Here is a 239391-nt window from a genome sequence, read left to right as displayed (position 1 = left end):
TATCCGCGCAATAGGCGTTTTGCTGATCGCAGCAGGTGACACGACATAGTATTCCTCAATGGTTCTAACATCGTGGTTTCGGAGTCACCCGTACGCATGCGGCAATGAACGCGGCTAGATATAAGATACATTTTCGGCAAACTTGAACAATACTTAAATGTAGTGTGGAAAAAAAGAAAATGAGAAAAGCAAAAACTTTCAGAGCTTACCGGGAATTTACTAGTCGCATATTGACGGGGGTACATCAAACAGCTCACGGTCTAGGCTGCCTGTCTTACGCATTGGAGAAGTCATTCCTAACGAGGTGGAACCTATACTTAATCACCGCCCAAGACTGAGGCCCCAAATGAGAGAAGGATGCCTTGGCAGATATTTTCGCTCAAAGGGCAAATTCTTAGAGTGGGCAGACGGGCTGCTAACAATGATGTTGAGCCGCGCGTAAGCAAGGCGTCCTTGGAAGGCGGCCTTGCCCTAAGGTTGGAAAGCGCTCATACGTCGCCGCCTTCAAGCTACAGCGCATGCGTCTTCGATCAGTTAAACATTAATGTTTGTACACTTAGCGCGCGAATCTACTGAAGTTCCTTTTACCGCCGCACTTGCAATACTTGTAGTAATTTGTAACGAATATAACAGAACTTTAGAAATCTGGAAGGTGAGGGGCCGAAACAAGTGAAAACTCTTAGTCCGAATGATTTTGCTGCTGGACAATCGTGGCTGTTGCGCAGGGGCGCACTGCTTCCCGAGAGAATTAACGCACGGCTGCCAATCGGCTCTGCAGAACAAGTTCCTATGGCTGCCGTTCTGCGTGTATATATATGTATATCATCAGCCTGGTTACGCCCACTGCAGGGAAAAGGCCTCTCCCATACTGTTTCTCCAACAACCCCGGTCATGTACTAATTGTGGCCATGTCGTCCCTGCAAACTTCTTAATCTCATTCGCCCACCTAACTTCCTGCCGCCCCCTGCTGCGCTTCCCTTCCCTTGGAATCCAGTCCGTAACCCTTACAACAACCATCATTATTCTTTCCATAGCTCGTTGCGTCGTCCTCAATTTGAGTAGAACCCTTTTCGTAAGCCTCCAGGTTTCTGCCCCGTAGGTGAGTACTGGTAAGACACAGCTATTATACACTTTTCTCTTGAGGGATAATGGCAACCTGCTGTTCGATCATGACCTGAGAATGCCTGCCAAACGCACCCCAGCCCATTCTTATTCTTCTGATTATTTCCCTCTCATGATCCGGATCCGCCGTCACTTACTGCCCTAAGTAGATGCATTCCCTTACCACTTCCAGTGCCTCGCTACCTATGTAAATTGCTGTTCTCTTCCGAGACTGTTAAACATTACTTTAGTTTTCTGCAGATTAATTTTTAGACCCATTCTTCTGCTTTGCCTCTCCAGGTAAGTGAGCATGCATTGCAATTGGTCCCCTGAGTTACTAAGCAAGGCAATATCAACAGCGAACCGCAAGTTACTAAGGTATTCTCCATTAACTTTTATCCCCAATTCTTCCCAATCCAGGTCTCTGAATACCTCCTGTAAACACGCTGTGAATAGCATTGGAGAGATCCTATCTCCCTGCCTGACGCCTTTCTTTATTGGGGTTTTGTTGCTTTCTTTATGGAGGACTACGGTGGCTGTGGAGCCGCTATAGATATCTTTCAGTATTTTACATACGGCTCGTCTACACCCTGATTCCGTAATGCCTCCATGACTGCTGAGGTTTCGACAGAATCAAACGCTTTCTCGTAATCATTGAAAGCTATATATAAGGGTTGGTTATATTCCGCACATTTCTCTATCACCTGATTGATAGTGTGAATGTGGTCTATTGTTGAGTAGCCTTTGCGGAATCCTGCCTGGTCATTTGCTTGACAGAAGTCTAAGGTGTTCCTGATTCTATTACCGATTACCTTAGTAAATAGTTTGTAGGCATCTGACAGTAAGCTGATCGGCCTATAATTTTTCAAGTCTTTGGCGTCCCCTTTCTTATAGATTAGGATTATGTTAGCGTTCATCCAAGATTCCGGTACGCTCGAGGCCATGAGGCATTGCGTATACAGGGTGGCCAGTTTCTCTAGAACAATCTTCCCACCATCCTTCAACAAATCTGCTGTTACCTGGTCCTCCCCAGCTACCTTCCCTATTGCATAGCTCCCAAGGCTTTCTTTACTTCTTCCGACGTTAATTGTGGGATTTCAAATTCCTCTAGACTATTATCGCTTTCTAGACTATTCTCGCTTTCTCTAGACTATTCTCGCTGGTGGGAACCTTTGGGGCCTCAGTTCCCACCTGCGGCAAGTTGTTTTCCATCCACTTTAATTTCCATTAATTTATCGTTTCTTTATTTCATTTAATAAGCGCAAGTAATTTCCCTATGTTGTCCTTGGTATCAGTGTTTGTTGGCTTCTTCTGATATGATTAATAAAAATCGAGCCCCTCGGTTAACCCTCTTTCTCCTCGTTTATTACATAACGAGGGTCTGGAATACGGCAACATTGATGCCTTCAGGTAGCATATGTGTGTTCATTGACCAGTTGCCTTCACCCAAAAAGATCACGTTCTCGTGACGCCTGGGGCAAAAATGACGTGCCACGTACACCGCCAAGGTCTGTGAGTCGTGGCGCTGGCTAACACTCCCAGGGTTCTACTAGGACACACAAATACCCAAGAAAGTGGATGGGAAAACGGCTGCTCAATTGGTAGAGCATCGCACGCGAAATGCGATGGTTGTGGGTTCGGTTCCCACCTGCGGCAAGTTGTTTTTTCATCCACTTTATTTTCCATTAATTTATCGTTTCTTTATTTCATTTATTAAGCACAAGTCTATGTTGCCCTTGGTGTCAGTGTTTGTTGGCTTCTTCTGATATGATTATATATATATATATATATATATTGTAAGCATTTATGCGGACTTCATCTTCATCTGTACAAAGTCATCATCAATCATCGGCTCGTGTTCGTTTTTTGCGTCGGCGCCATTTTTCCTTCTTGGAATAAAGCGTCGTCTCAACCGTGGTATTTCAAGATATATATATATATATATATATATATATATATATATATATATATATATATATATATATATATATATTGTACTGTAAAATATGGAGCAGTGGGGCTGTGGCTAGGAGAGAGACAACGACGACGAGAAGGAACAACCTGACGACTACTAGATTCAGGAGATATACAATTACTCAAGACTTCTTGAACCCAGCTGTAGCAAATTTTTCAGAATATCGACACCTCCTATTCCCTTGGCCTAAAAATTCCTTTCACACCAGAAAAACTGAAGTCATATTTACCCTATTACGTTGTCGAATACCAAAATTAAACTTCTATCGTCACAGGGCAGGTCTGGTGCCCTCCCCTCTGTGCCCAGTCTGTGGAGAAGATGAAACAATAGATCATTTTTTCATATTCTGCCGCCGTTTCACTTCTTTAAGAAAAAATCTAGAATCAAGATTTACACAGCTTGGTTTGAGCTTTTCAATTATAAATATCCTTTCTCTAGGAGCCTCCTCTCTTGGACAGTGCCACAGGGATATTTGCTCAACCGTGGAGGATTTTATAATTGCTACAAAGAGATTTTCTTGAATTCTTAAACATTTTATTTTTGTTCATTTCCTCCAGTTAGCTTTACCATTTTCAGTTTTTTAATAAAGATAGCCTAATTTCATCCAAATCTTGGCCAATCCCCCACAGTGGGTGTGCGCCATCGCATAAGGAATACCATACCATACCATACCATACCTTGTTTCGGTGCTCGGTCGGCTACACTACCTCTCGCTGCTCCAACGTTCTAGTCGCGAACGCTTACTGTTCAAAGTGCTTCGCGACATTTGGTGGAAGGTGCTGGACTTATTGCCATCCTGGAACTCCGAAGCCGCACGATCCCTGTCACATCTCCCATGCCTGAGGAGACTAGCCCTACCGCGCCACCCATGGCACCGCCTCCAGTCGTCTGTCCTGGTGCGCCACGCCAACGGGATCCTCCCATCTTCAATGGAACTGACGATCATGACGTAGAGGACTGGCTGTCGTCATACAACCGAGTGAGTGCCCACAACAAATGGTCTGAAGCTGACAAGCTTGGCTACGTCCCTTTCTACCTTTCCGGGGTCGCCCATCTTTGGTTCCGCAACCATGAGGCTGACTTTTCCACCTGGTCAGCATTCCGAACGGCACTTCAAGAAGTATTCGGTCGCCCTGCTGTGCGCAAACTTCGGGCTGAACAACAGCTTCGCTGTCGTGCCCAACAAAAGGGCGAAACTTTTACCAGCTACATTGAAGATGTAGTTGACATCTGCCGGCGTATAGACTCAGATATGACCGAAGATAACAAGGTCAAGAACATCTTGAAAGGCATAGAAGACGACGCCTTCCAGATGCTCTTGGCAAGGAATCCTCAGACGGTCAACGACATCATAACGCTTTGCCAGAGCTATGAGGAGCTGCGCAAACAGCGGCTTTCTACGCGCCGAGCTCTCGCTCCGAACGTCGCGCTTTCAGCTCTGAGTGATGGTGTCACTTCTACTCCTTGCAGTTCAGAAATTTTCGACAGAATCAAGCAATTTGTACGAGAAGAAGTGGCGCGCCAACTCTCTCTTCTGCCAGTCACTCCAGCCTCAGAGCCGCGCTTGTCTCCAGATCTCCGTCACCTGATACAAGAACAAGTCGCTAACGCAGTACCACTTGCTCATCCACCGCCTCCTACGCCTGTGCCACTTACGTACGCTGCCGTTGTCGCTAATCCAAGGCCTCCTTCTGCAGGTAATCAGTCCAGACTTACCAGCGCCTTTCCCTCACCTCCGCAAGCAGCTGCAACATATTCTCCTGCCCCCTCCAAGCAGCTACTGGCCGCCACAGCAGCCCGTGCGCCCACCTCGCCAATATTTCCAACAGTCTACGCCCGCTGTTCTCAATCCATGGCGCACCCATGACAATCGGCCTATCTGTTATTCGTGTGGCCTACCTGGGCATGTAGCACGGCTTTGCCGCCGGCGTGGATGGTATCCTTCGGATTCTCCGAGAGCACAAAGTAACGGTTTCGACTCTCCGTCCCGTTCTGCTCCTGCCGCTCAGCCCTTCGAAGCCTCGTCTCCTCTTTCCCGACCCTTCAATCCCCGTCGGTCTCCGTCTCCCCGTCGGCGTTCTCTGTCGCCGCTTATCCGTCGTCCTGAAGCTATCCGAGAGGAAAACTAAGGACCGCAGTTCCGGAGGCAAGAACTGCGATCTCAGCGAACTCCTCAAGACCTCATTTATTTCCTGCGAACGTCCTTGAAGTTTATGCAGAAGACATTGCCGTTCATGCGCTTGTAGACACGGGAGCAGCAATATCAGTGATTTCGGACCAGCTTCGTCTTACCCTTAGAAAAGTCGCGACGCCTTCTTCAGCCATTTCATTACGTACAGCAAGCGCTGCGCCGATTGAACCCTTAGGGAAGTGTACAGTGCGTGTTGTTATAAGCGGCGCTTTATACCATATTGAGTTCGTTGTTCTGCCTCGCTGCTCCCATGCCATGATTTTAGGCTGGGACTTTCTGTCCTCTCATCCTGCCGTTATAGATTGTGGCCGTGCTGAACTCGCGCTGTCGCCATTCGGCACCAACGTTTTTGAAGATACTGATGACATTTCCAGTCGTGTGTTCGTCACCGCCGACACCGAGATTCCTCCATACTCTGCCGCACTTGTACCCGTTTCCTGCGTTGGGCTTTCCGACTCCACAGTTCTTTTCACGCCGTCTAAGCTTGTTGCTCGCCGCCATCCTTTCTTGCTTCCTTTTGCCCTTCTTGCCATTCGACAAGGTTCGAGCGCACTTTATGTATCCAACCTGTTTCCTTGCCCTGCTAGGCTGCTCCACAATGAGTGTCTTGGTTATGCCGACGAAATCGAACCAAGCTTCCTTTACGATGTGCCTGACGACCCGGCTTCTCCTCCGGTTGACGCTCTGGCCCTTCAAGTTTCTCCTCCCACGCCGCCATGTGATCCAACATTTTACCAGAGTATTGATCCCAACCTCACTCCAGCGCAGCACGCCCAGATCGTCCATCTTCTAGACCGCTTTCGCACGTCATTCGACCTACAACAATCTCGCTTAGGCCGTACTTCCACTGTTGTCCATCGCATCGACACCGGCAGCCATGCGCCTTTACGCCACAGGCCGTATCGTGTATCCGCCACGGAGCGTAGCGTGATCGCTGAGCAAGTTGCAGACATGCTCCAACGCGGTGTCATACAACCTTCGCACAGTCCCTGGGCTTCTCCTGTAGTGCTGGTAAAAAAGAAAGATGGCACAATTCGCTTTTGCGTGGACTACCGGCGACTTAATAAGATCACACGCAAGGACGTTTATCCGCTACCCCGTATTGACGACGCGCTAGACTGCCTCCAAGGCGCTGAATTTTACTCATCCTTAGACTTACGATCCGGGTACTGGCAAGTGCCAGTGGCTGAGTCAGACCGTCCGAAAACGGCCTTCATCACACCTGACGGTTTATTCGAATTCACCGTGATGCCATTTGGCCTGTGTAATGCGCCTGCCACATTTGAAAGAATGATGGACAACATCTTGCGCGGCCTCAAATGGCAGATATGCCTGTGTTATCTGGACGACATCGTTATCTTTTCACCGGACTTCCCTTCCCACTTACTTCGACTTGAACGCGTCCTAAAGTGCATCGCCGATGCTGGCCTCCAGCTTAACTTGAAAAAGTGTCACTTCGCTGCCCGGCAGCTGGTCATCCTCGGCCATGTCGTGTCGAAAGAAGGTGTACTTCCTGATCCGGCGAAACTACAAGCTGTTGCCCAGTTTCCCCGACCAACGACTTTGAAAGAACTGCGCAGCTTCATTGGATTAGCGTCATACTTTCGCCGTTTCATCCGCAATTTTGCCACTATAATAACACCTTTAACGCAGCTTCTTCATGGTGGCCACAACCTTTCAACCTGGTCACCGGATTGCGATGCCGCCTTCACAAAGCTGCGTCGTCTCTTGACGTCACCACCAATCCTGCGCCATTTCGACCCCAGTGCTCCAACTGAAATACACACGGATGCCAGTGGCGTTGGCCTTGGGGCCGTTCTCGCTCAGAGAAAGGCTGGCTTCGATGAGTACGTCGTTGCCTTCGCCAGTCGTGCACTCACTAAACCTGAATTGAACTATTCTGTCACAGAAAAGGAGTGCCTGGCTATAATTTGGGCCATAACCAAATTCCGTCCGTATCTTTATGGCCGCCCGTTTGATGTCATAACTGATCACCATTCGCTGTGCTGGCTGTCATCCTTAAAAGAACCGTCCGGTCGTCTTGCTCGATGGGCCCTTCGACTGCAGGAGTATGACATTCGCGTACTGTATCGTTCTGGCCGAAAACATTCGGATGCGGATGCCTTGTCTCGTTCGCCACTAACAGACGAGGCTAGCTTCCCGAACGCCTCATTGTCCGAGTCTTCCCTTGCTGCCACGGACATTCTTCTGGAGCAGAAGAAAGACCCATGGATTGTGTCCATGCTGCGTTTTTTGTCCAGCCCATCGACACCCACTAACAATCGCGCATTACGTCGCCAAGCGCATCACTTCTCCATTCGCGACGGGCTCCTGTACCGTCGCAACTACCTCCCGGACGGCCGCAAATGGTTGCTTGTCATCCCGCGACACCTGCGTTCGGATATTTGCGCAGCGTTCCACGACGATCCCCAATGCGCGCATGCAGGGGTACTGAGGACATACGCACGTCTACGCCTTCGTTACTACTGGCGGGGGATGTATCGATTCATCCATCATTATGTCCGCTCCTGTTTGGTTTGCCAACGCCGTAAAGATCCCCCTCGTCGTTCAACCACCCCATTGCAGCCTTTGCCTTGCCCAGCACGTGCTTTTGATCGAGTCGGCATCGACATTTATGGACCTCTGCCAACCTCATCCGATGGCAATCGCTGGGTAATCGTGGCCATCGACCATCTTACGCGCTATGCGGAAACTTCCCCTTTGTCCAGCGCTTCTGCACGTGACGTCGCCTGGTTTCTCCTGCGCCACATTATCCTTCGCCACGGAGCTCCCAGGGAATTACTCAGTGACAGAGGCCGCGTCTTCCTGTCCGACGTCATCGAGGCTCTCCTCAAAGAATGCCGCATCATTCATCGCACCACTACTGCGTATCATCCGCAGACTAATGGCATGACCGAGCGCTTTAATCGCACTCTTGGTGACATGCTGGCCATGTACGTTGCATCCGACCAAACCAAATGGGACCATGTTCTACCTTTTCTGACCTACGCATACAACACCGCCACGCAGACTACCACGGGATTTTCGCCCTTCTTTCTCCTGTACAGACGCGAACCTTTTTCCACAATGGATACTATCCTTCCGTACCGCCCTGACTCCACGGAAACAACTACCCTATCCGAAGCTGCTGCACACGCAGAAGAGTGTCGCAAGCTTTCCCGTACATTTACGTCAGAAGACCAGCAACGCCAGAAGCACCATCGAGAAAGTTCCAATGCTCCTGTATCCTATGCTCCTGGCTCGCTAGTGTGGCTTTGGGTTCCAGCCTCTACCACTGGACTGTCACCGAAACTCGCGTCGAAGTACCAAGGCCCATACCGCGTGATCAAACAAACGTCTCCAATCAACTATATTGTGGAACCCCTCGAGCTACCTTTGGATCATCGCCGTCATGGCCGCGAAATTGTGCATGCCCAGCGTCTCACGCCCTACTATGATCCGCCTGTGCTGTCCTACCCGTAGGTCACCGGGACGGCTTCCTTTTCCGCGGGGGAGATAACTGTACTGTAAATAGGGAGCAGTGGGGCTGTGGCTAGGAGAGAGACGACGACGAGAAGGAACAACCTTGTTTCGGTGCTCGGTCGGCTACACTACCTCTCGCTGCTCCAACGTTCTAGTCGCGAACGCTTACTGTTCAAAGTGCTTCGCGACAATATATATATATATATATATATATATATATATATATATATATATATATATATATATATATATATATATATATATATATATTAATAAAACAACGATATTTATTAAGGGCGAACTTATGCCCACAAGTAAAAGTCACTGCGGTCGTGAAGAAATTCCCGGCAATCGCGCTCTCAAAACTAGCATCGAACCGTCTTCCTCTTTCTCCTCGCGTGAAACCTTGTGCGCGTGGCGCATGCGAGCCGGGTCCAACCGGCTGCCCGTGCCACGAAGATCGTTGCCTGTTGTTGCTGAACAACACCACGGTACGGCGTGCACAGTGTCCAATACAAAGGGCGCGCAACTTGAATGTCACCAAGTTTGTCGTGGCATTATCCCCCTCCTTAGCACTACGGCATAAGCACCCCTGCAGTCCCTTGTTGATATGAACTTTCTCCTCGCTCCCATCCCTTACCATTCAATGCAAACGGTATTTTCTAGGTAAACCTCTCTCAAAAGCTGTAGACAATTGTTGCCTAAGCCTTCCCCTTCCAGAATATCCCACAAAATGTTGCGGTCTACGTTGTCGTAGGCTCCTATAATGTCTAAAAAGGCCACATACAACGGTCTGCGTTCTGCTTTTGATATTTCAATACACTGTGTAAGAACAAACAAGTTATCATCCAAACGCCTACCTATTCTGAAGGCATTCTGAAGCTCTCCTAAAATGCCATTATTCTCTACCCATGCTTGAAGCTTTAATTTGAGTGCCTGCATTGCTAGCCTCTATATTACCGATGTAAGGGTCAACAGCCTATACGAGTGAATTCTGTACTTCTCCCCCTTACCTTTATAAATTAATTTTACTTTGTCGCCAACTGTCTGGAATTCGTCTATCTTTTAAAGTTTTTTCCACTGCTTTCACCAGAGCTTCCTTACTAATTTTTGGACCTAGTTCATTTATCAGCCTAACGAGAACCTCATCTAGCCCTGTGGCTGTGCGCTTAGGAATTTTCTCTTCCGCTTTCTTCCAGTTTAAATTTGTCAACACCAGCTCCTTTTCCACTTGCGTCTCTTTCATGCTCTTTTTTTCTTCAAATACAGCCTCGTCATTGCCTTGGAAAGATTCGGCTAGCTGTTACTTTTCGGATGTAATTTATTGCCGCTTCTCCTTCCAGTCTGTTTTCATATTCGTCCAGGATATGTTGTTGTATTGTTGTTGACTTCCTGCCTAATAATTTTTTGTGATTCCAAAATATTCTAGGCGTGGCCTTCTTTTTGTCACGTATTTCTTAAAACCAACGTTCACTTTCACCTCTTAATTTTGTTTGCACCAGCATTTGAACCATAGACTTTTTCTCCCGGTATATTTCCCATTTACTGGTTACTTCATCCTACGGCAACTGCGCCTTCTTTGCCTGCCTGTGCTCTCGGGATTCTTTCTGTCGCTCGGCGATTGCTACTCGTATCTCCCTGTTCCACCAGCTTTTCGGTTTCTTTTTTTCCTTTCCAACGAACATGTTGTTTCTCTTTCCGTATTTCTGTCGTTATTACACTTAGGACCTCACTATATTCCTACTCTTTAATTGGCCATTTGCCAAGTTCTTCTTCGACTCTAGTGACTGTATTTGTTATTTGTTCAGCGTTCGAATTTGGACTGGACATTTTGCACTCCTTGCTCTCTTTCCCAACTACATATCCCATTTTCAGAATGATGCGTTTATGATCACTCACTATGCTGCTATACCCTTCCTCATCAATCACCATTTCTCTCAACATATCATTAATTCCTTCTTTTATCAGACAGTAATCAATGGTCGATTGCCGGTTTTCCACTTCCCACGTGATCTCCCTTCAGACTTAGGCCCTGTATTCACGATAACGAGGTTATGTTGCTCACAAAGGTCTAGCATTGACTTCCCGTTATTGTCGGTATAGCCATCTAAATCTTGTATGTGGGCATTCATGTCACCTAATAGGACAATTTCAGCACCATTCCCGAAACACTTAATATCAGCGCATATGCATTCCACTAACTCTTTATTCTTCTCTGTGCAATTTTTTCCGGTCCACAAATACGTAACGCCTAGCCGAGTTTCTTTCCTACTCATTGTACCTGATAACTAAAGATGCTCTTGACATTGTGAATTTACTCTTTTCCATTTGGCCCCCTGATGGATGAGCATTCCGACTCCCCCTCCCTTTCTTTCCGACTAAGTTCTGTTGCACTCTTCCCAAACATAATTCTCAATAACTGGCGGCTCTTCTGAGTCTCTAAGGTGCGTTTCTGTAACCGCATACAACCCTATTTGTTCTCTATGTAACTACTCCTCAATCTCTTCCCACTTTTTCTTCCTTCTGCCACCCTGCATGTTTATGTAGCCTATTGCATGGCGAGCTCTTTTTCTTGCTTTCCTCCTTTTTCTGTTATCGACGCCGATGCTCTTCTGATGTTCCCCTAGGGGACCTCCTTTACTATATACTCTGACCTCCTGAGCGCCCGCGGGCCGCCTAAGAAAGGAACAGCGCGACCACCAAGTCGCCAGCCCACTTCTCGTGCCAGCCTGTAATTGAAATGGATGCCGTGTCGTTTAAAACCATCACAACTTCTCACTTCCCTGTTTGCTTCGACAACCTCTAAGCCTTTCTCTCGGCTTATTTTCTACATTGCCTTATTGGCAGCCACTACGGCTCTTTGTACGTGACTGTCACGTACAGGCACCTCCGGCACCGTGCACACCACGATGTGCACCTGAGGGGAGAGCTCGCGCAAGTCGTCCACCCCCTTCGCCAAGCGCTGGGCTAGTCCTGGCCCTTTCCTGTTTAGGACGCCATTTAGCCCACCTGCTACGATGACAAGGTTGCGCACGTGGGCATTTTCCGCGAGCTATTGTTTTGCTATCTCCATGACAGAACCCAGTGTCCGCCCTGGAAATGTTCCTACCGCCACTCTTTTGTCGCCTTTCACCATCTCCACAATCGCTTTTGAGCACCCAGCCAGGTTTGAGTCGCCGGCGTTAATCACACTTGCACTCTCTCCTACCTCGCCCTGCTTCCTTTTGTCCTTTTCCGCGTGATTCGGACTCGACAAAGGGCATTGTCCCTTGGGCTCCTGCTTTTTCCGCGTGGCGGCCTCAAGGTAGGTGCCGCTCTTTCCAGCTGACCCTTCACGCTGCATGCATTCCACCTATTTCGCTGACACTCCCTCGCTTGTCGCGTCGGGGGTCTGCGTTCCATTGTCACGCACATTCTCGTTCACAATGACGGCCCTGTTCAGCTTTTCCTCGGCTGCTTAAGTCTCTTTTCAACTACCTTCCGTGCATCACGCTCCCTGTTTAGCTCATTTTTTGAGCTCTTGCATTTGTTTGAGAAGCTCTTCCTGGAAAGCTTCCATTTTCTGCAGCGTAGCATCGGCATCCCATTGTGTGCCGGTTGATTCGATGCCCTCTCCATTCTCATCCGTCTCCGCGTCTGCCTTGAGCGACTCCCCGCGCACTGCTTGCTTTCCCGTCTTTCTCGCCATGTGTTGCACGGCTTTTCGCAAATACTACAATACTTTAATAATGCTACTACTGATGCAAATACTATAATAATGTAATACTATATCAATGCAGAGCGCCTTCCGTTTAGCAAAGACCGATACGCACAGGACCCAAATCCTCAAAATGTCGCAAAGCAACTCTCACCACTGTTTCAAAAGCAATCAATGCCGCGGAGACCGAAGGTATGACACGCTCTCACACGCGCTCAACCACGCGGCCACGATCCGATCTAACTTTCCTACCAAAACACGCACAGTAAAACCGCTAATAGCTATTTGTCTTGCCACTTCCAAGCTACCATTTAAAGAATATAAACACTCAACTTCCTACCCGGCTGCACATGTTGGAGCATGTGGCACGAAAGGACGCTCTAACCATCCTTCAAAACTAAATGTACACAAAGCACACCCACGCACTGAGACAAAAAAAAGAAAGAAAAAGAAAACCACCCAATTACTATTTAAAGGCAAAAAATCAGCAAATAAAGAACAGAAGCTAGCTCAAAGCATGCACAAAAACTTATGATTTCGTCGCCGCCACGGAGCCCCGAAAAGCACGTCAATTCGCAACAAAATCCAAATGCCTTAATACATCAGGTGGCGGCAGCGCGCCCCACCTAGCCTTGAATGGTACTATATGCATGCATACCTATGTATTTACTGCTTTACTTTTGCGTTGATATTATCCACCAATCAGATAGCTCCGTTTAGTTATTTTTACCTGTTCAAAGTCTATTTTACTTTCACTGTCTTTAAAACCCAAAGCTTTGAATAGTTCCCCGTTACATTCTACTGCAGGGTGAAGTTGTTAACAAGCAAGTATCAGGTGTTCAGCCGTTTCCTCCTCCTCTCCACACGCCCCGCACAACAAATCTATCTCCTGGCATCTGGCTCGGTACGTTTTAGTCCGCAGTACACCTGTCCTGGCCTCAAACAACAATGAGCTTTCCTTGGAGTTATCGTAAATATTTTCTTTGGCTATTTCTTGCTTAAACGTCCTGTATGTCTCTAATGCTGATTTGGTTTGCATCTCTGTTTTCCAAATACCCCTCTCTGTCTCCTTAACCTTTTTTTTTTTCACGGATGATTCCTTACCTGTCCCCCAACTGCTGCTCATGTATTTTCTTGACTATTTTCTAGTTCGCTTCCTCCACCTTGTGTCAACATTCCTCGTGTATAATTAACTGAAAACCTTCCTAGCTCACCGCATTTCCCCCATTTTTCTCAATCGCTCCTCGAATGCTACCTTGCTACTAGCCTCTCTGCCCTCGAAATAAGAACATCCCAGATTCCCCTGCACCCCAAGATTTGGTGTCTTGCCATATGCTCCCAGAGCGAGCTTACCCACACCACGTTGCCTAGTTTTCAACTGTTGCCGGGTCTCTGCTCTCATACATAGAACTGCATTGGCATGAGTCAGGCCTGAAACCATTACCCCCTTCCATATCCCTCGTACTACCTCTTACCTATTGTACTTCCACAGTGCCCTACTCTTCATAATCGCTGCACTTCTGTTACATTTAGTCGTTACATATTTTTCGTACTCTGTCAGGTACTCAATGCCATTATTCATCTACGCCCCAAGATACTTGTACTTATCAACTATCTCCAGCGTGGCCTCCTGTATCTTATGCTCGCCGCAAATTTTATCATTAAAAATCATGACTGCTGATTTTTCTTTGCTAAACTTCAAGGCTAATCTGGTCTCCTTCTGTACCACATATGTCCATCAATCCCTGCAGATCTTCTGTATTGTTAGCCATTAATACAATGTCATCCGCGTACATCAGTCCTGGTAATGGCTGTTCAATCAATTTTCCTTGTTTGAAAAATGATAGGTTGAAGCCGAGTCTGCTTTGCTGTATTTTGGCCTCTAAACCTTGTAGATACAGCATAAACATCAGAGGTGACAATGGACACCCCTGTCTAAGCCCCTGCCGAATCATTACAGGCTCCAAAACCTGCTTTTCCCGTTGTATAATCACCCGGCTATATTTATAGATATCTTTTAAGAAATTGGTTACTCCATCTTGCACTCCTAAAGTTTTCAGAATGCCCCACAAGCCCTCTTGAAGTACACTGTCATAGGCTCCCTTGATATCCAAGAAAGCCAGCCATAGGGGTCTGTGTTCCTTTTCAGCTATTTCAATGCACTGTGTTAGTGAGAACAGATTGACTTCTAGCCTCCTATGCTTCCGGAACCCATTTTGTAGCTCTCCAAGTACCCCCTCGTTCTCTACCCATGCCTGCAGGCTGTCCTTTATAATCTGCATAACCACCCTGTAAACCACTGACGTCACTGTTATAGGCCGGTAGTTAAGTCAGTTTTGTCCTCTTTCCCTTATATGTCATTCTCATCCTACTTAGCCTCCATTCGTCAGGAACTTTACCATCCATTAGCATTTCGCTCACCACCTTCCTTAATGCTTTCTTAGATTTCGGGCCCAATTTCTTTATTAACATAATTGGAATCAGGCACGTACCCAAGGGGGGGGCCGGGGGGGTCCGGCCTCCCCCCCCTCGATGTTAAGACATATACCTCCCCCCCCTTCCCGCCCCACGCCACCACTTCTCACAAACATTCCTAAAGCGCCGTCAAATCAATGTTGAGACATGAGAGCTAATCGGCGGTCAACATTTTGTTGCCTTTTCACTCCTTTTGGATGGCGTAGTTATCGGCGTCTCCTGGGATGTGAATGCCAGTTTCCTCATCAATTCGGTGCCCACTGTTAGATACGGGACCGTTTCCTGAGCCTACTTCGAGTTCAAAGACCACATCGAATCGCACCAAAGCTAATTAAGGAGCGCAGAAGCACGGATACCACATTCCTGAGGCTTGGCAGTGCAAACAAGTTGGCGGCCCCACTTCGTGTGCCGCAGGTGGAGCTATTCACTGCTTGACTCTTCCCGAAAGTGAAGCGAGAGCCTGGCACTGTTGCAGGTAAAATGGGTCCCGAAGCAAGACAGCTGTAATGCACCGTGAAAACCTGGCAGCGTCGCCCCATCCGCCTATTGTGACGGCGCATTGCAAGTCAGCAAGGCAAGACCGCAGGGACAAGTAAGCCCTCGGACAATTGGGAACCAAGCAGCGACCCTCTCTGCCGGGTGTGACACCATAGCACGGGCGCCTACCATTGGCCGAAAAGGACAACACCCGAGCGGGCTCGCCGATTGGCCGAAAATGGCGTCACCTGAGCGGGCTCTCCCATTGGCCGAACGTGACGTGTCTTCGAGACACCGAAGGGCTTAAAAGACGCAGACCGGGAGCAGCAGAGGAGTATTCCTAGAGCATTCCTTGATTCTTCTCTTTCGAGCTGCTTGCTGCGGGCCGCAGCGTCCGAGTTGCTGCCGGCCCGTAATGACTCTAAGACTGTTAATTGACTCTCACTGTAAATAATGTAAATAAACCTCCAAGTTTTTCATCTGAAAGTCCTCCTCAACTCTTACACCACGCGATTAACTCGAAATGCATTCAGTTGTCACCATCTATTCAACGGTCACGCGCATCGTTGTTGCTTCGTTAGTTCAACCTTCTTCGTCTAGACTGATCCAGGGATGAGGAAAGGGATTCAGTTCATGGTCAGCTGCTCTGTATGCACGTGGAACGAGTTGCGGCTAGAGAAAATGCCAATTGCGTTTAACTTTTCTTTTTGTTTCATTATTTCCTCGAGTGACGGCTCGCCGCGACGCTGACAGATCCTCCGAACCATATACCCATGATATGGGTTAAATAAGGCGGAAAATAAAATAACGCGAGACAGCGTCCATTATCAAACCCTGGAATAACCCTTAAACTCATAGGCAATAGGACTGTCGCCCGTTAACTCGTCTGGCTTTTCCCTAATTTTACAGCACTTTTCGTGCTGTACAATTGGCAACTGGAAACAAGACTCTCAAGGAGTTGAGAAATTAAGCGGTCTACTAAGGGAGAGGGCCGAGACAACAGCCAAACAGGAAGGAAAAGCTAAAATTAACACATGTAGCTATTGCTTATGAAAATATTTATGGATCAACACCTGTTTGTTTAAAAAGAAAACAGAAAACGCCGCCCGAAGTGGAGAATAATTGCGTGTGTTATGAATGACGCTTCTACAGTTATCATCCGAGCCGCCTAACGTAGCCACTTCTCTGCTGTGCTTATGTAGGTGTTTTTCCATCCTTCAGCGTTGGGCGCAGTACGTCTAGGATTGCAACTTCCTGCGCCATACGCGGTTGTATGCGGTTGGCGGCCGCGCATCGTTACGTAACTTCCCAAATAACAATACGAGTCGGTTGTGGCTCTTGTTAGAGCAGTAAAGGAGGGATCCAAAAGAACTGTCCTTGTTCCGCAAATATTCATTTATTTCTATATACTTCTCCCAGAGCTAATTCAAAAACGCTACTATAGTCGGATACAACTTAAGTCTGCAATGAAGCCCCGCCCACACCCTCATAACCGCCAGCCACTGTCCCTCCGCGGGGCTGCAAATAATTAGTACTTGAAACTTTTTCTGTTACCCAAATAAAGCGGTAACTACAAAAATGAAGTTATCAGCGTGTAATTTTATACCTTTTCCCTCGCCTATTATAGTGGAATGGGGAATGCCTAATTCTTTATTGAACTGAAATAACATGCTTGCTTCGCTACAACTATTTGTTGTGAAGTTTAACTTCAGTTGGCAATGAAGTTTCATGAGTAAAACGAGTGCAGCAGTGAAATGAACTGCACCACAGACTTTTGAAGACTCCATACATTTGGTCCATGTCTGTTGCACACCTTATTGCTTCTGCCGATGAAAAGACTCTTCAAGAACAGCAGACGCTCTGGAGGTATTAAGTACGACACCATTCTGAAAAGGCCGCACGACGATTTTGTTTGCTTCTGACATTGGCTGGCGGAGTAACCTAACTCCGCGCGGTCCGCGTGCCTTTGTTGCCAACTGCTGTTTGTTTTAAGTGATATTCTACTAAAACAATCTTTATTTTGCACTTTTGCTGCTTTACTTGATCTTGGCAATGTTCATTTCCTCGCTTCTTTTCTGCGCGAGTCCATTTGACGTGGTTCTTTGTTTGCCAAGTAAAGGACAGGTGTATCGCACAGGCGTACGTGTAAAATGCACCTTTTTTTCATTTATCGTTTGTGGGTTTACGCGTTTTAATGGCGAATGGTGGACGTTATTCCCATTTGTACTAGTAATGGTACCCCCCTCATTTGCATAGAAAAGATACCTTGGGTTGCCCCCCCCTCCCCCCGAAAGAAAATCCTGGGTACGTGCCTGATTGGAATACCATCAGGGCCTGCCGATGTGCTACTTGGTACCCTCTTCACGACCCTTTCCCACTCTCCTTGTCCAAGCGAAAGCAGTGGATTGACCGGGCTATCCCTCTCCGACATACTGCATGTACCATTTCTCTGTTCTGTAAATTTTTCCCTCATCATGGTTCCTATATGCTCCATTTCCTCCTCTCCTTCTAACCGAGTACCTTGAGCTGTTACTATATATATATACATCTGCTCTAGGCTTGTGCTATTACTCAAGGAGTTCAGATGTTGCCAGAATTTCCTAGCTGCCTGTTTATCTTTTTTATTGCTTTTTTCTGACAGCCATTGGGACCATTTTGTCTTGATTTTCTCGTTGATCAAATAGGATGCTTCTCTTCTGCATTTTATGTAGTTTGCCCATTTCCTCTCCACTTCTGCTTCAGGTATCTCCCTTACTTTTGGTATACCTGTGTTCCCTAGAGACTTCCTGACGTTTCTTTATGGCCTTCTTAACCTCTTCATCCCACCAGCTCTTGAGTTTTCGTATCCCTCGCCTTGTTTTCCTGACTCACGCCTTACGTAGCTCACGCTCAAAGAGTCTCATTAACTTTGGGTAGGTCCACTCAGTTTCAGTACCCTCTGATATTTCTCTTCAATTTGTTTGGCCGCTATTTCCACTTTTTCTTCTGAGTAAAAAATCCCATCTGGCATTTCCTCACGCGTCGTTCGTGCTTTAGTTTCCCTCTTAAAACTCAACTTGATACGTTTGTGGTCGCTACCTATACTTCTGCAGCCCTGTTCATCTGTAATCATGGCTCCTAATCTATCGTACATCCTATGTGACATTAACGCATAATCTAGCTATTGTCGAGTGTCGACCCCCTACCTCCCATGCTATGATCTCGTCACACTTTTCAGTAGAGTTATAGACAACTAAGTTAAGCCTCTCACACATATCCAGCAGCACGTTACCTGTGGAGTCTGTGTACCCATCCATATCTTCAACATGCGCATTCATGTCTCCTAATACAATTATCTCACATACTTTTCCTAACTCATTGATGTTCGCTGCTATACAGTTCAACATTTTTTTTTTGTTTTCCTCTTTAGCATTTGATCCTGTCCAAAGGTATACAAAGCTAGAAGTGTTTTCGCCCTTGCTACTTTTCCTTCTAGCCATAAATGCTTCTTGCATTCCTGTTTGACCCTTTGCGAATTTGTATTTTTATGAATGAGTGCTCCAATTCCCCCACCCTTTTGCTACCCTGCACTCTGTTGCAGTATTACCATGCACAATCAGGGTTAAAGGGCGGTTGTTCCATGTCCCTAAGATGTGTCTCTACAAACCCATAAACCATTAAGTTCTCCTGTCTTAGTTGCTCTTCGATTTCCTCCCATTTTAGCCTACTTTTGCCACCTTGCATGTTAATGAACCCTATATCTGACTTAATTTGGCTCTGGTGCTTATTCCTGTTGCCTCTCCTACAGTACCGATGTTTGCTTGTTTGTGGCTTCTGCCTCGAATCGTCCACGCCTACACTGGTTCTTTTAGGGCTCTGGGTCCCCCTAAAAAGCTGTTGCCTGGCGACACATCCTGCCTCCTGTCCTTTTGTCAGTGGCACCACTGTAGTGAATGACATCCTGCACAAAAGGCCGGGAGCCGGCTCCATACACGTCACTGTTGACCTCCATCACGCTGTACCGGACTCGTCCGCTAAGACTCCTAATGACCGGTCCCGATTGGCCTCAACCATGCACCCTCCTTTCTACCTGGTAAGTCTGGCCCTAGACCTCTGGGATAGTGCATCCCAGGTAGCACACAAAGTCTTGAAAACGTCGTATTAAGGGATTCAACGTCTGAAACGGATTTTTGACCAAAATCGACGCATCAAAGACGCTCCAAACAAGATAGCTTAAAAACGAGGGGTGAATACGTTTTGATAACGTTGGAAGCCAGACAGCTTAAAAACGAGGGGGGAATACGTTTTGCAAACGACTCAAAACGCCACCGCCACGCCACGGCGCGTCAGCCTCTTTCGCGGCTTCTACAATATTCAACAACCCATCAACGCGATCCAACTTTGCGCAAGGTGGCGATACCGTCGTCAAATCATGTGACCAAGGTGGCCACGTGATTCGTGATGCCGGGCAGCCGGGCGAGCCGGGCATAGTCGCGTCGTCATGGCGTCGTCGCGTCACCGCACTCGCATTGCGCTGTGGTGTGTTTGCGGCTGTTCTGAACGTGCTGCCGCTGCCCTTTGCTATGTAAGTGTTGCAGTGTTTTGCTTTCAAGAAAACGATATTCTGTGATCAGTTTGGGTTGTGCGATATGTTTGTGTGGTTTTAATTTGAAAATCAGTAGTGTTTTCAATTTTTATGTGACCAAGGTGGCCACGTTATTCGTGAAGCCGGGCATAGTTGCGTTATCGCACTTGCATTGCGCTGTGGTATGATAGCGGCTGTTCTGAATGTGCTGCCGCTGCCCTTTGTCATGTAAGTGTTGCAGGGTTTTGCCGTCAAGAAAACGACGTTCTGTGATTAGTTTGGGTTGTGCGATCTGCTTGTGTAGTCTAATTTGGAAATCAGTAGTGTTTTCAATTGGAGGGCGCGGAGCGGAGGGCACTAATCAGCTCTTCAAGTTCATTGTCATGTTATGTGAGGCGCCTTTTCACTGACGCTGTAATTAGGGCGTTAAGGGCAGTATAAGGACGAAAGTTAGAGGGACGAAATCGTGCCTGTGTGTCCCTACCCACGAAACACGCAAGCAGCTATTTAATGTCTAAAAGATGTCTTGAACGGCTAATTCAAAAGCCTAGTAGCTGTCTTGATCAAGACATTTTGTAGCCATGGACGTCTAGAAGTACTTCAGTAAGCCCTGCTAACGTTACGCTAAAAGTTGGCTAATGGACGGCTTGACAAGAACAACTGAAGACTTTTATTAGACATTCCCTCAATTTTTTTGCGGCAGCTGTTACAGTAACCCGACGTTTGCCCACAGTTACAATTTATTTTAAACGAGGCATGGACATCAGAAAAAAATGTATATTGTCGGATAGAGTGATGCACAGGTAGTTTTTCCAGATGTGAACCATGGGAATAGTGTAGTACAGCCTCATTGGTCAATTAGTGCTTTTTAATTAGACCAATCAATTGCATGCCGCCTGTCAGAATTATTTTGCAAATAAAAGAAGTTCTGTATTGTATGCTGATATCATTCCAATGTTCGCCCATTGACCTAAACAAGAACATCTCTGCATGAAACACGTCATTATTGACAAAACTTCGCCCTGCTGGGTCTCCACCAAATTGAAATAGTTTCTAGCAAAGAAAAATTTTGTGAGTGATGCTGCAGTTCAGGCAAAAATTACATCGTTTTAAGGTACAGGAGGCACAATAGCCTGATACCAGTATACGAAACAGAACGCTGTGCTGCAATGAGTTAAGAAATAAAGGATAGTACACATCTGGAAAAACGCTCTGCGGACCACTCTAACTAGCAATATAAATATATTTTTTCTGATGTCCATGCTTCATTTAAAAGTAAATTGTAACTTACTTTGTGGATGCCTCTTGTAAGGTAATGCCACATGCTTGCGCAGCATCACGCAGAAATAATGGCCAGTTCTTCGGCATATCGTCCATTAGTGAATTCCTTGTACGTTGCACATTACCAGAACTGAAAGATAAATCACAATATGCTGTTATTTTTTTCATAAACTGTACGATGAGCTTTTCATGCATAAAAGATGATTGCAAGCGACAATGCAGCAAGGCATCAACTTCACACCACGTCACATACTCATACTTTATTACCTAATAAATGAGAAAAGATGCAGAAAGTGTAATTAACAAGAGTGACAAATAGCAGCAAATGTGATCATGGATAAATCTTGATGATTGCCGCCGCTGCCAGTGCAGGCCAGCCTTCGTAGGAGAGCACTTGCTGCCCACAAAAGCTTGCTGTCACAGGCCACGCGTGACGGTTCTTGTAGACATAGGCAAGCAATACCTGCACAGAAGAGGGGGAAAAAATGCGAGGGAGGAAATGGGAATATTGAAATTGGAACTTCAATTAGCAATATGTGCTAAGTAAGAAGTTTGCCTCACATTAAAAATAAATATAAGCACTCCTTTCCCTTAAATTACGGATATCTTAAGGCATGTATGCACGTACGCTTCAGGTATGTACGCTTAAGTATTTCCTGGCATATAGTCATTAAATTGCATAGCAGAGTCAAAGTCAGCCTTTAAATTAATATATGGTATTTTGTGGCTAAAAAGCCACTTATCAACCTGTCAAACAAGTCTGAGAAGAAAAGAAGAACTATTTTAATGACTGGAAAATGTAGCGAGGTCAGTCGGATAATGGAGCATCTGGCCTGCTATTCTACGTAAGTGAAGGGGAAGAGGGGAAGAAAAAGGGTCACGATTAGGCGTCGCCTTCACGCGCAAATATTTGCACATTATTGGACGGACAGACTCCCCGGACTGTTCAGTGTGTGGCACTGTAGAGACTATAGAACATGTGCTCGTGGTGTGCCCTGAGTATGCGCGCGAAAGACTGATAATGGCAGATACCTTGAGACATTTACACAATGGACCACTGTCGGAGAACCTCATGCTAGGCGCATGGCCACAGAGTTGGCAGACGACAGAGACAATGCGTGCTCTTTCACGTTTCCTAGGTGACACGGGCCTGGACTTACGCCTGTGATACCAGTTGTGTAATGTGTCCTTCACCTCGTTCCTCCCATTATCAAGTCTGAGAAGCTTCCTGCAAGATATAATCAGTTTAAAATAGTAATTCACTCTGCAGGTAAAGGATGTACTAGCTTAATTAAAAAAGTTAAACAGCGTTTTATATTGTTAACTAAAAGCAAGTTTGGCATTTTGCACTGCCTTTCTTTCAAACTTGAACGTGACGCAGTACAGAGTAAGCAGGTAGCATCCAAAGGAGGACTGGTGATAAAGTAGTGTTCCAAAGCAACACTCCTAGCTGGATCAATCACTTTTGTTGATATATTTTCCTGTGAACCTAATTGGTTTAGGGCAACACCTCACACAAATGATGCGTCATAAAAAATTGAAAGTATCTCACGATGTGATCAAACGATAAAATTGTCCACTGTCTTGGAAGTGTTAACATGCTGTTTGCGCGAGAAAGTGCAAAGTGATTCGTATAGGTAGCAAATTCATCAGTGCATCTATAGCATGAGGTAATTCTGAGCATCTACGTTGACCCGCAATTGAGAAGCCACTGCACACAAAAAGGTGTATTCAAGTAATGGTCCATGCTGAATAATTGCACACCTAGTGAAAAGTCAAATGTGGCAGGATAATGGGCCAGGGCAAATAAATTGCTAAATTCTGACACCTCCAATTATATTACTGAAACAGGTGACAAAAAACAGCACAGGTAAAAAAACAGTTATGAGAAAATTTTAAAAGCACCTCTGCAAACTGCTGGAACCCTCAGCACCATGCCTGTTCTACACGCACATCTGTTGCAGCACAATCTATATCTCAGACACAGGCGCCTCCACACATCACTTCGTGATCTCCTCACAATAAGGTTAAAAAACAGTCTGACACAAGCTACCTGATGTGCTTCATTTTGCAAGCGCCAGCCAACTGCTGACGGTGGTAGAGCGAAATTGAAGTTTGTCCTTGTATGGAAGTCTCGGCCCATGTTTTATCAATTCTAGCGGCAAAGCACACCTTTTACAGCATACAAATCTTAAATTAGACTGCTTGCTGATGCTGTACAGTAAATTCCTGTAAAAAACCTAAATCACACAGAAAACATTTAGAATACCAAACTAATCAAATACTGGCTTGAATACATTTGTGCATTAGGGAAACAAGGTGTAATGTACACTGTTGTAGCAAATTTTTACTCAGGTATGGAATACTTGTATGACACAACAGAGTTAATTTGCGAGTTCATACGTAGCACTGACTACCTAGAGTTAAATTTTGTAAGGCTTTGGGGGAAACTAATAGTAGAACTGTGTATGTACACTGGCACCGAGAAATTGGTTATAATAGTGGCAGCTTATAAAGAACCAGCGAAAAAAATGCCCGTTTTGAGACACCAACTAGCTATTTTACCACGAAGCGCTCCCTGGCCTTAACCCATATAAAAAGCACTGGGAAGGCCAGAGAGGGTACAGTACATTGGCTTACACTGATCACGATGAGGTCCCGTCATCCAGCTAGCGCCAAGCTACAAGAAGGATGCCCAGCCGTCTATAGAGTGAAAGGAACAAAAGAGAGCATCAAGTCAGTTGAAAGGCAGATTTGCAATTACAAATAAGGTGACCCCCAGTCATAGTCATTCATTAATAAATGCCAAGCTGTCGTGATTTCACTCCCAGATGAAGCACCTACTAGGTTAAAGGTTTTGCTGCTTATTTAGAACAAAACACAAGCGAAATTTGTACATCAGCAGACGATTTAATTTGCAAAGTAAACATTGCAGTTATAATTTTGTTTTGCTATAAAGTGGGAACGCTACAAACTGCATAGTCACTGACACACACGCGTGCACACGCAAGAACAAAAGGACACAAAATAGGGCGAGTTCAGTCCGGTTCAGCATTACAGCCAGCGCGTTGTCTTCGAATGCACTCCTTCGGTTGGTTCATGCTACGTTAACCACAGACTAACAAGCAGGGCAAAGTTCTGACTGGTGTTGCGGAAGTCATGGAGCGTGGTAGTGCTGAACGGCTGAACACAAGCAGAACCCTCATATAAAAGTAAAGACGAAAACTCGCAGAGCAGGAGAGCCCATCTATCAAGAACTGTCGTGGGTAACACCTAAAAATATTCACATTGTTGACGAAAAACAAAGTGCAATGTATTTCACTTACCGGAAAAAGTGTTATCCGAACGTGCGACGTACAAAGACACACCGAGACACTAAGGCCGCGAACGCAGATCCCGCCATTGTGGTAGTAAGCCGTCGGCGAAAACAGGCAATACAGCCGATGTCACGAAGCACTAATGCAAAACACACGCAAAAAGCATCAGCACAGCTAAATGACTCCACTTAATATCCAGTATAAATGTACAGAACGGCTTAGAATGACGCACAACTGGCATAACGAACACACGTACGAGAGATTACGGGCGGCAGCGACCGTTTTTTCAAACTTCCTGCCAGCCAGTGTTTCCAGCACGGAATGAGATGTCTGACAAATTTGGATTGTGCCACCGAAGTGATCGCAGCGCGGTGGCTCTGTGACACCGCTGTGCAACGCCGGCGTTTCGCTCCTGCTGCTGATGGTTTCCAGGCGTCGTGTGCGCGCCCCGTATGGAAAACAATAACACGCCCTTGATTGTTGAAGTTCTGGTGTGAAATTATTTAACATTAAAGCCAATTAACTTATGTTGCTTCCAACGAGTTCGATTTGTCTGCGGCGTTTTTTATTCGCTAACGCCGACGGCCGACGGTAACCGCACTTTTAACATGTCGTTTGGCATTTTATGCACTATTAGACAAAAAGATCTAGAAAAGTTCTTGAGTTAGACATTCTGAATGTGTTTACCAAAATAGACTCTAGTGACACCAGTAGTGGGTTTTGCCGCAGGTAAAATATATACTAGCATATTCCAAGTGCTGAAATTATGTTTAGAAGAAATTCTATTTTCAGTCTTATCATAGACCAAGACGTCTATAGCCGTTTGTAGCCGTTTCAAGAAGTTTTTAAGAGGTTCTGTGTTTCGTGGGTAGCGTAGGGGTCGGCCGCTATGAGTGATCCTAACAAGAAAGCATTTTGCAGAATGCGAAGAAAGGCGGCAAAATATCTGTCTGTGCGCACCTTGCCGATCTCCGCAATAGAGCCGTCATCGTGGTATTTTAGTCTCCCGTTTAGCAAGAGTGTTGCAGACAAGGGAACTGGTTCAAACAGGCTTTTTTTAATGATTCAGTACTAGTGCGGTATGATTCAGTACTAGTGCAGTACTAGTGCAGTACTAGAGCACTTGACCTCACCAGAAGGTGAGGTCAAGTGTTCGCCCTATTTTCTTCCCTCGCGCTACAGCGCACTCACAGAATTTTGCGTGCACCATACCTTGCTTTTATCGTTTGCGCTTCAGGTTCTCGATTGTGTTTTCGCCCCCTTTACCCACGTGATGGGTATTTCATGGTATTACCGGGTACCACATGTGTGCATGTATTGTGTCCAATATATGAAACGGCCAAATTCGATTTTATTTGACGCCTCAAATGGTAGTAATGTATTGAGTCCCTTGTAGCTTTGTGCTTGTTATCAATTTTACTATTTGGCGAATGGATACAGCATGTACACTGCATAACTCGCTCGTGGATACTGCATACTTGAGTCGAGTATGCCCTTGGTATAAAATAACTTGTATGCTTTAGGTAGTACGATTATTTGCAGTTTGGGGCATGTGTCGAAATGTACGCTGTGCGCCCTTCGCGCTTTACGGCGGCCTGCCGAGTTCGTGCGGGTGCTATGTATGCGCATGGAGTTCGCGAAGCGCTCTCGCAGTTTTATATATATATATATATATATACATGTGTTCTGTTCGCGCGCTTCGCACAACAGGGCATGTCGCAGTTCTTTGTCCTTGTGCAACACATTTTCCTAGTGCACGTCTGTGCATTATTTGATACCGGTTTCACACGGGGCTCTTTCAGCCGCTATCCAGTCCGTTACAAATCGAATTTCTCGGTCGTGATTGGCTCCTCTGCGCAAGCTACGAGAGTGAGCCAGTCGCATCGATAATTTCGACCCGGATCGGGCTTGATCGCGATCGAGAGTAGTCGTGTGACACCGGTTTTACACATGGCTCCCACATAGAAAACACTTTAAGTTCAATACTACTGAGTGAAGAGCAAGTGCATGTATATGCCAGTGGTGGTATGTGGGCAAGTCTTTCTGGTGAAGCCAATACTTGTGCATTCAAAAGATTTCTATTACCAGCGTAGTGCATCAATGTGTCTACTTCGACAAAATGGAGCACCAGTGCAGATATCTGAGCATACCTGTCCAGGGCAGCAAGTGTGTCTACATTGAAACCACTACCAGCATGTGCGGCTGTTCTATTTCCAGCAGCGGGACTGCACAATAATCAGTAGGGTGCTCTCAAGCTGTTTATCTATGAAGCTCTGCCTGGACTGTGTGCCAAATATTTTTGGACGTGAAAGTGGGGGTGAATTGGTAAACATCAGTGGAACTGTGCCTGGACTTTGTGGCAAATGTTTTTGGATGTGAAAGTGTGAGTGAACTGGCAAAGAATTTGCTCTGGGCTACATGTGTTAAACGTTTTTCTCATTCAGAGTGCTTTTTTTTTTACTTTAGGAGACTGGAGATGTGCGCAAAGTGGGACATGTCAATGTGCTAATTAATGTATTTGCTGGTTTGCAAATTATTCGTCGCAACTTTATTTTTGCCAGAGAGGTACAACTTTTCCTCTTGTAAAGGGCTTTTTAGATAAAACACTTACTATTTATTATGACCATTGCTTCCTTTGTTACACAAATGCAGCTTCCAGTGCATTCCAGTTTATTTCCATGTTTATGTAAGTTTCTAATATGAGGCTTGCATATTCATTTCTCACGTTCTGGAGTGGCAAGATGCAGCATTACTGTCTCATCGTTCGCTGTACTACAGTAGTGTTCACTTGTTACACTTAATCCCCCGTTTAAGTATTCTGTACTAATTTCACTTTATTACTTTTTTGTTGTATGGTTATTTTTCTCGCCATTACCTTCTTTGATACATCCTAAAGGCAATATTTCCAATTTTGCATTGTTCCCATTTTTTTTATTTCTGTCACAGGATTGTTTTATGACGGTATGCGGTGGTATTTCTTTTTGTGTTCTTTTCAAGCTTCTAGATGATTGGTAACATTGCTTGGAGGCAGTTACCATCCAATTCATACTCTTGCATTTTTCAGTCTACTTCTTCCATTTGCTCCGATGTCACTTCTGCATAACTGTAGTCTATCTAATAGCACGCGCACTTTACTGTGATAAATTAAACACTTTAGTACACTCCAGGTTTTTCTGTTGATTTTTGTGTGTGTACTTGGAATTTTGTTTATGTGCTAGTGAATGTTCACTTTCGAGTTCATTACGAATCCTTTCTGCGACTTTTGTCATTGTTGATGTACTTTTACTTCTATTTGCATTTCTCACACAGTTTGTTCGAACCTGGCATAAGCATTACATTTTAATAAAGTGTTTTGGCTTTGTCACAATGTTCTCATTTCATGCACTCTTGGCATGAAGGGCTTGGTCTGGCCACCTGCCAAGACGTGGCCATTTGTTCTTTGCAGGATGTCATTCCCATTGTAGTTGTAAGCATCGTAGCTTACTAAAGGCGGTATTAAGGATTTATTATTCCTAACAGGCTCATTTTCGTGCGACTTGGTAGAGGATGCGCCGGCCATGCGGGGAACAGTGCTTGGCACTGCGCCATGGCTCTTACAGTCAACACTGACACTTCTACTCATCTGGGGCGCGATTGGAGATCGTTGTTCGAAACGCCCGATCAGTTTCACCTCACGCGATTGGCCTAGGCCGTGCCAACGGGTGCGGCTGACGACGTCTGCGCGGCATAGGCCAGTCACGTGAGGCGAAACTAAACGCGTGTTTTGAACAACAATGTCTGATCGCGCCCGTCACCCGCGAAAATTAGCTTCAGATGATCGTAAACCTTTCAAGACCACTTCTAGACCAGCTTTTTGATAACGTCCTAAAAACGTTTAGAAATCGGTTACGAATAGTTTTGGCAAAGGGATTACTTGTGTCTTTCCCAATCCTATTTCTAGACCAGCTTTTCGAATACGTCTTGCAGACCTGTTCTAGATCGTCTCAAGAAAGTAATTAAGCCGGACATTAGCAGAGATATACGACGTTTTCCCGCCGAAGTTCTCTCATTCGTGTCTTCTTTAACCCGTTTTTATCGTCTTGGATAAACGCTACGAAAACGTTACGTATCTCTTTTGTGCTACCTGGGATATGGTCACATGCACCCTCCCAGAGGCCTCTCCAAGCTTACATCAAGGTCCTGGCTTCTCCCCTTAAGCACGTCATTGAGCCCAGCTAGCATGCATAATGACCAAGCTGTCGCTCTCCGTGCTGTCCCCTACCACTTCACGCGCCTTGGTCAATGCTTCTGCCATGCCCTTGCCCACTTGCACCTCCACCTGCTTGTACTCGCCCGTCCGCCTTCACTCTCGCCATCACGCCTTGTTCAGCCCTCCCCACGTTGGAGTCCCCTATCACCAGGACCCTTCTGCGTGCGAACCGTTCGCCTCCAGCCTGTGACCGCTGCCCCTCTCTTCGGGCCCGCTGGCGCCCCTGTGGCTGTTCCGCCCGCTGATCATCGGCAATGCACGACGTTGCCGGTGAAAAGAAAGCGGATGGCTATAGATTTGGAAACGAAGTGCTTCTAACCGATGCGGCGATTCTCACGAACGCGCTTGCATGGGATAGCGACAGCGATGACGCGGTAGGGCAGGCTGCCTCAACGCTGTCTTCACAGAAGGCCCGGCAAACGATTCAGTGCCTCCGGTGCTTCGTTTTCGCGAGGAAGCTTCCGCTGCACCACGTGGAGCATCTGGATGCTATGGAGAAGGATGTCGGCAAGGTTCGCTTAAAGCATGCAAGCCTGACGGACGTAGGGTTTTCTTGTGCAAGCGAGTGAGAATTATACGTGACGAGACCCTTGCGGCGATCTCGCCTCAGCGTTTCTTCTGGATTTCTGAAGCTGACAGGCTGCCGCGGCAACCTTCTCACGTTTTTGAAAGTGATTTGACATGATGAAAGTTTATCACTTTCATATTTTTTCTGTGTAACACATTCACATCTACTACTTAAGAACGCCAATTTATTTTGTTGTTGATAGATGGAATTAAATTACTGCCCTTTGCTTGATTTCATCAGGACTTTGTCTCGTTCGCGGTGTCAACGGCGAAAGCCAGGCACCAGACTCCATCCCCTTATACTACTGCTCAGGCCATTGACTCTGACTCGTGACACTGCTGCATGCACTAGGATATTATATGATGCTTGCATGATTATCATAGAATTATAGATCGGAAATGTTAAGAGGATCGAAGCTTTAGCTCGGGTGCTCCTATCTATAAATACATGTAAAAGGAGAATTCGTTTTTCTCGACAACCATTGCACCAAATTTGACGAGGTTTGTTGCATTTAAAAGCAAAACCTAAAATCTAGTGACTGTTAGTTTCGAATTTTTGAGTTAGGTGGTCAATTTTTTATTAAAAATTGGCAAAAATCAAAAATTTTCAAAAACGAAATTATCAAGTTTACAACTCTGTAACTCAACAACGAAAAACGATAATACAATTCTGTGAATTGTGCCTAATGGTACACCTAAATCGGACAGAATTGATATGCTACACATGAATATAAAAAATTATTAATAGGGAAATACAACTTTTGCAAACCCTTGTAACCAACGTACCATATTCACGTAAGATGTAAGATGACCTATTGAATTTGTTCGCTTTGAATTATCTAATGGATGCCGTTTACAGAACCGCGATATCAGTTCTTGATGCAGAGCTATGAATTTGTAAACTTCGTGCTTGTATTTTTTTCAAACGGTCAAATATTTGACAATCTTTTTAAGAAACTTCAAGCCCTAAATCGAAATTCCGCTTCCAACAGTCACTAGAATTTAACTTTTTATTTAATATGCAACAAATTTCATTAAAATCGGTCCAGGGGTTATCTCAGAAAAAATGTTTTTGCGTTTTACATGTATTTGAATAGGCCGCATCGGAGTTGGGCCCGAGCTAAAGCTTCCTCTTAAGTGCATATCAAAAGGCTTCTTAATTTATTTGGGTACGTATTTCCTTTTTGTAATCTGTGCTATACGCGTAACATAAATGAAGCAATGAAATGCACTTAATTCTAGTTACCAATTAACAAATATTTTAATTTACGTTGCTTGATTTCAACTTATCGATACACACTTTTGCAAATACGCACAGCCACATTTCAAGATGGATACAAGCATAAGCTTATTTTTTTTTCACGATCAATTTGTGCTTTGCTTTTTATTATCTTTCCATAAGTCCTTGTTTGTTATAGTGTTCTGTGTACATTCCCGTATATAGTGTTAGTTTGATAATATTGTAAAATGTGTGCGTGTAAACATTCCACTGTACGTGTGTAGCATTACGATTGTACAAAATTGGATCTTAAAGCACACTTTGCCATGAAGTGCCAGCAACTATATATATATATATATATATATATATATATATATATATATATATATATATATATATATATATATATATATATCTCCGTACATCCTTGCTAAGTAGACACAGCTTTAACGATTGTACAAGAGATAAGCTGGTGATTCGCAGATCGGATTAAGCATGCAGCTTTTCAAGAAAGCATCGACGTAATAACTTCCCTTCCCACTTGGAAGTTTGAGCTGTTTCCGGCTGGTAGCTTCGCTTGGTCGGCTCAGAACATACAAAAACGAAAGTGTGATAGTAATAACTGAGCAATCGATGCTGTTATGTGCCGTAACCTTAATAAGACAGATGTGAACGATCCCACACTTCGTTCCACGCTCATTCGGCGCACGCTAAGCGAAACCGGAACTAGCGGCTCCCTTGGTATCTCGTTCTGTACTTCCGGTCACGTTCACTTTCAACGTTCTCCGCCATGTGCTCCGACGGTGTGCTATTTGGCTTTCGGCGCCCAGTGGTTCCAGCCTAGTGGTTCCCACTACTTGGGCCTGGACAGGTATTCGCAAAGAACGACAGCATAGAAACGTTCGGTGCGACGCCATGGGTATCTGGAGGTTGCAACGGGCACTGAGGAGAAGCTGGAGCATGCACAGCGAGATACTCCGCTGCCAGAGACTCTGGCAGAGCCGGCTGCCGGTAAGTCGGCGATCGCCACTTGTCCGAGAGCTCGGGTTAGCTCGATCAGGGCGAGCAGCTTGACCCCGTAGCAGCCATGGAATACATGTCTTCGCTGTGAATACATGTTGACCTCACGTTACGTCAGCGGTTGCTGATGCTTGGCTGGGGTTGAGTATCCAACAGATATGAGAATGAATGAATGAACGAACTAACGAACATCGTTGTACTCAAGCGGGTAGTCGGCAAGGTATAATCCGGCACGACTGACTCAGCACGAGCGCCGCAGGCGCGAGAAACTCTCTCCGACGTACACCCAGCAACGAAAAAAGCGCCCGGCGACTTCTACAACACCAGTCCGACCCTTGCCCGTGTTGTCTTCATGGGATGGGTTTTAGGCGAGCGGCTAACACGACTTGGCTTCAGCGGGAATTGATGCGGGGAGGTCTAACACAAACGAGCTAGAGCAGCAACAGAGAAGCATAATTGTGTAAATGTTATCGTGCTCTACCCAAGCATACCACCTCATTCATCGTGAACAGTACCTTACGGCGAAAACGGAGGTTGGAAACTAAACGTTACATATCGCCTGCGGTGGCACATTTCGTGACTGACCTTTACAGGCTCGCTCACTTTGCTACCATACGACCTCATCGTCGTGCATTGTAGTAAACACGCGGGCGATGCTGGTGGGACATCCTTGACAAGTACACTTCTAAAAATTCATTGATCATCTACTCCCATGTTTGAATTGTATTAAGACGACGTGTCTATCATGTGTTCTGTAATGTTTCCTCCGTTCACAGAATCCACTTTGTGGAACCTGATAACAGGGCAAGGCTGCAAGGTAACCTTTAAGTTACGCATTGCTAATTAGCGGCCTATGCAGCCAGGTATGCAGCACGTCGGCATCGTCTGCTGATATTCTTAAGAAACTCGGCGAAGGCTACAGTTCCATGGATGACATGCTTGCTGAAATTCTCTGTCAACAACGAACCACAGAATACACCAACGCTGCACCGCGTGCTTAGTCCGACCCGCCCGCGTAGCCGGCTAGTGAGGAAGTGAAGCCAGGCGGGACTGCAGCGCCACGAAGGGGTGGGCGGGTGGCGGTTCCGCGCAACTGCGCCGAGTTTTAAAACTGAAGCTAGTCTAGTAACGTTGGTCCATCTTGTGTCATGAGTTGTGTCTTTGCAGGTTTGTGTGTTATAGTTATTGGCAGGTCTCCCCTTTAGCGTTGTTCTGTACAGCAGTAGCTCAGATTTTTCAGCTGAGCATGTTAGACCGGTGCCTTCTAGGTATTTCTCATAACAGAGGACATAAATTATTTAGGAGCTAAAGAAAAATATAAAAATAACGTGCTCCAGCCTAACAGAGGACAGAAGGAGCGCGAATGACTATGGAGATGGAGAGTAGAGAAGGAGGACGACATTCTGCAGGCTGCCTTTGTATCGGTCCCGAAAAATGCCTACCGTCCTGATTGATCAGCCTTGCATACTTAAGTGAGCGTTTTGTGGGTAACATTATATAAAATTGGGAAGTCATGTTATGTAACACTGCATAAATATTTATTGATGGTTATTTTATGCACCGTACACTCAATGTATGTCAGTATTCAGTATGTCAGTATGTCAAAGTAAATGGTTGCTCGAAGCTCCAAGTGGATATCTTCACTTGTTTTCGATCCCTCGTTTTCCCCAATGTTTTATGAAAGAAATAAAGTTTGATTTGAGGTCTGGAACCTCTGTCAGAAATATTATGTTAAGATTGAGTCTGTACAGCAGAAAGCTGTGCGTTTTATCTGCCACAAATATGATAGGGACTTTTCAACTTCTTCTAACCTTTCTCATGTGAACCTAACCTCTCTGTCAACACATTGCCACATTGAAAGCTTAAAGTTTCTGCATTCCCTCATTAACTCATCACACTGTGCCTGCTTAGGTACAAGGGCCATTCAACTCAATCCAGGACTTTCTTTTCCAGTTTAAATGGACGCCTAAGCTGGAGGTTTTGTATGCAATAGAAACTGGCACCTGTGTCCTGTTACTGCTAGACGGCGCTCATTTCCCGCGCTTCTGGATAAACTGGTATTCAAGATGGCGGACAACAGAGTGAATGTCTATGTGGAACAGCGTGTTGTGATGAAGTTTTTAGTGAACGAGGGTATAAAACCTGCTGAAATTTGCAGAAGACTTCAGGCTCAGTATGGTGATGTGACACTCAATCGCAGTAAGACTTTTGAATGGTGTAAGCATTGCAAAGATGGCCGTATCTCTATTACTGACGATCGCGATTGTAGTGGATCACTGCCCACAATAGTCATTCCTGAGAACATTCAGCGCGTGGAGCAGCTGATCGTGGACAATCGTCACATAACCTGTCGTGAAATTGCAAGAGTGTGTAATCTATCGTTAGGAACAGTGAACACAGTAATTCATACTCATTTGTTCCAAAGAATGAGTGCACGCTGGGTCCCAAAGCAGCTGTCTGCTTTTGACAGACAGAGAAGAGTTGAAGTCTGTAGATGACTGGAGGAACGCTATGAAAGGGAAGGCCAGGATTTTCTCAATCGCATCATGACTTGTGACAAAAGATGGGTTCACCATTTCATCCCAGAATCCAAAAGAGCATCGATGCAGTGGAAGCATACAGAATCACCACCTTCCAAGAAATTTCAAACAGCTGCGTCTGCTGGTACAGGGATGGGAAGTGTATTCTGGGATAAACAGGGAATCATTAATGTTGATTTTCTACCACATGGTGTCACTATCAGCAGTGAGTATTACTGCCATTTTCTGTGTGATGTGCACAATAGTTTACAGAAGAAGTGTCCGGGTTTGATCACACAGGGTGTGGTCTTTTTGCAAGATAATGCATGACCACATACTGCTCTATGCACATTCCAAACAATCCAGGAACTTGGCTGGCAGATATTTCCACACACCTCCCTATAGTCCTGACTTAGCACCAAGTGATTTCCACCTGTTTGGGTGCCTGAAGGAATTCCTTGGAGGAAATCATTTGAATACTGATGATGAAGTGAAGAATGGTGTCCTACTATGGTTCCATCGTAACAGTAAATCTTTCTATGCTGAAGCATTTCAGGCATTTATTTGTTAAACGCTGGGATGAGTGTATAACTGTACATGAAGGTTATGTGGAAAAATAAGTTCACTGGAATCCACACTTCGAAATTTGTTGTTCTATTTGTTTTTAAAGAAAGTCCCGGATTGACTTGAACGACCCTCGTAAGTACATTAAGTTAGTTGAACTTTCCTGTACTCATAGCTGTCACAGCCTAAACCCTTTAATGTTTCAATCTCGGGCCTTCTTTTTTCCCTTTAACAGTTGAACCTTGAAATGCTTTGCCTGGAGACGTTTGTTCATTGCCATTGACCAATTTTTGTCTACGATTGTTATGTAATAATATCTCCACTCCTGCAATAGCCCTAACAGGGCTGCAGTACGAACAATAAATAAATAAGTAAATAAATAAATAAATAAATAAAAATAAATTGTCAATCACAGAGGAATAGCTTGTCGTTCCTTGTAATGCGTAATGCTTGCCGACACTAAATAACTTGTGCATGGGCTTTGGGCCCCAGGATGAAATTCTTTCAAAAAAAATGTGACATGACTGCCAGTTAAATAGAGTTTTAATTACTTTGTAAATATGAGGGCTCACTTGAAATGCACAAAGTGTTGCTCTGCCTTCTCACATTTTTTCAGTGAACTTGCCGGGCCTTTGAATACAATTATGCAAGTTTGATATATTTATTAACAGTGTTCACTTTCAACACAATGTTCATTTCATTGTTCAACACAGTGTTCACCTTACCTCACTTCCATTATTAGGAACCAGAGAGAGTACGTCCTTTACACTTACATAGATTTTTAATGATCCCCACAAAGATAGTGCCAGTGCAGCAGAGTGAGCGTCTATGTGGAAGTACAGGAACAAGAAACTTGCATACAAAGTGATCAACAGTAGTCAAAGTATATTGCTGGAGCCAACATTTTTAATTATGGCTGTGCGATTTATAGAATAACCTTCCAGTAAATTGATTAATGTTTCATTATTATTACTTCTTTTATGCAAATTTATTGGTTAACATTATATGAGCAGAATCAGGCAAGCATCGCCACTCACATGCTCTGCAACAAGGATTGGAACAAGAAATTGAGCTAAAAATGTTCAGATTGAGAAGACGGCAGCTCTCGGGACATGAGCAGGAGCATGCGAATATTTGAAATTTTAAATATGAACTGAGTAATCTTTGCTGTTCACTTCTTATTCGATTAGAAAATTGACTGTTTGAAAGTTTTGAAATACTCTTTTCTGCACAGATATAGAGGGTAACAATTAGTTAAGTCTACAGGAAGAAAGATTGCTGCAGGTGGCGATTGTTCCAAATGATTCTGCCACCGCATAGTTGGAGCTGTTGCACATAGGCACCAGTTCATGAATGAATGCATAGACCGACTACGTTCTGTGCAATAATTTTCTAGTCATTCACTTAGGATGCTTCGCCCTTAGGCAGCCTACGAATCTGTTATGTCTAGTTAGGCCTGGCAATTTATAGTCTGGACAATCTTGCCGTGTTTGCATACCTTTAAACCGATATGGTGACATAGTATACACTTGGTTTCCTTAACAACCATAACACTGTGCGTTCACCTGGTGACCTGCTGTTCCTTTGTTTCATTATTATCACCGTGGTGCAACAGACATGATCACTTTTCAGTCATCCAGTTATGAACGGCATTACATGTGTCAAATAATGTAAATACACCTTTTTTTATCCAACATACTTCACACAACCTTTATATTTCACTTGATTTAGAAATGAGACAACAATCAGCATTTGATTAAACATTAGAAGGGGGCTTTCTTCTGTTATTCGTGTTTGACTTTATTTGGAAGTTTCGCCATTCGAACACTGCTAGACAGAAGCCACCCACATATATCACACTATAAGCCAGCAGAAGGACAGAAGGAAGCTGTTGCACAATAGAGCAGCAGCATGCAAAAATCGCTTACACATTCTGTGAATGCCAGAGAATGTTAACAAGCTTCCTTGCCCCTGCAGCTGGACTCATAATTCTGTCTGAGTGAGTTAGATATGTTTGATATTGAGATCAATTTGCGTAGCCATTTGTATACTAAATGGAATTTGTAGAGTGGTTTCTTCTTGTTTTTTTAGTGTTTATGCACCGGCAGCATAAACTGAAATGCGAACAACAACGAACATACTTTATATGTAATTACATGAAACTGGGACATGTAATCACTCAGTAGCCATTTTCTAAGCGTGGAGTAGCCCCAATTGAGAATACACTTTGGAGTCTGAATTAAACCACATTTACATGTGCTGATGAAACTAGAACTGAGATGATAAGTAAGCAAATAAGTAGTTTTGCAATTGTTTGTGCTCAAATTTCTGCAGATAGTAGAATCAGCCAAAGTTATAACAATATTGCACGAGTGCCAGCCGCTTGCTATGTCAAGCAGCGAGGTCACCAATAGTATGCGCACATGCGCAAAGCATTCTTCAGTGTCATTTGCTACGCTCTTCTCGTTGGGAGCGCGTGCACTCCCTGGCTGTGTTGTTCACAGGGCCACATTGTTCGCATGAATTCCCATCACAACTCACACATGCTGATCAAATCCAATGTTTTTCTTTTCATATTCTCTTTCGCATGTGCCGTTCCAGTAATATGAAAAAAAAAAAAAGTAAAGTGCATTGCAGATGCCACATGTTACTTGTTCTGGAGCCAAACAAAACCATGAACTCAAAGGTACAATAAAACGGCGTACTAAGTGTTTAAAACTGTAGAAGAAAAGAAAAAAGCATTGGGATGTTATACTGGGCCTTTCATAATATTTTGATGGGTGTGAGGAAGGGGGCGGGGAGTCAACAACATCACTGTCTCACACTTAATGCGTTGTTCTTGTTTCTGCAGGTATTGACAGCCAGCAGCTCAACCCAGGCGGTAAGTACTGTCTGAATGGCACTCTGCTGTCAGTGGCATCACCGAGGGGCCACCACTAGTGACATTGTGCTTTATAAAATGTTTCTAAGATCATTAACTGTAGCCAGCTGTCTGGATTTCGGATCAGTATATACTGACCATTGCATAAATGGGATCACTAGCCATACATGACTCTTCATCCTTAACCACTGACCAATCCCGCTTGAATTTCGCACAGTGGTACTTTTTTGCATAAAATTTAGTTTAATGTCACAGCAATAAAACTGTGACTTGTACGAGCTGGTAATGCTTCATCATAAAATAAAACAGCGAACAAAAATGAGGATAGATAGAACAAGAGGCACACACCACAAGTGTGTTTTTTTTTTTTTTTTGGCTCGCAACTGAAGCATTCATTCAATCATTCACACAGATATAAACAAGCACACAAGTACATGTGACATGAATTACCGCAGCCTTATAAATCAGCCAAAGTTAGGAAAATATTCTGCTGCAGAAAGGTAAGTTCCTTGACATGCAAACTAAGTGATTGATACATCATGTGACTTTTTTGTTATTTTATAAACACAGTATTTGCTAATGAAGCATGCATGTATTGATCTATCATTTATAGCTTGTGTATTGAAAAGTGTATCTGAGATTTCTGTGGTGAACTAACACCTTTTTCTACCATTATTCATTGTGTATTGTAAAAGTTTCTATTATAGTATGTGATTAGTGAGGTAACAGAATTTTTAATTTTACTTAAAATGTGCCTTTTCTGTATAATCTAATTTTGGACCTCTCTTTATGCAGCCTCTCCCCTCTGTATACTTACTCTGAGGGTACTGTAAATAAATAAATAAATTAATTAATTAATTAATAAAAGTGACGCTCATCTAACACAGTTTTCGTTTTCTTTGCTTGTAGGATAGGCTTTTATCACTTTCTGGGCAGGCCGATATTTACGCCTAAATAGTATCTCAGTGCTCTCAAAAAGTGGTCAACGCCTGTGGTGCGTGCTTTCTGTTTTATCCTTGTTTGTTTTTACGCGCTCTTTTATTTGAAGGTTAATGTCACATTTGCACTTACTTGCCAGTCTTATTTCAAGATTAATGTCACATTTGCAATTACCAGTTTCACCCACAATGATTTTGAAGTGGGTTTCATCTGTGGCAGGGCTAGTGCACACAGTAGACAACGTTCCTCCAGACCACTCTTGCCAATGTAATGAGAGATGGTACTTTAGAAAGGGCTGGTCGTAGTAAGGGAGGCTGTAAGACATTGATTCAAACTGACCAGAACTTGACAACACTTGTGTCACTGGAAAAGATGCAGCGCCAAAGTGGGTGGACTATAGCCAGAGTTGCATGCAGGTGGAGGAGGAAGAATGTGGCTTGAGGGGGGTCTAATTTTTAATCACGCTTGTGTGTCTGAGTGATTCCTTTTTGTACAGTATAGTCAAACACTTTTATAATGAAGTGCTCAGGACCTCAAAAATTCTTCATTATACAGGTCGCTTCATTGCAAAGATGAATCATCATACTGCTCGCAATAAAGCAGACTAAATTTTTCCAGCATAATAAAACATTTATTTACCATAAATTCAAAACATACTTACCAAAAGTAGTTGTTAATTTTCTTCTGTGCACTTCATCCATTAGAATGTATGAGTGCAGCCAACCTTATCTCATCGAGGTTCATGCATGCGTCGTGGCAAAACCTGGGAGCTATGCAAGGTATGGCTGCAGGCTATCAAATGTCGCTATTGCCATCATTGTTATTAAAGATGTTTTGTTCGTCTTCAGGCTCTTATCGCCGTTGTCTTCCTTGACCTTCGCCTCCTTCCCATCTTTGTTGGCTTAAACATCATTGCTCACCACTTCAACGTATTCGCCAGCCATCACACACGTTGCCATGTTGCAACAAGCAGCATACGAGTCGAGTGAAGCAATTCCTGGACCTGTTTGGCAAGACTAAATTACTTGCTGTGTTCGGCAGGCTCATCAAGCACATTTCCAATTCTAGCGCAGACCAGAGGGCAGTGGAGACACTGTTAAGTGCATTCATTTTAAAGCAACAAATTAGCTGTGGAGGACGGCTGAATTCCTTCATTGTAAAGGCAAATTTGTTGTATTGGTCTTCACTGTAGAGGCATTCACAATACTTGTGAAAGATAGGAATTCAGCCGAGACACATGAAATCCTTCATTGTACAAGTAATCTTACTTTAGAGGCATCGACTCTACATTGTTTCAGGTACCCTTTAATGAAGTGGCCCAAAATTTAATGCACAGAGTCGGGCAGCAGGTGCACTTATGTGACAGTCGCACCCAAGAAGCCCAGAAAGCTGCAGACATCTATGCAGTATTTTGCTGTGGCATCTTTTATAGGTTCCTTCAGCTCTTGATGCATCAGCACAGCCATGCATTGGTCATAGCACAAAATTAGCTGTGTAGTTCCTTTCGGTGTCTGTGTGAAAGTTACTAAGTGTTTCTGCAACACTCATGACTGTTATAAAGCACTACCAGTAATGATACAAAATACAAGTGCAGGCATCTTGTTTTAGACGTGTTATCACTGCTGCCACAAGGCCCAGTCTGTGACATTGTAAACATTATAGTCATGGCAAAAAGGATAGCAAAGTAGCATGAGTGGACAACGAATGTGGTAATGGATCAGAACGTGAGTTGGGCTAGTTGGTAGATTAACATGATTAACATTGTTGAAAACAAACAGTGCAAAAGAAACAATTTACCCATTGTGATGTTTAATTTCTACAAAGTGTAATGGGACCCAAAGGGTGATCTTAATGGAAGCGATTGCACCAGTTTACCTCGTAAACACTGTGACTGCATTCTTGGTCTCTCACCATTGTTGTTTCCCCTCCCTCTTGGCATGACGATGCACAGGAGCGGCACAAGGACGTGGAGCACATCCGCAACATCGGTATCTCGGCGCACATCGACTCCGGCAAGACCACGCTGACAGAGCGGCTGCTCTTCTACACGGGCCGCATTGACCAGATGCATGAGGTACTAAGTGGCAAACCTCGGGCCATACTCCTTGGCTTGCCATATCAGCTAGGCATACTGTTGCCTGCCAGGAAAATTAGTGTATGTTGGTGATAACCAACCTGGTAAAGCCATGGTACATAGCATTGGCGTTCACAAACACTGTTCACTGCTTGTGGCATTCAGCTGTTGAGCATAAAGGTGCAAGTTCTGTTTCTTACCACGAAGGCGGCATTGATATAAGGGTAGAATGCAAAAAAATTTTGTTTTTTGTGCATGTCGAAAAAGGATGAAAAAACGCATGTGCTTGACATGAACCTGGAACCTCTACACTACAGTGTCCCTCATAGCCAAGCGGTGGCTTAGGGATGTAAAATGCGATAAATGAGTCTGCTCAATTTTACTGACCTCTTTCGGCAACAACAGTGTCTCATGAGGGCCTTGGCTGCTTCGCCATTAACGTATTAAGTGAATGTTGGTGAGACATGTGGCAGGCCTTCTTAAGTGCCCTGGCATTCTCAAAGGCTTAGACAGTCACAGTGTAGTGTTTGTTGCTGAGCACTGGATTACTGAAGTCTGTGCAGGTATGCTAACGTCTTCTTGAGGTTAAGGTTGAAACACAAGATTTGAAATGCATAAAGTGTCCGCCCAGTCAGTGCCAGCACATGTAATTTGCATGCAAAACATGCCACATTGGTCAACTTTGGTGGGCTCTTGGTCAGCATAAGTGACATCTGTGTGGTGCCTATGGTTTGCAATCTGCCAAGTTCCAAGTGGTTGTTTTTATTGTAATTTTCACTTTGGCAGTTAAACGGAAAAAATTCATAAAAGACAAAGAGTTTGTGGACAATTTTTCATGGCGGTTGGTTTTTTATGCAGCAACCCCTATGAACAAGTAAAAGTAGATTAGAAAATTATGTGTTCTTGCAGAAACTTTTTCGATGTGGCATTTGCTGTAGTGGAGTTCAGCTCTATTAACAGTACTCTACTGTGTCTACAGCGGCAGAAAAAAAGTCCTTGATAGATTTTTGCCACGTCTTCTTCAGGTGCTTGATGTCTTTTTCAGCTGCAGCCACTATTTCGAGTATGTCCTCACTGTCATCGTGAGCGTCAAAGAAGCAGCGCAGCAAGTCTGCCGCATCCAGTGCTTGTGGGGACATCAGTATGTTGGGATCGCCAATATTAGGCTCCGGGCTGTCGTCAACACATTCGTCACTGTCGTCATTAGGCACCCCCATCACCGTGCGCACAATTTCCGCCTCCGTTAGCTCTTCCGTCGTCACCGCGTCAGCATCGGCACTGACATACTTGCCGAAGGTGTCGCAGTCGGGTGTTTAAGATGGCATATGGTTTACTGACAAGAAGTGAGGTTCAAAGTATCAGGCATTCTTTTTATTCTTTTCCGTTCAGGTAGCCCTTGGCTGCACGTGCTCGTGAGCATGGGCTCCCTCCAGGAAGGAAGCGCTTCTTCTTCGATCCGAGACTGTGCTGAGATTAATTCAACACACTCCCAGCCGCCAAATCACTCGTTCAGCTCGAGCGAATAAAGTTTTTGTATTGGTGTGGTGGTAATAACTCCTTGCTGTTGTTCAATCTTGCAAGAGCGGGCATGGCCATCAACATGCTTGTAGACTTCAAGAACCCTTGCGAGTTTCCACATTTATCGAGGTAATTTCTCGGCGTGGACTATGATGATATCACCTGTCTTTCTGTTCTCCTCCGTGCTCTTGGGACAAAGGAACGACAACACAGTAGTGCAAACAATCACAAGGGCATTTATTGCACCTTTCATAGATCAATGCCTGCTAGCCGAGTTGCTATCCACAAAACATGCCGATGGGCGCGCGACAAATCTAGAAGTCCGACTCACCGCGACCGGATAGCGAGCAAATATGTTCGCCCCATGCTGGATCCCAACGCCTGGTCGTTCGCATGTGCGGTCTCGCGAACGGTGACGCGTTCGAAGGCGGCCACGGGAGATGGTCTCGCAGAAGCATAGATCGGCGCACTCGCGGCACGGCACGTCCGCACTGCTTGCTGTCCCAAACCAAAAAGAGCGAGCGCCTTGTCTTTCGACGCCAAAGTAACCCTGCCTGTCGGCGGCGTTAGCAGCGCAACACTCGCGCCCTCTCTCGTACTGCGCCTCAACCACTACGACCGCCGCGGGCGCCAGGCCACGCGGCGAAACCGGATTACCGGAGACGCGTGAGAGTCGCGCATCCCCACATCCCCCCAATCTTAAATCACTACATATTCCGGCGAAACATGTCACATGTCACACGGTGTAACGTCAACCCGTGCTTCACGAACAAGATGGTACATGCAACAGTGGCCACGCCGAGGAAATGTCCACACGTTGTCCATAACATGTGAGCCGACATTGTCCTTGGGTACACCGCTGGCGTCCACCCGTCACAGCAGCAGCTCTGCAGACTCGACGGCACGATTCCAGGCCAGAACTCTGGAAACGGTGATGCAGTAGTCGGAATGAGCAAGCGTTGCTCGTGCCGATGCGCCCTGCTGGAGAGTCGCGGTAGCTGTCGGTGATCGCTGGCTCTTTTCTCTGCCGCTGAGGGTTGCGAGCTGGATACAGGTGGCCGCTGAAGTTGCTGCGCCGAACTCGCCACAGCATCACCATTGCCCGGTGGCTCGATCGTAGTCCGGGGCAGCAACGCAGACGATGTGCAGGTGACGGCAAACCAAGGGCGACTCCAATCACGCTGCGTACACTCAACACGCTCGGCAAACCCTACAGTAGTGCAAGGGAGAGGAATTCTGCATGCGCATCGCCCACGTGGTACGATGTTCAACTAGGCTAGCAAAAGATTGGGCAGCCACTCAGATGCTAAGTTCACGTGAACAAAACTCGCTTCCTTGAGTCGAACGAGTAATTTCAATTCGTGCGAGGCTAACTAGAATGAGGGAAGCAAAGTGCAACATCTCAACGCCACGGTCCACCAGGTTGTGTCCCTCCACGTGCGACAGGCAGCTTCGTAAAGCCTTAGGCCTAAAGCGTCGCTACCCTGACAACAACCGGCATCCAAAAATAACACCCAAAATGAGCGCAAAACAGGCAGCCGCTAGGAGACGTCAGCTCTGTGAGATGGTCCTACTACGCTCGGTGCTTACAGCATCCGAGTTGACGGCGCCCACCGTCCCAGACTGTGTCGGAGCGCCCGGTGCCAGGCTGCAGTACCAGTCAGCCCGTAGTGGCACCCGTGGCCCGCGGCCACTCGGCTCCCAGAGCCGCGATTTCATCAGAGTCAAAGAGATAGAAGAAGCTATTTACATAAGAAATTCGGACCACCCACGAGGCTTCCGTACTCACTCGCTTCAGACTTGCGAGTGCTCCGCGGGTGCTAAGCCTCGCTCTCCCAGGATGCAGACCACGTGACTCTCGTACAGACGAATGTCATTAAAAAAAACACTTGTGAAAAGGCTTAGGATGTTGACATGTTCAAACACAGTTCAGGCACCGTCGCCTCGCTCAAGAAAGCACGCCGCCAACGCTAGCGATCAAAATCCACGCTAGCCCTACGTTTCGGTTCAAACAAAGGTCTTGAACGAAGCAAAACTGTTGAATCTATCGTCCGATGCCCCAAGAGGCCCACGTTGGGCAGCCAGATGTGGGCGTGGTCATTCGCGTGTACGGCCATGCGAACGGTGGCGCTTTCCAAGGCGGCCACGCGAGACGGTCTCGCAGAAGCATGGATCGGCGCACGCGCGGCATGGCACGTCCACACTGCTTGCTGTCCCGAACCAAAAAGAGCAAGCCGCTTGTCTTTCGACGCCCAAGTAACCCCGCCTGTCGGCGGTGTTAGCAGCACAACACTCGCACTCTCTCTCGTACTGCGCCTCAACGACTACGACCGCCGCGGGCGCCAGGCCACGCGGCGAAGCTGTATTACAGGAGACGCGTGAGACTCGTGCATCCCCACAATGTCCAGGATCGATGTTGACTTTGTTGCACTGAATATCGCAACGTGAATGGCAGTCATTTCACAGATTATCCTATCGTCAGTGCTGGTAGGTTCTGGGGGTTGTAGTGGCCATCTATCTTCTGACTTGCCTAGCCAGTGTGATCCATGCAGCCACGTACGGTTATAGAATAACTTATCCATTGAAACTCCACGTGTCAGTAGGTCAGCAGGATTCGCCTGTCATGGACAATAATTCCACATAGAAGGATGTTTTATCCCTGACCTCTTTCACTCTGTTCGACACAAATTGCTTCCACTTCGTTCTGTCACCTTTTATCCATCAAAACGTAATTGTGGAATCTGACCACACTACAGTGTATCCGAAAGTCAGTGAAGGCGCTTGAGACGTAATTAAGAAGCCTTGCTCCAATCAAGGCTCCTAGAAGCTCCAGCCGTGGCAGTGTCGTTGTCTTGATGGGTGCCACACATGCTCTTGCGATCAACAACTCGGGCCTCGCTGAGGAGCTCGGTACGATGTAGAGTGCTGAACCGTATGCCGAAGGGCTTGCGTCGCAAAATACGTGAGCCTGCAGCACTCGGGGTGATTTGGTTCTGCTGCCAAGATAACGTGGTATGGAAATATTCTGCAAGACTGGTAGTTGGCTCACCCATTCATGCAATTCTTCTTGCAGATCCTGAGGTAGCTGCTCATCCCAGCCTATTCCATGTGTCCACAATTTCTGGAAGAAGATCTTGATGGCAATGGTGAATGGCGCAAGAAATCCCATTGGGTCGAATAACCGTGAAGCAGCTTGACAAACGAACCGCTTAGTATAATCTTTTTCATTCATAAATTCGATAAGGCCCCTCAAAGAAAAAGTGAAAGTATCCGTGTATAGATTCCATGTGATTCCAAGTAGTACCTTCATGCTTGTCTCGTGGAGGACAGCCAGTTCTTTGCCTGCCAACTGTTCCTCAGGCTCCAATGCGTTCATCAAACCATCTGCGTTGGTGATCCATTTCCTTAGCGTCATTCCTACCTCCTGCATAATCTCTTTGGCTTCGCGGCAGATTTGAAGTGCTTCTTCATCTGACTCTGCTCCAACCACTAAATCATCTACGTAGAATGACTCGCTGAGAAGTTTGGCGGTACTAGCTTTGCTTGAAGGCATACTCTTTAGGTGATGGAATGTAGTTGCCGTCAGTAGGAAGGGGCTACATGTTGCTCTGAATGGCACTCGCGCCATCTTCCACTCTTGAATCTCCTCTTCGGAGAAACACAGTGCTTTTTTTTTCTCCAAACCAGAGGAATCGAAAGGCATCTCTATCCTTTTCTGCGATTGAGATTTGAAGGAATGCTTGCTCAAGGTCGGCTAGCAGAGCTATACGGTGTGTTCTGAAGCGTAATAGTACCTTCACCAGATCCTGGTACAGGTTTTCACCCTTTTTGAGGCATTCATTTAATGAGAAGCACCCTTTGGTGTGCGAAGAAGCGTTGAAAACTATTGTGACTTTTGTGGTTAGTGCGTGCTCTCGGATCACTTCCCTGTGCGGCATGTAATAAACGTTTGTCGGATCCAGGGGTGTCCCTTCAACAATCTCCGTATGTCCAGCCTGCAGGTACTCCCGTATGGTGTTGTCATACGTCTCTAAAAGTCCTTGCTTGCTTGACAGTCGAGGGATAAGTTTCCAAAGTCTTGTTATTGCGATTTGCTTGTTGTCCGAGAGCTCGACCTCTTCCTTCTAGGGTAACATCACTTCGTATCTTCCTTCCCTAAATGTGATAGTTTCTTCGAATTTCATCAATACCGGACTGAGCCTGCTCTCATTGTCAACGGCGTCTGATATTTCCACGCTTTCGAGTTCCCAAAATGAGCGGAGGAATTTGTCGCTCTCTTGTACACTCGTCTTCAGTACGCAGACCATGATCCGCAAAGCTGTTATATCTGATGCCATGCAGTTGGTGTTGCCTTGAAACATTCACACTAGCTTAGAGTTGATAGCAATCAGTGTCTCATTGTTCTCGCATCGAATGACTTCACCTGTCATCACGGTGTAAGAAGTATACAGAGAGGTGTTGACACTCTCCCCTCGCAGCGTGCGAGAGCGCCGCCTGCTCGCGGCCACAGTATGTTCGGGGGTAGTGAGCCAGGAGAGGGGGCGTGGTCACAGCCGACGTAGAGGGCGCTGTGAAATGTGGTCCCAAATCGTGGCGAGCTGCCACGCGCGTGCTGCACTACCTCGCAGTTTTTGCTGGTGCGGCTGCACTTCCTTAGTGTTTTGAACACGTTTCTTTATTCCCGTGTTTGATGGCCTTGTGTTTAGCTTTCATCGAGTGGCAATGGTGCGCATTACGCAGACGAAAGTAGCAGCGCTTTTATTTTAGACGTGTTTGCAATGGGAAGAAAGTGTTCTGTCCCGAACTGCAATTCGCGCTACCGGACTTGCACGAGCGTGTGCTTTGACACCCACCGACCATGTCTGCGCCAAACATTTTTCAGAGGACGTGATATCCCTGACATATTACGGGGAGCTCAATGGAAAATGCTGCTTAACGGCGAAAAGAGGCCTGTACTTTCTAAAGACGCAGTTCCCTTATTTCCAAATTGCCCAAAGTACCTCACACGGCCAAATAGACCTCGAAAGCAGCCTTTTAAGAGGGAACCTCTTGGGCGAGCACCCAAGTGACGTCGGCCGATAGTCGACAAGAGTGCGACGCAGCATCTGCAAGCTTTTTTGCCCGCTGCGACACCTGTGGACTCGGAAATAGCCTTGGAGCCAGCGGCTAAGCGACATCATCTTCAATATACTGGGAGAAGGAACTTCAGTGTGGCTTAATAACAAAAGACATGTCACCAAGAACACATCTGAGGACCTTCGAGTCACATCAAAATCCACAAAAGAACTTTGCAATGCTCTCCTGCACGATTACAATTTGAAATATGTCTTGACAAGCAAGATGAATAAAGATCCAATGGAACGTTTCTTTGGTAAGGTAAGATTGGCTGGAAGCCAGAATGACCACCCATCAATGCCTACTTTCTTGCAGCTGTACCAGACATTATACATTTACACCCTCCTCAAGCCTCCTAAATTTGGCAACTGCAGAGTAGTTGAGGGAGAGAAGCCGCTACTAGACATATCCGATTTCAGGGCCCTTATAAACCCGAACAATGTCACATCAGCAAATGACTTCGTAGATGCGGTGAAGCAGAAACTCGACAGCCTTATCTGTGTAGAGGACTGGGAATGTGATGTTGTCCGATAAGAGCCAATTAAACAGTAGCGAGCGATGCCGCTGTGTGCAGCCAGTGCCCTCTGCGCCGGGCATACCCAACGTGTTTTCGAAGAGACCAAAACCCCGTGCACTTCAAGTGCTGCCACGTTGCTGTGCTACAGAACTTAGATGCGAAATCGCTGTGCTTCGCCCGTTCCCACGGCCTGACACAGGCAACAAGCGACACCGCGTCTTGGGAAATGGGATTTAAGTGCTTCGCGATCTGCATGACATCGTTAACTGCTGTACAGCAGATACTTTCGTATCAGTAAAGCATTAGGCCTGACACACGCATGAATTTATTACATGTAAAACATTTTCTTAGCGCTTTCAGTTGTACTCACGCTACTAAACTCGAAAATCGAGCGTGGGCAGTGGAATCTCAAGGCGCCAGCCCACTGATCTGAGCCCGCTGGTCGCGGTGCCATCTGTTGTCTCACAGTAGAACTACAGGGTGCGCACCGCCGCGGCCGAACATACTATGGACGCGCCGGCGGGCGCAGCGTCAACACCTCAGTATGTTCGTACACCGTGCCCGTCATCACAGTCCACATTTGGTCGGAACCGATGAAAACGCTTATGCCTGCTTCCCTGACAACGGATTCGTATAGTCGGTGATCAGCAATGTCCTTTCCAGACTTCTGAGTTTCCGTGACGAACGGTGAGCTGGTTGTACTTGCCTTGATATCTTGGCATATGTGTGGAATTTCTATTGCTTGCAAGGCAACTTCCATATCTGAGAACTGGCTCTGCAGACGGAGCTGCACAATAAGCCGCTTCTGCGCTGCTCGATTCAACTTGCGTACAAACGTATTGAGCGCAATGATGGTAGAGCCAACACACTGCAACTTCAGCTGTCGTGATAGCCGTTCTGTGATGAATGTGCGCTGATTGCCTCCATCTATAACACCTCTGATATTTGGACAGGTGACATCTATTACTGCCCAAGCTCGGAACGTCTGCAGGAGGATGGACATCGATCCTTGATGGTACGCCAATCTTTCCCTAAAAATGCGCACACAGTCGTGTTTGTGCTTGGATTCCTGGTTGCAGTTATTCTGCCATTTTCCTGTGTCTTCTGGATTACTTTTTGCGGATCACACACACCCGTCGCATGACGTCCTTGGCGGGTAGAGCAGGTAACCTTGCATCTACAATCACACGCCCTGTGACCTTTAGTCGTGCATCGAAAGCACCTCATGTCTCCTGATAAAATTTGCTTCTTTTGTGATAGTCGGAGATCAAGTGCGCAGTCTTCCGTGGAATGTTGACTCGACTTACAAAACACACACTTCTCAGGTACTTTCATAGTGTTGTTGTGCAGAACTGAAGACGTGGGTTTCGAGTCACGAAAATGGCGAGATTTGTTTGGCGCATTCTCTCTTCCTAGATTCGCAAACTGTGTTTTCTCTAAGCTCTCCAACTTGATGGACAGGAAATTTACTAGCGTTCCAGCTCCGTGATAGATGCTGCATTACTGCTATCACTTGTCGCCCAAATGGCGCCATACCGGTGGTACTGTACCCCTATATCGTGTGGTAAAGCCCGCAGCAACAGGTCGCACAACATTGTGGAAAAGGACACCTTGCTCAACCCCAGGGTCTCCGGTCCGCGGATGTTGATGACGATCTGGTCGTACAGCTTGCAAAGAGCTGTCGGGTCACTTGAACGGACTGAAGGCAAAGTACGAAGCATGGACAAGTGCTGCTGTTCGAGTCTCGTTCTATCGCCGAAGCGTTTCTTCAGTATATCTGTGCCGTCCTTGTAGCAAGCCTCTGTTGTAGGCAGTCCCACAATAGCTGAGGCTGCGTCACCTCTTAAGAAGAACCTCAGGTAGTTAAACTTGTTCGTCGCTGTGAGGCTTCCGTTGCGGTGAATCATCTGGTCGAATTGTTCCCAGAAGTCATTCCATCAACACGAATCACCACCAAATGGGGCGATGGTAAGCTTGGGTAGCTTAGCTCTAGAGACTCCCGCTGTACTGACTGTTGATGAAGTCCGAAGCTCCGGTGTTGATGACATGACAACACGGTCTCGCTTGCTAAGCAGCTTACTCATGACACTGGTAGCGTTGTCCTCGTATTCCACAATGGTGTTGTATTTCTGCTCAAACTGTTCATCAACTATGCAGCTCTCTAGCTCCTCGTTGATTTTGTTCAGCTCATCGTTATTCACCTTGAGACGTCCATACATAGTGTTAAGCTGATCTACAGTGGCTGTTTCATCGCTGAGAAGAGCTCTTGCCTCTTTGATAAGCCTGGTGTTCAGAGATCGCCTCGACGTCCGCTTCCATTGCAGCCTCTCCATGATGGTCAGCTTACTCGTGGCCTTCCGTGGTCTCCAGTGGTAGATCCCGGGTTTCGGCACCAAATGTTTAAGATGGCGTACGGTTTACTGACAAGAAGCAAGGTTCAAAGCATCAGGCATTCTTTTTATTCTTTTCCGTTCAGGTAGCCCCTGGCTGCACGTGCTCGTGAGCATGGGCTCCTTCCAAGAAGGAGGTGCTTCTTCTTCTTCAGTTCGAGACTGTGCTGAAATAATTCCACATGGGCACAACGCCAACGTCAAGGAGAGCGTCCCACGGCACTAGGGCTTGGTAGCCCGCGGCACCCTCATTGGCATCTGCATTGAGATCTTCGCATTAACTGCCGCTGCTGATGCCAAATAAGGCATGCAGGAAGCAATTGGCGATTATGCTTGCTGGTACAGCCATCCGAGCAGCCTGTAGCATCTCGAGTGCCATGTACAAGTCGATCGTGGACTTGCGCTTCATGCTCATGTTGAGCAGAATCCAGTCGATCACACGCTTGCGCTAGCCCGACTTAAAGTTCATGGTAACTTCTTGGTCGAGGGGTTGCACAACTGCAGCGCAGTTTGGCGGTAAAAAGCATAGCTCCATGTTTTTGAGCACAGTGGCAGCGTGGTGGGCCGCGCAGTTGTCCAGTACGAGGCATATCCTCCCGTTCAGTTTGCCCAGCCGCTTATCCCACTCCCGCAGCCATTGTGCGAAAATTTCTCTTGTCATCCAAGCGTTACGATTGGACACATAACTCACTTGGAGCTTTCGTTTGCCTTTGAAGCATCATGGTGACGCACTTTTGCCGACCACGAGGGCCGGCACCTTTTCCGACCCATCCATACGGCGGGAACTCACACGAATGGATAGAAACACTGATATCATTGATGCACATGAAGGAAATGACAAGCAACAACAAAACCGCAGTCGGCGCCTCCCTACACACGTAGTGGAAGAGCAGGCAGGTCTACCAGTTCCACAGGAAAGGGAGGCTGGGAGACGGGCACGGGAGAGGCGAACGTCACGCGCTATAAGGCATTGATACCTGACGGGTACCAAAATGGTCACTAAATGTTGTAGAAAAAAAAAAAATTGCCGATGATTGCATTACTTCCTAATGCGAGATGTGAGCGTAGCTCTTCAGCTGTTTCGGCTCTTCTATATACTGAGGAAAATAATTTGAGCAATACATGTATGTACAGCTACAACTTTTTATTCTTCACTTCTTCAAGGAACACTCCACTCCCAGATCTTCATTGTCATGAAGGTAGCTTTGTGGTCGGAGAAATAGATGGATATATGCTAGACTTACTCACCAATGCCTGGTTCAGTGTAGCGCATCTCTGGATTCTGGCGGCGACTGTGCTGGGCCTCTGCTCGGGCAGCTCGTTTAGCAGAGTGAGAGACGAAGACCTTCCACCAGTTGCCTCGCTCATGGCTCAGATAGAACTGGCTGAGAATAAACTACTTATGAAGGCAGACGGCCTATACTATAATATAAACCATCTGTGAGCCTCGGACAATCCATCTGGTGCGGAACAGTTCGCACCAGCTGCCGTAAACGGAGAGTAGCTTGGTGCAGCTGCCTCGCAGCTGCACCAAGCTTTGGATGTGCACCTCTAACGCCGGAAGAGTGCTCAGTGCTTTGTGGGGCCGGGTGGGGCTGCAGGTGAAAGGCAAGGACCAGGTAGGCGCTGTGATGGACTCGATGGAGCTGGAACGGCAGCGGGGCATCACAATCCAGTCAGCGGCCACCCAGGTCTACTGGGGCTCCACAGCCATCAACATCATTGACACTCCTGGCCATGTTGACTTCACCATCGAAGTGGAGCGTGCCCTTCGTGTGCTTGACGGTGCTGTGCTGGTCCTCTGTGCTGTGAGTTACTAGATTCGTGCCTGGCTGTCTGTGCATCTGAATGTCACTTCATTGATATAAATTTGATTTTTCGTTTAATTCAATTCTGGCCAAAGGTACTGGCTGGTGCAAATATATTTGTATGGGACCAAACTTTCATTACTTAAATCCTAAAATTAGCTTTTGCAGGATAATTCAAACTTAGCTGGTTATCATGCATGCAGCCGTCCCCAATATTGACTGCAGTGGTGACTCCAATTGCACCACAGTTCTTCTCGGTAGCGCATAGGGTACAGTAAATAAGTAAAACACATGTCATCTCTAGGCGAGAATGTCTATTTTTGGCCGGCCCCAGGAGATCTTAAAGCGAAAATGGTAACTCACAATGAATTAGTATTACAGCACATGGTGAATGAATATTCTACAATATGTAAGATGTTGCTTTACTATGAGAACATCAACCAGGAAATTGCATAAAGTGGAAACGTCTCAGCGTGGTCACTCGGTAGACAGTAAAGCTTTACTTGAACAAACTTCAAGTAATTCAAGGAACCGTCTGCTCAAATGAAGATTAAGCTGTAACACACACAAAGATTTGTTTATTTGATTTAATGGTACAGTCAAACATCATTATAATGAAACTGATTTCTATCTAAAGAACTAATAAAAAAATTCACAGGGTCTCTTATGTTATCTTTAAGACGAAGTGAAAGCCCAAGTGCCGATGCATTAAAGATGGACAAATGACATCCACATCCCCCTTAATTCGCTTAGGCTACTTCACTTAGTCATCCTCCTTAATACGCTTAGTGTACTTCACTTAGTCATCCTTCTTAATTCGAAAGGTCGAGGGTCCACCCAAGGTTGTGGGTTCGAGTGCCCTAATTAACTATATCTTAATTAACTGTGCCTGAATTAACTTTGCCTTCATTAACACCAAAGGTCGTGTGTTCGGCTCCCACCTATGGTTGTGGGTTTGAATGCCTTATAACCCTATCTTAATTACCCGTGCCTTAATTAACTTTGCCTTATATACCACAAAAGGTAGCCAGCACAACTCTCACCAGAGGCTGAGGATTCGACTCCGACCAAATGAAGCAAAGACTTTCTATAAATGTAACCAACCATTTTTTAATTTATAAGGAAGATTTGCAGAGCATTTCGTGTCAGTTACGGCTCAGTCACACCGGTAACTTGAGTAGGTTGTGCGACCATTTGCAACTGGCGACCAAAAAGCGACTAAAGGCGACCAATGTTCACACCGGCAGGCCTGGCTGAGCGCGACCTGCAAGTCGCAATCCTGCAGATTATTGTTCTCAGTGAGAACGCTAGGTATCTACACAGTTTGCGCATGATTCGCTGGTTTCACATTCTGGCAACAGCCATGGATTTTGATGCGAGTGAAGAGGAAGACGTCGTCATTGTGCTGTTGTGATCTGCCATTGTGTCAGTTGTGGCAGCACAGAAGCTTCCAAAGAAAAAGCAATGCTGGTGGGCACGCCCGTGCCTTCGTTGGCAATAAGTGGCTGGCCAGGCAAGCCGCCTCCTGCTCGAACTCTGCGCGCAGGATTAGGAGTATTATCGAGAGCAGTTGTAATTTCTCGTTCGTGTTGAGTGGGAATCAGTGCATAATTTTTGTGCTTTCTTTTGCTACTGTTTAGCTTCCTGCCCATGCTACCGCATACATTCAACACGTTGCTGGAACTGCTGCACGCCAGCATCTCAAGGCAGAACACCATTGACAAGCCTGCAGTCTGCCATGGTGGCGTGGACTTTGTATTTGGCGTGACTTAGAAGGACGCCAGATGAAAACACATAACATAGCTTTTGGCATGCCGCTGACTCGTTTAGCAGTTTTTCAACCATGGTCACGCAACTGAAAAATCTAGCAGTGAGCGACTGGCCCAATGTAGTCGCCTTTCGAGAAGAGCGACCATTTGCAACTGGTTGCTTTGTGACCAACTTAGTCATGCGATTGCTGTCAGTCGCCGGTGTGAATGAGCCTTTGGGCTGAAGTCTGGCGGTGTGTGATGATGCTAGTGACTGATCCGCTGCCAGAGTGAAGCTTCCATGAGCGCTAAGTACTCGCTATGCATCCAGTACTACTGTCGGCTGGCATGTCTCAAGGGTTCAAGGGTGGGAGTACAGGGTCCTCCTTCTGGATCCGCTAGTGCAGCATACACTTGACTGCACACTGTTAAAGCCATGCTGCATTGATTTTGGCCATGTTGTGCCATCCTGTCACTGTGCTGTGAAATTTGCCTGCTAAAAAATCATAAAACATTTAATATCGGGACTAAACAGGCAGTAGTGAAGCATGCAGGTTTGCCTTCTGTATTTGAGCCAGTCGAGACATACAGGGCTGAAAGAGAAACACCTTTTTGTACAGCATGCAGCATCTGTAATCACATTGGTTGCAGTTAATGATGTGCTACGTGAGGTTCTTTTGTGACAGTCCGCCTTTTTCATGTTCCTGTGCTGCCCTCTGCCGCATGCCACTAGAAACGTTTTGAAAGGGCACCGGGGCTTTCGCCAGTTGATTTGTGTACCACATTCCATGTTGAGTATGCTTTGGTTGTGCATTTTGTGGATCGTAATTCATTATTAATGGCTTCTCTGGGGCAGCATGTGGTTCCTGGAAACTATGTAGCACTCACTAACTACTGGGTGATCAGGCCTGAGTGCACTGTTGTGCCAACAGCGTGGCCAATAAAAGTACGGCGAGTTCCGTCTGCCGACATGGCTTCCTTGGGGTTTGTTGTCGCTGATGTCTGCTCTTGCACCTCGCTTTTTGTATTCCTTTTACACGATCATTACACATTTCACAAATTCAAGAAGTCTAAGAATGCAGCCTTCCACGTCGTATTTGCCAAAGCGGTGCATTTGTTTACATTGATATCTACAGCCACAGATCATTGTTGGCTTCGGATATTCTGGAAACAAAACATAGCAAAACATACATATCTGCACATATAAGCTGCGTTGCTCCACCCTGAGACGAGTCACTATGAGCGGCCCAGCTACTTAAACGGCAACTGTGATCCAGTCACGTATTTTACGGGACGTTATTACAGATTCTCGCTTTTCTTTAACTTCATCATAACTACAGTTTTCACGTGCCATAAAGTATTATTAGAGAGAGCTGTGCTCGGCATAAGCGCTCACTTATAGGCTGTGTAGTTCTCTCGCAGAAACGCGGATGTCATCGCTGACACCGTTGGTAACTGAGTGAGTCTGTGCTGCTGTACCGAATGCAGTGTCTCTTCTTTCCCGTTTGATGCAGAGGTAAACAGTTCTTCTCTGGAATTAAGAAATGTGTCGGCATAACAGCATGTACAGACCCGCCCATGTAGCGAATGCGACCGGCAGCCTTCAGGAACAGCCGTGATGTACAGCGCTATGTCGCCGCTTGCCACTTATTGTGGACTCTCCGTGCGAAGTAATTGATATCTAATCTCTATATTGCCCCAACTGAACTAAAAGAGCAGTTTCTTTCGTCGTAACTGCTTTTATTTAAGTTCAGGTCTATCGGTAGTGGGTGCACGAATTCGATGGGGCCAGGCCTAACCCAACCTTTGCTAAACAAGATAAACATTGGCTTAAACTTAATGTGCATGGCTTGAGAGGAGTGGAGCTTGGAAATTTCAATTTCGAAGACATGTTTCTACTCAAGGCGCTGTGGCTATTGCTTTGTCAGTTTGACAGCCGATCGCGTGGGGTTCAGTTGACGGATCATGGTCGGCATGCTGATTTTGTCGGTACCATCGACAAGAAAGCCTGTCGCACTACGACAACTCGCACCCGTTGGTTGTATTGTTGTCGGCCTATTAGGATAAAATGGTCTCAGCGGCACACTGGGCTGAATAGTTGGCATCAGTGTTTGTCGGTCTCGTAACGACCCAGTGCTACTGCGCCTTAAACGAGTACCTGAAGTCAGGCATGCGCTGCCACCACCAGCAAGAGAGGGCTGACGCTGCAAGAAGGCTTCATCAGCAACGAGATATTTTCAAAGTGACACCCAAGTGTAGTGCAGGGGCTTATCAATAAATCTGCTAGCCATCAATGCAAGGCGGAAATTATGTGGTTCATGGTGCAGTCCGGACAAAGCCCTGACCGCTTTGTTTTAGAGTGGGGTTGCAGTCAGCACGTTTTCGGCATCACACTGACGTATAGCTACATACCAGTGGAGTTCCGACGCGGTGCACAGCACAAGTATTTCCTGCAGTGCGCGTCCGTGCCCATTTTTTTTTTTTTTTTCGGGGGACTTTCCCCTCGATATCAAGCCGCGTGGCCGCACGAGCGTTTCTTCCAAAACGTTTTGCGACTAATCCGCTAGGGCAGAGTACATGCATCATTGCGCTAAGAAAAAGGCGGATTGCATTTGCCCAGTATTCTGCACTATAAGCCGTTGAATGTCTAATGTCAGGTTTTTCATTGAGGATGGCACACTTGTAAAATTGCAAAATTGTTATTCTCAGGAATTACACTTACAATACACTTACAATAGTTTTAAATAATTCACAATTGCAACATCCAAAGCAGCACCATCTGTCTGCAAAGCAACGACAAAGCGCAGTTTGAATGGAGCTGCCACCTTGCCACTGTGCATGATGGGAAAAAAAGATGTGTCCTGGACAAGTTTAATGCAGAAATTTTTCAGTGCCATGTACGGGAGCTTTTTTGGCACATGGCATCTTAGCCTGTTAATGTCGTGTGTGTACTTCTACTGCATGTTTCATGGAAGGTTCTTGTTCTAAAACACAGCATGAAAACTAATTTGTGCATTTTTATTTTATGTTCCTACTATGGTATTAGTGATAGCTTGCAGTCCTATGCAGTCCTTGTTTTCATTATCTGCTGGGGTCGTATGGCTATAACTGTAACTGTAACTAACAAACATCAGGCCCTGCATTTTTCCTTCCCGTTCATCGCATAGCAAGGGTCTCTACTCTGGCAGGTTTGACGCCTTCAGGTGACTACGAGAGTTCATATACTATGTGACGCCAATTGATAGAAAGGATTTTCAACATCCACCGACTTGGCCATAGTTGTTAGCCACGTCGTATCTATCAAATCCTCAGGTTGGGCGTCGTGCGCATACGTAATGGTACCCAAAAATGTGCATGTGGAAATGGCTGTCGCCGTAGCGCAGTTGGTAGTGCAGTGCATGCATAATGCGTAGGTTGTTGGTTCGGCTCTCACAGATGGCAAATTGCTTTTTCGTACAATTTCATTTACCTTTATCTTATCATTTCTACACTTCAGTTAAAAACTACAAATAACTTCTAGGTATTCCCTCGTTTCATTATCTGTTGGCTTCATACGGTAGTGCTTAACAAAAATCAGACACCTCGGGTCGCCTACTTGTCGTTCATCTATAGTGATTGTCAAGCAGATCCTTATGTCCTGTGTTTCTGGAACACTTATTTGTGGCATTCTTGATCTTCTTGTTCTTTGTGCAATATAGTCTGTATGGCTTCTGTGTGAAGAAAACCCACCTTACTAACAGATTTTATGTCGGTTGCCATGGACACTGTGCTATCGAAAAAAACATGTTTCCTGTCAACTGTGTTTGTTTTGAAGTCACTCAAAGTCCTCCCTAAATCCATTGCCATATTTGTGGCATGCTTCAAAGAAGACCATTTACTGCTTGTGTGTTGCTTTGTCCGTTTCTCTTTATAGAGCTTGAACATTTCAATGTGCTTTACTAATGGTGTCAAAGCTCAATGTTTGATAAGCCATGGGAACTGTGTGTGTGACAGGCCTTGTAGTTATAGACAGCGGAGATTTTATTTTCATGTGGAAGCTGTCGTGGCGAGGCAGCCTGCTTCTGGACGTTATGGCAGTGCTTCTCGCATGTTGTTGACCTGATGCTTCGGCCTCGGGGTGTGCAGGTTGGGGGGGTGCAGTCACAAACACTGACTGTGTGTCGTCAGATGCGACGCTATTCGGTTCCCTGCGTGGCCTTCATCAACAAGCTGGACCGCATGGGAGCCAATCCGCTCAAAGTCTTGGGGCAACTCAGGTAGGCTGACCCTGAACTGCTTCTGTGGTTGGTACTTTGGTCCATTTGGCTTTTTGCGTAACACTAAAACACCAAAATAGCAGCATGTAGTTCTGCTTAATTCTTTTCTGTGCATACCTTGTGCGATGTTTTGCCGTAGGGTGTATCATGTCAGCAGCATCATTGCTTTCTAGGTATGGAACGCCACATTTTGTGTTCCCGAGCTTCAACAGGGTCTTGGGCATAGACTCCATCAATCTTTTCTTTCCCTTCAGTTCTGTTCGTGTGATCTATTATGCTGAGTAGCTAATACTGGCAACAGCGCGGGTGGGGCACCACACAAGCCAGTAGTGGAAGGTGAAAAAGTCAGAGAAATAAAATAATTTTCACAAGATAGAGCCCCTCTCCCAGCCATGCTGATAGGAGCCTGTATCTGTTGACCTCACTGTGACCTTACTAGCCACTGTTAGTCAATACAGTTTCGGGTGATGCTAGTAAAATGAGAAGGAAAAACTTTGCCAGTTTCACATGAATGGCAAAACATTAAAAAGTAGGGTTGTGCGAATACCAAATAGTAGTAGATTTCAAATGAAATATTGAATCAAGAAGAGGAATCTGGAAATGGAATTGAATATCAAATTGGTTGAAAATGTATACAAAGTTGAATACTTACAAATTTCTTTGAGAAAACAAAGTGCTCCATAGGCTCAGGAGTCTATTAGCTATGCGCAACAATGATGTTGCAAGTTATCAGTATCTTGGCACTTAGGATGTACAGTTATTAAAAGTGCTATTAAAGGGAATACCAAATTAGTGTGCCAGCACCAATTACAGCTCAGTTCTATATGAAGGTTTGGAACATAGTCTTTTAATCAATAGAATGTCTGTTGATAACAATCAAGTGCTTTTTGCCCTTCGAAGCTAAACAAGCTGTGAAGTTGTGTTATACTGAACATTTTAATTATGAGAATTTATGTTTAACATTGGATCTGTGCTTTAAGCGATCTTTTATTGTATATAAATATTTTCTTCCCAGTTTTCCTTCAAAGTACAGAAGGGTTTTCCTAGCTTTGTGGGCAGGTGGGTATTATTGATTATCGTCAGCTCGTGAAGTTCGATCTGTGTGACATATGAAAGCGTGGACTGTGCATCACGTGGCTCGATCACCGTTTCGCATGTAGCCATGGTTGGCGCTGCACTGGTCGATCCGCAGTCTTGCCGACAGTAAAAAGCAGGGTCCTTTTCATTGCCAGTTTTAGCATCATTTATCGCATGTCCAATGTCCAAAGTAGGGAGGGCCGCGGCAATAATCCGCACAAGACACCTACACCCCCCCCCCTCTTCTCTCCATGTTGATTTTCAATTTCTTCTTTCTTTTTGGATCATAAAAATACACAAAATCTGTCTAGACCCATAGCCAGAGGCTAATAGGGGGTCAAGTACATGAAAGTTGTGTTAGTGCAAGTAAGAAAAGCTGTTTTACAAGGTAGATTGGCACAATAAAGAAATGCAATTGAAAGTAATAAATGGTATCATAGATTTAACATGTAATTTAGTAGTACAGTGCAGTACAGTTATAATGATATCAACAAGAATGTAAAGTCCAGATTGTTATAACCTATCATCGCGATATTGGAGTTCTGTAAAAAAGCTTTACCGAGTATAGGTACCTTTGTAGCTCAAAAACCAAATGCCATTTGCGCTAAAAGTAGATGTTGTAAAAAGTAGGCAGTGAAAAATAAAATGTCTGTTTGTACTTCTAAACGGCGTGACAAGCATTAGGCGCTCTGAAATGGTCAGAAATCTGCACTTGCTTTCACAGGAATTTTAGTTTCACAACCACGGTGTGCATCACGTCCAGCTGCTGCGCAGACACTGGCGGCAGTAAATTGGCTTGCATGAAACCAATGAGCGACTCAATTAGGGTCGGTGTCAAAGACAGGCCAGTGTCAATCTCCTCACTGCTGCTGTTGTCGTCGTCACCGTAGCACAATGTAGCTGTCAGTCACAGTGACGATTGCCCCGTTAGACATCTCTTCACAGAACGAGGCAGCACCATCTGCACTCAGAAACTCCTCCATCGAAGCACCACTTGTTTCACTGTCAGTAGCGACATGCTCCCAGAGCTCGGTAATGTCAGTGGCTTCCACCGTGTTGGTTTCATGGGGGGTTTCCCCGGCGCACAAAGCCTGCCTTTTCCGTTGATTGGTACGGCCCCTGGATGCAGCCGTCATGATCACAGCGCTCCTGCTCGAGCTCGTACTTGTTTGAGTCTAGCAAAATTTGCAGTTCCTAATTCGTAGTAAAATTTTAGTAAAATTTCTCGTAAATTCTAGCAAATTCTAGTAAAATTCTGGCAAAGTCTAGAAAAATTTGCAGTTAAAAATTTCCGACGCAGCTTCGCGCTTTGTCGGCGCCATCTTCTTCGAGGCTGCTTCTGCGGCACACTTCCACGCTCGCTGAAGAGTGTAGAAAGGGCACATGTCGCTTTGCATTTTTAAAAATTGCGATAGCAATTGTATGGACACTCCAGGTGCATTTCTGCCATCAGTGTCGCCGTGATGTGCCGTATAGAGTCCAAGGGCGATAACATCATCGCCACACGTCGTATGCGAGTGAAAGCGTATGAGGGTGAGCCCTCGATGGCGGCTCAATCTCGTGCATGCAAGGAAGGAAAGTGGAGACTAAGCACCCCATCTTCCATCACGTGCAAGGCACCGGGAAGGGGGGGGGGGGGTAAGGAGGGGGGTGGAGGGGGCGTTTCACTCTGGTGGCTGCTGCATATGGTGCGGCCATGCAGGCCCTATCCTGAAAGCAGGGTGCTCACAGGTCCTTGAAACTTTTGAGAACCCTTAAATTGAAAAGTATGCTTTCGAGGCCCTTGAAAGTCCTGGAATTCTTTTTCCTCTTGAAAACCCTTGCACTTCTTGAGTAATACAGTCTAAAATCGATTTTGTGATCTGCTTTCTATGGTCGATCCAATGCCACCTCAGCTGTTTTAGAAAGAATGGTACAGTAAAAAAAAAAAAAAAAAGATCCATCACACCTGCCTGCATGTCACGCATGTGTACCTTTGCCACAGTAGCCTTTGACCCATGTAGCTTGCACAGCACGCCTACATCGCGGTCACATCCTCTCACGACTCTCCTCTGTCTCTGTTCCACCCCTTCCCCATTGACCCTATCAGACTTATAGAGGAGTGTAAGTTAGACAGAGTAAAGGAGCTTGGCTCTGACGATACAGTGAAATTCTACCATATCAAGTGCTCAGCACTAAGATGGGTGCAGCAGCTCGTTTTTTAATGAGAAAACATTGTAGGTCCCAGGAAGCGGAAAATCCGGCAAGTGTCCATTGTTAGCATCCAATGCTTACAAAACCTACGTGACCAACCGATGACATCACGTTCCTGGTGCTGGATATGCCACAGCTCGCACTGCGAAATCCCACGATGGACAGCCACGACATCAGATGGATGCCAGGGCCCTCATCCAAAAAATTGACTTTGCCGAATTCGAAAATTGAGTTGACCCACACTCGGAACAGACCTGGCCCACCCCCAATGTTTGGGTGGCCCACACCCAAATATTAACTTTGCCCAATTTGAAAATTGATTTGACCCATAACCAAAACTGACCTGGCCCACTCCCAAAATTAACTTTGCTCAATTCGAGCATATAACCAAGTGAAAAGTATCACACGGAAGAATCATAATGCTTTCGCATTCAATGCACGTAACGAGACTTAAGTGCCTCTGTAACTTTTTCTTTTATTTTACACGCTCTGTGTTTTTTCTTCGAGGCAGTCAGCTGTAGGTGCAATGCGACAGCCTTTAGATAGCTGCCTTCTGTTTCATTGTGATGGTCTTGCACATCTGCTTTTCACTTGGCTCGTCGCGGTTGAGCAGCATACAGCACACAACACAGCACTCCGCTGAGGGATCGAGGAGGCAAGCGAACTTGGCTTGACCAGCTCATGGCCTCCGAGATTGCACCGGTGCCAATGCAATCTCGGAGACCACTCCCATCTGCCAGCCAGCGCGGCGCACCTCCAGGAGAAGTATTGAATACACGGCCTGGGTGTGCCTCTAAGATTTGCCCGGGAGATCTCCAAGGCCAGGCCCAGCGGTAGCTGGCTGCGCGGCATGCCTTAGGGAAAGAGAGAAGTGAATGCATTTCTATTTTGCACCGTAGCATGTAGCTGCGTAGCATGGCGTGATTCGTGCAGGCTTGCGCATGACCCCATAAATTGTGTGTCATGAGCCAATAAAGGAAAAGAGAAAGAAGAAGAAAAAGCAGAAGATAAGAAGAAAACAAGAAGACACGAGGAGTCGATGGCAGAAATAAAGAAAAAAGAAAATAGAAAATAAGAGCGTACGAATAAAAAATACAATATGAAAGCACAAGAAGCACAAAAGTGCACGGGCAGCTACGTGGCCAAGGGAAGAAGGGACACATAGCAACAGAGAGCGGCCCAGCTACGATCTGGGACGAAGGCGAGGAGAAGGGGCTGGAGGCCTAACAGGACGGGTGGATCACGGAGACAGCGGCAACCCAGTGGAAGCAGTTCCTCAGCTGCCGTGGCCACGACCCGCGAGCTGAGTGGACCGCCCACCGGAAGCCGCAGCTACAGGCTGACGGCGCCGCTTCCCGGATTCCCTGCGGCTATGATCCGTGGCTTGCGGAGTTGACCAGGCGATCCAGGTACCTAGGTCACTCCACCCTCCTGACCCCCCGACCAGGCCAACCGTGGACCGTGGGCCTGCCGATGCGTTGTAGACCCGACGTCGGACACAGTGACGTTGAGTCTACAACGCATTGGCAGGCCCAACAACGTGTCATCGGGAGCAATGATGACGAGGTGTCGTGGCCACGTCAATAGACTTTATGTAAATATTCTCAACTTCATAATACGTTCTGTGCAAGGAATTAAGACAACGTTTTCGATTAACTAGCTTTGTATATAGTTTATCGTATGTTAGGGTTTTGCCATTGGATTGGCAATGCGTGCTTTTTGGATACATGTATTTTTCTTATGCTCATGCCCCCATAAAGGCTTTTCCTGACTCGAACATTCCCTGCATCGTGTTTACCACCCTGAGGCCGTGACATTGTGCTGGGGAAGGTTTCGGAGGCCACGCCCAGCTACATAGTGCATTAGAAGGAAATGCACTAATCTTGCACTGTCTCGTGTAGTAGCGCAGCGTGGCGCGGCTCGCGCAGCCAGGCATGCGCAAGAAAGAGAGGTCAGTCGAGAAGTGCGAGAGTGAGCCGCTGCTTGTGCGCAGCTACAAGCGGTGGTAAGACCAGTGTTGCTCGACGGCATGTTTGATGTGGGTACGCGGGAGTTTCTAACTGCTGCGGCGAGCAAGTGCGAAACCCAACAGAAACTGATGTATTCGGTACAAAAGAGTCTGGTATTTTTTTTCCATTTGGGAGATGACCATTGGCAGAACAATTTCACTTTGTTAAAATGGGGCTTTATGTACGTGAATCTCTATGGGGATTTCAAAGGGAACTTAATTTACTTCGTTATATACCTTTTCATTATACGAAGTTTCAAGTGTATATGCGTTTTTTTTCTCATAGCCCTAATACGTAAGTTGATACTGTTAAATCGACTCATCGTTATAACCAATATAATGTTATATGTGTTATAAGTGGATGGCACTGATATACAAAGAGGTTATCTTAACACGCTAATGTTTCCGACAAACACGTTGGGAGTATGCACATCCTATTCGAAAAGTTCATCTGTAGAAACATTATGCACAAGATATCTCCTAATGACAGACGGAACATGAGAAGCCTCTTTTGTATTAGGCAAAAGTTCATTCCAAAGTTTGACTCCGTGAAACTGCATTAGCCGTTCTCCATATACATTCTTTGGTAGAGGTAAGCTAAAATTTCTAGGTATAACACTTCTGGTGTTACAATCTGACGAGTGAAATATTGACATATGAAAGGTGCTATGTGTTGACAAAAGCCTCACGTGGCCAGTCTTGTTCTATGCGTGTTGATGTAGCTTGTCAAGTACGTTATTTATTTTGGGAAATCCTCGGTGCATGCACACGCACACAGTCTGTGTTCCGTCCCGCCGCACTGCACGCGGCTTGCTCTACCGATTACTTCACGTACTCAGTTTGTTGCCGCGCGCTCCCGCATGCCAACTACGCACACACGCCCTCCATGTTCTTCCTCCCCGCCACACACCGTTACCTGCTGTCCCATGCCCATTACTCTACACAGTTGCCTACCAAATCGTGCCTGCGACTCTACACCACCTGGCGTCGTCCCGGTACCCTCACGAATCCCCCCTCCCCCTTTATCCTGTGAAGAGGGCTTCCAAGGCACATGATAAGGGCTCAGCTGGTCTGTATTAGCGAGGCCTTTCTGTTCCCCTGTAGCCGGGTCTCTGAGTCTGTAGGTATTGCGTCCAGTGTGTGCAGTCACCTTAAATGGCCCTGTGCGTTGAGGGGCAAACTATTGTAAATAAATAAATAAATCCAATAGCTACCTTACTTAGTGGGTGCGTGTCCCGGAGAACCAAGTCTCCGACCTGGAAGGTAGCTGGAGTGTGCTTTTTCTTTTAATACTTTGCCTGGCTGTCTTTTGCCAAAGTTTGGTGGTCCTGTGCAAAGGCCCAGGCATCTTGAAGGTGCACATCCAGTTCAGCAGCTAGGGCATGAGGCGCAGAAGGGGGCACCTCGGGGCCAGCTGCCTCATTGTGATGGCTCCACGGGTACAGTAGTTCCTGCCCATAGCACAAGAAGGCAGGCATAAAGCCAGTAACTACACTTTCAGATGTGTGCATTACAAATGCCACTTCGGGCAGTCTTTTGTCCCAGTCCCTGTGGGAAGTGCAGTAGCCCACCAGGCATTGTTTAACCATTGCATTATGGCATTCCACAGTCTGTCCTGCTGGTCAATATGGGAATGTGGGGCTCTCCTTGATTCCCCATTGCTAAAAAATGCCTTTCCACAGTTTGCTTATGAATGGTTTGCCATTGTCGCTAGACATGGAGCATGGAGCTGGACATAGAGCAGACATCAATCATTTTATCAATGATGAATTTGGAGGTAGGCGCACGTAATGGGAAAAGCTCCAAAAACTTCGTGAACTTGTCCAGCACCACCAGGATGTTGTACTTGTGGCGCCGAGGGATTGTGGGCAGTGGCCCAATAAGGTCCACACTTAGCTGCTGCATTGGGTGGGTGGCCCATGAACTGTCCATCAGTCCTTTCAGTTTTTGCCAGTGAGGTTTGAAAGCCTGGCACTGCTGGCAGCTGCGGATGTAACGGAAGATATCGGAGCGGATATCGAGCCATGTGAGCCAGCTCTTCACACGTTTCGAAGTTTCAAAAAAGCCTTAATGCCAACTTAGGGGGTGGTCATGCTCCATTTTCAGTGCCATGTCTCATAAGTGTTGGGGAACCCAGGCAACCTTACGTTCACCGGCCGTGTACATAAGGATACCATTGTTCGAGATTTCGCATTCTTCAGCTAGGTCCTGTACCCTCTTGGGCTCTTTAGTGCCACCAGGTAGCAGGCCAGACTTTAAGTATTGCAGCAGCTGCAGCAGTGGATCCTTGCATTTCTCCAACTGGAACTTTGCAGTGTCGGTTAGTGGAGACACATCAGTCACGTTAACAGGGGCTGCTAGTTCAAAACGAATGTTTTCTTGTAGCTCTTGCACTTCGATGGGAAACCAGTCCTCCGCCAAACAAGGCTGAGCAGATTTGGCAGCAGGGATGGGGCACCTGCTTAGTGCATCTGCTGGGATGTTGGCCCATCCTTTATGATGCCTTATGGTACACCTGAACCCTTGTAATCTCAACATCTAACGTCACACTCTGCACGATGTCTGCTAAGTTGTAAACATCCAAGGCAATGATGCATGGTCACAATGCACCTCACATGATGTGAATTCTACATACGGTTGGAATCTATCAACAGCCCACACCACAGCGAGGCATTCCCATTCTTGGATAGTACAGTTCTTTTCAGCAGCGCTGGCCTGAGTTCACCTTCGACTTCCTGTAACAACACTGCCGACATGCCAGTGCCACTGGCATCTGTTTCAATCACAAAGGGTCTGTTCAGGTCAGGCAATAACACAGCCCCCCCTCCTGCCAGCCTCAGGGTCTCAAATGCTGTCTGTTGCTCGGCACCCCAAACCCAATGGGCTCCTTTCTTGAGGAGAGCTGTCAGGGCGTCTGGTTTGTCAGAAAACCAGGGGATAAAATTTCTGTAGTACCCCTGAAGGCCCAAAATCATTTGGAGCTCCTTCTCTGTTTTAGGGCATGGGAACTCTGCAATTGCTCGCACCTTGTCCGGGTCAGGTTGACATTTGCCTGGAGAGATTACATGTCCAAGGAACTTTAATGCCTGTTCACAGCATGTAACTTTGCTGGGATTGATTTTCAGACCTGCAGAGCCAATTCTTTGCAATACCTCATCAATATGTTGTAGGTGGTCCTCAAAAGTTTCTGAATAAATGAGCACATCGTCAAGAATTACCGTGCAGTAGTTATGTTTTATGCCTTCTAACACTTTGTCCATGAGAGACTGAAATGTTGCCGGCCCACCTGCTACCCCAAATGGCATTCGCTTAAATTGAAACACTCCTCTGTGGCACAGGAGTGCAGTCTTTGGTACATCTTCGGGAGCAACCGACACTTGAAAGAAGCCCTGAGGAAGGTCGAGGCTCGTGAACCACCTAGCGGGGCCGAGCTGAGCCAGTACCCAGTCTGTGCGGGGTATAGGATATACTGGCACAGTTGTGATTTCATTTAAGGGTCTGTAGTCGACTGCAAGGCGATATCCTCCAGTTTTCTTCTTTACTAATACAGAGGCACTAGCCCAGAAAATGGAGCAGGGCTCAATGAGGTTTGGTCCAGCAAACCTTGGATACACCCATCAAGAATTTCTCTCTCATGGCTGTTAACCGTGCGCAGCTTGCATCTAACTGGTGGGTGGCTGCCTATGTCTATATTGTGAACCACCCGGGATGTGCAACCTGGCAGAGTTGTAAAAATATGGTTATGGTCGGCAAGGATATTATTAAGTTTCTGCTTCTGCTCCTCCCGAAGGTTCTCTAGACTACACTCGCCACTCTCAGTGGTATTGTGGCATGCATCCTGCACATCTGCAAAACGTACTGGTAGAGAGCTGGCCACATTTTCATCAGGCTCTTGACCTTGCTTATCGCATTGCAACGCTGTCCTACAGACTGGCAGGGGTCGGTGTCCAGCATCCGACGCACATGGCCGCTTCGGTTCCTCTTTAAATTTGACGAGCCCATATGGGTCAGAGTGCAGTGACCATCTGCCAAGGCCCATGGGGAAATACCTGCCACCTCAAGAAAATCCCGCACAAGGACAACATTGTGACACAGTCGTCGGCCGGAGAAGTGGCTACGCTCGTCCCATTCCCAGGCAATCTTCTTGTAGGTGTTCCGGGGAATTGAAATGGAAGCAACAGGGTTGGCTGCATTTTCTAGCAGTAGCGCATTGACATGCAATGTGGCCAAAACCGCCACACCACTGACATATGATACTGTGGTTTGGCGGCTCGAATCGCAGAATACCTTGCGTCGCTTGAAACCCGAAGTTCTGAGGCACTCTCCCGAGTTGCTGCGGTACCGAAGTGTAGTCGTCCCATGTGTTCGGCACGCGAGTGAACGGCAGAGGTGAGGGGTTCCACTCCGGGGCTCCAGCATGAAGCGTAGTTTACAGCGGACACTCAGAAGCCGAAACTGTTGCAGGCTGCAGCTGGCACTCTCATTGCTGGGCCGGGAGGGTTTGGCTGGGCATTGCAGTGGTGTGCAGAGATGAATAGACGAAAGCCAAATCAGCTACGGCTTGTGCAATATGCTGTGGTGGCGGTGGCGCGTAGCGCAGGCGATGCCAAGTGCGTTCCATGATAGGGCCGGCTGCCTTCGCCATTTCTTGCAGGTTTGCGAAGCTGATGCTGGCTGTTAGATCTTGGAATGTCGGATGCATTTGTCCCCACATGTGTTCCACCCTTTCGGCATCTGAAACAGGCTCTGCTATACGGTCATAGTATTCGGCAGTGATGTGAATGAACTGCTTGAGGTTTTCTACCGGATGCTGAGTGCGCTTATCTAGCTCTGCTTTTAGTTTAAACTTGTACTCAACGGTGGTGAACTTCGCCGTAAATTCAGACGCGAAGGACTGCCAGTCTGGGTGTGTACCTAAGAAACGCCACCATTGTTTGGCTGACCCCTCCAACGCTGCTGGAAGCAACTGCAAACGGCGGTCAGGGGGGATCCCTGCAATATCATAGTACTCCGAGTACTTCTCCAGAAAATCTTGCGGCGAGTTTCAGGCTTGGTATCCACTGAATTTCGGTAGTGGGACGGGCGTACCTTTGATGTTGAGCGCTGGCACAAAGCTCTGAACTGTGTCAATGTGTGTTTGTGAAGCGTATTCGATATGATCTGCATGCCTCCTGGCGGCTAATCAGCCTGATCTTCGCAAATGCTTTCGGGCTTTCTGAAATTCATGCTGCAGTTGTAGCCATTCCCTCTTTCTGCATTGCATTATTGTTTCAATTAGTCCTGCTGATCGACGAACCTTGTAATGACTGACTGTATGCCGTGAAAAGATAGCTTACATTAAGGCACCAACCACTCCAGGTGTTTCACCGAATAGACCGTATTTACTTGCATAATGATTGCACTCGCATAATCATCGCACCTCTGAATTTTGTCATCAAAATTTGATTTTTTTTCTTTTCCCGTGTAATGATCGCACACCAAGCTTGCCGCAGCGATATGTCGTGTGCCAAGTCTAGCTAATGATGATCGCGCTTATCATCTGTCGAATGCTGTCGAATGCTTTGCGAATGACTCTTCAAGATATGCCATGTGTTCTGTATGCACTAAACATGGTTAAGCAGATGCCCCATTTCATTCCTTTCATCACTTTCTGCACTTCCATGAAAAAAAAAAAGCTACAACCAAGCTTGCCTTGGCTTTATTATTTGTAGGCTTTATAATGGCTGTGCTCAACAACAAAGAAGGCAACTTTCGATTCCTCTCCTCTGCACTTGTGGGCACGCAACAAATCTACAGCGGCAACAACAGTAGCCACGTTTACACTGATGCTTTAGAAGTGTACTTTTTTCATACGATGACGTTGGTAACACAGCTAAGATATTCGCCCACGCTTAGCAGAAACGTGCTGTATTAGGATAGTAGCAAAGACAAATGCCGCAGTTTTCGCAGCATGCTTGCCACGTGTTTCTGTGTCTGCCAGCTAAGCACGCCCATCTGTTTCTGTCCCCTCAAAGTGGACATGGCCACTTTATTGCCGCAAACTTGCCAATATTAATGGTGCTATTCATTACTGATACGGAAGAAACTGTTTCAATGCACCTAATATATTCATGCGAAGAAAAAAAAAATCGCATTCTGCGCATTCGGCTTGCTCCACTGGCTGCCATTATTGTTTTGGTGTCTCGCACTGTTATGGCGGCAGCCGACTGTTTGTTGACCTGTTGCCATCCCGCAGCAAATGCGGTATAAAAAAACGTTTTTTTCTTTTAGTGGAAAATTTATCCCTCATAATGATCGCACCCCTCAATTTGTGTCAATTATGTTTACAAAAAAGTGTGATCAGTATGTGAGTAAATACGGTACTGAATTTTCGAAAACTCAGGTAAGAGATATTCAATTTGCGGATCGAATTATTTGAACGTTCACTGTTCGATTCGATTAGGTGATAGTCCAGTATTTCCATGCCCCAATCAAAAGCAAAAGCAAGGTTTAGCATTGTCGGAACCTCCTCAGATGAGTTTCCAGCAGTACGCAGGCAGGACATGTTGATGTGACGCAGCACCTAAGGCAACTTCTGCTGGTCAGCAGAAGCAGTGCCCGGGCAGCTGCCAGTTATCTCACGAAGCTGGCATAATGAGGAGGACTGCCAGCAGCATAGCAGGTGTCCCACCTTGGTAATGCACGACACGAGACTGACAGAAAACTATTGGTGAAAGTAGCTTGAACTTTATTGTCTGTTGTATGAACACGGCTGCACGGTGGGAACACACATGCCACAGCGGAAGGCAGAACACTCGCCTGGCTCTTTTGCAAAGCCAAATGAGCAAAACGTGTGTCCACTTGGCATCATCGTTTTTGGAGCCGCATCTCTGGAGACCTACTAACCCTCCATGTGCAAGCTGCACAGTGACTGTTACAGCATGGAGATGATGACAGTGATGGAAATGGCGAGAACACTCCCAAAGCATCTGCGTAATTGCCATTGCAATAAAAAACTAATTAATACTGATTTTGCTTACAGCATTAATTGCTCATTGCAGCGAAATGGGTACCAAAACAATATGCAAGTGTTCTGTTTCGGCCAAGTGCTGTCCACCTTCACGGCAAAGCTTTCCATGTTGCATGGCCTTTAATACCAAGGGATTCAGCTGTTGCAGCAGTGCAACGTGTAACAGTTTTGTAGCTTACCATTTCGGCACACTACTCTTCACCGCTTGTTATCAGAAAAGCATAACTTGCAAACAAACTGAACTACACAAATAAGGCTGGCTGTGTTCTTTTGCATTCAGTTTATTAAAGACACGGAGGACAAAAAGATATAGAGCAAATCTTGGAATACTCGTTAGTACCAGCTTGGGCCAAAGATGAGTGACAATGGGTGCTGGAAGCTTTTTTACAGTTGAACCCGTTTATAATGAATTCGATAGTTCTGCAAAAAGTGGTTATTATATCAGTAGTTCATCATATATGGACTCGCCCTTAAGAACACTAAAAGATTAATGCCACTGGAGCTGACCTTGGCAGTTACAATTCGGTAGCACTTTGTTCCAAAAACCAGATTTTCACTGTCATTTTTGTTCTGGTGCATTCCCATACCTAGCTGCAAGCTTCCACTAAAAACGTTCATGTACAGAACGAAATGCGACATCATATAGCTCTCCCAAAACTGCACCTGGTTCCAATCTCCTGTCATTTTGAAACTGCAAGGGCAGCTGTCACATTTTATTCCAGAGCTGACTTGGGTCACAGGAATATCGACACTAACGATAGCAATGCTTGAGCAATCATTGTTCCCATGATGGAAGGACGTAGTTTGTTTCTCCAAATCGCTTATATAGGCAAGTGGTGCTGCATGGACAGTTGTGCAAGCGAACAGTGCCGCCATCGTGGCATCTGATGTCGCACCGGCACACATTGCAGTGCATGTCCCATGCGATGCCGTTAATGCCGCATGTGTTCACCTTGAAAGGGAGTGACCTTTCACACCTTTTTCGTGGCTTTTAAAATCCACGCACGGCGGTTGCTCACTGATCTCATAGGCCGTATCATTGTTGTGGCTTGACTGGAGCAGGGTGTGCCCTGCCATACGCCCAGTTCGGTTGTGCTTCCGTTCTTTGGTACTTCGTGTGCACACTCACACGTGTGTACCTTACTTCATATGCGCCCTACCATGACTGGGTTCGAAGCATTCATTATAACAGTATGGCGATTTAAAAAGCATTTATTGTATCTGGAAGCAGTTTCTATTGGGAGGGCCAGAAAATTGTAAATGCGCTGAAATGTGGTTGTTATACCCAACAGATATCTATATCTGAAATCGTTTAAGGGGTTTGACTGTAGTAATAACATATTCAATGTGTTCTTGACCTCACCTATTTATGCTTTAGCTTTAACACTCCAGTCCTATGCCTAAATCACAGGCATTCATCCCAGGATTTGGAAGTCCATAGATCCATCAGCTTGATAGGAAGGTGTTTGTACTAATGAACCTGTCACACCTTTATTTGTCGGATGGTGCAAATGCATGACCTACCAGCTGTTAATGGGGCTAGTTTAAGTTTGCAAGTGTTCAAATAAAATATCAGTATTGTGTTGATTTCTTGGCTGTCTTTGTCAAGAGGACTTGAGGAAGTCCTAAAAAAAAAGTGAGACAATTGGTGACCCTCTGTTGTGCTTTCAGGTCCAAGCTTCAGTACAATGCAGCCCTGCTTCACTTGCCCATAGGGCTTGAGGGAAACCACAGTGGGGTGGTGGACCTGATCCATCGCCGAGCCATCTACTGTCGTGGGGAGCATGGGTAAGTATGGGAGGAAGATTCTTCCTTATCTTTTCCCGAAGTCTGACAGTGCGAGAACCTGCTGCTATGAATCTATGGCTGTGGTGTTCTGCTGTTGACAAGGAGGTGATGGGTTCTATATTCCACCCGCCTCCCAATGGAGGCAGAATGTAAATAATGGCTCCTGTACCATGCTTTGGGTGCACATTAACCCTTTGATCGCCATTGCCGAGTGTACTTGTGCGTTTTCAGTGCTTCCTGTGCCACTACAGAAGCAACTGGTGCAACAAAGTACATTGTATGCCTTTTGCATCTTTTATAGAGAGATCATCTAAACCTGCAAAACTTGTAAATTAAATTTCTGATTGCAGGTGCACCAAATGTCTCAGTGATCTGTTACTTTGCTTCAGCAGGGCAGCTATGGTGAACCAGTGTAGAAGGTCCATCCACTTTCACAGAAGTTATTTATAGCCATTAATGAGTTATGAACAAATAAAGAACAAGGGATAGCCCATGTCTATGTAGCATGGAATGTCTGCTGAACCAACACACGAAGAAAAAAAGAAACGGCCAGGGCTGATGATCGATAGGGTAACCATGGCCATTGTGGCAGGTTTGTCCACCCAGACTATGACAGACAAAGAAATTTAGGATACGTTCACAAATACTGAAATAGGAGAAAGTGACAGAAAAAACTTGCTTCTATGTAGCATGAGATGTACACTGAATCAACATACGGAAATACCCCTAGGGGCTGTGGACCAGTACCAAAAAAAATACCGGCAGTCACAGGGTTAAAGGGACACTAAAGAAAAACACTAAATAAGTTTAGGCAGATGAATAATACTTTAAAAGCTACATTATTGTTGCCTTCAATTCAATGTGATGATTACTGGAGGAGAAAATGAATGTCAAAGTTTCATTTTTGGAATTTCAGAGCCGGTACATCAGTGTGAGATCAAGGATTTTGTGCTATTTTTTCGTATTTTGGCCGTTGCTCAGTAAATGTTCTTAAAGCTTCCTAAGTTCAGTCCATGGCTTTTTTAGAACACATTGTAGTCCCTCTTTAATGATAAAAGGCTAACTAAGCCCATGCATACGCCGTCACAATTCATGAAGTCTGGAATGCAAGAACTTCAAGGTGGCATTCGTCACCCACCTTTTGCTTTTGCATATTTTGTGGCTTATCTGCCTAGCTTCTTCTCATGTTAAGAGTGGAGTGTTGTGATATTGTGGAAGCGTAATACAGCTGAACAAATTTTCTCTTTAGTGTCCCTTTAAAGAATTGATCGCAGGGATCAAGATACATAGCCAAAGCCTGCATTGCACTGTCCACATACCTGTCAACTCCCTTGAATTTTTTGTAGTTTACAACTTTGGACTCAATTTACGATTTCGCAAATATTGTCAAATTTTATAAAAAAATAAGTTCTGCTCGCAAAAAGTGTCAAAGCCGTTAAAACGTGTGGCGGAGGAAATTGCAAAAGATCACGAGCCATCCCACTCTGCGAAGGTGGATGACCAGCTAAAGCTGTATGGCACACGACACAGAAGTGACACAGAATTTTGAACAAAGGTACAAGCACATTCATTGTCTTGATCGGTGGTCATTGTGACGAAAAGTACCCACACACATTTGTTTTTATACATCCGCATTCATTCATGTTATATACTTCGTGTTTTCATTTCGCAATATATTGAGGCAGAGAATTTGAGACTGAAATCACTGCAGCGACTGGCAGTGGGCCAGTGCTGTCGGCACCTTTGCTGGGGGAGGGGCAGTATCGGAATGCTGGCAAGCTGAGCACAAACAGAGCCAGCTATGGAAGACGACGACGAATGTGCGAGCAGTGGCACGAGCCATTGCTGATGATGATAGTTATTGCTAACAAAAAGAGTTGTTGACAAACACAAAAGATGCACGGAACCCTAGCCATAGACAGCTTCACTGCAAAAATGCATTCAGAAAATCGGGAGGACACTTAAGCTTCGCCTTTAAGAGTGAACACGATAGCATTCAAAGACCCCTGACTGCTTCTCACACTTCCTGGCAACTGCAGCTTATGTAACCATAATGTTTACCAGAAAATGCTGGTGCTGAACGCTATCCACGAAGGCGAGCTTTCTCATAGAAACGGCAAGCGATGCTGCAGAGACGAGCCCCATCTGCAGCTGTTGCAAGAAAACGGGTGTGCCTGCTGGTGCATGCAAATATCGTAGGTCAAGCCGCCCTATGAGTGGTAGAAGTGCTGGAAAAGGGGTTTGTGTTTGAGTTTCCACAAAACAGAATTATGTTTTCTCATATACTCAAACTACAAACTTACGCTATCTTGTCTGCAGATTGTGTTTAGATTGTACGTTATGATTTTCCTGAGGCACGTTACTTTGAGGGATTCAACTTGTTCCGTAACGCCTCTGCACCACTCGGATGGCCTGCGTGGTTGTGGTTCGGAATGACTTTTTGCGAAGTGATCTCCGATGCCGACATCAGATTTTTTGCGACACGGGGCCCTTAGCGCAATTATGTTCAAACGAAATTTCGATGCTACCTGCTCTACCCTCTTGTAGCAGCTCGAGGCACCATATACCCGAAGGTTACTTATGCCAAACAAGTTCATTCAGACAAGTTCCCGAAGCATGCAGCGGGATGCCAAATAGGCAACAGTGCAGTCGTTGAAAAAGTCACTGTTATCTAAAATTAATGTGTTGCCTGCCTCTCTCTGCTGTTCCAAGTTTGCTGTTGCTTGTGTGCTGTGTCAAAATAAACCAGTGTCTGTGAACTGCCCGTACACCTGTAAAAGATGTAAAAGAGTCGTGTCTACAAAAATGTTACGAATCTTAAGGCTCACGGGTTGGCAAATACAGTTGAACCTCATTGATATGTTCTCGTTGCGCACGTTCTTCCGGCGCCAGCCTTCACAATTGAGAACACAAAAAATGACTAAATAGAGTTATGCTCATATTTTATTGGTTCATACATTCCCGGAAAACAGGATTTTTCGGCACCAACGATGAGTCACCTCACAGCGATCATATGATACCTTTTCTGGCCGCTAGATCCCATGTAAGCAAGAAAATGCGCGAGGCGCGCGTGATTCGGAATACTCTATAGCTGCCCGCCGCAGCAGCTTCACCTCAATACTTGCCTTCCCATCTGGTTGATTGATTGATTGATTGATTCTTTATTGGTTTATCACATAGATGCGATGGGAGGCGAAGGCAAAAGCCATTCAAGGATTGCTTGAGGGAGTCCTTCGCCCCCATACTGGCAAAGACAACAGCAGAGGCGCACACATTTTGTTCACGTGGTCGTACACTTTAACAAAACTATCATATTAAACACAACATTCTCATACCCTTTGACAAAACCATAATATTAAACACATCATTAGTTGCTGCCCTACATAGGGCATCATGCGTTAACATACGTAACTTCACCTCAGCGTCGAATGACATCACAACATTTCATAACAACATACTTGTAGTAATAATGGGGTTGAAACAATATAATTAAATACCAATCATAAACAGCTCTAGAGGTCAATGTTAGGCAAGAAAGAACGTGGACAAGTTCGATAATTTTTCTTTGCGATTATCGATTTGTTTTTAATTAAACTCATTTAGTAGACGTGAAAGTTTGTTTTTAAGCATTTGCCCACCATAGCCAGTGCGACAATACGGAACATTCCATATTTTTGTTGTTCTTGTGTTATGTGATACTTCCTTCGGATGGAGATTTACTAAACCCATGAAGAGAGAAGTATGATAGTCATAGTTAAGGCAATACTCAGGCAACAATTTATACTCATATGTGTCTTGTACTCTAATTATTTTAAATTTTTTAAGGAGCTCCACAGTAGGATGTCGGAGTGGCACATTTTCAATTATTCTCAACACTCTTTCTTGCATTACTAATAATTGTGCGAAATGCGATTGTGTAGTAGTCCCCCAGACCAAATGACAATAGTTTAGATACGAAGCAAAGAGGGCATTATAGATCAGCAATTTTATTGACTTCGCAATTAACTAGCGGTTTCGGTTCAGAATTCCCGTTATTGCACCTAACTTTTCTAATATCGCATTGATATGCTCATCCCACTGCAGTGATACTGAAAAATGCACACCAAGTACTTCAATAGAGCTAACTAGCTCTATCTCTGAGCAGCGAAAAACTAGGTTACCTACTACTGATACCTGCCTACCAATAGAATGAAACATCACAGCCTTTGTTTTCTTTGTATTTATATTTAATTGGTTATTAGCTGACCACGTACTTAATTCCTCTAAAATGGCATTACCTTGTGGGGATGCGCGACTCTCGCGCGTCCTCTGATATCTTGTTTTCCCGCATAGCCAGCGGCGGTCGGAGTGGTTGAAGCGCAGTGCGAGAGAGGGCGCGAGTGTTGCGCTGTGGTGGGGTTACTTGGGCGCAAAGGAGAACACGCTCGCTCTTGGGCGGCGGACCGGCAAGGCGGTGGACGTCCCGCGCGTGCGCCGATCTATGCTTCTGCGAGACCGTCTCCCTTGGCCGCCTTCGAACGCGCCACCGTTCGCGAGACCGTACATGTGAACGACCAGGCGTTGGGATCCAGCATGGGGCGAACATATTTGCTCGCTATCCGGTCGCGGTGAGTCGGACTTCTAGATTTGTCGCGCGCCCATCGGCATGTTTTGTGGATAGCAACTCTGCTAGCAGGCATTGATCTATGAAAGGTGCAATAAATGCCCTTGTGATTGTTTGCACTACTGTGTTGTCGTTCCTTTGTCCCAAGAGCACGGAGGAGAACCCACAACCTTTATGAAAAAGTTTGGCAACTGATGAAGACGAAACAAATATGTTAGTGTTATAAGCATAAATTATAAATTTACCTTCTGAAGATATATCGACTATGTAATTTACATATAAATTAAAGATCGAAGGCCCGAGAATGCTACCCTGCGGTACTCCTGAGATTATTTGCTTTCTGTCGGATACTATTTCATTCATCGACACGAACTGATGTCTTTCCGAAAGATAACTTTTCAGTAGCATCAGGGGAAGCCCACGAATGCCATAGTGACTTAATTTGTCAAATAAAATTTTATGATTTATGTAAAAATCAACAAATACACCAAGAACAAATTGTTTTTGTTCAAATTTCTCCAATTCTTTCTAGTCGAGAAGAGCTAGTTCTGTTGATCAATTCTTTATAAATCCATACTGGCATTTCATTATCACGTGCTTGTTACAGAAAGAATATAGTCGATTTTAGATTATTCTCTCTAAACCTTTAGAAAATATAGGCAGTATCGACACTGGTCTATAATTGGAGATGTCTTTTTGTCTCCTTTCTTATATAAAGCCACTACACGAGCCACTTGCATTTTGGATGAAGTACATAAGTTATATATATATATATATGTGTGTGTGTGTCAGCACAGGAGCAATTTTATTTATTACATATTTGACTGGCCTTACTTGCAGCCCATCAGCATTGTAACTACGGCTGTTCTTGAAGCCCAAGAAAACAGCACAAACTTTATGTTCTACTGTTGCTTCTAAAAAGAACGTATTTACATTATGAGGATCAAGAGCTGTGTAGGATACATGTGGGCCAGTGTCAAAATCTCGTTGCATCAAATAGTTGTCAAACATGTTGACCATACGGTCACCACTAACTGTTCCTTCACCGTGCAAGACTTCTGTCGCCGGTTCCTTCCTATCACTTCGTCCTATAAATGAATTCAGTTTGTTCCATAATACGTCGGTTTGTTTACAACAGGAAAAAAAAATAGATCAAAGTAATGCATTTCCTTTGATTTTTTAAGTTCCTTATCTAAGGCATTTCGAAACAGCCTAAATGCAACTAGGTCTACTTCTTTACACGTACACATAAACTTCTTAAATAAATGGTCTTTTTTGTCAATCTTGCGCAAAAGCTCACGTGCTATCCATGGCTTTCGACAGCCTTTCACCCTTTCTGGACGTTTGTTGATGAAGTGTTTTTTGTATACTGCTTAGAAACAACTAAAAGAAGTATCATAAGCCTCATTGGCATCAGTAGAATGAAAAATATTGTCCCAACACACGTTACTTATATCCAAATAGAAAGTATCCAGAGCTGTTTGCAAGACACACTGGAAACCAGAACAGGGTGTCTACCAACCGGGAAAACCGGGAATTCTCAGGGATTTTGAGTAGTCTGAAAAAACTCAGGGAATTTGTGCCTCTATCAGGGAAAACTAGCTGTAATTTTATTGAAAGGGTCCAAAGTAGCGGTAATGCACGCGTGAGTAACAGACAGGAATCGTAATGAATCGTCTTTGACGTCCTGTCGTCGGCTGGAGGAGTTGACAGTGTGCTGTCAACGACCGACTTTCCGGATTCCCGATAACTTGGACGGCTACGCGGCACCTACACGCACCCCTTAGAGTCAATGCATCAAAACGTCTAAAATTTCGGATGCAAGAACTCTTTGCCGTCCGATTTTCCGGACGTTTTGCTGTGGCCGCAGGAGCGAAACGGCATTAGTCAAAGCCACCACCACTGCCATTTTGATTACCTCGCCGCCTCGAACCGGCGCTCTCGCACGCAGATCCGCTGGCAGCCGTAGCCACCACTACGGCAACGCTAGGCCTAGCTGCTTCGGCGTTCGCTATGAAACTTCATGCCGCTGTGTGCCGTGTTCTTTATTGAAAGAATTCGCTACTGTCAGCAATTGCACGGATTCCGCCGTTGTGGTCCTCGCGATTGGCTTATAAGCTTGGAAAGCACAATGCATTGCATAATGCCGGTTCTTCGAAAGTCAGCTTCGCCTTCGTACAGAAATGTTACGTGGTGAAGGATACTCAGTATTGCAGTGAAGCATAACAAGCGTGGAAAGGGGACACGGGACACGGTATGTATTCCTTAATTATAAACGCATGCACCCGGTATTTCCTTTCACAGTAGAAGCACCGATATGCCTAATACGTGTACCGACAGGCCTTCAGAGCGTTTTAGAATGTGCCTGTGGCGGTTTGAGCTCTTAAGGGCAGTAAATGACAACCATTTATTTTTTCCGACTCGCCGATTTTTCGGATGTTTTCGTGGACCCTAGGGAGTTAAAAAAATCGAACGTGAACTGTGCAACTGACGAAGAAGATGCTTCAAATGGTCCGTGGGATGAACGAGTGGCGGAAGGAAGACAAGAACATAAAGTACCTATGCATTGAGGAATGAATGGGAAAGGAAGCGTGCTGCCGCCGTTTTGAAGGAGCTTAAGCTCCAAAAACTGTGTTGGCTGATGCCGAAATGCAGGTGTCCCTAATCCAAACCAAAACAAATTCTTTAAGGGGGGACACTGGTCAGAGACATATTTTCTTTACTGACAGTCCAAATATAATGAAACTAGGCACATATATTAAGTTTTTTCTGCTGATTTCAAATATGCAACTGTTTTTCTTGTAGATCAATTAGTTCCCGAGATATTAGAAAATTATTGCTATTGTCTGCCCAAACAATAGAAAAAAAATTACTCATCAGAAATTCAAATTTTAACATATGGGTAGATACTACAATGTTTAAGGAGTGCAACGCTGAAAGCAGTTTTCAAATTGGGCTAACATTAGAGATTTAGCAGCCCACTGAACTTTGTGCTCCCAACATGGCGACTGGACAAGAAAAACAATGCAGAAAAAAAATTCCTAGAGATAAAAATAAAAAATCTGCTTCCAGCGCTGCATCCTTTATAGTTTCAGCTTCACATTGCAAAAAGAATTATAGTTCTAGCTGCTCTAGGTGCTGAGATATCTCTTGGGCAAACTTGCAACCAGACACAAAACAAAGTTTTGAGAAAAAGGCAAAAAACAAACAAAACTAAGTTTATCAAGTACAAGCAAAAAATAATTACATGTTTACATCTCCAAAGGGTTAATAAGCCCCAGGCATGTAATCAGTCTGTTTTTTTTCACCAACGTGGCGATTTTTCAAGGCCTGCTGCATATTTTCTCTACATGCACGCTTGCATACTGATGCTCGGCTTCTGCGCAGGTCTTTTTCGAGCATGTGCTTTTCGCTTTGGGCACTTGCGTTGAGGCTCAGCTCAGTGAGGATGGCTGCTGAGGTTCTTGCATTCCCGCTGTTGAATTTCATTACGGCTTCGGCCACAGCAGCCTCCACCGTAAACAATGAGGCATGCGACCGCTTGGGAGAAAGTGCCCATATCATTGAATGTAGACTCTCGTTGTTATTTTGAGTCTTCCCACGCAAGCATCGTTCCAGGAGTTTCTTTTCTGAAAGGCGCTCAAATATGGGCAGCAAGGCCTCACCGACATGGGGAGGCAGATTGCGGGGGTGCCTTGGGGCAGGCTCACCTCTGGCTTTTGCCGCATTCTGTTTGCACCACGAGCTAGGCCCTGGTGGGCAAAATGCGTGGTTGGCCTTGGTGTCGTTGGCAGTGATATGATAGAATGTGGCCATCACTGCCCTGTTCATTGCATCCACGTCTTTGTGGGTTTTCAGTGCCCACCCATAATATGAGCTGATTCTGTTGATCAGCTCTCCCGTAAGTTTGCCCCGTCCACCGAGGCTGTTGGAGCCAGAGCCCTTATGCTTGGCTACTGCGTTTCTTAGTGCTGTGCCCATGCGCTTCTCGACATGGTTCACACAGTCCTCTTTTTCAATGGGTATGTATCCATACACCTTTTCTTCCACTAAAGCAAGGTAAGTCCTGCTGTCGCCGTCGCAGAGAACAGTGGTGTAGCGCATGTTGTGGCGCTCGAGCGACCTCTTGAAGAGAATCAGCGCGGCCTCCACCTCCATCTCACCTGCCTTCTTCGTCGTATTTTTTTGACAGACATGGCTGGCTGCCCATGTTTCGTAAGAAGGGTCACCCTCCTTCGGGCCCGACTCGCATCCGGCACAGTAGTTGCTTAGGACAACATAGTCCAGCACCAAACCGCTGAAAAGTTCGATAACCGTGCCGACGCCAACATGCGATGAATGTCCGCGCGTCATCCAGGATCCATCGTAGGAAACTGCGATGTTTCCCGGATTGCTTACGTGCAGTTCGGCGTACAGGTCGCGAACCGACTGCGCGCACTTGCTGACGAGCTTTTGGGCCGCGCGATTGGCAGCAGGCGTCAGCTTTGTTTTCACATATGCCTGCCACGTTTTTGTGTGCAGGCCTCGATGGCTCACATTCATTGCCGCGAACACGTCGTTCAAAGCCGTTTGGCGATTGCCAGTGGCCTGCATGGCACGCGCGGCGAGGACATTCACAATAAACGGATTCACTTTCTGAGTGCCGTCGACGCGCGGCGAGCTCCATGCCGACGACGTCTTATCGCAATTATCGCACACAAGGTGCAACTTCACCGCAAGTCCATATTCCCGTTCGTCTCTCACTACTTTGACGCCACCACTGCACGTTTTGCATTTCGCGGACTCTAGTAAAGCGTTCACCGCATCCAAGCACAGAATGGTGAATGGAGTTCCGCCGAGTGGTTGGGCGTCGGCGCTGTCAGCGAGAAGTTCTTTTTTTCGCTCTGTTGCTGCAGTCGATCCAAGTTTCTCCGTTTTGTCTGCCGCTTTTCTTCGCTGCTCTTCTGCTTCCGAGGGCTGCAGAAAGGTCGTGTCGTGGCGTACCCGGCTCCTGTCGTTGCCGCCGGTGCCGCTTTCGGACGTCGGACAAGTTAGGCCTACCGTGGTGGCTTCGACGACGCCGTCATCGGACGCTTGAAGTTCGACGTCTTGAGTATCCCGTGGTGTTGCGGTGCCCTTTTTGAAGTTCTCGCTGAGCGAACGCTTCACCGCCTTCCCGAAAGGATGTTTGGAGCGAAATTTCACAGCTCGTCGATGCATCGCGTGTACCGCTCCGCTGTCAACACAAGAACAAATGGCGCTCGCTTGCGCACTGCAGCTCCGGCCGAGCGCGTCGAGCAGACGACGAAGGCGGCTTCAGCCAACCGTGTAGCGCCCTCGCGTCACGTGCCTCGAGTAACAAATAGGGGTGCGCGTCGGGACCTTTTTTTGGCGCGTTTTTTTTCTCTGGCCAACGAACGGGCGGAGACATGAATGGCGGGAATTTGAAGAGGGAAAGCTGCTCTTTCAAGAGAGACCAAGATGGCTCCGATAGCCCGAGTGGTACAGGAGCTGCGCGTCACAGTAAACTGCCGTTTTTGGCATCCATTACCGCTGAAATTTGGTGAACAGTGACAATATAAATTGATATTGCGCGTAAAATACTTAATTTAGAAGCGTGAAACCTTGCAGACAGGTGAAGAACTGGCAGCAGGTTTCGAAAATACAATTTTCAAAAAATCGATTTTTCGACGATTTTTCGGATTCTAAGACCCGTGTCCCCCCTTAAAACAATGAAACAAAACACTGAGGTGTTGTGCGCGGGCTGAGAGTATGTCAGGACAGTTGAGGTCGACACACTAGCAATTGAGAGAGAATCTCACTTCTGACAAAGTTCGGGCCTCATACCAACGAGCTTGCTATCAATTGATAGAGGTAGCTCATATTTGAAAATATTTGCTTCTATATCTATCTCCTTTTTATTCGTACTTGAGTATGTCCGACTCGATTTGCATTTTTTTAAACATTTTATTTGCTGTGCATTTTACTAACCCCTGCCTTTATTCTATGTTTGACTAACGTAAACGCTACTCCTTAGTATTCAAATTAGATTAAGTCATTCTTTTTTTAAATTTTTTCGTATGCTTACTAGAGAGTGACAGCATCAGGCAATACTGGTTTCAGCCTGTCTTGACATAAAGCACAGTTCTGCATCACTCAGGGAATTTTGCGAAGGCACTCAGGGAAAACCCGGAAAACTCAGGGAATTTGGAAATGTCAACTTGGTAGACACCCTGCAGAAGCAACATCAGTGTCCACTCTAGGACTGTCGGTCTTAATACAACAGCATATTAGCCTATGGTCGCTGATGGTGTACAAGAGCACTCCTGTTGTAACCAAGGGCTTAATTTGTTATAAACAAATCAATAATAGTCTGCGAACACATGGTAACGCTTGTGGGAATATATACTACGTTTTTTACAGTTACAGCATGAAAGCAGATTTTCGAACTGAAATTTTTTTACATTATCGCAATTCATATCTGTATTGCCGTCTCCGCCGATGACAACATTATACTGATTTTCATTTACAAATGTAAGCACGTTATCTAAGAAACCAAGAAAAGGACGCATGTTGCCATCTGGAGGATGATAACAGGAAACAGTGACGACATTGCTAAAAAGACCACACACTACTTTGTAATCATAGCTACACAAGAAAACTCGTCAACCAGAACTGCTTTAAAAGAACTATTGAGTAACAAAGACACGCCTCCACCTCGTCGGGCTAGCCTATGCACGAAGAACGTTTTCATGTCGGAAATTTGAAAAACATCCAAGTCATATGATTGCCAGGTTTCTGTGAACATAATAATATCAAAGCAGTAATTCATCCTCTTAAAAAGACATTCAAGTTCCGTGACCTTGTTTCCAATGGACTGCACATTTAAGTGAAAGCCCCGAATAAAACCACTGTGCTTGTTATCAAATTCTCGGACTAATTCAGTGAGTCTAATACATCCTAAGGAATCCATTGCAAGTCGTGTAATATGTTGCACAAGCAGATATGCTGACAAAATAGAAAGTCAGTCACACAGGGTAGTCAAGTCATCCTCGCCCCTGATGACTACAGCTGGTTCCCCGTTCTTTCTGCACACCAGGACTTTCCCGTTCGAGTGCCATGCATAATCATACCCAACTTTTGTGGCCCATGCTCTTGCTATCCCAAGGTGAATCCTTGCATGTCTAGTCATGTTCTCTGTTATATAGAGGCCCTCACTAGACCGTCGGAGAGCCTTCCTCCTCACCAGCCAGATGTAATGTGTGTCCTGGTGCACAGAGCGAATGATCACTCCCTGTATCTTGCCCGACTTGGATGCCATCCTGTGAAGGGCGGAAATGTCTGTACGAACAAGTTTACGAACACCCAACTTTCTAGCGACATCATTGACTTTAGATAGAAGGTCCTCCCCCTCTTCCTCAGGTATTCCGTGGATTTCAATATTCAAGCGCCACTACGCCATTCAAGGTCGTCAACGTCAAGCTGTAGCTGGGCAAGACTTTTAGCATTACAGGCTTTCTCAATTTTATCAACTCGTCCATGAATGCATTTTATCTCGTTCTTGTGCTTGTTTAGATGCTCCTGAATGTTATCAAATTTATCGGAGAGCAGTTGAGCTAGCCTTTCCACTTATCTGACTTTGTCAGTCAAAGGGAGGAGAGAGGTTATCTTCTTGCTCATTTCTACTATCATGTGTTTGATTTCGGCATCTCCCAACAGTTCTACAGTAGGTGCATTGCCCTTCGTACCGTCCGGCCTGCAAGCCTCACACTTCCAGTTCTTCCTCTTAGTATCGCCTTTGGTCGCAAATGCTTCTTTTGTCATGCCCAAACGGACCGTGCCATGAAAGCTAAATTCACAAACGCTGCATGTAATAACATTCTTGTCATCATTCATTACAGCTCGGCAAGTGTAACACTTAGGCATGCTTGCAACTCAATGTATCAGCACAATGGCACAAAACAACACAATGGGTGGCAGTGGCGACAGTAAAAAACAAAAATAAAGAGCTAGAAGCGTGCACACAGCACACACAGGAGAAAGTGCCAACGCACACTCAGTTTCTCATTTCGATACCAGCAAATGTTCTCCAGAATCATCGCAAGCGGCATTCACAGCCATCGCCGCCAAACCTATTGTGATAAGCATCTTCACCTGTCTCTTTTACAGTGCATGGTGCGTAGTGCCATTGGTAGCGTACTGCAGGATTTTAGTAGGCGATAATACAAACGTGCCGCCGTTCCCTGCTGCAGGCAGTGTGATGTGGGCATCACGTTTCGCTTCGGCGGCATCCGGCGTGTCCCGCCAGCTTGATTTCGTTTTGGTTTCCTGTCGCCTTCTTAAAACACCACGCACTGGGAAAAACAATGTGTGTCTCGGGCTGCTGGAGCACCATCAGCTCAGCACGCATTGCCGTCTTGTGCCGCTACAATCTGCGTGACGCTTCGCATTACGCAGATGTCGCCAGTATTTCAGTCTGGGAAATTTTTTTAGTTACTTCGGATCGCAGGTTTTACTAGTTAGTAAGTTTTTTCTCGCATTTTTTTTCCAGAGCGTATAAACGAGGTTTTACTGTATCATTATAATCAACAGCCTATTTTATGTCCACTGAATGACGAAGGCCTCTCCCTGCAATCTCCAATTTCCCCTGTACTACGCCAACCGATTCCAACTTGTGCCTTCAAATTTCCTCATTTCATCACCCCACCTAGTTTTCTGCCGTCTTCGACTGCGCTTCCTTTCTCTTGGCACCCGTTCTGTAACCCTAATGGTCCACTGGTTATCTAACCTGCCCATTACGTGGCCTGCCCAGCTTCATTTTTTTTTATCTTAATGTCATTTAGAATATCTGCTATCCCCATTTGCCCTCTGATCCATACCGCTCTCTTCCTGTCACTTAACATTATGCCTAACATTTTTTCTTTCCATCACTCTTTGCACGGTCCTTCACTTGTTCTCGAGCTTCTTTGTCAGTCTCCAAGTTTCTGCCCCATATGTGAGCACCGGTAAATGCATTGATTGTACACCTTTCTTTTCAATGATAGTGGTAAGCTTCCAGTCAGGATTTGGCAATGTCTGCTGTATGCACTCCAAGCCACTTTTATTCTGTAAATTTCCTTCTCGTGATCAGGCTCCCCTGTGAGTAATTGACCTAGGTAATATTCCTTCGCAGGTTCCAGAGGTTGACTGGTGATCCTGAACTCTTGTTCCCTTGCCAGGCTATTGATCATTATCTTTGTCTTCTGCATAATAATCTTCAACCCTACTCTTGCACTTCCTCTGTTAAGGTTCTCAATCATTTGTAGTAACTCGTCGCCTGTGTTGCTGAACAGGACAATGTCATCTACAAACTGAATGTTGTTGAGGTATGCGCCGTTGATCTTCACTCCCAAGCCTTTCCAGTTTAATAGCTTGAATACTTCTTCCACACATGCAGTGAATAGCGTTAGAGAGATTGTGTCTTTTTGCCTGACCCCTTTCATTATAGTTATCTTTCTACTTTTGTATGTGGGAAATCAAGGTAGCTGTGGAATCTTTTTAGATACATTTGAAGATATTGACGTGAGCCTCATGTATTCCTTGATTACGTAATGCCTGTATGACTGCTGGTAGTTCTACTAAATCAAATGCCTTTTCATAATCTATGAAAAACCATATAGAGAGGTTGATTGTACTCTGCAGATTTCTTGATTACCTGATTGATGACATGGATGTGATTCATTGTATAGTATCCCTTCCTGAAGCCAACCTGTTCTCCTGGCTGACTCAAGTCAAGTGTTGCCCTTATTCTATTGGAAATTTTCTTGAATTTTTTATACAAGATCAAGAGAGAAGTTTAATGATACGAACTGCAGAGAGGTTGGCCTGAAGTATATTCCTCTATCCAGCTACTCTGCGTTAGGGGAATACTGGAAGTAAGCTAATGGACCTATAATTTTAGAGCGCAGCTCTTTGGCGTCCGTTCCTGGGTTTCGCGTCGTCGTCGGCCTCGTAACCAGCTCCGCCCCCCTTTCATCCCCCCAGCGCTAGCAGCGACCGACTGATACCGCTGGATGCCGCTGACGCCGCTAGAGAGTCAAGATAACGTGACTGCATAGAACACCGTCGCCGCCATGCAGAAAGAGGAGGAAAGGGTCCCCCCCCCCCCTGTTCTTGTGTGGCGGATAGGGTGCCCTTCAGTTGCCGACGCACCGGTTATTCGTTGTCCCTGAAACCAACTCCGCAGCTGGGGTTGACTCACTATCGGCGTCAGCGGCATCAGTCAGTCGCTGCTATCTCTTCCCTCCTCCCTTTATCGTGTTGTCCGCTTGCTGCGCGCGCTTCTGCCCCCATCGTTTGCCGCTGGGTGTACACGCCGCCCCCCTCCCCCCTCTTCCTGCGAGTCTCCGGTTGTCAAAGCGCCGGCTCGAACTTAATTCCTTTCTTCGCTCCTCCTCCAATGCAACCCCTGTGCGGTGGCAATCAGAGAGCCAGATCGGTGGCGGCGGATCTGTATATGTGCACCGCCCGAGCCGAAATTGCCGCTGCCGTTCGCCCTGTGCGGTGGCAATCAGAGAGCAAGATCGGTGGCGGCTTGACATAAAGACAAACAGCAATTTCCTAACACTTATGCGGGAGAACATCCCGTTCCTCTCGCTCGTAACGCGTCCCACGGCTGTGACAACCTCGCGAGGCACTCGTATAGATCTCGTCTTTGAGAATCAAGCATTGGTGTACCAAGTCGAACATATATCAGTCTATTTCTCCGACCACAAAGCTTCCTTCATGACTGTCAAGAACTGTTAGTGGAGTCTTTGTTAAAGGAATACGTGTGAAAAAAAAAAAAAAATTCTGTGATAGCGCATACATGTGTTGCTCGATTTCTTTGCCTCAATCTATCGAAAAGGTGAAACAGCTTATTTGCTGCGCTCAAATTTCGCATTAGGAAGTAACGTAATCGTCGGTAATTTTTTTTCAATTCTTTAACGTCTCCTTTTTTTGTGGTTTAGTATAATTTTGGCATTCTTCCAGTTCTATGGAACTCTTGAAGTCGTGGGACATTTCGGATAAAGTGCCACAAGCTTTTCAAGCATATCTCCTCCATATTTGATTAAATTGACTATTATTTCATCTTCTCCTGCCGCTTTCCCCCATTTCATATCTTGCATGGCCCTTCTAACTTCATCGCTTGTTATAGAAGGAGCCTCTGTAAGCTGTTCATTAATACTTCGAATTGAGGTATCGTGGCTGCTCTGAGTACTGTACAGGTCAGTATAGAATTCTTCCGCTGCTTTTACTATACCTTTGAAATTGCTGATGATGATATTTGCTTATATTTCGGTGAATACATCTTTGCTTGTCCTATGCCAAGTTCTCACTGATTTCATGCTGCGTCCATTTTTCACATCTTCCTCAGTCTTTCTCACGTTATAATTTCGAATATCCCTTACTTTCCCCTTGTTGATCAGTTTTGACAGTTCTGAAAATTTTATCTGATCTCTTGAGTTGGACACTTCAATTCTGTGAGTGTCCCTAATTTTTGATGCAGTGCAGGGAAGAGAGATTAATAAAGTTGTGATTTGCGATATTACCATTGTACCTTGTGCATAGTTCTTGAATAAGGGCTTTTATGTCAACAGGTCTGTTTTGTGTGCACTGCTGAGTTAGCAAGTCCCAGAATGACAGCTTTATTGCTTGGAGCAGCCTGTAGATGTGTACGTGTTGCTTATCACCTGCACATGCAAGATATGCTTTTGACCATGCCATGCCACGTAGCTGGCTATGAGTGCTTTTTCACAAAAGGTACATACTTGTCAGGCAGCGAGCTGCATTATTCTTTTCTGTGCATATTGTAGACTAGCTGAGTGCAACATTTATTTACACACAAGGAAGAAGGGATGCATATTTATTTATTTATTTATTTATTTATTTATTTATTTATTTATTTATTTATTTATTTATTGTACCTTTAAGGCCCATAGGTGTTACAGAAGGGAGTGGAACAAAATACAGAACATGTACAGATGACAGGTTATAATAAAAAAAACAAGAAATGCAGATTAACAAAAGTATTCTTCAATAGTAGCTCCAGAAGCAGATGTATCGGTTAGGTTAACAATTGAGGCCAGCAGATGATTTCATTCATTGGTAGTTTTAGAAAAAAATGAATAAAAAAATAGGTTCTTGCAACAATCTGGAACGTTCTATTTATGGTGATGAGCAGTACAAAATGATATGTATGCAGGTTCGGAGAAAAGTTCACTTTTTAATTTCGGATCGTAGTGATAAATATTGTGCAGAAGTTATAAGCGTGCGAGCTTCCTATGAGATGAGAGAAGAAGGAGGTTTAAAGTAGCCTTCATAGATGATACACTTGGTGTCCGAGAATAGTTAGTAAGAATGAAACGTGCGCTACAATTTTGTGTAGATTCTATTGCATTTGTTAAGTAATCCAGGCCAGGGTCCCAGACAGTATAAAGTTATATTGCCAGTATAAAGGAGGTTTATTACATGATAGACTGATGAAGGGTACAGCGCTTCACCGAGCACAGTCTCTAAGCTCGAGCATCTGCGGCACGCGATGCCGTTGGCAATCCTGCTGCCTATGTTCATGCGTTCTTCTTCATTGCAATGGCCCCATCGAAAAAAGGAACCGTCCTGGCGACTTCGTCTGAAGATGAGGCCGCAGAACCATGATACCGATTGAGCCGCTGGATGTGGACGACTTCACAGTTATAACGATGCATGTCAAACGGTGGTATGAGTAGCTCTATGAGGTAGTTCACAGGAGAAGTTCGCTGCAGAGCGCAGGATGGTCCGTCGTATTTAGGGAGAAGTTTTGAGGACTGAGGACATTCTTCAGCTTGTCTTGCGGCATCCAAGATTGGCAGGCATTCTGACGGGTCTGGGTGGTAGGGCAGAATGGTACCGATTGTATGAGAAGGATAAGGACCATAAAGAAGATAGAAGGAGGAGAAACTGGTAGTGGCTTACATTGTGGTATTGTAGGCGTAGGTGACGAACTGAAGAACTAGGTCCAAAATTGCAGTGGTCAGATGCAATGTACGTAGTGAGCATGTCACCAAGGGTGCGATTAAAGCGTTCCATGGCACCATTGGTTTGCGGGTGATAGGCGGTGCATGTGCGATGAACAATAGCGCATTCAGCAAGCAATTTTTTAACTACTTCAGACAGGAAGGCGCGGCCTCAGTTGCTTAGGAGTTCATGAGGGCTTCCATGCTGAAGCACAAAAGAGCGCAGTATAAAAGTGGCGATTTACTGCGCTGTAGCAGCTGGGAGGGCAGCAGTCTCTGCATAGTGTGTTAAGTGGTCGATGGCAACTATAATTCACCAGTTGCCAGACGCAGACAAAGGAAGTGGACCATATAAATTTACACCGACACAATCAAAAGGTGGAGATGGGCATGGCAGGGGTTGAAGTTCACCGGCTGGGAGGTGCAGTGGAGATTTCCATTGCTGACATTCGCGGCAAGAGCGGACGAAGTTCCGAACGAAGGTGTACATCCCCCGCCAGTAGTATAGGTGCTGAAGTTGCTCATACGTCTTGAAAACGCTGGCGGGGCCACACTGGGGGTCCGAGTGAAAAGAGGAACAGATCTCTGATCTCAATGCTCTTGGGATGATGAGCAACCACGTACGTCCCTCTGGTTCATAGTTGCATCTGTACAGGAGCTGATCGCAGATGGCAAAATGAGGAACTTGGCGCCAAAGTGTTCGAGAGGCTGGAACTGTTGAGGTATCCAAGAGAAGGTCGAAAGGGATGCAATCCAGGGGTCATTATGTTGTTCAGCAGCAATGGTGTCAAGCTCAAGAGTCAACAACATGCTCTGACAAGGGGACTCACGAGTGGCCTCTAATGAGAGTGGTAAGCAGGAAAGAGCGTCAGCGTTCGAATGCTTCCGGCCGGAATGATGGACCATGCATATGTTGTATTCGTGGATTCGCAGGGCCCAGCGAGCAAGGCGGCCAGAAGGGTCTTTTCAATTCGAAAGCCAACACAGCGCATGGTGGTCGGTCACTGCATCAAAAGAGTAGCCATATAAATAAGGGCGAAACTTGCGAAGCGCCTAGACAATGGCCAAGCACTCTTTTTCCATGACGCTGTAATCGCCCTCCACCTTGGTCAGCGTGCAGCTCACATAAGCCACGATGTATTCTGCTTGACCAGGATGACGTGTGAGAACAGCACCTAGGCCTACACCACTCGCATCGGTATGTACTTCAGTAGGAGCTTGAGGGTCAAAGTGGCGACGAATAAGTGGCGTCGTGAGAAGACAGCGCAAGGCGGTGAACGCATGGTGGCAGGCAGGGGACCATGATGAGAGGTCTTTGGCGCCATGAAGCAGTTGTGTTAGGGGTGATAGTATCGATGCAAAATTTCGATTGAAGCGCTGGAAATAAGAGCATAAGCTGATAAAACTGCGAAGTTCTTTCAGTGTTGGGGGCTTAGGAAGCGTAGAGACGGCCCGCAATTTCTCAGGATCCGGAAGAATGCTATCCTTGGACACAATGTGGCCGAGGATCGTCAACTTGCGTGTGGCAAAGCGACATTTCTTGAGATTAAGCTGCAGACTGGCGTTGGTTAAGGAACTCGGTACATGCTGAAGGCGGCACAGGTGTGTTGCAAAATCAGGGATGAACATCACGATGTTGTCAAGGTAACATAGACATATCTTCCATTTAAGGCAGCGCAAAATGTTATTCATCATCCTTCGAATGTAGCAGGTGCATTGCAAAGTCCGAAAGGCATGACGGTGAACTCATATAGGCCATCTGGTGTAACAAAAGCAGTTTTTTGGTGATGGGGCTCCATCATCGGGAACTGCCAGTAGCCTGACTGCAAGTCCAATGAAGAGAAGAACTCGGCTCTTTGTAAGCAGTCCAGAGCATCATCAATGTGCGGCAATGGGTAACATCTTTCAGCATGATCTTGTTTAAACATCGAAAATCTACAAAAAGCATATGGAATCGTCTTTCTTTGTGACAAGTACCACAGGAGAAGCCCATGAGCTCTCTGAAGGTTTAATCACACCTCGACTGAACATGTGGTTGACCTGGTCGGCAATGACACGACATTCCGCAACGAATACGCGATACGGACGTTCGTGCAGCGGTGAGTGGGAGCCAGTGTCAATGTGGTGCTCGACTGTTGATGTGTGGCCTAAGAATGCTTGTGCGACGTCAAAAGAAGTTCAGAACTGCTGCAGAATGATCAGAAGCTGGGATCTCGCTACGAGGGTGTCAGATCCTCGGCGATGAATGGGCTGAAAACATCCGTAGATGTTGGATCAGGAGCAGAGAGGGCGCTCAGGTCAAGGACGACCATAGGGGATGCCTCGTAGAGGACGGATACAATCTGCATAGAAATCGATGGTCTTGACGTGGCCAAGGCATTCATGACAAAGCAGTGTGAGCGGGGATGAAAGCGTGTTATAAACGGGCATTGTGCTGAAACCGGCGGCGGGGTCGAGAGTAGCAAAAGGGCAGAGGCATGTCTTTTCGGGTAACAAAGAGGTTGGACGAGCATGGTGGTATATTGGTGTCCTCCTTGACAACAAGTTTAGCAGAAGAATGAAGATCAATGAAGGTGAGGTCACTGAGCTGGGTGAATTCAACCTCAGTGTCAACACAATCGATTACAGTTGATGACTTATTTTTCGGATGCCTAATTTTTCATACATGCTTGATTTTTCCGACTTCTTCCCGGCCGCAGGACGTACATTATAAAGTCAATGTATTACGTGGCTCAAAGTTTCGGGCACTCTAAGGAGGGCTGTTCGATTTTTCGGACTTTTCAAGCGTCAGCCAGGACAACTGCTGCGCATATTGAGATGTGTCGCCACCATCTTGTTTGTTTACATTTTCTTCCTGTAGCCTCGAAACCGGTGCTGGTCTTGCATGGCGGTTCCTCAGCTACTCGGACGCTGGATTGAGGCTATATGCTAGCAGCTTCCCCTTCTGCAACAGCGTCACTGCCATAACGCTATGCTTTTTTTTTTTCCTTTCTTCCTTCGACTGCCTGTTTGTGTTCGCCGTGCGTTGGCGAGCTTAGCGAGTAGGTCTAGTCGTGGTCGTGCTGCGGAGATGCGAAAACCACGTTCTGTCACTACTGTGGCTCGCATTTGATTGAATCGGCTTCTGTGCTTCAAGACGCTGTTTCTGGAACTTTTATTTTTACATGCAATGTGGCAGCGAGGAGACACTCAACGAAGTTGGTGTGGCAACTTCCCGACGACTGTGCTGTGTGTGCTGCTTAGCCAAGCGTGCCAATTCACAATGGAGAAGAAATCTATGTTGTCGTCGGCCTCGAGAGTTCTGATGAACTGAGGCCAGTACACCACAATGTTGATGGTGAAGAAAGCGGCAATCATCAAGCTTGTCGAAGGTGGCCGTTCACAGGCAGACGTCGCAAAAGAGTTTAAAATTTCCGAACAGACTCTTTCGGACTACATTAAAAACAAGCAAAAGATTTTGGAGGCGGCGGATAAGTCTACTGGGTGTCATCAGAAAAATGTAATCCAAGGCACCTATCCAAAGGTCGAGGAGGCCCTCCTTGTATAGCTGAAGTCAACAGTGGCCAGCAAGGTTCCCGCCTCCGGTGCCCTCCTCAAACAGAAAGCTGCGACGATGGCGCTTCAGATGAACATTGAAGGATTTAAGGTCAGCAACAGCTGGCTAAGAAACTTCAAAAAGCATGCTGATCGCAGTTTTAAGAAACTGTGCGGCGAAAGTGCAGCTGTTGACCTGAGCGTCGTTGCAGACTACCGCTGTGAAAAGCTGCAGTCGCTCTTACGGGAGTACTCGCTGGATGACATTTTCAATTGCAGTGAGACCGGACTTTTTTTTAAGCTTATGCCAGAGAAGACTCTTGCCTTTGCTGGTGACCGTTGCCATGGGGGAAAACACAGTAAGGAACGAGTTACTGTTTTGGTCAGCAGCAATATGTCGGGGACAAAAAAACTGCCGATGCTCGTCATCAGCAAGTCGAAAGCTCCGAGGTGCTTTAAAGGCGTAAAGTCCCTGCCTGTTTTGTATGAGGCGAACAAGAATGCATGGATAACACAGCAGTTTTTTGAAAGCTATGTGAAAAAACTAGACTGTAAATTTGATGTAGAAGGCCGCAAAGTTTTGTTGTTCGTTGACAACTGCACTGCACACGGGCACATGAACAACTTGAAGTCTGTGCGAGTCGAGTTCTTGCCACCGAACACGACAAGTATCCTACAGCCGACGAACCAAGGCGTGATATGCAATCTGAAGGTGAACTATCGGTCACGCTTGCTTTCGCGTGTGGTGCTGTGCCTCGACAGTGGAAAAGCCTACTCTGTCGATTTGTTTGGAGCACTTAGCATGCTCGCTGATGTGTGTAAGTCGATGGCACCCACAACGCTGCGCAACTGCTTCCGCCACGTGGGATTTGTGTTGAATGGCGACTCGACTCTCTTGGACGAGGATAGTGTCGTCGAGCAGCTGTCTGACAGTGAGCACCTCATCGACAACCTTCGCATTGCAGGCGTCAAAATTCCCTCGACCGTCTCGTTTTCAGAGTGCATGGACGTGGACAGCAAGTTGTAACTGTGCGCTGGGCTCACGGATGAAAAATTATTTGCCAAGTGCTTGCAGAGTCCAAGAGCGACGACGACGAGTACTCGCCTGCAGCAGTGCAGCCGACGCAAGCTGAGCTGATGCAAGCGGTCGCAACTCTTTCGTCGGCTTACGGCGACGCGACGACTCTTGCTGAAATTCAGGTGGACCTGCTTGCACACAAGCGAGGCCTGGTTCAGAAGACCATTATCACTTTTTCCAGCCTCTAACTCAATAGTAAGCAATAAATTGAGTTTTGGGGGGCACATTTGTTTTTTCGGACTGCCTGATTTTTCTTACATTTCCGCAGTCCCTTGAGGGTCCGAAAAATCAGTCGTCAATTGTATAGCATTATGGGAAGAGAGAAAATCGCATTTTAGAATAATTGTGTGGGAGCATGATGAGAGCACTATGAATTCTATAGCATGCATAACGTCTTGAATCAGGACATGGGCCGTACAGGCTGCAGTTAGTTTGACGTGTTGAGCACTTGCAGTCTGAAGTGACAATCCACAAAGAGGCGTCATTACCTTTGGAAGTGATCGGCAAAATTTGGCATCTGTAACAGAAACAGCTGCCCCGGTATCAAAAAGAGCGGCTGTAGCGACACCTTCGACAAACACGTCAATAACATTAGCAGGTAAGGAACGAGGACATTGGCATTCTGAAACCTGCGCAGTTCTTGCCTCGGGAACTCTGTCTAGTTTCCCTCATTGTTAGAGACGGGCCGCTGACGCATCAATGAAAGCAACCGCCAACGTAGGGATGGGGCATGGCGATGGTCGAAGGGAGGATGACCGGTCAGAGTATGAGATAGCAGCGGGTTGGATGGAGTGTAGTTTGCATTGGAGTCGACTGGATAACGAGGCACCTGGATATCATTGTCAATTGTTTGCAACTGGTGGTATAACCTCACAATGTGTCCGGGTTACCTTATGCAAAGCATATAGGCCGATTGTTGTGCGTGCGCCACGGGTTGGCAACAGGTGGGCGGTTCCAGGAGATGGAATGGCTGACGTCTAATGACGTTGCACAGAGCAGATGGCAAAGGGACTAGCAGGCACCTGGGTGAAGGGCGCCAGGGACAGCTGTCGTGCGACTTCTTGGCGGACAAAGGCCTTGATCTGCGTCGTCAGTGACGCCTGGTCGGAACCAATGGCCAGGCTGGAGATTGACGCATCATTTGTAGAAGGAGGCCTCGTCAAATCTCGCTGTTTGTATAGCCCAGCATAGCTCTGACAGAGGGTGATAACGTCGGCAACAGTGTTCGGGTTCTTGGCCAGTAGCATTTGAAAAGCATTATCAATTCCTTTCATGATGTGCTTAATCCTGTCTGCTTCCGACATGACAGCACTGATGCGTTTACATAGGTCAACAACGTCCTCTGGGTAACTGGTGAATGTTTCACCCGTGTCCTGTGCTCGGCTGCGCAAACACTGCTCTGCTCGGAGTTTGCGGACGGCGGGACAGTTAAATACCTCTGTAAAATTCACCTGGAATGTAGACCCCGTTCAGAAATCTGCCTCATGGTTCTTGAACCAGAGGTTTGCCACACCCGCGAGATAGGAAACGACATTGGTTAGTGTGGTCAAGGCATCCCATTTGTTATGAGCGCTCACCTGCTCGTAGGACGCAAGCCAATCTTCAACGTTGTTGTTGTCCGTCCCGCTGAAGATGGTAGGATCCCGCTGGTGAACAGCGCCAGCGCAGAGAACAGGTAGTGACGGAAGCGTCTGCTGGTCGGCATCTGGCATGACGGAACATAGCGTCTGATTGCGGAGTTCCAGGATGGTAGAGGTGAAAGGGACCCAGCATGTCCACCAATTATAAAGGAAGTTTATTACACGACAAACCGATGACGGGTAGAGCGCTTCACTGAGCACAGTCTCTGAGCTTGAGCATCTGCTGCACACGATACTGTTGGCAATCCTGCTGCCTACGTCCATGCGTTTTTCTTCATTACACCAGTTATTTTTAGTGTTTTGAGCTACACACTCAACGACCAATTTTTTTGGCATACCTGATAATTCAGACGCCGCCGTGACGCCACCACGTACCCCATAGAGTCAATGTATAAGCGCATCTTAAATTTCGGGCGCAAAAAACCTTTGCGTTCGATTTTCCAGACTTTTTGCCATCACCACAGGACCTAAACGGCATTAATTGAAGCCACCACTTCCGCCATTTTGACTATCTCACCGTCTCAAACTGGAATGCACGCACGCAGATCCGCTGGCGGTCATAGCCACCTCCGCAGCATTGCTAGGCCTACTTACTTCGACGTTCGCTGCCAAGCTTCTTGCTGCTTGGTGCTGTGTTTTTTTTCATTGAAACAATTTGCCGTTGTTAGCAATGGCGCCGACTGCATCTTTGTAATCCTCGCCAGTGGCTTCAAAACGCGGAAAGCACGGCGCATTGCATAATGCCGGTTCCCAAAAGTTAGCTTCGCCTCAACAGAGCAGTGTTATGCAGTGAAGCATACACAAAGTCCTTCTACAAAGCATATTATGAGTGGGAAGGGGCAATTGTCACAGGACACGGTATTTCTTAACTATACACGCGTGCACCCACCATCTCCTGTCACAATATGTGCACTGATACGCCTAATAAATGTACTGGCAGGACTTTAGAGCTATTTTAGACATGTCTGTATCGATTTAAGGCCTAGTGGGCAGTAAAAGGATGCATTCATTTTTTCATATGTTTTCGCGGCATCTAAGGAGTCCGAAAAATGGGACATTGACTATTCTACTTCATTATGCATAAAGATTAGTAGCTTTTTGCAGCTTTTAACTTTTTGAATGCCTGGGAATGGCTATGAGCACCTCAGATAATGGGCTCCAAGTCTTCCATTGTGGTCAGTCATCAGGATCTTTTGGCTGAGAAGTTAGTCACTCTAATTTGCTTAATTTCTCATCTAATTACTACCTCAATTATTTGCAAATGTATATGTCGGTGGGAAAAGCAATACAGAGAAATTCAATTATCCAATCATTCAAATTTAAACAGCGGGAAAAAACGTCAACAACACACAACACACACACTACTCGTAAGCTAGTTATGTTATCTTCCGTATCTTTAGGGAACTTTGAACACATTATCTGAAACACTGATACATTACTGGTACTATAGTCGAAACCACTTATAACGATCCCAGTTATAACCATCTATCGGTTATAATGACCACATTCCAATGCATATATAACGAATGTTTTTTAAATCATCATACTGCTACAACGAACGATTCGAACCCATTCACGGTAAAAAGAGGGCACATGAAAAGTGACAAAGCACGGAAGCATGACCGAACTGGGCGCACCAACTGCAACGATGATATGGCCTTCAAGATGAGCGAGCAGCCGCCTTGCGTGGATTTCGGAAGCCACAAAGAAGCTCAAGCAAGGTCACGTGTTCTCAACGCCTCCAGGGCGGATGTGTGTCGCATACAGTATAAACAGCAAAAAGCTTCGAGTAATAATAAAACACACATGCCAAATGTCTGCATGTTATTGTTTTACTTCGCACCATAGCAAGAGATATGTACTTCCGTTTTGTCTGGTTGTTCCCACGTCGTGCAGTTGCGTGTGCAGACACTGAAACTGTCATTTTCTACCGTGTTCCAGCGCAGGATCATGCTGTGTGATCCGCTTGTGTCTGCCTCGGTATTCGTGTAGCACACACTTATACCGCTAGTCAGGTGTCCTCGTGCACAGTGTGCAAAATCGTCTGCTGTGTGAAATGAGACAATCAGAAGAGCTCGTGCGCGTCGCCATCAGCGGAAGTGTTCCATGCCACAAAAAAAAAAAAACAGCAAGGATTAAAAAAAATGAAAGCAAGGCCCGTGGCGTGTGCACCAGGCAATCCTCGTGGTCCGGTATGGGATAATGCAGGGAAGGAAGGAATTTTGCTTGTGGAGGTTAGAAAGGGCAAGTGGAGAGAGCGTCTATGATTGTGGTGAAGTTCACCTCCTGAAATCATGGGTTCATGACACTGAAATATTTCTATCTCGGCTATTAATGAGCCGATTTGAAAAATGTTTGCGGCAGAACGCTCCCTAGAGGTCACTTAACTTATAGTGTATAATCAAAATTTTCTAGGTTGCCTGGTGAGGGGCCCTTTAAGTGTGAGTCCATATATATAACAAACTATTCATATAACGACCATTTTTCGTAGATCCATCGAGTTTGTTACAAACGGGTTTGACTGTATAAGCTTTTAAGAAGCTGCCTGAGTAATGTTTAACCAATGTCTAAAGTTTGCTCTAAGGGTCAATTTTCTGGTGCATTTCATCGGCTGTGTGCAGGGAGGAGGTGTGCTATGAGGATACACCACCAGACATGCGGACAGAAATGGAAGAACGACGGCATGAGCTCATTGGTAGGTGCCTTGCCACTGTGCTGGCAGTTTTTTCAATCTTACTTTGCTTTTGTAAAGAGAATGTAGGAACTATACAAAGGTAAGTAGGTACACGTCATGTCACTAGCCATTGTTGGGGGGTGGCCTGGGTATTCTTCAGCTGATGCGAAATACAGTAAAACCGTTTTAATATTGTTATGTGTAGAAAGATACAGACGGAAGAGGCTATTTACAAGCTATTTACACTGGACTGGAGCCAGAGCGCCAGGCCGTCATTTTCTCGCGCCAAGGGCACCGATCCACTTCATCGTCGTTCTCGCGACGGTTCGTCTCTCGGGTATCTACCGATAATATCATAATACTACCCCCCAGCACCAAAAGTGCCGTCACGGTGCTTTTAAATATCCAAGGCACATGGAGAGTTGTATGTAGGGCTTGAGTCGGGTGATGGGGACAATGTCACTGGTTGTCACACTGGAGGACGTAGTGGGCGTGGCTAGAACAATTTCATAGGTGACATTGGTCACTTCTCGGAGCACGCGATATGGGCCTGTGTAACTGGAAAGCAGTTTTTCACAAAGGCCAACTTTACGCGATGGTGACCAAAACAACACGGAGTGCCGGGCACAAAATGGACATCGCGGTGAAGGAGGTCGTAGCGTTGCTTCTGTTTGTCTTGAGACACTTGTAGACGAGCCCGCGCAAGTTAGCGAGCATGGTCAGCACGCTCACGGGCATAATCGCTAGTTGAAGCTGGGGCGGACAGAAGCACAGTGTCTAGTAGTAGCGTCGGTTCGCGGCCATACAAGAGGTAAAACGGGGAAAATCCGGCAGTTTCGAGATGGGGAGAGTTGTATGCAAAGGTAATGTAGGGTAGAGCCAGGTCCCAGTCACGATGGTCGTCTGAAACGTATTTGGATAGCATGTCTGTAAGGGTGCTGTTCAAACGCTCAGTGAGGCCGTTCGTTTGAGGGTGGTAGAAGGTAGTAAATTTATGCTGAATGGAGAAGGCCCGTATGATGTCGTCAATGACTTTCGCCAAAAACGTACGGCCATGGTCTGTTAGCAATTGACGCGGAGCACCATGCATCAAAATGATATCATGTAGGAGGAAGTCCGCAACGTCAGTTGCGCAACTGGTTGGAAGAGCGCGAGTTACGGCGTAGCGGGTCGCGTAGTCAGCCGCGACTGCAACCCACTTGTTTCCTGATGTAGATTCCGGAAATGGGCCGAGAAGGTCTAAGCCAACACGATCGAAGGGCTCGGCAGGGATGTCGAGTGGCTGCAGGTAACTAGCAGGGGGCTGGGAAGGCTTCTTGCATCGTTGGCAAAGTTCGCAAGCGGCGACGTAACGTCGTACAGAACGGGCAAGGCCCGGCCAGAAAAAAACGGCGATGTACACGGTCATAGGTTCGAGATACGCCGAGGTGTCCTGCCAGTGGTGCGTCGTGGAGCTCTTCTAGAACGATTGAGCGCGGGTGTTTAGGTATGACAAGTAGGAACTCAGAGCCTTCCGGATGAAGGTAACGACAGTACAGAGTACCGTCGCGGAGGACGAAGAGGCGTAGAGTGGCGTCTGCCGGAGAGTGTTCAAAACGGTCGATAAGTCCTCTGATGTTGGCATCACGACGTTGCTCGTCGGCGAAATGAAGCAGCTGCGACACAGAGAATACACAAGCAGCACTGGTAATATTGTAGGAGTCAGGGTCGTCAACAGGGTAATGCGACAGGCTGTCAGCATCTTGGTGCAGGCGGCCAGACTTGTAGACCACAGAATACGAAAATTCTTGTAGTCTCAAAGCCCATCGACCAAGCCAACCTGTAGGATCTTTTAAGGATGAGAGCCAGCAGAGAGCATGATGGTCAGTGACTACGGAAAAAGGGCGACCGTAGAGGTAAGGACAACTTCGCAACCGCCCAGACTACAGCAAGGCATTCTCGTTCCGTAATGAAATAGTTGCGCTCCGATGGTTGAGGAGGCGGCATGCATAAGCAATAACGCGATCCTGGCCACGCTGACGCTGGGCTAAGACGGCACCTACGCCATGATCGCTGGCATCTGTACGCAATTCTGTCGGGGCATCAGGGTCGAAGTGGGCAAGAATGGGTGGTGAGGAGAGAAGAGTGACGAGACGAGAGAAGGCGGCGGCTTGTGCAGTACCCCACAAGAATTGTACGCCTTTCTTCAAAAGATTAGTGAGGGGTCTAGCAATTGCCGCAAAATATTGAACAAAACGACGAAAGTACGAGCATAGCCCGACAATACTTCGAACGTCTGCGGCTGTCTTCGGAACCGGAAAGTCTCTGACAGTGCGAGTTTTGTCGGGATCAGGCTGTACTCCGGAAGCATCAACGAGGTGGCCCAGAGCAGTAATTTGACGGTGGCCGAAACGACATTTTGACGAGTTAAGTTGCAGCTTCGCCTTTCGAAATACATCAAGCATAGCTGTTAGACGCTCAAGGTGAGTGTCGAATGTGGGCGAGAAGACGATGACGTCGTCGAGGTAGCAGAGACATGTGGACCATTTGAAACCACGGAGCAAGGAGTCCATCATGCGCTCAAAGGTGGCAGGGGCCGTTGCATAATCCAAACGGCATTACTTTAAGTTGGTATAGGCCATCAGGTGTGATGAATGCGGTTTTTTCTCTGTCCATATCATCAACAGCAATCTGCCAGTATCCAGAATGAAGATCGATAGAACAGAAATAGCTGGAACCGTGGAGGCAGTCAAGGGCGTCGTCTATACGTGGGAGTGGGTAGACGTCCTTCTTAGTAATGTTGTTCAGATGGTGGTAGTCTACAAAGCGCCACGTGCCATCGTTCTTCTTAACCAACACTACAGGTGACGCCCAGGGACTCGAAGAAGGCTCACTGATGTTTTTGTCTAGCATTTTGTTGACTTCGCTTTGAATTACTCGGCATTCCGACACAGAAACTCGATACGGTCGTTGGTGAATAGGAGTAGCATCGCCAGTAAGAATCCGATGCTTGACCGCGAGCGTCTGGCCTAAAGGGCGATCGTCGAAGTTGAAAATATCTCTGTAGGGACGATAATACTTGGTAAAGGTCTTCAGTCTGCACAGAAGACAGGCCCGTCGCAACCATTTTCTGTATCTTGGGATCGGCGGCTGAGGCTGGCACGATGGGCCTGCTAAGCTCCCAAGAAGCATCGGTTGATAACGCTGCCACGTGATGGTCGCCGAGACAATCAACGTTGGCAAGGCAAATACCTTGCGGTAGAATTTGCTTTGCCAATCCAAAGTTAAAGATAGGTATGCGAGTGCGGTTCGCAGTAATAGTAAGTATACTGTGAGGCGCGGTAACGTCATACTGTAATGTCCGGCAGAGGAGTGACGAGGTACTCGCCATCAGGGACTGGTGGGGAAGACAAGAGTTCAATATAGGCTATTGATTTTGGCGGCAGGCAAATAAAGCCGGTGGGGCGTAGGTGGCACTGAGGTGCGTCAGAAGGTTCTGCGAGAATCAGCAACTCAAGGCGAAGGGTACTGGCAGAGCAGTCAATAAGGGCAGAATGCGCAGAGAGAAAGTCGAGGCCGAGAATTAGGTCGTGGGGGCAATGAGCAATCACGGTGAAGAGTACAGGGGTGTGGCGGCCGGCAATGCTGACTCGTGCCGTACACATGCCGATAATAGGCACAGTACCGCCATCCGCAACGCGGACGACGCGCTGCCGACGCTGGGGTGAGGAGCTTTTTGAGTCGTCGTCGGAAGGCAGCACTCATAATAGAAAGATGTGCGCTTGTATCGATGAGTGCACCGACAGGATAGCCGTCAACGTCAAGAAGGTTTCGGTTTGTTGGTAACGTGAGCAGAGGATTTGAGGGCAGGGTCGACAACGCAGCTTCACCTCCAGAAGCTGCAGTGCCTAGTTTTCCGGCTGGGTCCGGGAAGCGATAGGCGGCGAAGAGAAGTGGCGGGGTTGGGGCGAACGAGACTGATGGCGTCGAGGTGAGGGCAAGCGGCTGTAGCATAGGTTCGGAGCAGGGCATCAGCAACAGTGGGTTCATGGTGGGTGGCATAGGGAACAGAAGGTCCAAAAGTGCGGGAATAAGTGGCGGCGTATGTCCGAGAAGGTGGTGGCCATCGGTTGCGGCAGTGACGAGCGACGTGGCTGATGCGACAGCAGTGGAAGCAGATCGGCCTGTCATCAGGGGTATGCCATTCGGACGGGTTGCGGCGAGATATGGGCAGAAAAGGACTGTCGGGGACGAGGAGGGCCGGTAGAAAGCTGGAGAATGTTGGTTTGAGACGTTGTACACATGGAGTTCAGACCCATGTTCTCAAATTCCTGTCTGACTACGGCCTGAATCATCGCAATTGTGGTTGCTGGCGGATCGGTAGGCGTCGCGGCGAAAGCTGGCGGACAGGCGGCCTCGAGCTCGCGGCGAACAATACGGGTGACGTCGTCACAGGTGGTAGCCTGACGTGGTCGACCCTCACATGTCGACGTAGCAGCAGTGTTGGGTAGCCGCGTGATGTGGTGTGTGATACAGCAGCTCTTAGCCTGTTCAAGGTGACGGCATTCTTTAATGATGGCGTCGATTGTCGAGACGTTGCCAAAAACAAGCAAATTGAAAGCGTCGTCGGCGATGCCTTTTAGGACATGTGACACTTTATCAGCTTCAGACATAGCGTCGTCAGCTTTTCGGCATAGAGCCAAGACGTCGAGGATATATGAAATGTACGGCTCTGCAGATGTCTGAACGCGAGACGCAAGAGCCTTTCTCGCCGCAACCTTGCGGCCAATGGGGTTGCCGAACAGTTCCCTGAGCTTTTCTTTGAAATTGTCCCAATTGGTTATCTCGTCGTCATGTGTCTGGTGCCACACGCGTGGGGTGCCGCCGAGATAAAAGATGACATTGGCGAGCATGATCGTTGGGTCCCACCTGTTATTAGCGTTAGCATGTTCATATAGCTTGATCCATTCGTCAACGTCCCGTCCCTCCAGGCCAGAGAACACACCAGGGTCGCGATGTTGGGCAACCGTGACGACGGGAGCAGCCGGACAAGCCGAAGCCGTTGCAGAGGTGGTCTCGTCACCGGGAGGCATGGTGACAAGCTCGATGTACCGACCACTCCGGAGTTCCGTTGCGAGGACGGGAATCGCTCACCTCCACCAGAATGTTACGTGTAGAAAGATGCAGACGGAAGAGGCTATTTACAAGCTATTTACACTGGACTGGAGCCAGAGCACCAGGCCGACATTTTCTCACGCCAAGGGCACCGACCCATTTCGTCGTCGTTCTCGCGGCGGCTCATCTCTCGGGTATCTACCGATAATATCGTAATAATATATACCCACTTAAAGAGCCCCCACCATGTTGGGGAATTTTAACAAACTAGTGTAGCGTATACATGATGCACTGACAATTGTGTCTGCAAACTATTACGGTACTGTGCACCACAAGAACAACTGAAATATTAAACGAAACAATGCACTCCTTCACTATGCCTAAGCCTGTGTGAGAGACTTTTGTTTAGGCACTTCTCTCTACTCTACGTATCTTCTCTACGCACATTGCTGGAAGGCTGGCTCACATATGTACGTCCACTACTATTGATATGCCAGGCCTCTACCATTAGAAGCGTTTATTTATTCCTGAAGTTGCAGTAGCCACTGTCGCTGAATGCTTAAAAGAAGTCCATCATTTCGTCGAGTTCAAACATGGTTGCAGAGAGCAGTAATAACAAGAAAAAAATAGTAGGCATTCCATACATCCATTCCTTATTGCACAGGACAAAAGAAACTGTGAAGTAGATATAGTGTTAACATTGATTTTATGGCTGCCAATAAGCTAGGTAACATTTGCGCCGCCATGCAAAGAAAGAATGAGTAGGCAAAAGACAAAGGCAGACATTTGTTCCGTAAAACACACGAACAAGTTTACGGGCTACCATACTGGTGTGGTATACAGTGTTCCGAAATACCAGATTCGCCATAAAATTTGTGAATTTATTCCACCAGTGATCAAGAAAGGTGTGCCATATTCTCGGATCGTGACTTTCGGGGATACCTTCAATTTCGCATGACTACTGCAACAGGCATCAGCATCTACGAGCGACGGCAATCTTGGCACATTGCCGAGCATGCTATCTTTCATGTGACTGGTGCAAGACACATCGCCATCCACAAGCGACAGCTTACTTGGCACAGTGCCAAGCGCGCTATCTTATCGCAGTGCAGAAACGAAGCCGCCCATTGACGCACATATGCTTGCCTTTGGCCTAAATAAGCCTGTGGCTGCGATTTTCTAGCGATGCCTTTTATGCTATTTATTTTCATGCTTTTTGAACTTTGTCACTGGTCAGAGCGACACTCCACCTGCTTTATCAACAGGATCAGGCAACCATGAACGGGGGATGAAAGAGTGGAATGGAATTCGCCCGTCAAATCGTGAAAATTACAAATGCAGCCTTTTTATCAATGTTACTATACTTTCTTGTAACATTGGCCTTAAAGGGACACTAAAGGTTAATATTAAGTCAACGTGGACTGCTGAAATACCATCCCAGAAACCTCGAAACGCTTGTTTAATGCGAAGAAGATACTTATTTTAAGAGAAAATGCATTGTGAAGCGTCCGCGTACCTCTAGCGCAGTTCAAATCTCCCGCCCTCCAATCGAGGAGTGGTGATGTCATGGTCTCATAGTGACGTTGCGCCGTCGGTGAGTAAAACGGCGCCCGCAGATGGCGCTGCGGCTTTTCTGCGCAAAACGCAAACGTGCTGCCAGAAACAGAGCCAAGACAGAGCCGACAGCAGCGCGAAAGCAGAACTATGGTGGCTAGTGGAAGGGAAAGCGCGTGACAATAAGCTGGTTGTTTATTTTATGATGCCAACTTTTTGCGATCATTGCAATGGACAACCCTGACAACGACATTGGCTCACAATGCTGGGCTCGACTTCAGCGATTTAAATTTAAGCACTGATGAACGTGACCTGCTGCTGAGGGCTCGCGCTGCCGGTGTCGTTGCGTACTACTATGACGGCAACTGTATGTCATGGCTGTACATATTCACACATTTGTAGCTTTCTCTTCGTAAAAACCAAATGCCGCACTCACCACCCCGTCTTCGACCTGCAGTTTTTCTTGCACTTCGGAGAATGCAGGCAAGACCGACGGAACAGCGCTATGGGAAAGCATTGCTTTGAAAGGCACTCCACACGACTCCAGTAAGTCGGCGTTGAACTCGCAATCCTCTGGACGAACGTCCAGCGAGCACACTATGCGATTTTTCGGCTCTTTGCCAACGCTATAGAGGCTAGTAGGTTATCCTAGTGTCGTGAAGGCGCGACCCGACGTGAAATACTTTGCTATGCTCCGGCAGATGGTGCCAGCGCTCGCTGGCGGGTTGCTCTTGTGGGCTCCGGCGCGCTTTTCAGCGGGCACTCGCAAGTGACCGGCGCTTTCCGCATATTCGCAAGTTCAGAAAACAGGCATGCAATAATCTGTAAGGGTCAGTCAACCTTACAAAATTAGCGAGCACGCTTATCGCGACGAGCGGTGAAATAAAACTTTGTTTTGGGCTAGTTCGCCCATAGCTGGTTATGACGGCAGCGTAAATGAGATGAAGAGACACAGAAACGAGACGGTGCGCTTGTCATGTGTTTCTATGTGCCTCGTCTTCGTCTTTGTTGTGCTGCCATTTTAAACAGAGTGACGGAAGCTACGCGAACAGCCGTAATAAAATGGGGTCGGTATTTTTTTCTACGAGAGATCTGACACCAATCTGCCCACAAATGTGGATAGGCAATGGAATGCATTCTGTTTGTCCCGTGCATATAATTTGTTGCAGCGTTACAAAATTGCATACCATGGTCCGCAGAAACGCTGTATGGAGAGCGCTTTCAAAACCTATGTTACAAGTTATGTTTTTGTTTTATTGCACAACGAAGATAGGTTCGCGACTGTTGTTCTAATGGCATCGCCTCATTTTCAGGAGTTTCTGCTTTTCTGTTTGTGTGTTCCGTTCCATGTTCTTTGCTTTTGCAAAAAAGTGCAGCCTCGTCAGTGCATAAAACTTTATTATATTTGTTGTCAAACTCCGCCTATACCCCACTGCATGCAACCCACTTCTTTAAGCTTCGCTCCCTAGCTGAAGGAAATGCAAAAAGCAGACCATGCTTTCATCATGAAGCTGATTCCTGCTGAAATATGCAGTAAATGTGTCCTCAACTTTACAAACAAGCTCTTCGACAGCTTCGGAAGGGTATATCAAGCCCCCATGATCAAACTGCCTTGTTAGTATGGAATTTCCATCACAATCTGCTTGTAGGGGAAAAAAATGAAATCTAGAGGCATACTCCGGGTGTGGAAAATTTTTGAAAGACTTTCTGACAACATAGCCAGGTATATAATATACTAATCTACTATCACTGTGCTTTTCGACACAGTTGTCATGATCCAACTGCTTGCCTTGTGTTTTTAACACAGATTCTGCACACTCCAAATTGCCGTCATCCAATATCTCATCAATAATTTATGTTAGGTGGCCAGCCTTTCGCTTTCCAACATCAGATGGCTTTGAGAACGCAGTTACAAAGTCTCCTGATGAGTTCCCATTTTTAGGAGGCCTTGCCAGACTATAGAATGACAAGCTGTTTATTATAATGAAAAACTGTTCAGGGGAAGGATGGTTGTTACAACCAAAGGATTGCTTTACGACACCAAACATACTTTCTATTTTGTCCTGACCAAGATTAGGTGTTAACAAGTACTTGTAGCCCAGTGAGCTACTTAAGTAGTCTAAAAGGGACAGAGTGCTTTTTATGGTCACACGCAGACCAAGGGCAGTTCCTAGGCTACACCCGTGTACTTAGATTTAGGTGCACGTTAAAGAACCCCAGGTGGTCAAAATTTCCGGAGTCCTCCACTACGGCGTGCCTCATAATCAGAAAGTGGTTTTGGCACGTAAAACCCCATAATTTAATAATAAAGTTCCTAAGCTAAGAAATCCACCACCATGCTTGGAAGCATAATCTTCCCATTCTGCAAGAAATACGATGAACTCTTCAAGAAACTTTGCACTTGGAGAGTTGGGTCGGAGGCCTTTAGATGGTGTTTTGAAGTCATTATATATATGAACCTTTCTATAAGCTTCACAAACTCTTTTGTCGGCTCAGTTCTAAAGTGCCTGTCCAAATGGACTTTATAGAAAAAAATACCCTTTAGTACCTCCTCGCTAAATAGCTGGAGGGCAAAGTTCACGCGCATTTTTTCAAACGCATTTGGATGAATCTGCGAGCAGGCAATGTGTGGCATTACTTTAAGAGTTAGTGAATCCATGTCCAAGGCATTGTCACAGAAGTTCAGCACGTCGCATCGCACCAAGCCGTGGCACTACGGTGTCAACGTAAACAAAGGCTGGAACTACGTCGGTGCACGTGCTACGCAAAACTGACGACGACTTGTGTCTGCATTCCTTCGGCTGGCATCAGCAACCCGCCACAGGAGCGCAGTGCCCTCTTCGAACTAACCCGCCAAGCATCCAAACTGGTTTCGCCGGCGCTTCGGGAAAGGGCGCCCGCTCCCGACACTAGGAGAACCTTTCTAGCCTCTATACCAATGCGTCGTGGCAGAGGTACGGCACTTAACCACTTCGAATGGAGAGATTCACTCATTGGCATACAGTCGAACCCGACTATATCGAACCCGTTTACATCGAATTATTCTATATATCGAACAATTTCTGGACACGATATAGTTACAATGAGTATATATCGCAAAAATTATGCTTACATCGAACAAAAACAGCAGCGACACCCGATATATCGAACGTCAAGCGGCGGAAAGTGCCCCCGGAAGTTGGCTTTCCCTCGCGGTGGCGGAGAAAACCCGACTGCGCGGCTCCATCCAACCGCTCTCCCTACCGTGACCGCGCCCGACCGCGCTGCCTCAGACGAGCCGTCGGCACCCCCCCCTGCAAAAAATGATCCTGGCCCGCCCACAGCGCTTGCTCAGACAGCCAATCAGATGCTCTTGTGCCCTCGTCGTGCAAGATGGCGAAAATGCGAGTTGTCTCGCTGTTTTTGTGTGCGCCTTGTAGGCCTTCTCCCGTACTGTCGTACTGCCGTGATGAAGCGGCAGAATTTGCCTTTCGTCGTGAAGCTCGCAATCATGAATCGTGTCGAACGCGGTGAGAAGTCGGATGTCCCCGCAGAGCACAAGATTCCGAGGAGCACTCTCGGCACGATCTTGAAGAATAAGGGGGAGATTAGGGCTAAAGCGTCCAAACTCGCGACCCGGTGCCCGTGGCGCCCGACCCGCACGCACGGCCGCGTACGAGTGCTTAATCTGAAATTGCTTCAGCCGTGCCGACTTCCGCGTGTTTGGTGATGACCGTAAATTTTGATGAATGCGACGAAGCCGTTGCCAGTGTTGCCGAAGTTTGGAGCGAACTGTCAGAAATTCCTGAAGCTGTTGACGAATCAACGGTGGATGAGTTTGTGAGCGCAAATGATGTGTCGCGACCACGGGAGAGCCCGAAAACGAAGAATACATTGCCAACATCGTACCGAGCACAAGTGAAAGTGGGCACAATGAGGAAAGCAACGACGGTCCCACATCCTCCGAAACCCGCCGTGGTTGCTCAGTGGCTATGGTGTTGGGCTGCTGAGCACGAGGTCGCGGGATCGAATCCCGGCCACGGCGGCCGCATTTTGATGGGGGCGAAATGCGAAAACACCCGTGTGCTTAGATTTAGGTGCACGTTAAAGAACCCCAGGTGGTCAAAATTTCCGGAGTCCTCCACTACGGCGTGCCTCATAATCAGAAAGTGGTTTTGGCACGTAAAACCCCAAATATTATTATATTATTATTATTACATCCTCCGAAATGATTGGTGCGCTCGCAATAGTCCGGTGCTTCTGCGCGAATGCGGAAAGTTGCGGCCTCAGCTGCTCCGACTCCTTAATGTGGAAAAGTGCGTGCGTCGCAGGCAGCGAAATTGCCAAAGCAGAAGAAAATGCAGGACTATTTCGTGCGAAACTAAGCTAGTTTAATCAATAAAGTGATCTTATAAATGGTATGTGCTTTTATGACATCAATTATTTAGCAGGCTTATATCGAATTATGCTCTATATCGAACTGATAGGCGTTTTTTTGCGAGTTCGATATAGCCGGGTTCGACTGTAGTGATAAGTAACGTTGGATTCGCCGCTGCAACTGCCCTTGACCATTTGCGCATCCCACGACATCACATGAACGTGGCATTCTCGCTGTTTGTTGTAAATACAAGTTTCGTGAGTCAGCAGAACCAGCGCAGCACAACGCGATAATGAAACAACTGAAACTCCAAAGCGCGCGCAGCACAGAGTCGAGTGAAAACGAAACCTTTCGACCACCCATACTACTGAAGGGTAACGTCAAAATGTTATTTTTTCTTAGAATCGAGCAGAAGTAGACAAGTAGCATTTTCTTCCGTCTTATAACCAAATGAAATGATCTTTTTAATATGATTAGTTGAGTACTAGTGACATAAATTATGATGAGGAGTTCCTTCGTCATCAGGTTAGTACCGGAATGTTGCTGGGGTGTCTCAAATCGTGTCATGCATTTACCTCAATTACTCGGTTGCTAAAGCTCTTTTCGCGATTATATTGATGCCTTAGACGTTCTAGAGCATTGCTTTATCACTTTAACTTGACTTCATAGTAACCTTTAGTGTCCCTCTAATGACTTACTGGCTGGGCTTATCCTGCAGTTTGGGTGGGGTAGGAGAGTGCTATATTGACTAGGCTTTGCTAGTTTTGGTTTCGAGGAGGCACAAGCAACATGGCTGACATGTATGAAAATGAAAAAATCTCTATTTCTGCTCGATTCAGTGACCTAATTAAATTATCACACTGCCGTGGTGCAGGTGGAGTCTGAATTATTGCATGGCATGCTGTACGGTGTCCAAAACTTTGGTCGTGCTTATACATTAAGTCTACTGGCCCTGGGGTGGTGCCACAGAGCTGTCCAAATAATTAAGCAGGTCTGAAATATTGGTGTCTGAATAATCGATTGGCAACATTACTTATATTTTTCCTGCTGCTTGTGTAAGCTGCTGATTTCCCCCCAAGTTTAGCTTCTTCTCGATTTCCCAATTTTTTTTGGACATTGTGGGAACAATCATATTGGAAAATCAGTTGCTGTCTTCTGATTTTCAGTAATGTGGAAAGTTTGGGCTAGTTGGTGAGAAATCATCATACCTTGCTGGTGAAGCAGTGCACTGGTGCGGACACAGTGAAGACACACAAGAAAAGCAGCGAGTGTCGTCTTTTCTTGTGTGTCTTCACTGTGTCCGTCTCAGTGCGCTGCTTCACCAGCAAGGTATGATGATGTCTTCTGATGTTTATTTAGTCAGGAAATCTTCACTGCAGAAATCCTGGAAAACCTGAAAAGGTCAGGGAATTTTGAAAAAGGGATTTGCTAGTTATCCTGGTACATCTTGTGTTGCCTGTAGTGTTCCTGAGTTCAGCTTGCCCTTCCCACAGAACATGTTTCAAATGCGGACGAGATGCTTGGGGAGATGTACTTGGAGGAGAAGACACCCTCAGAGGAGCAACTAATGGCAAGCATAATGAATTTTTACATGTTCTCTAGGTTGTTAATGCATCACTAACTGGACAAACAATGTGATATATACCGTATTTACCGTAATCTAATGTGTGCCTCTTTTTCGGAGACGGATAAGAAAATTGCCTGCACATTATAATCGTATATTAAACCGAAACCGTGCTCATGGCACTGGCAACAGCCTCTGTGCCTCGTGAGCATCACTCATCCCTTCTCCATTTTGCAAACAATGAAGGTAAAATTGTTTCTTTTTTTTTTTGCGTATGAGACCTCAAGCATTGAGATTTGCTATAAAGCCCTCAATTTTTATGTGCATGTCAGACACAGCATCTTCGCCATCACGAAATGGCGACAGAGCTTGTTGTTGTGCCTGTACCTGTGGGTTCATTTTGCGTTCGGCCATGATCTGGAGCGGTATTCTTGGTCAGTCACTTTTGGAGATACTATTACTTGCAAGATTTCGTTAGACTTGCCACTGTATGCATCGGTGTATAAAGCCACCCATGTTTGCCATCTGTGCACAGTGCCAAGAACACTGTCAGCCCCATACACCGATAAGTCTGATGCAGAGTCCTGCAAAAGTGATATCAGTATCTCTCAAAGTGATCTCTCGAAAATACCTCACTTATGTGCTTCGTATCTGTGATAAAACGCAAATGGTGACGACAACGCACTGCTTTTACTAACAAAGCTAATTAAAAAAATATTGCAGCTTTTCCCGCAAGGTGACGCGTTGATTGCAATAGTAAATTAGCAGACAGCTACACGAAATAAGGATTGTAGTTTTATTGGCCCTATAAAGTTGTAAACATTCGCTTACTAACCAAATTAACTAGCATATTGGGACACACGCACAATGTAAACATGAACACATCTCACTTGATGACCGCGCACATTCGCTGTCAAAACGCTGGCATGAGGGAGAACAGCTGTAGCAGCAAGTGAATTAACCTCAGTGCTGCTTGTTGCTTCAATGCCAACTAAATGGCGAGAACACAGCACACACAAAGCTAACAGCCTTCGGTGCGTTTAGACTCTGTACTCATTGCACATGTTTTCAAGATAGGGCGCGTGCAGCCCCCAGTTCCTTGCGCACGATGGAAGGCGGCGCACTTCTTCCCCGCTTTCCTTCCTTGAGTGCGCAAGATCGAGCCATCATTCTTGGCTCACCCTTGCACCCACTGCATATAGCTTGCGGCCACGACATTATCGCACTTGGCATTTATACAGAACACTATGCCGGCGATGTCGCCCATAATACACCCGAAGTGTCCATATAATTGTAAAGAATGTTTATCTTCTATGAGGTTTAATAAGTCTGCACATCTCACTTTTTCTGATTGTGAACGTTGGGGGCATGCTATATCTTTATTTAAATAAATTGGTGGCATGTTATATGCAGATGCATTTTCTTAATTTATATACCACATTTACCCGAATCTAATGTGCACCCACTTTTGCTCCACATCAACTCTGAAATGCCGAAAACTAGCTATGAAGTGTATATAAAATGTTACTAAGGGTGAAAAATTAGTAAACTGTTTAGACCCCAGTAAGTGGCACTTGAAATTTGTCTAAAATATTGTAACGCTGCACCCGAAGAGCGAAGAAGAGGAAGGAGAAGTGGCGTAAGGTTTTTGGGTTACTGTTTCGTACCGTCCCATGTCTTCTCTACCCTTTTAACTGTAAAAAAATCCACTCTACATCCGTGACAAGTGGTGGAGATGCTGGGTACTGGACGCCCTGGACAACCCAGTCCTACAAGATCTTCAAAGAAGTAGATGCTTGTCCGGACTACCACCAGAGCCAACAAGCATGGCCGATGCCCAAGCAGGCCGGTTAGTGAACACCATGGAAGAGGGAATCGATGGCAAAATCGCCTCCAAGGCAATCTAGCTACAGTATGCCAGAACCACGCGTATTCTCAGGTAAAACAGATGAAGACATGGATGACTGGCTGAGACACTACAAAACAGTAAGCCAGCATAGCGGGTGTAGAATGTTGCATTTCTTCTCACCGGTACCACTCTACCTTGGTTTGACAATCATGAATGCATGCTGACCACTTCGCAAGCTTTTCTCCAGGAAATGAAAGGCTGCTTCAGCGTCTCAAATTCCCAAAAAGAAGAAAGCAGAACACGCTCTCGTGCAGAGCCCAGTTGCCTGGTGAAATGTGTACAACATATTGTTACGCGAAGGACAAGTCAGTAACATGAGGAACTATTTACAGGTTGTATTTACCAAGACATTTGCAGTGCTGACCGGTTAGATTCACCGCGCGAACCTTGTTCGTTTATTCTCTTCCTTCTCATTCGTTCTTCCTTCTCTTTTATCGAGTGATGGCGCCCATGCACCTCGTTCAAACAATCAAATGCCACACGCGTGTAGCAGTATATTGAAATGTTCAAGCTATGCGTAATTGTAAACACGAATATGTCCGATGAAGGAAAAGTGGGACATCTGTTAAAAGGCATCACTGAGGGCATCTACAATTTTTTAATAACGAAAGAAAACCTGGGCACTCCTTCCGAATTCAGGCAGCAATATCACGCCTTCGAAGCTTTGAAGACCCGAAGGGTCTTACCGAAGATCGAGTGCTTGGACAACATCACCACAGTTGCAGGTATGAACATGTTACTTGGTGAAGCATACGCAAAAGTATTGCGGGGAAGCATAACAAGTGTGGGAAGGGGCACTTGCCTCGAAACACAGTATGTATTCCTTAATTATACACGTGTGCATCCGATATTTCCTATCATAGTACGAGCATCGATATGCCTAATGCTTGTACCGACAGGCCTTCAGAGATTTTTCTAATGTGCCTTTGGCGGTTTGATCCCTTAAGGACAGTAAAAGATATGCATTCATTTTTTTTTTTTTTTTTTTGACTGGCCGATTTTTTTGTTGTTTTTGCGGCCCCTAGGGAGTTCAAAAAGATGGACATTGATTGTACAACTGACCAAAAAGATGCTTCAAATCTTCCGTGGGGTGAATGCACGGCGGAAGGAGAACAAGAACACAAAGGACCTACGCATTGAGGAATTAACAGGAAACAAAGCATGGCGCTGCTTGGAGAAACTTCAGCTACAAAAACAAAGTGTTGGCTGACAGCGAGATGCAGGTGTCCCTCATCCAAACCAAAATAAACTCGTTAAAGCAGTGAAGTGCAACACTGAGGCGTCGTGCACGGGCTGAGAGTATGTCAGGACAGTTGAGGTTGACTTACGAGCTGTTGAGAGGGAAGCTCAATTGTGACAAATTTTGGGCCTTATACCACTGACATTGCTATCAGTTCATAGAAATAGCTCATATTCAAAAAAATTTGCTTCTGCACGCATCTCCTTTTTATTTGTATTTGAGAATGTCCGACTCAATTTGCAATTTTTTTCGAAGACAGTTTATTTGCTTTTCATTTTACTAACCCCTCCCTTCTAATCTCTTTTTGAATAAACACTACTCCTTAGTATTCAAACTGGATTAAGTCGTTTTGTTTAATTTTTTCACATGCTTACAGAGAGTAACAGCATAAGGCAACATGTTCTCAGCTCGCTAAAACATAGTTCTGTGTCACTCAGGGAAATTTGCAAAGGCACTCAGGGAAAACCTGGAAAACTCGGGGAATTCGGAAATTTCAGCTTGGTAGACACCCTGACTACCCAACACCACGACGTGTTGCTGCGGAATACCCGATGCCACGATTTGCTCCTGCAGAACCATACCCGGTGTCACGCGTACCTGCTCCATTTAGTGTCAGCTGTGGCCTACCCATCTGCTACGCCTGCGGTTATCGAGGACATATTGCGTGCTTTTGTTGCTGCCGCTTGCAGCGAGCGCCACGTTTTTCAGTGTTCACAGCTCGTGTGCATGAAGACGCGCCTGCGCCATCTGGAGTCCAGCCTCTGTGGCAACAGGGAGCGTACCAATTTTACGATAAGTCCTCTGTCTCTAAGCGCAGCCTTACATTGCCGCTGACCCAACAGTGCCATTCACCATTTCCGTGCCGTCGTCGGTCGCCTTTCCCGCCGCAGCTGGGAAACTAGCTGGTGTAGCAGATGGAGGTGCATTCGCGGGACGGTCAGACTCGTCAATTCCTTTGTCTGTTGTTATGCTGAAGAACAAGGTGTATGTGTTTACAGACAGTGTAGATACTAATACTCTTGTCAATATGGGTGCCACTATTTCTGTTGTGAGCTTTCGCTTTAACAATTGCTTAGGATAGAAAGTTATTCTGGCATGGCGTTGCAAAGTAACTTTTCTTGAAGTTAGAGGTGAAATGTTGCACCCTGCTGGTGTTTGTTCAGTTTTGGTTGAATTTGGAGTTTTAGAGCCGATTTCACTGTATTGGTCCACGCAACTCATGACGTTATCTTTAGCCATAGATTTCTTAGGTGAATGGAGTGCTACACTTGACTGTGGGACTGGAAAGATTTTACTGCGGAGCATGTTGCCAATCGTCATTCTTGATGATTTGTAGACCGATCAAGCCGATGTGTTTTTGCTGTCTCGGATGTATTACTGCTGAGTAGGGCAGCTATGTTTGGCCCTGTGAGTTCTTCACGTGTTCAGATGGGATCATGCAGCGCTCTTGTTGAGCCAGATCATAATGCTATTACGAAGAACGTGTTGGTCCCTCGATCTGTTGTTTGAGCTATTAACGGGTGCACTTTATTGTGGACAGTGAACGCTTCTGAGTCTTACCCTGCCAGCCGGACTTAAATTGCGAACATTTGAGGAACAAGCCACAATTGATGTACGAACAGTTACAGCGTCTTCAGACATCAGTTGACCATGGACAAACTATTTGGACGACTTGCAATGTATGATTTGTTTTATCTTATGTATGAATGCTGCAACCCTGAGCTGAGGTTTTAGCAGAGTGGAGTGACATTTGTTGGGGTTTGCAAATTGGCAAACAACTAACAATAAAAGAAATACATGGAAAGGCAGTACATAATTTGGCAATGTGAACACAGTAATGTATCCAAACCAAGCACAAGAGCACATAAAATGCTTAGCGCAAAATGCAAGACAAGTCACTGCCATAGGTCTACAGCAAAAAGGTTTAAAGATGGTTGTGGAACGACTTCATTAGTAAGTTTATTCCATTCAGTTATTGTCCTAGGAAAGAAAATGAATACGTAAAAGTGTTATTCCGACTGGAAAAAGGAGCTAGGGTCAAGGCGTGTCTCTGCCTTGTGGCATATCCTGAAGAAAAAGAAAGTATCTGGGATAGGTCTACCTTATAATAACCTTTAACTAACTGAAACGGAAATTTCAATCTCAAAACACAATTTCTTTGCGTTAGTGTTGGGAGGTTGGCTTTTGCTAATAATGATGTGATCGAAGTTGGCCCAAAGCTGTTATAAGTAAACCTCACCACTCGCTTTTGCATTTTTTCAATTTCGTTAACATGTTTCTGAGAGTATGGGTGCCAAATTATAGATGTGTTATCTAAAGTTGGCTGAACAATTGCCTTAAATGCAATAAGGCAAACAGGGGGAGTAGAAAGTTTGAAAGCTTGTCTTAGATAAAAGAGTTTATAGTTAGATGAGCTTATTACAGCATTTATGTGTTTCGTCCAGCAAAGGTCATATGAAATCCAAAGACCAAGATACTTGTAGTGCTCCACTTCCAGCAGAAAGATGTTACAAGCTGAATATGTTTTATGAAGAGGACTACGTTTATGAGAAATTTTCGTAAAAACCGTCTTTTCAAAATTAATAAACATTTGCCGTTTATTGCACCAATGAACAACCCTTTGAAGTGCTTCGTTCAAATGGATTTGATCTTGCTGGCTTTCAATTTCAGAGTAAAGGATGCAGTCATCTGCATATAACTTAACTTTTACAGGTATGTCTTGTATTATATCATTTATAAATGAAAGAAACAAAAGGGGCCTGAGCACAGAGGCCTGAGGGACATCAGAGTCGATTGATACTGTGCGGGAACACTGATCATTAAAGGAAACATACTGTTTTCAGTTTGAGAGATAAGTAGAAATCCAATTCACAAGCTGAGTGTTTTTAAACATATGTAGTTCAAAGAGTAGTTTATTGTGAGAGACTTTATCAAAAGTTTTAGCAAAATTCATAAATATTGCATCAATCTGTTTTCCGGAATTTAGAGCTTGAGCGAAATTATGTACGGTAGTTACTAATTGAGTGCATGTAGAAAACCCTTTCCTGAATCCATGTTGAGAATTTGTCAAAATATTATACTTATCTAAAAATTCCGAAATATGCTTATGTATTATATGTTCAAGAATTTTACATGAAGCGGAAATTAAAGAGATTGCGCAATAATTAGTAACATAATGTGCACTTCCACACTTATGAAGGGGCTTGACTTTGGCAGTTACCCAGTCATCTGGAACTCGGCTCTCATTCAAAGATTTAAAGAATAGAATTGCCAGATACTTTGAAACCCACTCTGCCTAACGTTTTAAGAACTCATTCCGTATTCCATCCGGCCCAGGAGATTTTTATACGCCAAGTTGCAAAAGTAATTTAAAAACACCCAGCTCACTAATCGTAATGTCAGGTATAGGTGGACACGTGACATCAAAACGCTTAAGAACTCCGTTGTCCTTAGTGAATACTGATTTAAAATGAGCACTGAAAGCATTAGAAATAAGAAAACAGTCGCTATTTTCTACACCGTTAATTTCAAAAGCATCACTGGTCACAGTATTTGGGATAATCAGACTCCAGAACGTCTCAGGAGACGACGATATGAAGTTGGGAAGCTGTTCTCCGAAATAGCGTTCCTTGTCAGCTGGTACACTTGTCTTGACTTGAGAAGAAAGTTCCATTATATGCTGCTAGAGAGCATGTACGTCATTAAAGTAACATGCTTTATTTTTTAACCGTTTTAGTCCTCTTTCTAACTGCAACATCTCCCGAGAAATCCAGGGGTTCTTTCTTTTCGATTTCTTTGCAATACGGGGAACAAATCTTTCAATACACTCATTTATGAGGTCTTTAAAACTATTCCATAAACGATGAATATCTGCAGTACTATTTGAAAAAGAATCGTATGCAGATGAAAGCAAGTCTAATACAAATATGATCTGCACATGAAAAGTTAGGGAGAGAGAAGACCGTCTTGGAATTTTTATTTAAAACAACATCAGAAAGAGTTAGTATCACAGCCTGATGATCAGATATTCTGGGGAGAACGTCACAGCTAGCTTGAGCAGCAACTGCCCCACATAAGAAAAAAAGATCTAGTATTGAACAAGGTTTTCCCTGAATTCTGGTAAATTCATTGACAATGTGCAACAAGTCAACAGAAATGTGATATTGATCATTTTTTCACCGATTATGTCGTTAGGCTGTTTCAAAGAAAAAGAGGTCCAGTTAATATGCAGCAAATTAAAGCCTCTGGTTGAAATAATCTGATCTCCAGGCTTTAAATGTGCAATGAGATAGTTATTTAATTCGTCAGGAACATAAGTGGAAGTTGTGGGTGGCCGATAAATAGCCCCAATAACATACCTCATCTTTCCATAATAAGCTTTGCAGAATATACCTTCAACGTTAAGTATGTCCAGCATTTTTAATATTTGTAGCGATTGTCTAAAAAGAATTGCCACTCCACCACCTCTGCTACCGGGGTCATTCCTGTACATGCAGTAGCCCACTGGAACAAATTCACTGTCATGTATTTCATCATGCAACCAAGTTTCTGTTAGGACAGTAATATGAGGATCATAAGCCAATAAGATCCCTTCCAATTCAGCAGTTTTCTAATCACACTCCTACAGTTTACATTCAAAATTTTTAAAGATTGAGGGCTGCACTTGGTTTCGTAATTTTTTATTCTTTAGTTTAACATGTGGAGTTTTCGTTTCATCCCAACCAGACAAGTTGCCGTCTACTCTCAGTCGATTGTAAAGAAGTTTTACTTTAGCACCATTCTCTCTCTCAGAACTTTTCCAAAGCTTCTTGCATGTTTAACGAACCTTGAATGAAAAATCTTCAGATATGGACAATGCAGAGCCCTTTAACTTTCGAGAAACCTTTAAGATAGACATCTCACGATAATGAATGAACTTAAGGATCACAGGTCTGCCTTTGTTTTCAATTACCTGGCCAAGCCTGTGACATCTTTCAACAGCAGTCTTTGTTATACCTAACTTATTGTCTAAAATTTCTTTGACAGGTTCTTGGAACATCTGAGAGGTTTCCTTGTTTGGCTCTTTCATGCTGTAAATGATCAAGTTATTTCTGTGGGTACGATTTCCAACATCATCCACTTTGTCCTCGAGGGATGCTATTTGGGATTGCATTTGAGTCATTACCTCCTCCATTTCTGTTACTTGCTTAGGCAACAGGCTAATTTTATTCATGTGATGCTCAATGGCATCAACATGTTCGGTTAGCGTGCTGAATTTCTCTATAATGTCTCTGTGATTGGCCTGTACGTCCTGAATAGCTGCTTTCATTGTCTTTGGGCCAGCAAGTAACTCAGATAGCATTTCTTTCTCCGTAGGAAGACCAGGATTAGCTTCAACATCACTGCAAGCCAAGCCAACAGATTAGCAGGGATTGGTGCGACACAAGCAAAAAGAACTTTAACACACAGTGGGCAAGGCAGCAGCAGCAATAAAGGGTCATCATCACAATAACATGGAGCAGGAAGGTACCTACAGTCAAACATGGCTATATAGAACTCGAAAAAAAATGCCTATCAGTTCAATATAGAGCATAATTCGATATAAGCCTGCTAAATAATTGGATGTCATAAAAGTGCATACCATTTATAAAATCACTTTATTAATGAAATTAGCTTAGTTTCACATGAAATAGTTCTGCATATTTTTCTGCTTGGGCAATTTCGCTGCCTACGACGCATGCACTTCTCCACATTGTCTAAAGAGTCGGAGCAGCTGAGGCCACAACCTTCTGCATTCACGCAGAAGCACTGGACTAGTGGGAGCGCACCAATCACTTTGGAGGATGTGGGCAAAGGGCCATCGTTGCTTTCCTCATTGTGCCCACTTTCACTTGTGCTCGGTACGATGTCGGCAATGTAGTCTTCGTTTTCAGGCTCTTCCATGGTCGCGACACCATCACTTGTACTCACAAACTTATTCATTGTTGATTCGTCAACAGCTTCCGGAAATTCTGACAGCTCGCTCCAAACTTCGGCAACACCGGCAACAGCTTCGTCGCATTCATCAGAATTTACAGTCATCACCGAACATGTGGAAGCCGGCACGGCTGAAGCAATTTCGTATGAACCACTCGTACACGGCCGTGCATACGCGTCGGGCTCCATAGGCACCGGGGCACGAGCTTGGCCGCTTTAGCCCTAATCTCCCCCTTATTCTTCAGGATCGTGCTGAGAGTGCTCCTTGGAATCTTGCACGCTGCGACCCAGAGATCTGAACGGGCTATGCCATTTGTGATTTGTGACGGTCTGCTTTACCACAAGAATTATTCAAACAACGGTGCTCCACTGCTGCTCGTCATCCCAAAATGCCTGTGCCTTGCAGTACTTCGGGCCATGCACGAAGAGTTTACATCTGGGCACCTTGGACTCGCTCGAACGCTCCACCGCCTCCGACAACGTTTCTAATGGCCTCAGTCATGAAAGACAGCCAAGTAGTATGTCGCCAGCTGTGATGCCTGCCAGTGCCCAGGGTGTCTACCAACCGGGGAAACCGGAAATTCTCAGGGATCTTGAGTAGTCTGGAAAAACTCAGGGAAAACTCAGGGAATTTGTGTCTCTATCAGGGAAAATTAGCTGTAACATTATTGAAAGGGTCGAAAGCCGTGGTAATGCTGGCTCGAGTAACAGACAGGAATCGTAATGAATTGTCTTTGACGCCCTGTCGTCGGCTGGAGGAGTTGCCAGTGTACAGTCAATGACCGACTTTTCAGATTCCCAATGATTTGGACGGCTTCACGGCACCACCACGTACCCCATAGAGTCAATGTATCAGGACGTCTGAAATAGCGGACGCAAGAACTCTTCGCCTTCTGATTTTCCGGACGTTTTGCCGTCACTGCAAATCCGAAACACCATTAATCAAAGCTACCACTGCTACCATATTGATTATCTCGCTGCCTCGAACCGGCACTCTCGCACGCGGATCTGCTGGCAGCCGTAGCCACCACTGCGGCAACACTAGGCCTAGCTGCTTCGACGTTCGCTATGAAGCTTCTTGCCATTGAGTGCCGCGTTTTTTATTGAAAGAATTCGCTGCTGTCAGCAATGGCATGGACTCCGCCTTTGTGGTCCTCGTGATTGGCTAAGGAGCTTGGAAAGCACGGTGCGTTGCATAATGACAGTTCCTGAAAGTCAGCTTTGCCTCTCTGCAGAAATGTTACTTGGAGCATACGCAAAAGTACTGCAGTGAAGCATAACAAGCATGGGAAGGGGCTATTGCCACGGGACACCGTGTGTATTCCTTAATTATGCATGCGTGCACCTGGTATTTCCTGTCACAGTACGAGCACCAATAGGCCTAATACGCATATCAACAGGCCTGCAGAGCATTTTGATATGCGTTTGTGGCGGATTGAGCCCTTAAGGGCAGTAAATGACATGCATTTATTTTTTACAACTGGCCGATTTTTCGTACGTTTTCGCGGCCCCTAGGGAGTTCGAAAAATTTGACGTGGACTGTGCAACTGACCAAGAAGATGCTTCAAATGGTCCTTGGGGCGAACGAGTGGCAGGAGGAGGACAAGAACTGAAAGGGCCTATGCATTGGGGAATGAACAGGAAAGGAAGTGTGCTTCTGCCGTTTTGAGCTCAAAAAACAAAGTGTTGGCTGATGCAGAGATGCAGATGTCCCTCATCCAAACCAAAATCAACTCTTTAAGGCAGTGAAACACAACACTGAGGCGTTGTACACAGGCTGAGAGTAGGTCAGGACAGTTGAGGTTGACTTAGAAGCTGTTGAGAGAGAATTTCAGTTGTGACAAAGTTTGGGCCTCATATCACTGAGCAGCTTGCTATCAGTTGATAGAAATAGCTCATATTCGAAAATATTTGCTTCTGTGTGCATCTCCTTTTTATTTGTATTTGAGAATGTCCGACTCAATTTGCAATTTCTTTCGAAACATTTTACTTGCTGTGCATTTTACTAACACTTCCCTTCTATTCTTTTTTTTAAATAACATAAACACTACTTTTTAGTATTCAAATTGGATTAAGGCGTTTCTTTTTAAAAATTTTTTTTCATATGTTTACTAGAGAGTGACAGCATCGGGCGATATGGTTTCAGTAGGTCTTGACATAAAAGATAGTTCTGGATCACTCAGGGAATTTTGAAAAGGCACTTAGGGAAAACCTGGAAAACTCGGGGAATTTGGAAATGTCAACTTTGTAGACCCCCTGTAAAGTAATGGCTGATAACCACTGTTCTTGCAAAGATGCAAGTTGTGCACGTTGCATAATAGAAACCAAACCAGCAACGCACTTTCTGGCTCGCTCAGTGAGCTTCATCTGCCATGGAGGAAAATGTAATGCCCACGGGAGGAGTGTAGAAGAGGAAGGAGAAGTGGCGCAAGGTTCTTGGGGTATCAGCTGTTTTAGACCACCCCATGTCCTCTCTGCCCTTTTCACTGTAAATAAATCCATTCTACATCCATAGCAGTAAATGAGTGATATTGAGAAACTGAAAGGTGATAACGACGCTACTCACATGTTAAAGAAAATGTGGGCAAAATTTAATACAGATCCGAATATCGCAAATAGCGAAAACGAGGCAAGCTCAAAAAGTTGCCAAAAATTGTATTTTGATATTTTGAGAAAGAAACATTTTACATTTAAAAACCCAGATGCACCGTTCGAAAAACACAGCATACATGCTTTTTTACTAATTTCTTGCTCCATGGCAGCTCGGGCAACCGTGGTTATTTCGAGAATGCAGCTTGGCTGAACTTATGCGATTCACAATGGCGAGCACCCTCTCTGTCGTATGCAGGGACGCTAGAAAATAGCACACTTTCATGCTATTAACAGTCACTTCGTGCTCTTTAAATGCAATTTTAACCCACTTCACATTTAAATTGAGCTTTGATTTTTATTGTCATAAAGGTAGGGAAACTGAACTTCACAAAACAAATAATATCAAGAAATCAAAAATTGAAAAAAAAAAATTTTTCCACTAGCACCTCTCTTGAAACAGCAATTTTTAGTAATGAACTATCTAGTCTCTACTCATCGCCACTTTTGAAAATGTCACAGTGACCTTAGAGGCCAAAACGTGCGATTTAGGTTGCCGCCACTTGGCACGAACAATGCTTGCAGCCAGTTGTGGTGCAGAGGAGGAAAGCAGAAAGGGGTTGAAAACAATTTTTTGGCCATTACAGTGGATAGCTTGTAGAGGAACTGTTAACCTAACCTAGCCTAAAGCCCAGTGGCCTCCTCTCTTTTGGCAGGCAGGCATCCGTCGTGCTTGCCTGCAGCGCAAGTTCTTCCCTGTGCTGATGGGCACCGCACTGCGCAACAAAGGTGTGCAGCCACTTCTGGACGCGGTGGTCCAATACCTGCCCAACCCTGCCGAGGTCACCAACTATGCCCTGGACGAGAGAGACCCGTACGTATTGGCTGCCTGTCTGCACGCCTGTTTCCTACGCTGCTTCAGTTTTAGTCAGGTTCCTTCACCATGTCTGCAGTGCCAGTTAGTAGCAGTCTGTGAATATCAAATAAGGGATTTGGAATCGAATAGTGAATCGAATTAAGAAAAAAAGAGAGCTGGATATAGAATCCAATATAAGAAACTTTATCTTAAAGCTGAATGCTTACAAATCTTCGGCAAGAAAACATGGTGCGGCACATGCTTAGGAATCACCTACCATTGCATAACAAGAATTTATCAAGCTATCGGTAACCTAATTACGCAGAAATCAAGATACCGGAAAACTTTCATTTAAAGAAATTGTACTTGTAGCGGGAAACTTCATTAAATCGTGAATTTCAATAATTGGAGGTTTTAACATGTTTCTGATTAAGGCTTTCTGATTCGCCCTCATACTAAAAGATTGTGTATTTAGTTCATGTTAGCTTTGGAAAATTGAATCATTTCTGCCACAGTCAAATCTCGATATAACAAGTTACAAACCAGCTTTCAAGAAATTTGGATGACAAAGCCATTTAAGCCTTAGTGAACGAGATGAATGAGGTATGGGAGGAGAGTGTTGTACAGGAGAGTTGGAAGAAGGCCACAGTGGTCCTAATCCCCAAGCGAGGTAAACCATCCAGCTTGGAGAACCTCCATCCTATCTCCCTTACTTCTTGCATTAGCAAAGTAGCAGAACATGCAGTACATAACAGGATATCGAGACATATAGAGCGGAATGAACTAATATGGTTGGTTTCATTCCCTTGCTTTCAACGCAGGATGTCCTGCTCCTGCTCAAAACACAGATAATTAACTCTCAGAGCAAAGATGTAAAAGGGGTCCTCGCACTGGATCTATCCAAGGCCTTCGATGCAATTACACATTACTATATCCTTAACCCTTTGAAGGTCAATGACGTAAATATACAGCACCAAGAACAAGTCCAAAAATGGTCGATGCCGTATATTTATGGCGCCGTCTGTACGTTTAAAAAGCGCGCCAATTTCCTAACTTTTTCTTTTCTGTCATGTGCTGCCATTATGTGGGAATACAGGGAAATTTTTCACGCGCATCCCTTTCTTGGTTTTCGTTGCATGGTTTGTTTTAGCGCTAGTTTGCTCCCACGCGTCTATATACTACCGCTTGCGCATTGGCACGCGTGCAGGCAGGTGGCGGTTTGGGTTTTGTTTTCGCTGGTGGTTTCGGCTTCTTGCGCTTGCAAAACTGATGGCTATGTCGTTACTAATTGCTCAAAGGGTGACTGCTTGTTTCTCGTCCGTTTAGTGCTCACAGGGGTGCGCATAGGAAGGATGCCGCCGTGCATGGGTTTCCGTTTTTCGTTTTCTTTTTTGGAGACTCGTGAAGACTAATTGCCCTAGCTCGTAGGCGATAAGGTGAAGATTAGCGGAAGTTTGTCACACATTTTGCTTTTTTGACGGGCACATAACCACACAGTTTTCTTCAGTGCGTGCATCTACACAGTTCGATTACGCTATGGGCGTACATATTAGTGTAAGAGAAGGAACATTTGAGACTTGTGAAATATTCTCGTGTGCGGATTTTAAAAAGCCTTGAACTATGTGCATAAAAATGCATCAAATATTTTTATTCTGATAAGTTTATTTCCTTTTTGTATTGTTGTTATTCATGAATGAAGAGTGCATATATACCAATGCGAAATATTTTTTTCTCACTTTACGGTCACCCTAGAAAAATTATGGTAAATTTTTTTCGAAATAAGTCCCTAAAAAGAATTGGAATCTGAAATAAAAAAAAAATCAACCCTGGGGGGTCGCATATGGAAAAAAAAAATCGACCCTCAAAGTGTTAAGGAGATATCGACCTTGAACTTAGGAGTTAAATTCTTCTCCTTCGTTGCATCCTTCCTCGAGAACAGGACGGCGGCCATAGAGTAGAGGCAACCAGTCTCGGAATCTTTCACACTCGGAACAAGGGGTACTCCCCAAGGGGCAGTTATCTCACCCCTTCTGTTTAATATAGCAATGCGCAAGTTGTCGGAAAGCCTTGCAGCAGTTCCTTACATAAGTCATGCATTATATGCTGACGATATAACAATCTGGTGTCCTGGAGGATCGGAGGCAACAGTCAAACATGCTCTACAGGAGGCTGTGGATGTTAGAGTCTTTCTTGAAAGATATGGGACTGACACACTCACCTGGAAAGTCGGAACTCCTGCTGTACACACAGGCTAGACGAGGTGCTAGGGGACTCACCCCACTCGATCACGTGCACATTAGCATTCGTACCAGAGATGGGCACATCATCGTGAGAGTCATCATCATCAGCCTGGCTACGTCCACTGCAGGGCAAAGGCCTCTCCCATACTTCTCCAACTACCATGGTCACATGTTAATTACAGCCATGTTGTCCCTGCAAACTTCTTAATCTCATCCACCCACCTAACTTTCTGCCGCCCCCTGCTACGCTACCCTTCCCTTGGAATCCAGCCCGTAAGCCTTAATGACCATCGGTTATCTTCCCTCCTCATTACATCTCCTGCGCATGCCCATTTCTTTTTCTTGATTTTAACTAAGATGTCATTAACTCGCATTTGTTCCCTCACCCAATCTGCTCTCCTCTTATTCCTTAACGTTGCACCCATCATTCTTCTTTCCATAGCTTGTTGCATCCTCCTCAACTTAAGTAGAACCCTTTTCGTAAGCCTCCAGGTTTCTGTCCTGTAGGTGAGTACTGGTAAGACACAATTGTTCTTTTCTTTTGGTAAGACAAACACTTTTCTTTTGAGGGATAATGGCAACCTGCTTTTCATGATCTGAGAATGCCTGCCAAACGCACCCCAGCCTATTCTCATTCTTCTGATTATTTCAGTCTCGTGATTCGGATCCGCAGTCACTGCCTGCTCTAAGTAGATGTATTCCCTTACTACTCCCAGTGCCTCGCTACCTATCGTAAACCGCTGTTCTGTTCCGAGACTGTTAAACATTACTTTAGTTTTCTGCAGATTAATTTTATACCCACCCTTCTGCTTTGCCTCTCCAGGTTAGTGCGCATGCATTGCAATTGGTCCCCTGAGTTACTAAGCAAGGCAATATCATCAGCGAATCGCAAGTTACTAAGGTATTCTCCAGTGATTCTTATCCCCAATTCTTCCCAATCCAAGTTTCTGAATATCTCCTGTAAACACGCTATGAATAGCATTGGACAGATCCGTATCTCCTTGCATGACACCCTTCTTTATTGGGATTTTGTTGCTTTCCTTATGGAGGACTACGGTGGCTGTGGAGCCGCTATAGATATCTTTCAGTATTTTTACATACGACTCGTCTACACCCTGATTCCGTGATGCCTCCATGACTGCTGACGTTTCGACTGAATCAAACGCTTTCTTGTAATCAATGAAAGCTATATATAACAGTTGGTTATATTCCGAGAGAGTAGACTCTATCAAAATCCTAGAGCTTTCAATAGACTCAAAGGGCTGCAATGCTAAGACTATCTCACCACGAAAACTGAGAACATTCTTATATTAATAATGAGAGTGTCCAACGGTAAAGGTGGCATAGGTGAGGATATATTCCTTAGGGCTCACCATGCTTTCCTCATGAGCCATGTCATTATATAGTTGCGGCCCTCAATTGGACCAAAACGGAAATAGATAAATTAAACATGCTCATACGCAAAAGTGTAAAAAGGGTGATCGACATGCCAATGATGGCTAGCACAGAGAAACTCATGATGTTTGGATTACACAACACAACTGTGGAGTTAATAGAAGCATAAAGAGCAGCACAAATTATTAAATTATCAAACTCCAAAGCAGGCAGAAGACTGCTGGATGCGGCAGGCTTCCATCCTAGCTTCAATCAGGGAGATACCACACAACTTGATATTGAAACAAGAAACTCCTTTATCGTAGGCCCTTTTCCAAGAAATGTCCACTCCCAACACAGTAAAGGTTGAAAAGTAGCGAGGGCTAGAGCTTTCTTAAAGAACATATCCAGAACGCAGACGTTTGTTGATGCAGCGCGACACGCCAGGGCCGACAAGTTTTCCGTAGCAATAGTCAATGACAGAGGAGAACTCTTCTCGGCAGCCTCGCTGTAAACCTCCTCTCGGTCAACGTGGTGGAACAGGCTGCTGCAGCTCTCGCATTACTTGACACAAAACGCACTGTGGTGTACACGAACTCCTGAGCAGCTGTTAGAACGTTTGCATCAGGATTGATAGCCAAAGAAGCAGTCAGGATTCTGAACGGCAAACACTCCTCTGACATTGTTCACCAAATAGTCTGGTTCCCAGCTTACATGGGACCAGACGTATTACCGGGTCACCTGAACCCCAATGAGATAGCCCATGACCGTGTCCGAGGTTTCGTATGCCGCGACGGGATGGTGTCTCAGGTGAGTTCGGGAGAGCTCGTCCACAGTGATCCACTAGTTACTTTTCATGAAATCACCTCTCATTACAGAGGGAATAGGCAGAGTTTTCCCTTCCCCCATCATAAGCTCAACAGACCATAAGCTAGCATGCTCTGCCTCTTCAGACGGGGTCCTACCCTTCTAGGGGCTTTCCGAACATGCTCCACCTGACCCGCCGTGGTTGCTTAGTGGCTATGGTGTTGTGCTGCTAAGCACGAGGTCGCGGGATCAAATCCCAGCCACAGCGGCCACATATCAATGGGTGCGAAATGCGAAAACACCCATGTACTTAGATTTAGGTGCATGTTGACCCCAGGTGGTCGAAATTTCCGGAGTCCCCAACTACGGCAGACCTCATAATCAGAAAGTGGTTTTGACATGTAAAACCCCATAATTCAACATGCTCCACCCAGACATTCATCCACTCTGCCCAGACTGTGGCCCTCAATTTTGCTCATTAAGTCACATGCTCTGGCAGTTCCCTATGTTATAGGGTTTTAACGGAGAAGACTGGAACAAAGGCCATCACAGACCCCAGACAAGACGTCCAGCTCTTGGCTGTCCAGAGGGCCTGTGAACAAGCGGAGAGGCATGGCCTCCCTGTTCCGACATGGGACTAGCCAACAGCTGAGTAGGGACCTATCTAGCAGGCCGCCTGCCTAGCTCCTCAGGACCCCAATAAAGTTTTTCACTACTACTACTACTAACGAATCACGTGGGACTGCCAAAATTCCTTTGTTATTCTGAAAGGTCGTTATAGTGAAAGTCTCAAAATTAACCTTTCCACCAATTACCCACCAGTTCATAAGTTGTCAACGTTTGAGCTATCCGCAAAAGCTTCACTGTTAGCCCGAAGCCTAGTGCCATTTTCCATAGATTTCGCCGCCACGCACCACCGAAGCACCGTATAGTAAGAGTGACGCACACAAAACAAATGCTGACGCCGAGAAAACTACCGACAAAAAGGTAGCTCCATGTCGCCTCCAAAGCGCATCGTTTCTTGCTTTTTGCTTGATCCGAACTAGTATGTCAAAGTGCAAGCATGCGTAAGCAACACCACCTGGAATGTGCGAAGTGCGACCATGTGGCATCCCTGCGAGTACAAAGGTTACGTTTCTCCGCACATCTGGCAAGTATGGATGCAGAAAGAAGCGCGAAAGAAAGAGGCATGCGCAGAAAGAAGGGCGAAAGAAGGAAGAGACACTCCTCCGCTGCTAGGCGACGCTTGCAAAACTGATGCCTCGTCGCCTATTTTATCTCCCCCGTTTTTTTATTGCGCACCATTTCAGGTTTTCCGAACCTGTGCGCCACACTGTCCGCTTTCTGTGCCTTGTCATCTGCTATCCTACTGTTTCGACTGCCCTGAAGGATGCACGAAAATATAAGAATCCCCAGATTTCACAATATTAGTTCGTAGTACTGAGGTGTTGTTAACATGACACGGAAACTAAATAACGATTGTTATTCTAAAATGTTCAGTATTATCAGTGAGAAGAAAGTTTGGCATAGGACAAGCTAAGATGTGTGCACTGAAAGATAAACAGGGCAATATCATCAGCAATTTCAAAGATTTAGTAAAAGCAGCTGAAGAATTATACACTGACTTGTACAATACCCAGAGCAGCCAGGACACCTCCTTTAAAAGTAGTAATGGACAGATTACAGAGGCTCCTTCCATAACTTGCGATGAAGTTAGAAGGGCCTTAGAAGAAATGAAACGACGAAAGGTGGCAGGTGAAGATGGAATAACAGTCAATTTAATCAAAGATGGAGGAGACATCATGCTTGAAAAGCTTGCGGCCCTTTATACAAAATGTTTCATGACTTCAAGGGTCCCAAAAAACTTTTAAAAAATGGCAACATTATATTGAGCCACAAAAAGGGAGACGTTAAAGAATTGACGTCGGTGTTGTGTATAGTATTCCCCTCGCCTGTGGGAAATGCTATATTGGCCGAACCGGGCGCTGTCTGAATGAACGCTTGCTAAAGAATCGCAGGAATGCTACTTCACTTAGTGGCGCTGGTCATTTAGCCGACCACATTCGCCGTTGCTCGCACAAGCCAGCATGCAAGGTGTTTTTCAAACGAACACGTGTGTTGCGCAGATATAGCAATCAGAAAAACCGGGAAATTTTTGAAGCATTTTGTATCTCCAATGAAAACTATTACTGTGTCAGTGCTCCTTCTGTTGTACTCAGGAAAAAAGAACTTGATTATCTCAGGGCAAACGGGTGTGTCGAATCAGCTAGGTAGGGCGGGAGATGAGCAAGATTGTACTGAGTGATGTAAAAAAGAGAGGGAATGGCTTTTTCACCTTTTTTCACTTTTTACTTTTATTCCTTTCTTCTTTTGGTTTGACACATCTGATGACTGTTGCCTAGACCAAGGAAATATTATTGGGTGGTCCTGCGCACTAGCAGCCCCCCCTCCCGCCCCCCTGTGTACACAAAGCCCTGTCTTCCATGAATAAAATTCAGTTGAAGTCTGGCATTCGTGTTGTCTTTCTCTTCTCGTCCTTGTTCATTTGTGCGCTGGAACAATGTTTATATAATGCTAATCACAACCAACTAACCCAGCTGTCCATACTAAGGGCATTGGAGCTCAGCAAAGAGAGTGCGCGGCATGGAGACGCGGCGACGTTTCCAAGCCACACTTCCTGGGAAAAGGGAGAGAGAGAGAGAGTGAGGGGTCGGCACGATCGCTCGTGGGCCAGGGGAGACAAGAGAGCCAGAGAGGGCTCAAAAAACGCACACAGCGCCTTCGACGGCATATTCCGCCGATCGTTTTCCCCGCTCTCTTCTTTCTTTTCCCTTTGTCGTTCCTTCGCAGCCCCGTTGACTGCCGCTCGAACAGGCTTCGCTCGGACTGCTCCATCTGCGCATTGCGCGTTTGGTTGTGTGTACCTCTGTTTCAATGTGCCGTGTGTAGCGTGTGTGATTGCGGTCATCTGGTGAGCTACGGCTTCTGCGGACATAAAAAAAGAGGAAGAATCTGGACTTTGCAAGAAAGCTTGAAGTAATTCGGCGTGTCAAGAATGGAGAAAAGAAGTCCTCCGTGGCAGACGCATTCGGCATTCTGCGGAGTACTTTAAGTACGTTGTTAAAAAACAAGCAAGACTTCAAGCTTAAAGCAGGTGAGGAAAGTCGCTCGGGAGTGTGTCGTGTGCACCCTGCTGCTTTTGACAAAGTGGAGAAGGCACTCTATACGTGGTTTATTGAAATCCGAGAGAAAAATATTCCCGTGGATGGCCCGATGTTAATCGAAAAGGCCAAATGGTTTGCTACGGCTCTTGGCGAAGAGAACTTTTGCGGTGGCACTGGATGGCTGCAACGGTTTAAAAACCGCCACGGCATTGTAGGAAAGGCCACATCAGGCAAAAGTGGGGCTGTCAGCACCCAGGAGATGCAGCAGTGGCTTTCTGAGGAGTGGCCGATGATCACTGAGAAGTTTTCGCCTGCAGAAATCTTCAATGCAGACGAAACTGGTCTCTTTTGGCAAATGTTGCCGAATACGACACTTGCTCTTCGTAGAACCTCATGCCACGGCGGTAAAATGAGCAAAGTGCGTGTGTCGGTGCTGCTTGCAGCCAACATGGACGGCTCGTGCAAGCTACGGCCATTCGTGATCGGGAAGAGCAAGTCACCGCGCCGCTTCAAGAACTGTAAACAGCTTCCCGTCCGCTACAGCTGTAATAGGAAGGCCTGGATGACACGTCAACTTTTTGTTGAATGGCTGCAGGCTTGGGACGCTGAGTTGGGCAAGTCGGGCCGCCGAGTTTGTCTTCTGGTAGACAACTGTTCGGCCCATCAAACGGCTTGCAAGCTGCAGCACATCGAATTGAAGTTTCTCCCGCCGAACACCACACCGAGACTGCAGCCCCTCTACCAGGGTATCATAAAGGCATTCAAGGTAGGCTATCGGAAGCGACTTATTCAACGGCTCCTCATAAACCTCCGCATGGGAACCGATCTCAAGATTGACCTGCTCGGCGCGATCCAGATGATTACCAGCGCTTGGGGCGACGTGAAGCAGGCCACAGTAGCCAACTGTTTCGGCAAGGCAGGCCTTGAAGTGGCCGGAGATGAATGTCCGGAAGTTTTCGATGACGATGAGTGCTTGGAGGATGCGTTCCGCGACTTGTCCAATTTTCCTGGCGCCGTCCCGTCCGATGTTACTGAGTTACTGTTGATGACTTCACTAACGCTGACAGCGAAGTTCAAGCGGTAGCAGACCTCGCTGATGAGGAAATCGTGGCCGGAATACCTGGCGTTCAAGACGGCTATTCCAGCGATGACGAGGGCAACTGTGTTTTCAAAGAAACGCGTCCGTGCACAGCCACTGAACTGGCGTCAGCGTTCAGCCTGATTTGGCGCTGTTGCGGCGAAATGGAAGACACTGGGCTCTCGCGCCTGGACAGTCTCGAGAAGATTGAGACTAGTGTTTTAAACTTCATTTCCCAGAGGAAAAAGCAGCCCGAAATTGGTGATTTTTTTTCTGTGAAATAAAGTGCTTTCATAATGTGTGCACATGCTGTGTGATTCGCGGCTGTTCCAATCGGTAAGCCACAATTTTTTAAGATCGCGAGTGCTTTTTTGGCCTATATCTGTATATCTAATTTGCGCTATATCGAACTATTTTCCGATCCCCGTCGAATTCGATATATCCGGGTTCGACTGTGTTCATGAAGATAATTTCCAATAGAATAAGGGCAACACTTGACTTCAGTCAACCAAAGGAACAGACTGGCTTCAGGAAGGGATACTGCACAATGGATCATATCCATGTACTCAATCAGGTAATCGAGAAATCTGCAGAGTACAATCAACCTCTCTATGTGGCTTTCATAGATTACGAAAAGGCATTTGATTCAGTAAAGATACCAACAGTCATAGAGGTACTACGTAATCAAGGACTAGAGGAAGCTTACGTAAATATCTTGGAAAATATCTACTATGATTCCACAGCTACCCTAATTCTCCATAGGAAAAGTAGGAAGATACCTATAAAGAAAGGGGTCAGACAAGGAGGCACAATCTCTCCAGTGTTATTCACTGTGTGCTTTGAAGAAGTATTCAAGCTATTAAATTGAGATGGCTTAGGGGTAAAGATCAATGGCGAATATCTCAGCAACCTTCGGTTTGCAGATGACATTGACCTATTCAGCAACACTGGGGATGAGTTACAACAAATGATTGAAGACCTTAGCAGAGAGAGTGTAAGAGTAGGGTTGAAGATTAATATGCAGAAATGAAAAATAATTATGAATAGCCTGGCAAGCGAACAAGAGTTCAGGATCGCCAGTCAGCCTATAGAATATGCGAAGGAATACGTTTATCTAAGACAGTTACTCACAGGGTACCCTGATCATGAGAAAGAAGCTTAAAAATAATAAAATGGGTTGGAGTGCATACGGCGGACATACTCAGATCCTTACTGGAAGCTTACCGTTATCACTAAAAAGAAAGGCGTACAATCAATGCATTCTACCGGTTTAATGTATGGGGCAGAAACTTGACTGACAAAGAAGCTCGGAAACAAGTTAAGGACTGCGCAAAGAATGATGGAACGAAGAATGATAGGTGTAACGTTAAGAGACAGAAAGAGAACGGTGGATCAGAGAGCAAACGGGCGTAGCCAACATTCTAATCGACATTAAGAGAAAGAAATCGAGCTGGGCAGGTCATGTAATGCGTAGGTTAAATAACCAGTGGACGGTTAGTGTTACAGAATGGGTGCCAAGAGAAGGGAAACACAGTTGAAAACGGCAAAAGACTAGGTGGAGTGATGAAATTAAGGAATTCGCAGGCGCAAGTTGGAATCGGATGGCACTGCACAGGGGTAATTGGAGATCAGAGGGAGAGGCCTTCGTCCTGCAGGGGACGTTGATGATGATGATGATTCTGAAGTTCGTAGTTCTGAAATATTTTTACATTGAAACCATAACAAGTCAGCTGGGGATTTCTGAAAAGTTCGTTAATATGGCGTTTGTAGTAACAATATGTCACTGTAGTTGTCTGTTCTTGCAAACCTATGCCTTATTATACCACACCAATTTCCAATAAGCTCAGAGCCATCTCACCTTGTACCAGTCATCACTCATGGCATTTCCTGTCAAGCAATAAGCTCAGTATTGGGGGTGGAACCTGCAAAAGAGTGGACCCTCGCTGCAAGCCCATGCCCCTTGCTACTGCAATGCCGGCTTTCCAGCAAAGCTTAGATCCAGTGGCTAAGCGTGTTTTACAGATGAAATTTCGCCAGCAGCATGAAATTATTGCAAAATTCAGCATAAAATCAAACACTTTCTTAGATGTGATAGACGTTAAGAACCATGTTTGCTTTTGCACAGCCAGCAATATATTTGTTTTGTTTCTGATATTTGTATCCAATCGAATATTCAAACATTTTCGAATACCTAGTTTTTGAATCGTGTACAAATATTAAAACATACAATATTCTATAATACTTGAAATTTTCAAATATTTGCACACTCCTACTAATGATTAATTTTCTATAAAGTTTCATGAGAATGGCTCCGATGTACAACAGCAACTGCTGATTGTACGAAGTTGCGGTTGTGAGGTCAGATCCCATTGTGAGGTCAAAGCCCACAAAAAAACGAAAGTTTTTGTCCTAGGAGAGAAGGCTCGAGTTATCACCCAGGCTGAAGCTGGAAAGCAGAAATCAACCATCGCCGAAGAATTTGGAATTTTGGCAAGCTCTCTTTCAGCAATATTGAGAAATAAGGATGCTATAGCCAAAGCTCGACCTTCCAGGACATTGGCGAAGCAAAAAAAATTGCTCAGCCAGCGCGCGAGGCTTTAGGCATGGCAGTTTACACCTGGTTCATGGAGACATGGGCCAAGAAGATCGCCTGTAGCAGTGATATTGCGCGGCAAAATCCACTGGATTATGCCTGCATGCTTGAAATAGATTACTTTAAAGAGGCGCTGAACAACCTTTTATTGCAGAGAAAATGCGCTGATGCATTTGGAGTTAAAGTAGGCTATTTCAGAAATGTGTGTTTGTGTGTATGTGTATGTGTGTGTTTGTACAGCTTTGCATTTGCGTGATTGGCGCCGCTTTCTGTACCTTCGCGAGAGCCAAGTATTGTGAAGTAACATGGCTCGTTTCTTCGATCTCCATGGCGATCTCCGCCTAGTATAGATCACCAATGCGGTGACACTCTTGTTGCCTGTGGATGAAGACGACGTCACTCTTGTGCAAATCCAGGCAAATCTGACCGCACCAAGCATTTCATTTCATTTCATTTATTTTTTCCCTTAAAGGCCCGAAAGCATTACATAATGGGGGAGCAAAATCAAGGTCAAAGAGAAAGAATAACTTGACAAAAGAGAACAGTAGCAAAAAAAAAAGAGTATGTAACAGTTAAATGTTCTTGTCACGCATATACAATGCAAAGTAAAATTCACGGAATTGAAACACGAAAGAAAAAAAATATAGATATCTATATGAAACACTCAATTAATACACGAGAAAAATACAGTGAAAAAGACATCACACGGAAAAACAAGTAAAAATAAAAAATAATCAGCAGTTCAGAGTGCCGAATTGAATATGACAGGAACCTTTTGCCCTCATGAAAAATGGTCATTTAGTTTATCCCGGAATGATTTGCGGTTAGTGCATGATGCGATGGTATTTGGCAGGCCATTCCATAGTGCTATCACGTTCGGAAAAAATGATGACTTTAGAGCTAAGGTGCGACAGTTGATGCGTGCAATGCTATGGTTATGGCTTAGGTGGCTAGACGTCCTGTGCGGGGGTTGCAGCTTTTCGTGTCTCGTGCGTGGGTGATAGAAATGATGAAGAAGACACAGGCGAGATATAATGCGGCGTGACTCGAGTGATGGGATGGCCAGGGAGTGTTTCAGCGCGGTAATACTGGTTTATACTGGTTTATACGGTAATACTGGTTACTGGTTTCAGCGCGGTAATACACAGTATGAGGCAGGGCATTGTTAGAGATTCCTTTAAGCTACTCTAAGCCTAATAATTTTTTTTTATTTATTTAGGTGAACAAGTTTTTTGGAGTGTTAGACTTTTTGGACCGTTTTTCGGTCTTTGCAAAGTCCGGAGAATCGGTCGGCGACTGTAGTCGAGGATGGCAAAAGACTAGGTGGAGTGATAAAATAAAGGAATTCGCAGGTGCAAGTTGGAATCGGTTTCTTCCAGAAGTATGGAATTATTATGAAATTCGAAAACACATCTTCACTTATTTCAGCCTGTTTATTGAACTACATCCATAAATATGCACAGTAACGGTAGGAAGAAGTGTACTGATCCAAACACCCTTCTTGATTGAAGTCAGCTGTTGGTCAACAGCAGCCGCGTACAGGAATCCTCTTTATTATGAAATAAAGCATTTAGAAGAGAATGAGGAGCAGGCTTCTGTTAGAAAGAGAGCGTTTGAGAGAAAGGTGACTTCCTGCTTAGCTTGTGAGCTCCACGTGCCGTGTACAGCAGCAAAACTTGTCCGAGATGTTCATAGCAGCGTAAACTATCCACGGACTATGTTTCTTTCACCAAGCCTGAGGGGTGGTTCAGGATCCCTTTAAGGCCAGCGTAGGTTGGCTGAACAGGTTCAAGTCTCCCCGCAGCGTCGTCGGGAAAGTTTTGTGTGGTGAAGCTGGTGCAGTGGATAATGACAGCACCACTGCATGGATGTCAGCCAGCCTCGCAGGCTTATTGAAAGACTGTGCACCATCAGATATATATATAACGTTGATGAGACCCGGCTTTTCTATGAGATGCTGCCCACCAGGGCCCTGGATTTTAAGGGCTGTGCTGCCACGGAGGTAAGCACAGTAAAAAAAAAATAACCATGCTAGTGTGTGCGAACATAGACGGTTCGGACAAGCGGCCACTTTTAGTCACTGGTAAAAATGCCAAGCCACACTGCTTCAAAGGAAATTGGAGCCTTCCCATGCTTGGTTAACAGCCAGGCGTGGATGACCTGAGCTATTTTTGGAGAGTGGATCCAGGCCTTTGACTGGGACATGGGCAGGCAAGGCCATCAGGTTTGTCTACTTTTAGACAGTTGTTCCAGCAATATCATGGAGGATGCTGAGCTGGAAAACATGCAGTTCAAGTTTTTTTCATCAAACTGCACCTCTATCATTCAACCCCTTGACCAGGGCATCATACAGAGTGTCAAGTAGACCTACCGTGAGCGCCTTATTCAAAGGCTGCTTCTGAACATGCAGTTCGGCTGCGAAACGAAAGTGGACCTCTTTATGGTGCTCCAAATAATTGCCACTTCATGGTGCCCAACGAGAAGCGCCATAATCGTCAACTGCTTCTGCCATGCCGGGTTCATCGCGGCTGCCGATACTTCAAATTCTATTAACGAAGATCGCGATGACAGCGAAGATCGCGATGGAGAGGGGTCGCCATCCGATGAAGTCGCAGCTGCATGGGCAGCCTTGCTGGAAAGTGGAGGTGTGCCCACTGATGTACATCCCAACGAGTACAGCCAAGCCAACTAGTTCTTGGTGGTGTGCAAAGATGTAACTGACGAAGAAATCCTAAAGAGCACCCGGGAACACTGTGTTTAGTCAGACGAGGATGAAACATCCGCATGACGTGAGCCCTAACCACCAACTACGTCGCAGGTCATGGACACATTTGACACCATCAGGCGTTGCACCATGTCCCAGGACGACGATGAGGCAATGGCTCTGCTGGCGCTGTGCCAGAGTCGCATTGTGCCATGGCTTGGCAAGAAGCGCAAACAGGCCAAGCTGACTGATTTTTGGAATGAAAGCTTGCTTTTTGCATCAGCGAGTCACGTGTCATCTACGTATTTGATAATATAGTGACTACGGATTTCTGCGACAAGGAAATTTTCTGCATGCCCTGTCAATTTCGTTGTAGCGAGGTTCAACTGTATAACGATCTATTGGTTATAACGACCACTTCTCAGTGCATTTACAATTTTCCAACCTTCCCTATGGAAACTGCTTCCAGACGTAGCGAACATTATTTAAATTGCTATAATGCTACAACGAACGTTTCGAACTGGGCCACAGTAAAAAGAGGGCACACGAAAAGTGACAAAGCACGGAAGCACGACCAAACTGGCCGCACCGCAGCATGTGCCTCACTCCAGTCCAACTGTGACAATTATACGGCCTTCGAGATGAGCAAGCGACCTCCTCACGCAGATTTCAGAAGTTGCAAAGAAGCTTATGCATGGTCACGTGTTTTCAAGGCACGTCTCCAAGGCAGACGTGTGCCGCGTACAGCATGAACAGCATGGCGCAGGGCGTGTGCACTAGTGTCATATCGGATGCCAGAGTGGTCTCTCTTGTTTTTGCGCAGTTGTCTGTGCGGCACCATGTGCTTTCCGCCTGTTTCAACGATTTGGAACGACCATCTATGTCTTTCTACCACGGAAGCCGCAAAGAAGCTTATGCGTGGTCACATGTTTTCAAGGCACGTCTCCAAGGCAGACATGTGTCGCGTATAGCATGAACAGCATGGCGCAGAGTGTGTGCACTAGTGTCATATCGGATGCCAGAGTGGTCTCACTCTTGTTTTTGCGCAGTTGTCTGTGCGGCACCATGTGCTTTCCGCCTGTTTCAACGATTTGGAACGACCATCTATGTCTTTCCACCATGGAAGCCGCAATGAAGCTTATGCATGGTCACGTGTTTTCAAGGCATGTCTCCAAGGCGGACGTGTGCCGCGTACAGCATGAACAGCATGGCGCAGGGCATGTGCACTAGTGTCATATTGGATGCCAGAGTGGTCTCACTCTTGTTTTTGCGCAGTTGTCTGTGCGGCACCATGTGCTTTCCGCCTGTTTCAACGATTTGGAACGACCATCTATGTCTTTCCATCACGGAAGCCGCAAAGAAGCTTGTCTGAAATATTTGCAAATATTTGCAGATATTTTTTTAAAGATATATTTGGGCGGTAATATAACTGCGCATTATGCTTGGGGGCGCAGTAGAACTGTGCAATTATGGTACTTCCTGCCACAAGGTATTTCTGAAATAGCCTATTTTCACTTCAAATGCTTTTCTCTACTTCGATAAAAAGTGGTTCAGGGCCCCTTTAATGCATTTGAAGATATTAGAACTCTTTTATTGCTAATGAAATACATGGTTTACTGATCCATGCATCACCAAAAGTTGCCATGTTAATGTAGTGGCGGCTGATGGTTTCCTCGCCCTCCACTTCCCGAGAAGCAGCGGCCTACCCAGATTCGAAAAGACAGTCATTATGCACAGAAGCAAGTACAAGATGTTGTGCCTGGTTACGGGAGCTAGAAACACAGAAACTTTTGGTGATGCATGCATCAGTAAGCCATCATTATTATGGCCAGTAAAGAGTTGGATTATGTTCGTAAGCCTGCCTGTTGTGGTTGCTTAGTAGCTATGGTGCTGGGCTGCTGATTGTCCAGTTGCCTGTCCAGTTTATTGTCCACTTGCCTTCACCCAAAAATATCATGTACTCTTGGCAGCTGTGGCACAAAGTATATTCCATATGCGCCACCAAAAGTGGTGGCGCTGGCTAGCACTCCCAGGGTTATTTCTAGTGGTAAAACGTAAATACCTAAGAAAATGGCTGGGAAAGTGGCACCGCGGTAGCTCAACTGGTAAGAGCATCACACGCGAAGACGTGGGATCGTTCCCTATCTGCAGCAAGTTTTTTCATCCACTTTCATTTCCATTATGTTATTGTTTCTTTAATTCAATTAGTAAGTACAAGTGACTTCCCCTATCTTGTCTTTGGCGCCATTGTTTGTTGGCCTCCTATGGTATAAATAAGGGACTAGTTGCACCAGCATTGTCAGTCAATTTTCCTCACTATTGATGACTAAGCCACTATCACTATCACAACTGGACCTTCTCAGCTATCACTACTCAGTTGTGCTTTTTCGTTTTTTGAATAAGGAGTATGTTTCTGCATTTTGTTTCTACCCACCAGGCTGCCTTCTATTCACATTGATGTGTTTGTATTGAATTTTGGATATATACAGTCGATCCTGGAAGTATCAAATTATTGTCTATACTGTATATCGACCAGGTGTAAAGTACCCTTGAAAGTCCCATGCAAAAAGTACAGCGATGTACTGTGTACAGCATAGACCACTTATAGCTAGGGGTGTGTGAATTTCGAATATAAGCAAATCGAACCGGATAGTTAATGTTCCAATAATTTGATTCGTGAATCAAATATCTACTATTCAATGTTTCAATATAATATTTGATAAGGAGACCTGCGCAGGGCCACATTTTGCCGGCGCCGTGGAGGGCCTCGGGCTTGATGCCACCTAGTGAACGTTTCATATTGTTTTTGGCACAAAAGGAGTGCCAAGCACACTGCAGACAGGCTGACCCGACTGATGCAGTAGCGGACTTTGTCACTGTGAGCGCTCCCCAATGTCAGCCAGATGTGGGATCATGCACACAGCACCTGAACATCGCAATTTGCACAATGGCACCACATTGACCTGGGCCACCTCTGTTGGTACAAGGTTCTTCGGGTGGAGAGGACCGACCGAAATTATAGTGCAATACAAACAGAGGGAACGGCAATGACACCAGTGCATATTTTGTAAAAAGCGAAAGCATGTGCAAAGATCGGGCTGATCGGCACGCAGATCATGTTGGATGTGTGGCTACAAACCGCACACCGCTTCAACAGCCATCAGTCTAGGCTGCACGCGTGATTTCAGGACCAAACGCAGCTAATGAGCCACCCGTGCAAACACATTAGCAGCAAGCATTCTGCGATGGCTTGCGACCCTTTACCACATCGGCCAGCTACGAATTTGCACTGAACGCTGCCTAGACCATGAGGCCTAATAGGCACGGCTTCATCAGGCGTCCATAACTAAAGTTGCGGTTTGGTGCCGAGTCAACTCGGGTGTAGTTGCAGCATCTGCACAACACTCGGAAAGCCGACAAACCGCCTTGCAAATGAAAGCGAATGTATAGAAATTGTTCACTGCTGCCATCTTTGCGATACACCGTCTGGCAGCCTCTTGTTCCTGGCGCCATTGACGGACACTGTTGTTTTATTGTAGCTTCGAGCAACCCGTCTCAAGACTAGCTCTGAATTTACATGGTGGGCACAAAACTGTCATGACTTGCTCGCATGCATTTGCACAGAGGGCAGATGAATGAAAGGAAAAGGGTGGGGAGACGTAGCGTGAACTTGTGACCCTCTATATTTCACAATCTTTTGACAGGCGGCAAATCACGCGCTGAACCTGGCAATCAAACTGCACAACAGCACTTGTCCTTTGCCGTGGGTGCCGCTACGCGTGAAGCAGTGACCGAGTCATGTGATGGGAAAGCATGTGCGAAGGTCGGTCATTTTGTCTGTCGTGCAGATTGTCCTTACGATAAACCACCTGCCGGGAAGTTGGGACAGTCCTGTATTTTGGAGAAAAACTGGACAGCAAGACTTTTTATATATGCCACAAACACTCCCTAATGCGAAATTTGAGCACAGCTCTATATGCGTTTTCATTCGGCGATATATTGGCTGGTGTGGACAATCTGTCTCATGCAGCACATTGCAAACAGAGCGAAATGTGGCGTGGCTGCCTTGCTAATTAGCAGATTGCGAGAGGCAGTGCGTGGGTGACGCATTGGTGCAATTCACAGCAGCCACCGCGAACAGACACCTGCTCATGCAACACTTTGTTTCCATATATGGTATCGGTGGACGTGCTTGCTGCATGGCATCGGTGACTAGATGACAGCGAACTACTCTGGCGCCAGCTCGTAGTGGTTGTTGCCACACAGCCCATCTTGCGCGACACTACTATAGTGAACTAGAGTACTCTAGTACAATGTAGCCCTATGCTTTTCTTCTCACACTTTCGCCATACCCTTCTCCTCCACTTTCCTCCTCATGCTTACTTCTCTATCACAGTCTCTCATCCCCCGCTGCGCTCCGCATTCACTCTTTCATGCTTCGCTGTGCTCGTTCGCTCAGTTACGCCGGTGCTGATGCTACACGCAGAAACAGGTGCATAAGAGCTGCGCTCTAAAAAAGCACTTGATTCAGTTCAGCAGAAATTCTATTGATAAAGAAACATACTTTCCAAACCTTCATATTGTTATGTGCTATTCCCATGCACTGAAACACGCACCCTGTCGAGCATGGAAGAATGCGCCAGAAAGACGGGGAAGACGATGATCTCAGTGGTGCTCGTGTTGTTCTGCCATCTTGCCTGCAGCTGTCTCTTTCTGTATATATTTCATAAATACAATTTCCTATCCCTTTTGGCTGCTCTCGTCCCCGTGGCATTTTGGTGGGAGATGCGGGGTACCCATACGGTACAATGTAGCTCCGCAGTGGCCGATGCTTGGCTTTTTCCACGATGGCGGAAGAGGGGTCGGCGCCCACCGAGGCGACTGCAACGACAACAGTTGTCCTGGCTCAGCTAAAAGACCCAGGCACATTATGCGGGACTGACAACATCAGCATCGAATACTGGCTACCCCTGTACGAGCGTGCAATAAAGAACAATCACTGGGATGAGACGATCATGTTAGCAAACATATTATTTTACCTCAAAGGAACAGCGAAGGTGTGGTTTGAGAATAACGAAGATGAAATTGGGAGCTGGGATGTATGAAAGGAAAAGACGCGTTGTTCAGCAAGTCTGCAGGTAGAAAGGCAGCAGCAAAGAAGGAGCTGGCATCTCGTGTACAGACAGCGACAGAGTCATACCTGACTTATATACAGGACATGCTTGCCCTTTGCCACAAAGCCAATGACGGCTTGACGGAGTCTGAGAAAGTGGACAACGTGTTAAAGGCCATACCAAATGATGCCTTCAATCCGCAAAAACTGCAACACCGTCGATGCCATCATCCAAGAGTGCAAGCACTTTGAGGCTGCCAAAAGTCGACGCATTGCCCATTTCTCTCGACTTTCGAACACGGCAGCAACGTGGTCGTGCGAAGACATACCTGAGCCGTCGGCGCCGCTCACCGTAGAACACATGAAGAAGATCATCCGACGTGAAATTTATGCTTCCCGCTTCTACATGCGGCTGTACCTGTGACCATAGCTCCCAGATGATGCCACTAGTCCAAGCTGTTGTTTATCAGGAGCTCTCCAATGCTGGCCTGGACTCTGTGCGCCACAGCTCCTTGCCAGCCGACCGCCGTTCCTCACTTTCGCACACCCAAGGTCAAGGGCTGCTGTTCCATGCTTGCAATCTAACCGAGTGGAGGACTGCTGATGACTGTCCCATTTGCTTCAACTGCTGTCATATTGGACACGTGGCCTGCCATTGTAACTGCTTATGGTATTGGTATCAGGCGCCCTATGGATACAACCGTCGCCCTGACATGGATCATCACCGGTTTCAGCCCTACTGCGAGCCTCCCCAAACCACCGGCGACTGCGCTCGCTCCATGTCATATCGTCCTTCACCATCACCACGTGGTCGCCAGTCCCATTCGCCACTGTCTCGTCGCCAATCATCTCGCTCGCCCGAATTTCGCCGCCCTACGTCGCCGATTGAACGACTCTCTCGGGAAAACTAGACGATGCAGCTCCCAGAGGTGATGCTGCATCGACAACTCGCCTGCCAAATCCTCTGACCACACTGCAGACCAGAAGGAAACTGATAAACGTTAAACTGGATAATGCACATGTTGTTGCTCTAGTGGATGCTGGGGCTCAGATATCAGTCTATCAGTCATGAATTTGCAGCTTCGTCGCTGCGTGAAGAAGGTCCTAACACTACCCGCAGTACCGTTCATTCGTGTCGTCCCTGGCGGAACATTTCCAGGGCTAGGAGTGGGTTCCGCTCGAATAAGTGTTGCTGACCGATCTACAAGCATACTACTTGCCGTGCCCGAGAAATGCTCCCATGAACTCATCCTTGGTATGAATTTTCTGTCTGCCCATTCTGCCCTTATTGACTGTGGTACCGGCCTGCTTCAGCTAGACCTACCGTGCTACCATGACGCTCCTACGTACTGCATGCCAACTGCGCTTGTGCTCAGTGGATTACGTTCGTCTACCCCCTCAAGCCGTTATATATGTGAAATTGCGGTCTTTTTCCCATTCCCGATGGTGATTACATCTTGACCCCTATCGTTGACGTCTTATTTGCCAGAAACGTCGTTCTTCCTCACACCCCTATTAAAGTTACGGATAATCGAACATCTCTACCCATATTGAACTTTAGCTGGTGCACGCAACTTATCCCAGGCAGCATGACTCCAGCCCTCATCTCTTCTATTGATGAGTGTGCTGTTTCTGCATTCATCACCGATGCTTCTTTGTCCTCTGCCCCTTCCCCTTCCTCACACAATCTCGTCGACGGTGATATTGACAAGATGATAGCGTCTGACCTCCTTCGTGCTCAGACAGCCGATATGGGGCGCATATTGAAATCCTGCTGCAACATTTTTTTACTTTAATGACCGCCCTTTGGGACAGACATCTGTGGTCACTTATAAGATCATTACTGGGGACGCCAGCCCAATCAGACGACATCCTTATCGTGTGTCCTATGCTGAGTGAGAAGTGATACAGCATTAAGTTGACAAGATGCTCACCAAGGACGTTATTGAACCTTCGTGCAGTCAATGGGCATCACCGGTCGTCCTAGTCAAGAAGAAAGATAACAGCTGGCGCTTCTGCGTAGACTACCGCCACCTAAACAAAGTAACGCGTAAGGACGTCTACCCTCTGCCACGGATCGATGACGCTCTCGACTGTCTACATGGCTCTGCCTACTTCTCTTCTATCGACCTGAGGTCAGGATACTGGCAGATATCCGTCAATGATCAAGACCATGAAAAGACCGCATTTGTTACGCCCGATGGACTTTACCAGTATAAGGTAATGCCCTTTGGACTGTGTAATGCTCCAGCTACATTTGAAAGGATGAGTGGATACAAATGGTCAACATGCCTTTGTGACCTTGACGATGTCGGCAGTTCTTGAAGTTTTCCGGCAAGCAGGCCTTCAGCTCAATTCTGCCAAATGCCGTTTTTTCCGCAATGAAATCACTATGCTTGGCCACCTTGTGAGTGCTGAAGGAGTGCAACGTGACCCAGAAAAAATTCACATCGTCAAAGACTTCCCTATGCTACATTCCACTAAAGACGTACGGAGCTTTGTCGGCTTGTGCTCCTATTTTCGACATTTTGTCAAGGACTTTGCCAACGTTACCCATCCACTCGCGCAACTCTTGAAGAAGGAAACATCATTTTGTTGGGGTCCTGAACAGGCCATTGCGTTTCACATGCTCACGACTTTACTTACGTCACCACCCATCTTGGCCAACTTTGACCCATCAGCCCCCACTGAACTTCGCACCGACGCCAGTGAACATGGCATCGGTGCTGTTCTCACCCAGCAGCGACAAGGACAAGATTGCATGATCGCCTATACCAATCGCCTTCTTTCCTTTTCAGAGTGCAAATTTTCTATCACTGAGTGCGAGGGCCTCGCACTAGTTTGGGCTGTCGGCAAGTTTCGACCGTACTTATTCCGTCGCATCTTTTCGGTCATCACAAAGCAAAATGCATTTTGCTGGTTGTCTTCCCTCAAAGATCTGACTGGACGACTTGGTCGCTGGGCACTGACACTACAAGAATACAGCTTTGACATCGCTTACAAGTCTGGCAGACTGCACCAGGATGCAGACTGCCTATCCTATGATCTAGTCGATCCTCCCGACTTCTCAACGCACGATTCGGATGCCTGTGTCTTCACGATACCCGATTTAACCTACATATGCAGTGATCAGCTCCGCGATGCTAATTTGTGGTCAATTATCCACCGTCCACACTGTCATCACTCTGTCCCGTCCCTACAATTATTCGTGCTTCGAGACGGAACTTTATACAGACGCAACACCAGCTCCGATGGCTGAGAGTTTCTCCTGGTTGTTCCAGAAACACTCCAGTCCACTGCTCTCGCTCAGCTTCATGACACCCCAACTGCTGGACATTTTGGAGGAACTCGCACGTACAATCGCGTTCAGCATCGGTTCCTCTGGTGAGGCCTCCACCGCTCTGTGCGCCGATACGTTGCTGCTTCTGATTCCTGCCAGCGCCACAAGCATCAATCCTTGTCGCCAGCCGGTCCGCTTCAGCCCATAGACATCCACAGTGTCCCGTTCTACCACATCAGCCTTGATCTCATCGGGCCATTCCCAACATATCTGACTGGGAGCAAGTGGATTGCCGTAGCTACGGACTACGCGACACGATACGCTACCACGCGGGCACTGCCAACAAGCTGTGCCACTGACGTTGCGGAATCTCTCCTTTGAGACGTTATTCTTCACCATGGCACTCCTCGACAGCTGCTGACCGACCGTGGTTGCTCATTTCTGTCCCAAGTCGTTGATGACATTTTTCGTTCGTGTTCCATAAGTCACAAACTAACCACTGCCTACCATCCGCAAACCAATAGGCTTACCGAGTGCCTCAACCGCATGCTGACCACTATGCTCACCATGTACGTTTCGTCAGACCGCCGTGATTGGGACAGCGTCTTGCCTTATGTGATATTTGCTTACAACTCATCACGCCATGACACTGCTGGCTTTTCCCCCTTTTATCTCTTGTTTGGCCACCATCCCACATTGCCCTTCAAGACTTTTACCATCACCTGTGCACCCTGTTACAGACTATGCCCACGATGCAGCTTCTCGGGCTGCAAAGGCTCGCCAGATTGCAAGGGATCGTCTTTATGCCTCCCAGCTGTCCCGGAAGGCATGCTACAATCGCCATCATGGAGTCGTTAATTACTCTCCGGGCCCTTTGGTCCTCCTCTGGACGCCTTGCCTCCACATTGGCTTGTCATCAGAGCTTCTTTCCCGCTACTTCGGGCACTACATGGTGCTATGCCAGATCACTGACATCATGTACGAGATCTCTCCATTCTGCCGCGTTTGCCACTGATATCATGCACGTCTCCTATACTTAAGCCTTATGTTGCCAGACACCATCCTACTGCTCCTTAAGCACCGAGATGACGCTCTTGCCGGCGGGTGTTCTATGTTGCGCTCTATTCCCGCGCACTGAAGCACGCATCCTGCCGAGCGTGGAAGAATATGCCAGAAAGGATGACGATTAGAGTAGCGCTCGTGTTGTTCTGCCATCTAGCCTGCAGCCTTCTCCCTCTGTATATATTTTGCAAATACAATTTCCTATCCCTTTTGGCTACTCTCATCCTTGTGGCAATATTCTTGAACTGAGCTGTAATCGGAGCTGGCATACTAATTTAGTGTTCCCTTTAATAAGAGCGGACCTTATTTATATCTTGATTTCTGCGTTCCTAAGTTGCTGTCAGCTTGCTACATTCTTGTTATGCAATGCTGGGAGACTCCCAAGCATGTGAAGCACTATGTTTTCTTGTCCAAAATTTGTAAGCATTAAATTGTGTGAAAAATTTTCTGATACAGTCGGACCTCGATATGATGAAGTTGTACTTGCAGTGAAAAACTTCATTAAATTGCAAATTTCGTTAATTTGAGGTTTTTGATATTTCAGCATTATCAACAACTTCACAAATTCCCAGAGCATTCGCGGTGAATAGTATCCAGTTAGTATATGCTTCTAAACAAATCGCAAAGTCGCTCTATTATAGCACAGTTAAGAATGCCACCGCGTGCGGTGCAGATCGCGCCGAGAGCAATCTATGAACGTGGTTCACGGTGTCCGAGATTTGCGTGTGTTGCATCATGCAGCACTGTAAATCTTGAATGCCATGGCTGACTGCGCTTAGTGCCCGCAGCCGCGCCCGCAAATAAAAACAAAAGTGTAAGAAATGGAGTTTCGTCCTGGAATAAAGACACAAGAAAAGTCAGAGCAAGGGGACAACTACACAAAGTAACGTTCATAGTTTTAGCTGTGTCACATGTGCTCAGGTAACCTCTAACTTGCTGTCACAATACGAGTGAGTGCTTCACACCATGCCTAGGGAACTTAAGACTACACAACTGCCAACACTAGATGCAAGGGAATGCAATGTGTGTCAAGGCACCAAATGTCTTGGCTCACTCTGGGCACTTACCGTGGAGATAACCTCCAAGATACGACGTTTTGCCCTTGTCTTGGCAAGATACTCTCACGTTACTGCCCCTCACCACCACCCCCCACCCCTACGCGTGCTTGATCACATTATCGTGCCTTAACTCCTTCCACATCCCCTTTGCACAGAAGGAATCATCAGCTCTCGTGTTTCCCTGAGTGCTGTGAGCTGCCATCAGCCCATGGCTTCTGAAAGTTGTTTACCAGCATGACAAACGGTGTAGCAATGTTTCCTACCTACCACGTCCCGGCACATGCACTTTGATGGCGTTTTTTCCGCTCAAACTTTTCATGTGGAAGGTCATCTGAAATAACTTTTGCCTCGGCCATCATTTTTATAGTTTTTTGATATATATTTACTAGCCATACAGGCTACAAGCACATGCTTGAAATGGCCAAGAACTTCGTTAAATGACACTGTGTCACAAAATTACTTCGGTAAATCGGAGAAAAAAAATTACATGGTCTTCAATGCAACTAAAATTGGGAAATGAAAATAGTTTGTTACATTGTGAATTTGGTGAAATTGACATTCATTGTATCGAGATCTGACTGTATTCAATATGATATTTGGCTTTCTTTTTCTTGATTTAATTTAATATTCAATTGTAAATCTACTATTCGGTATTCACACGACCCTACTTATAATGTAAGTTGCCAGAGTCATAAATTTCTGCTCTATAATCAGTATCAAACTGAAACCAAACATTTTTTTAAGGCTGTTTACGTGCGAAACATGTGTAGACCAAGCAGCCGCATGTGTTCAGGAATCGAATTCGATTGGAATGTGCCTTCACTTTCATTGGTGAGGTGGTTCCTCCCTTTTCCCGCTCTTATACAGCCACTGCAAAGCATTTCATTCATTCACTCTGCATCAAACCTCAACTTTGACTGCTGATGAGACAGCGCCGGTTAGGCCTAACCAGCAGGGGTGCGGGGTGGCATGCTTTTGCAGGAAGCTTGCCCTCGAAGTGGCGTGTAGTGTTGGTATTGTAACAAACACACAGCCAGGCATGTGTTTGCACTGATGGTAGCAGGCCACATATCCACGCAGGCTAGTATGCTTTCATGGTGCATCCATTTCTATATTGAATAAAGCGAGGCCAGGCGGTGCTAGCTTTTACAGATAGTGTTGCGTTGTATATATCATAGACCATTCTGCAGTGTTAGCGACTTGCTAATTTTCGTGAGCAAGAAATAAGTCAACTCTTGTGTTTTCGCCACGACTTTGGAGAAGCAAGTCAACAAGTTTATGCTTTTCACAATCTCGGGAAATTGTCAGAGACATGTAGCAATCTCAGATAAACTTCAGATAGGCATATTTTATATATCAAATTACCATATATCGAACTATTTTGCAATCGCTTTTGCGTTCAATATATCAGGGATCGATTGTATCGCACTAACTTGTGCACTACCTATTCATTATGGCACTGGTTGACTGTAGTTCATTTAGTCTCAACCAATGCTTATCTTGTTGACTTCACTCAGTATACGAGGCATACTTGCTATCAGTATTTCATTGCAGATTATGGCCTCACTGTCACTCGTGCCAAAAATGTTTTCCATGCGTGTCGTGTGTCATATCTTTTGCATGCAGTGCCAATGTCAAGAAGGTGGTCATGAACCCAGCCCGGGACGACAGCCACCCCCTGGTTGCTCTGGCCTTCAAGCTGGAGGTAAGCCCTAGCATACATGCCTCAAACTGAATTGAGCAAACTTTTTCAATGATCTTTCTTTCATGGCATGCTGATTAGCTAAAAGGATAGGAATGATCACCGTGACAAAGATTTGAAGCTGAGCACTCATTTGGACGTTGTTACTATTTAGTGGTTTGAGAAAGGTCTAATGGATAAACATGAACTGTAAGTAACTTTGGTAAGGCTGAGAACGGGACAGGTTGTGTTGGATGCATAGTTGTGCAGGGAGCACAAGTTATTTGGGACATACTGACTACTTCAGGAACAGGGACGATATTTAACACAGAATGTCATATTCTCCTTCCATCCACAGTGGCCAATCAACTATGGCATATTGCTGCTCATGACAAAGTCGCAGACTCAATTCCTGGCTGCAGCAGTGACCCAGTGGTTGAGCGTCCACCTCGTAACAGGAGGTACTGGGTTTGAATCCTGATGCCACAGGAAACCCACTGGTTTTTCTAATAGGTAGAGGTGTCTCCCGACCTGGCGCTCGGCTACTGGTGGGGTTTCTCATCTCGAAAGGGGACGCTATAGAGATTTCTAGGAGTGGTTTTTGAGCACCATAGGTTGTGCGGATGCGCGACTCTCATGCGTCCCTTGATATGTTGTTTTCCCGCACGGCTCACGTGGCCTGGCGCCCGCGGCGGTCGGAGTGGTTGAGGCACAGTACGAGAGATGGCGCGAGTGTTGCGCTGCTAACGCCGCTAACAGGCGGGGTTACTTGGGCGCCGAAAGACAAGGCACTTCCTCTTTGGTTCGGGACAGCAAGCAGTGCGGACGTGCCGTGCCGCGCGTGCGCCGATCTATGCTGCTGCGAGACCATCTCGCGTGGCCTCCTTCAAACGCGCCACTGTTCGCGTGACCGTACACGCGAACGACCAGGCGTTGGGATCCAGCATGGGGCGAACATATTCGCTCGTTATCCGGTCGTGGTGAGTCGGACTTCTAGATTTGTCGCGCACCCATCGGCATGTTTTGTGGATAGCAACTCGGCTAGCAGGCATTGATCTATGAAAGGTGCAATAAATGCCCTTGTGATTGTTTGTACTACTGTACTGTCATTCCTTTGTCCTGAGAGTATGGGGGGAGGACCCCACAAGGTTGGCAGAATAAGTGGCCACTCACACACCAATACTTTAGCAGGCTATGTACTCACTTTACTTATGCACTCTGCCACTTGCCAGCACTCACTCACATTCCTATTGCGCCTACTCAACCTAGCAACCATTCATGCTCATGCTGGTGTCCACTCCCACTCAACGGCACTCACTCACACGGGTACTCACATCCACTCAAAATCACCGTCAGTGACGTTCATTCTTGCTCACGTTAACTGGCACTCACTTCTGTTCATACTCACTTCTGTTCATACTCACTTCCAGTCAAGTTCATGAGCAGTCATTCCCGTTCATACTCAGCTCCATTCGCACCCTTTGTTACTCACTAATGCTTTATCTCAAGCCAGCAAAATGAGTATGTATTGAGTGAGTATGCTCATTTATGCTGGGCACCCCTTGCAAGACCGTAAATGGCCTTGTTGTAGAGCATCTGGCTCATCTGTGGGAGGCAGAGAAAAGCTGTTGCTGAGTCATCATCATCATCAGCAGCCTGGCTACGCCCACTGCAGGGCAAAGGCCTCTCCCGTTCTTCTCCAACTACCCCGGTCATGTGCTAATTGTGACCATGTTGTCCCTGCCAACTTCTTAATCTCATTGCCCGCCTAACTTTCCGCCACCCCCTGCTACTCTTCCCTTTTCTTGGAATCCAGTCTGTAACCCTTAATGCCTATCGGTTATCTTCCCTCCTCAATACATGCCCTGCCCATGCCCATTTCTTTCCCTTGATTTCAACTAAGACGTCATTAACTCGCGTTTGTTCCCTCACCCAATCTGCTCTCTTCTTATCCCTTAACGTTGCACCCATCATTCTTCTTTCCATAGCTTGTTGTGTCGTCCTCAATTTAAGTAAAACCCTTTTCGTAAGCCTCCAGGTTTCTGCCCTGTACGTGAGTACTGGTAAGACACAGCTGGTTATACACTTTTCTCTTGAGGGATAATGGCAACCTGCTGTTCATGATCTGAGAATGCCTGCCAAACGCACCCCAGCCCATTCTTATTCTTCTGATTATTTCAGTCTCACGATCCGGATCCGCTGTCACTACCTGTCCTAAGTAGATGGATTCCCTTACCACTTCCAGTGCCTCACTACCTATCGTAAACTGCTGTTCTCTTCCGAGACTGTTAAACATTACTTTAGTTTTCTGCAGATTAGTTTTTAGACCCACCCTTCTGCTTTGCCTCTCCAGGTCAGTGAGCATGCATTGCAGTTGGTCCCCTGAGTTACTAAGCAAGGCAATATCGTCAGCGAATCCAGTAACTTTTTTCTAGTAACTTTTATCCTCAATTCTTCCCAATCCACGTCTCTGAATACCTACTGTAAACATGCTGTGAATGACATTGGAGAGATCGTATCTCCCTGCCTGACGCCCTTCTGTATTGGGATTTTGTTGCTTTCCTTATGGAGGACTACAGTGGCTGTGGAGCCGCTATAGATATCTTTCAGTATTTTTACATACAGCTCGTCTACACCCTGATTCCGTAATGCCTGCATGACTGTTGAGGTTTCAACTGAATCAAATGCTTTCTTGTAATCAATGAAAGTTGTATATAAGGGTTGGTTATATTCCGCACATTTCTCCATCACTTGATTGATAGTGTGAATGTGGTCGAAGGGGTTCCTGATTCTATTTGCGATTACCTTAGTCAACACTTTGTAGGCAACAGACAGTAAGCTGATCGGTCTATAGTTTTTCAAGTCTTTGGCGTCCGCTTTCTTATGGATTAAGATTATGTTGGGATTCTTCCAAGATTCCAGTATGCTCGAGGTCATGAGGCATTGCATATACAGGGTTGCCAGTTTTTCTAGAACAATCTGCCCACCATCCTTCAACAAATCTGCTGTTAACTGATCCTCCCCAGCTGCCTTCCCCCTTTGCATAGCTCCCAAGGCTTTCTTTACTTCTTCCGATGTTACTTGTGGAATTTCAAATTCCTCTAGACTATTCTCTCTTCCATTATCGTCTTGGGTGCCACTGGTACTGTATAAATCTCTATAGAACTCCCCAGCCACTTAAACTAGCTCGTCAATATTAGTAATGATATTGTCGGCTTTGTTTCTTAATGCATACATCTGATTCCTGCCTATTCCTAGTTTCTTCTTCACTGCTTTTAGGCTTCCCCCTTTCCTGAGAGTATGCTCAATTCTATTCATGTTATACTTCCTTATGTCAGCTATCTTACGCTTGTTGATTAACTTGGAAAGCTCTGCTAGTGCTATTCTAGCTGTAGGGTTAAAGGCTTTCATACATTGGCGTTTCTTCATCAGCTCTTTTGTCTCCCTCGATAGCTTACAGGTATCCTGTCTAACGAAGGTACCACTGACTTCTATTGTACATTCCTTAATGATGCCCATATGATTGTCGTTCATTGCTTCAGCACTAAGGTCCTCTTCCTGAGTTGATGCCGAATAATTGTTCTGTAGCTTGATCTGGAATTCCTCTGTTTTCCTTGTTACCGCTAACTCATTGATCGGCTTCGTATGTACCAGTTTCTTCTATTCCCTCCTCAAGTCTAGGCTAATTCGAGATCTTGCCATCCTGTGGTCACTGCAGCGCACCTTGCCAAGCACGTCCACATCTTGTATGAAGCCAGGGTTAGCACAGAGTATAAAGTCTATTTCATTTCTAGTCCCACCATTCGAGCGACTCCACATCCACTTTCGGTTATCCTGCTTGCGGGAGAAAGTATTCATTATCCGCAAATTATTCCATTCTGCAAACTCTACTAATAACTCCTCCTGCTATTCCTAGAACCTATGCCATATTGCCTAGAACCTATGCCACAGACTTGTCTCCAGCCTGTTTCTTGCCTACCCTGGTGTTGAAGCCGCCCGTCAGTATAGTGTATTTTGTTTTGACTTTGTCCATCGCCGATTCCACGTCTTCATAGAAACTTTCGACTTGCTGGTTATCATGGCTGGATGTAGGCGCGTAGACCTGTACGACCTTCAATTCGTACCTCTTATTAAGTTTCACAACAAGACCTGCTACCCTCTCGTTAATGCTATAGAATTACTGTGTGTTACAAGCTGTATCCTTAATAATCAGGAATCCGACTCCTAGTTCTCGTCTCTCTGCTAAGCCCCGGTAGCACAGGGCGTGCCCGCTTTTTAGCACTGTGTATGCTTCATTTGTCCTCCTAGCCTCACTGAGCCCTATTATATCCCATTTAATGCCCGCGAATTCCCACAATAGCACTGCTAATCTCGCATCACTAGATAACTTTCTAACATTAAACATTGCCAAGTTCAGATTCCAATGGCGGCCTGTCCGGATCCAGAGATTCTTAGCACCGTGTGCTACGTCACATGTCTGACCGCCGCCGTGGTTGGTTGCTTCGCAGCTGCTGGAGGCAGGGCTGGGGTTTGATTGTTGTATTCATATAGGAGGTCGTGACCAATTACTTGGCCAGTGGTGAGGGAGTGCATTACCGGTTGTGGTCACCGGGGTCAGGCTGCACTCCAGGCCTGTTTACGCAATTTTATCAACATGCAGATTTTAGTGTTCTTTTTTTTTTCTGCTGGAAAATTGCACGGCACCGGTCCTTTTGCATGCGAGGCAGATGCTCTACCTCTTCGCCATTGCTGCACCAGCCTACTGTTAAAACAGGTACAAGCGCCCTACTGACTACAGGCTCAAACCATTTGGGACCATTATGAGATTTGTCTCTGTGCCACGCGCATGACTGGCTGCATTAGTCGTGTATATCTGGCTTCACCTACGGTATTCAACTGCTTTACTCGTGCAAATGGAACTTGTTATTTTATGTACAAACAACGTCCAATTTTTTTTACTCCCAAGGGACTGTTAAAACATCAGAAAAAGGGGCAGTTCGAAAAAAACGAATGCATGCAAATAACGCATTATTTTACGGGCATTTCTCGGCTGGAGAGGGTCAAGGACAGAGCATCAGACTTGCGGAACTCTGCTAATGCTTCGTTGAGGAGGCTAAAAAATTTTTTAAAATCTGACAGTGGGTGCCATCTGTGTATGTGGTGCTATCTTCAACTGGGTCAATGCTGCCTGTTTCTGCCTTAGTGGCGCAAAAAAAATTGTTGATTCACGTTTGCACGGTGTTCCACCTGCATGCGATTATGTTTATCAGACATCAACCTATTCGTAGCAGTTGTTACAAAGGAAACCCATACGAGTTCCTCGAAAGAAAAACCTCGCAGTTGAAGAAAAATTCATCCTGGTCTGGGACTCGAACCTAGGACCACCACCTTTCCGGGGAGCCACTCAACCACCTGAGCTAACCAGGCGGCTAACTAGATAAGGGAGCTAACTAGCCACCTGGCTAGCTCAGATGCTGCAGTGGCTGCCTAGGAAAGGCAGCGGTCCCGGGTTTGAGTCGCGGACCAGGACGAATTTTTCTTCAACTGCGAGGCTTTTCTTTCGAGGAAACCGTGTAGGTATCGTTTGTAGCAATGGCTGCGAATAGGTAGATGTCTGATTTTCCCTTAAATAAGTTTCTTGTGTAACCACCTTCCATGAGTCCGCGAGCATGCTGACAGCAGACCTAAGGTCAACGGTCTAACTTTACAGCTGTTCGAGCACAGCACCATGCGGCTGAGCGCATGTGGCCTGTTCAGAAGCTTCAGGTTGTGGATCACGCCTTGGTCAATTGGCTGCAAGATTGCTGTGTTCCGAACGCAGAACTTTTCAATTCTGCTGTTTGAACCTTTTGTCCAACTTGCAAATGTACACTTCGAATAACTCATGTGTTCTACAGCCCTTCTTGTTGGCCTCATACTGAATAGGTAGGGTTGCCTCCTTGAAGCACCTTGCTTTCTTCGATTTCCCTATGGCAAGCATCAGAAGCTTCTCACTGACTGACATGTTGCTGCCGACGAGGACGGTCAGCTGCTCTTTGCTGTGTTTGCTATCATGACAAGGATCATCAGCAAATACAAGTGTTTTCTCTGGGAGCGTTTCTTAGAGCAATCCAGTTTCATCGCAGTTGAAAGTGTTCTCAGTCGCAAACTGCTGCATCAAAGACTGTAGCTTTCCATTCCGATAATGTGCAACAGCTGAATCATCGACCGTGCCGTTTTCCCCACACATCTTCTTGAACTTGAGGTCATTGCGATTCTTGAAATTTCTGAGCCACCTATCTAGTCGACGTTGTTCATGGTCACCATCTTTTTGACACACCGTACGGCAACCTCTCATTCGTAATGCCTTTCGCAGATGTGCACATTGGTCTTCTTTTTGTAGCTTTGGGCTATTCCTCACAAGACTAGATTTAGATTATACGGCAGGCGCAAAAGTGTCACGTGATTAGTGCGCTGACCACTTGATCCACTGACGAATGGACAGGGAAGGGAGGAGGGGGGTGTGCCTCGTGTGAACTTCCCGTGCCCCTCTCGATTTCGAAACATTTGATAGGTAGCAAATGACGCTGAACCCGACCACAAAAAGGCTCCTGACGCGATTGCAGACCAACCCGCGCAACACAACTATGCTTGCATGTGCAGCTGTGATTGAGAAGCGTGATGCGCGGTCCATGCTTTCGTCTGTCGGACAGATTGACCTTCATGAGCTGACAATAACTCTCAAAGCTAGAAAAACTTTTCTTTATTTTGGAGGAAAGCTGCAACAGAAAACTTTCTATGCTAAAATTATGCATAAACCATCGACAATAATTGTCGATATGGGTGAATAGCCCGAACAGATGAATGAGTGGTCGAGCGACAGTGCCCCCCTCCTCCTCTCCTTGCTGGCCATCTCTGCAACTCAGTTGCCTGAGAGCACCATGCCCCTTCCCTCGATGTCTCCCCTCACTTTCCTGGAGTTCCTTTGTGACAGCTGTGGAGAGTGGACACATCCACTATCTTGCGCTCGTTTGTGTGTCGGCATCAACATTGTCAGTGTATGACAATACGTACAACAAAACACTTGCCTGCATCTGCAGTGTATTTTTCAAGGGCAAGAATCGGCTATAGATTGTTGTTCGCTGCATAATCCATGATTGGCTGGCCAACTCCTGGTGACCAGTGCGACTTGCGATGAACGACAGAGCGGCGGCTTCCCCTCCTCCTTCCTCTGGTTGCTCCTTGCCACTCGCCTGCACGAGAACATGCGCCCTTTTCCTTGCCTTCCCGCAACAAACGAGTGAGTGAGTCAGATAGCGACAGTGTCCCTCCTCCTTCACACCCCTCTCCACCACTTGGTTATAAAAAAGCTCACGCACAAAAGTCGCCACCTCTCCTTGCAATGCGGTTGCCCAAGAGCAAGTGCTTATTCCTTTGGCGCGTTTTCTCACCTTCCTTTCCCGAAGTCCAACTACCTTCGTACCAACCACCAACCACAAAAGCAGCCAATGAGCCAAAGAAAGCTATTTTGCTTTAATGAAAGATTGCCATAAAACAGTGCTCCACTATTAAACTTGAAATCTCATAAGGCATTCAGTACAACGTAACTTCAGTGCTTGTAAACATGGATATACTGACTAAGTTAAGAAGCATGGTGTCATGCACGCATAAGCAAACATGAAGGCATCTCACCCGATGACCGCGGAAACTCGCTGTCAGAACACTGCAGTGAGGGCACGCGCCAGCAGCAGCAAACGAATTGACCTTCGTGCTGCATCTCGCACCAACTCAAACTAAGCCGCAAAAACACAGTGCATGGCGGACTCTGTCCCCGTCGCAGATGGCTTTCAAGATACAGCAGCCCGGGCTGCCTGAGCTAAAACATGCCCCACTCACTACCCAAAGCTTTGCGTGCGACAGAAGACAATGCACTTCCTCCCCGCTTTCCTCGCTTGTGTGCGCAAGATTGAGCCACGATCGCCAGCTCGCCCTTGCACACTTTCACTTGCACACTTTCACTTGCACACTTCCACTCGCACATACAGCATACAGAGTGTGGCAATGATTTTATTGCCCTCAGACTTTATACGGAACCTCACGGCAACGACAACAGCAGAAATGCACCTGGAGTGACCATATAATTGCTGTCACAATAAAAAGAGACTATTTTCCCGCCCTTCACATAGAATTGAGCTGTAATCGGTGCTGGCATACTAATTTGATGTTCCCTTTAATAAGAGTAGACCATACCATACATCTTTATTCCTGGGTACCCAAGCTTCCAACTTGTTATGCAATGCTAGTAGACTCCCGACCATTTGCTACACGGTTTTTGTTGCTAAAAATTTGTAAGCATTAAACTTCGCAATAAATTTTATAATATTCGATTCAATTCTAAGTCCCCTATTCAGTATTCGCACACCCCTAATTCATGCATCTTTTCTGGTTTACCGAGCCTCCTCTAGCAACAAGCGTGTGTTTGTTTTTTGGTACTGTAGAAGGGTAATTTACGAATGCAGCTCAAATAGATTTTTCTTTTGTGTTTCGATAATCTCAAATGTTAGGTCAGCTACCTGTATTGGCTCACTAGTTCACGCTGCTCTGTGGTTACCATGAACTATGGCTCACCATAGCCCATTGTGGTTCTTCATGCCTGTCTGCTCTCGCTGTCCAACAGGCTGGGCGTTTTGGTCAGCTGACGTACCTGCGGGTGTACCAGGGCCACCTGCGCAAGGGCGACACCCTGTGGAACACTCGCACAGGTCGCAAGGTTCGGGTGCCACGTGTGGTGCGTATGCACGCCGCCGAGATGGAGGAGATTGGGGAAGCCTTTGCGGGAGACATCTGCGCTGTCTTCGGTGTTGACTGCGCCTCAGGTGACACATTTGTCACCGATGCCAACCTCAAGCTATCCTTGGTACGTATGGCATTCTCTGAAGTTTATTATTACTTGAATACAGCGCAACACTAAAGCAAGGGCACAATCGACAGTGATCTTCCTGTGAACCTGCCTTGTTGAAAACAAGGGCATACAGTAAAGTAGGGGTGGGGCAAGTGTTCGTTCTGTCTCTTCATTACAGTGTCTTCACTGTGGTGTCACCCTGCATTCAAGTAACATAGCTACACCCAACTTGTCGAAAATCTGTTTTATTGAATTTCCAAGTTTTGTGATGCCAGAGAGTGCATATGTGAACGTGAAAATAAAAGTATACTCGATAAATAGAAGTAAAGTGACTTCGCCACTTTAATTGTTCACAAGAGTGCCTCCCAAATGTACGTGGATCCAAACATTAACAGATGTTTATGGCCCATATGCTTGATGTGGAGATACCATTCTTTTGACACCTGTCACCAAGATTCAGCAGTCTCCACAAATTGCGTGATCATCTTCACTCGTTCGTCTTCTTGGAGCTCCAGGAACTCCAGTTCAAACATTCCAACATCACTGACAAAGCTTTCCATGGCTGGAGAGCCATCACTCAACACATTGACCATGAAAGGATTGGTTAAGTGCTCGAAACATGGCTTGTATTTTTTTTCCATATCTTTAAACCAACATTGGGAAGTCACTCTCCAGTTGCTCAAGCTTAGCGAAGTATTCACTAAGCTTAGTGTTACAAGTGGGATCGCGCCTGCAACTGATCTCGTGCTGTTTATTTTCTCCACCTTTACAAGGTGGCACAACTGGTGCCATGCAACAGACAGCCATCTAAAACAAAACCGAAACGCTTATCTTTGGTCAGATCAAATTTAGGATTAGCATCCAGCATGCTCTTCAGTCTTGGAACGTGGATCAGACGATTTGTTGCAGGTATTTTTGAAAAAGTCTTAATTCGTTTTGAAACCGGAAGAGTGTTTGGGCAAATTCTGACATCATTTTTCTTTGCCCTTACAACAACATACAATCGAGACTGCTTAAGCAAACCTTAGTGTCACATGGCGTCTGTTCATTCTATCCCAGATTTGTAGTAGGTGGACCAAAGCTTAAAAAAAGTGGCTAGCCAAGACACCAAATTTATTTATTTGCAAAGAAGTCCGTGATGCTCGTCTGTTTCTGCAGTGAAGATCTGATAAGCGCGGCCTCCAGTTTGTTTAAAGCAGAAGCGTGCTCTTCGCCAAGGCCCTTGGCATAGACTAGTTGCCAGAGGCCCTCTATGTATCCCATTGCTACAGGCGCGCTTATGGGTGCTAGATCCGAAGTTTCATCGTCACCAATTCCTCCACTTTGTTCTCCGCCCGCACTGCGTAAACAATGCCCTCGTTCGTGCATGGTTCTGCAATATCAGCGTCTTCATCCACAGCAATAAAGTCGCCCCAACCAATTTCGTGGTCCCGAATGTCACAGTCAACAACGCGCTGCCACAAATCACCGCCGGACTGATCTTCTTCGGAAGCATCAGGCTCGGCATCAGGCACTGCGTCGACAAAGCCGGCCTTGCGGAAACAGTTCCGCACGCAAGCGGCCGTCACCTCTACCCTGGCCACCTTCACCACCTCAACGGCTGAGCACAGTTGAACTCGAAGCAACAAGTTGGCGGCCGGGCATTCAACAGCAATGAGCAAGTGCTCCACAATGCAGTGCCTATACAATGCCTGAAATGCGCGAATTATGCCCAAATCAAGCGGCTACACTTTCGCAGTGACATTGGGTGGCAGGGAAAGTAGAGTAACTGCTGTCATAGAAGTTCACACGTTGTGCGCTGAGCAGTTGTCCAACACGCACCTGCCTTGCCTCTGCATGTCACGGTCAAACTCGCCCAGCCATTCTGTGAATAAATCGCGCATCATCGACGCCTTAGTACAGTCGACTCCCGATAATTCGAAGCCACTTAATTGGAATTTTCGGTTAATTAGAAGTGAAGTGCTGGTCCTGTCAGTTTTGCATGTAATCCTATAGAAGAAATCGCTCGATAATTCGAAGTCCTCATCCAGTAATATTGTTTAATTGGAAGTTAATTTTCAGCCGGGATCCTCAAGGTGACCGTCATTCTATGGTAGAATGTGCAATTTTTCAAGTGTTGCAACAGTTCCGTGCTCCGCGTTGGTGTCATCGCCACCGCAGCCACCCGCAACGCCATCCTTCTTGGAGCGGCGCGATTATTCATTGCTAAGGCTCCCGTGGCCTCCGCGATCAACTCCGGCGGGAGGCGAAGCAGCTTCCGCCGGAGGCCACGTGCGGCTGCCGCGCGTGGCCAGAGCTGATTGCGGAGGCCACGTGGGTGCCATAGGTGCACGCAGCGCTGCATACTGGCAGTGGCGAGATTGTGCGAGATTAGTCTTGCAGCGTGCGCAGCGTATGTCGAGGCAACGTCGAGGCGTTTGTTGGTCAAGCGCCTTTGTGCGGGAAGCTCGTAGGCTAGGTTGTTCCACGGGGTACCTAGTCGCGCAGTTTATAGCCATGGCAAACCGTGGCCCTTATCGCACGCTCGGCCTGGCAATGAAAGTTGAGGTTTTGAAGGAAGTTGAGAAGGGAGGTGCCGACAAACAAGACATAGCGCGGAAGTACGGGATCAAGCCGAACACGCTCTCAAACTACATCAAGAACAAGCGCACAATAATGGATGCATTTGAGAACGACAAGTTCAAGACTTCTCGGAAGCGAATGCGCACCGGCGCTTACCCAGAGTTGGAGAAGGCTCTGCTGGTTTGGATTAGGGAGGCCAGGAGCAACAAACTTCCTCTCAGCGGAGACATCGTTGCGATGAAAGCCCGAACGCTTGCAGCAATGTTGGGGATCGATGACTTCGTTTCGTCAGATGGATGGCTGACGCGCTTTAAAGATCGCCATGACCTGGTTTTCAAGAGTGTGTGTGGTGAAAAGGCGTCCGTTAACCAGGAAACATGCTCTACGTGGGTGGAAGGACGGAAAGCTGCGTGAATATCTCGCCGAATACAGACCGGAAGACATCTTCAATGCAGATGAGACTGCACTCTTCTATCGGCTTCTACCAGAGAAGACCCTGACATTCAAGGACGACGACTGTGTTGGGGGCAAACGCAGCAAGGAGAGAGTGTCGGTGCTGATCGCGGCAAACATGACTGGCACGGAACGATGTCGGTTACTTGTGATCGGGAAAGCCGCAAAGCCGAGATTGTTTTAAAGGCGTGAAGACGCTGCCTGTGGACTATGAGGCGAACAAAAAAGCGTGGATGACGGCCGAAATCTTCAAGAGCTGGATAAGCAAATTGGACCGCAAGTTTGCTGCTTCGGACCGCAAGGTGTTGTTCCTTGTCGATCACTGCAGTGCTCACGTGAATGTGCCAGCCTTGAGTGCAATACGCCTTGCATTTTTGCCTGCAAACACAACGGCTGTTTTGCAGTCAATGGACCAAGGCATCATCAAGAATGTTAAAGTCCTGTACAGGCGGCACCTCCTCGAGCGCATGATTTTGTGTATGGATAGCTCCACAAAGTACGAGGTGAGCCTGCTTAGTGCCATCCACATGTTGGCGCGAGCATGGGATCGTGTGAAGCAAGAAACAATCGCAAACTGCTTCAGGGCTTGCGGTTTTGTGGCAGCTTCTTCGGAGGATGCCTCTGAAATTTCAGCGGAGGAAGCATCAACAAGCGAGCTTGACGGCACTGATTTTGGTGATGCTCTCGGGGACGTCAATTTTGAAGATTACGTCGCCGTAGACAAGGCGGTCGAAACGTGCGGTGCGCTGACGGATAGCGAAATTGCAGAGATTATTCGGCCCCAGGAAGCGACCCAGGAAAGCGACGATGACGTTGAAGGCGAGCCGCAACCTAAGGCTGCCGATGTAGCTGCGGGCCTTGCTATCGCGGACCGCTTCTTTGCCGCTGAAGGTAACGCAGAAGAAGCGTTCCGCCACGTCTACAGCCTGCAGAACTTGCTTTCAGCAGTGCGATTCGGCAAGAAGAAGCAAAGCAAGATGACCGACTATTTTTCTTAGGGAAAATACTCGATTTTACCACAAATAAAGTGCTGTTTTTTGTGTTTTGTGCTTAATTGGAAGTTCGTTTAATTCGAAGTTTTTTGCGGTCCCCGTGAACTTCGTATTAACGGGAGTCGACTGTATTGTGCCTGTAGCGCTTGGGTGCATAGCTCTGAAAGCAACGCGGTTTCTTTGATTTTCCCGTTACAAATGGCATGCGACGGTCGCTGCCATCTATGTTAGTGTGCAGGAGTACTGCAATGCGCACTTTACTGTGTTTGCTGCCAGCGCATGAGTTGCCTTTCATGCCATGCATCTTGTCCAGCAGCATCTCATAAAATAATGCAGTTTCGCCTGTGTTATACAGGTGCTGCTGCACGTAGCTTACAATAATGGCTCAGTTTCTTGCAAGCCAAGTGGCAACGTCTTGGCCGCTTACCAAAGCTGCCTCGCCGACAATCGATTTAAAAACAATCCCATGCCACACTTTGAATCGATGTAGCTAACCATTGCCTGGGCAGAAGTCAGGAAAATCTAGCAGGAACGCAAAGTTTTTGGCTTTGACCAGCATCATTGGTCCATTTATCGGAATGTTGCAAGCCTGTGCGTTCACGAACCACTTAAGCAGCGCATCCTGTCCGTCCACATAGGTGGCCTTCCGCACGCGCTTTCCATTCGTCGAGTCAGCGTCAGAGCTGGTGATCTTTTCCTTGTTCTTTAGAATCACCGAAATGGTTCATTTAGACATGGTGTACTTCAACAACTTGTAGTTTTTAACTCCTTGAGACAGTTCGGTCAAAATTGCTCGTTTTGTTGCCATGTTCCACGCTTTTCATTTCGCGACTGCTGCAGGCACGTCGTTCCCGTCCACCGTCCTGAATACAACTCGGGCCTGACTAGAACGAAGCGAGGAAGCATGTGGAGAGGCCTGCTTCGCAGTAACGGCCAGAAAGCAAAACTTCTGAATTTCAGCAGGCGCCGTAGCATGCCCGCCGAGACAGCGAAGGGAGTTGCAAGAAAGAGTGAGGAGAGTTGTGAGGATGGGCGAGAGTGCGATCTTGGAAGCCACACACCGACACTCGTGGGCAGCCCGTGATGGCAGGGAGAGGGTAGCGGGGCACGAAACAAATAGTTCGTCTGCAAGAAGGCTTGGGAAACCAGACTGCGTGCGCAAGGGGATCGGAGGTCGTCGTTATTTTGGAACTTGGCACCGGGTTCACGCCATCCATTCGCTGCAACCTCAAAGAGTTTCGTTATATGTGCAATTTTATGCCATTGAAATAATGTACATATCGATGGCTGCACTAGTCTCTTTCATTCTAAGTGAAAGCTTGGCTTAAGTGGGGCCATTATATGTGGGCTCGACTGCATTCCAAGTTTTAAGGTGCTGCACAACGTTCCTGATATATTCCTACATATATTCTTCCACATGAATGTGGAATGGCATAGACAACGTTATGAGTGCAGGTTGCAAATTATTTGCAATGTTGAGTAGAACATGCGCTCCTTTTCTTATTCTCTGCATTAACCTCTTTGCATAGCTTCTGTAGATGCTCAGGGGCAGAGAAAACCACATCTACCCCCCGACTTTGCTACTATTCTTCTGAGATTATGTGAAACTCAATGAATGTATGGTACCACAACTTTCTTTGCTCTAGCAGTGGTACTGCTTCCCTTCGATGAATTATTTTTTTTTTTTTACTAAAAGAGCAGATGAGCAGTGTCGAGATTGTCACTGCAAACACGTGTTTGGAAGACTTCCATTTTGTATAGGGCTCATAATCAACCTATTTTTAATCTACTGCAGGACGAAGGCCTCTCCCTCCGATCTCCAATTACCCCTATGCTGCACCAACTGATTCCAACTTGCGCCTGTGAATTTCTTAATTTCATCACCCCACCTAGTCCTCTGCCGTCCTCAACTGCATTTCCTTTCTCTTGGCACGCATTCTATAATCCTGTCGGTCGACCGGGTATCTAACCTACGTATTACATGACCTGCCCAACTCCATTCTTTCCCTTAATGTCAATTAGAATATCGGCTGTGCCCGTTTGCTCTCTGATCCACACGACTCTCTTCCTGTCTCTTAATCTTTCGCCTATCATTCTTCGTTCCATCGCTCGTCGTATGGTCCTTAACTTGTTTTTGAGCTTTTTTGCCAGTCTCCAAGTTTTTGCCCCATATATTAGCACCGATGAAATGCATTTATTGTACACCTTTCTTTTTAGTGATAATGGTAAGCTTCCAGCAAGGATCTGAGTATGTCTGCCGTATGCACTCAAACCCAATTTTATTCTTCTGTAAATTTCCTTCTCATGATCAGGGTCCCCTGTGAGTAATTGTCCTAGGTAAATGTATTCCTTTGCATACTCTAGAGGCTGACTGGCGATCCTAAACCCTTGTTTGCTTGCCAGGCTATTGATCATTATCTTTGTCTGCCGCATATTAATCTTCACCCCCACTTTTACACTCTCTCTGTTAAGGTCTTCAATCATTTGTTGTAACTCGTCCCCGGTGTTCCTAGACCTCACTAACCTGTGATCACTGTACTTTACCCTACCTAACGCTTCTACATCCTGCACTATGCTGGGATCAGCAAGAAGTACGAAATCGATTTCATTCCTTGTTTGACGATTAGGGCTTTTCCAGGTCCACTTTTTCCTCCTACGCTTTCTGAAGGAGGTGTTCATTATTCGTAGCTTATTCCTTTCCGCAAATTCTACCAGCATCTCTCCTCTAGCGTTCCTAGAATCGACGCCATAGTTGCCAATTGCTTCTTCACCAGCCTGCTTTTCCCCCATTTTTGCACTGAAGTCGCCCATTACTACAGCATACTGAGTTGGCACTTTTCTCATGGCTAATTCCACGTCTTCATAAAACTGATCTACTTCATCATCATCATGACTGGAGGTTGGGGCGTAGGCTTGTAGTACCACCTTTAATCTATACCTCTTATTAAGTATTATTACGACTACTGCTACCCTCCCATTAATGCTGTAGAATTCGTCAATGTTGCCTGCTATGTCCTTTTGTATTAGGAATCCTACCTCGCATAACTTATTCTCTGGGAGTCCTCTATAGCAGAGGACGTGGCCGTTAGTCAGCACTGTATAAGCCTCACCAGTTCTAACCTCACTAAAGCCAATGATATCCCAAACAATGCCTGATGGTTCTTCAAAGAGTCCTGCCAAGTTAGCCTCACTCGAAAGAGTACTGCTGTTAAAAGTTGCAAGGGTCAGTTTCCATTAACGGCCTGTCTGGGTCCAAAGATTCTTAGCACCCTCCGCTGCATTACAGGTCTGACCGCCGCCTTGGTTAGGTGCTTTGCAGCTGCTGGGAACTGCGGGCCATTGGTTAATTGTAGGAGTCATGAGGGAGGTAATGGCCAGATACTGCACCAGGGAGGCCAGTTCCTGTTATGGTGAGGGAGTGACATTGTTGAAGCTTAACGGGCATTCCTAATTTGGTTAGTATAGCCCCACTGGTTCTCTGCATTTTAGCCGATGTCAGGTGCCACTCCACAGAGATGGTGAATTCCAGATTACCACATTCAGAATTAAAAAGAAAAAAAAAAAACTTGAGGATTTGAACTTTTTGACTACGACAACCGAGCATACAAGTTAGCTAAGTCAGATAGCCCTGCAGGCTGTGAAGCTGTCTTATGGCGGAGAATTTCAACCCAGAGAATTTTACATACCTAAAAACTTCCTTGGTTTATATGCGATAGACGTGTTTTGCTGGTCGCGATGGGTAATTCCATATAGAATGATTTATAAATGGTTCTGACCTCGCAGTTCTAGAATCTCACATGCACAAGCAGCCGTGAACTTGGCTAGGTAAATTATATAGGCGTTAACGACCTTGGACGGCACTTAAAACGAGAAGGGGGCAAAATAATAGTGGAACTTCTCTCACCCAAAAGGCTCATAGCAGGATGGCAAGGGAGATTGTGGAGGCCTATGAAATTGCAAAATTAGAGAAAAGGTGCTTGAGCAAGCCATCAGTGTCGCTATCTGAAAAGGAGATATAATTGCTCGGTTTATCGTTGTAACCATTACAGTGGATGTTTTGACCATACCTTGGACACATGTACGGTTCATCGACATGCATCGCTGAATGTTTTCTTTTGCCATCTCAATTGTTTCCACTCGTACACTATATATTTATCGATGCATGTGAAAATAAAATCTATAGTTGAAAGTAGTGCTGTCTCTGTGTGTGTCTGTTTCTTTCTATGTCCTCGCTCAGTTGCACTTACACACTCTATCATGGACTCAAGCCAACTAGCCTGCCAACATGTTTTAATCTAATTCTTCAAGGAAGTTGCAGAACCGCCGATGAATTTTTTCAGTGCTGGGAACTCCATCATACGTTGACATGTCCCGTGCTAGTCACGCGAAATGCTGTGAAAGTAGAAGTATCTTCAAAGGTGACCATCTTAAAATAAGCCCCGAGTTTGTCAATGCGTTGCTGCATGCACATACCTGCCTGCAATCTGGTTGGTCCATATCTCTGCCATTGTCATGCTGTCACCACAGATAGACAAAAGTACAATCAATGCAGGCATCTAATTTCAACCCCTGGCAACATAACAGGAACGCAATTTTGTAGTGAGGTTCCAATGCTATTCCTTTTCGTGTTAAGTATTAGCAACGTTCTGCCTGCATTATCAACTGGATTAGCTGACTGTACTGTGGATGATAAGAGTAGCATAGGATCGAGCAGCAAGCATTGCTAAAAAATCGTGGCGCAGAAGCTGACCGTGCTGTCACAGCAGAATGATGACAGCTTTTTTTAGCAAGGCATTGTCTGGCACTTCCCTCACTTGTTCACCACCCTTGTTAGCTCATACATAGAGAGTGAAGTTGACGCCACTTAAAGAAGTCGGAGCCATCTGGACCGTGTCACTATTTAACATGTGAAGGAACAAATGCTGAGTGCGTGGAACAGCAAAACTCACACGAGAATACAGCTTTAGAGTAACTTTTCGGCTTGGCTTGACTTTCCTGCGGTTTGGGTGCAGTCAGTGCTGGACCATGGTGCAGGATCAACTAGGCTTCGCTAGTTTCGGTTTCAAGGAAGAGGAGCTCTCAACATGGCTGACGACCATGCTGCAGCAATGCTAGAATGTACTTACCAGGTTTTGCTATTTTATTGTAAAGTGCTTAATTTTCCTGACATTTTTATGAGTACCGTATTGACACCTATATTGTTACGATTTTACATGTCCAGTGCTAAAAACTCGAACACAATGAGTGCTGGTTTATGTAGTCGCTATAACTGCTACATCTCACCTATGTGCAGTGTCATTTTGGCAACACTGAATGTGTTGGCTTGTATTCAAAGCAAATGGTCATTTGGTCAGTGGCATGATCAGGATCAGTGGCAGCAGCACTCAATGACTGCTGATGCCACTTCAATAGGGGCAACGTATAGATTCTGCTCTGGATGACATTCAAGCCAAGTTCAGTCGTCTTCAGTTGGAAGATCTAATTGCTGAAGTAACTTTTCATGAGTGGATTGATGAGCAATGGCACGTAGTCTCTGATATTCGATAAGCCATTGGTAGTTCTAAGTAGGTCAAACTTTCAAAAGTTATGTTGGGTGTCTTTACGCTACCACATAGCAATGCAGAGTGAGGAAGGACTTTAGCAAAGTTAAAAAGATACACCCCATTTCCGTGCCTCTTCTGTCAAAAACGGCTGGAGCAGTTGCTAGTTGCGAGGAGTGCTCAGCCTCACTTGGGGATGTGTCTTGAATAGGTATTTGACAAAGAAAAGCCAGAGCTGCAACGGCTGTAGAACTAGCCCAGCCCTCAACATTCAAGGTGTAATAAGTTTGTGGTGCTGCTGTTATGACGTGTTCATTGTGTATTTAACCTAACCAAGAGTTTCTGAGCAGTTAAATGGTATTTAATATTTCTTTATGCAGTTGTAGTATTTTTTGGCACCTAGTGTAGTACAGTAAAACCTTGCTATAACGAAGTTGAAGGGGGGTCGTAATTACTTTGTTATAACCATTAGTTTGTTATAGCCACTATCCATTTGTATCCACAATTAGCAAGCAAGAGAGGATGTACTCACCACCAAATCTTACAGGAGCCCGCCACGTAAAAAGAAAAATGGCCATTGCACGAAAAAAAAAAAAGGAATTGCTACCTTATTCACACCAAACAGCTCATCACTGATCAATAAACAGCACACCAGCTGGCGGCTCACTTTGCAGAAAAAAAAAAGTCCTTAATAGATTTTTGCCGCATCTTCAGGCAAAGGAGGCTTTTTCAGCTGCAGCCACTATTTCGAGTCTATCCTCGTCACCATCATGAGCACCAAAGAAGCTGTGCAGCAAGTCTGCCGCATCCAGCGCTTGTGCAGGCATTGATACGTTGGGTTCGCCAATATTAGGCTCGGGGCTGTCGTCAACACATTCGTCTCTGTCGTCATTAGGCACCCCTATCACCGTGCGCACAATTTCCGCCTCCGTTAGCTGTTCCGACGTCACTGCGTCAGCATCGGCACTGACGTACGTGCAGAAGGTGTCGCAGTCGGGCACAACGCTGGGGCTTGGTCACCCGCGGCACCCTCATTGGCGGCAGCACCAAGATCTTTGTTGTAACCGCCGCTGCTGATGCCAAATTAGGCATGCCGGAAGCAATCGGTGATCGGGCTTGCCGGTACAGCCATCCAAGCAGACTGTAGCATCTCGATCGCCATGTACAAGTCGACTGTGGACTCGCGCTTCATGCTCATTTGAGCAGAATCCGGTAGATCACATGCTTGCGGTAGCCCGAGTTAAAATGCATGATAACTTTCAGCATAGCCACCTTCTGCTCGATTGACATCGTTTTACGCGCCTGTTTGCCGTTGCCCATCAGCTTTCGCTTTGCGTATCCAGGGTTAGCTGTGCTAAGCTGCAGCCAATTTTTACGCACACACACACACACACACACACACACACACACACACACACACACACACACACACACACACACACACACATAGAGAGAGAGAGGAGTGGGGTAATTGTCAGCACAGAACCCCCCCCCCCCTCCCTATATAATTTCTGGCTACACCACTGTTGGTAGGTGTGCTACCAATGTTTCAAACCTAAAATATAGCCATTTCTGCTAAACTCGATCAAATGTCATATTACTATCAAGCTGTCCAGGTGGAGTACAAATTTATCGAACGGCATTTTTTAAGGTGTCTGAAATGTTGGTCGCCCTTATACATTAAGCCTATGGGAGCATTGCCGGTGCTGCAAAGCAGCCCGAATACTCGAGCATGTAGAAATTACCAGTGTCTAGATAGTTGACCAACACTTGCTGCCAACCAGCTGGGAAGTTGTTGAGTGGCCCAAAACTTAATGAGGAGGAATGAACCATTGAAAAGCACCTGATGTAATCTAAACTAATGCTTGAGTGTTACCAGGAGCTCATCAAGGCTGGGCTGTCTCGGAAGAACATTGATATGATTCAATTTGGCCAGGTGTTGTAAGTTCCCACTGACTCTAGTTTAGCTGAAAACATGGCTAAATTAGGAGCTCTCAATAAAAAAAATTGAGAAAATCCAAAAGGCAACATCTTAGCAGCTCAACTCAATTTGAAATAAACAAATTGGAGCAGGCTGTGTGACCAGGTTTGTTGTCTTTATTTAAATTAAAGGGATACTCAAATTGAGGTGCTCATATTTTTTTTGTATTTGGAGGCACAGGGGCATAGTTTTACAGCAAGCAAATACTTTCTGGAATATGCTCGCCAATTTTAAGTGCTTCAAAGTGCTTTGGACTTGACCAGCAGTAGGCATTTATTTGCTCCAAAGTGCTTCGAAATCTGTACTTGCGGCTTGAAAGTGCTCCAAACTTAACATTTTGCTGCTTCAAAAATTCAATCAGTGCCACCACTGCTAATCTATTGCTTATGGCACACTGGTATTACTCAACATGATGTAATAACCAAGGATAGTTACTCATTGTTCGAAGTGGCGACTGGTTTATTGCCTTTCTATGTGCCATTGCGGACTGCGTATGGATCGAGGTGCCTTCCTGTGCCTCATCACCTAGCTTGCGCATGGTGACGGCCATTTGCTAAGCTCGATCTCCAGGAACTGCCACACCAGTGGCAACATGGCAGTCATGGCTAGCATGCCAGAGCAACTTTCTTGCACAAACCATGCTTCTTCCTCCCGGCCTAGAGTCGCATACATGAGCACACATTACTGGAATGAGCCCTGATTAGCCAGCCAGTTACTACTGTTACAGTTGCTGTTCAGCTTAGCACTTCCTCACTGTCGCAGTGTTCAGAGGCCCACAGCGAATTGGTTACATTGGACTTTTGCTCTCCCGAGTTCTTGTCTTTGAGCTTGGTGGCCCACCACCCAGTTAGCCTAGCGCAGCAGGCAAGCATACTCTGTCCGCAAGCCATGACTGTTTCCACTGTGGTGTATCTTGGGCTAATAAACCCGTGTTTGTTGGTGATCTGACTCTGAAGCCTTCTGTGCATCATGCCAGATTGTCGACGAACCCTGTCGTAGCACCCTTTGTCCGTTGGGGAGTAGAAGAGTGTCTCCATACCCTTTTCTGACTGCCACTCATAGGGTAAGCCTCGTGCAAACCCATCTCCACAACTGTCAATGCAGAAACCGTTGCTCTACTGCACAGTATGTTTGAATCTAAGCTGGCCTGCCACAATTGAACAGGTGCATCATTTTAGCAGCTCAAAGTGATGGGGTGTTTTTTGCAGGAGTCAATCCATGTGCCAGAGCCTGTGATCTCCATGTCCATCCGTCCAAAGGACAACAAGGACAATGACAGCTTCTCCAAGGCGGTGAACCGATTCTGTCGTGAGGACCCCACCTTCCATGTCAAGTATGACACAGACAACAAAGAGGTATACCACTTTACCAAGAAAGGAAAACCTTGAACTTAACAGGCTGGCAACACAGTCAGCCACTTGGGGCCCCCCTTCTGTGGGCATGCTGAGAGCTTACCCTCTTTCATGACAGCGTGGCATACTGCCATGAAGCCGCACTGCAAGGCAGTAACTTATATATATATATATACATATATATATATTTTTACCAGAGCTCTGCTACATGGAATTACTTCAATACATTGCATGGATTATAGGCAGTAGCACTTGAATTCAGCTGGCATGGCCAGGCTGTGAAGAAAAAACAATTTATTCAGAGAAGCATTGGTCTTCGTATTCAAACTTTAGCCCTTGAGCACGTACATGTCAGGCTTATGCACCTGCACTTTTTTTTTTTCACTTTTTCGCATAAAAAGGGAGTAGAGGGTAGTCTGTCCGTGTTTTGTACACATAATGTCAGGAAATCTCCTTATGTTTTCTTTTTCCTTGGGACTTCCTCCTGTAAAACAACTGCCAAAAATTTGTTTTTGATAATAGTAGTGTTCTTTAAATCTCATATACAGTCAAAACCTGGGATAATAAAATCCTGCGACAACGAAATTTTCGGGACAACGAAATATTTTCGTATGCCCGGCAAACGGCCATAGGATTCAACGCATTTCATACCTCTCGGCAATGAAATGCCACTGTACTACAAACCCGCGTCAAAGAAATTGGCCGGGCTGTAACCCTGCATGTTACCTACTTGCACAAGGCTAGCAGGCTCCAAAATGTACTCAAATGTGATTGCTTGGCACTAAAATTGCATAAAATACCATCACATTACACTTGAATGTTCGCCGTGAATTATGGTTAGAAGAGCAACCAAGTGCTGGAATTGATCATGTGCACCGGAAACACGTCATGGCTGCCATCTTGTTTGTTGATCACTTGTCTGAAGCAGCACACATATTGCTACCGACATGTGATGACAGTTTATGCACACCTAGTGCAGTGTGTAATGTGCACCTCGGTAAGAAAAATGCAGCAAAAATAAGAAAATCAACGTCTCACTGACGTGGAATTATTTATGCTGCTTGAGATGGCGGTCGCAGCATGGAGTGCCACGCATCGGGTCCTGATTGAGCAATCGTCCGAGAATACACATCGCTCGCTTCAAGAATGCTGGTTTTGGTGCCAACCGACAGGCATTGTGTGTGAATTCTGCGCTGGACGTAGATTTTAGCATAGCGGCCGTAATCTCGGTCAATAGCCTTCGGGTATATGAGATACGATCACTGGAAGTGTCGGCGCCTACGGGCGACACCATGTGCTGGAGAAATGCTGCTGCCTGCATGGAGTGCTGTTGCTCTGTGTCCGGTGTCGAGTTACGCAAAATCTAGCAAAAGTGATTGTGTCTCTGAAAGCAATTGACTGAGAATGCTGCTCTATGGCAGTGCTGCCACTGCTGATCGACCTATGCGGTGCACTTTGTACTGTCAGCAATGCGATTCTATGTCCTCAAGCAAAGCTTGCCAATGTAGGCCAATGGAATTGACAGTAAAGTTTGGTTCTATGATGCATTACCTATCTGAGCTGTCTCATTTCGTAACGACAAAATCCTTGTGAAAGCATATTATTTTGCGTTCCCTGCTGATTTCATTATTGCAAAGTTCAACATATGTGCAATATGAGATAAAAAGCAAAACAATTCCTTGGGAATCGTGTTTTCTTAATTTATTTCCATGTGTGTATGAGTGCCTTACTGCTGGTGCCTGAGATGCCTTGTGTGCCATGGTGCAGATGATCGCCTCAGGCATGGGAGAGCTGCACCTGGACGTCTATGGTCAGGTAAGTGTAGGGCAGCACAGGGATGGACTGCACCAAGCCTTATGTTTGTGAGGCCTGCACTTATGTTTATGCAGTTTCCAGCAGAAGCAGGTAATGCGCCAGATAGTATGCTATGCTAATAGGCAGTTGTGTAGTGAATACACAAGCACCCTTTTGCTGTGAGGCGCGCAGCCATTGTTTTACTCCATGCCTCTCCAACAATTGTCTTAAGTTTTCATTGACCATGACACCTGCGGTGTCTGGCGATTGGGAATTAGGGTGCCATGGAGGACAGGTAAAGCCGTTAAATTGAGTGCATAGACTATCTGTGTACAAGATATGGAAATTTGTGGCAAAAATTTACTTTGATGTGCCATTTATTTTTGACAAATGATGGGTCTTTAGCCTGTTCAGGGTTAAGGCTTTTAAGGGAGGTTAAGGGGTGGCTCAGTGTCGTTTTTTAAGGGCAGCCTATCATGGCAAGAACATGACACCAGACTGATAGAAATCCAGAAATATAGGGAAGGCAGGAGATCGAAGTTCAAGACTATGAGTAAAATGAGAACAAGGGGAAAGCAGGAGCCAGCGTTTCAACAAGTGGACTTGTCTTCTTCAAGGCCACATATGCTTTCCTCGCCACAGTATATATAGGTGTGGTTCTTCTAAAGGGGAGTGGGCGTCAGACAGGTGGGTGCGGCAACAAGCGAAGGTGTGTTAGCGGCGACGCTGTTCAATTGAGAATAAAGGAGTGCTGTGCACAAGGCCAGGGACACGGCCATCTGTCAATCACATGTCAACACCCGTGTATCAGCCGGTGTGTCAACGGCGTGCACAGCAGCTCCCTATTACCTGTTTCGCTGGTGGTCATGGGCTATCGTGTCTCTGACAGAGATAATAGAAGGAGCGGTAGAAAAAGGTGCTCATGAAAAAAAATTATTATAAAAGAATAGAAAATACTGATATGGAATAAATAAATGAAAGGAAAAAAAGGAAAGGAGAAGAAAAAAGAAACGCTAAGAAACCAAACTAAGTGTTGTTGCCTATAGCTTAAAATTTAGCATAGTGAATAGATTCTAAAGCTCCCTTTCAAACGTTTATGCCTATTGGTTGCAATGTCTTGAACTTACGGATAAGGTATGATTCTCTGTATTTTCTTTGTTTTGAATGGAAATTTGACTGTAATATTAAATTATGGGGTTTTACGTGCCAAAATCACTTTCTGATTATGAGGCACGCCGTAGTGGAGGACTCTGGAAATTTCGACCACCTGGGGATCTTTAACGTGCACCTAAATCTAAGTACACAGGTGTTTTCGCATTTCGCCCCCATCGAAATGCGGCCGCCATGCCCGGGATTCAATCTCGCAACCTCATACTCAGCAGCCCAACACCATAGCCACTGAGCAACCACGGCGCATTTGACTGTAATAGGTAGAGTTCATTAAAGTTATGACCTGGTTGGTTGAAATGCTCGGTGACAGTTAACACAGCACAAGCACGTTGACCGACTTAATTAGCCATTTCAATCGCTTTCACCCGAGTATTAAATTCACTGCTCGCCACTCTCCTAGTCAGATCAGCTTCCTGGACTCAACGGTCTACATAGAAAATGGAAAACTGATAATTACACTTTACCGGAAGCCTACGGATAGCCAGCAATATTTAGACTACAACAGTCATCACCCGTGACACTGCAAGCAAGGAACTTTTGTTGGACAAGCAAAACGAATAAGAAGAATCTGCTGCAAAGGCCACGATTAAATACACCACCTGAATGACCTTAAAACAATGCCAGCAGAAGAAACTAGCCACAAGTTGCTCTTGATAAAGCTTATGATGTCACGTCAAGATTGGAGAGACAGTCAGAATGAGCTAAGAGCCTACACCAGAATCTGGCAGACCGCCAGCCTTTATAAAAAAGTATAATAATGCACTCCCAAACATAAACAACATCCTACGACAATACCACCCAATATTATCAAGTAACGAGCGTCTGAGAAAAGTGTTATCGGATGTACCAAGGGTTACCTATAACCGTAGCAGGAACTTTAAAGACATGTTAGTGCACGCAAAAGTCGGCCAACATCATTCCCCCATAATAACAGCATGTTGTCACCCCAAATGCAAAACCTGCAGACACCTTCAAAGTGACATTAAAATTAAAAGCACTGCAAATAGTTATGCACACGAAGTCAAATCTAGCTACACTTGTACAATTTGGATGTGATTTATACGCTTGAATGTTCCTCCTGTAAGAAACAATATATCAGTGAAATGGGATAATCAATGAATCTCAGATTAAACGGACATCCCACGGACACAGCTAAAAGGCTTCCTAAAGCTGTCGCCGAGCATTTCAACCAATGAGGTCAGAACTTTGATGAACTTAAAGTCTACATTTTACAGTAAAATTTCTGTTCTGAACAAGAAAGAAAATACAGAGAATCATACCTTATCCATAAGTTCAAGACATTGCAACCAATAGGCATAAACGTTTGAAAGGGAGCTTTAGAATCTATTCACTATGCTAAATATTAAGCTATAGGCAACAACACTTAGTTTGGTTTCTTAGCGTTTCTTTTTTCTTCTCCTTTCCTTTTTTTCCTTTCATTTATTTATTCCATATCAGTATTTTATATTCTTTTATAATAATTTTTTTTTCATGAGCACCTTTTTCTACCGCTGCTTCTATTATCTCTGTTGACATGTGATTGACAGATGGCCGTGTCCCTGGCCTTGTGTACAGCACTCCTTTATTCTCAATTCAACACCCTCGCCGCTAACACACCTTCGCTCATTGCCACACCCACCCTCCTTATGCCCTCTCCCCTTTAGAAGAGCGCCACCTATATATGCTGTGGCGAGGAAAGCATATGTCGCCTTGAAGAAACAAGTCCACTTGTCGAAACGTTGGCTCCTGCTTTCACCTTGTTCTCGTTTTACTCATCAGACTGATAGAGGCATACATCATCACACAAGTTCCTCCACACCTGTGTCCGTGGCATCAGCCAGTCCTCAAGGCCTGACAGTGAGCCCCAGTGCTTAAATTGTCTTGACATACCACATGTAAAGGTAAGAGCCTTTTCGGAATAAAGAGCAGGCTTCTTCATCGGGGGCGGACAAGCCTTAAGACAGAGACACAGTGCGTCGGCTCGTCTTCAGGTTCTCTTTTATTTATTTTTCTCTTCCCCATGCACCCCATTCCGCGTGGCATGCGCGCTCCTCCTTACCTCTTTCGCGTTGACGACATCTGTTCACCGCACAGCACAGCAGACAACGCCACCTCAATACTTGAAACAGGCGTTTCAACGCCACATTCGGCCAAAAAAAGAAAAGTGGCCCATAAAGTAAGTTTTCTGTTGCAATGGTTTGGGTGCTGTTACTGTGCTCACGACAAGCCTGCATGTACAAGATGCCATTGAATTGAAGGTTTGCGTGCAACATGGTCTGATGTGCAGCGCATGGCTCGTGAGTACAACTGCCCCGTGACACTGGGCAAGCCTAAGGTTGCCTTCCGGGAGTGCCTGACTGCCCCCTGCGAGTTTGACTACCTGCACAAGAAGCAGCACGGAGGTGCCGGACAGTATGGACGGGTCATCGGATACCTCGAGGTAATGGGAACACGAGGGTTTTAAAGAGATTAGAAAGTTTCTAATCAACCATTGCGAAACTAACTCAGTGCCCCAAGTTTTAGTGGGTGGTCCATCCATGAAACATCATGTCTGAGCTACTAAATCCTCTGCGTGTGTAATTTCAGTTCAAATGCTCACAAATTACTTGAGGTGTACAGGCCCGGCCAAGGAAAAAGTAGGTGTGGTTTTTGTAGGTTACACTAGATTTTTTTTTTCTAAAGGAACAACTGCACTCAATATTTTATGTAATGCATAAACCAAAAACAGAATGAATGCACTTTTTGTGCATAAAAGTTTTATTAATGATGTCATAAAAAAGATATAAATTGCCAGAATCAAGATAGTGGGATAAAATTGAACAAATTTTGTAAAGATATGCTATCTACTAAGAAAAATATGGAACAAGAATTATGAGGTATACAATATGTATTGCCGTATAATACGCACTATCTCCGAAAAATATCAAAATTTTTCATTGAGCAGGTATTCCGCTACAAAATCTCAACTGTCAGCACCGCAGCTGGGCGTGCCGGTATGCGGCCGCCAATGTTCCGTGCTGGTTTGCGTCGTCATTGCTTTCAGAGTCAGTCGGATGAAAAGGCAGCATCCTCAGGCTTGCTGCGGCTCGATCCATCGATTTAAATCAGCCACAGACATAGCGGAATCGCGAGATCTGCTATCTTTTGAAGTACTTGCGCTGCACCCGGAGGCGGCCATTTTCGCTATCTACTTTGACGATTACGAAACTTTGTAGCACGCTCAAAAACTACCACCTCGTTAAAAGAAGTCGAAATGCTTAGAAAACAAAAAATATAGTTCTCCTCCTTCACGTCCGATGTCGCAGTGTGTCCGTCAGTGGCGCAGAAGGTCTCGAAAACGGCCTTTCTAACCATTGATAGCAGGCTAACGATGCCCAGTGGACGCAGCGTGGTAGGGAAAGTGTTAAACAGTCCCAGATATAAGAAATCGGTATAGCTGCCACATTCCTGTGTGTTTACATTTTGCAACCCCACTTATTGAAACTGCATCCAGATAGTAACAAACAGATATCATCGTCCTGTTACAACAAACTCTTCAAACTAGGTTGGAGTAAAAATAGGGCATGCACAAAGTAAAAAAAATTTATCGAAATATGTCTTCCGGAGCACGAAAATGCACCTGAACCAAACACATGGCAACGCACGCCCTACTTCAGTTCTATCACGACAAAGATACAGCCTCCGAGATAACACGTGGCAACACACACCCTGCTTCAATCCCATCAGGACAAAGATACGACCTCCGAGATGAGCGAGCAAGTAGTACTCCATGCAGGTTTTGGAAGCCACGCAACAGCCACTTGAACATTGCTATCATTTCTGCCGACATTCATGCAGCCTGAGCATACCAGCGTGAACTGTTCCCTTTCTCACATTCCTCTACATTTTTATTATTAACCAAGGTTCCTATTGCAGTCTCTGAGGTAAAACTCTTGCTTGGGCAAGTTGGTTCATGCTTGAAGTAGTAAATGCAAGGCGCAGAAGACCAGGACTCAGGAAGAAGAACGGTCCTGTCGGCGCTGGTTGCTGGCGCTGGTCCTGTCGTTTGTGTTCTTCTTCCCGCAGTCTCTGACTTTGGGACTTTGTTTATTGTAGCCCATTCACGGTATGTTCATGAATAATAAACTGGAACTGAACTTAGCCTGACATGCTGCTGCCATGTAAAGAAGCCTGGTTTGTCAATGCTTCGTTTATGTCATTGTTGATTGCTGATAACAGGTTGCAAAGAGATTTGGCCTTTCAAACTTTGCACTTTACTGGGCTGAAGCGACGCGGAAAACGTAACTTCATGGCCCTCGGTGTGCTCAGCCTCACGTGGCTGAAGCGCACCTTTGCACTATGCTGGCAGGCTTCCGTAGTTTCTTTAATTTGTTTGGTTGTTTGTTTGTTCAGGAACCTACATCACCGAGTTAGGCAATACTGTAGGGGTGTCGAAACAATAACCAGAATGAAAGCAGGGACGTGACGGAAATAAACAGCACAACTTTTACGCATACTGTATGCAAGAAAGACACACAAACACCAACATATGCAAGCGCCTACCGGTTTGCGTAAATGTTGAACTGTTTATTGCCATCATGCAATTGTACCAACTCACTGAAATTTCTGCTGTTATGAAAACGGTAGCATATAGGCAGAGCCGTCACTTGAACATTTGCCTAAAGCATACGTCTTGCAAGGATCAGGAAAGCATATTTGCAGGAACCACAACACTCTCATCCAACTGATTCCACTCGCGAATCGTAAAAGGAAAAAAGGAAGGCGCAGGTACATCTATATGGCACCTTATTTCGGCAACCTTTTTAGCATGATCGTTTCTGTACTATATATGTAACACGGGCTCGTCATGTGGAGACTTCCAATAATATCAGTTTCATCATCAAAAATGGAATTTAAGAATTTTAATCACAAACATTTACTTTGCTGCTGAAAAGCTTTCCAGCCTTGTTCATTCTTAATGTGAATTATACTGGAATTAAGCTAATAATTACAGCTGACTTAAGCATGAAGGACGGTGTTGTACCTATTCGAGTTTATGGATTGGTGTTCAACCATGAGGATCCCATATTGTACAGGCATATTCAAAGATTGGTTGCACATTAATTGGGGACATACAGAACTTCTTTAAGTCATTTGGAGGCAGATTTGAAATTATGTTCAATGAAGTTTAATGCACCATTGGCTTTAGTGGTAATATAACCTATAGGCTTCATCATCATTAGCCTGGTTAGGCCCACTGCAGGGCAAAGGCCTCTCCCATACTTCTCCAACTACCCCGGTCATGTACTAATTGTGGCCATGTCGTCCCTGCAAACTTCTCAATCTCATCTGCCCACCTAACTTTCTGCCGACCCCTGCTATACTTCCCTTCCCTTGGAAGCCAGTCCGTAACCCATAATGACCATCGGTTATCTTCCCTCCTCATTGCATGTCCTGCCCATGCCCATTTCTTTTTCTTGATTTCAAGTAAGATGTCATTAACTTGCGTTTGTTCCCTCACCCAATCTGCTCTTTTCTTATCCCTTAACGTTACACCCATCATTCTTCTTTCCATAGCTTGTTGCGTCGTCCTTGATTTAAGTAGAACCCTTTTCGTAAGCCTCCAGGTTTCTGCCCCGTACGTGAGTACTGGTAAGACACAGCTGTTATACACTTTTCTCTTGAGGGTTAATGGCAACCTGCTGTTCATGATCTGAGAATGCCTGCCAAACGCACCCGAGCCATTTCTTATTCTTCTGATTATTTCAGAATATTTCTTACCTGGGAATAAACCTATAGGTTTATTCGCAGGGAAGTCGGATGATAATTAGACACCAAGGTATGTAAAATGTCCAACGAGGACAAGCTGAGGTACCAGGAAGGCCATAACGAAAATGGAAGGAGTTGCATTTTTTTTATAAAACTAAGCAAACAATACTCACTTTCATTCAAATGCATTTTTACATTTTTGCACCACGAAACCAGTGTCAAGATCACATTTTGAGACACCAACAGCATCCATACCGTGTACAGATTTATAAATGATGCAATCGCCTGCGTACGGCCTGACACTTGTGGGGGTTCCACTCTGCGTGCGGCTAGGGCTGAAGGCGAGCTCCGGATCTAGCCCCACGCAGTCGCTTCGCGGTACTCCCAACCCGTAGCGCGGGAATCGCGGCTACGCCGGGTTCGAACGAATAAGGCAACCAGCGGCGTCAACGGTAATAACGTGTATTGCTATTAGCAATAACGAACACTCGCAGAGGGACGTCCTCTCAGTAATAGTAATAAGTAGGCTTGCCTCGTTGCCTGGGTGGGTCAGGCAAACGAGATAACTCACGGGTTGCGGCAGGTGCTTTCGTCCAGGCGGTCCAGGTGTCCGGCGTCCCAAGAGCCGGTGGCGCGCTTCTATGCCTTTTTAGCTTTTTGCTAGGGGAAGTCCTCCTCGCCCGCCAGATACGTTTCCCTTTCCCGTGAGCTGCATGGGGGGAGAGGGGTACGCGGGTCACAAGAGCGACGGAGAAAGGGAGGGCGCATAGTGCCTCTCTCCCTTGTCTACGCCGGCTCAACCCGTCCGCCACATGCAAACGGGACGACACGAGTACGTGGGAGGAAATGGGGGCGGGTGCTCCCCACACACTTGAGGTTAACAGCTCTGAGAAATCATTAATGTAAACTGAAAAAAAGTGTTTGTGCTATAGTGTACTCTAATTTGGACTTCTACACAGTTGGGATGCTTAACTCACATATCCAGAATCCACTCAAGACCCACCGATAGTAAAATATATCACAAGCTCTCAAAGATACCGAATGGTGGTGGTTGATATTCTGGTGTTGAAATGACAGGTGATTGGAACCGGGTGCCATATTGGAAAAGCCAGAATTGCAAATTTTGTTCTTCAGATTGCTGTACACACGCATTAGGATTTTTCTTTTTAATAAAAATTTGGAGCTAGGTGCGGAAAGGTGCCAGGAACAAGGAGGAAATCTGGAAATGCAATTCTTGGACCAAAGTATTGCCTAATCGTAATGGCCAATGCCAGGTTCAGTGTCATTCAGAGTCCATATGGAATGACCTACTGATATATTATCAGCGACTTCTTGCACAACTATAGCATTTGTTATAAATGGGTTAGCCTTTAGCGATAGGGCTAAGTCACTGTCATCGTTAACATGTAGTGTTTCTGAAAGCTGAAGGCTGAGTGAGTACTTGAATTAATGAATTAAATTCGATTTTCTCTACCTTTCTTGCCTCTTCACATTTCTTACAAGTCATTTTGTGTCAAAGCTTTGATTTTGTGATGCCCTTACAGGGCATAACTGCTTGTGTTATGGCTTGGGTCCAGATGTGGCCCCAATCATTTGAGGCCATTTTAATTTCTGTGCCTTTGATAGTACGTGTGGTGTTCTTTGGTGCAGCCACTTCCACCAGAGCGCAATACAGAAGTGCTGTTCCAGGATGACACCATTGGCACCAATGTTCCCAAGCAGTTTATTCCTGCCATTGAAAAGGTATGTTAACTTTTTTTTTAATTGCTTCAACGTGGCGGCATAACATATCACCTGCCACCAAGACACCATCACAAATCACTCGAAAGTGGCTCTTCTGTCCTTTGACCTAACTTACGTTTCTTTCTTTTATTATTATTATTACTGTATCATTATTTGAGATTACAAGTACGTTATCTTAGTAAACAGAGGTAGAGCAAGCAAGAATCGGGAGAGAGCCGTCCCACCCTGTGGAGGTGGGTGACCAGCAAAGCTGTTTAGCATGCGACGCAGAGGTGACACACAGAGTTTTGAACAAAGGAACGAATTAATTTACCGTGATTTTGATACACATTCGCGTGGATGACGGGACCACCACCCCGAGGAGCCAGGAAAACCAGGCACATTTCGACGAGACTGCCACCACGGGAGAGCGGAAGGAAAGAAAAGTGGATACGCAAGTGCTTGGAATGGCAACAAAGAGAGGACGGTGAAAATGGAGGAATGGCCTGTTCGCATCACTCTGCTGAGCAGTTGTACCTCTGCCTTATGGGGCTATGAGCCATTGCATTTTTGCTTGCTTTCAAGGGTATGCGCTGCTGCTGATGATGATAGATGCTTGTTTTGAGCTTGTTCTTTATTGAAACATACGCTGTTCTGTACATTGTATACGTGATTCTAATGTGTGTATGCACTGTTTGTTTCACTTTGCTGAGTGCTTGTAGCCTTTGCATTACGACGTAGATGAACCATGGTAATTTTGCTTGCTTAGGGGAGGGGGGGGAGGGTATGAGCTATTGCTGATAATGATCATTTCTTTTTGACGGAGGACAAAAATACAGTCATCGACGAATTTTTTGGACTCCAAAAATTCTGACTTGATGGATATTCCAGATTTCATAAAGGCACCGTCAGGATTCGCATAGAGCTAATAAATTTTCGTGACCGATTTTTCAGACGAATTTAGGCCCCAAAGTTCAATTTTCCAGACTATATCGCTCCTTCTGAGCCATGCTACCCGATTTTGGGGGCCGCTGTGTTGGATTTCCTGCTGGCTTGGTCAGGCTTGATTTCCAGTGGCCCACTCTGTAGCCTCCAAGATAGGGAGGCGTACGCTTTCATTAGAGTGTGGTACATATTCTCATGTCGGAGGCCATAACCGCTCTTCCTTGGTTGACAAAAAAATGCTCCAGGGGATAGTACTTTTTCTTGTTTCGGTCAGCACTATTATCACAATATTAATGGGAGATAATTTTTATTTATTTATTTAACATTTCGCTTGCTGTTTGCGCAGGGTGTGTCTACAGAGCAAGTGGGTTTCGGAGACGTCGCATCTTGTGTGTGTTTGTCTGGCTTCACATTTGTGTGATTGCCACCACCTCGTGTGCCTTCGTGAGAACCAAGTGGCGCAAAGAAACATGGCTCGTTTCTTCAATCTCCATGGTGATCTCCAGCAACAGAGATCACCAATGTGATTGCCAACGCGGTGATGCTCTTGTCAGACTGTATACAGAGACAACATCACCCTTGCACAAATCCAAGCAAATCTGATCACCTTCAAGTGTACTATGAGGCAGGGCATTACAGTTGAATCCCGCTACAACAAAATTAACGATGGGCGCGAAAAATTTTGTTGTCGCGAAAACTTTTTGTTTTGCTATTATCAAATACATAGGTGACACATGACTCACTGATGCAAAAAGCAAGCTTTAATTCCAAAAATCGGTCAGCTTAGCTTGGTTGCGCTTCTTGCCAAGCGATGGCACAACACAACACTCGCATGCCGCCAGCACAGCCATTGCCTCATCGTTGTCCTGGGACCCGATGCAATGCCTGATTGTATCGATTGCATTCATGACCTGCAATGTAGTCGTTGGTTCAGGCTCCTAATGTGCAGCTGTTTCATCTTTGTCTGACGAAATACAGTCTTCCCGGACACTGTTCACGATTTCTTGGTCTGTCAATTCTATGTGCACCACCACGCACGAGTCAGAGCTTGGATTTACTCGTTGGGATGTATATCGGCGGGCGAATCTCCACTTTCCTGCACGCAGTTGCGACTTCATCAGATGGCGATGAAGTCTCCATCGCCACCTGCGTTTTCAGAGTCTGTAGTCTTGGCAGCCGGCACAGTGAACCCAGCATGGCGGAAGCAGTTGCAGATTATGGCGTTTCTCATTGTGCACCACATAGCGGCAGTCATTTGGAGCACCATAAAGAGGTCCACTTTTGTTTCGCGGCCCAACTGCATGTTCAGAAGCAGCTTTTGAATAAAGCACTCACGGTAGGAGGCCCGCTTGAGGCTCTGGATGACCCCTTGGTCAAAAGGTTGAATGATAGAGGTGCAGTTTGGTGGGAAAAACTTTAGCTGTATGTTTTCCAGCTCGGTGTCCTCTATGATGTGGGCAGAACAATTGTCTAAAAGTATACAAACCTTTCGGCCTGGCCTGCCCATGTCCTGGTCGAAGGCTTCGACCCACTCTCCGAAAAGAGCTCGGGTCATCCATACCCGAGTGTCAGCCACGTACTTCACGGGAAGGCTCCAATTTCCTTTGGATCAGCATGGTTTGGCACTCTTTCCGGTGATCAAAAGTGGCCGCTTTTCCGAACTGTCCATATTAGCGCACAGGAGCACGGTTATTCTCTTCTTACTGTGCTTGCCTCTGTGGCAGCACAGACCCTTAAAATCCAGGGTCCTGGTGGGCAGCATCTTGTAGAAGAGCCCAGTTTCATCGGCATTATAAATATCCGATGGTGCGTAGTCTTTCAGGATGCCTGCGAGGCTGGCTGACATCCACACACTGGTGCAGTTACTATCCGCCGAAGCGGCTTCACCGCACAGAACTTTGCTGATGATGCTGATGATGTGGCTTGAATCTGTTCAGCCAACCTACGCTCGTCTTGAAGTCATCTATTCCTAGCATGCAGGCATTATCCAGTGCTTTATAGCCAGTAAGGGCAATTTTCTTGGCCCACGTCTCCACGAACCAGCTGTAAACTGCCTTTTCCAAGGCCTCGTGCACTGGCTGAGTTACTTTCTTGTGCTTTGCTGACGTCCCTGAAGATAGCGCTTTGGCCATAGCATCCTTGCTCTTCAATATTATCGAAAGAGAGCTCACCAGAATTCCAAATTCTTCTGCGATGACTGACTTTTCCTTTCCGGCTTCAGCCTGGGCGATAACTCAAGCCTTCTCTTCTAGCGACAATAACTGGCACTTCCTTGTCAGCTGCAACGTGCTTCAGCTGACAATCCAACAGCTTCGAGAGACAATGACCAAATGGCGTGCAATTGTTCGTTGTTAAGCGTGCATCGGCCAAATGCCTCATCGCGCCCTACCGGGATTTGACGTCGCAACCACAACTTCCTATAGTAGTTGGTGTTGTACACCGGCACCATTTTCACGAACCTTTGTAGAAAATGTATAATTGGAAATACTATAAAAATAAGATTATTGTGTATATGTTACTTGTATGCGCACCATTTACTTAACCAAGATGACCCAAAACATTTTCTCAGAGCTCGGGTGCTTTTCCATAAGAGCGCGCTGTATCGCCATCACCAATGCGGCATGGCAGCTGTCTGTTTTGTTTACGTTGTGTCATGGCCAGAGCAGCTCCAGTTCGTGCCTTTTTTTTTTTTCTGTCAAGGTCGATGGTTTGTCAAGGCATGAAAAAATTTTAGGGGTTTATATGGGCTACAGTTTAAATAAGTTTGTGCACGTCTGCTCCGTAAAAACTTTGTTGAAGTTAAAATGTATCTGCGAAGTAGTTTGTTTTGAAGGGAATTTTGGTGCTTTATGTTCTATGGGACATTGACGGGGGATGAAAATATCTTCGTTGTGGCTAAAATTTTGTTGAAGGGCACTTCATTGTGCCAAGATTTCACTGTATTAGAGATTTTTCTAAGCCTCCCTAATCCTAATAAATGTTATTTTTTTGGGTGAACGAGTTTTTTGGACTGTTAGATCTTGGACTATTTTTCGGTCCCCATGAGGTCCAGAAAATCGGTTGGCGTCTGTACATGGAACCATAGCCATATATAGCTTCACTGTAAAAGCATTACAAACACCTGACATGGGCCCACCCTTCCATAAAAAATTACAGCAGAACCCTTCTCACAATGACTGTCAATGGTAATGCGATTAGCATTCAAGCAATGTAGCGACACACCACATTGCTGTAGTCACGGTTACATAAAATCTGTAGCACTCATTCCGAGAGTTCTGTGGCTTACGCTACTTTATCGTAAGAAGCCAACAATCATAAACAGAAGCATAACTGCGAGTCGGCCTAGTTGGAACAGATCCATTTTTACAAAAAACTTTTTGTGCGCAAAATAAACAGGGACAAAGAAGAGGAGCAACACAAGGACGAGTGCTTTCTAACTCATTTATCTAACAATGAAACAGAAGGATGACGGATGCATTTTTCCTTTAGTTTTCCACAAGTGAAGGACGTGTGAAGGAGGTGGGATCGATCCCCACCTGCGACAAGTTGTTTTTTCATCCACTTTCAATTCGATTAATTTGCAATTTCTTTAATTCAATTAGTAAGTACAAGTAATTCCCCTGTGTTTTTCTTGGTGTCTATGTTTGTTGGCTTCTTATGATATGAATAATAAAAATTGGGCCCCTCAGTTAACCCCCTTTCTTCTTCTTCATTACACTACTATATGCAACATACACTGTCTTCAGAATTGGCTTACCGTATTGACTCGCATAATGGTTGCACATCTTTGTCAAAAAATATTGACGCAAATTTAGGGGTGCGTGATCATTACGTGGGTTAAATTTCTCGCAAATAGAAAACTTTTTTTTTTCATTCCGCATTTGCTGTGGGATGACAACAGGTCAACAAATAGGCGGCTGTTGTTGTAACAGTGCAGGACATCAAAACGAAAATGGCGGCCAGCAGAGCAAGCCGAACACGCCGAACGCGATTTTTTTTCTTCTCGTGAGTACATTACTCGCATTGAAACAGTTTCTTCTGTATCAGTAATGAATAATATCGTTACTATCAGCAAGTTTGTGGCAATAACATAGCCATGACCATTTTGAGGGGACAAAAACAGAGATGGGCGCACTTAACTGCCAGTGACATAGAAGCCCATGGGGGGCACGCTACAGAAACTGCAGCATTTGTCTTCACTACTATCTTAATGCATTTCCGCTAAGGGTGGGTGAATATCTTAGCTGTGTTACAAGCGTCGGCACATGAATAGTCTACGCTTCTAACGTATCAGTGTAAACGTGGTACTAACGTTGCCGCTTGCGATTTGTTGCGTGCCTACGAGTGCAGACGAGAAGAATCGAAAGGTGCCTTTTTTGTTGTTGTTGACCACAACCATTATAAAGCCTACAAATAATAAAGCCAAGGCAAGTTTCGTTGTAGCTTTTTTTTCATGGAAGTGCAGAAAGGGATGAAAGGGATGAAATGGGGCATCTGCTTAAGAATGTTTGGTGCGTGCAGACCACTTGGTATGTCTTGAAGAGTCATTCGCGTAGCATTCGACAGATGGTAAGCACGATCATTATTAGCTTGACTTGGCACATGACATATCACTATGGCAAGTTCGGGGTGCGATGATTGCACGGAAAAGAAAAATTGAATTTTGATGACAAAATTCAGGGGTGCCATCATTACGTGAGTGCGATCATTATGCAAGTAAATACGGTACTTTAGTGAGGTACTCGCTTGCCAGGGGCCAAGGTCACTCATTAGCTTGACGGCATGGCAATTACTTTTTGACGAATATGCAGTGAGGTCGATAAAATGGCAAAGGCAGTGTGATGATGGTGGCACAAGGACAATGAGGTGGGAATAGTGTGACGTCGACAGCGTGACGCCAATGGCATGAGGACAATGGTTGATGACGATGGTGTGGCTATGACGGTAGGAAGACAACGGGATGACAAGCTGGAATGACCACGATGGCACTACCGTGGCAGCACGACCACGGCAGTGTGACAACAAATGCATGATAGCAACTCTCTGATGACCACATAGTGATGAAAATTGCATGACAATAATGGCGTAATCACGATTGGATGACAACAGTGTGGTTACAACAGAATGATGGGGAAGAAATGTTGTCAACGGAGTGATGAAGGCAGTACGACGACAATCAGATGATGTTTCTGAAGTGATGACGATGGTAAAACAACAGTGTCACGACGAGAGCATGACTACAATGGTATGACGAGAGTGGAATGAGGAAGTGGGATGGGTCAAAACGCCTTAAGTAGGCAAGGAATGTTGCTCATATTAAAGAAATACACACTTTATAACACAGAGATATGGCAGCAGTATAGAGTGACTGCAGTTAGTGACTGAACAGGAGCATCAATAGACAACAAAAGTACAACAGCGTAAACAGTGCCAAAACAGCATTTCGAGTTTGGCTTGTTGCTTTTTCATCATTGCAGAGGAACAGCTGAGAACTCTGACGAAGACAAAGAGGGCCACAAACAAACGCACAGCACGGTAATGAACGAGAAGAAAGGGGGTTAACCAATGGGCCCAATTTTTATTAATCATATAAAATGCACTGTGTGTATCTATGTTTCTCTTAGCATTCATCGGAATCCTGCCCTGTTCCTTTGTAATGCCATAGCAGTGACAATAACCCAACAGACAGCATTTACTGAAAAGTTTATGAACACTTTTGTAGCAAGCACCCGACATACTCTGCAATGATAATTTAAGCAGTTTTAGGTATGAATGCAATGTGTGCGGTATGTTAGCTTTTGGAAGCCATAGTTTGCACAGTTGCTGTTCTTACACAAGCTTAGCTGTGTTTGAATGGTTTGCAGAGAATGGTAAGTACATTGTGGGAATGTGGCAGAAGTGCATAAATGTTAGTATCGTGGTACACACTAGCCAGCATCTTCAAATTGACTACCTGGCGCACTAAGTGATCCACGGTCCCGCCCTCTGTCACATGGTACCTTAAGTACACTGCCCTGATTCATCAAACACTGTTGTCCATCCTCCGGACAAATAAATGTGGCATGGTTCCGTGCATTCAGTTCTGGCTGAGCAAATGCATTCTTCAGTGAGTGTGGAATGTTCTAATGATGGGGCGTCTCTAGGGGCAACCTCGCCGATCCAGGATGTAGGCATGAATGTGCTCACCCGTTTGACTGCTGCAGGGTTTCCGAGCAATGTGCGAGAAAGGGTGCCTGACTGGTCACAAGATTGCTGGCGTACGATTCCGGCTCGTTGACGGTGAGTAGGAGTACACACATACGCAAAAACAAAAAACAGCACTGCAGAGCAGTTGGTGGGAAAAAAAAGAATGTTTAAAAAAATGGAGAGAGAGAGAGAGTGGCATGTTAGGTGAGTTGGTAAAGTGGCATGATGAGGAATAAACAAGGTGAAGAAGGACACAGACATAGAGAAAGAATGGACATAACAGGCATGTACTTCGGCGTAGTTTTATTCAGGTAGTCTTATCCCAGTAGTCTCACATAAGCCTAGTAAAGCATAGCATTGTACAGCACAGGTGCACAACAAGAGAACAATAGAAACGGAGAAATACCTTTATTCATAGTCAGAGGAAAGACGCTGACTGGTGCTTCTCCATCGAACAGACCAAATGGCCGACGTGAGTCACCGAGGCCAGTAACACCCGCCATAGCGTAGGAGGTAGTGGCGATCTCAGAGATTGATTTTAGAGGGGGCAAGAGCAAGCAAAGCAGGGGGGGGGGGGGAGTAACTTGTTTATCTTTACAAAAAAAAAATAGGCTATAGCATATTGTTTACATATTGGTGCGTTTATATTAGGGGTATGCAAATATACTATTTTGAACCGAATAGGGATTCTTAAAATAATTACAAAAATTTGCCCTGCTTGTAAATGTCATATCTCTAGAGCACTTGACTAGGCAGTTTATTGCAAAGGATGTGGTGAACCAAAAAACTTCCACTTTTGCACACGACCCTTAATGTGCCATTTATTTTCACCTTATGTAAACTTTGTGTAGTGTAGAGTTCCTTCAAGACAGTGGGAAACATAGGCTAAAAAAATTATGCATGGCTGTGCTTTCGCAAACACCAGACACCAGTGGAGCTGGGGGAAGGCCAAAGAAAGTAGTGCCCAACCACACACAAGACACATGAGCGCCAGTAACGCATCCCTACGTCTTCCACCAAAGGTTTCTACTACGGCGTCCGTGATTCGCGTGGCCAAAGCAGTAGCAGACGCCGCAGTTGTCTTTACTCTGTACGGAGCGGCGCGCGAGGAGGACATCGAGGCACCCTAGCAGCCGCCGGAGAGGAACGCCCCTCCTCTCTCGCCTGACCACCCTGCCTTGCGCCCCACAGGAGAGGGCACGCATAGGGGCCGCATTCCTCGCTTGAGTGCACGCCACTCCCTTTCCCTCGCTAGGCTCCACCCACTCTCGCTGCATTGCTATGCTGCGTGATGCTATTTTTATACTCTGCTTTCACTCTCAGCTCACTCTCCGCCAGCTGCAAAGCCTGTTCGCAGCCCGAAGCTGCGAACATCAAGAGAAACCCAGTGAGATTCTAACAGCTCCACTGTAAAAGTTCACATAACGCTTTCGAGCACATGGTTAAGGAATATTTGAAAGGGTTGTATTTAATCCACACACATTTCACTTCGTGGACTAGTTTGGCAGAGTTTTTTCTACATGACCTTGGTGGCATTTGTAGTTATGTCAGAGCAGCTGGCTAAATTTTGGGCCACTTGTAAAATTCGCTCATAATGCTGCAGAGCACATGCATAATTTAGTGCAATAGCTGCAATAAACCCACCCACTTTGAACTTTGCCTACATATCGCCCATTGCGTGGCTTTTAAATTAAACAAACAGAAACAAGGTGCCTTGTTCAGTGACGGCACCGGATGAACATTGTAACCATAATCGTCAAAATATGACTACGACAAAGAAATGCCTTTTTTACCGAAAGATGGCCAGGTGATACACCCATTACTTCTGTCAGGTGCCATTTTAAAAATGTCTGTTGCCACCCAGTGTTTGAAAAAGAAAGAAATCACCGACCATGTATAACTATATGCTCACCGAAACTACAGTTAAAGGGACCAACAACAGATTTTCAAGTATTCCCCTTTTATTGACTCTCTGGAAAGCCTATATCTGAAGCATTTGTACCCGAAACAGTTTATCCAGGAAGTGTACAGAAATTTTAAAACATAATTTTTCTATCTGCGAAATGTCTTCTACTTTCTATATAGTTAAACCATGATATAACGAACTTCAATATAACAAAATTCTCAATATAACAAAGTATTTAACTTTTTGTAACCTCTTGTCCATAGAACACCACGTACAGTGGAACCGTGTTCGTATGTTTTAGGAGAAACTGCGAGAAAAAAACATACTAACCGGGAAAACATACGATCCCAAGTAACTGAAACAATTTGACAGCCTCAACAATTGTTGACATCTATGTAATGCGAAACGTCACGTGGATCGTTGTGGCCTGAGACGCCAACGCCAACGTCGAGCTGATGGGGCTCCGGCGGCCTGAGACGCATTTGTTTTTTTATTGCAGAGTGTTTTAAGAGGGCTACGGGAGACCGAAACAAAATTGAGCTGGTGAGCTATGCCGGATGCCACCGAAGTGAAAACTTGATGTCCACATCGCGCCTCCTGCAGCAGGGAACGGCGGTGCATTTGGATTATCACCTACTAAAAGCTTGCAATACACTACCAATGGCACTACGCACCATGGGCTGTTAGATAGCTGAAGATGCTTAGCGCGATAGATTTGGTGGCGAAAGCTGTGAATGTGGCGTGCGACAACCCAGGCACAGATTTGCTGGTACCGGAACAAGAAACTGTGCACGCTGTCGTTTTCACGTGAAGCAGGCTGTTCTCGATTGTGCGCGCCTCGTGTATTTTCTTGTGTACATGAGATCTAGTGGCCAGAAAACGTATCATGTGATCACAGTTTGGCGACGTACCAATCGTTGGTACTAGAAAATTGCTTTTGCTATGAATGTATGTAGTCGTCAAAATTGTCACTCCACATGCTTTAGGTGCGAGTGAAAATGTACGAGGCTGAGAGAAGAAAGATGACTTCACGAGCGATGCCTTCCCGTGCGAGCAAAGGGAAAAAGAGGGAAGGAAGCGAGCTCGCGGTAATGCGATCAAGCGCACGTGAGGGGGCGGCGTAGGGGGTAAGTTGGGCACGCATCTCAACCGTGGCTGCGCATGGCTGTAAGTGCGGCTGAGCACATACACAGCCGCGCACCCTGCTTTAGGGGTAATCTGCCACATGTGCAAAGAGTGGGCGTGCCGAGATGGCATGGCACCATGTAAACTGTCTTTCCCGCTTGTTTAGTATTGGAGGTTGCGTAATCTCGAGTTTTTGTGACCCATTTGAGCGAGAGGCAGACAAAGAAATCGCTCCCTGCTTCCGGCGCTTTTTCTGATAGCGTCATTCCAGTGCTGGCGATGCTATCAACTGCAGGGGCGGAGTGCACACAAAAGCATGTCTGGCTTCGCCTAATTCGCGTCGCCAATTTGAAGATATTGACACGTGTACTTGTTTATCTTTATCGGGTGACTGTGTTTCACTGCCTAACAAAATGTTATCGCATGGCGCAGGACGCGCTTGCATGTATCGGAAGTTTCTCGAAAGTTATCGATGGTCCTATCTGCTGTCTGTTGTCACTGAACCTTTTTTAATCTGATTTCATCATGCAACGCGAATGATGCAGAACTTTCTGGAAGACATGTGAGTCCCATCAATTGCTCTAGAACTTTCGATGACAATGACTGATGTATAAAAGCCGACGTGCTTGACCCGCTGATGGGATTTTCGACGATCGCCGAGTGTGTTCGCCCAATAAAATGCTAGTTTTGTTAATCACAGTTTTGCTGCCGTCACTACTACGTGACAATATTGTCAACGTACGTGGCATGAAACCGTATGGTTCGTTGCCGACTCCCAAATTTATCAAAATGAATTCTTTTCTTACTCAAATTTGCCTTTTTCGATTGGCCAATAATTCGGAAAATTTCGTGGCCCCTTTTTGTGTAAAAAAAGCTATCAGTAGGGTGTCTACCAACCGAGAAAACCGGGAATTCTCAGGAATATTGAGTAGTCTGGAAAAATTCAGGGAAAACTCAGGGAATTTGTGCCTGCATCAGGAAAAATTAGCTGTAATATTATTGAAAGGGTCGAAAGTTGCGGTAATCCTTGCTCGAGTAACAGACAGCAATCGTAATGAATCATCTTTGATGCCCTGTTGTCGGCTGGAGGAGTTGCCAGTGTACAGTCTACGACCAACTTTCCAGATGCCCGATAATTTGGACGGCTTCGCGGCACCACCACGTGCCCATAGAATCAATGTATCAGAAAGTCTGAAATTTCGAACGCAAGAATTCTTCGCCGTCCGTTTTCCGGACTTTTTGCCGTGACCACAGGTCCAAAACGGCATTTATCAAAGCCACCACCGCTGCCGTTTTAATTACCTCGCTGCCTCAAATCGGCGCTCTCGCACGCAGATCTGCTGGCAGCCGTAGCCACCACAGCGGCAGCGCTGCTGCTTTGATATGCCTAATACGTGTACCGACAAGCCTTCAGAGCGTTTTCGAATGTGCCTGTGGCGGTTTGAGCCCTTAAGGGCACTAAATGACATGCATCTATTTTTCCCAACTGGCTGATTTTTCGGACGTTTTTGCGGCCCTTAGGAAGTTTGAAAAATTGGGCGTGGACTGTGCAACTGACCAAGAAGAGGCTTCAAATTGTCCGTGGGGCAAACAAGTGGCAGAAAGAGGACAAGAACAGAAATGACCTACACATTGAGGAATGAACAGAAAAGAAAGCGTGCCGCCCCTGTTTTGAAGAAGCTTGAGCTCAAAAAACAACATGTTGGCTGATGCCGAGATGCAGGTGTCCTTCATCCAAACCAAAATAAATTCTTTAAAGCAGTGAAACACAACACTGAGGCATCTTTCACAGGCTGAGAGTATTTCAGGGCAGTTGAGGTTGACTTACGAGCTGTTTAGAGAGAATCTCAGTTGTGACAAAGTTCAGGCCTCATACCACTGAGCTTGCTATCAGTTGATAGAAATAGTTCACATTCGAAATTTGCTTCTGTATTCTTCTCCTTTTTATTCGTACTTAACAATGCCTGGCTCGATTTGCAATTTTTTTCAAAGACATTTTATTTGCTGTGCATTTTACTAACCCCTCCCTTCTATTCTCTTTTTGAATAACGTAAACACTACTCCTTAGTATTCAAATCGTACTAAGTCGTTTGCTTTTTATTTTTTCATGTGCTTTCTAGAGAGTGACAGCATCGGGCGATATGGTTTCAGCCAGTCTTGACATAAAACATAGTTCTGCATCACTCAGGGAATTTTGCAATGGCACCCAGGAAAAACCTGGAAAACTCTGGGAATTTGGAAATGTCAACTTGGTAGACACCCCGATCAGTGACTGTACTTTGCATAAAAGGTGGAATTTCATTACAACACATGCACATCAGGTGGCAGAGTAGCTTTTATGTCATACGCACAGATTGAAACTAAGAACAGCCTCAACAACTTTTTGTTACTGTAGAGATGTCATTACTCCTTTCTATTTTGCAAAATTTCTTGCTGGCTATAGCCTTCGAGATCTGTTTATCTTACTCAGAGCTATCCCTCAGAGGCAACCATTGCTACTTGTGTGCCCGAACATTGGGCAAATGGACCTGGTCGACTGAAGCAGGCAGGGGTGCACACTGCACCGCTAGTGTGGTCATCCCGAAAACTCGCTGTCAGCTGGTGTGCAGACAATGTTGGGGTAGAGTTGGCGGCAATGCTGGCCGGTACAGTGGCTGGTGTTGTACTTGTGGGAAGCTTGCGAGACGGCGCTGCTCCATCAATTATTAGCTCGGCTTTCTTGCACGCAGACAGTGCAACTTTTCTGTAAAACTATTTGCAGATTACAAACACACAGATAAATATAGATAATTTGCAATGATAGGAAATAAACATTTTTGTGACTTTATAGATATAGCATTTGAAACCACCTGAGGCTTGTACATTTATTTATAAATGGACGCAGTTTTCTAGGCCTGATGACACATTTTTCCGCAGAATGTTGCCCTCATCATTCTTACACGAGTTTCAGTGTTGATTTAAATATGTAATTCCTTGTTTAAGGGATAAAATTATGTTTGTTCCTATCATTGTGAGTTACAATCTTCCCATCGGCACTATAATCCCAAGGCACATTCTTGACGGTTGTCGATCCCTTTAGCCTACAGGCGAGCATTTACTCAAAATTTGCTTAGAAGTTGGGTGTCCCGCTACATTCAGGATGTTTAGTAACCCTAACCCATACCATAGCTGGCAGCTGCACTCCAGCCAGGCTTTGGACATTCAAGCCTGGCAGTTTAATACTATTGTCTTGTGCCGTGACATGTGCAGGTGACAACCACATGGTGGACTCAAATGACATTTCCTTCTTCCTGGCAGCTCAGGGTGCCATTAAACAGGGTGAGTCATTTGCTTGACAGGAATTGTCAAACAACAGTCAGCGACTGCTGTGAGTTTGAACCATGTTTTCTTTAACGAAGGGCACATTATTTGGTTAAAATTATTTGAAAGTTTCAAGTAAAGGGCCATGGACATGGGGAAGCAACATATCAGAGCTTTACAATTGCAATAAAAGATATGGGAACAGCAGCAGCAGAGTCATGTTGAGAAGGGCTGGAATCGTTCTTCAGGCTGTGCAGCTCATATGCAGTTGACAAAAGGGCAGAGGCAGTGAATAGTGCAAATAATGAGCAGCTTACAGGTATCCACTTCATAAGAATTACAGTTGAACCCCTCAGTAATGACATCTGTGAGGGAAAGAGAAAAAATTTGCTTTCATAAGAATTTAGTTATGAAATGAGAGAGCCCAGGCAGGGGATGCACTGCAAAAGGAAACTTTACTGTCAAAATTACGTTAGTCAACATTGGCGAGTTTGCTCAAAGCTATAAAACTGCAGTGCCAACCATCACATGGTGCACCCCACGCGTCACCCCATAACTTTCCGGAATACAATCTCTTTTGAGAGGTTTTATGCAACTCGGCAGCGAGCTTGTTGGCATCTACGAGCAACAGTGTTCCTCCAGTGCCTGCTTTCGCCTATATTGGGGGCGAGCTCCACCACTGGAAAAGCTGGCACCGCCGTCAGCGTCACGTTGCATGAGGGATCACATGGACATAGCGGCCGCGTCAGGTGCTTTGGAAGCACCGAAGCGAACTGAAAACAAAAGTTTAAAAGTCCTACCTGCACTGTGGCTCTGATTGGTACAACTCAGGTATGCAGCAAGCACAGACGCGAGGAAGATTTCTGCTACGGCGTCGGGACTGCTATATTTAGTGAGTAGCAGAAAATGCGCACCGAGACGCTCGCCCGTGCCCACCGGCCGGTTAATGTCATGACGCTTTATTTGGACTATGAACTTGATGCTCGATTCTGGCAAGTTAACTGGAATGTAAAGGGAGCGGTAAGAAGCACATTAAAAAAGGTTTGGCATATGGTCATGTTTGTGTTATGAAATAATGTGCTGGATTACAAAAAAGAAGCAGAGGGAAATCGCACGCGGAGAAGACCGATAAACATACAGTGCGACGCAACTTGAGAAATAATATTGAAATGTCCAAGAATTTAGAAGACAAAAAAAGATTGAATCTTTGCAACGGCACATCACAGTCGCAGTAGACGTCGAAGTCCATAACGAAATTATTTTTGAACAGTTCTGATAGCGTCCACGCAACAATGGTTGCTTGTGTACTGTCAAATGCTCACATTCTGCAGCCTAATGCTCATGGTATGGTGCGAAAACGCGTTCGCAGCGAAAGCAAAACATTGTGCGTGGGCATGCATGCAGACGTGCGGTCGGTCGCTGCGAACCCGTGCAATCGTTGCATTGAGGCTTCCTTCCGTTATGCTCTATTCGGTTTTACAGACAGCCCACTATAAGAACATATTTCACATAGTTTGCTCTCAGCGTTTGCCTATCTTTCACGCAAGAAGCTTGTTCGGGAGACTCCATCACGGTGACTGCGCGCAGTGGCATTCACTGCATATATGCGGTAAAGAGATAGCATCTGTTAACAATTCTGTGCTTTCAGTTTGCCCAAGATTATTATTTCGACAGTAAAAGACTTCCCTCGTTTTGAGAGTACTTACAGAAATATCCAGGAGGGCTGCCGCATGGTGTTTTTATTGAGCGCCATAAGTCAAACCTACGAGGAGCCCGCACCGCATTATCCCTCATACTACGCAAGGGCGGTACTTCCGACAGATGGCGACTCGCCCCCAATATGCCAACACGTCCGATGGTGAAAACTCGTGATGAAAGTTATTCTAACCCTGAAAGCAATCGACTGAAAATATGGCCCCATTAGGCAAATCTACTTATGGCAATGTTGAAACCACACACGATGCCTGTTAGGTAGTCCATACTCATGCGGCCATGACATGTTTCAGGTACCAGCAGTCGTTTTCGGTGCTTTCTTGTTTTTGTCAACAAGAATGCTGGAGGCCTCGCTAGCATACTGTGACGGTATTTTACATAATTTAAGTGGTGACAAAATGCATCTTAGCACTTTTTGTACTCTCTTAGTATTACATAGGTAGGTATTGTGGGGTGGAATGCTCCAGTAAGTTTTAATAATGCAGGATTGCAGTTTAGTAACGTTTCATTGTCAAGAGATGCAAAATGTATTCAATCCTGAGTGTCCGCTGGGTATACGAAAATATTTCATTGGGGTGAAAACTTCGGTATCTTAAGCTTCTGTTATCCCCGGGTTTGATTGTATGTGCATTTGTCATTTTCATCGCACCAAGCCTTAGCTGTGATGAGTGTGTGCTGTATCAGGTTGTGCTTTAGTGCGTTCTTTACTTTGGAGGCCTCAAAAAAACTTTACACTCTGTTCTATTCAAGATCACAAAACATCTGCTCTACACAGTGACTACTTTCTAAGGAATGTGTGTCAAAGGTGGTTATGCTCATTGGAGATGTGTTGGCATGACAGCTACTGCATCTTTTGTGTTGCGTTGTGCCAGATGAGCAGCTGCAGTGCTGGTGTGCGTGGCTTGTGTGTGTGCGCAGCATATCAATATGGTACCTGGTACCTGCTGGAGCCAATCATGATGGTGGAGGTGACGGCGCCCGACGAATTCCAGGGCGCGGTACTCAGCTCGCTGAGCAAGCGCCAGGGGGTGGTTGTCTCAACGGATGCCAGCGAAGGATGGTTCACCATCATTGTCGAGGCAAGTCACACTTTTTTTGGATTTACTTCACCAGTACAGGACGGTAGAGACACGGTGAAACCTGGATATAATTTGAAGCCTTTTGGGCCATAAAATGTGTTCAAATTAACCCTTTAAGGATAAGGTATATAAATACCTCAAAAATGTGTGTTATCAGTTTAAATGTGCAAACTACACCGAGAATAAGTATAATCAACAAATATAATAAATATTTTGCTGAAACTTCTTCAGCAATAGGGGGTGGGAGCATTGTCAGGCAGAATACTGGAAGTGGGCTTTACCTCAACCCACCAAGGGGTTCGTCTGGAACTTGTACAGACAGCTCTCATCATATGTATCATATGTAAACGATAGGTGTATATTGCATGTGCTGTACGTTATGTGTGATATAACACTGCCGCCGGAGATCTGGCATCGGTCTATCTCCGCTGTCTCCGTGAACGTGCTCTTAAAAGAAAGTGAATTGCATGCCAAACTTCTTTCTCGTTCTGGGTTCTTGCTCTAAACCGTCAAATGACGCTTGCTGACTGTAATTCAAGCGTTGGCTGAAGACATTTAGTCAAAAACTCTTTATTCAGCACCAAAACTTGGCATGAAAAATCTATTTTCCTTGTGGTAACACTCGTCCATAATGAGTTAAGTGGATTGTTGGAAATTAAAAATATTTATTAAAAGAAGCGCAATATTTTGTAGGCAATAGGCACACTTCAGCGTTATTTACCTCTGGCACTGTTATTTATGAGTGGGCATAACATCTTCAACCTATTTTTTTTTCCTTACGTAACAATTCAAGTAATCTGAGCAGTAGAAAAAAAAATACCAGCAAGCATTACAAATACTTTAGTATAATACTTTACCTCAGACAGTTTACTATAATAGCGTTTATTTCTGTGAATTAGTTTTGGTTTTGGCAGTCAGGAGAGGGGCACATCGGGACATCATGATGCACAGGCTCGCTTGGTTCCTGCGATCGCTGCAGCTATGGCACGCGAGTGCAGCCAAGAGAAACTCAAGAAATACTCTTGCTTTATTTTTTTATGAGCAACGTTACCATAGCCTTATCACAACACGACGCCAAACAGTCTTGTTCTGGATCATAATATCATCATAATATCGATGATGCCAGGTTTTCATTTGGAGTCTAATTTTCATATTAGTCAAACCACAAGGTAACGAACGGGATATAACCAAGTTAATGTAAAATTATGCCGGGCCATGCTTTATTTCAGTGGAGAGTTCTCCTGCTATAATGAAATTGAAAGGCAGGATTCAACATGGTATCAGTTATAGCAAAACATATCTTTGTTTGCACATTCTTCAAAATATACAGTCTGCTAGCAAAAATCTCACAAACTGTCGCCGACCAATTTTTTCCGATCCCTCGTACTTCGAACCGGCACGATTATTCTGACTTCCCTGCAGCACCACCAACTACCCCCAGCATCAGTGTATGATGTTTCGGATGCCACATGGTATTTCGGGCATGAACTGCACATACAATGCCGCAAACATGGCGATCATGAACAGTGTTACCACCATGTTAACTGGCACGAAACAGCAACTTTGTTTGCAGACTCCCAATGAAGCGGTACTCCATTGTAGTGCAGCCAACAGAGTGGCTAGTGACAGGCTTTCGCAAGAAGCTTGCCGCCGATATGTTCATACTCGTTGACCTTATCAGCAATCGAACGGGAGATGAGATGCACAGGCTAGACCTGCAGTCGTAGTTGTGGAGTATAGATCCACATGCAGGAGGGTCCCCTCTGTGTCTGAAAGGTCTGTCAGCAGCTTGCTCATTTTTATGTTCGTACTCAAGTGTGAAATCAGACACTCTTACTAAGCTGGCAGCCATAGTAAGTATGGATCTATGTGCAGTCCCCTTTGTGCTCGAAAAGTCCATCAGCGGCTTGCTCATTTTTATGTTCACACTCGAGTGTAAGATCAGTCACCCGGGCTAAAGTGGTGGCCACAATAGCAGAGTACGGATCCATGTGCAGTCCTCTCTGTGTCTGAATAGTCCGTCAGCGGTGTTAGGGGTGTGCTCATTTTGGCCAGCGGCTTGGTTTGGTTGGATTGCAGTCGGCAAGCCAATGTACCAATCCTGCACAATAACACTGATTGCACGGTTCCATATTCGCAGTGGTGCAAAGCGCATGTATCTAATTTATTGTTGTTTCCATGCCTCATATCAGCACAGCAGGATGTCAACTGATTAACAAAATTAGCAGGAGACTCTTTTAGGCCCATTGGAGGCATCCTGCTTGCATTTATTTGCATAAACCTGATCGTATATACCTGATGCAGTGAAGGCTGTTCTGAGTGGTTCTGCTGCAGGATGCCACTGTTGCAACACATGCCAAATAGTTGCCGAGCAAATTGTGCGAGGAGGTCACTTTGGCACAACCATTTCTGGTCATTAAAGGGACAAATAAAGGCAAATAGCAAGTCGACGTGGACTGTTTAAGTGCCATTCCAGAAACCTTGCAACGCTTGTTTCACGCCAAGGAAAGACTTAGTTTACGAGAAAATTTCATCTGAAGGGTCTGAATGCTGTTTTCGAAATTCAAATGTCCCGGCACACAACAGGGGGAGTGGTGACATTGCATACGCCATCACCACCCGTTGCTGCCATCGGTGGGTTAAACTTTGCCTGGCGCTACCGAGCCAAGACAGAGCGATGGATTCACCGCTTCAACTGCCTTTTTGGTCAAGTGGCGTAGACCGTTCAGGCTTCCCGCGACATCATATGGAAGTTGAATTCTCTGCTACTTGCAGTGTGGGCGAGTTTCGCAAGCCAGCAAAACCATCGCAACACTGCACAGTAACGAAACACTAGTGAAACGTGAAAGCGTGGGCATCGCGGAGTCGAGCGAAAATAAAACCTTTCGACCGCCCGCGTGGTCGTGACGGGTAAATTCAGTGAGTTCTTCTTTCTAAAATATGAAATAGAACTGGACAAGTAGCATTTTATTTCATCTTATAATACAATACAAGGATGTTTTTTGCAATGAATGGTTGAGTACTAGTGACAAAATTTAACTGAGGAATGCTTTCGTCATCGGGCAAGTGCTTGAATGTCCCGGGGGAATCTCTAACCATGTCTTGCATTTACCTCAATTTCTCTATTATTAAGGCTCTCTTCGCGATAATATTGATGCAGTAGAGATTCTCGTGCACTAATATATCACTTTAGCTTGACTTCATATTGGCCTTTCGTGTCTGTTTAAATAAGCATACCTCGCATCATGCAGCCTACGAATTTGTTGTCTCGATTAAGTATGACAGATGATGGTGTAGTGCATTCAACAAACACAGCAGTTCAAGACTATATCCAAATGGTGACCTTTGTTTTTTTACTGCCAGTGTCATGGCGCACGAGATGCAGTTACATTTGAGTTCTATCTAATTTACAAGTTTCTTAGTGTACCTGACATCGAGTTGTGAATGGCATTCACATATCTATGAAATACTGCAAATACACTTTTTTTGCCATACTGACACCACACAGCCTTGGCATTTCACACAGTTTAAAAATTGGAAATAGTGGATACTCCATTCTTTTCTGGAAGTTTCGATAGTTGAACACCCCTTAATACCAACCGATTGCCAACTGATTGTCTGGACTCCAAAAGTTCGGACTTGATGGATATTCCCAACTTCATAAATGCACCATCGGGGTTCCCATAGAGCTAATCCATTTTCACGACCGATTTCTCGCACAACATAAAGCCAGAAGTTCGATTTTCCACCCAAAATTTGCCGTGACAGACCAGTGCTATGAGTCAGGGAGGACGCCATTTTGAATCTTGAGCCACCTGACTAGCTTCGGACTGGAAGTGAAGTGAGTTGGATCGGTATAGTAATTTGATTAGCAAGTATGGGAGGCATCCAAATCCACGTGGCAACAGTGGCGCCTGTTGTAAGAAACGCCGATCTTAAAGGCCCTGCTTTTGCCTTTAGCCTGCGGCGGGAACGATTTTTGGCACCTCCTTGGCACCCTTTTCATTCACGGTTTATGCCACTGGCATATCAGAATACACAGCCGCCTGGTCGGCGTTGCCGACTTGCCCAAAGTTGTAGCCTGCCGCTTCTCTCTTTCACAGCACGTAGCGCTGAAAAGCTGTCAGCTTTTCTTCGAAATCGCTTGGCAGCTTCTGGGTGATTGAAGTGCGACGTCAGAGGCTGAAGCTGAAGCGCCTCATGAATTTCTGAAGCCAGCCCCGGCTGGCTTTGAAATCCTTTGGCGTTAGGCCTCGCTTCCTCAAAAGTTTCCTAGCTTTCGCTTGGAGCACTTCTGTTGTCACTGGAAGGGCAGCTGCTCTCTGCGTCCGAACAAAGTCGGCCTCCACTTCGTGGTGACAGCCTTTCTTTGGTCCGCTAAATGCCATCCTCGTTGCGGAGCCCACATAAAGCTGAAGGTTTGACGATGCCTCTGCAGCTATCACAACTTTTAGCTTGAAATCGGCACTGTAGTGGCATCTCCTGCTTGGTGCCATCGCGATAACACCACGCTGCACACCGATACGGCCGACACTACACAGGTCGAAATGGCGACCTTGCTTGTGTACGGTTGGCTACTGGCACAGCTAGTAGCGGCTGCGATATTGACTTTTCTAGATGGCGCTAGCTATGCACCATATTTAGCAGTTTCAATGAAAAACTGGCGCCTTTTTTTTTTTAAATCCTCGAATCTAAGCCGACCCTAGAGTTTGGAATATGATTATTTGAAAAAAAAAACTATTGGCCTAGATTCGAATAAATACGGTATTTTTCTATTCCCTCCAGGTCAGGAAAATCAGTTGGCTACTGTAGTTACACATATTTATGCCACTATACACATCACTATGCACCACGCTCCATCTTGGAAAACATGGTGGTACCTCTCAGAGCATTTTGGTATTACGGAGGGGACTGGGACATGTTTCGAACAGCACCAAACTGTGCTACAAACTTCAGTAAAGATCATGCAGAGAGACAAAAGCATCACATGAAAAGCAATTCAAACCGCTGTAGGGCAAAAGGCACAATGTAATGAACTTTTAACTGGTTTTTGACAATTGGTAGCGTTTGCAGCTTTCAATTTCTCTGGCTTCCTAAATTAAAATTAAAGTATGAGAAGTAACTTGAAAATTTTAAGGGCTGCTTCTCAGTGTCCTGGGCTTTGCTTTGTCATCAAGCAAATAATGCTGTCCCACAGCGCCATGCTATGCTGGATTGCTGGGGCATTTGCATTGTACTCGGGCACAAACAGGCATCAACACCAACCGTTCAGTCATCACATTGTTGTTCTTGACGCCACAGATGTGCAGAGCAGTGGCAAGCATTGCCAGTGCAGCATGATGAGTGTCTCAGAGGCCTTAATTTAGGCCAGCTAAATAATTTTACAGGACAGTTTGGGCTTTTTAAGTTATTCAGTAAAATTTGATTTGCATTAGAAATGATGGGACTGTAGAAAATATATTGTTGAGGGCTCTCTGTCATGCAAGAGAGACACTGCTTCATTCTTCGAATGAGATCGCATTTCTATCTCCTTCAAGCCCCTTCATCTTCCCATACTTTCATTCTCACCATAAGACGTGTCCTTCTCTGCTTCTGACTCATGATGCTACGAATTATCCAGATTCTGAACAAACCAATATTGTGGTTTCACTGGTTGGTGCTAGCCAAGTCTCCGTGATGATATAAAGTCTAATATAGGAGTGACACAGGCAGTTTCAAAACACTCTTGAACTTTAGGAGCATGGAGAAGTAGAATTTCCTTAAGCTTCTTTCGTTTGATGGGTACCTTGTGACAATAACAGATAAAACTCAGTTCAAGAGTTTGCATGAAATGGCACTCTGAGGGGATTAGGAATCAAGAGATCCCACCTTTTGGTGTCAAAACCACCACTTTTAAGTTTTTTTGACATTGGTTCATTTGAAATACTGAATAAGTATGTCCAAACAAGGCAGGTGTTGCAGGAAGATGGAGTCTTGAAGTGATAAACAGTGGTCGAACAAGGAGTCTTGCTGTAGTCAACATTTTCACGAGACTTGCCTTTTTCAATGTGAAAAAGTCCCCTTCCCGAAGCGCTGACCCCAGCTTGAGGCGTCCCTTATTCCACCACTGTCTGTCACTCAATAGTATACAAATGGTACCATAACTTCAAATGCATATTTTACCAGATAATCCATAGCCAACGTGCCCTTATTCAGTTGAAGACATGGTGCCATGCCATTCAACAGTGAAGCAATGTTGTGTTCAAAGCAGTTACTGTACGTTTAACTAGGCCAAGTAGTTCTGGAGACCCAGGTCAAAAAAGGGAAATCCTCAGAGGAATAAAAATGAGTTGGAGTGCATTTGGGAAGCACTTTCAAGTAAATACTGCAATCATTGAAAAGGAAAGAATAAAATGATTGTATTCTGCCAAGGTCAATCTAAGGTACCATAACTTGGAGAATATAAACAAACATTCAAGAAAGATAAGGATTGCGCAGCAAAGTTATTGAAGGAAAATGATATGCATAATGCTGTAGCATTAACTGTGTTTGTGGAAATGCTATCCACAATGATCAGATTCAGGTTTATAGCACTTAATAACCTGAAACATAATAATTTTTTTTTAGGTTTAGCTGCCTCCTTTCTTACAAAGCCTTTGTTCTGTTAACTTTTGATATATTGGACTGTTCACTTTGGCTTTAATTAATCTTTGCATTTGGTGACCTCGTGTAGTAGCAGTCTTCAACAAACAACAGCACAAAATCTTTCTTGTGTGTGAGCTTGTGCCTGGACATGAAGTGTTAAACATTATTACACAATTTGCTAGAGGAGTTCGCTGAATCCTTTTAATTGCTGAACACATCTCTTCACCAAGGTGTTCACAAGGTGTTCGAGTGAGGTCTCTGTGAGTGACACGCACTGTCGCATAATGCACAATATGCTACAAAAATACTGCCAAGAGTGGTTTGGTGGGACACTCAGAAATGTTGCACGATATAGTGCACTCAACTTGAGTGCATAGAGCTCTCACCAGCAATGTATTGGAAGTCTTTTGGACCACATACAGTGGAACCCCGATTATATGACATTCTTGGGGCCACGAAAAAGCGTTGTAAAATGCGAGCACCGTAAAAGCCGAACATAAATTATGCCTATAAAAGTACTACTTATTTTGCGCGACGGATTTATGAGAAACTTCAATATAAACTACTAACATACTCTGCAGGGTTTGGAAACCCAAATTGCCAAAAAAGTAAATGCGATAAGAATTAATGCCGCAGTACAGGTACCAATCCTGCTTTATTCAAATGAACCTTTACGGCACTCCACTGCCCACTGCCGCGATTCCCGCCAGCCAGCGCGAACTTTAAAAAAAGTAGATAAGTTTCTCTTGGACCTTGTTTGATCCGTGAACCAAGAGCTTTTGCTCGAGTTGGACCATGTCCAAACAGAGGTCCTCTGTGGCGTCGCGTGAACAGATGGAGTTCCGCATGCTGTCTATGTGCCGTAGCACCTTGGTGCACGTGGTAGGCACAGGCACGGCATCTGTGGCGGCGGCGTTATCCTCGTCCGATGTCACAACGATGCCGGCACTTGACAAAGCCTCCTCGATGGCGTCATCCAGCGTCACCTCGCCACAGATAGCAACATTGTTGTCAGCCTCCACAAACTCTGCAAAGGTCGTGGTGAGGCTTAAACCCTCGAAATCGTCGGCGGCGAAGCCTGCATTGGGCCTCGAACGACATCAAGGCTGTTGCGTCCCTAGCAGAGGAGGCAGTCTCTAGCTTAAAGCCACAGTGCTTGAACGAGTTAGCGATTGTGCTTCACGACACTGCGTTCCACGAACTGGCAATAAAATGCATGGCGTCAAGCACAGTGACCTTTTTTTCCGACTCGCTGTGCTCCACAGCTGCCAGCCAACGCTGCACTAACCGCTTCCGGTACCCTTGCTTGACGCACTTAATGATGCCGGCATCCAGCGGCTGCATCCATTTTGTTATACAGCTGCTGCAAAAAATTGCTAGAGAGCAAAGATGTCATCCACGCCTTTTTGTTGAAGTTGTAGCTGCACAGCAGCGTGTTCAAGTTCTTAGCCCTCTGAAAGTCAATGACGTAAATATACGGCACCGCAAACAAGTCCGAAAATGGTTGAAGCCATATATTTACGGCGCCGTCTGTGCGTTTAAAAAGCGCACCAATTTCCTGACTTTTCTTTCCTATCATGTGCTGCCACTATGTGGGAATACAGGGAATTTTTTTTCATGCGCCTCCCTCTCTTGGTTTTCGTTGCATCATTCGTTTTAGTGCTAGTTCGCTCCCGCGCGTCTCTATGCTAGCGCTTGCGCCTTGGCATGCACGCGGGCGGGCGGCGGTTTGGATTTTGTTCCACCGGTGGTTTCGACTTCTTGCACTTGCAAAACTGATGGCTATCTGGTTACTAATCGCTCAAAAGGCGACCGCTTCTTTCTCTTTCGTTTAGTGCTCACAGGGGTGTGCATAGGAAGGATGCCGCCGTGGATGCGCTTCCGTTTCTTTTCTTTTTTGAGACTCAAACTAATCGCCTCTGGTTGGTGATATGATGAATATTAGCGGAAGTTTGTCACATGTTTTGCATTTTTGACAGGCACACAACCACACAGTTTTCTTGAGTGCGTGCACCTACGCAGTTCGCTTACGCTATGGATGTACATATTAGTGTAAGAGCAGGAACATTTGAGTCTTGCGAAATATTCTCGTGTGCACATTTTCAAAGCCTTGAGCTATGTGTATAACAATGCATCAAATTTTTAATTCTTATACCTTTAGTTCCTTTTTACTGTTGTTATTCATGAATGAAGAGTACATATAAAGCAACACAAAATATTTTTTTCTCACTTTACGGTCGTCCTACAAAAATTGCGGTAAAGTTTTTTCGAAATAAGTCCCTGGGAAGAATTGGAATCTGCAATAAAGAAAATCGACCCTTGGCGGTCGCATATGACGAAAAAATTCTACCCTCAAAGGGTTAAAGCACCGTGGCTTTGCAAACTTTCCAGCAACGAGCACGGGCAGCGTCTCGGAACCGTCCTCGTTAGCACAGAATAGTGCCGTCACATGCTCTTTACTACGCTTGCCACCATGACAGCTGTTACCCTTAAACGCAAGGGTTTGCTCGGGCTGCGTATGGTAAAAAATACCTCTCTCGTTGGCGTTGAAAACGTCGCAGAGCTTGTATGCAGCATTCATCTATGGCAGCAACTCCAACCACTCGTTCACCGTCGAAACGTCCATGGAAGTTTTTTCTCCACAGGAGCGGCTGTACACAATCTTGTTTCGTTCTTTTTTTTTTTAAAGCGATCCAGCCACCCGTTTGATGCCTGAAAGTCGTCGATGCCCTGATGCAATTCCACAAGGTCCGCCTTTGCTTTTAGAATGACACCGTCAACGTTGATCGCAGAGCTCCGTGCTTGATGCAGCCACTTGATAAGCACTTTTTCTAACTCCTCATGCTGTCCTTCTTTTACCGCTTTCTGCTTGAGCCCGAACTTGTTGGCATTCTGCAATATCACTGCTTTCGATGGGGGCGAAATGCGAAAACACCCGTGTGCTTAGATTTAGGCTCACGGTAAAGAACCCCAGGTAGTCGAAATTTCCGGAGTCCTCCACTATGACGTGCCTCATAATCAGAAAGTGGTTTTGGCACGTAAAACCCCATAATCTAATCTAATCAATATCACTGCTTTGTTTGGCAGGATCGTCTTAAGCGAAGATTCAGGTATCTTAAGATCCCGGGCAATGCTGGCTTTCTTGGCTGCATGCCGTTTTTCTGCTTCCTCGATAATATTCAGCTTATCGCCGAGTGACAGAACTGTCCAGTTTCGGGACTTCGTGCACTTCGTGCTCCACACAACTCAAAACCTCCGCTGAACGCTGGTTGCTAGGATTACAATGAAGAACACGTGCGATAAACCTAGGACTCTCCGCGCTACTTTGTCGGCGATCTGCTGCTGGGAAACTGGAAGGAGAGAAACGCTTCCCCAACACGACGAGAGGCAACGCCACCGAGAAGAGAGGGATAAAGTGATTGTGGAGAAGAAAAGGCGCTATTTCAGCACAGCGAACATCACAGGCGGCTACTGGTGGGGGAAAGAGAAACGAACGATGAGACGAGGCAGGGAAAAAAGCTGCACCAGAGCGAACCGGTCGAGCGGTGTCAAGCGCTCCGCATGCGAAGAGACAGAGTGAGGAAAGAGACCCGCGGCACTTTTCTTTCGTCCGCCGTTCTGTCCCGCGCTTCGTGAGGGTCGTCGTATAATGCGGGTCAGGCGTAAAATTGCGTCGGATAACCGGGGTTTTAATGCATTGCTTCTATGGGGACTTCGCCGGGACTGCGCTAATCCGTCGTAAAACCCGGGTCGTCACAAAACTGGGGGACGCATAACCGGGGTTCCACTGTATATATCATGAGCTAAGAACGATGTGTTTCTGGCATTACTTGTAAGAAGTGAAAATACATACAGAGGACTGCTGCAGATGAACGGAGAGAAAAAAGATGCATGGCATTTAAAAATTTTGTTACAGCTTCAAAAATAGTGAGTACAGAAGACGAGAATGCACACAGTGCTGTGTGTGTCCTTTGTTTCATCCTGTTTGATTTGATGCCATTCAAATTTCAACATGATCAAACAAGCCCAAATTATAATGTCAGGCAGTTTTTCTAGTGAACTTTAGGGGCCACTTGGAGGTTGGGTTGTTTGTTTTTCCTGCTATTGAATATTTTTGTTTTACCTGCCTGTATTTTGATTTTCTGTGGGTTTGTGATGGTACGATGACGACACGCTTCTTAACATAGCTGCTGTTCAGCCTAGTAAGGGCTACCACTACCGACATGCTTTGTGACTAGGATGGCAAAGTGAAACTCATCTTGAAACTGGACCGTCGTTAAGGAAGACATTCTTTCTTTTTGAAGCATGCTGTAGGACATACCTTTAGAAGTTCCCACAAGCTTGTTGCCTTTGCAGGTGCCGCTAAACAACATGTTTGGCTACTCGACAGAGCTACGTTCCATGACACAGGGCAAGGGCGAGTTCACCATGGAGTACTCGCGCTACTCCCCAGCAAGGCCCGAGGTACAACAGCAGCTGGTTGAAGAGTATCGAGCCGATCAGGAAGCTGCTACAGCTGCTGCTGCCGGGGGTGGAAAAAAGAGGCGCTGAATGTGTTTCCTTTATTAGGTTATGTAGAAACCAAACTTTTCATGACACAATGCCCGGTGCTCATCTTGCAAGGACAGTGCTGTACTGTGTGCTCAACAGAAACGTGGCCTGGCCGATTCTGATGGATCGTCATCATACTGTCCCTACCCATAGATTGCAAGTCAATCTGTGTGTGACTGTCTAGCATTGATGCCCTGGCAATCGAAAACTGCAGAGGTTGTCAGTTCTCAACCTTCAGAACCTTAAAACCTGTGTTAACTGCATGAGCACAGCCTGCATTCAACTCTGACTGCTCGCACAGAGGCCAGAGACATTATGACGAAAGTGATTTCAGACCTCAAAGCCGTTAAGAATGTGCACTTCTGCATTGTTGTTTACAGTTTTGCACCTTGGCGTGCTGCTTATGTGCTTTCAGTGTCAAGTTCATGTCTGAAGGGGGAATTGTCCATCATATTTTAGGCAGTGCGCACAGCACAGAACTGTTAGCAACAATTGACAATTTTGAGGGAATGAGTTGCTTTTGGATCCAGTGGACTCCGTAGAATGCATGCTTACAATACGAGAAGACTTCTTGGGGAGTCTCTATTGTACTGGACAGATACCACATGTTGCTGACTTTTGACTTGTGCTTTAGCATTGTTAGCGTTCTAGGAAAAGATTGCATGCTGACATTCTCAGGTTAGCCAGTCCATCTTTTGAAGCCACCAGGCATTGTATTGTATTGTACTTTGGGTTTTGTATGTACAGATCATGTTGATTTCTGCAGCATCAATTTTAGTAACTTGTGGTCTAGTTGAGATTGCTTCAACTGAATTGAGGAATCAATGTTACTGTTTATGTTCCTCCCTATGCCCATTTCCTGTCAACCATATACACCATCCACTAACTTTTTGGCTCGATTATTTGCTGTTCATTTTTCACAAATGACTGAATGAAGTAGTATGCATGATTGCTTCCTTCTGGATGTCAGTGCTGTTAAATAAAAAAGAAAATGAGTTGTATTACTTTAGGCATTTCCGTTTGGAATCAAACTTACATATGTCCATGTATTAAAGAAATGTTAATGAACTCGCCACATTATCATCGCTAGGCCATTGCAAGATTATCATACAGCAAGTCAGTCAATAAACCTCACACCTCAAGCACTTTGATTGAGTGGGTGTTAATGGATATTGAGCTCAGGGCTCTAAATACAGACTGAGCATGCACACAGTCGGGCAAGGCTGCTGTACGCCTTCTTAAGCAAATCCAAATTGGTTTATCCAACAAAACATGCAGTGTCCTGAGGTCAGGCATGAATAGCCATAATTTGAAATGCTCTTCACTTGTAAAACAAAGGGCTGGTGACCATCTTGACATTTCATTTCAGCCAGAGATAGCAGTGCATTTTAAATCTTTTTGCCTGCCAATTGGAAAGTGAATAGGCAAGATCTTCATAAATTTGGAGGCCACTTCAATATCTAGAAAATCTTCTCCTTTTGCAGGCCTTCTTTCAGGTTTTAAACTTTTATGTGTAGTCGCCGACCGATAAATCGGACACCAATAATCCAGACAGCTTCACGGCACCGCCAATATTTCGGACAGTCGCCAGCTCTACATTCAATTATTCAGACATCAGTGGCTGTAGTGTACGCTGACTCTGCGTAGTCGCCGACTGATAAATCGGACGCCAATGGCCCGGCCCCATAGACGTAATGTGTAATGACGGCGAATATTTCGGACAGTCCCCAGCTCTACATTCAATTATTCAGACTACATCATGTTAAATACGGGACCGTTTCCTGAGCCTACTTCGAGTTCACCAGACCACATCGAATCGCACCACAGCTAAGTAAGGAGCGCAGAAGCACGGATACCACATTCCTGAGGCGCGGCACATGCAAACAAGTTGGCGGCCCCCACTTTGTGTGCCGCAGGTGGAGCTATTCACTGCTTGACTCTTCCCGAAAGTGAAGCGAGAGCCTGGCACTGTTGTGTGTTGTGGGTAAAGTGGGTCCCGAAGCAAGATGGCTGTAATGCGCCGTGAAAACCTGGCAGCGTCACCCCCATCCGCCTATTGTGAGGGCGCATTGCAAGTCAGCAAGGCAAGATCGCAGGGAGAAGTAAGCCCTCGGACAAACACACAAGCAGCGACCCTCTCCGCCGGGTGTGACACCATCGCATGGGCGCCTACCATTGGCCGAAAATGACGACTCTTGAGCGGGCTCTCCCATTGGCCGAACGTGACGTGTCTTCGAGACACCGAAGGGCTTAAAAGACACAGACCAGGAGCAGCAGGAGAGCATTCCTAGAGCATTCCTTGATTCTTCTCTTTCGAGCTTCTTGCCGCGGGCCGCAGTGTCCGAGTTGCTGCCGGCACGTAATGACTTTAAGACTGTTAATTGACTCTCACTGTAAATAATGTAAATGAACCTTCCAAGTGTTTTCATCTCAAAGTCCTCCTCAACTCTTACAATCAGTGGCTGCAGTGTACGCTGACTCTGCCGCCATTATCTCCTCTGGCAACCTCGACGAGACATCAAGTATGGCCTCAGAGATTATATGCTAAATGGTAATCCCTAAGGCCTTCTTGCCTTGGTCGCAGCGCTGCACCTCAGAGATTTAACTGCAAACGCTGATCTTGGAGGCTTTGTCTGAATTATAGGTCGCATCAACATCGCAATCATCACGTCCTGTTTCAGCATGAAGGAAAAGTATAGCAAGCAGCACTACGTCACGCCACCAGCCTTAGCAAGCGAATGCTTCGTGAAGCCACAGGACAGACGGACGAATTTCACTCTTGCCTTGATTTTAGCTAACAATCAGATAACCTCCATTTGGTTATTTCTACCCGCTTAAGGTCTCTCTTTCCTCCACTGTCCCTAAACCCCAATGCTTTGAAAAAGTCCGCCCCATTGCTTTAAACTGTAGGGTGAAGCCCTTTACAGAAAAGTATCAGGTGTTTAGCCATTTCTTGTTCCTCTCCACACGCACCGTATAACATGTCGATTCCTTGGTACTTGAGTCGTTGCCCATGCTCGTTGCCCTGATTATCATTAAAAATCATGACTGACAATTTTTCGTTACTAAACTTTAAACCTATTTTCATCTTTACCACAATTGCCCATCAGTCGCTGCAAATCTTCCTTATTGTTTGCCATAAGTACAATTTCGTCCTTGTACATCAGTCCTGGTAATCACTGCTCAATCCATTCTGCCTGCTTGAAGAAAGAGAGGTTGAAGCCAAGTCTACTCCTTTCTTATTTGGTCTCTAATCCTTGTATATACAACATGAACAACAAAGGTGACAGAGGGCACCCCTGTCTGAGCGCCTGCTGTATCTCTATATGATCAGACATCTTTTTTTCCCATTTTATAAGCACCTTGTTACTTTTATAGATATATTTTTTTAAAAGAGTTACTCCACCTTTCACCTCTAGTGTGCCCAATATGTCCCACAAATTTTCTTGGATTACACTGTTATAGGCACCCTTAATATTTAGAAATGGGATATAGAACATAGGCCCTATAGGGGCCTATGTTCTATAGCCTATGTTTTCTGCTATTTCGATACACTGCGTCAATGAGAACAGATTGTCCTCTAACCTCCTTTGTTTCCGAAGCCCATTTTGTAGTTCCCACGGCACCTCCTCGCCCTCCACCCATGCCTGCAGTCTGTCCTCTACAGTCTGCATCGCCACCCTGTAAACGACTGACATCACTGTTATGGGACTCTAGTTGTTTATGTCGGCTTTGTCCCTCTTTCCCTTATATATTATGTTCACCCTGTTTAGTCTCCATCCGTCAGGGGGCTTTACCGTCCATTATCGTTTTGCTCACTACCTCTCTTATTGCTTGCGTAGATTTTGGGCTCAATGTCTTTATTAACATCATAATTGAGATGTTATCAGGTTCTGTCAATGTGCTACTAGGAACCCTCTGCTCTGCCCTTATCCACTCACTTTGTTCAAGGGGTTCCACTGCACTAACCGGTCTTATCCTCGTACATGCAACGTTTTGTTGTTCTTTGAATTTTTCCGTCAATTGTCCTTACATGTTCCATTGCCTTATCTCCTTCTAGCCAAACACCTTGAGCTGTAACTATAAACTTCTGCTCTAGATTAGTCTTATTACTCAAGGAGTTGAGATGTTTCCAAAAATTTCTGAGCTGCTTTTCTATCCTTTTTGTTTACTCCTGACAACCATTGGGTCCCCTCTTCTAATCTTCTCATTGATCAAATGGGACGCTTCCCTTCCAGAAGTTATCCCATTTTCTGCCTACATCAGCTTCTTGATCACCCCTCTGCTTAGAATATCTGTGTTCCCTGGGTGCTTCCTGACATTTTTCTATGGCCTTCTTAACTTCCTCATCCCACCAGCTCTTGAGCTTCAGCCTTTGTTTCCCTTTGGGCCTGACTCGTACCTTAGCAAGCTCTAGCTCAAGTAGCCCTGTTAAATTTGCGTATGTTCATTCTGTTTTAGTATCCTCAGAAATTACTTCCTCAATTTGTTGGGTTACTATTCCCAGCTGCTTTTCCCAGTAAAAAATCCCATCTAGTTCAGAGAAGAAGAAGAAACCACAGAGTTCAGATGCACGTCGCGTAAGCTCCACATTTTTCTTCTGATTCTCGGCGGAAAATCATATTTGGTAGAGATATCCATAAACAATCAAAAGAACAAGTGCCAGGGACCCCAAGGATACCATTCTCTACCAGGTGGGTCCATTTTTTGGCCGTCAATCGTTCTTTTCTCCCGCTACGCGTGGCGGGAGGTCTGTGCTTAGCGCAAATGCCTCGACGCCTCGAATGTCTCGGCCGCGGCAGTGGCTGAGAGAGCTCGGCCTAGCGCACCGACGGAGATATCCAGGCCCCCCTCCATGATGGAGATTGTGAGCGTGGAAGGCGAAGAAATGCAACTGGAGCAGTTCGGAAAAGAATCGGACTGCTATGAAGTTAGGTGCGAAAAAGTGATGCAGCGGTGGGGCCAGATTGGTGGGGCCAGATTGGTGGGGCACAAGCAGCAGGGAAGAACCTTCGTCGGGGAAGCAACAAATGGAAGAATGAGCGCAAGGTGCGACAAATCATCAAAAGTAGGTAGGCTGCCTAACCTGCCAAAACAAGATTATAGTTATCGTGCGTCCACGTGGCGGACTTAACGTATCGGTCTACAAGCTGGATCGCATTTACTGCTGCCTGCGCAACTCTGCCAGAGTCGGTCGAGAGACAGCGGAGGAAGACAGCATGTGTAACTTGCTGTCTTCAGCAGACGGCAAGCAACATGTAGTGGGGTTCAGCACACCTTCCGAGGACCGGAACCGGAAATATAGAGCTATCGATAAGCTCTCCTTTGGAGAACAAGAATTCGAAGCAAGTGCTTACAGAGCAGATCCAAGGGTCTCATCAGAGGAATATCCAAGCAAGCAGGAGAGTCCAGAGGATATGGTGACCAGTCTGGTCACGCCGCACGCCAAGAGCATGGGTAACACAGACAACATGATCGTTTTGTTTGAAGATTTTCACGTCCCAAGATATGTGAAATATGGAGCAATGCTTATCCAATGCTCCTTGTATAGAAAGCAGATAGACATATGCTATGGCTGTGGAAGAACAGGGCACAGGGCTGACGTGTGCCCCAACCCTGAAGACAAGATTTACCAGAGGTGTGGGTGCAAGAATCCACAGCAGGATCACAACTGCGAAGCAGAGTGCCAGCCCTGCAGCAAAGATCACCTCAGAGGAGACAAGAAGTGCAAGGCAAGATACAAGATAGGGTACCTGGTCAGGAGACACCGCTGGGAGCGACGGAGGAGGGAAGAGGCTGAAGGGGAAGATTACTACTACCATAAAAACAAAGAAGCAAGAGGGAGCAACAACAATAACCATAAGATGGTAGCGAGCAAGCAGCCATCAACCGACAAAGAAGAAACAAGCAAGAAAAACTACAGAAGAGATCGGTCCGGTTCCTTCCCAAGACTGCCAAGGAAAGCCAGTCGCGGAGACTCCAGGTCCAGGTCCAGGGCCAGATCGTGGATGAGGTCGAGGTCCGGTTCGAGAACTAATCGAGCGGGAGACGGGAGCAAAGCACAGGTGAGCTGGGTAAGCGCAGGTCTCTGGCACTGCTACTCAATCGCCTAAAGCTAAGGGGTTCGCCTTAGAACAGGCAATGACACAGGTTAGAAACATGTTAGAATAGATTATCCAAGAGAATGCAACGCTTAAAGATGAGATCAAGCTGTTTAGGGCAGAAAACACGAAGCTACAGCAACAAAGAGAGAATAGCAACACACCCTCTGCCAGTAGGATGCCGACGACTAGTCGAGCTCCAACACCCGTTCCCACAGAAGCGAATGGGGAAGCACCACCCCACAAAAAGAATGTGCAAGAAACGGTCGAGGAAAAGAGCATCTATGCAATCGGCGAGGCTATGGGAACGTTCAAAAATATGTTCGATGGGTTACAGCAACAAATCACAAGCATGTATATACAGGTTAAACAACGATTCGATGGATTAGAGAATAGAGTAGCAGCACTAGAAAGCACACCAAAGGATATTCAGCCAGCAGGCGTCGGGCCTGTTAAAAGCAAACCTTATAGCAGACCGAACGTGGCAGAAAATAGCAAGGCCACCGGAGAAGAACAGATAAATCAACATGGCGCCACGTAGCCAGTACGCAATTTGGCAAGGAATTGCTGCGGGTATCGTCGCAGGCTAGGAAACCTGCAGCAGTTCATAATGAATAAGCAGACGCCAGATGTCATCGCCCTGCAGGAGACTGGGAATATGGCAAAATTCTCAGGGTATGAAACTTGCAGTGCTTCCAGCAAGAAGGTAACTGTCACAACACTGATACACGGAAACCTCTCGTCTGTCGAGTACGATACCGGTATGCGCGGGATAGACCACGTCCTGATTGAAATAATCCCCTGCCATGAAGAAGAGGAGTCTGTTTATTCTTAACATATACAGTCCACCCCGACACAAGCACAAATTCGGTCCACTCTTCCACTCTTCCACGTCGGCGATTTTAACGCGCCACATGCGGCTTGGGGATACAGCATAAAGAACATTAAGGGCCAAGCCTATGGGCAGAAGTTCGGCACGAAGGACTAACGCTCATAACTGACCTTCAGGCACCAACCAGAATAAGAAGCAGCATAACCAATGACACGACACCAGATCCTGCATTTACGAAGAATGTGGTAGATTCTCAATGGACAAACATGCAGGAAAGCTTACGTAGTGACCACTACATCATTGTCACAACGCTACAAGCAGGCCCAAAGAAAAAGAGGGATAGAGAACTGAAACTTGTAGATTGGGACTCTTTCCGCAAAATCCGACAAGAAGATGCGGAAGACTCTATAACGGACATTGATAAATGGGCAGAGAAACTACAAGAACGTGTTAAACAAGCTACCATAACTGTTCTAGAGGAGGCGGGATAGAGGAGATGGATAGCAGGTTATTGCACATGTGGGAAGCGAAAGGTAGTGTGCTGAAAAGACGGAAAAAGCAAAAACACAATCGGAAATTAAGGAAGAGAATTGTGGAATTGTAAACAAGGATATCGAGATATATGCAAATAGGTTAACCCAACAAAAGGTGGAATCCACTTGCAACTTAATGGAAAGGCAGGTGGGAATGTCCAAGACCTGGAACATTCTCCAATGCCCTTTAGACCCCGGGAGTACAAAAACCATACAAAGACACAATCTACAGAAGGTTACACACAGCTACAATGGTACCGAAGAAGAGCTGTTTTGAGAGCTCCAAAAGATGTATGTTGGAGATGCGGATAGAGAACGACCCCCGGATTACCTAGGTAGCAAGAATCTCGATACCCCCATTATGGAGGCAGAAGTTAGATATGAACTGACCAGGCTCAACCCAAAATCTGCACCAGGACCTCATGGGATAAGCAACGAAACACTTAGGAACCTCGACGATGCATCTATCTGAGCTCTCACTTACTACATGAATAACTGTTGGGAGCAAGGTAGCATTCCAAGTCAATGGAAACCAGTCCAAATGATTTTTATACCGAAGCCTGGAAAGAAACCACAACTGACGAACTTAAGGCCTGTACCGCTAACATTCTGCGCCGGTAAACTCGTGGAACATGTGGTTCTCACACGCCTCACTAGATACATAGATGATGGAGGATTTTACCCACATACCATGGTTGGATTTTGGCCCAAGTTATCGACGCAGGATATTATGCTCAAACTAAAACATCAGATCATAGATGCAGGTCAGAAAACTCTAGACAGTAAGGCCATACTATAGTCGGATACAAATTTAGAAAAATGGGGAGGCCCCGCCCAGATGACCGAAGCACAACAGCTGATTGCCTCCGCGACTAAAATAGTCCCACTCGAAAAATCGTTCTCCTGAAATGCGTACTTCTCGGTATAAATAAAGACTTTTGTATTTTGATGACTGGTTTAGTAGAGCTCTCATGTGCTGCAGCACATGCCGGATAGCAACAGAAAAATAACCCCGTGCCTTCTACAACGCTGCCCGTCATCTGTTCTTTAGCTTCATTGCAAGTGACAAAAGTAGAAAGAGCAGCTCTGCATGGCTTTTGCGCTTGTTTACATGTACACGGCATATCTACTACTCGTTTTCCAAACTTGAAATGAATCAGTAGCTATTGAAAAAGTACTTATATAAAACAATGCATTTATCGCAACTGTTACAAACCTGGGGCAAGAATACGGTCCAGGCAGGAAGGTACAAAAATGCTTCATTCATCGTTTTAAATAAATACTCTTGGTTTTAAATAGCACAAAATTTATATTTTTGAAGTTTTGTGTTTTCACAATTTCACAGCACGCATTCTACAGCTTGCGCATGCAAGCTGTAGAATGCGTGCTGGTGTAGAAGCTGTAGAAGGCTGGGAGCACTGGTGGACAGCAATCAGTCGATGGTGCTACACAATGCTCGAACACCGTCGCTAAACGCTCGGCTATCTTGCTGCTGACAATGATCGTTCCCGCTAAGTTGACGACGGCATATCTTTGCGTTGAAGGCTTCTTCTGCAAATATCTTGTGTTGAAAGGCTCGTAGGTTTGTTTTTTGTGTTGAGACACTCATATGTTTGTTTCATGCGCGCACACTTTTCTGATTTCTCCTGATAATGGATAACGCAGCGACATAGTACACGAACACACCCGCCGCTAACATTAGGCACCAGTCTTTGGAAAACTTTTCTCGTCGTAACGTCACTTGGGAGCGAAATAAAACAACATGGAACAAACACGCAGGATGTGTGTTCGTACCGGTCGCCGCGGGATCCTGTTTTCAGGCAAAGCGCAGCGCAGCACCAGTGATGCTCGCTGCAATGTTGCTTCGCTGAATCACGGCTCAGAATAAACGCACGCAGCACAAATGGCGCATCGTAAGCTCGTAGTAATATTTCCGGCATGATAGACCATCACAAACATTTCCGGAATACACTCTGACGAGGGGCTGAAGCACACAGATCATGCAACCTTGCCCAGTTCGAAGCGCGGACGGCCATCTCTGTCGGGGAGCTCACCGTCCGTCCGGCTGATGACGTTAGTCCAGAGTGCTCGCCCATTGGTGGGTGCTCGTGTGCCTCCGCCTCGGAGGAGTAAACGCCCCCTTTCTTCTAAAGTTGTATCCGACTATAGATCTCGATCTAAGGCCTTTGACACTGTCACAAAGCAATACTACGAAATCTCCAAGAGCTGGATGTAGGACGTAAAACATTCGCATACATCAAAGACTTCTTGACGGGTCGTATGGTAAAGATTTCAATTGGAGAAACCAAATCGGAGGTGCTCAAACTAGGTAATAGGGTTACCCCACAGGGTTCAGTCCTATCTACCTTCCTATTCAACATGGCAATCATCGGTCTTCCTGCTAGACTCGAAAGATAAAAGGACTTGAACACAGCCTATACGCGGCCGACATCACTTTCTGGGTGGCGGCTGGGAGCGATGGCTATGTGGAAGAGATCCTCCAAACAGTGGTATAAACACGGTCAAAGACTACATCAGAGGCAAGGGAATGAGATGTTCCTCGCAAAAATTAGAACTTCTGCTCTATAGACCCACATGCAGGGGCCGAAAAAGCATCAAGGAAAGGCTGGGCATTTTGGTCACAGTAGAAGACGCCAGGATACCAATAGTGGAAAGCCTGAGAATACTGGGACTCTGCATATCTGAAAACAGCCATAATGGAGAAACCATTAGACTACTCGACAATAGTGTTCAACAAACAATGAGACTAATAAAGTGGATATCCAACAGGCACTATGGCATGAAATAGCACAATCTCATCCGATTAATAGAAACATTCGTAATCAGTCGTATTGTATATGTGGTCCCTTACCTCAAGCTCTACGCTGCAGAGAAAGCCAAGATAGAATGCAATATTAGAAAGGCGTATAAGCAGGCCTTGGGACTTCTGGCAAATGCGTTAAACAAGACATTCTTGGCCTTCGGCGTGCACAACATACTAGACTAATCTAATAAATACATTGTTGCACAAAAAAAGCAAGAAAAAAAACTTGGGAAGGAAGAGTACGAAATGACAGATTGAGCGACAGATTTCAGCGCTCAATCGGTCGTTTCGTACTCTTCCTTTCCAAGTCTTTTTTTTTTTCCCTTTTTTTGGCGCAACAATGTATTCATCAGATCGCAACCAACTCGCCCAGCAACAAGTTTTACACACTAGACGAAGTTATTGAGGGCCAGAGAGTAGTGCAGTATGCAAGGCTTACACAGAGTTTGACTGGGAGACACATCTTAGATGACATAGGAATAACCTATGAAGCACAGCACGTAGAGACATCCCAAGGAAAATAAGGGAACATCTATCAATACCCCCAATCCCCAGAAACATGCACTCGGAGTTTCACCAAGATCGAAGAAACGCAAGAGCGAGAGCTTGTGGGATTCTCACACCCGTGCTCTTAGGACAAAGGAACGACAACACAGTTGTGCAAACAATCACAAGGGCATTTATTGCATCTTTCATAGATCAATGCCTGCTAGCCGAGTTTCTATGCACAAAACATGGCGATGGGCGCGCGACAAATCTAAGAAGTCTGACCCACCGCGGCCGGATAACGAGCGAATATGTTCGCCCCCTGCTGGATTCCAATGCCTGGTCGTTCGCTCGTACGGTCACGCGAACGGTGGCGCGTTCGAACGAGGCCTCACGAGACGGTCTCGCCGATCCGCAGCCAAAGAAGAAGAGCCTTCTCCTTTTCACGTCCAAGTAACCCCGCCGGTAGGCGGCGTTAGCAGCGCAACACTCGCGCCGTCTCTCGTACTGCGCTTCAACCACACCAACCGCCGTGGGGCCCAGGCCACGCGGCGAAGCCGCATTGCAGGAGACGGAAGCTATGCGGGAAAACAAGATATCAGGGGACGCGTGAGAGTCATGCATCCCCACAAGCTCTCCACAAAAGATTCCGTAGTGCCAGGGACGTGGTCTATGTGGACGCGGCGGAGTACACAAATAGGCAGAGTATGTCGATAGTTGCTACGAGTCTAGAGGGTGACTCCAGTGTTAGTGGCACTGTAAAAACAGGAAAGGCGGAAGTGGTGGAGGAGGCCGCCTTAGCACTGGTAGTAGCCTCCACGGAGGCTAACATTGTAGTCAGCGACTCCAAGACAGCCGTCAAGAACTATGCCAAAAGAATGATCTCGCTGGAAGCACTGAGAATTTTAAGCAACTTTCGTGAAGGTCGAGACGTTCACATTATATGAGCACCCGCACACTCCTCCCTTCCCGGAGATGAAATGGCACACAACCTGGCCGAGACTGACAGGCCGAGCAGGTGACATGCAGTTCGGTAGTTGCATGTCATCAGGTGGTTGTCACCAGGTGGTGACATGCATGTGTTTGCAGCTCGGCCTCCTCATAGAATTTGTCGAGGGATGAAATACATGGATAATAACTGCAGTACCATTGCCAAAGATGCTGCAGACGAACTTTCGAACGCTACGCACTGTCAAGACAAGTAAAATATGCATTTTTTCATAAAAGAATATACTAGTATGTCCCAAAAATTGTGCCCGAAACAACAAGTGGTGGTCCCGGGTTAGAGTCCCGGACCAGGACGAATTTTTCTTCAACCTTGAGGCTTTCTTTCGAGGAACCCGTATGGGTTTCCTTTGTAGCAATTGCTACGAACGGGTGGATGTCTGATTTTTCCTTTATTCATTACTTCTCTCCACCTTGCGGGTTTCCGCAGAACTACTACGTCAAACATTGTGAGTAATTGCACCAAAATTATAGTCGCACTAGAGAGCACATATAAAAAGCAGGAATTTGGCAAAATATATGAGGGCGAGTCAAATGAAATACATGACGAACAAGGCACTTTATTTAAAGATAATGTCCATGAGCATTGAGACATTTGTCCCACTGACTAACGAGTCACGTGATTCCCGCCTCAAAAAGCTCCTTGGGCTGCAGCTTCGAAAAGCCTGTAACTGACTCCTTCACGTCATCGTCTGACACGAATATGGTTCCCTTGAGCTGTTTTTTCAATTGCCCAAAATTCTGGAAGTCGCAAGGAAACAGGTCAGGGCTGTATGGCGGATGTTGCAGCGTTTCCCACTTGAACTTTGCTAGTTTCGTGTCAACCACATCAACGACGTGGGGACGGGCATGGTCGTACAGCAAAATGACCCCATTCGCCAATTTTCCACGTCGTTCTTCATTTCGACATGCAGCCGATCCGGAGTTTCACAATATCGGAAACGATTTATAGTCTCTCCAGGTTTAGCAAATTTGATCAGTAATGGCCCCTGATGATCGAAAAAAAAAAAACAAAGTCAACAACACCTTTCCGGTGGAAATGACAGCGTTTACTTTTTTTTTGGGGGGGGGGTGAATTCGAATGTTTCCACTGTAAGCATTGCCGCCGAGTTTCAGGTTATTAATAGTGGCATCATGATGCGCCCCTAGTGACAACTACAGACAAGAAGTCGTCACCCTCATTGTGATACCGGATCTGATCAGTCAAGGCAGCGCCGAGCCTCTCCGTGTTCTGGCGGTGGTTCAAAATCTTGGGCATCCATTGCGCACACAAGGGCCGTCATGAATTATGGCATGAACTGAATCGTGACTATAATGTTCACACGCTCTGCCAGTTAATCGATGCTTATCCCCCATTCTTGTCTAATCAGCTCATCAACCTTTGTAATTGCGTTGGGGGTGTTTGAACGGTGGCTTTAGTCAGGTTTTGAATCGTCTTTGGAACTTTCACGTCCTTCTTTGAAGCGTTTCCTCCAACGCTTCACAGTGGCCAATGAAATGCAATGTTCAGCGTACACGGCAGCCATACGGCAACTAATTTCTTTTTGGGAAACACCTAGTTGTCAAAAACCTCATGACACCATGCTGTTCAAATTTTGAAGCATCCATTATGTCCCGCAAACATATTCAACCCAGTGTATGAAACCATTAAACAACATTTATCCTCACACCTGCGTTCCACTTTACTAGTGCGAGATGCCTGTGTGCTATGCGGATGCCTCACAGATAATGAACCGCACCATTATTGCGTGGGGTGGATAGGCTTACTTTCATTTGACTCGCCCTCATACATTAGAAATGCGAAGATACAGTGGAATATACAAATGCAAAAATACAGGTTGGTAAAGGACAAAGAAGTGTCACTGGAAACAAAGTTCACTGAACGTGTACACAAAACCTCGCAAGGAGATATTTAAATATACGTATAGGTCTCCAATAAGTCTACATATCTACTGTATATTATGCGTCAAACAAGGCAAATAAATGTGTTGGACAATCACAGATTCACATATACAGAATCCTAAGGCTCCCTCCCCTGATGTATGGCGCGCAGCGGAAGGCGGCGCGCTTGTTCCCCGCTTTTCTCATTTGCGCACACAAGTTCGAGCCACGATCTTCATCTCACCCATACGCCACCCCCGCTTCCACTAGGCTTTCACTCGCACATGCAGCATGGGGCGCGCGGTCACAATGTTATCGCCCTTGGATTTTATATGGAACATGAGGGCGACGGCAGAAATGCGCCTGGAGTGTCCATGTAATTGCTATTGCAGTAATATAATAATAGTATCCGACAACTCAAGCGTCCCGTGGCCCTTTACTTTCCGCAAAAGAAGTAACGAAGTCGCACTTTCACCATGCGGCAATTCGCTGAGGCGCAACAATGTCTTTCCTTTTCTTTTGTGGGGCCGGAGCACCGAAATTAAAAAAGAAAACGCCAAGGAAAGCATGTTGATCACAATCGAACGCCTACTTTGGGCACCTAATGTGCCTACCGAAGGAATATTGAAGAAAACGTGAGACGCTTGGTCCACAGAGAACCTGCTTGGTATCCTACACCGACAAGACAGGACTTTCCGAAGAGGCTGCGCTCAAGCGAACGCGTTGCTATCCGTCGAGTCCTCGGAGTGATGGCGGCGAGCGACCATTGTTCCTTTTACTCGTGTGCTCGCCATAAAGCGTCCAAAACTTTTCCAGGCTAAAACCCACTCGGCCAAAGAAAAACGAACGCGCAAGTGCTTGTAAAAAATGCACTCTATCGTCGCGACGAAAAAAAGCGACCCGCGACTTGTACAACACCAGTGAGAACTGTGCCCCTTCAGACACAGCGATCACCAAATGAGGCGTCCGTGCCCACCGCGCAGGCAGTCAGCGGCAGAGCGTAAACAAACTCGACCGCACTCCGCAATGCCGGCATGTCCAGGGGACAAATGCATACAGCACGCGCTAAGAAACCTCCTCCGTAGTGCCTAGGCAGAGTCACATATTCAAGGGACAAAGGTCCCCAGATTTTCTCTGTTGCAACCGCTCATAGTCGCGCCTGCGCAGAAACGTCGAGCGCCGCTAGAAACGCCCCGCCCCGCTGTAGCCATGAAGTGTAAAAATGCCTCCAGGTGGATGGGCACTGCCGCGAAGTCCAGCCTGAGTTTGCAGTGTTCGCGCTGAAAGGCCTTTTCGAGCGTGAAAAGGGCCCCATTGAGGACAAAATCCAGAATTATTTCCGACGCCGAAGGTTGTTTTGGTCGGTGGTGCATGACAGCACAAAAAATTTGGGGGGGGGGGGGGGGGGGGTCTGATGCCCCATAACCACCCACCCTGGCTACGCCCCTGCTGCGCACGTGGCTGCACGACTGTGGGAACAAGCAGACGAAACGGAAGTATACATCGCTCTTGCTTTGGTGCGAAGTAAACAAAACAAAAACACGCAAGCATTCCGTTCGTGTTTTATTATTTCTCTAAACCTCAATTCATCGGATGGATGGAAGGTAGGAGCGTCCCCTTTGAAACGGGGCGATTGCAGTTGCCACCATGCTCAGATTTTTATTTTGCCTTTTATTTTTATCTGTGTTGTGTGTTATTGAATTTCTCGATTTTCTTTAAATACGTCTTCCTACCCTTTGAGCCTTATGTCACCTTTCTGCTTTTGAGCCACCACTCCTCCAATCGCCTTTTGCTAATTTCCACTGTGCGGCCGCGGAAATAAACAAAATATATCGCCGCATAGCACAAATACGACATGCGCACACAACTTTATCTAGTACGTCCCCTGCATTATAGGATAGAGGCAGCAACGTAAATACCTTGGCCATATTTTAACAGTGGTCAAGAGACGGAAGTTGAAAGTATTAGTAATAATTTCAGCTTCAGCAATGCCGGCGCGACGAAGACGCGGGTGTGTATCGTCCAGTAACTCGATCGATTGGTGCAGTGTTGATGCAGGAATGGACTCCGGTCATGTTCAATGCATCGTGCACACATTCAATTTCTCGGCACGCGTGAACTCCGGCCACTGCTAGCACATGCAACAGAAGTGGTTTCCATTCTTGGGCAGCACGCACACAAACGAAACACGAGAAAATAGACAGGACAAGCGCAGGTCGAACAAATGAAAATTTTTATTTGTATAAAAGAATTATATACCCTGTAATCATAAAATTCATGAGAATTACATCTAAAAACCACCATACAATCAGGAGTGATCAATGAACGAGCTCGCTTCGTTTGGCAGTTGTTTACTTCGTTCGGCGCACCGCAGTCATCCATGTCTCGTCTGATTTTTTCGTACCATTTGTGAATCGGCAGAAATTCACTGGTGGCATCAACCCTTTCGTGTTTACACTGCTGTCGTGACAGTTAACAACACAATAATAATTTCCGGTCATCCGAAGAGGCGCCGTCGCAAGCAAGAGACGTTTCGCGCGCAGCGCGAACTGAACGCGGGCGCGTTCGTGAAGGGAAGCAGCGGCGGAAACCTACACCCGTTGGAGGTGAAATCGTTCCGCCAGGGGAGGAACGAGCGCTGGCGTCTAGGATGAAACTAGGCGTGCGGACGTCCATTGATGTCGCTCCTAACTGCGCGTGGATCGCTTTAAGTGACGTAGGAAACTGCTCTCTCCGGCATAGCAACTGATTTGGCAGTAATTTCACGTGCCATTTTCATCTTTCTAGATTCAATAAAAAGATACACCTCTTTTTTTGTCACACTTCATGTAAAATCGCCGAAGCGGCGCCGGCCATTGTCCCATGCGTGCACGTCGCGGGAAGTCGCATTCTCAGTTAAGTTAAACCCCATGTAAGCGATCTTGCGCGCGACAAGCGACGCGATGGAGATGGCTGTCGCGTTCGCTCGTCGCCTAGAAGTTGTACCCCACGGATGAAGGAAACTAAGGAGAGGCCCTACCCCCTCCGCGCGCTAGGAGAAAAGTGTGGCGGAAATGACGTAGTAGGTTCTCATTTTTTTGCTGCTTTTTATTTATTTTTGTTGTTGTTGTATGGCCACGCCTTTTGGGCCACAATGGCGGCGTTGTTCTGATTTTGAGCGCTCACACGTGTTGCTCTGGTAGGTTTCGTGCCGTGGCAAAGGCGCTGTGTGGGCGGGTTTGCGTTAGTCACCGTGTCTTGTTGCGCTGTGTTACCTGCACTGTGCTCTGCCGGATGTTGCGCGAGCGTGCGCGAAACCACGCGCAGCGCGGCGTAGTTTTGCGAAAGATGTAAACAAGAGAGGAGGGTGGCACAAAAGGCGGAGCATCGCGATGAGCAACGCCAACTTCCGGCTTCACTTTTGCTTCACAAAGAGTGACGTCAGGGCCTCTCCTTAGTTTCCTTCCTCCGTGTTGTACCCCATGCGAGCGATGACTTCGAGCGACGTCTCCCCAGTGTTGCCGGTATGAGGGCAGCGATATATGCGCCGAAACTAGCGTGACGCATGCTTTATTAACTTAAAGGGCCCCTGAAACGGTTCGGACAAATTTTGTAGACGCGTAGGGTACAGCTTAAGTAGAACATTCGCACCACAATTTGAATGAAACGTTACGTATTAATGGAGCTACAAGCGATTAGAAGTTACCCTCCTCCCCATCCACGCTTTTCCTCCTCAACTCGTTCACCGAGCGAGCGGGGCTACGCTCCGCCTTCACTGCTCCTGCGTCACGATGCGACGTCACATCGTCCACTTCCGGTTGTTTTGGAGCCCGCCCCGCCCGCGCGAGACCTCTCCGCTAGCCGCTTGGCTGTCGACCCCAAGCGAGAGCTATCGAAGCAGCGTGCGTTGCGAGCATTCTGTCGTAGCGCCGAACGTGTCTGGTATTCCGTTAACCACAGGCAAGCTGGTCATTTCGGCAAATCACTGGAGGCATAAACTCAAGCTGATGAAGGAACATTGGCGTAGACGTATGTGAGTGGCCTGATCGGTCTACACGGTCCAGACACTTGTTGGCGCAGCGCTTAACCAGCCAAAGAAAACGCTAATATTGCTCTAACCAAGTGTAAAACATTTTAAACATTTATAAATGTCGATGATTACACTCCTGCGAAAAATACGCACCAGCAGCAAAGAAGAATACGCTTCGTTGCTGCTACTGTGTATGGTTGCGCTCTATGCCACCAGGTGGCTGCACCGTGCAGACCATTCACATTTGCCCTTCTGCTCATCTCGGCTCATCCCGTTACGGCAGTCAAGAGGCCAGACCCTGTCCCCTTGCGCTTACGTTTGCCCTAATACGGGAGTCGCGAAACGCTGTTGCGTTAGTAATCTTCCGGTGTAAAGTGACCGCCACAAACGCGCAAATCCTGGCGCCGATCGGATAGCGGTAGTCCGATGCGCAGCAGCCAGTTCGCTCGTACGCTGCCTTGCAGAGGGACACGATGTCGCAGCTTGACATATTGCCAGTCGCTACGTTTGCAGTCCACAAGGCAACAAAGTCGAATCATAGTGCTCGCGAAAAGACTGAGACCAACTGTGACCGCGGAGCTCTCGTCAAAATGGAGTACGTTGTAACACAAGCAGAGGACACTTGCTGTGTGCCGGAAGTGCTAAAGTGTACTGAAATATTGTTCTTGTGCATTCTCTTTATGCTACTTTCTTTTCATAAAAACAAATTAACTAACATTCCAACTATTACGAAGATCATTTGTTTACCATAAAGTTGGAAAAATTATCGATCACGCGCCCTGGTCAGCCAATCGGATAGCTCGCCCCACTGACGTCATATGGGTGATTTTGGTCATATGGGTAGGGGCGGCTTAAAATTCCGCCGAGCAGTGCGCTGCGATCGGCAGCGATGTGCATTTTTAAAACCTTATAATAAATTACACGCTTTACGCAGAGCACTTAGATGTGTCAATTAATGATCAGAAGGACCTATTCTAACGACTCAGTACGTTTGTAGAAAATCGTCAAAAGCGTTTCAGGGTCCCTTTAAGTTGATGTCTTACTGTAAAAAGCAGCATAAAATATTTCTGAAGGTCTTGCAGTAGGTTCCAATCCTCGCACGCATAAAAATTCAATCATTTGCTCGTTCCGTGCGACAATTGGAAGTGCTTGAGTTATGTACATCCAGTTCCGGCTTCGTGCTTTTGGATAGTTGCTCATAACACTTACGGGCGACGAGCGACGAATTCTAGATTTGCAGAACCGAGCGATCGCGCGACTAGACCGAGCGATCTGTTCAAGCGACGGCCCGATCCGTCGCTCGAAGCCGTCGCTGGTCGTTGTCGCGCACAAAATCGCGCTCATGGGAGCCTAATCGTCGATCAATCCTTTAATAACATTGATAAGCTGATGTAAAATAAGTGGCGCGCACTTCTTATTTCATGTTTTTTATGGCGCGCGAAAAGTAAATTTGTTCTGTTACCATCATCGCCTATATATAGAAAAAAAAAATGCGAAGTCATTTATGCGCTGAGAAGCTTGTTCCTGTTCATGCATATTGCCTAAGCAGGCTGTTCACAAGCTTCAGACGTAGCCAGCCGGAAAATGCTCCGCGATGAGTAAAGCGCCCTCGAAGCCACCTCGGTTCGACATCCGACATCCGGACATCCGGGGCGCGATCACCTGGAGAAACACGGGGATCGACCTAGGCAGCGACCACACCATCGTGGAAATCGGAATACCGGAACACAACGACACCAGCGTCAAAACACACAGATGGATAGACTGGGATGCCTTTCGAGACGCCAGAAGCCAGAAGAGCGACGGTGACGACGAGATCGAAGACATCGACTCGTGGACGGCCGAAATCACCAAGAGCGTACGCGACGCGACCAAAGAGATTGAAACGGGCGCGGAGATCGACAAAGTAGACAGCCGGCTTGCGCATCTCATCGAGGCCAAACAGTCGATACTAAATCGCTGGAAGAAACAACGGCTTAACCGCAGACTGAGAAAGAAGGTGGCGGAGCTGAACCGAGCGATCGAGGGTCACTGCCGCGCTCTCTGCTTGCAACAGTGGAACGAGATCTGCAACGCGGCAGACGGGCAGATGCATAGCGGGAAGACGTGGAACCTACTGCGGCACCTGCTCGACGAAACGAAGACCAAGTCGCACCAAAGGGACAGACTCGCCAAGCTCATACATCGGGCGGTCTCAGCACACGGCGTCGACGAAGTCACCAGGCGCATTAACGACAAATACCTGCCGACTACACCTACCGAACAACACGCGCCGTACAGCGGCCTGCCTAACGCGAACCTCGATCGTGACATCGACGTCGAGGAGGTACGCGCGGCCCTGCACGACTTCAACAGCCGGTCGGCAGCCGGCCCGGACCTCGTCACGAACAAGGCGCTCAAGAACCTCGATGACGGCTCGATTGAAAAGCTCGCAAAATACTACAACAAGTGCTGGAGAGCGGGAGCGCTGCCAAAGCTGTGGAAGACAGCCAAGACCATCCTGATCCCCAAGCCGGGGAAGCCGCCGGACACGGATAACCTCCGGCCCATCTCGCTCACGTCCTGCGTGGGCAAGGTGCTGGAGCACGTCCTGCACAACAGGTGGCAAGACTACCTGGAACGAGAAGGGCTGTAGCCGGCCACTTTGATCGGCTTCAGACAGCATCTCAGCACGCAGGACGCGATGCTGCAGCTCAAACACCAAATCATCGATGATGGCGGCAGCGCCCGCGACAACAAAGCCATCCTAGGGCTCGACCTGCAGAGCGCCTTCGATAAGGTGAAACTCGGCGATTCTGTCCCAAGTCTCCAAGCTCAACATGGGGGAAAGATCCTACAACTACATCAAGGACTTCCTCACGGACAGGACCGTCGAGCTACGAGCAGGCGACCTACAGACGCAAGAGAAGAAGCTCGGGAGCACCGGAACACCACAGGGATCGGTCATTTCGCCAATGCTGTTCAACCTGGTAATGATCGGAGTGGCCGAAAAGCTCGGGTGCATCGAAGACGTCAGGCACACCATCTACGCGGACGATATCACGATATGGGTGACCGGTGGCAGCGACGCCCACATCGAGGGCGCGCTGCAAGCCGCCGTCGACGCAATAGAAGACCAGCTGGAAGGCACCGGACTGAGATGTTCGCCGAGCAAATCGGAGCTTCTCATACTCCCACCTACCAAATACAGCAGAGGCAAGACTAGAAAACGCGAAAACGAAAAAATCAGAATCGTGACCAAATCCGGCAACGTAATCCCCGAGGTCGGCAAAATTAGGATCCTAGGCATGGTCATCGAAAAGCACGGAAGGAACGGCGAAACCATCACCCGTCTCAAGGCAAAAACAGCCAACGCGATTCGACTCCTCAAACGAGTCACTTCCCGAAAGGCTGGCATGGGAGAGGAGAGCCTAATTAGGCTCGTCCAATCTTTCATCATCGGCCACGTCGCGTACGTTGCAGCCTACCACAGATGGCTGCAACACGAACGAAACAAAATCAACGTGCTCATCAGAAGAGCGTACAAGACAGCGCTGGGCCTGTTCGAGCCCACAAGCACGTCCCGCTTGTTACAACTCGGGCTACACAATACGCTCGAAGAAATAGCCGAAGCGCAACGGACCTCTCAACTGGAGCGGCTGTCCATGACCAAAGCCGGGAGGAAGATACTGGACGATCTGGGAATAAGACGCTCGAACGAGGTGGAGATGAAGCTCCCCGTCCCCGAAGAGGTCCGACGCCAGACCAGAATCGACCCCATACCGAAGAACATGAATCCCGAGTTCAACAAGGGAAGAAGAGCGGCGAGGGCCAAGGCTCTCATTGACCAGCATGCCAACGACGAACACGCGCGGTACGTGGACGCGGCCGAATACCAACGGAACGCCTTCGCAGCAGTCGTCATAGAGGCGTCAACCGGCGCCACGAGGACGGCAGCGAGCGTGAGAAGCACCGAAGCGGAGCAAGCGGAGGAGGTAGCCATCGCCCTGGCCATCGCCGACGCAGACTGCCACACGGTGCTGAGTGACTCAAGACAGGCGGTGCGAAACTTCGCCAAAGGGCAAATCTGCAGGGAGGATGAGCGCGTACTGCGAGCGGTAAAACTAGACGAACGAAAAGTACGACTCAAGTGGTTCCCGGCGCACGCGGGCGACGCGTCGGAACGCAATGAGAACCATAACGAGACGGCACACGCCGCGGCGCGAGCGCTAACCAACCGCGCCCCGGCGACAGACCGTCCGACGTGGTTCGGAACCAAGGACCGCATGACGGATTACAATGAAATCACGAAGGCCTACCGCTTGGCTCGCAGGACTCTTCCACCCCCGCACCCGAGACTGAGTCGAGCGGAGGCGGTAGTACTGAGACAGCTCCAGACCGGATCGCTACCGAGCCCGAAACTGTTGAATCGCATGTACCCCGAGACATATCCGACAGATATGTGCAGAGTCTGCCGGAGGGAGACCGCAGACTACACGCACATCTTGTGGGACTGCATTAAATATCCAGAAGACGCTAACTCAAGAACACTCCCACCGCGGCTCGAGGCAGCCGCGAAGAGCTACGACCGAGACGATCAGCTCTGGGCCGTCCAGCAGGTCCTCGAGGCGCTCGAAAGGCACGGACCCAGCGAGCCGGCAACGGCGAGCGGAGACCCGCGCCGAGTAACGGCACCTTCGAGGATGACGTAGGCCCTCGTCGGGGCGCGCGAGCGCCCAACTGCAGGCATAAATAAAGTTTCTCCAATCCAATCCAATCGGTCGCCTGCGTTTGGTGAAGCGTACTCGCAGCATAGAGGTGCATACCTTTGGTAGCATATACAGTAACCCTATCACAGCAGAGAGCGACGCGCTCCAGCGCTGCAGCGGACGGCGCGAAGAACCTCCCCGAGGACGACCCTGTGCGCCTTCGCCGCTTCACTTCGATGCGCGGCCGCGCCCGGACGCACTGGAGCTTGCAAGTAGAACAGTACTTACATACTTACAGGTAGAACAGTAGCATGCATATTGTGAGCATGGCACATTAATGCATAATATTGCGAGACAGCTGATAAACCTCGACGGTTTATTTAGCAGGTAGCGCGCTGAGGACGATGACGCTGGCCATGATGATGAATAGATACAGGTGAACAAGATGAAGGAGACATTATGCTCACAAAATTTCCCCCGCGCGTGGAAGCGGCCAACCTGGCCGCTGGTTATGGCGGCAAACGCCGTATGAAAGGTTTTAAACGCGAAACATGCACAATATCTGCGGCATGGCAGCGGCCGTCCAAAGGCGGAACAACTGGAGTGACACGATAGTTAACTGGCGAAGTCTGTTCCCGAACAATGTAGGGCCCGATAAAACGGGACAGAAATTTCTCGCATAAGCCAGGAGCGCGAACTGGGCCCCACAGCAACACTTCGTCTGCAGGGTGGAAGGAAACGACACAGTGGTGTGCATCATAGAGAGTTTTGCGGTCTTGTTGACTGGCGTCGGGGTTGAGGCGGGCACGTTGGCGACACCGGGTAATGCGCGAAACGAACTGCTCACACATTGATGTGGAAGGAGGAGGAGGAGGAGGAGGAGGAACTTTATTATTGCAGAAACCGTTGCGCGGTTTATTCCTGGGTGGTTCCCTCTGACAGGGCTCCACTGGCAATCGCGGCTCGCCGGGCCTGGTCGAGGGTCGCCAGTTGGCTTCCCAGGTCCAGTTCGGAGAGTCTCGCCTCCCAAGACCACGTAATGAGTGTGTGTGTTGTGACTCGTGGCGAAATCGCGTCTCCCGGACGGTCGGTGCATTCGTGTGCTATGTGCGCGAGTGTCGCTGTGTGATTGCTACACCAGGGACATGTCCCGGACGTAACTGTCTAGGGAGATTGCGTGTAGACGAGACAAGTGTGGGTATGTGTTCGTTTGCAGGCGGCGCCAATCCCTTGCCTGGAGTTTATTGAGAGCTTTATGTGGGGGAGCGTATTGTGTTTTTCCGAGACGTTGGTCCTGTAGTATTTGTTGACTTGTTAATAACTCGTGGGTCGCTCGTCGGTCTGCCGGGGGCTGAAGTACGGTGTGGTCTGCCGGTCGGCTAGTGAGACCTCGAGCTGCGCAGTCCGCCTCTTCGTTTCCCCGCAGGCCTTCGTGCCCGGGGCACCAGACGATACCGTGGGTGAGCGACCCAGGATTCGAATGGCTTGTATAGGTAGTGTTCCATTCATGTATAAACGACACGCCGCTTGTGAGTCCGTAAGGACGCGGGCGGACCTTCCCTTGCTCTCGGCGTCGCGAAGTGCGAGAGCGATCGCTGCTGCTTCTGCTGCTGCGCTGCATGTGGCGCGGATGGAGGCAGAGGCTACCAGGTTCCCCTGATTGACAACGGCGAGTGTGTATTTGGGCCCGCAACGTGGCGACGAGGGTTACGGGCTAGCGTCCGTGTAGTATGTGTCTGGGTCTCTGAAACAGCGTTTGTGCAACATGCGGGCACGCGCTGCTCTTCTCTCTTGATTGTGGGTGGGGTGCATGTTCTTGGGGATAGGGTCTACTACAATGTTCTCTCTGATGTGGTTAGGCAAGAGTTGTGTTTCTTCTTTGCAGTACTGAGGTGTCGGCGGGTACCCTAGCCGTTGAAGAAGGTGTCTTCAGTATTGAGTCTTGTTGAGGCGCTCCCTCTGCGCTGTGAGCGTGGCACTTGCTAGCTCCTCAAAGGTGTTGTATACGCCTAGCGCTAGTAATTTCTTTGTGCTTGTGCTTGACGGTAGCTGCAAGGCCGTTTTGTACGCCGTTCTTATAAGAGTGTCCATGCGCTCTGTCTCGCTTTTGCGTTTGACTGGATACGGGAGTGCGTACGTGACACGGCGGATGACGAGGGCTTGTACCGGTCTTAAAGGGACACTAAAGCGAAACAATAAATCAGTTTAGACTAATAAAGCGTTGTTTGAGAACCCTGCAGGCAGTCATTTAAAAAAAGTAGTTTGATTATTAGATGAAAAAATGAAGGTCCAAGTATCAGTATTTGAATTTAGCGCCGAAACCCCAGCGCCAGTACGTCAGCGTGACGTCAGGGATTCCAAAGTATGTTTCCGCATTTGGGCCGCGTTGGCTGAATAAAGGTTCCAGAAACTTGCCATGTTTAATATTTGGCTCCTTTAGAACACAATGTAGTCAATCTGTACCGCTATATATAATTAGTAGGCTCTAGAAGATGCCGTCAAAATCCAAGACGTCACAGCCCCTAGGTGCGGGAACTTAAGTAGGCGTCGCCACCCGTATTTCGTTCTTGCGCTTTTTCTGGCTTGCCAAACGTCTTATCGTTGTAAGAGTGGTATTTTTGGTGTTGTAGAACGGTAATTTACTGATGCAGAAGAAATCATTTTTCACATTAGTGTACCTGTAAGGTTTCGTCCTCTGTGAAACCACCTTTGCTGCGCGCTACTCTGGCGATGAGTGATGCGATGCTTCTTATAACGTGATTTAGTTTCTCTGAGGCTACCTTTATGCCGTTGTTCTCCTGTACGTGCATTCCTAGTAAGCGTGCGGTCGGGACGCGCTTTATAGGTTGCCCGGCAATCTCGACATGTATAGTCGGGGCTCGATGTTCCTTAGTTTGCTTGGGCCGGACTTGAAGGTACTCCGACTTGTGTGGGGCACACCTCATTCCTGCTGTGGTTAGGTATGACTCGATGTGTCCGATAGCTGTGAGTAATGTGTTTTCTCTGTCGCCGTTGAACCCTTGGTTGCCCATAGGGTGATATCGTCGGCATAGAATGCACATCGGAGTTTTGGGATGTTTTCCAGTTGTAAAGCAAGTTTTCTAAGTCCGATGTTGAAGAGGAAAGGAGATATTATTGATCCTTGCGGAGTACCCTTCTGCGGTAGATCATATATGTCTGATTGTAGGCCTGCTATGCCGATGCGGGCTTTGCGGTGGCTGAGAAAAGCCACGGTATAATGGTATACTCGCTCTCCGCATCCTATGGCGGCGAGGTCATCTAGGATGGTTTCGTGTGCTATATATATGAAATGCTTTTTCCACGTCCAGGGCTAGGAGTATGTTGTTGTTGCTGCCCGGTTGTGGGTTGAGGACCTCTTCCTTGAGGAGGAGGAAGACATCCTATGCTGACATGCCTTTCCTAAATCCGTACAAGCAATTGGGGTGTACTCCATGTTCTTCCATGTATTGTTCTGTTCGAGTGAGTACAATTCGTTCAAGAAGCTTGCCCAAGCAAGACGTGAGCGGTATCGGTCGTAACTGATCGAGCCTGCGCGGTTTTCCCGGTTTGGGTATAAGCGCTATGTGAGCTGTAGTCTATTCCTCGGGCAATGTTCCAACCGGTGTCCATATTTCTTCGTTCAGCTGCTTTGTAAAGGCTCGCAGAGTTTCATTGCTTAGGTTTCTCGAGATGGCATTAGTGATCTCGTCGGGACCCGGTGCCGTGTTTTTCTTGAAGCTATGTGCTGCCGCGTATACCTCCGCATACGTGATGGGTGCATCAAGTATTTCGTTCGGAGGTCCCGGATATTGAGGGTATGGTTTCGGATGCCCGGTCCGGATTCCCGTGTATGTTTGCTGGAGTTCCTGTATGAGTTCATCCTGGGTTCCCGTATATTCGGCAACGAGTTTTTGTAGAGTTGTCGTTGTTTCTGTTTTGGTATTTGAAGGATCGATGATGCTGCAGAGTATGTTCCACGTCTTTTTGGTGCTTAGCGTGCCTTTAAGCGAATCGCAGAACGTGCGCCAATTGTCCCTGTGAACCTTCAGGGCATAATTGCTCGCCTGTTTAGTGACGTTTGATATCCTAAGTCTAAGTTTGCGATTTAGCTTCTGTTTGCGCCATCTTTTTGTGAGGCCTCTGCATGCTTCCCATAAGTGTACTAGATGGTTGTCGATTGCTGGCGTGTCGGTATCGGTTTGGTACACTTTAGTGTTGGCATCATATAGTTCTCTGATGCGTTGGGCCCACTCCTTGATCGTGGTTAAGCAGCCTTGATGTTCCGGGAAGGGCGGACTTGTATCTAAATCGAGCTGTTGCCTCTCCCTAAACTTAGGCTAATTTGTAATTTTGGCCTTCCCCAGGGGTCGGCGTAATTTGGCCGAGGCGCTGGTGATTTCGATAATGTAGTGATCACTACCCAGCGAGTCATCTAGGACCCTCCAGCTTGTTCCCGCGGTACCGTTGGTGATAGTGAGATCAGGGGTCGTGTCCCTGCTGGCGCTGTTTCTTATTCGAGTAGGCGTACCTGGTACAGTAATTAGTGTGTATTCGTGGCGCTCTATGGCTTCTAGGAGCGTGGCGCCATTGGTGTCTGCTTTCGAGTAGCCCCACGTGTTGTGCTTTGCATCGAAATCGCCGGTTATAATTACGCGATCGCGGTGTTCCAGCATTCCCTGTAGGTGCCGGAACAATGACGCGAAGTCAGCCTTTCTGTCGCGGGGGGTATTGTATACGTTGCATACGACTTGTTTAGGTCTCTCCTTCTTGACAGGCCATATCGTAGTGATGAGATGTGGAATGTCCTCACCGGGGAGTACTGTCAGGGTTGTTGCCAAATCTTTGCGGACGAGCGTGGCCACCCTGCGGTAGCTGGGGTCGTACAGTATTTTATACCCCATAATTAGCTTCGGTTGCTTTCCCGCCTCTTGCAGGCAGATAATATCCGGGGGTACTAGCGCCACCTGTACGTATAGCGAGAGGGATGCGTGCTTGCTTTTAATGTACCTACAGTTCCAAGACCAGATCGTGATGCTTTCGCTTTCCATTTGAGGTTTACGGGCCACGATGGGACTCAGACGGTATTGTGCTGTCTGTGTCGGAAGTTAGCATGCTACCGTCATCTGTCTGAGAGCGTATTTTACAACTTTTTTCGTTTACGCTTGGCTTCCTTGGTTAGGGATTCGTTAACGTATTTCTTTAATTCTTGGAATTCCGCAAAAACCTGTTGAAATTGTTGCTGTATTTGTGGTATTATTTGTTGTTATGATTGTTGCAGTGCTTGTTGCAATTGGTCCTGGGTTACCAGGTTGCTCTCAGACGCCTGAGACGCCAGCGCCTGAGGCTTCTTTGGCTGTGTTGTTTGGGGGGAGGGGGGCAGTTGTGTTTGTAGTGGCGGATGTCCGGTGAGAGTGCTTAGCTGTGGTAAATGAGTTTGTGGCGATCGCTCACAGGTCGCAGTGTGTGCCGATTCAAGCATGGCCACTCTTTTCATTAAAGTTTCGATTTTGTGCTCGTAGTCGGTTAGACGGTGTTTTTGTTGTCTATTTTCCTCAATGACTCTCTGGTATTCTGGATATTGTGTGATCGGTATGGATGTGTTTCGTGGCTTGGGAGAGACGACTTCCGCCCAGCTTACCTCGTGTGAAGGCTTCTGCTTCCTTGCCGGATGCGACAGGTTCCTTTTGGGTGACGGTGGTGCCCGATGCTCGCGGCTCGCTGACCGGGAGCGGGAGCGTTGCTCGGTATTGACCGGCCGGCCGCGAGTGTCCGCCCTGTAGGTCTCTTCGTCTTCCGAGGCGAACCATCGTGTGGCTTTAGACTTCATCGGGGCTGACGATGGTGTGGGTCGGGGTCGAACAGGTTTGAGTCGCTGCTTGCACGAGTGGCCACCGGTTGGGTGGGCCTCCCCGCACGAGGCGCAGTTTATCTCGCATTTGTGTCCGTCGGTTGGATTAAGCAGTCCGCACAATCTACAGATGGGTCTGTCTGGGTTTGGGCACACGTCGGTACGGTGGCCCTTTTCCCTGCAGATCTTGCAGACTTGGAGCGTCGGTCTAAATGGGTAGCAACGGAGTTCACCTTCGTAGTAGTACACAAATCGTGGTAGATGGGGACCAATAAAGGTCAGCGCTGCACTTTGAGTGGCACCGATCATCCTGGCTTTAAGGATTTCCACGCCTTGTGTTCTCACTTTGAGGTGGGCCATGAGGGTTTCCGTGGTTGTGTGCAACGGTATTCCATGTATTACTCCTCTGAGGGTGCCTTCTCCTTGGGCGGTGTATGCGCGCACTGCGTGACTTCTGTCGCTAAGTGTTAAGGTGTGGATGTGTCTTGCTTTTTCGGCGAACTCTTCGTACTGGGTCGATAGGATGGCTATGTCGGATCCAGGGTTGATTCTCGAATGAATTTGTCGTCCGTGAACTCGTTGTGGCACGCGTTGATGATCGCTCGTGCAAGTGTATGAGCGAGCACGTATATTAATGGTAGTCCTTGATTTGGACGAATGATTGTTTTGTAGTCATTTTTCGGAAGTGGTGGAGGTCTAGCGACTCTCCGCGTTGTTGATGTCTTAGTGGTAGTTGCGGGGTCTTGGGGTGCTTTACACTACCGCGTCGCCTCTCCAAGGCTTCTTGCTTGCGTTGCTTTTGTGTTCGTACTGATTGCCAATTGAGATCTTCTCTCACGGTGTTATGGTACAGAGTTTCTTGGCTCACCGGTTCGGTAGTCTGGTCCATGCGTTCTTCTTCGTGTCCTCCGGAAGTTGTATGGAGGGGGTCAACGATCGTAGTCGCTTCGTTCACCATGGTTAGGCCAAGTGCCGTCGCGGAAATCCCCGTCGGCGAAGCGAGCGGCTGCCGCCGCCAGTTAGGGTTAGCGGCTCACCCGTGGTGACGAAACTTTCAAGAATCCTCCTGGGGGCCTCGGTGGTCGGATTTCCACGGGGAGGTGGGGGGAGGCGACGATGCGGTCTTTATAACTTTAGGAAGCTGGTGAAAGCGTTTCGGGGCGTTTTCTGTTGAAAACACGATCAAAAACTCATGAAACTACGGCGCCCGACGCGAGCCGGTGTTGAGACTGTGGTCTTCTTCTTCTTCCATTGATTTGGAAGAGGGCACGGGGACACCGAAGAAAGAAACGTCGAGGATCAGTTGGCGACCATATGCAAGGCAAAAGGGTGAGTACCCCGTAGTGCGTTGGACGGCCGTGCTGCATGCGAAAGTGACGAAAGGTTGAATGACATCCCAATTGGTGTGGTCAAGGTTGATGTACATTGATATCATGTCGGGCAGCGTGTGATAAAAGCGCTCTGTGAGACCATTAGTTCGAAGGTGGTAGCTGGAAGTCGTTTTATGGATAGTACTGGACGCACGGAGAACATCGTCGAGAAGTTTAAACAGGAAGGTCCTGCCGCGGTCACTCAAAAGGACACGTGGGGCTCCGTGCTGTAAAAAGATGGCTTCCAAGAAAAAGGCTGCAACCTCCGCTGCGGATCCCGAAGACAGTGCAGCTGTTTCAGCATACTGTGTCAAGTGGTCGACAGCTGTGACGATCCATCGTTTACCGCCAGCGCATAAAGCTAGCGGTCCATAGAG

At 46.3% G+C, this 239391-nt stretch overlaps 1 protein-coding gene across 1 annotated transcript; it reads left to right on the top strand.

Moving 5' to 3' along the window:
• Positions 1 to 31367: 31367 nt before the first annotated feature.
• Positions 31368 to 210450, top strand: mEFG1 (mitochondrial translation elongation factor G 1). The gene is made up of 19 exons (XM_075682792.1): positions 31368 to 31607; positions 37551 to 37580; positions 40471 to 40593; positions 51735 to 51941; positions 57815 to 57945; positions 71904 to 72020; positions 98489 to 98562; positions 111040 to 111116; positions 123520 to 123677; positions 149759 to 149837; positions 158470 to 158709; positions 171431 to 171577; positions 173342 to 173389; positions 176826 to 176978; positions 181937 to 182029; positions 189157 to 189232; positions 195420 to 195488; positions 198102 to 198262; positions 209243 to 210450. The coding sequence occupies exons 1-19, from the start codon at positions 31512 to 31514 to the stop codon at positions 209435 to 209437; spliced, it is 2274 nt and encodes a 757-aa protein (XP_075538907.1). The 5' UTR covers positions 31368 to 31511; the 3' UTR covers positions 209438 to 210450.
• The last annotated feature ends 28941 nt before the right edge of the window (positions 210451 to 239391 follow it).

This window comes from Dermacentor variabilis, chromosome 2 (assembly GCF_050947875.1).
Source record: "Dermacentor variabilis isolate Ectoservices chromosome 2, ASM5094787v1, whole genome shotgun sequence".
In the NCBI taxonomy this organism is placed as follows: Eukaryota; Metazoa; Arthropoda; class Arachnida; order Ixodida; family Ixodidae; genus Dermacentor; species Dermacentor variabilis.
Note: the sequence above shows the minus strand (reverse complement) of the source record. Positions and strands in the feature narration are given on the sequence as shown.

Bases quoted from the DNA above. Each gene is read 5' to 3' on its own strand.
- mEFG1 (XM_075682792.1), top strand. From the start codon at position 31,512: ATGGGTATCTGGAGGTTGCAACGGGCACTGAGGAGAAGCTGGAGCATG. The intron at 123,678-149,758 runs GTACGTATTGGC...TTTTGCATGCAG, and splicing joins GCCCTGGACGAGAGAGACCC to TGCCAATGTCAAGAAGGTGG. The intron at 158,710-171,430 runs GTACGTATGGCA...TGTTTTTTGCAG, and splicing joins CCAACCTCAAGCTATCCTTG to GAGTCAATCCATGTGCCAGA.